Source organism: Gobius niger (assembly GCF_951799975.1).
Source record: "Gobius niger genome assembly, chromosome: 2".
Classification (NCBI taxonomy): domain Eukaryota; kingdom Metazoa; phylum Chordata; class Actinopteri; order Gobiiformes; family Gobiidae; genus Gobius; species Gobius niger.
The window spans coordinates 38226919-38459742 of NC_136853.1; the positions used below are offsets into that span (position 1 = coordinate 38226919).

The 232824-nt window shown below is 40.0% G+C and overlaps 6 protein-coding genes across 12 annotated transcripts; 4 read left to right on the forward strand and 2 right to left on the reverse strand.

Moving 5' to 3' along the window:
* Positions 1-31084: 31084 nt before the first annotated feature.
* On the forward strand, positions 31085-35547 carry LOC306960162 (aldo-keto reductase family 1 member B10-like). Its single transcript, XM_079552522.1, has 10 exons — positions 31085-31240; positions 31964-32131; positions 32201-32317; positions 32393-32470; positions 32546-32668; positions 34255-34361; positions 34627-34708; positions 34795-34878; positions 34965-35047; positions 35122-35547. The coding sequence occupies exons 1-10, from the start codon at positions 31175-31177 to the stop codon at positions 35162-35164; spliced, it is 951 nt and encodes a 316-aa protein (XP_079408648.1). The 5' UTR covers positions 31085-31174; the 3' UTR covers positions 35165-35547.
* Positions 35548-36327: 780 nt separating this feature from the next.
* LOC306959541 (aldo-keto reductase family 1 member B1-like) lies at positions 36328-42831 on the reverse strand. The gene is made up of 10 exons (XM_079551680.1): positions 42759-42831; positions 42192-42359; positions 40081-40197; positions 39803-39880; positions 39619-39741; positions 39411-39517; positions 38257-38338; positions 37512-37595; positions 36626-36708; positions 36328-36438 (listed from the first exon to the last, which is right to left on the reverse strand). The coding sequence occupies exons 1-10, from the start codon at positions 42822-42824 to the stop codon at positions 36396-36398; spliced, it is 951 nt and encodes a 316-aa protein (XP_079407806.1). The 5' UTR covers positions 42825-42831; the 3' UTR covers positions 36328-36395.
* A 3725-nt stretch (positions 42832-46556) lies between these two features.
* On the reverse strand, positions 46557-151343 carry LOC306960169 (dnaJ homolog subfamily B member 9-like). Of its 2 annotated transcripts, none has more exons than XM_079552530.1 (3): positions 49900-50054; positions 49103-49327; positions 46557-47526 (listed from the first exon to the last, which is right to left on the reverse strand). In XM_079552530.1, exons 1-3 carry the CDS (start codon positions 50033-50035, stop codon positions 47069-47071), a joined length of 819 nt encoding a protein of 272 aa, XP_079408656.1. In that variant the 5' UTR covers positions 50036-50054; the 3' UTR covers positions 46557-47068. The 2 variants fall into 2 exon arrangements, with proteins under 2 accessions (XP_079408656.1, XP_079408657.1); XM_079552531.1 differs by lacking the exon at positions 49900-50054 and adding an exon at positions 151328-151343 and having other exon boundaries at positions 46558-47526.
* On the forward strand, positions 52636-67514 carry pnpla8 (patatin-like phospholipase domain containing 8). 2 transcript variants are annotated; one of them, XM_079552428.1, is made up of 11 exons: positions 52636-52849; positions 54986-56057; positions 56288-56437; positions 57480-57631; positions 57873-57967; positions 58042-58213; positions 58306-58363; positions 59249-59443; positions 63688-63883; positions 65780-66223; positions 66900-67514. In XM_079552428.1, exons 2-10 carry the CDS (start codon positions 55140-55142, stop codon positions 66052-66054), a joined length of 2211 nt encoding a protein of 736 aa, XP_079408554.1. In that variant the 5' UTR covers positions 52636-52849; positions 54986-55139; the 3' UTR covers positions 66055-66223; positions 66900-67514. The 2 variants fall into 2 exon arrangements, with proteins under 2 accessions (XP_079408554.1, XP_079408555.1); XM_079552429.1 differs by lacking the exon at positions 52636-52849 and adding an exon at positions 52920-52947.
* Positions 73271-171088, forward strand: nrcama (neuronal cell adhesion molecule a). Of its 5 annotated transcripts, none has more exons than XM_079552378.1 (32): positions 73271-73292; positions 102993-103039; positions 136591-136750; positions 137158-137175; positions 137739-137844; positions 139167-139363; positions 139459-139581; positions 141818-141988; positions 144952-145063; positions 145206-145387; positions 146211-146342; positions 146562-146705; positions 148205-148316; positions 148386-148549; positions 150349-150496; positions 150556-150680; positions 151305-151406; positions 152236-152433; positions 152728-152798; positions 152879-153104; positions 153182-153297; positions 153473-153683; positions 154855-154977; positions 155060-155236; positions 155487-155519; positions 158371-158436; positions 158607-158729; positions 158817-158972; positions 161889-162020; positions 163447-163525; positions 165514-165525; positions 170651-171088. In XM_079552378.1, exons 3-32 carry the CDS (start codon positions 136657-136659, stop codon positions 170883-170885), a joined length of 3888 nt encoding a protein of 1295 aa, XP_079408504.1. In that variant the 5' UTR covers positions 73271-73292; positions 102993-103039; positions 136591-136656; the 3' UTR covers positions 170886-171088. The 5 variants fall into 5 exon arrangements, with proteins under 5 accessions (XP_079408504.1, XP_079408505.1, XP_079408502.1 ...); XM_079552376.1 differs by lacking the exon at positions 73271-73292 and adding an exon at positions 150847-150876; XM_079552379.1 differs by lacking the exon at positions 137158-137175.
* A 6120-nt stretch (positions 171089-177208) lies between these two features.
* cntn1b (contactin 1b) lies at positions 177209-194954 on the forward strand. The gene is made up of 23 exons (XM_079552394.1): positions 177209-177372; positions 178630-178757; positions 179014-179049; positions 179140-179266; positions 181990-182171; positions 182316-182411; positions 182484-182696; positions 183347-183446; positions 183529-183713; positions 183781-183905; positions 183989-184106; positions 185117-185267; positions 185348-185475; positions 186291-186463; positions 186610-186733; positions 188478-188645; positions 188816-188965; positions 189967-190037; positions 190169-190421; positions 191606-191917; positions 192906-193027; positions 194071-194227; positions 194318-194954. The coding sequence occupies exons 2-23, from the start codon at positions 178703-178705 to the stop codon at positions 194398-194400; spliced, it is 3129 nt and encodes a 1042-aa protein (XP_079408520.1). The 5' UTR covers positions 177209-177372; positions 178630-178702; the 3' UTR covers positions 194401-194954.
* Positions 194955-232824: the final 37870 nt, after the last annotated feature.

Here is a 232824-nt window from a genome sequence, read left to right on the forward strand (position 1 = left end):
CATAGGGTCTCGGCTGACTGGTCTCTGATCCCACTGTCCTGCCACACAGCCCGACTAACAACACGACTTCTCTTTACACATTGTACCTTTTTCAACCGCCTTTTGAATACTATTAGTGCATGAACTTCATTTAACTGAAAAAGACTGTCGACTTCACTCAATTAGGCCTAATAGGATTATGGTGCTGGTATGGGCCTGTGGTTTAAATAAGGAGGAATTTTGGCAGACACCTGCTCGATCCATTGCATTAATCTCATAACGGCTCAGAGTATGAGGGGCCCAACGATGTCTAGCGCATAGTTAGATTAAGGTGTGTTAGGTGCATGACCAATTCTAATGTGAAACTCTGAGAACCAATGGCAGGTTTAGCCAGAGTAAAAATGAGCAATGCACATACTAGGGCCAATAAAAATAAACCACGTGCATTACAAATGAGTCGAAAACCATTCGAAACTTTGACTAGAGTAGAGTTTTAATGTTGTGCTACATGTTGAACACACATGGTCCGGCTTTTAATTTCTCAGATATTCATAAATGTGAGTTTCATCTTCTCTTGGAAACTATTCACTTGTCTCAAATAGAACTCACCAAGATCAAAACAATTGAATACAGTAATGACTGACCTTTTCACCGATACTTGACAAACTCCTTTTAATAAAGCATGTTATTTCATACTTCAATTCTCGCTTTAATATCTTACACTTGGTTCTTTGGACTATTCTTGTCCTGGTCTTCACTTGTTCTGTACCACAACCCAACACTGACTCCTCCTTACTCCCAATAAAGGCCAATACACAATCCCACTCTTTTACAAGTAAAGCTTCAGGTGTCATAAAGATCACATTGTGCCTGGAGGCCGTTCTCATAGGAGCTGGAATGGTGCCCAGTAGCAAACGGTCCATGAATTAGACTGGGGGTCAGTAAATCAACTTAGTTAGGATAATTACTGGTTGTATACTAGCAATAATTGTCCCAAAATGAACTGGAGACAATAAGCCTTTATCATGGCCCTGACAGATTTACAGCCCACACCTCATCTTCAACAATCCAGCGTTATGCCAGCATAGCTACTTTTCTTGAAATAATGGAAAATATTGAATCCAGATTGATATTTTGCCAGGTAAAGTAAGCTATGTCAATTTGTAAAGCTTTGTGTTTCATACTGTTAAGGACAAACAGGTTGTAGCTCCAATCACCTCAAGCAGATGAAGCAGTTTTGCACTACACGGACATTGAAATAAGTCACTCTAACTGCTGGTTTACTGTTGGTGCCTAAATCTTTAATATGTAGACAACCAAATGAGCGCTAAAAGAGAACTGTTAATTATTTCAACACACAGTACTATTCCAGTTAATTTGGACAAATATTTATACTGAATGCCCTTTCGAAGGTTATTTCACTTCACAAATAGTAAATCTTTGCAGCATTATTTCTGTATACTGGCAATTACCCAAAAATGATTATAATCAAAGATTAAAGTAGCTCAGCTGATTTATTTAGACTGCCCGACAAAAGATTACAAGCGCAAAAATTTAGTTGGACCGCCTTTGACTTCAGCATTTGTTGTGGCATTGTTTCAATATGCTTCAGTCAAAAAATGTACTTCCATCCAGTGTTGCTAACGCCAGACTAAAATCACAAGTGATATTTGGTCTGGGGACCAACAATTAATTTTCTCGTAGCAGAGGTGTGGTTTACAATTGTCCATAGCCGTTTATTGGGTGCTACGAATGTCTATCATATGTGTCTGCACGTGTGTCTGTGTCTGCACGTCGCCATAGCCAATCGTATCATCGTATCCGATGACGTATGACGTATCCGAGCTAAACCATTTAAAAACACAGCCTAAAGCTTGGTCGAAAAATGGCGTCGCATCTGCTGCTGTCATGTTGGATCCGTAAACAAACTACAAGCTTCCGTATATCGAATAGTTCGTCATCGTCTTGCCATCCCTCCTCGAAATGTGATTGGTCCCCAAATCCATGTGAAAATTTCGGCCATGGTCCCAGACTGCTGTTCAGTTCCAAATGATTCGAGCGCACACAGCGCTGACGTTAGCCAGGCTAGTGTTGCCTTCATTTTTCACCCACATTTTGTATTGAGGATGGGAGAGTGTGACCACTGCGCAAAGCCCTCCCAAAGATTCTCAATGGGGTTTAGAACTGGACTCTGTGGTTCTTTGGGTCGACTGCCAAATCGCCACATCATAACAGTTACTTAAATCCAGGTGGTGACCAATGGCCGCTGGCTGCCCAGCTTTTTGACAACGACACTGTTGGCCGCCCTTTGCTGTAGTACCTCCATATCGCCGCTAGGCCCCCATTGAAAAGCATTGGAGTTTAGACACGTTAAAAACAACTTTAACGCCTGGTTTCTATTTTTTCAACACTCGACTAAGCTAGATATTCCTCTTGTGATAACGCTGGGTTAGTCACAATTAAAGAAACCAGGCAGGTTTTCGTAAGAAGAATTTTTGAAATCTCGTACTTAATGAGGGTCGGACTGTTAGCATTGGAGCAGGAGCCGGGTCTACAGTGAAGATCCCGCCCTTGTCCTTTTTAGGAACATGCTTCATCAGAGCTGGGGGGGGGAGTCTGTAAATCCGCCATGATATCTATAACTAACTGCAGAATCACTTATGCATGAAACAAACATTCATGCATCTTTCATATGTTAAGCACAACAGCCCAATTGAGTATATTATGGGTCCTTGAAGCTGCATTCTTCCCAGCGGTGTCAAAGTATGTCTCACTTCAACTAATCTCTCCCGGAGGTCCAAGCATCTGTGGATGGCAGTCTTGGTGGCCTTGAATTCCCCCGCACCCACCTGCAAGGATTATTTTTGTGTTATCCATGTTTTTGTTCTTCGTGTCAATTACCCAGACAGTTTGCTGGCTTGATCTTCTGTGTTGTTGAGAAAAGGGCCAAAGGTGGGTTTTGGGGGCACTTTGTGTGTGTTGGATGAAGTTGTGGGACAGAGAATCAAACATAAGCCATTTAAAAATCCATTGTGTCTAATCCTATCAAAAAGCCTTTCATTTGAAGAAGAGGAGGATCTTTTACATAACAACTATATCCATTCAAATGGGTTTAAATGTGTATGAGGTGTCTCTATATAGTCAGTCATTTCTGCCATTCTCGTTTATGTTATTCAATGTTTCCTTTAAAAAAAAATGAGTGTGAATGGTGACTTTTTAAATACTGTTTTGATTGATTGATTGATTTGCATTGTTCTCATTAAGGCTCACACTAACATTTTTCATTGCCATTTCCTTCAGTAATATGTATTCCATCTGTGGGAGCGCTGCCCGCAACATTAAGTGGAAACCCTCTTGTGTACTGAATAGAGTAGATAGGTAGAGTAGATAGATACTGAGTACTTCGACCAAGCCGTACTAAATGGAAGCTACTGTTTGTGGAACCATGGCTTTAATGTGAACATGCCATTCCTCATTTGAAAGCTGAGAATCTCCAGAGTTCAGTCACTGAGTTTTACTGAAGGCCTGCGCAAGCACCAAAGGACTTAACCAGAGATTTGGGCTGGCCCTGTGGAGAAAGGAGAAAGTTACTGTATCTAACATGGATTTAGCCATGTATCTTGCATGGGGTCATTCTGCTTTCTGATTGGACAATCGTCTTGAGAACAAAAGCCAAATACGACTACTATATGTTGAAACATGTTTTTGTAAGAGTGCATAAATGAACATTGCAAATTTTATGGTGGGGGGTTATGGTGAGAGAATGTTAAAGTAATGACAGAACAACTTTCAGTTTCAGAAAACTGCAACATATAATTATTTTGCTCCATGGCTGACTTGCCATGAAGTTGTTTAAAGTGTGACGCTGAGGTGACTTTACAAACACAAGAAGAACTGTTGTGTGTTAAAGAGTGTGTTACGCCAGGGCTTTACAAACCTGCCACAACTACAGTGCACTGTTTAGTGGTTTTAGGGTTTTCATCTAGTAAAATATTGTGCTAATGTGCTGCTGCCCAAAATTATTCCTTTGTCCAGGATTTGAAAGTTTGTGGGAAAGAAGGTTTGGGTTTGATTCGATTTTTTTAATTAATTTTTTTATTCAGGAAATACATGTGGCTGAATCATGAACTTTTATATAAACTTCAACTCAAACAAAAACAAATACGTTGCTCCAGTTTCATTTGAGACACAAATATCTTCCATTGTCTTCTCCAAACTCCAAAACTATAAGAAATGGCCGCAAACCTTTTAATTATTAAGTCCTATGACGATTATAAAGATTGACCAAAGTATTGCGATTGCGATTACATTTCAATTATTTGCCCTATTGTGCTGCCTATAATATGTAGGGATTTTTGATGGTGGTTAACACTTCCTGGCGTGTTAATTTGATCATAATTTCTAAATGATATAATCTTACAATTTATCTACCTATCTACCTAACCGGTCACAGAAAAAGCGACTCACAGAGAAAACACAATTAAAGCAGTAGACCATATTGGATTAGCTAATTCCATTTACAACAAACTGTGTAAATCAGTGCGGGATGGGCACACAGGGTCACAAAGGAGAGGATGGTCCAGACGAAGGAGAAAATTCTTAAAGGGATTAGCTTCCTGGGTTTTTTTTTTCATATAATCAGGAAATGTAATCTGCCATTACAAAGTTACATGATTTATGCCATTCAGAAGATTAAAACCAGTATTTATATAGGTTTTCAAACAACAGGTGGGTATTTTTCAGCAAAAACACAAATTAATACATGGGTACACTTTTCTAACCCCTACAATACACAGCATGGCACCAAGGACACCACTCTCAACCCACTTGTACTAGCAAATACTGGTGCATAGGTGAATCGTTCCTTCATGTAAAACACTTTGAGTACCCAACAAAATCTCTAAACAACTCAACTTAACATTTATCTATCTAGCCTATTGAAAATTGGGTATTAAAGCAGTACTAAGTAACTTGTTTACCTTAATAAATGGTAATACCTTATGGGGGTAATACAAGTGTTGATGGGATGATTGGGGGTCTTTCATCTCCCCCTGATGTCTCTGGCCAGAAAACCACACTTGCAGCTTTCCCTGCTCTGACCCGGAGATGCAATACACACTGATGGAAACACGAAAAAGAAGCTAACAGGCTAACGGGCATAGCTAACTGCAGGCTAGCGCTACTTAACAGTATTTACAACCAAGTTTGAGTGAAAAAAATGATCTCCATTGTGTAATTTGATGTACAATATTCCTCTCTCCCTTTGCCTTTTCTGTCAGTGTAGTATTTACTCTCATGGACAATTAATGAGTAAAAAACCTCTTAATTTAGAGAAATAAAATGATGTCCTCTCAGGCCAGATGGATGCAGATTCAGTTGGAAGCGGAGGGATGTCTGGGAATGATACCTTGTGGCATGTATTGACACCACAACTCTACTGGTGTGGTAAGTTTGTGGAACCGACACAAAATGACAGACGTTTTTTGGCCCTTGCCCTCCATCTGAAGACTCAAATTATATAACATGAACTAAACCTATTAAAATGTGTTTGTGGTATTGTCTTGCTTGAACTGAAGTCTCGAGACAATATTTGGACTTCTGATCTTGTTGCAGTGACTCCTGCCTGTCTGCATCTCTCCCCTCAGTAACGTTTCTTAATTCCAGTCCAGGCGCTGTGCCAGTCTTGATGGGTGGTCTGGACCAATCACTTCCACAGTCTCCAAAGCTCAATACTCACAGTTCTGCCACTTCCTCAGCTTCAGAGCACTCAGTGGGAAGGTTCCATGTAAGCGTCCAACTTTGGTATTCAAAAAGCATGTTAGATTTTAATTTATATAAACTGGTCATTCTTCACTTCTATTTTGGATTGGTTACTCCTATACAGTACAGTACAGTAGTGGTTCCCAGTTTATTTTCATTGTTCATTTTATTATTGTTGATTGTTTGGCAGCTGGTTCATGAATAATAGAACTCTATAGGCCCGATCTTGTGTTTCTAAATGTAGAAGGCAGTAGGTTGTGGGGGGATTTATATATTCTCTCTCTCTAGCTCGCTCTCTCTCTCTCGGGATATGGACAGTGTTTAACTCACAGTGGGAGAAATAGTTTGTAGGTTGTCCTGCATAAGCTTAAAGGAACAGGCCACCGTTTTTCCATACTGAGATATGTTCTTACCTGAGCTTAGACAACTTGATACATACCTGTCTGGTCTTTGTGTGTGCGCGCTGTCAGACATAATAAAGATGTTAGCATTTGGCCTCTCCCAATGTTTTCCTATGGCTCCGAACGGGGTGAAGTTACAAGCGACCAAGCACGTCCACGGGAACACATAAAGACCACACAGGTACGTATCAACTCGTCTAAGTTCGGGTAAGAACAAATCACACTGTGGAAGAACGGTGGCCTGTTTCTATAATGACATGCATGAAGCTGCTAGCACTGTTAATGTAGAGGAGATCAAGCGAAGGGAATGCAGCAACTGCTTGTTGAAATCAGCGCTGCTTGTAGCACACGACTCAGCTGACACATTTTTTTCCCCCTATGCGACGCCCTCAGGCTGCCGGTGAAGGCAATGGAGCGCCGTTGTGTGTTCGCAAGATAGCAGCCTCGCCTCCACCAATGCTGTCCTTGTGCCAGGCCCTATATCTAGTATTTTATTTTACTTACATACTTTTGTAACTTTTATTGAATTTAATTTTAGGATTTCCTCTTCCCTATTTTTACAATGTTGGGTCACTGTATCCAATTATCATGTTCTTATAGCGATACAGAGATTTTGTTGTTTTGTTTTCAATGGATTTGAGCAAAGATTGACAACATGCAGTGAATGTAGGCCTGCCGTGATAATTGCAATATAGACTGATCGCTCGGTAAGTAATTACGCACATTTATCTTGGTCTAGATCAGGGGTGTCCAAACTTTTTTCACTGAGGGCCACATACAGAAGAATATACAAACAACTGGGCCCCACTCAGTAGAGATCAGATCTATAACTTCACCTCTATTGTAAAATGAGCAAATTCAATAAAATGTTAACTATGCTTTTTAATTGAATATGCTTAAAGCTTTCTATTAATAGATTTTCATTTATTATTTATATATATATATACTCAATTAAGGCCAAAAAGAATTTGCAGCGGGCCAATTGAAAGTGGGCCACGGGCCGCAGTTGGCCCACGGGCCATAGTTTGGACACCCCTGGTCTAGATAAATGCATGTGTGCTTAAATACAGAAGAATGAACTCTATCTGCCAGTCTGTCTCCCTGTGCGTGAAGGCATCATTGAACACATCGGCCGTAGGTATTATCCCTGCATGTTTCCAGGTCATTTAGGCTCAGTCTCTTAAGGCTCTTTGGGAGAGGGGTGGGGTGTAAACAAAACAACGTGAGCAAGAGGGACTCCTGTGAGAACATTTGGGATTTCAACCAAACTAACGCATCACAGAGAGAATAACAACATTAATGCGCATTTGCAGGTATGTCCAAAGTGAGTGAGAACAGTCAGAACAACGTCGGGAAATGCAAACCAAACGAAACCACCGCCCAGTCAGTGTATCAGAGCTAATCAGCGTTACTGTTAGTGAGAGGAGAGCCCGACTGCTTTAGCCAATAATCCAAACATAAGCGTGAATGCAGGCATTTACTGTATTTGCACAATGACTGTTTTATAGACAAAATGTAAATGGAACACAATGGTAAACAGAAAAAATGCAAGTCAACATGTAATTCATGACTCAACAAGGTCCCGCTGCATCCAACTAACTTCACTCTCACCTCCCCATCCTCTGCTTCTTGTTCAGAACTGGTGAACCTTGGAGCAGGTCTTGACTCATAAACACAGACACATGCGCCAGAGCAGCTTTCGCACATGAAAGGCCTTCAACTGATGTGAAAAAACACCGTGCAACAATGCTTTGAAGTCTATCACTCATCCATCTAATGTAGGGATGTTTTCTGTTCCTCCAACTCAAACAGTCTGATTCATATATGCCTGCCTGAAAGCCTTAGAGACAGCTGCTTCTGAACTGGGAGTCTGGCTGGTGTTGAAGGGGGAAAAAAAGTCCCATGTACACATCCGACACGTTCAAAATTCAACCGCTTTGGCATCAAATGCATGAAGATATGGTTTATAAACCTAAAAAATCTTTGCAATCTCAGTGCAATCCAGAAAAATAACATCTCATCTATGCAAGAGGAGCATCAATAGACAATGTTTGCATGCATGGTTGATGGTACAGGAGCAACTGTAACAACCAATTAAAGCTATGGATCGGGACAATGTATGGGAATAAGACACACACACCATTACTTTAGTAAAACTATACAAAGATAAGTTGTCAGGAGCACTTCCTGCTTCTCTGCCTATAATTCAAGACTGACACAAATCGGTAGCTCACAACAATGAGTATTTGATATACCGTAGTTTATATGGAGTCTCTAGCAGGGGGTCTGTGTTTTTACGACTTCTCCCTGTTATGCTGCCTGTTGTATTTGAGGATGCACCGTAATTATGCAGGTGCCAACTTTTTTCTATAGGCTTTACGAGAGAGTAATTACATCTGTGATGCTAAAGAGGTAATTAGTGTGGATTAAGCCATGTCCATTACTGACCAGCGAGTGAGTGAGTGAGTGATGAATTTCTCCATCTATCTATCTATCTATCTATCTATCTATCTATCTATCTATCTATCTATCTATCTATCTATCTATCTATCTATCTATCTATCTATCTATCTATCTATCTATCTATCTATCTATCTATCTATCTATCTATCTATCTGAGAATGGTTTAATATACTGTATGTTCTTCAACAATACTAGGGCAAATTAGTGTCCAAGCATGACTATAATAGATCTCATTATTAGTTAACAGAATTAACTATTAGATACGTATACCACCTAAATAATTAAATGTTTTGTTTTGATTTTTGCTGTCAACTGATATATTGTTTTTCAAATAGATTACTCACACTTCATTGTTATTGCTTTTTTATGTGAGAAGCCTTGGTACAGCTCCATGATCAATGCATTAATCATATATTTATTAATTAATTAATTGTAATTTAACATTAACAGCCCAAATATCAGGGGCTGATTTTGTAAGCATGCATAGGTTTACAGTCCAGTGAAAGCAGATCTAATGATGTACAGGGAATGACCACTATCTTGATTTAATCGTTGATAATATTGGTCCACCCCACTGGAGTCCCAGTTATTACTGATTGTCTCGCACATGACGGCAATAATGAGAGGTCAGTCTATCATTTTGACATATTATTACACATGAAAAACTCAGCTTGACGTTTACTACCCAACATTTATTTATATGTATCAGGGCAGATTCTCAGTTACATTGTATTCTAACCCTTTAATGTTAGCCTCTAGAAGAAATACATTTGTTTTTGTTTATTTCCTAACCATTGGGGAGCAAACAAGAAAGTCCCTAAAATATAAGAACTGGGTTACCCTGGCTTAAACAGGGAACAAATGCAAAAATATTACAATTTTATTAACTACAAATTTGATGTATTTGTTTACATCAAATTTGTAGGATGATAGGTACAAGCTAGCACAAGCGTAAGGTAGACTAGAGAAAACCCCACTGGTTTATTTGTAGTCAAAGGACTAAAATTAAACAGCTGTATTTGGCAGCATGGTAGCGAGCAAGCCCTAGCTCAGCTAATCCTACACCAAACAGCACCGAATATAAACAACTACCTGACCAGCCGCAATGCTGAACCCACACTGAAAGTATATTAGGGACAACAGCGCGACATAATAGCATTTGATACAATGAAAGGGACTCAAAGTGTGCTCTACCAAACGGTTGAGAAAACATGATAGTGACAGTAGTGAATCATGCATCTTCACAACTTTAAACAGTTCAACCTGATCCTCTGGGTTAAAATGTGTTGGCTGAGCAGACCTTTCTGTGTGGAGTTTGCATGTTTCTCTCCCCTTGTCTGGATGGGCTTCCTCTGGGTGCCCCGTTTTGCCCCATCACTCCAAAACATGTGCAAAAGGTGAATCTTCCAGCCTGGTGATTCTGAGCATGGTCATTTTTAAGATTATGCTGGACATATGTAAGTACTTGACAGGATGATACTTCTATGTTCATAACAGTAGGTATTTTGGCTGGTTAGTACCTGGGCAGCTGTGGCTTCAAACACTACATTACCACAACTGAGTGTAAGGTGAATGAATAATGCACAGTGTGAACAATAAAGCAGCTTTTGGCAACTGGAAAAGCGACATTTACATCATTGTAACAAAATGTGGAAATAAGAATTTGTTTGTATTGTAGTGTTTGCCTGATAATTTAAATGAAATAAACAAATATGAATATTTATGTTCATTGTTTTTTGTTTCACCATCTTTCACTGGCTATGTTCTTACCTTCCATGTGTGCCTGTGTGCCTGTCTCCACACTGGATACTGCATTCTTGAATGGGCTGCTCTGTTTGCCCACTCTCGGCCTCGGTGGTGGACGGTGGCAGGGGTCTGAAGAGGATGGATTTGGGGCCTTTTGTGCAAAAACGTCCCAGGATCCCAGAAGTCCTGGCTTCTTTGAGTTATCATCCACGGATCGTCTGGACTGCTGAACATTGTGCACGGACTGGACAATGACAGGAGACAACAATTAGTCTGGTAATCAACCAACATAATGGGATTGTTTTATTATGTTGATTTAATTGTACGTCTATCTTCTCAGTGAGTATTTGTTAAGGAGATAGAGAGAGGGAAATCGGAGGGCAGTGTGCACGTCCATGCGCAAGAACTAGATTTCCATGCAGTGTTTATATGTTTCCATAAAATTAACTGGTTAATATTCTTGAGTGAGTACACAGTCATGTGACTGTCTACGCTTAAGAAATCATTCAAATTACACACAACAATGGAACGCTTTCTTTATGAAGATCAAGATTTGAGCATTTAAAAGGTCCTTGGATGAGGAGTGATACACACAGCAAGATATAAATAGTTGGATTAATCATACAATGTTAGGGTTCATCCGAAACCAGTAAGCGTCCGTCATGATAAGAAGCCTCCGAATAGGGCTGTCAGTTAGGAAGGAGGTATGAAAAAAGGAGCCTCAGTGCTTCCACTCATACCTCCTTTAGCATAGGGACCTCTGGTGGTTCCTCACCGGCGATTAGGAGGTAAGTGCCATCCCATAAGCCACCTGAAACAGCTTTTTATCATCGTTTGTTTAGACTTCAACACTGACCGAATTTGACTTTCATCTTAAAGGAATAGGCCACCGTTTTTAACATACTGTGATATGATCCAATAAAAAGGGAAACTATTGTAAGGCGTAATAATATTAGGAGCACTTCAACTTTATTGTGCGGACGTCGAAATGCTCCTTAGGTATTATTACGCCTTACAATATAGTACCCCTTTTTTTCTGACATGTTTAATGTTGTGTAACTAGACTTGGATCGTGTAAAGGCTCATGTAACTGTGTTTAAATAGAAAAAACGTGGAACAGCTTGGTAGCTTCTATCTTCACCCCAGTTTGGAGTTAAATCTATGCTGGGAGAAGCTAACAACATTTGCGTGACTGAGCGCACGCACAAAGACCAGACAGTTACGCATCACCTCGTCTAAGCTCAGGTGTAAGAACATATCTCAGTATGTCAAAACGGTGGCCTATTCCTTTAACAAGAGTCAGTTGTTGCCTCTCAGCACTTGAAATTACAATAACTTGTTGTTGTTGTGTCTTTTCCAAATCAGAAAGTTCGTCTGATGATTTTGAATAATTTTTTTAATTCAGCCATACTCGAGGCCCGAACAGTCACTTATGGCTTAATTTAAACACACCAATGACTCCTTTAGAAATGAAGACAATGGCCACAGTTGGATGGCACAGTGAAGTGTCGGCCGGAGCTGCATTAAGGCCTGGCTCAAATCAACAATCGCTGATGGTCTCGCGGGAGGCACTGGCGCCGCAAAAGCAAGGAACTAAGTAAGTACTTCATATCCAAATGATAGAATTTGAGTGCAAATTAGCTGTCACTTCCAGCAGAGTACTAATGGAGAATACATGCAAAATAGGGACTTACACAACTGCTGCTACAATGCGGAACTGATTGAACACAAAGAGAAACTAAGTGATACAGAGGAAGAGTGTGCGATTAAAATCTTTTCTCTTCGTATGGAGGAGGTTAATTGGCAAATTCAGCTGTCCTTGCAAGCAGCAAGCACTATTTAATTGCCTCCACTCTAATGCAAACTTTAGAGAATTTACCCATTTGAGGAAAGTTCAAGTTACTAGAACACCTTGTGCAACAGAAATAAATACTTGATAAAAAAAAAAAAAAAGACAGGGCAACTTTTTACCCTGAGAACTACTTTTAACAGAACCACAATGGCAGGGACAACTTTTGTTTTAAGGACACTTAGCTATTTCAACCTGAATAGACTCAAACAGACAAAAGCAGCGATTAGGAAGATTTATTGACATGTATATTAGTTTTGCCGATCAGACCCCGGCGGTAGACATCGATGTATGTATGAAGGTCAGTATGGATGAACAGCTTGGAGTTAGGGATGTTTTCCTCAGAGCCTGGACACTGGTGGTGGGAGACCCGTGAAGATGCAGCAGAAGCCGTGTATGGAAGAGGCGGAGATGGGGTGGAGGTGGGTAGCAACGCAGCTGGGAAGCGAACGAACCATGATTGCCGGAGCTTAAAAGTGGAACCGAGGGCGATGATTGACTGCTCTGGAGGTGTGGCCCTCTCGGAAGCAATCATTGGCTGGAGGCACCAGGTTGAATTAACGCCTAGCCTTCATGTGACTTAAGAGGAGTTCGGCCTTTAGAGTTAGTAGCCGAGACAGGTTGGAGATCCCCTGCAGTTAAAGGGGCTAGATGCAAGTTGGTCATTTTGTGCTCACTACTGCCACCTCAGGTCTGATGCGTAACTGCAGCTTCTATATTAAGCTCGTGCATGACGGCATTTCGGACCCGAATAAACACCTTTTTGAGTGACAGTGCAGGATTTTAGAGGCAGTTGTGGTGAACAGGTCTGGGCTCATTCTAGGGGCCACATTAGGACATGGCTGGAACATGTAGGGGGACGAAAATACTTAGTCTTAACATTTTTAAACTCCGTATAGTCCCTTTAAAGGTTGATAACATGTTTTGGCACCAGTTTTATATGTAAAACCCCCATAACGGCAATGGGGAGATGAATGAAGTGAAAGCTGGTTATCACTGGTACAAGCAGTGGGGAAAAAGGTTAACCTAATAACCTAACCTAACCCACATTTTCTCCAGTTCGGCTTTACCCAAATCTAAACACTTTTTACAGCCTAACGCTTCATTGGAAAGACTACAAAACTGATCAAAGATTTTTCCTTGTGTGTCCATGGGTTGTTGCCGCATAAACGTCACTATTTTATCACTTTTTCATCGAGTTTTTGTTACTTTTTGTTGCATTTTTGTAACTATGTTGTCACTTTTTTGCTCAAGTTTTTGTTGCATTTTTTGGTCATGTTTTGTTTTTGTTGCTTTTTCATCCTCGTTTTTCGTCGCCATTTTGATTTTGTAGATTTGGGTGATGCCTGGATAATAACTGGTGTAGTTACTTGGTGGGGTCAAAAGGTTAAGGCCCCTAAATAAACCACAACATTGCAATGAATGTAGTTTCCCAACAATGACTTTACTAAATATTGCATTCCCAGCAAAGTTCAATAATGTGTGTTTGTACTGGTCAACTTTTTGTGAGCTAAGCAGAAGAGGTTTTGTCCACCTCGCAGCATTTTTTTTTTCCACATAGAGTCAGCGCAAACAAGTGCAGTGTCTGTCTGTGTTTAGCCCAAGCCTTTGTCTATGGGTACAGAGCCCCTCTGTCTGCCCATGAGCAAGGCATCTCTCCTTAGGGAAGAATTGGCATGAAGTATGTTCAAGTTTCTGGGAATGCCATCCAACAAGACGCCTATCACCCACAAAGGGATAATATAAGACAAGGGCTTTTCAAAACTCCAATCATGCACACAAACCGATCCTCCCATTATGACGGTCAAATGTAGAAGTCACATTTTCCCACAGGGACAATAAAAAGTCTAAATATGAAATAAAATGAATCAATAAATCTGGATCCAAGAAAAATGTCAATTGTATTACAAAAGCGCAACATCTAATTTTCCTTTATAACATTTGTTTGTTGCTTCACATTACAGAATCAATTATTATTACGTAATCATTGTTTCATGCAAGATGTGTAACAGATAACTTGTGTTGTATCTGCCAATTTCCATTATATCTCCTTTTCCTCCCGGTAAAAGAATGACATTTGTTTAGTCCTTTCTCAGTAAAATAGATCCTGATGGAAAGACACTGCATCTAATTATAAAGCATTTATTTAACTCAAGAACTAGCGGAAAAGTTATTGTTAGCATTATTGTGAAATAAAGTTGTGAAACGGGCTTGTAAACTTGTAAACAATTGGGATGTTAGAAATGTGCAGTTTGAAATGAGTCTGGACACAACTAACAATTATAACTATATTATATTATGTCGGTAGATTATGGTACCCCTCATTAACAAACATAATTTACAGAATCCTCAAAGTTCAGCACTTAGTGTCAAAACCAATAACAATATAGATAGTGCCAAAAAGGAACTGGTTTAAAGTTTTACTCTGATCTCCTCCTCCTGCTCATCGCCCTCCCTATGTTCTATTACTAACGTGGGTCAAACCTGTCGTAAAGCTATCAGCACCCGAAAAACGCTGGTGATGCTGTTATTAAAGACATGTTATTACTTCACCCACAGCTCTATCTGAACCGCTTCCTTGTTGAGGCTGAACATTGTTCATCCTGCAACTCAATAGGACACAAGGCCCCAGAGGTACCACTTATCTTCAATAAATACTGCTAATTTAGCAATTTACCCTATAACACTATGGGGGCCAGATCTTAAACCTGCCACAACAGCAGCGTTAAAGCAGACCAGTGTGACATTTTACATGCAGACTAATGGTGACACTTCTCATTCTCTGTCTCCTCATCTTACATTAGCATCACACTGCCTCATGTACATTTACAAGCTATCACAGCACATACTACTAACTTAACTCCACTGTGAGTTCAACATTGGTCATGTCCCGACCCCCGAGGGAAAGAGAACAGAGCTGAGAAGAGCGCTGGCTCCAGAGAGAGCGCCGCGCACACTTTGTGATCAAAAAAAGCTCACCGATCACCAGCCCCACTCACCCCTTTCCTTGCAAAAATATTGGTCTGTAGGAGGAACAAATCCGGGGAAGAACCACTGTTGTTGTACATAACTTCACTGTTCGCCTTGAGTGTCTGTCCAGCCCCTATCCAGCCCCCGTTCAACCCACTTATTGCACCAGATTTGAAGCTGAAGACTACACAGAGCACACCTCGTCACCACAAACGTTATGGTCTAAAGCAGGGGTGCCCAAACATTTTGTCTCCGAGGGCCAAAATGAAAATGTGCCTGTGGCTTGCGGGCCGAACACGGCGATGTCAAGCGTGAAACACATATAACTACAAATAATAATACTTGATTTTATTTTTTGGTGCACATTTGCATTTGATTCTATCTATGCAAATAACATGGTGCCTTAAAACAAATGTTAACAATGGAAAAAGCCTAGTTTTAGTAGAACAAAATCAACTATTGTAGCAATATAGTGCAAAATGTTAACACCACCACCACAACACCATCACCACCACCACAGAAAATGCCAGCATATCAGTTCAGCATACATCCTTTTATAAGTCAATTTTTAACATGTACCTTTGTTTATGTCAACAACCTTTGCAATAAAAGTTGGAAAAATAAGAAAGTTGCTTCGACGCTCTATGATAAACACCAAGACACCACAACAGTGTTTCCTTAACGAAAGGAGTGAAACAGCGCCCCCAATTTGACGCTGGTGGCCTAAAAGTGTACTGCATCCTTATTTACCATTGAGAATGAATGGGAGAGAGGGAGTATTAACCATACGTGACGCAAAAGTAGGTCACTCTCAACGTAGTTGTTAAAAATGTGGCCCGCTGGAGTTTACAGCCCCTAGACCAGTGTGACGCCTCATTTGAAAGCTAAGACCTACCGCTTTTTTTGGCACCATTTTGTCAGTCTTTTGTTGCTCTTTTTAATACATTTTTAGTCATATTTTTGATGCTATTTTGACACTTTTTTCATGAAGCTTTTAGATTTACTTAATGCCAAAATTGGTTCAGGTGGGGGTTAAGAGGTTAAGAAACACTGGGAGTCCAGGGGCGTCAATAAACTGCATTACATGTACCATTACATTAGAAAAGTATAGTCAAGTAAAATCTAATACTTCTTTCAGAGCGTCTGTGGTCGTATCATTTGAGGGAGCTATCTGGAGAGGCAAAATGTATTAAAATACTGTATTTTCAACTATTAAAAAGTGCAAACATTTGGTTTTAGTCATGATCTTCCTGATTTAGATCAAGGGGTGGACTGATTGTAATGGGTGAATGGTTGGATGAATTCATATTTTGTATTTTAGTGGTTAAATACATTTTATATTATACATGTTGTATTGTATCTTACCTGCTCAGGGACTGCACATGCAAACCAGCTCATGCTAAATCTGGTGCAAAACCGCTTTAATCTAAGTTTTTTGCACTTTGTCCCTGTCATAAACTGCTCATGTCTGGCTGTCTTTGTACCTGTCTGCTTACAGTGGAACACACAGACGACCCTCTCGAGACAGAGGAAGTTGTGCCTTTGTCACAGTTGAAAAACACTCACTATCCTCACACCGAGCACTGCAATACCTGCCTCATTAAAAGCTCTCCCATAGATGTGCCTCAGCTCTCCACTCCACTCTACCCTTTGCGGCTATCAAGGCTCGCAACGGCCCTTGTGTCTTGTTGCGCCTTTGTTGCTGAGCTGTCTTCTATGTGAAGCACCTATTTATTTGCCTTTTTACTGTTAATTCTGTCTCGCCTGTCCCCTCCGGCTTCCCGTAGCGCCAGGAACAAGGACAACCAGCAGGTGTTAGTCCGCAGTGTGCAGGATCTGAGTCACTGAGCCCAGATAATGATGAGACGCTCGGTGTATCAAACAAGAAAAGTTCTCCTATAGTACAACAAAATATTTCAATTAGCTATAATATAAAACACTCTGATTTGACATTCAACTACTAGAGAGTCTTCCCGAGTGAATACACAACCTCGACTAGTTTTAGGCTTTTAGAGGATTGCTTTAAACTGCGGGAATGTAGTGATATACAACTTACTACTGTGATATTTGCAATAGCTTTCTCTCTACACCAGCAGCTATGCAGCCAGGGCCGGATTTAATCAAAATGGGCCCCGAAGGACTTAAGTTTTCAGGGCCCCCCATAATCAATCAATATTTATTAATATAGCGCCTTAACAACATCTGTACATATACTGTATGTCTGTCTGTCGGATTTCTCTCTCTCTCTACAATTAAAGGATAAATGCATGATTAACTTAAGTGATAGTCTGGAAGTCTAAATGTTTCACATATTTTTTTAAATGTGCAAATACCGACCACCTGGTCTTGCATTTTGCTGTAAAGTAAGTAATAATATACATAGTATTTTTTGTAAAGTCCCTCCTTCCCAGATCTCAGCAACTAATCAGAGTCTTGTATCCTCTTGCGTCGACCAATGAGACGATTTTTCCCTGTGAACCAGCCTGTCAGGTCCAATCAGGAGGGAGGGGGAGGGGCTTGATTGTTTACTTTTGATAGTTCTGTTCCTGCTGTCCTCATTCTGGGGAAGAATTTGATGGTCTACTTTCAAATTTCACTCTGTCTCTCCTCACTTTGCAAACTTACAGACTATCACTTTAAGCATAGTACTAGTTTAAAAAGATCACAAATTTGTGGAAAAAATTTAGCTCTGTAGCCCTCGCGGAAGAACCTTTGCTACTGCCAGACTGGTGGGGGGACTCATTTAAAAGGGAGGTCTGGGGGTCCTCCCACAGAGATCTTTTTTTATTTTAATGGTGCATTTTGGTGCAATTTCATGCTTTTTTACAGACCAATAGGTGCTTATTTTTCCCCAGTGTCAACTTAATGAAAATGGCTCAGACCTTGTTTAGAACTGGTTTAGTCTTGGCTTAGTCCTGGTTTAGACCTGGTTTATACTTGGGTAAAAAAAAATCATCTGATAAATGTGCAAGGAGAGAGGGAACTCGTTTACAGCCCGCACTGAGCACGCATTTTTCTCCTTATGCTCATGGGCCCATCAACCTGCTGGGCCCCTGGGCTTGGCCCCTGTAAGCCCCTTCATAAATCCGGCCTTGTATGCAGCTATATTAAATAAAGCTATAGAAAATATGATACCCCTGCATGTTAACATCGGAGTTTAAATAGAAGTCGGGTTGGTGACCACAAGACCACTGCCATTTTTCAACCTCAGCACCATAGAGTAGAGTTCCGGTAAATTGCTGAAGGTCTCTCCTCGCTCTGCATCACTTTAACCCTAAACTGTCCTGTCTCATAAAACCTACAGGCCAAAAAACAAAAACAAAACAAAGAAACACTATTAGGTTTTTTAACCAGCTCCATGCATATACGTAGTATATAACGTAAAAAGGATTGCAATAGGGAAAAGAGCTAATACTGTATGTCCACTTGGCAGCTCGATTGCACACATTTGGTGGCTTCAAAGAGCGGGACAGGAAGAGGCTGCAGACCGTGATGAACATTTACTCACTGTGCACCCTTCACCAGAGTGCACCACTGAGAAAAACAGGAGGGGGGGGGGGGGGGGGGGGGGGGGGGGCTTGGCAAGTTCACTTTGAAGTCAGAGCCTGGACCAGACTAAGTTTACTGTTTTACACCACGTTACACACTCTGCCGATGTCTGGAGCATTTTGACGGGCAGCCAAAACAACCAAGCAATACATACACACATAGATTATAATGCGAAGAGATTATGACAAAGTTTACGACCGGTGGCACTAATTCAGTTAAAGTTAATTTTATTTTATTTTTTCGTTTTTTTCCCCCACAAATTTCCTCTCAGTCCCAGTGTTACTTTAATCTCACATTCACATACAATGGAAATGTTCGTGGCCAAAGGCTTTTAAAGTGTAAAATCAGGATTTGCCACAAGATGGTGCTGTGGGCCCCTATTTCTATGGACTCGCTTCTCGTTTTACTTCTGTGTTTTGCTTTTGTCACTCTGACTTTTCTTTTTCTGATGTTGACCACGTGCAAAACTTTCACACTGCGCACGTGTTGCACCGGCTCGTGCGCACGGCAATATCTCAGATCTGTCATTCTGAATCAGCTTCCACCACTCACACATAAAGGGGAGCATTTTGTTCCCTGTTTTCAAGCCATGAGCTAATGAGGAGGAGGATGATGATGAAGAAGATGATGAAGATAATGAAGACGATGATGAAGATAATGATGATGATGATGGTGAAGATGAAGAAGATGATGAAGAAGATGATGGTGAAGATAATGATGATGATTATGGTGGTGGTGGTGAAGATGAAGATAATGAAGATGATGGTGAAGATGAAGAAGATGATGAAGAAGATGATGGTGAAGATAATGATGATGATTATGGTGGTGGTGGTGAAGATGAAGATAATGAAGATGATGATGGTGATGAAGATAATGATGATGATGATCAAGACAATGATGATGATGATGAAGATAATGATGATGATGAAGACGATGATGATGATGGTGAAGATGAAGATAATGATGAAGATATTGATGATGAAGGTGATGATGATGAAGATGATAATGATGATGATAGTGAAGATGAAGATAATGATGATGGTGATGGTGAAGATGATGATGATGAATAAGATGATGAAGATGATGAAGAAGAAGATGATGATGATGAAGATGATGAAGAAGATGATGATGATGAAGATGATGAAGATGATGATGATGATGATGATGATGATGATGATGATGATGATGATGATGATGATGAAGACGACAATGAAAATAGTTGGACCTGCAGAGATCCATATAAAGCCAGTCCTGGTCACATGTGGCCCACATCATGTCCTACACACAGCAGTAAGTATGAAGTAAAGGTGTATTTGCCCCTTGTGTAACCATGGAGCTGTATGTTTGTATGAAATGCATGTTTGCTTGGATTACACTTGTTATAATCCACTGCTGGTGCATCTTGATTGAAAACCCCACAATGGTTTTCCCCAAAACGGGCACACGACCCACTTTGAGCTCTCCGTCCCGTGATGAGCGTGCCGAATTGGAGAAGTTCATCAGGTTTTCTTCAACAGAGTGTAAATAATATCAGATGACTGACTGCCGATAAGGAAGTGCCCCATAGGGAACTCTGAGCCCGGTTTACTGCTGTGTCACTGTGATCTTGTCAAACATGCTCGGACACACTTAGAGGCGGCGCTGGAGACGCTCCCAAACAGGAACGGGTTTAATACAAAGGCTGACTGAGAACAAGAGCACAGCACTGCAGATAAATGGCACAACAATGATGATGTTTACAAGGTGTTTTTTTCAGTTTTGATGAAAAATACTCTTATTCATAGTAATAATAATAATGTCTTATGCTTGTATTGCACTTTTCAAGCATGTGTTACTAAGTTTCTCAAAGCGCTCCACTGTAGTCTTTCTTGATGCACACCGTACCGCCCACTGAGGTAGTCTGACAGAAGCGAGGCTGCCAATCTGTGCCATCGGCCCCTCCGAGCACCACCAGCCACTCACTCACACGCTCATATATTCTGGCATATTGTACATGTTTTTAGCGGTATGGGACACCAGAGTACCCGGAGGTAACCTACACAGGCACGGGCAGAACATGCAACATATAAATATTCACATTCCCCGCACATGTTTTTTGCGATAATGTTTAAAATCTAAAAAGCAGAATAACAATCATTGTTTGACGGTTGATAAATCGCAAACAATAATAAATTAAAGACTATAATAATCAGCAGCTGTAACTAATCTCTATAAAGTTTACATTTCCATTAGAATGACGTCAGTCTTTCTGCGACAGCTCTGTGTTGTGTGAAAAAGGACCAACAAAGGATGAGCATGACGTGCAATATGGACACTGTCATTTTCACAATGAAACATGCAATATTTTTTGTCAGCGTTGAACTGAAATATTAATAATTAATAAATTAATAAAATATAATATGAATGTCATTTTAAAACAAAAGCTGGCAGCTGTATAAATGATTTAAAATATAGCCGTTTTTTTTTTTTTTTACATACATTATCTAGTGAAAATAGCAGTTACCTGTTGGTTGTTTTGCTCGGCTGATGGGATGTTTCTGGTTGAGGTTGGATCTAAGCGTGTTGATGTCTCTGTGCAGAGCTCAGCATTCCTGGACACATGGACAAGTGAAAGGCCCGAGATTTAAACCAAACCATGTTCCTCTTTTTTGAGTGCCCACGAACGGGGTGCAAAGAAGCTTGCAGTCATGTTTTTTTTTTTACCCTCAGAGCTAAGAGAAGCCACTGCTGTATAGCCTATGCTAAAACATACAGAATAGGTAGCGTTCACGTGAAATCACAACATTCTAGAGCCGCAAAATTCATATTTTTATGTCTTTGTTTTTTGGCTCATATCTCAGTCATTACTGGATGAATCCAAATGAAACAACAACTGTCACAAAGTTCATTATCTCCCCTGTCAGGAGATAATGATGCCGGAAAACGTCAAAAAGTAGTGACAATATGCGAAAACATGACCGTGATCTTGATAGAAAGGACTTTCAGACATAAAAATAATATCACAGGTTTGTGAATCCAATCACGATCAAATACAGACGAGGAAAAACATTTTTCAATCTTCGTTTTGGAGATTTCTTACAAAAACTGCATTTCTCCCATAGATACAGACGGCATCTTGTCATAGAAGGGGGCGTGGCTTCGCCGAGGGGGAAAATAGAATCTTTGTAGAAACACAATTTTTCACTCTTTTTAGCAAATTCCTGGTAGAATATGAACTTATTTTTCACCTAAATAAAGTCAAGACTAACTCGGGTCCATATGGATATTTTCTCACTGCAAATTGTTCAGCAGAAGGGAAAAAACTGTAGTTGTAGCTAGTGCTAGCTAACCGTTAGCATTAGCCCGATGCTAACATGTATCATCATGTTAGCATTCTCCGTTATTTATGTATTTATGGGCTTTTGAACCACTTTGCTCCTCTCCATGTTTTTGTATCTTTATTTAGTAGAAAAGTATATTCATAATTCAGCATTTGATAAAGTAGTTTTTGAATAATTATAGAAAGTTTAGATTATTCTCCAAATTGTTTTCCCAGAAAACCAGATTGATTCCAGAGATGCCGTCTGTAACTATTGAGTTGCATTGGCCCTGCCCTCCATCTGACATTATGACATCATCACATTCTAAATCGTGAACGCTACCTATTAGAAGGGCATAGGAAGTAACGGGAAGATTGATTATTGTAATAAGTTCGGATTTGTAGCCGTGATAAAGTTATCAAAGGATAAAATACATTTTAAAACAAAGCAAATTTCAGCCATGGCCCTTAGGTGTGCTACACTCTGAATAATGGCCGGTTACTTTCACAGCTATAATAAAAAAAAAAATTGAATAATGCAACATGCTTCAGTATTGTTGTAAATCTTCCTGGAAATACTTGACTTTTAAGTGTAACTTGAAATGTTGTCTAATTCCTGTTCTTGAAGCTTTTTATCCATAACCCAACAGCGGCACTCCAGTTTTAAGCACTAAACAATGTGTTTTTGGCCAGACTTGAACAATGACATTTCAATGCTAAAGCAAAGGAGGAGCGTGGAGCGTTCATGGGCACAGTGTAATCTGCATAATAACAATGATGAACAGGCCATCAGGGACGGTTGGAGAGAGATGTGCGGCCGATCCACTCCAGATGCATGCTGATTGTGTTTATTCAATGCAGTTAGGTTGATGAGGGAGCAATATGGAGGAGGTTGGATGGACACTTGTTATGCGTTACCATAAAAATAGCGGACGATTCTCCACAAAGAACAAACAGCACGGGCAGGCTGAAATCAAGGCATCCGCCGCGGCTCTCACCCATGTAAATTTCAAACCACTTCATTACTCGTCTTTTCCCTGCAATCTCGTGTCTGAGAGCCCGAACTAAGTGGTTAATCAAGCCGAAGACCAAACTCTGTCTGAGGGGCCCAGAGGAGACACCCTTTGCTCTTACTTAAGACAGCACTTTCATATTGTATAGGCAGCGCATGTCTATGGATTTTACTGTAGTCCTCTGGCTCCCGAAAAGTAGTGGAACAATGTTAAACTCCCTTTAGGTCAGTGTGGTTAGTGGAAAATATTGCTCATCCAGTGTAGGCCACCGTGGGCAAGTTTGGCCCTACATCATTTTACATGATCATTGGCTTACACAAGCAAATTTGTTTTTTAAAATGCCCTGTTATTTTATGATCCAAACATTTCATAATTTGCAATGTACAATTTCCGTACAGCATTTTATAATTGTGGCCTTGCATGTTCAACCTCTTAACCCCCCACATGAAAGAAGCACATTTTTTCTCCAGTTTGGCTTTACCCAAATATTTAAAAGCTTCTTCAAAAAAATGTCAAAATATCTACAAAAAATGAGATAAAAAAAAAAAAAACAAGGAAGAAAACGCAGCAAAAAAAGCATCAGAGGAGTGAAAAGGCCACAAAACAAGCGTGACAAAGAAGCGTGACAAAGAAGTGTTTAAAAAAGCTTAAAAAAAAGTGTCAAAAAGTGGAAAAAAAAGTGTTTAAAAAAAGGCAAAAAAGTGTCAAAAAGCGTAAAAAAAAGTTTCAAAAAAGCGTCAAAATAATGTCAAGAAAGTGTCAAAAAAGCGTCAAAACAGTGTCCAAAAAAAGCCAAAAAAAGGGGAAAAACAAGCCAAAAAAGCATCAAAATAATGTCAAGAAAGTGTCAAGAAAGTGTCAAGAAAGTGTCAAAAAAGTGTCCAAAAAGTGTCAAAAAAAAGGGGAAAAAAAGCATCAAAATAATGTCAAGAAAGTGTCAAAAAAGCGTCAAAACAGTGTCCAAAAAAGGCAGTAAAGTGTCAAAAAAGTATTTAAAAAAACATAAAAAGCATAAAAAAAAGTTTAAAAAGGCAAAAAAAAGTGTCAAAACAGTGTCAAAGCGTTAAAAAAAAAAGACATTTCCATAAAGGGTCAAAAATACATCAAAAGAGTGACGACAACACAGTAAGAGCGAGAGGGAAAAGGCGTTACCCTGCATAGGCTGTGAACTCCAGTCAAGAAGCTTTTAGATTTGGGTAAAGCCGAACTGGAGAAAATGTGCTCGGTTAAGATGGGAGTTAAGAGGCTGATAACAGTTACAGCAGTTATAGCCTCTATTAAATTGCATATAATTGTGATAGTTTCACTGTATTTAAAACTGCAGCAAGTTGACAGAGCAGAAAATTGACTAAAAGCTCCGAACAGAAGCTCTTTCACACACACACATTCCCCAACATTATCTGAATAAATGGCCTAAACATTTGGTACAGGCAGCCTCTATCTTTAACATGAGCTGAATATGAACCTACACATTAGACTGGTCATGTAAGACATTCTCACGGTTCTGCTACTCAATTACATTACCAAGTAAAGGCTAAAATCCTTTTAGAAACTGAATCCAGTTGGGGGGAAACTAAACTACAAGGTACGCCGTATGTGCGAGGAATTGTAGATATCAATCAATCAGTGGTTCTGTATTGTTCTTAGACTCTCCAACACGGCAAGGAAAAACTCAAAAACCCAGGGGGAAAAAGAGAAACCTTGGGGAGAACCACAGAAGGAGAGATCCACTCCCATGGACGGACAGGCTATGGAGACCCAGGGCCGATGGGAGTCCCTCAGCAGACGGGCCAAGATCGCAGACTGTCCCAGTCCTTGGTGTCCAATTCCAGTAGGCAGGGTTCCTCCATTCAGCCGGATTCCTCCAATGTGTAGCAACCTCAGTAGTTTACACACAGTACAGTGGATTGTGATCAAGAATACACAACAGAAAAACACTAGTTAAATTTTAGTCTGTGAAGCATCAGGATAAATTACAATTCAAAACCTTCTGTTGGAAAAACCTTCTTCGAGACCTTCTGTTGGTCTGTAAATGCAGTAAATAGAATAACTGCCTTGTATAAAATTGCTCTCTCAAAATGGCTGTAGCAAATGTCTTGAAATAGGCCTCTGTCTCTTTAAGAACCTCTGACCCTTTCTGACACGCCCCCTCCACACACTGTCTGTGGCATCAGTAGGGAGGGGGTTCTGCTGAGGAGAATTGGTTGGTTACTCAGCTGGTGACGAAAGCTCGGAGGCGTCTCCAGGAGGTGGGGGCGTTCCTAGGAGGACTCAGGCAAACCTATCCCTATAATGGCTGCCATCAGAGTTTTTACAGATTACTCAAAAATGCGTGAATGTGCCAAGACAACACTTCAGGCGTGTTTTTAATGAGGGAATGACATAATAACATGATGTAAAGCTTGAAAAAGACGATTTTGCATAATACCCCCCCTTTAAGTAATATGCAGCTTCTCTCTGGGCTGGTACAAAGAGTTTAACAGTTCAATACTTTCACATTGTATTGCCTTTCACGGCTAATTCTATTTTCTTTTGACATGTTAGGCCTCTCGGGTTGTGTTATCGTCTGCTGGAGGAGGCAGTATGTGAAGAATGTGAGTGAACTTGGCTTGAGCCGACACTCAGCATTAGATTTATGAGATGGATATGAAGACTGGGTCCACTGTGGCAAAAACAGAGATGATATACTGAAAACAATACATACATGTTGCTTTACAGGAAAGAGAAAGACAAATCTGTCTCTTCTCTTGCTTCTTCTGTGCATTACTGGCAACCTTTTCTTATGTTTCACTTTGTATCTTCCATTGTGTTTTGTTGCCAATGTTGTTGTTGGATTCTGCCTTTTCTGTTTGACAGTTGTGTTACTCATTGATACTGTTGCTCCTATTTTCCCACTTTACTTTCTATTTATTAGGCATAAGTAAAACATTCAAAACTTAATGTTTTCAATGTCACAATTAATTCTGTATTGGGTGTAAGCGAATCTTTGAACAATATATTATGCATTTAAAAGGCCATTATTCATATGGAGTAAGTAATGCCTCTGTCAAAAAATATATATTGATGATGGAATATTTGCAAATATTAAAAGTCAAGTCTCAAAATATCAACATCTTTCTCCTTTATTCCAGTGTCTGATGGCAAATGCTTTTCAGCCATGTTGGATTTAACCTAGTGCCATGTCAGATTTATTATAGTGCAAAATGTATCCTATCCTCCAGGGGGCAGAAGATGAAAATTAAATTGTTTACCACAGGACTTTGAGCAAAGTTTTATATGTCCTCAGATATGCATGTATCAAAAATGACACCAAGGGCTTATAAGGTGAATAGTGCATTTGGTTGATGTGGGGAAACCATGGGAGTACTAGAAGAAAACAGAGAAAAACGAGAAAAATGAACCTGCAGGACAGCTTGCATTAATGAAAGCTTCCTAAGTTTAATTGAATGGGTTTCCTCTTTAGAGATAGGTCTGTTCCATTTAATTCATGGTTTCAACTTATATAGTGCTTTTCCACCTACATTAGGCACTAAAAATGCTTTACAGCAAGGATCCACTCACACACCAGTGTACGCAGACACTGGAGGCAAGGTGGGTGAAGTGTCTTGCCTAAGGACACGACAACAGTGTACACCTTCAGGAGGCGGGATTCAAACCCCCGACCTTCCGATCATGAGACAACCCGCTCTACCATCTGCCGCATTCATTGTTTTTCTTTGTAAATAGTAGGCCTACTACTATTACCATACGTTGTGAAGTTTAAGTAGCGAAACACAATAAATCATTTAAACTTAAAGATGCATCATGGAACTTTCTATGTGGGAACAAATATTTGTGTGTATTTGACCTTTCAGTGACCCAGTGGTTGTACGAGTGGTTAATATGGCACCTTTACTGTCCATCACAGTGGCCTCTGATGCTCCAGGATTCATTGTTTTTAGACTTTCTTGTAGGTTTTCACTGCTGACGGACCCATTGTATCAGAAAACAATGAAAACAATTGTTCCTGTAGCATTGGAGACGCCACCGTGGACGACTGAAGTTCAAACTAAATATACATTTTTGATTATTTGCTTTTTGTTACTGATTATGAACAAATTTTGGTCAATCTCTAGTCCTTACATCATAATAAAATGGTTGTTTCTTTGAGCACACTAAAGTTATAAGTGGAGAGACAAGTAAAAGAGTCAAGGAGAGAGGGCCAGGCCAAAAGAATAGAGAAACATAATGAAAGTGTTTGATCCCCGCGGGATATGCAGGTGTCCAGAATCAGATTAAAAGTTCACATAATGGAAAATTCAACTGTGGTCTCGTATATTTATTTGCACAAATCAATTTCCTCACTTTGCAGCTGATGATTGTTCGCACTTTTCTCTCCAAAGTGCATTATGGAAAAGCCTCACCTAAACTCTGCTCCCACAGTTGTGTATCCTTAAGTGTCTATCACAGTCATGCCTGTATCTACAATGCCCTGTTTTTCCTCCTAATTGTTAACACTCAGGGAAACTTTTTTTTTCCTCTAAATTAAAGCCTGTACCATAAAACATCTCTTTTCGGTGGCGTTTTTTTACTGTACGTGGCGGTGTCTTTGTCTGGTTTACCTCAGGCCCTTTGATCATGGCAGCGTGTGAGCGTGTTTGATTTCTAAGGCGCTTTGACAGTTTTCTGGCCGGTAAATGGTCCGTCCGTCTGTGAAGTCAGATCTGAAGAGACAGAGGACGTCCAGCTGAGACAAGATCAGAGGAGACAGAGTTTAGAGAGGGCCATTGTGACATGGCAGCAGATGGCACCCGTAACTCTCCACTTTTGCCTCAAGTATCTCCTGTTGCCGTTTTGTGGCGATGACAAACTGTTTTGGGGGAAAATTCATGTACAATTTATTACCAATTATTGTTTTTGGAAATATGCGTATCGCGAGAAGCCAAAATGCATCACAAAATCAAACATATTTGGTGAAACAGATCAACTTTTTGGCACCAATTTTCAAATTTAGTCCCATTTTAGTCTTGTTCACACAAAACGATTATTGCGAAAATTGAAGATACTTCCAATTTTAATATTGGACAGCAGACCAAATGCACATCAAGTCTGTACATTTTGTGACTCTGGTAATGTAGAACATTTTTTACCACCGCAGAGTGAGTTGGAAACACAGCAAAAAACAGATAGATGGACAGACAAGAGACAAGAGTAGATTTATTTTCTCCACTCTTTGTTTTTTTTAGTTTCTTTTTGCCTTTTGAGCGAGAAGCGTGATTTCTTTTGGTATCTTTTTGCCTTTAGGGCATGAGGCGTGGTTGTTATCTCTGAAACAGAGGAGATGAAACAATTAGATCTCACAAAGTTTGACACGAGTTAAAAAATAGTAGTAGTAAAACTAGTTCAGCCATGGATAAACAAACACATGGTTAAACAAAAATGAACATGAACTTACAGGACGCACGCTCAGCATGAAGGCAGAAGGCAAAAAGACAGAACAATGGAGTTCAGTGTCCTATATAGGTGGTTGATTGTTGATCATCTCCATCCCTGTGGATGTTCAAGGACTTCCTTGGATGATGGGAATTTCTCACAAAGTTGAATCCAAACCAGGATCTTCTTACTGTGACTTAGAAGTACTAAACTGTCCCTTTAATTGACTGAATCACAAACGGCAACAGAACTAATACCAATTAATGGATTTTCCCCCCTCCTGAATAGATTCCTCCCCCCCCCAAAGCAAGAGAATGACACTAGGTGTGTTTAAGATGAGCCAGACGGACGCAGTTTTGACAGCCGACTGCAGACGCACGGTGCATGCCGGTTAGATTTCTGTCCGACTTGCTCCAGACGGGCTCTGATGTCACGGGCACGTGGGGCACGGAAAGATCGTGAGACCCCAACGAGAGCAGCCGACTTGATCAGCCGCTGCATCTCTCCAGAGGCAACTGCAGGGGCTCCACGGCCGCGTGCATGATGGGAAAACGCCCACCTGTCCGCGGCTCACGCTCAGGTGATTGGATACGAGTCTGCTGTGATCAAAAACGTGCTCCTCGTTGCTATTGATATGTATATGTATATATATGTATATTATGTATAATATTTTATGTATTTATGTATTATTGCAAACTCTGTAACCCCCCCCCCCCCAACCCCCCGGATGAATGTGGGTGAATGTGTATGTATGTGTGTACGGGTGTATGTATATGTATACAAGTGTATGTATATATGCATGTGTTTGTACAAAATGTCTTCTTTTCCTATTTCTTTATATAAAAAACATCTTCAAAAACAAATAATAAAAAAAAAAACAAAACAAAAAAAACGTGCTCCTCGCCCCCTCCTCTCTCCCCTTTAGATCTGAACAAATAAACTATGACTGAAACTATTACAGTTTTGCATCGCCCCCTAAAATAGAGCTCATGTTTGATGCTCTTACAGAACAACTAATGATTTAAAAGGACGTGTTTTATCTCACAAACTTGAACAAACAAACAAATGGGAAAGTTTTCTCTGATGAAGAATGATGTCTCTGGAGTAAAGGAAACAGAGCAGGAGGTGAATGACTTTTATTTAGGATAAACTTTAAATGAACGCGATATCTGAACGAGACGCTGCGTGATCTGAGGCCACTCTCGCTCTTCTCTGCATGTGGAGGGTCGGATGGGCTTCAGACTTTTTTTCTCCGCCCCCGTTGCGCCGGCTACTCTCGCCGATCATCCAGGCGAGGCGCACTTCATCTTAAACACACCTATTGACTTTTGCATGCACTGTATGATTTATCTCAAGGTCTTAGTGTGAAATCTGATTTTTTATGTTCAATTCAATTCAACTAGTGTGCATTGTACATAATAATTATCATTAAGACTTTATGATAAGGCATACTTACAAAACAAAACAAACACAAGTCAACCATGAAGTAAAAATGAACAAAGAATTAATCGATGTTAATAAACATTACTTAATGGTACTTGTTTTAGTAAATGCTTATGGTAGACTATGCCTTTTTGTGTTCCCAAAAAGACATACTGATGAACATAAGTTATTCAACATACAAGATAAACTTGATTAGCATAAGTAATCAAACAAATGAAATTCACGATGTACAAAATGTATGATACTTGATATAATACTTATCCGATCTATTTATTGTGCTTTTGTGTCGCTGACAGAAATCCTGGGCCTACTTTCTTACATTATGTGGCGATAGTGTCCTCTAGTGGTGAGTGACAAATACAGGAAAGAAAAAGATGGCTCACAAAGTGTATTTCAGGTAATCCGAATTGATCTGTTGATCCAGAAATGAGTAATGGTTGGATCAGAAATAGATGGATTTAAAAAGTAAACTGGCAAAAAAAAAGAAGAAAAAAAAAGGCAAACATAAATGGGGCCCGAGAAGTTCATAAACCAAATTTGTTTATTGAAGTTAAGAAAAGCGCATTAACACAAAATGAAACAAAGTGCTGTAGTAGTGCAGTATAAAAATGCCTCCAAACACAAGTATTGAAAGTATTGCTTGAAAAAATATTGTGGTAGGCCTATTGCAGCACAAAGTATTGCGATCTAAATCCGATCCGATATTTTGCCAGCCCTAAAACAGGTGCTCGTCATACAATTAGAGCATCATGAAAAAGTGCATGTACTTCTGTTATTCAACTTAAACCGTGAAGCTAATATATGATAGACTCATTATGCAAAGTGAGATATGAAACCTTTTGGATTATTATGGCTCACAGCTTGAAAAAAAAACAAAAACAAATTAAAAATCTTAGAAAATGTGAATATATTAGAAATGGACTGTAAACCATAATCATCAAAATTATAACAAACAAAGGCTTGACATGTCACTTTGCATGGAGTGAGTCTAATGTATTATTTTCACATTTCAAGTTGAATAACAGAAGTAAATGCACTTTTTTATGATATTCTAATTATATGAGCATCTGTGAATACGCTTTGTTTACTTTGTTTTTTACATAGACCGTAAAAGGTTTTTTTTTTTTTTTACCGCGTGGACAGGGTTGTTGTTGTAGAAGAGACATCAATAATCGATCGCAGATCGGGATCTCTCATGGATCGGCTCTGAGATCGGCTCTGAGCTCTGCATTTGCTGCCAGTGCCACTTGCTTGGATCTTTATCGGCCGCTTGGCTGTACCTTCTGGAGCAATGGCCACAGCAGTGACACTCAACACCGGGGCACAAATGCCCATTTTGGGGCTGGGAACCTGGAAGGTACTTAATTCTGTGCATATTTCTTTTTTTTCCCCACATATTTGATGGCAAAGGTGGTGGGCAAACGCAGGAATGGTCCAAACTAGCACAACTTTTAGTGTTAGCCTGATACCTGAACTTTTGGAAGTTCCCTCCGACTATTGCAACTTTGGATTGATCAGGTTTGTGGAAAGATGGTGCATATTTGTCATAAGGTTTAGATTTGCAGTAGAGAGTGGTTATAGCCCCCAGTAGACACAGTAAGCGCAGAAGTTTTGTGCTGTGCAGTGTTGGTTGTTGAATGTAATATTGGGGTTAATAAGAAGTACCTTTTATATTACTATTTTCTTCATGTAAATCACCATCAAAAGCGGGATATATCATTTTAAATCACCTAAGTGACCTGATTAAAAGAAATTAAAAACATCATCATGTGTTGCCAATCGCCATGTTGTTTACTGAACATAACGGGAGGATTATTGTGTTAAGCGTCTACAGGCAGAGGAGAATATATTACAACCTTTTGCTACCAAGTTGTTATGCTCAAGTATCTGATGTAGCCTAATTTCCTTTTATAAACTTATGTCTAAGTTCCAAGCAATGTTTCTTTGTTTTTTTGTGTGTGTGTGTGTGAATAGAATTAATAATTCCTACTATGAGAACCAGATTGTGGTTGACCCTGGAAAAAAAAAATCCTTGTGGTAATGAATACTGCTACATTGTAATGTATATAATTGTGTTCAGTCTCCTCCGGGAAAGGTGACCGAGGCGGTGAAAGCAGCCATCACTGCTGGATACAGACACATTGATGGAGCCTTCATCTACCAGAATGAGGCGGAGGTCGGAGAAGGAGTGAACACTATGATCAAGGACGGGGTGGTTAAGAGAGAGGAGCTTTTCATTGTCAGCAAGGTGTGTGTTATGTTGCAAATAAATGTTTCGTGTTGAAGACAATGCTCATCTTGTGTGTCTATGTTATAGCTGTGGTGCACTTTCCACGAGAAGACAATGGTGAGGAAAGGCTGCGAGAAGACCCTCGGCGATCTAAAACTGGACTACCTTGACCTCTTTTTGATTCACTGGCCAATGGGATTGAAGGTGAGTGTTAAGACAACAATCATTTACAACACCGATAATGTTCATTTGTTTTAATACGCTGCATTTGTGTTACAGTCAGGCGATGATCTCTTTCCTTTAGACGAAGCCGGGCAGACGGTTTCTGATAATTCTAGCTTCCTGGAAACCTGGGAGGTAAGCTGAAAACTTGTAATGCTTAATAAAAAATGCAATTCCCTTCAATCAAAGTCAATCATCATCTATTTGCAGGGCATGGAGGAGCTTGTAGACGCTGGGTTGGTCAAAGCTATAGGAGTGTCTAACTTCAATAAGGAGCAAATTGAAGCTATAATGAACAAGCCAGGCCTGAAGTACAAACCAGCGAACAATCAGGTGAGGAAAATGAACGTGTATTGGATGTTATTTCTGATTCCCACAACGCTGCAGACGAGTCATGCAGCCTCTCACTCTGTGTACCAAACACTACATGAAAAGACATTTAAAGGAGAGCGAAGGGACCATAATATAATCTTCTGTCCTCTCCCATTAAATCACAGCAGTAAATCTCCTGTTTGTTTGTATTGGGACAGCTGCAGTCTCCCTCAGGCAACAGCAATTATCCGAGACGACCTTATACTTCTGTTGTTTTCTGGAACAACGGATCACAATCACTGTCCTCCTCACCGCTTTAGTGTTTCACAGATGTATGCGCAGAATATGAAGCACTGGCCATCCTAGTTTGAAACATTTTTAGATTAACAATTTCACTTATTGCTTTTCTTAAAACGGTTTGTTTTGATTGGTATAGCAAAGCAAAAACGGATGGACTACTTTGTTGTTTTTTTGCAGCTTATTTATAGGAAGAAAATGACAGCCAGAGTAAAGCACATCTTTCTTTAAAACATGTATGTTGTATGAAGTTCTTTGTAAAGGTTTAAAATTTAAAGGGATATTTCAGGATTTTTGAAATAGAGCCTCATTTCCTAGTTACCCAGAGTGTTTTTGATTTCTGGACATATATATATATTTTTAATTCATGCAGTCCTTATAGAGTATGGGAATGTGACGTCATATTGCTAAGCATAATGGGATTAGCAGCAATTGTAAACTAATGGACATTTTTAAAAGTTAAAATACAGGAGTTATTGTTCACTTTAAAACACTTGGACACCACAATGTATTAGATGTATTTACCAGCAGTAACTCAGCAGCTAACGGAGTTGTTCCCATATATTTCTATGTTTTTCTCCACTTTTTATACTGTTTTTAGCTAATGTAACTAAGTGGAATTTCCCTAACTCTATATTTGAAGAGTTTAGTGGTGTTAGGCTAATTCTAGGCTAGTGCATGTCTATGGTAACTAGTAGCCTGCATTAAAAACAGTCTGACTCAAGCACAGTGCACCTGAAATCACTTATAACACCAGACTACCCATATAAATGTCTGTGTTGACTGAATAATTTTTGCATTTAAAATGACTGATATTTGAGCAGCATCAGCTTCCTGGTTGTAAGCTACGCAGCGGCGGAGTGATCTGCTGGTTACCGGATCTACAGTAGTTTGTTTACCAGCGGCTGGTATTACTACACGTGGAATTCACAAAGGAGCTTTCTACAAATCAGATATGGCAACGTTTGGAGGACTACCCGATGATTTTGAAGAGGTTTTTAATGCAGGCTACTAGTTACCATAGACATGCACTAGCCTAGCACCACGAAACTCTTCAAATATAAGGACTGTATGACTTAAAAATATATATATATATCTCCAGAAACCAAAAACACTCTGGGCAACAGGGAAATGAGGCCATATGTCAAAAATCATGAAATATCCCTTTAAATGATGCAGTGATGATTGCAACGTTAATAGCGGCAGTTGCAGATTTTTACATCTCCAATGAAAGGTGTTTTCAGGATCACTTTTTACTTTTCAGTGCCGTACAATGTCACGCATTTGAAGTTGCCGTTTGTTGCCACTAGGTGGAGTGCCATCCATACTTGACTCAGGAGAAACTGATCGACTTCTGCCACTCAAAAGACATATTCGTGACCGCCTACAGCCCCCTGGGTTCACCCGACAGACCCTGGTAACCACAGCATGAAACATTTACCATCACAAAACCTTTTAGATAAGGGTGGGGGAGGGAAACTAGGTCATTTCAATGCTTATATTGAACTTGTGACTAATGTTCCTCTTTGTGTTTTGTGGCGTGCATCATATTTCATAACAATTGGGACATTGCGTAGTTGTGTCCTGTATTCTGCTAGTTGTGCAATCTTTGTTTATTGATCCTTATGATGAGTGAACAGTTGGCCACATTATATCGACATGGTGTATCTTGTTACTCACAGGGTTAAACCAGAAGACCCCTCACTCATGGACGACCCCAACATTAAAACCATTGCTGAAAAGTACAAGAAAACATCTGCCCAGGTACATGCTAAAACATAACTTCACAGTAGTCACGGCATAAGCGCCCTAATCCTAACTCTGCGTGTGAACTTGCCTACTCATGTCAGGTCCTAATCCGGTTCCACATCCAAAGAAACGTGATTGTAATACCAAAGTCCATCACACCTCAGAGAATCCAGGAGAACTTTCAGGTAATTAGCAAATATTTGACATTTTTTCCCCCCCCAAGTGTTAGCCGTTAATCTGCATATTTTCCCGCGTTAACTCTTTATCGCAGGTGTTTGATTTTGAACTAAGTGAGGAAGAAATGAAGACCATCCTGGGCTTTAACCGCAACTGGAGAGCGTGTCCCTTCCAGTGGTGAGATGTTGTTTCACAGTACAGATAATTTTTATATGCAGTATGTAACTAATATCCAAATTCCTTTTCCATAGGAGCTCAAAGCACAAGGATTATCCATTCAATGCTGAATTCTGAGACAGTCGGATGCTGCTGTTTCTTGCTCTGTGGCTGCTTTCTTTAACACTCCTCTGAACAAAATTTGAAAACAAGTTACTAAAGTATTGTTACCAAGTATGTGAACTGACATTTGTGGATTGTTTAGTTTATTGTTTAGTATAAAAGTGGTGAAAATTCATACATTTAATAAGGATACTGCATATTAAGTACGGGCCAATGTAAATCGTTCATAATCTTCTGTCTTTGTGGCACAGGTCTTGATTGAAATACTGATCTGTAAATCATTAAGAGTCTAGTTAAATAGTTCACATCAGTCTTGTTTAATGTGTTCCAGTAATGGTCTATTTCAGTGTCTGTACCTCGCACTTCCCTTGACTCTGTTACTCATGCCTGTGTGTTTGAAGTCGCGTGTTGTGTGCCAGTCAATAAAATGGAGACTTTCACTTCTCATTTTCCTATTAGCCTTTTTTTTTTTGGTTTAGCTGTATACAACCTGGTATTTGTATACAACATCACAACCATAACTCCGGGGCCACTAGAGGGCAGAAAAAATTGCTCAATAAGTTGTGTTCAGGTGACAACACATACTAAAGAGGCAATACTTTAAAGGGCAAATACAAATTCCATATAGATAGATGGCTAGATAGTGATTGTATTTCCCATAGTAAAATTGCTAAAATCTTGTACCCGTCTTCTGTCCTCCAGTTGAGCACTTTTTAAGCAGTGAAAACATGGTGATAACTATGTTGCAAAATGCAGATCTGGGTCTATCCATAATGAGACAAAACTGGCACAAAGTTCAGCATTGTTTTGGTTGTTTTCTCATAATGGTGTCCAAAAGTGATGACAATCTTCGAATACATGTGCATTATGAAAAACAAAATATGACATAAAACAAAACAAAAAAGATTTAAAGGGACTATACAGACTTTAAAAAGTCCGCCCCCTGCATGTTCCAGCCGTGTCCTAATGTGTAGAATGAGCCCAGACCTGTTCACCACAACTGCCTCTAAAATCCTGCACTGCCGCTCAAAAAGTTACTTTGGGCCCGAAGTGCTGTCATGCATGAGTTTAATATAGAGACTGCAGTTGCGCGTAAGACCTTAGGTGGCAGTAGTGAGCATAAAATGACCAACTTGCATCTAGTTTTCAGTCCCAGGCTTTATTAGACAAGAAAGACAGGGGTGAAAAATGGGAAGAGACCCAGTAAATTGGAGTCATAACAAAGTTCTTTATCAGATATCAGAAGTCAATATTCAGTGTTTAAAGGGAAGTCTTTATGCTTTGTAGCCCTGTGGAGAAAAAAAATATATGTGTAAATCATGTGAGTAAATCATGTGCACTTTGTGTGTGTGCAAAACAAAAGTTTCAGTGTTTAGAGTGTGTACAAATGTCTGCTGCCTGTAGCCTTCCTGATCGATGGCAGCGGATAGAAACATCTTGACATGCTAGAGTGAATAAGAACAAAACCATACACACCAAGTAAGCTTAAAACCCCTCCAGTTCCTGTTGAGTCCTTGTAAACTCTTCATGTCTTCATCACTCAACTTGAAATCAAAGATCTGAGAAAAGATCAAATGAAGCCATATAAACAATTGAGACCTATATGTAATTTGTTCAATATACACAGCAAACTTTCTGGACTCAAATGAACACCCCTTTGGTGTTGAGGCTTCATTGGACTTCAGTCTGTCACAGAGCCGACAGGTGAAGAAGGAAGTCATGGATATTCTGCAGTAGACAGAACTTCATAGTTCTGCTGAATGTAAGAATTAAACACTGAACCTGAAGTGTTCGTTAGCAGCCTTAGATTAAAACTTAAATTACTCTCACTTAAAAAAGTGTAGCTTGTATGTGATGTAGTGTTCATTTGCGTCCCATTCTGTTCGTCATGGTTGCAGCAAAACTGATGTAAAAAGCTCCATGTTACAGTAGAGTTAAAGCATAATTTAATATTGTAATAATGTCCATATCTGTCATGGTCCATCAAGGCTGAGTGGAATTGGGACACACATGACCCCTTCATCAGATACAAGGTTTGTGTAATCTTATTGAGATAAGGGCTTATCACCTCTTGTCCTTCTGTTGTGGACACTTGTAAAAATATGGTCACTGACTGTGCTGGAGGGGAGAACACTGTGAGCCTGCCGTTGTGTTTTATAAGATAAGATAAGATAAGATGATACTTTATTGATCTCACAGATGGAGAAATTGCATTCGATGAGAGAGCATCCGGCAGCAGCACCCATTCAGTGCGCACCACTCTTATTATTAATACTATTTAATAGACAACTATTTAATAGACAAAAATCCGTAACAGTTCATTCAAGTCCATTAAATTAGCTGTGTAGGTTGGATAGTCTACCTGGATGTTCTCCCTTATGCGACTTGGCGTACTGGACTTGGGGATAACAACCACGTGCCTCTCAACTTGAAATCTGATGAGAACCTGCAGAACAAATGCCTCATTTAAGCTAAAATTGTATAAAACTGAACAAAAATATGTGCATGTGACTGCACAGTCCATTGCAACTTTTTCCTGTGGGCAATTGTGATTAATCATGCAATTTGCAAAGCCTTGAATGTCTATAAAAGGTCATTCACATCAAGAACCATCACCAACAATATGACCCTGACACACATTAAACTGGATCTTTATTTCATAAAACTCATCAGAGCTTCCAATGAGGAGTTTTTCTTTCACTATATCTTTACAGTTTATTGGTGTCATGTACAATTGAGTTGCTGAAATTAGTATTGTTTTGAATTGTACTATTGTTATTTCATCAAAGATTCTAGTGCTTTTATGAAAAATATTTTTAGAGTCCAGCTTCTCTTTAAAGGGGATATAGACTGTGCAATTTTCCTCACTAAAATTACAGATTGACATCAATATTATTATTCATTATAAGCATGTTAATAAAATGTGCTGTGTCTTGTTTTTCCTATTCTGATAATTGTAAACTAACCTAAAAAGCTATTAATGGGTGGAAGTTTAGAAATGTACAATGCACTTTAAAACTTAAAACATATACATCATTATAAACAATGTTTGTGTTAAAGATAAATGAAAGGATAGAATGTTTATTTTGTGTAACAGTAACTCTTACCTGTGCTGGGGTTTTGTTGTGTTTCTTTGCAATAGCATTTACCACAGGATCATCAAGAAGGGAAGCCTCATCTGTTGAAGCCCTGGACCCAAAAAAGGTAATGTTGTGCGATTAACAAAAAAAATCTAAATAAAGTACCTTGCAATATGACCTCAGAACTACACAACATGGTACTTCTATATAACTACCACATATTTCTTTTAATACTGTAGGCATGTTATCACTTATACTGTTCATTAGCTTCAACAACTATTGCAATGCATCTACTTTGCATGTACAATACTTGTACTATTATGAAAATGTAACCTGTATTGACATGTTAAAGGGGCGAGATGAAAGTTCGCCATTTTATGCTCACTACTGCCACCTCAGGTCATACATGTAACTGCACCTTCTATATTAAAGGAATAGGCCACCGTTTTTACATACTGAGATATGTTCTTACCTAACCTTAGACGAGATAATATATACCCGTCTGGTCTTTGTCCGTACTATATTGTGAGGCGTAATGATATGAGGAGCACAACGTCCGCGCAGTAACTCCTAAAGGTTATTGACGGAAGTGAGCGGGGGGAAGTCTTTAGGAGTTACTGCGCGGACCTTGTGCTCCTCGTATCATTACGCCTCACAATATAGTACCCCTTTTTATCTGCTTATAAAATTGACATGTTACATTTCTGTGTAAACATACTTCGCATGAAAACACTTCACGTAACTTTATTTAAATAGGGAACACGTGGAACAGCTTGGTAGCTTCTATCGTGAGCTATTTTGGAGCTATATGACATGTGGGAGAGGCTGCGTATGTGCTCTGTTTGCGTGACAGAGCGCAAAGACCAGACGGGGATATATTAACTCGTCTAAGGTTAGGTAAGAACATATCTCAGTATGTAAAAACGGTGGCCTATTCCTTTAAGCTCGTGCATGGCGGCACTTCAGATCCGAATTAACACCATTTTGAGTGACAGTGCAGGATTTTAGAGGCAGTTGCGGTGAATAGATCTGGGCTCATTCTACACCTTAGGACATTGTTGGCACATGTAGGGGGATGAAAATACATAATTTTGACATTTTTAAACTCTGTATAGTCTCTTTAATTAAAGTTTTATATTACATAGTTGTTGCTGAATCAGTAGGACTGTTGCGTGTCTCACCAGGGCCGGTAAGGAGACCCCAGCGGGCTGTAGGCCGTCACTGCGATGCCTTTTGAGTGACAGTAGTTGATCAACTTCTCCTGGGTCAGGTAAGGGTGGCACTCAATCTGTAAAAAATACACAATGTAGAATGACAAGAAACCTCGCAAAAAGTGTGTTTAGATATGTGTTTTGCAATTGAGGATATACAGGTACAGAGGAATAGTACCTGGTGGTTGGCCGGTTTGTACTTGAGCCCTGGTTTGTTGAGAATGGCTTCTATTTGGTCTTTGTTGAAATTTGAGATGCCAATAGCCTTGACCAGTCCAGCATCGACAAGTTCTTCCATTTTCTAAAGACATGTTATGGTTATTCTGCGTTCAGATGATAAAACACACGCAGTTTATAGTTACCTCCCAAGTGTCGAGGAAATCACTGCCATCAGGATAAATATGTCCAGTCTCATCAACTGAAAAGAGCTCGTCATCAGGCTGTCAAAGTGCAAACTCAATTTAACTTTCATTTGTTTATTTTGTGTTTGTTGTATTTCTACTGCTAACTGCTACTGTTAAAATTTTTAAAAAAAAGGAAACATGCTTCACCACTGCCAGAATAGTACTGTGTCACTATTCAAGCAGGAACTACCACAGTCACCGCTATACCTCATACAAGAATATGCTGTCGTAGATACCTTGGCTCCAAATGGAAAGTGCATGAGGTACAAGTCCACATAGTCCAGTTTTAAGTCACTGAGCGTCTTTTCGCAGGCCTTTCTCACCAGTGATGGAAGATGGAAGGTGTTCCACAACTGCGTACAATACAGATGTTTAGTGTCATATAAAGGGAACTACAGTCTATTGGCTTGTTGCACGGTGTGGCTATGCTAGCTCCTCGGACCTGAAGTTGTGAGCGCCAGTACTTCCTGTCTTTATTCTTTTCCTGGAATAATAATCACATTTTTTAAAGATTACGTTGTGGGCAGAGAGTTCCTGGTAGATGATCATTTACTGTGTTCAAACCTTGATGTAGCGAGCTCAGAGGAGATGCCTGTGATCAGAAAGGATTGATAGTTTGTCTTGAAGCTAAAGGCTAACATGCTATAAAAGAATTGAATAAACGGCTATTTCAAATTGTATAATGCATGAAATGAATGTTAGCCTTTAGCTTCAAGACAAACTCACTGATCCTTATGAACACAGACGTCTCCTCTACGGAAATATTTACACTGTACAGCAACTCGATAACCTGCAGGAAGTGATCATCTACCAGAAACTCACTGTCCACCAGAATCTGTAGGAAATATGATGAATCGAACGGGTCTAAGCTAACCTTAACGGACATGAATACGAACAGGAAGTGCTAGCGCCCACAGCCTCAGCTCAGAGGAACTAGCGTAGCCACATTGTGCAACAAGCCAATTGTGTTCTCTTTGGAGTTTTCTACTAGACACTAAGGCTGCACGATATTGAAGTGACTTGCAATATGCGACAACGATATTATTGCGATTTTTCACCAAACACAATATGTTCCATTTTTTTCAGCAAATTGTGTCAAAAGAAGACTTAAAAAAAACCACCCAATCAGGACCAAAACAAGGGTAGAATTCAACAAAGCTAGTAAATGTTAAACTAAAACTGAACTTTTACACATGACTTCAATGCATGAGTTTGCAAAAAAAATGGGTCGATCTCAGTCAGATGAAGGCTATGGTGATGTTGCGATATATATTGTGGCTTCTCGATTCGCGATACGGATATTGCATCAGCTAATATCGCGATATATTGTGCAGCCCTAGACACGTTACCGAAACATCTACTAATCCTTTACTGAAATAACTCAAATAAATAAAACTGTTATGATCCTTTCTATTGGGCAACAACATGACCGTGATGTTTCCATGAAAGGTAATCATGATCCTTTCTATTGGGCAACAACATGACCGTGATGTTGCCATGAAAGGTAATCATGATCCTTTCTATTGGGCAACAACATGACCTTGATGTTGCCATGAAAGGTAATCAATCAAATACTGAAGTGGAAAATCAACATAAACAAAAACTGTATTCCTCCCTGTGAGGAAGCTGGCCACAGGTGGTCGAAATGGGCAGCCAGGCTGACAACAAGTATAACTCTTACCAGACATTTATTTTGCACACAAAAGGAACTTCAATGTCTCACACAAAATGGCACCCCTTAGTGACTAGAATCAGTCAGGTTTTATACCTCCCCTGATGGGAAAGGACCTCCCACCAGTAAGTACCATTAGCTCAATGGGTTAAGTTCAACAATAAGTTTATCTGGAAAGTTTTCACCTTTTACATAAAACAAGTAGGTGTTTCATCCTAAATGATAAGTGTTCAAATCAAATTAGACAAAATACAAACCAAATCATACACAAAAGGAAACTTAAAGTAACCCCACTGAGAATCTTTTGGATGTGCTGGAGAAAACTTTGCGCAGTGGTCACACTCCCTCATCATCAATACAAGATTGTGGTAAAAAATGGATGCAACACTGGATCCTTTAACATAGTAGCAACTTATTGAAACAATGCCACTGCAAATGTGTGTTGTAATCAAAGGCGGTTCAGAGGAATATTAGAATGTGTGACCTTTTTTTGTGGCAACTTTTTGTTTGGCCGGGCGGTGTATTTTCAGGAAAACAGGCAACATACAGCATACAAAATGTCCTTCATTAGAGATCTTATTCTTGGTCTTTTCTCAAATCAGACACATGTAAAATTATCTAGATTTTAAAACCAAAGAGCATGGATAAAATATGCATATACTGTATCTTGTTTACCTTACTGACGATAAACAGTTCCTCTCTCTTGACCTTTCCTTGCTCGATCATGGCGTGGATGCCTGCTCCCACCTCGTGTTCGTTCTCGTACACATAGGCCCCATCGAAGTGCCTGTAACCTGCCCTTATAGCCTCTTCCACAGCCGCCATCACCTTCCCCGTGTCTGCCTGATATACAAACAGAGTTAGAGGTGGGTCCTAGTCAAGTTCACGTATTTGAGCAACTTTTTGATGAAACTGTCTCTTGGAGTAGTTTGATCCCATGTACTTATATTTGGGTAATATTATTTTGAAGTAACAGTACTTTTGAGTAAAACATTTAGCTACTGTTCCCATTTTGTAAATCTATTTTTTCCCCCTCAAAATTCATTCTTGCATCCAACACTTCTTTACTTGTTGCGTATACACATTGTTTGCAAAAAGTTGAATTCAAATTCATATCACATTTCTTTATCTATTCAATAGTGAAAGGCGAAACAAATTACACAATCTGTGCAAAGACTGAACAAGTGTAGCCTCATGACTCATTCCTTTAAATGAATGGAAAAGGGTAAAAATTAACCTTACCTTCCATGTTCCCAAGCCAACAATTGGCATGTCTGCTCCATTGTTGAGTTTCACTGCTGGGATCATGTTGTAGATGCTGTCTTTCTCCTTGAATGAAGCAGCTATTGCTTCTCCCTGCCTCTTGACAGATCTAGGGGCTGGACAAAAGGGGCAGAGTCACACATCTCTGGGTTGGATTGGCTGCTCTGTTTTGACAGCACTGTGATCTTTAGGATTAATATATGTAGTTAGCCTGGCTAACACCAGATTAAAATCACATTGATTACATTACATTACATTACATTATTTACATTTATTTATATTTTGCTGTGCAGTTCGAAATGATTCGAGCGCACACAGCAGTCTGGCGTTAGCCAGGTTAATATGTAGTGGCAGCCAGGCCAAATTATGCACAGATGAGCATCCTATAACTACGGAATGAATGGCATAATAATATGAATATTAATTCTGGGGAAATGTAAAAAATAAAAAAAATCATAGCTCAGAGTTTACTAGGCTACTGCCTGGCATTCAGCCCTGATGGTTGACCCTTAGAAGTTTAGAAACAAGTCAAGTTGTTCCATCTGATATAGATTAGTAGGCTGTGATAACCAGACCGTAGTTAAAGTGTAACTAAACGGGCGTGGCAGAGCCTTTCCCCACGCACAAACTAAAGTAAAAAATTGCTGAGAAAGGGGTGGTCTCGGAGGCTTTGGGGGAGACAAGGGGGGTGAGTGTGTGGGCGGGGTCTGCTCTGTTGACAGTCTCAGACCAAGCCCCTCGATCTGACAGGACTGACAGACGGCTGTTACCGGTGTCACGACTGTGCGCAACTTGCGCAAGGTCTATTTTTTCGTAGGATAGTTGGTACATTCTCATGGCTTCTGATTACTTGATGTAGCAACTGTCCTACAAAAAAAAAAAAGATCGCCACCGGTAGACTACTTGCTCGCTGTCAGTGACTGCGAACAGAGAGAGAGCATCACACAGTAGCTCTTCTAAGGGATTTATTACTCTACACAACCTCAGCCGAAGTCATAGACTTAGACATAGACATAGAAAAAAAAAGTGAAGTGTGAGCATCGCAGGGGCGCCATCTACTGGTTTGACTCATGAGCTCAATATGAAACAGAATCTCAAACTATAAGTTAGCATCGTAGCTAAGGCTAAATAATACTACTCTCCCAAGTGAGCTGAATAAAATACCAGTAGAAATATTTATTACGTCGTTTGTTGTAAATGTACCTGTGTGGGCGGGGCCACAGAGGCACAGAGGCAGAACCACGGCAGAACTGATGACGTTTTCTGGACGCCGTGGACACACTCTCCTCCAACAGCAAAAAATCAAATGTAGTTGATGCGTGAAACCCGTAGAGGCGCTAACCCTGCGGTTTTAGACACAAAAGTGAGATTTTGAACAAGTTTGCACCAAATGTCAAAATGTTGACTGGGACATGTAGCTAACTCTATTCAACAACCATTTAGACCGTTTATCAGTTAAAAAAAAAAGTGGATTTGGTGTTTAGTTACTCTTTAAGGTGAGCCGGTGAGGAACTCATGACACAGACCATTGATTAACACAGCAACATAAAATTTAAAATTATGTAGACCTAAATGACTTCTTAGCGCTGACTTTGTCCGGACGGTCTCGCCCCGACAGCCCTTGTTTCCTTTCGTTCCCTTCCCCTTAATAATCATGTCGCGCTGGCTCGTTCATAGTGATTGAGTTTACAGTTGACTTTACTCCCGTGTCTCACAGAGATGGGCTGCACCATCTTCTCAAACGAGGGAAACACGGGGACTGCACAGCTGCCCTTCTGTGATCCGAGAGGCAGAGGAGGAATGAAGCGCAGTTTCAAGTTGCTGAACATTAAACTGTATGTTCAGCACATGTTGGCTTAGTAGGGCAAATATCTAAGAACAATAAAAGAAATAATACTTAATATTTAATAGGAAAAAAAACAGGTCTTGAGAAGGGCACTTAAAGGGCACAGGACAAAGGGGCAGGTTCTTGAGCACCACCGGCATAGGCATATTCTATTATTTATCTTTTGTCCCTCGTTATAAAAAAAAAAAAAAAAAAGGCTACACTGAAATAAGCTCATCAAAGCCCATTTCCTGAAAAGTGATAAGTGATTTCCTTAAAAACAATGTGCACACAAATATTCTGAGTAGGCCTATTGTTAAGTGCTCAAGGCACAACACAATAAATGACACATACTACCCAGAACTAAACACTCAGAGATTTCATAGAATCATAACAGGCTATTTCACATCAAAAGATATGTTGATGCTTTGCATACACATTGTATTGTTCACTCGGCACATCTTCAGTGCCTTTTTTGTGACCGTCTTGAATGTCTTGTGCACACACACAGTAGTCACTTCAAAAGATAATATGCATAAAAGAGATGTTAACTCGGCAGAACCAGATCTAAACAATTAGATGCAAGTGTCATGAGATTAGAGAACTGATTAGTGAAAAACTTAATCACATTATCTGCACACAAAAACACAGTTGCAACTATTTTGTGTACCACTCTCAAGGAAACAGTTAAATAGCTCCCAGTGGGGATTTGTTACAATTTGACATTGACATTCATTTTTTTAATTGCTTGGTATGTCATTTTAATGGCTTTTTAACAAAGCACTACCGGTGAATCTGGCTGGTGCAGTCAGACGTTTTGCAAACCAATAAGACAAGACAATTCTATTTATTTATTTTATTTAAAGTCTCCAAACAACCACATTCATGGCACTCGCTCTGCACACACAAACACACAAACAAAGTGCAGTTCAGACATCGACATTACAGACCAATGTCAATATAAGGGATAATAAGGAACATGAGCAAAGATGCCAAATATTGCACATAATTATGAGTAATCCTTTCTCAAACCATCTGAATGTACCATATGTATTCAATCACTAATCAATATGAAACTAAGAAATGACAGAACAAATATCTACACGCTTCTGATGGTAGGCCAACGAGGTAACAGGAACAATCAAGCAAATTACACACGAGTGCTATGAATCAGCATCTGTAGTGTGTGTATCTTGGATTCCTTAAGTAAAGAGAACAAAAAAAGGAGAAACTACGCTTAGATAACAGGACATTCAGTAAATAATTGGGCTGTTGTAGATATATATTTTATATAATGGAAACTTTTTTTCCCTCAACTCACCAAAGGTACGGTAATATAACTCTATGGGAAACAGAAATGTTTCTGAAAATAAATTTTAAAACCGAAAATCTACAAATGTTTAACCTGATCATTAGCTGTGAGGGGTTAGGGCTCCAAACCTGCAATATGAATCCCTTGGCCGAAACTGCACTGAACATCAGACCCATGTTTTAGAAAATTCTCAACCCTTTTGGACACAATAAGAAAATCATGTGACCTCAGTTCATTTGTGCTGACAGAGAAGACTTAGAACTTATGGGTAAGCCCATGATGAGAGAGACCATAGATACAGACGGCATCTCGTCATAGAAGGGGGCGTGGCCTCACCAAGGGGGAAAATAGAATCCTTTAGGAAACACAATTTTCCACTCTTTTTAGCCATTTTCTGGCAAAATATAAACTTATTTATCACATACAAATAAAGTCAAGTGTAAATCAGGCCCATATGGATATTTTCTCACAGCAGATTGTTCAGTAGAAGTGAAAAAACGGCAGTCGTAGCTACGGCTAGCTAGCCGTTAGCATTAGTACGTTGCTAACATGAAGCTTCCTGTTAGCATTCATCGTTATTCATGTATTTATGGGCTGTTGAAACACTTTCCTCCTCTCCATGTCTTTGTATCTTTTATTTAGTAGAAAACTATATTCATAATTCAGCATTTGTTAAAGTAGTTTTTGAATAATTAGAGAAAGTTTAGATTTTTTCAAAATTGTTTTCCCCCTTAACTGTTTTTAAACATGACCATATATGGGCGATTCCAGAGATGCCGTCTGTATCTATAGTTGCCACCACAGAATTCTCAGCAGCCCACCACCTCAGGTCTCTCTTTAGAATGTTGTGATGTCATATGAAATTAACCCATTACAGACATAAAGAGTTAAATGGGAAAGTGTATGATAATGAGGTTCTGCATGTGTTTAGCTCCAGAATTATTATTGTGTTGTAATGTGTGACGTTATTGCTTCAGTGGAGCAAATCCATTTGTTCCTATGACATATACGTCAAATGACTTTTTCTTCTTTTAAATCTTCTCAAATCCACCACGTCATGTCATAAATTAGCATTCAAATTTCTATCTCTATTCAACCCAACAGAATCCTGAGTGCCCCCTAGAGGGCGTTGTTGTCTAGGTTTGTTCACATTCAGGAGCAGTCAGTGAATGTGGTCACCATGTTTCCCCTGCGCTGGGTCACTGTCCTGCAGTGCGGTTTGCCTGAGTCCTGGAAGCGGGTCTCAGTCCTAGTGCTCTGTGCGTTAAAGGAAAACATCTTCTCCAAGTCCTCGAACATATCATCAAAAAGTCCTCCTCCAAACGCTCTCTTGTGCTGGTTCATGGCCTCCTGGTGTGCCCGGAAGTGGCTGTCGAAGTGCCGCTTTTGGTGAGCTTGGGAGTTGGAGTGAAAGTTATGGTGAAATTGCTGGTGACCAAATGGGTCAGAGTCTTTGAACAAGTCGTCAAAGTTAAAAGATTGGAAGTGCTGTTTAAAATTATAGTCTTTGTGGCCTCCAGCGGCTCCTCCTGTGAAATCCTGTCCCGACGGATGATGCCCAAACTGGTCGTACTCTCGCCTCCTCTTGTCATCTGACAACGTCTCATAAGCTGTAAGCAGTCACAAAAGGAAAAGTGCTGTTGTTTACAATCGATCAGCTATAGCACAAACACAATTTAAATTCATTACACAGAAATGAAACTGAAAATTCTGAATGTAGATGAAAGTAAGTGCTTCAAAGTCTTATGTAATGTGTGTTCTCGAGGGCTGGGCACACTTGCATATGATACTATAAAAACTGGTTTGTTTAGTGTTACGGTTAGGGTTCAGATGTCCAACTTTAAAGTCGGTGCATGTATATAGAAATACTATTATTTCTGACCACACTCTTACAATTACAGAGTTAATTTGTTGATAAACCTCTTAATCCCCACCTGAACCAAGCACATTTTCTCCAATTTGGCTTCTTGAAAAAGGCGTCAAAAATGAGGATAAAAAAAGTGCATCAAAAGAGCGACTAAAAAAACAGTGAAAGAGTAAAAAAAAAGAAAAGAGCAACAGAAAATCAACAAAAAAGCTATGAAAAAAAAAAAATCTAAAAAGTGCCGAAAACGCTGCCATCGATGAAGACGGCAATCCAAGTATTTATGACGTATCCACCGAGGTTACGACGCCCGCCATATTGGCGTCGTCGAAGCTGTTCCATTAATTCCTTTGGGCGTCTGTGCAGCAAACCTGGTATTTAGAGGCAGGTTTCACCAAAGAAAATCACATAAACTGTGGTAGTTTCTGAGCGTCTTCCTACAAATGCGCATTTACGTTATAAACGGCTTCACGAGCTTTTTCTCCCTGCATGGTCTGGAATGGTGAAGCATTTGCCGACTATGGCAAGGTATGAATGTCCATTTTATGGCATTTATATACTTTCTGATGTTTCTTCATAATAAACAACTTATTAGATGATGTTCAGTGGCCGTTGGAAGTGAACCCGACCCACGATTATCTGAAAAAACTGAATATGTTTCAACATTTGGATCAGAAGCCACTTTTATTTGTTAATTTTATTATTAACCACTTCATCAATGACTTCTAACTAGGCTTTAACTTAATCTAAATGAGGTTCATGGGTTGACAACAGCTGAAAACATCTGCATGGTTCATAATGCGATGTTTGATGGCTAAATACTAATGCTACATAGGAAAAATAAACTGATCAAAATACAGAGTTCTCAGCGTTTCCCAGTGTAGCCGGATTAATAACTCTTTCCAGGGGTAGTTACGCCATCTGTCCTTTCTATATTTAGTTGTAAAAGCGCAAAATGTAAAAGCTACAAAGCCTCAATGCTGCATTATAGTCAATAGGGAACTGCCTTATTAACCCCTTGTTCTGGATTTATCAATAATGTGAGGAAAAAGATCAATTTAGATGAGTTTTGTAGGTCTTAGCTTTCTATTGTGGCGTTGCTCGGGCCGGAGAAAGTGGAGAAAATGCACTTGCTGAAGGCGGGGTTACGCGGTTAAGTAACTTCTAAGACCAGTCAGCAATCCAAATGTTCCTTTGCTGCTGCTGTTCGAAGGACAAACCTGTCAGTCATGCCTGATTTGCATGTTACAACAGGTGAGCGGGTGGAAAAAAAATGTAAACCGCAGTGCAAAACAAAACGAAACAAACAAACAAAAACCAACCTTCTGCGATTTCTCTGAACTTCGCTTCAGCGTCTGGGCCCTTGTTCCGGTCCGGATGGTACTTGAGAGCCAGCTTGTGGAAGGCTTTCTTGATTTGACGCTCAGAGGCATCTTTGGGCACCCCCAGGATGTCGTAGTAGTCCCTTTTGGCCAAGATGAATTCTGAAACCAGCAGAATATGCACTGCCAGGAGCAACACGGACTGTGCTGTGGCCATTCTGACACCTAAAGAGGGGATAAAAATACATTAACAACGCATCTCTTGCAAAACATGGTCAGAAGAATATAAGAAATGCAATAAAAACTGTCCACTTATGTAAGATAATCAGGGCTTGGGATTCATATTTTTGCTCACATGCTACTTAGTCAAATCTTTATCAACTGTTGCTAGCAGTGTTTTACCAATGAAATATCTTAACAAGTTGTTTACAGATTAAAAAGTTAAAAGTGTGTAGCAACAATAACTTGTACCAGGGAGGTGTTACATTTCCTCATTGATTGAATAAAAAGAAATAAGCCATCTAAAATCCACTGGCCAATGTGACAATAAGGACGACAAGTGTTTGGCTGGAGTTAACGTGAAACCCAATTATCTTAAATAAAATCACATCACATTTGTTAAAGATCTTTGGTGAAACCATTCGCAAAAAACAAAGATTACTCTCGCCTTAAAGCGCCAACTCATAGAGGCGGGGACTACGAGCGCCCTCATTTAGATCGACTAACCCAACATTTCACGCTTTTTACGCTCACAAACCAAACCCAAAGTGATACAAAGAAGTATAAAAGGTTCGTACCTGGAGCTGACGTGACAAACAGCCGAGGGACACCACTGACGGCAACCAAATGCACCAGCTGATCGTGGTCGAGAAATCTACTAAACTGTTGACGAGCCGCATTCCCGAGACGTAACAACACGACTCGAAACGCCATTGGTCCGCTGCTCCACGCGCTGACTCGGTGCGCTCTGATTGGCGGAATCAAGGTGCACGTGGCGCAGGCTGGCTTCACTTGTTCCTCGGTGTATTTCAGTCTCTTGTATAAAACAGAGACACGTATATTTTTTGCCATAGCTTTTGCTGCTAATTGAATTCAGTAAATGGGGATTTAGTTATGTTGTTAGTGCTGTACCTACAAACATTTTGACCACTGTTTATAATGTTTAATGTTTTCATTGTTCCGGGTTTGAGGAAAGTACCCAAACATCGTAGGTAGGGGGAGCACTTCTGCCGCTTCATGTCATTTCATGCGTAAAAAATATTAATGTTTTCGACGACTTATTTTTACAATGGGTGGTTTTATGTTATATGCCTACAAAGATCCTCTCAAAATTAAGTTTCCCTTTTTTTGTTTGATTGTTTTTATTTTCATTTTATTTAGCACATCAGTGTGAAAGAACCTTTAAAAAGAAACAACAACATCCATTCAGATGTATAAATAGGCACAAAAATGTAAAGTGCGTGGGAGAGGTAGAAGCCAAGCATTCTTATAACAACACCACTCCCAAGCAAAGTGACTAAGCCATGCCAAGTCACTCCATAGTCAAAATACCAAGTCAAATACAAAGTGTCAATACTCATACAATCATTTCCTTATTTTTTTATTACTAAAATAAATATATAAATAGGAACAGTGCATATTAATGAACAACTGTAGTTACAGTGTAAATATGCCAGATTATAGCAAACTTGTTTTGCATGTTACAACAGGTGAGTGGTGGAAAAATGTAAACCGCAGACTGCAGATTATGTGTCTTTGCTCTGTAGTCAGTGCAAATACTCAGCCATTCATTTATGTTTTAGTTTGTTTTTGTACATGGAAAATGTTGTGGATGAATCCAGAAGATGGATATGTCTGTACAATACTTTAACTCCATGATGTTGGGATAGCTTCTGCCTATTCCATTTCAGACTATATGTATAAATATTTCCTCTCTTTATCTGTTAAATTAATCTGAATCTGAATGATATTTAATTGTCAGTTGATCACGACGAGATGTGAAATTGCAGCCTGCCTTGTAGAGTAATGATGAACTTGAAAATTATGGGAAAACAATTGGTTCCCCTCAGGAGCAAGGACTCCCCTGGAAAAGATATTCCTCATCTTAGTGGGACGTTCTTGGTATACATTTTTTTTTTTTTTTTTAAATCATCCAGTAGGTTTAGCAATAGAAAAAGAGGCACGTGTCTCAGATAATTGTCTAACAATTCCTGTTGGAAAATTGACATGCAATAATTGATATTAACAAAGATAAACAAATAAATAGTTTGAAAACATAATGTGGGAAACTCTCTCTTAATACAAGATAAGGCATTATAAAATAGGGCAAAAAGGCCTATAAATCCTATCTCACAGAAAAAGAAAGTAGTGGCATTTTAGAGTCAACTGACTTTGAACAAATTACTTGATAAAGGTCTTCTATTAAGGATGCTCTCCATGGTGCTGAACCCCTGCAATAAATTTAGTTTACAAAAACAATATGTTTCATGCATCACAGCTATGCCATGCTACCAGATGTAGACCTTTACATGGTAACATTTTGGTTTAGCCTTTATTTATTAATTTATTTTTATTTTTTATTTATCTAGTACTATGCCATCAGCACAATTCAGGTTTGCAGCTGATGCGACGCATGAAGAGTTCGCAGGTCATGTCCCCCGTAGGTCTACACAATGTACAACAAAGTGCATGAGTGCAAATTTTATATATAGGCTATTAATGTGTTGGTGAATGTTGACTACATTCTCCAAAACATTCTTTCGTTCCCAAACACTGACTCAGTGCTCACGCCCTGACGACCTGTGCTGGTCCATTGTTAATAAAGGACTTTGACGTTTTGCTATTTGACTCGAGTGCCTCGGACTTTATTTAGCTTTTTTTGACTGCTTTCGCTACTTAGCACAAGCTGTTCTACAAGCCAGTCTCAGCTAATTTATTCCATGTAAGCTCAGCCCAGTCTTTGAAGAGCACCGATCTACCTTTTCACTTTTTCCCAGACCATTGATGCACTCGCTCGCTTCTGTTTTCACAGACTCAGAACCAGGGGCGGATCTAGGGGTGGCAGCTGCCACCCCTAGTAAAGGTCTTGCCACCCCAGCTGCCACCCCATTGATGTCATGTGATGTCTCCCATCTTCTCAAGAAGCTCAATGGGTGCTTACAGGGGCTCACTCTCAGTTAGTACTTTTTTCACAGGACAAAATATTATAACAGCTTTATAGCTAAAGGAGCCAGGTGCCAACTCCTGTGGTTCTCAAGATGATGCTTTTTTAAATTATTTGTTTTACAAAGTTTAAGTTAGAAACCCTCTACTTATTTTATGGGCAGTGCTACTATTTGTATGTAATTTTGGGAGGCTGCATCTAAAAGGCATAACTTGCGTACCCCGGCTATAAACATTCAACATTGTAAAATGTGTTGGCACCCCAGAAATGATCCATCCCGTGATTTTTTTTCTAGATCCGCCCCTGCTCAGTGCTATTTACAACAACAAAAAAGGGTACAGCTATGGCTTGTTTTTAGACAAGACAGCCCCAGAGGTGAATATTTTGAAACTCAGATCATACTTTTATTTCTGCGTAAAGGGCGCTTTACTCCCATCTCGTGGTCTCCTCTGGGTATTGCAAACAACCAGGTTATTACGTCACTTCCTGTGTTTTTCATGTTGGTTTTCAGCTCCTCCGGGTGAACCAGTGGTGCCGACACATCAAATTAATGAATGAATCTCTCTGAACTTGTCTTTCTCAAGGTAAAAAAGGCAAACTGTGCTATCATCCAAATGAGTGTTAGCTTGTTAGCTTGTTGTTAGCATTGCCGTTTTTGTTTTGATTGCTGTGTGCAGATAAGGTAAGCTAGCCCAGCTGTCAAAAATGTATACAGTACGGATTTACAAACGCATTTGCCTGGTCAGAAAAGACAAACGCTATGTTTAGTTAGGAGTCGAAGTGTAATTCAGTCTAAACAGCAGAGAACTTCCATCTCAGGTTGCTTTCATTCTGGTCTGTGTGGATGGTGATGATGGGGGGCACTGTCCTTTGTGCCCATTATCCAGCGCATCAAACCTCACACTCCTTCCGTCCAAAGGTCCTGCATAGTTTGTCGTAACAATCCTTTACTCTCGATCACATCAGTCAGCCACTTTTCCCGGAAAACCACTCCGCCACCAGCTCTGTTCACAAGCCTGTTCGACTCGATGACGAAATGCACGTCCACCGGCTGTGTCTGCGGGTTGACTTTACTCACGGCGAAGTAGACGCTGGCGGTCCCCACGATCGGCTTCTGTGCTGTCGGCGTGCTAAAGCGAGCCCGGTAGTGGTAAAATGTGAAAAACTCCTCTTTAGTAACGCCCAAGTAGTCCAAGCCGTAGAGCCAGGCGGGAGGGAGACCCCACGTTTTGATATACTGGTGAATTTGCCCCTGTCCAACTTCCACGGTGAAGTCCTCGCTCGCAGCCCAGTCGATATTCACCCGAAACGCGGCGCCTTCGTTTCCATCTTCCCGGTTGTTCTCCGTTGGGCAGTGGGGGTCCATCAAAGCTTTTACCAGGTGGGCTGACTCGGGTGTTAGGTCTTCGTGGGTTAAATAATCCTCCATGATCTCCTTTTTGATCAGATTATTGGGTGGAGTGTTTTGTTTACAGCATACGGTTTGGGTACGCCGTTTCTATGACTACCAGAAGACGCACGAGGCCCTCTGTTGGTGCACTGCGTATAAAAGTTTTGTTGCTCGCCTGAAGAAGCAGCCTTTAGTCCTTGGGTTATTTTTTTTTAACTTTTATTAGCCTTTTTTCTTATGTGTGTGTTTTTAATATTGCAAGGACAAAAATACAGAGCAGTCACTGAACAGAGACCAACTTCAAAAGAGGGACACAGTATTTTTCACTGAACCAGTTATTTACTCTATTTAGGCCTAACTATAATTTAGTAACTAAAACGCAAGTTTACTGTCCAAGCCACTATAATAACAGCATAAAGTAACTACGTAAATAAGGACGTATGAAATTTGAAATAAGACTTGTTTTTGAAGGCTCTCAGTCATCCAGAATTGCTCAGACCATAAACCGTGCAGTTGATGGATCAGAATATTAAAGGGATATTTCAGAATTTTTGACATAGGGCCTCATTTCCCTGTTATCCAGAGTGGTGTTGATTCCTGGAGATTTTTTGTTTTTGTTTTGTTCATGCAGTCCTTCTATTTGAAGTGTTTAGTGGCACTAGGCTAGTGCTAGGCTAGTGCATGTCTATGGTAACTAGTAGCCTGCATTAAAAAGAGTTTGACCCAAGCACAGTGCACCTGAGGCAAATCACTTGTAACACCAGACTGCCGATATAAATGTCTGTGTTGACTGAATAATTGTTTAAATATAACCATTTTGCGTTTAAAAGATCTTATATTTGAGCAGCATCAACTTCCTGGTTGTAAGCTAGCCGCGGCGGAGTGATCTGCTAGGTTGCCGGATCTACAGTAGTTTGTTTACCTGCGGCCGGCTTTATTACAATTCACAAAGAGCTTTCTAAAAAACGGATATGGCAACATTTGGAGGACTACCTGATAATTTTGAAGAGGTTTTTAATGCAGGCTACAAGTTACCATAGACATACGCTAGCCTAGCACTAGCCTAGCACCACTAAACTCTTCACATATAAGGACAGCATCAATTAAAAAATATATCTCCAGAAATCAGCAACACTCTGGATAACTAGGAAATGAGGCCCTATGTCAAAAATCCTGAAATATCCCTTTGACCTCTAGTTTAGGTGCTTTTTTGTCATACTTTCTGTCTTTCTTCTATTTGCATAGTCCTGGGATGCACAATGTCCTTTATCTGCAAACGTGTAATTTACTCGTATTACACAATTTTTGATTTTTCTCTTCTACTTTTTAGGAAACTGGAGAACAACTTGCATAAAGCCAATCCCTTTCTGCAGTTAAAGACGGCTGCACCTCACAGAATGCTGCGCTGTTCCCAACAAGAACATCCAAAGTCCTGCTAAAGGAACAAGTCTTCATTAACCTCCAGTGTCCCCTGGGCTAAACGCATGTCGCGCATCAGGACCACTATCGACAGTGTCACAAAGGCGGTGGGGAGCGCAGATTTAATTTCTAAGTTTTCTCGCTTCAAACCTGGGAGTCTGGCCGTGGACAGCCCTCAAGTAGAAAATAAATTGTTGAAAGCAGAAAACGTAACGTCAAATGGAGCTGAGAGTTCTCCATCAACACCTGAGACCAAGATGAAAGAAGAGAAAGAAGTTGAGAAAGATGAGATGAAGATTGATGAGCCAGAACGAAGCATTTCAGAAAAACCTTTTGTTGCTAGCAAGAAACCCGCAACGATCTCAGTATCAGGGGCAAGTGCGCCCATGCCAAGTTCCTCTACGAATGTGGCCAAACAAACTCTGCAAATTTTCCATCCGACTGGATTCTCAACAAATATGGATGAGACGTACAAAACGCTTGCAACACATATTAACAGTTACTTTGGCAGCAGCGCAGAGGCAGAAGACACGGACAGACCACAGCAAAATAAAGGCACCACTTCTGCAACGCCTATTATTCACGTCGCATTTCAACCCCCCAAAGACCCAATCCTTGTTATGTCGCCCGTGGCAGAAACTAAAAGTATTGAGACATCTAATACCTCTCCTCTCCCAGAAATCACAACTACGGACCCTCCGTCTGCGAAACCGACCCCGCCGAGTACCCCCGCCCAAGCTGCACCTACAAAAAAAGGTTTCACCCGCTATCTGTCCTACCCCAGACCAAGCGTTCAGGCGTTTGTTGGCAGCTACATAGCCCCGTTAGTACCCAAATTCAGAGGCGATTCTAAAGTCGTGGTGGCTGAGAAAGAGAAATCTGCTGTGGAGGTGCCTCCGGAGCAGAAATTGGGGGAGAAGCGCGAGAGTGAGAAGGAGAAAGAAGAAAAGGCCAAACAGCTGCTCATAAGTCAAAGAGAGAAGGTATTGTTTTAAGTCTTAATTATGGAACACCCCCAACACACTTTATGTGGCGTTTCTTTATTACCTGTGTCATTTAAAACTACACTACACAAATTCTGATATCTGTTTATGGATGCTTAGACTTGCACGACTGGACACTGTAGCAAACCTTTTTGACTTATTTTTCAAATGTTACTCAATCAACCCCAGTCCAGTCATCAACATTTAAAACAGTATTTTTTGTGTTGCAGATAATAGCGAGAGTGAGTGTGGACAACCGGACCAGAGCACTGGTGAAGGGTTTACAGAGAGTCACTGATGTTAAACTACTCACCACTCGAGTCGAGGAGCTCAGCTTCCACCTCCTGGAATTCCCCGAGACACGAGGAGTGGCCATCAAGGTGAACTGATATTAATCTTTACCCACAGCTTGTTCAAATTAAACACATTCCAGGTTATATGAGGGGAAGTGCTCAGTCCCCAAACTGAGAAACGAAAGATATATTCTCCTCGTAATCAGCTAGACACCAACAAGAGAATCTTTGCAGTGGATTATTGAAATAAAGCATATGAAACGGGACCAAATGTATTTAAAGGAACAGGGCATCGTTTTTCCATACTGAGATATGTTCTTATCTGAGCTTAGACGAGTTGATACGTACCTGTCTCGTCTTTGTGCGTGCCCTCAGTCACGCAATACGACCAAAGATGTTGTTAGTATTTGGCTAACATAGTCCTATAGCTCCAAACAGGGTGAAGTTGGAAGCTATCACGCTCTTCCACGGGCACGCACAAAGACCCGTCAGGTACGCATCAACTCGTCTAAGCTCAGGTACGAACATATAGAAAAACGGTGGCCTGTTCCTTTAAACCTTACATTTAGCCATGCAGCAACATCCGTGGAGATGAGTTAGTGACAGGTCTGAGGAGCGGCCTGCTGACTCACAATAAAGACTCTTTTACTACTTTTATCTTATTATGAGTATTTAAATCAAATACTTTGTTCATTTTATTAAATGTATACTTTATTTGTTTGTTGTTCCTTTAAATAAATAATAAAGTGAAATGTTACACTGTGTGACTTTGAGCAATATTGTGTGTAGGATTTTATTTTTTCATAATAAATTAAATACATCTTGCTGGTTCATAAAATTAGATACATCTTTTATTCAAACCTCAGCTCAAACAAGAACAAAAGCTTTCATCAAGTCTCATTTAACGCACAAAAGTCTTCCATTATCTCGTCCAAACTCCCAAACTAGGTACTGTTTGTGCCAAAGAAATGTCTGTAAACCTGTCGATTATAAAGTCCAATGACGATTATTAAGATTGACCAAAGTAGAGATTTCGATTTCGGTTAAATTTCGGTTAATTGCCCAGCCCTTATCGTGTGTGTATTGGTGTGGTCGCACGCTTGATGTTTTGCATGTTTTTGTATTTCAGGAGAGTCTGCTGCCCACGCTGTTGAGACTGCGACAGGCCAAGGACCTCCCTCTGCAGTCTGCAGTGAGGGAGGCTCTGGCTGTAGTCGGATTCACAGACCCTGTAAAAGGCCGAGGCATCAGAGTACTGGCTATTGACGGAGGAGGGACGAGGTACCGATCATCACTTCCCATTGTATCAAATCTATAAATTTACTGTCACATTCAACGTAAGATGTCACTGTCAAACTGCCCTGCACAACATTTTTAATAGTAATCAGTGGACAAAACACCTCTGCTTGAAGATTAACTCTCAGTGTTGTCTCATATTGCTGCATAAACATCCAAACAGCATATTTAGTTTATGCTATGTAATAAAGACAATGAAATGATAAGGCTCATTCTTTATTTCCAGAGGTCTCCTGGCTCTTCAGACTCTTAATAAACTACAGAACCTCACTGGGAAAAGAATCCATGAGCTGTTTGACTACATCTGCGGGGTCAGCACAGGTACGGTTTATAAATGTTTGATATTTAAAAGTGTTTGAGTCCATGTGGCACTTCCTGCATCCTCTTGTTTCCAGGAGCCATCTTGGCCTTCATGTTGGGCATTTTTCAGATCCCTTTGGAGGAATGTGAGGAGATGTACCGGAAGCTGGGCTCTGATGTTTTTAAGCAGAACGTCATTGTGGGCACGGTCAAAATGGGCTGGAGTCATGCCTTTTACGACAGTGAAATGTGGGAGAACATCCTCAAGTTAGTTTTCATTTTAATTACATTTTGTCATTATATCATGGTCCAGTTTCTTCAATCTTATCATGTAACTATTTATTTTTGTATTTTCAAAGAGAACGAATGGGTGAAGGAAGCATGATTGAAAGTGCCAGGGATCCACACTGTCCCAAAGTAAGTGCTGGGAAAAACATTCTTACATTTTTGCAGTACTTAATAAATACCCATAACATTGTGCAAACAAAGTGCATTGGAAGGTCACCAGTTTGAGTCTCCAGTCACAGTGTTGGGGCTGGTTGTCACAGGAAGTACATCTAGTGTAAATAATCTCCTGATGAAAAAGGGAGCAAATGATATTGTTCACACGCATATTGGTTTATTTACAATTTGTTTAATGTGTATAATGATTTGGTAATCTTTCCTTCTATGAAATTTGCTTTTAATTTCACATTAATTTAGGTAGAAACCAATATCACCACAATAATAACTATTTAGTGTTTTAAAGCAGTACTAAGTTACTTGTTTACCTTAATAAATCCTTTTCGTTGTCCTTCTGGGGGTAATGCAAGTGTTAGTGGGATGATTGGGGGGGTCTTTCATCTCCCCCTTGTGTCTCTGGCCAGAATTGCAACTTCCCTAACACTGGGTCGGAGTCACCAATACACACTAATGGAATCACGAAGAAGAAGCTAACAGGCTAACGGGCAAAGCTAACTGCGGGCTAGGGCCACTTAAACAGTATTTACAACCAAGTTTGAGTGAAAAAAAATACCTCCATCGTGTAATTGGATGTACAATATCCCTCTTTCCCTTTGTCTTTTCTGTCAGCGTAGTATTTACTCTCACGGACAATTAATGAGTAAAACAAACGCAAGATGCTACGACACCTGCAGTGGCGCTTTTGGCCTCTAGGGGCATGAGTTACTTAGTTCTGCTTTAAATATTTCAGAAAGTAAATCACATGTCTTTGAACTAAGCTATGAAAACAATATTGTGGCCTTTTTTTTGTTGCAGTCGAGGCTACTCATAAAAAACCCTTCAATGCTCTTTGTCCACTAGGTGTCAGCAGTCAGCACCATTGTGAACAGGGGTTTGCCACTGAAGGCCCATGTGTTCAGGAACTACAGACTCATGCCCGGAGTGAGATCCCACTACCTGGGAGACTGCAAACACAAAATGTGGCAGGCTATCAGGGCCTCCTCCGCCGCCCCGGGATACTTCCAGGAATTTGTCCTCGGAAAAGAGCTCCATCAGGTATGACGGAGACGTGAGAAAAACTGGGAATAGCCCTTATTGCAGCAAATATTTGTCTCTGCGCTTTTTGGGGGGAAAATGGGACCTGCTGCAAAATTTGAAAGATAATAGAAAGAAAAGGTGTTTATGAAATTAACAAAAGAGAATCTATATAAGTAGATCAGTTTTATTCAATACAGTCATTCATGCGGTTGTTAAATTTCCTCCCAGTGATGTAAGTGTATACCTTCTAAAGTGAACCCTGTCACCACCATGTAGATTTTGATCATAACGGGATGGAATAACCACACTTGCCTCTCTGTACAACGCTCTCGGCATTAATTCAGTGAGTTGGTCTTCTGATGTAAGACTTTTAAGATTATTTTATTCAAACCAGTGTGGTTTTCTGACAATATCTCAACACAGTTTCATTTTCAATGGCCGGCCCTTTTGGAGACGGCTCAAACTGATTTCCTTTTCATGTGTGTTATTACACATGCGGCAAGATTTCAGGCCAGATATCTTTAGATGGTGGTCCTTATGGGGAGCTATTAGGCTTGAGGCTTTGGTCTAACAAGTTTTCATTTCGATAACCTACTTAGGAAAAATGAGCTTTGTACCCTCAAACAATTGGTTGTCCCTTGATGTTTCCTATTACATATGCATATCCTTACTGTAGTTAATTGGTCACAGCCATATTGCCTTCTCCAGTACGAGGGGACATTTGGCCTAGTGTGATACATTGCAATTGTTTAGCCACAGCTACACTGACCTACAGACTGAGACTTTTCTATACCAAAACTCAAAGTAGCAAAACAACCTTATTTCATGAAACCTTAAAGGAACAGGCCACTGTTTTTCCACACTGAGATATGTTCTTACCTGAGCTTAGACGAGTTGACGCGTAACTGTCTGGTCTTTTTGTGTGCGCTCAGTCACGCAAAAAGGTCAAAGATGTTGTTAGCATTTAGCCTCTCCTCCTCTCCTCTATGGGACCAAATGGGTGTAGTAGTAGTAGTTTATTTGGTTATGTCAATCCTTAAACATTAAACAAACATTTCCAATATTTGTGTACAACACAACCAAATGGGTTTAGGCTAAAGTGAAAACGCATTATGCCTAACCCAGTTTACATACTTCCATGAGAAAACAAACACAACATTTATAATATGATAATTTAAATATTCCGATTTATATGCACATTTTGTTTCATGTAAATTTTTAACAAAATCATGTCATCATTTAAAATCATTTCATCCATTATGGATCTATTAGAGTCTTTTCACCAATTTCTTACTTTATTTATCCTAAGCTTATATATTTTTGAATTTAAGTAGAGTCATACATCTTTTTAAAAACTTTGACTTTTTGTACTGTTTTAACTGACCTTCCAATTCACCGCTTACAGAAATACATCAACTTTTTTTATTCGTTCTTTTACTTTATTGAAAATGCTGATTCCTCTGAGGTTATACTGTCATTTCCTATGTTCAAAAAGCTCCTGGATGTGAGGAGGGAGAAGATTATTATGTGCTTTGTACAATATTACAAATGTATTAAGATCAACAAGATCATGGCTTTTCCACAGGTTTAGTTCTATAAAAATAGGGTTTGTTGGTGCATAGAAATCATCTGCTTTAGTGATAAGGTGAAGTTTGGGTGAAGTTAGAAGCGACCAAGCTCTTCCACATTTCCCCTATGTACAGTTAAGTGAGTAGTTACAGGATCCAAGTATAGTTACACAAAATTAAACAGGTCGATTTTCTTAGTGGATAAAAGGGGATACTATATTGTAAGGCGTAATAAATTTGTGTAGCTATACTTGGATCGTGTAAACGCTCACGTAACCGTATTTAAATAAGGGACATGTGGAAGAGCTTGGTCACTTCTAACTTCACCCTAACTTCACCTTATCACTAAGGCCGTGTGGCCCCATAGAGGAGAGGAGGAGAGGCTAAATATTTACAACATCTTTGGTCTCTGGACAGGTACGCATCAACTCGTCTAAGCTCAGGTGAGAACATATCTTAGTATGGAAAGACGGTGGCCTGTTCCTTAAATAATAGCAGTCCTTGCAATACAACAAGCTATTATATATTCCCATTTAAAAACACAATTTTATCCAATTTCATGAATTGTGCATCCCTGCTTTTGGCTATCCTCTATTTTGGGCTTTCACTTTGGAATGTTGTTCTCTACTTTCACCTCGGAGTTGGGTTTATACGGACACTTTGCAGCTGCCACCCACCAGTCGCACTCCCCCTCTAGTTTTCAGCACAAGCGTTGGTATTTCTCAGGAGAAATGTGCCATTATAGAACAAGTACTACACTTGCTCGGGATGTGTATGAGCTGGAGGAATCTTTGTCATTTTAGGCAAGCCAAGTTTATTTGTAGAGCAAAATTCATACACAAGGCAGTTCAAAGTGCTTCACAGTTGCATAGAATAAGAAGGAAGATCAAATCAATCCATAAAACATCAATGTAGTAAAGAATTTATTACATTTAAAGCAAAGAGAGCAGATTGAGCAGCATTAGCATAGAGATGATTGAAATACAAATTGCTAAACTATCCAGTAATACAGTAAAGTACGTATCATAATTGTTTAAAGTTTGTGTTTTGGAGATGTGTTTGTTGCCATAGAGTTCTGTCTGACCCCATCGTGAAAGGTCGAGGGTCAGGGAAGAGCAGCTGGGTAATTAACCTGCTGTCTGAACGTCACTGACCTGCTGGGGTGAAGTCTTCTATTTCTCTGTTACTTTCTTTTTCCACTGGGATTTGTTGTGTTGATGGTTAAACGCGTTCAGCTGCAGTTTATTATCCAAAACCCAAAATTCCCCCTCATTCTTCTGTTTAATGGATAAGATTTGTATGCAAATCTTAAGAAATGAAATATGCACAGATTTGATGCAATTGTGGCATTAAAATATAGTATTTGGGTAATGAATATGGTATTAAAAACCCTGGTACACGAAATGCAGTTTATCATTGCACTCATTTCCTCAGCTCTTTGTATGTTTCTCATCCAAACAATAAAGGGTCATGTTGATTTTGCATTAGTTTATTACACAAAACTTCTCTTTAAAGGGACTATACGGAGTTTAAAAATGTTAAAAGTAAGTATTTTCCTCCCCCTACAATTTTCAGCATGATGAAACAGTATAATTTATTGGCAAATATGGCGGTATCGTATCTCAGTTGTCCTTATCGTACAAAACCTGGTAAATCTGTAGTACACACATACAGCATGTTTGTTTTGCTGTTCATTTTTCATCCAGAAGTGAATGCTGTGGGATGTGCTTAAAATGTGCACTGTGAGTTGAATGTTGATTTCAAGTTGAATTGCAACTTTTCAGAGACAAAAAAAGGTGCAAAACTTAACCCTAAAAAGACACCATTATAGAAGAACTAAGTAACTTGTTTACCTTAATAAATCCTTTTCATAGTCTCTCTGGGGGTAATACAAGTGCTAATGGGATGATTGGGGGGTCTTTAATCTCCCCCTGGTGTCTCTGGCCAGAAAACCACACTTGCAACTTTCCCTGCTTCGGGTCGGAGGCGCAATACACACTAATAGAATCAGGAAGAAGAAGCTAACAGGCTAACAGGCAAAGCTAACTGCGAGCTAGCGCCACTTTAGCAGTATTTACAGCCAAGTTTGAGTGAAAAAAACATCTCCATTGTGTAATTGGGTTGTGGCACAATGTACAATATCCCTCTCTCCCTTTGTCTTTTCTGTCAGCGTAGCATTTACTCTCACGGACAGTTAATGAGTAAAAAAAATGCAACATGCTATGAACCTGCAGTGGCGCTTATGGCCTCTAGGGGCATGAGTTACTTAGTTCTGCTTTAAGTACAAATGGAAGAATTGCCCTATTATAGTTCTATGGGGTTGGTAGCTTGGGCCTTTCCACTTGTTTAGGTCTGAATAAACTGGGCTTTTTGCCAGAGCAGCACATCTTCAGTCCGGACCTCCTCTTCTTTCTCTGCTTTAATCCGTGCATCCCTGAGACAGCCTCTCCAAGTCACCTCATTTGTCCCCCCTGGGCAAAGTTTCACAGCCGCCTCGACAAATTTATAACAAGCAGATTCATATAACAAGGTCCAGACATGTACTTCATCAACCAGAGTGTCTAATGTTTTTTTTGTTTTTTTTCACAAAGCCAATTTCCTGTTCCCACACTCTGAATTGTGACCTATATTTTTTCTCTCTCGATTTATCGCATATCATTTTATCTGGCTTTTCTTGTCATATTTTTGCTGTAGGACGGAGGGTTACTGATAAACAACCCCACGGCGTTGGCGATCCATGAGTGCAAATGTTTGTGGCCCAACACTCCTCTTCAGTGTGTCCTGTCACTGGGAACGGGACGATTCCAAGATGGGGTGAAGAACACCGCGACCTACACTAGCCTCAAAACCAAGTTAACGCACGTGATCAGCAGCGCCACGGATACAGAGGGTGAGACTAAGTTTGCATAAAAAGCAAATATAGAAATGTTGACGTGAGACTATAATGGTCCTATATGGTCTTTGTTCCAAACCCAATTCTCTGGCATCTGGCTAAAAAATAATATAAAGCATAAATATATATTTTCAAAGTTATTTGCAAAAGGCGACCAATGAGCAACTATACATCATTTTTTACCCAAGTATTTTTACCGTCCTTTGTCAAAATGTGACTTAAAAGGTGAACACGTTTTCGTCACATATTGACCGATACCAATCAGATGATCAGATACACAACATCATCAAATCATAATACAATACAAACTTCATCAGGCGGATTTTTTTTTTCTTTCACAAATTACTACTTTTAGAACATACTTTTATGAGCCAAAAAGAAAGTGTCAGGTATAGGGCCTTTAAGTTAAGTTATATCCTGTACTTTTACTTATTTATTCCATAAAGTTCCTTAAATCAGGAACTCAGCGTTTAATTGGTAACATATATTGAAAAAAAAAGGAAAATATTCACAGTGGAATAATTTTCTTGTAACTGGACTTATATTTTTTGACACACAGCAACGTTTCACTCTTCATCAAAGTGAGCGTGCTCATGGCAGTTTTTTTTTTTGTGAGGGACTCCTGCCCTCTGGATACAGCCGTTGTGGGCGTGGATGGATTTGCCTGGTGGCTTGTAGCCAAACCATGTCCAGGATGTCCTCTGAACAACCCTGTCCCAGGTGCACATGTCCACAAAAAACTGCCATGAAGATAGTCTCGTGAATTGTTGGTGTTTGTCAAAAATATAATAGAGAATAATAATAATAGAAAATACCCATACACCAAAAAAATATATTAAACATATATTTTAATATATTTCTTTTGTGTATGGGTATACTAGATTTAACCAGAGTTTACCACCTGGATGACAATTGATTTGATTTAGTCTTCTTTTGTAATGTGGAAAAAATGCCTACGCAGCTGGGTGGATCTATCGAAAATAGATCATAAGGATCTAAATTTCTATATATTTATTTCTATATATATTATATATTTTGAGTATATACAGTTGTACTCAAAAGTTTACATACCCTGGCAGAATCTCATCATAGGCCTTGTTGACAGCAAAAATGTGCCCCATACCTACTGTGATATATGGAGCTGGTTCGCTGATGCCACTGGCTCCCGAAGAATAAAGAGAAGGTCCTGTTAGAGGCCATCTCAGTCTCCTGACCTCGATATCATTGAACCACTGTGGGGAGAGCTCAGAGCTCAGGCTTTTTGCCAAGAAAAATGAGCCGCTTTACCACCAGAAAAAATAAAGAACCTCATCCACAACTACCACAATAGACTCCAAGCTGTCATTGATGTTAAAGGTGGCAAAACACATTATTAAAAACTGAAAACTTTTGATCAAGGTCATCTTTAATAATTTCTTTTTTCATTATGATTTAAACAGAGCAAACTCAGTTGTTTGACCATAACTTTGGGTGAAAAAATTACTTTTTGTGTTATCTTTCATGTATTCTTTGAAAAATAGTCAAAAAATAATAATAATTCTGCCAGTAAACCTTTTAGCACAACTGTGTATTAAAAATACATTTGGATTTTTCCAAAAAGTATGGAATAGACTTTACTAAATAAACCAATGTCCATTTTATTGCTCAAAGTCCACACTCCAAACAATGAGCTGTTACTGCCCCAGAATTGTATTAAAACAATTGAGGTTGAGCTTAGATTTAATCACGATTCGATTAAAAGTCCTCCTGCCTTGGGACCGGCATTTACATTAACTGCTGACATTTTGGAGATCAATTCACAAGTGGTATCGTGCCCAGAAACCACTCAGGCATCATGCATAATCTCATAAGGAAATAAATCACACAGTCACCACTTTATTCTCCGTTTTATAGAGGTGCACATGATGCTGGACGCCCTCCTCCCCCCGGACACCTATTTCCGCTTCAACCCGTACATGAGCGAGGACATCCCGATGAACGAGAGCCGCATCGAAAAGCTCAACTTCCTGAAGAGCGAGGCCGAGATCTACCTGGAGCGCAACGAGGCCAAGCTCAAGCAGGCGGCTCTGGTTTTGGGGCAGGAGAAGGGCCCCATCCAAAGACTGGCAGAGTGGGCCAAGCTCAAGGGGGACATGTATCAGGGCCTACCTTTTCTGTCCAAGCTGTAAGGAATCCTCAGCACCTCTAAGAGTTTAAAAGAGATGGCGTTTATTAGATGTTAAAGTAATCAAGGCATAGTTGTGACCCTCTTTAACAACTCGACGAAACTAGCTTGAAATGGCATCATGATGAAAGTCGGGTGTGTGTATCAGGATGTGCCTCAGAGAAATATTTTAAGTGATATTTCAGGATTTTTGACATAGGGCCTCATTTCCTAGTTATCCAGAGTGTTGCTGATTTCTGGAGATATTTTTTTTGTAATTCAAGCAGTTCTTATATTTGCAGAGTTTTGTGGCGCTAGGCTAGTGCATTTCTATGGTATCAGCTAGCCTGCATTCAAACAGTCTGACCTGCTCCACAGTGCACCTCAGGCAAATCATTTATAACGCCAGACTAATGATATATATGTCTATCAAATTGTCTCGATAGAGTAATTTTAAGCATTTTGCATTTAAAATACCTTATATTTGAGCAGCATCAGCTTCGTGGTTGTATAAGCTACACAGCGGCGGAGTGATCTGCTAGAAAATAGTCCCTCAAAATACGATTATTCATGTGATGCAAGGTCAGTTATATTCCAAAAATTATTCTATCGACACAAACATTTATATTGTTGGTCTGGAGTTATAAGTGATTTGTCTCAGGTGCATTGTGGAGTGTGTCAGACTGTTTTTAATGCAGGCTAGCTGGTACCATAGAAATGCGCTAGCCTATCACTAGCCTAGCGCCACGCAACTCTTCAAATATAAGGACTGCATGAATTACCAAAACAAAATATGTCCAAAAATCAGCAACACTCTGGATAACTAGGAAGTGAGGCCCTATGTCAAAAATCCGGAAATATCCCTTTAAGGTGGTGGCTTGAATTTTAGCTTTATTGAAAGATATGGTTTTTGTTTGAACTTCAAGTAATGCCATAATTTATTACAGGAGAAATGCATGGGAGGTTTACCATGCAGGAAGAACTTGTTAAGTAAGGTGTAACATTTTAAAGAGTCATTGTGATCATATGAAAGATAGCATGATTAAATTAACTGTGTGTCAGTATGTGCCTGAGAGAGACGTTCCAGTTTTATATTTAAATGAATTGAGAATGGCATTTGTTTGGTGTTGATCGGACCACAAGCGAAAGACTCTCCCGTAATTTTTCCTGTTGCTGTAAGGCAGCCAGTATTACCTAAAATAACCTTTTAGTAGAAATAGTCATTAATCAGTCACAGGAAATTGTATAAGATTGCATTAATAATATTCAAGTGTGTGTCTGAATGTGCCTAAGTTAATAAATTATGGTCAGTTGTTTGGACCATGAAAAGTATTGCCAATGGTTGGCCACTTGAAATACGGATCGGCTCATTTCAACTTGAATCGGATGAAGCACCTGCACAGCGAGAACATGAGCACGACTGCCCATTTCATACACTGTACATGATCTAAAGCACTTTTAAAATGAAATTATTTACATGTGACTAAAAAAATAATGAGTAGAATTTCAACAGATGATGATGATTATGAGCGCTTGAGTGTGATCAGAGCATGTTTTAATCCTAGTCTGTGATGAGCAGTACATTGTGGTTTGCTCTTAACCCTCTAGCCTGAATCAACCTTGTGTGGTCGTTTTGAACACCGTATTAAAGCACACTTTTTACCTCAACACAAGCCATCTCCCATGAGTCTTTGTTGAAAGCACGAATTGTTCAACAAAACATAATAAGGGATGATACAAAATGATACTTTTCCTATTCATCCACTTGTCCTTTGTCGCCAGTAAATCATTTTAGACAAAACTTTTCAAGCAGTTATCTGTACTTGGTAGATAAAGTGTCGCGGATGTTACAGCTCCTCATCTACGAGGCCTCGCCAGTGACTAATACATTTTTTTTCCTTTTATCTGATTGTTATGAAGCTTACAATGCATTTCGATATTTAGTAACTCAATTTTAACACAATGAGTGCTGCGCTGTTTTGGGGATTTAGCTGTAGAGTGCCAACAATCCAGACTGTTTTTCATGACTTATTTGTAGCATCAAAGCGTATTCTGTGTTATAGCTATGTTTGAAAGGCGAGAATCTAAGCTCTCCGTAGGTGAAAACAGTTTAATTCTACATACCTCGTTTCCTGAGAAATCCTAAGATAAACAGAAGTTAGTTTTCATCAAAATCACTTTTTTTTTTCTAGAAACTGAGATATTGTGTGTTTTATGAAATACTCTCCTTTCTGATTAACTCCTCTCTCCTCCACTCTCCTCTCAGACACTAACGTCATGGGAATCTCTGTTTCAAGTCGATTTTCAAGAACAACATTGTTGACACGTTTTGAAACACCACATGTTGCCGGAGATCGCGTGTGCATTTAAACAGCCTGGTTCTCCGATTGAAGACTTTAACAGGATGTTTCTCAGTCGTCCTTGGACCGATTTCAACCATTTAAAAACTCAGAGAAATGTTTAAATCTCAACAGTTTCAATCTGTCCATGGGAAGCCGCTCTGCTTTGTCAAACGCACTCCAGAGAGCGAGAGAGAAGTGTCGGCTCTGTTCGCCCCCTCGGACTAAAAAAAGAATGAATAGAACCGCAATAATATATATGAAATGTCCCGATCGTGACGAAGTTTTGATTGTCATTTATTTCACTTCTGTTCATCACAAAGCTCCCAAAATCACACATAAGGTGTATTAGAGTGTCTAGTTTTGTAATTAAAAAAAAAGTTTTTAAGTTTTTGGCACTCAACGCTTGGGGGGCGGAAAATAAGTTTTTAAATAATTGGCATTCAATGTGTCTGAACTTTTTATGTTTTACTGCAAGTTAAGCAGATACCAAGTAGCAGCTGGTCAGCAACTTTCTGTAGACCAATTTATTTGTTTGTAGAGTGTTGTGTGTGTTTCTTAATGTTTCAATTTGCTACGACACAAAAGCATTGCACACAATGCACTCGTAATTTACTCTTCACAAATGGAGGAAAAAAGGATCATCTTTACCAGAGTACATGGAGGCAGCAAACAGTACTTCCTAGATGACAGACAGCTAAAGACCTTTTGTCTATGATGGAAAACAGCTTGGAGTCTTTTGTGGTAGTTGTGGAGGAGGTTCTGTGTATAATTTAACGGTAAAGCGACTCATTCCTCTTGATCATAAACTTTCGGGTCCGTTTTGGTACTTTTTCAGTCTGATTTAAAAAGGGCACTCTGTTTTTGAACCACTAATGGCTTCACACATCCACTAACTATGAGTGAAAAAAAAAACCTTTGTGTTATCTTTCATTGTCTTTGAAAATGTGTCAAAAAATCGACAAAAATTCTGCCAGGGTAGAGCCAAAGTTTAAAATAGCACATGTGTGAAGACTGATGTGCCAAACCGTCAGAACACAAACACTGCGGTTGTGACTCGAGCACTTCCAGGGGCCATACTGATCTTGTTGTCCCCTCAATGTCAAAGGTCGAAGTAGTGAGGCCAAGCAAATTGCAGGATAATCAAAGACTTGTATCACTCAGTTGTATTGTTGCTTCTTGTGGGAGAAGCTGTCTCCTCTCTTACCTCGAGGCAAAGCAGGAATGGATCGTCTGGTCTCCTGGTGTTCCTTAGCAACAGTCCCAATGGTTTATGGTGAACAATATATTTTTATTATGGACTGTGCCCACATCTGCCCAAAATGTCCATCCACAGAAATGGGTTAGACAGTCAACATATTTTGATTACATTTACGGTCACCCGCTTTTACTGTGGCTTTAAAACACTGTTATAGCCCTATTTCTCACTTAAAATTGTGAGAGATAATACTTAAAGCCACCCTGCGTAACGTTTTGTAGAAATTGATCATTGAAAAACTTCCTGCCCTGGTGTAGTTGTGGTTTTGCCCGGGCTTTGGCTTTGTCCTGCAATGTCCAGCTCAACTTTTTGTTTTGTCCTTGGTCATAATCTGAAAAAAATCTATTTAAATCTTGATATAGTTTAGAGTTTATTCAATTTTGTTCCTATAATCCACACCTATAGGTTGTTTGATCAAAATAGGTTCCTTTATATTGAATCTGTGGTTGTCCTAATACTTTTACCATGATATTTGTGAAATGTTTCAAATTCCAGCTCCTCTCGGGGATCAGTAAAGCAAGTGCCATCAAGGTTAATAATTAGAAACAGGGCTGTGAGAACTGAAAGCATTGATCTCGGCATTAAAGTTTTCTGTAGCTTTTCACACATGAACAAGGCACTTATGAGACAGGAGACTTGCAGTTGCGGAGGAAAATGTAATGAAAATGTGTTGAAAGAGCCTGGGAGTATTCCTCACACTGGAGTGGCATGTCTAAGGTCCTGGTGGGAAAAAAAACATTTGTCTGTCGTCACGTCTCCTCAATGAAGAGCACCAGTGCCGAAGTTTAAACACATTCACTGGGACTCGGGCGGTCATTGTAGCCATCTCAATACAGACGCATTCATACACAACAACTTGGGATTTGAGCGATAAGCCGACTAACTGGAATGTGTTAACACGGTTATAACAATGCGTGGGAATCACATAGAGACCACTGTGGGCTTCTGTTCATGGCTCATATGCAGTATTTCCCAAAAGGCTCATCATACTCACTGCAAGTAACATTACATGACAGAACTGAGAATGCCCTTTGGCCTGTATGACTGTTCTAACACATGCATTTTTTCATGTATACCCACAACAGCAGACCTTGCCGCGCCCCTATAGGCAACTAAAAAGCTTTCCTATAACATTCTTATTGCTGCAGATGAGAATGTGCGTGCCTCATTTATAATCATTTGGACAAGTTTCGCTCTACTTCTAATGTGTGAGAGACATGTTTGGCTTAAGATCGATTTGAGAGATAGCCGTTTGATAGATGAGAGTGTTTCTTATCTTATCACGCAACTGTCAAGTGAATGAGACGTCTAGACTTGAGGTTTGTGTGTCCAGTGTGCAGTGAGGTATTCGGGGGAAACAGTGTTGCCTGTCTTTGTATTAAAGGGACTAGATGCAAGTTGGTCATTTTATACTCACTACTGCCACCTCAGGTCTTATGCGTAACTACAGATTCTTTAGTGTGCGTGCATGACGGCACTTTTAACACCTTTTTGAGTGACAGTGCAGGATTCTAGAGGCATGTCTGACCTCACTCTATACATTAGGACATGTAGGGGGAGGAAGATAATTAATTTTAACATTTGTTAAACTCTGTATAGTCCCTTTAAGTTTGGACTAAACATAGTATATAAGGTTAAGGTGCTTTGTTTGTCATTATGTCATCATTTGTCAACTGTAAAAGGACATTTGTCCTCTGTAAAGAGCAGAGGGCGGCTCCAGATGTGGAGCCAGGCTGATGGTCAGAATCACCTGGCTGGAGAATTCACCTATTGCACATGTTTTTAGGAGTAAGAGAGACCGGAGTACCTGGAGGAGACTTACATAGAGAGGGGAGAGCATGCAAAATCCCCGCATAAGGTCCCCGTCCAGGTGGAAATCGTGCTAGCTGTGAAGCACTTGTGCAAACTCCTGAAAGATCTGGCAATAAATAACAATGAGTAGTTATCAGACTTTCTAAGGGGACACACTATACAGGCAAAACATTCTTTTCAGTTTTCAGGTTTTGGGCCAAATTGGTCTCTGAACATATAAACTTTCACCTGGAAATAAAAAATATACCTAATCTTCACAATAACTATTGTAATTAAATATCGCACTGATTCCATGTTTCTCCATTTATATGGGAAATCGTACTATTTCCTCAAATTTCCTCCCATTTTGCTCTCACTGGGGCAACAACATCTCCACGTCAGTAGCTCCTATAGACTTCAAATTTTCCAGTCTTGGATTGAACAATATTTGGAAGATTTTTTCTGAGGGATTTTTTAATATCTAATTCCTACCCTGAGTTATTGAGTTTTGAATATTAACAAGGCGAAATTTACTTTTTTCAGATTTTTTCACTAAAAAACTGTTTATTTTAAGATATCCAAAATCCCCTCTAAAAAAGTCTTTGCAACTAATATATCAACAAAATAAAACCATCAATTTTAATCAGGCTCAATCCATTATTCAGTTTTTGTCGCCCGAAAAATGCAACATTTTGGGCATTTTTAGGCATAAAACACCTTATTTTTATATGAACACATCAAATGACAGAAAACTTGTAATACATTTTTTCTTCATATTTATGCCAGTGATCTACAGCAGAAGTTTCACATTGAAACCTTTAAATAAAAAATAAAAAATCCCTATTCACCTGCAGTGTCTTTAACATGTTTCAAGTCACGAAAATAGGTTGTATTAGGCAAATGACCTATGAATAGTAAAACCAAACACAAAAACAAGCCCTATATGCCTGTTAGGGCTGTTGTTGCAATAATCACTGCAACAAGACAGAACAAACTGGCACCATCTGATAAAAGAGAGGTCCCACTCCCGAAAGCGTGTCCGTCCACCGGCGACTGTCCATCTGCGCGGGGCGGTGTCTGGTGGTGACATGCCTGGATTTAGAACAGGCCTAATCAAATTAAGGTGAGTCAGAACACTCAATAAATCAATCAACCTGCATGTTTAAGGCTAACTTGACTATTTCTCAAGAAAATAGGCCTATTGTTCTTGTCATTCAATGTTCGTCAAAAAAAAAAAAAAAGCATTGTAATATAAATATCACGCTATAGTTGTGAAGTAATTTGAGCATGCAGGCCTTTGACAATGATGATAGGAAAACAATCAAAAATTCAAATATTGAGCGTTTCATCTGCATTTTGAGTTAGATCAGTTTTTACTTTCATCATTTTTAAACTATTACATCGTCTTTTATTGTCTTCCAAATGTCACACGTGTCATTACTGCCCCCCTTCCCCCGGGGGGAAGAGTGGCCGGTCGTGTCTGCAGACAGGATCTGTGCGCTGCCCGTCTCCACAGCGCGGGGGAGCTGCTGAGAGCGCGAGAGGAGCCAGCCCTGTGTGTGTGTGTGTGGACTTCTGCTGCAGCGGCGGAGGCAGGGACGCACTCACACCGCCCGGGCACTGTCCCCCAAAAACCCACACCTATCCCATTTACAGCATCTCCTCCATCTGTATAGACCAGGCAAGGAGCAGCACCGGCCGGAGCAACAGCGCGCGGTGAGTTTGAGAACCCTTTCCTCGCATTTCAACGTGAGCTATTTTTCTCCTGTAGCCTATCATCTTTTCCCCCCCCGCTTGAGGATAATGGTGCAGTGGATGTGTCAAGACGCTCGGATTCACGCGCACCGGTGCTTGCTGGTTGCGCGTAAAGGCCAGGTGCATATGCTAGAATAAAGCAATATGGAGGCGCGTGGTTGCTTGTCCTGTCCTGTCCTGTCCTTTTTTTTTTTTTTTTTACGGATTTTATTGAGCATCATCAAAGGCAGAGCGCTGCAGCCTGCACCTCATGCATGCAGCATCTCGAAACGCGACGTGAAAGGCGTTCGGACAGAGGGAAGGCGCACAACAGATCAGACACTGTTGTGCGGGGAGACACAGGAGAGGCTGCAGCAGCGCGTTTTTTTTTGCTTATTGTCGCGGACACCGGCCGGCGCAGTCAGGCCCGCCGCGCTGAGAGGATTAGGTTATTTGATGTCTGCCAGAGATGCTCCAGCTGCTGCAGGCTCTTCCCCGCTGTCATCTGGAGAGAATTAACTAATGAAATACTACGGACGTGCTTTGGTTTTTGTGCAAGATCGCTGAGTGGCTTTGTCGAAATGAGTCTCCTGTAACAACATGGCACCGGCGGCCTTCCTCGCTTTATTATTAATCAGCAATTTTTATTCCCATGAAAGTGAATGGCCATTTACTTTTATTGAACTGCTTCGCTCTTTAATCCTAATGCGAAGTTATAGAGCTCTTACAGGACTTGGAGTAGAACTGCGGGATTCCTTGTTTTAGTTTTGTGTGGAATTCAGTGTCAACTTGTGTCTTGACTTCTACAAAGTGTTATCAGTCACCTTGAGTCTCTCTCTCTAAAACAAAAAATCAGGTTAGAAATCTAGGAGTAATCATGGACTCAGACCTGAACTTAAACAGCCACATCAAAGCAATAACATCAGCAGCTTTTTACCATCTGATAAATATTGCTAAGATCAAAGGAATAGTGTCAAAACCAGACATAGAGAGACTTATCCATGCTTTTGTCTCCAGAAGTTTAGACTACTGTAACGGCCTACTCACTGGCCTCTCTAAATGAGCTATCAGACAGCTACAGTACATCCAGAACGCTGCTGCTCGAGTCCTGACAAGAACCAGGAAATACGACCATATTAGTCCAGTGCTCCGGTCTCTGCACTGGCTTCCTGTCACTCAGAGAATAGACTTTAAAACAGCCCTGCTTGTGTACAAGTCTTTTCATGGTTTAGCTCCAAAGTACATCTCTGACATGTTACAGCCGTATGAACCATCTCGGGCCCTGAGAACTTCAGGGAGGGGCCTCCTGGTGGTTCCCAGAGTCAATAATAAACACGGTGAGGCTGCGTTTCAGTTTCATGCAGCTAAAATCTGGAACAGTCTTCATGAGGATGTGAGACAGGCCTCAATTCTGACAATGTTCAAATCCAGGCTGAAAACAGTTCTTTTTACCGATGCATATGACTGAAAGTATTTTATCTGCACTCTCGCCTTTTACTGTAATTGATTAATTTTATGTTGATGTTTTTTTGATTCTATTTCCTTTCTTGTATTTATGCAACTGTGAAGCATACAAATAAACTTGCCTTGCCTTGCCTTAAAATAGGTTAACTCTGTGTTAATCAAAGCACAGATAAAGAGAGAGTTGTGCCTGACTTTATGGTTTCTCCTAGATTCATAAATAGACTTACATTTGGCGCTAGTGTCAGACACAAATTCACACTTATTACAGTGGCTGTCTCATTGTTCACATCAGCTGTTGTGTCTGACTCCAGAGTTATCATAGATTGAAGCAGTATGAAGGGTGAGATTTTATTTTTTTCCAAATTTGCCCACACATTTACATCATTACATTGCACATAGCACAAGGTCTTGGTCCCACACTTAGGTGTTTGGGAATGGTTTGGTAATGTTGTTGTATAGGAGTCATTTGGTTGAGTTGCCCGCAGCAGCATAACCCAGTAAAAACAGAATCATTTATGGCAGCAATAAGGCCTGTCACGATAACAAATTTGAAGTTTGATATATTGAGGCAGGAAAGTATCGTGATAAACGATATTATTGACTCTAAAATACTCGATACAGTCAACCTTTGTTCTAAAAGTGCATAATCACATCCTAAATAGGGCTGCAACTAACGATTATTTTATAATCGATTAATCTATCGACTCTTTTTACGATTAATCGATTACTCGCTTGGCTATTAATGGTTTATTTTTTCCATTTTTTTATCACATGGTTGTTGGAGGCTCTTGGTGCTAATTCTGCTTCTGATTGGATGAGACACAAACAGATATTCATGAAACGTACAAAGTGTGCTACATACACTTGCTATCAAAACAAAGTAGGTTTTCATCAAAAAATACGACATTTTCATGTAATTTTTGCTCTATTTGAGTCTGTGTGAACCAGAAAACGATTAATCGATTACTAAAATAGTTGTCGACTATTTCAATAATCGATTAGTCGTCGATTAATCGATTAGTTGTTTCAGCCCTAATCCTAAACTACCATACAATCTGCAATAAACATTAAATATAGTGTAACTCAATTTGTTTCAGTTAGAAATTAAAGTTCTACAAAAGAAAAATAGGGAGGATATGCTAATAAATGCATACACGATAAATATTGAACTCAAAAGTATATTATGTACCTGTTATTTATTGAACGATAAGTTGCTGTAGTAATTATCGTGACTGCCCTAGTAGCAATGACATCAATGGTAGTATTAGAAAAATGCCTACCCAGTATAGAGGCACTGATGATCTTAATTTGTGTGTTTTCTGTTGTAAAAATGTCATAATCGCTTTTATGGAGCAAGGGTTCGTCATCATTTAGTCACACTCACCTTTTGTCACTGGGGAAGATTCAAAGATTACTCCAACATGCGAGTGGCTCAAAACACAACTCCAACACAACTTTTTATTAACATGGCCAACAGCTCTATAAAATATATTTTTCTTAGCTAGTCACACTGCATCATCATCATTCAATATAATATAATCTCTCTCGGCCTCAGCCTTATTGTGATTTTACATTTTCTGTATGAGTTTATTTGTGTTATTATACCTTCACTATTCCCATTTCAGACTGACAGACACAGTCACTCCTCGTTGTCACGGTGAGCACTGTGGCAACCGGCACTCGAGGAGACATCAGGAGACATGACTTGAGCCTGTCTCCAGTCTGTCAGGGCTAAAGAAAGCACCTAATGCAAATCATTACTCACGCCCAACACACACTGTCAATGTCACACTGCTGCTGCTGCTGCTGGTGCTGGTGCCGCATTTAAGTATGGACCATTAGCCACTGCTCAGGTTAGGGGGATTATGGTTGGTCTAAGCCCTAGGGTTCTCCCTGTCTGCCCAAGATGCCATGATGGGACAGTTTGACACCAGAAAGTTTGACACCAGAAATGATGCTTATAAAGAAGAGGCATGGACTATGTTTGAATTTGTGGCTATATAATTGGTGGTATGGGATTTAATTTGTTAAAGACATAGGCACAGATCTATAATAAAATAGCTGTAGTAAATATAGATTGGAAATAACAACCGTTTCCATGGTAAATATGGCGGCCATCTTGTCTTTTTGCCTAAATTGCCTAAATTGGAGCTCTGATAACAAATAAATCAATCTGTGTTTGTCAGGACATAATTCCACTGAAATATAAATACCCTATAAATCACACTACACTGGGCTCTATAATGTTATTTATTTATTTGTTGGTGAGAACACAGGCATCAGAGTTTTGGATGTGTTGTGTTATTGTTTATTGGGGAGTTTTGAGGGTGAACCGTGCAGCAGACTATTGCAGTAATCTAGGCAGGAAGTGACAAAAGCATGGGTGAGGGTTTCGGCCAACTGGAGAGAAAAATATGTGTGTAAGGCGGGCAATGTTCTGGATATGTCAAACTGCTTTTAGTGACGGGTTTTATGTATGTAGTTGTCAAAGGGGAGGGTCTGGGAAGATGCTGAGATGATGGAGATGAGGGTTGCAGGGATCTGTGGAGGAATCAATGGTAAGGGTAAACTGTGGGGCTTTGATGAGTGTTTTGGGTCCAATAATGATGATTTCAGTATAGTAGAATATCATCAGCGAAGCAGTGGAACAGAAGGCCGTGGTGGTGTATAGATATAGACGGCATCTCTGGAATTGCCCATATATGGTCATGTTTGAAAACAGTTAAGAGGGAAAACAACTTGGAGAAAAATTGAAACTTTCTCTAATTATTCAAAAACGACTTTAACAAATGTTGAATTATGAATATAGTTTTCTACTAAATAAAGAAACAAAAATGGAGGGGAGCAAAGTGGTTCAACAGCCCATAAATACATACATAACGGAGAATGCTAACTTGACGCTTCACGTTAGCATCGTGCTAATGCTAACAGTTAGCTAGCGCTAGCTACAACTGCCGTTTTTTCGCTTCTACTGAACAATCTGTTGTGAAAAAATATTGATATGGGCCCGATTTACACTTGACTTTATTTATGTGTGATAAATAAGTTTATAAGTTTAAGAAAATGGCTAAACAGAGTGGAAAATTGTGTTTCTGTAAAGATTCTATTTCCCCCCTCGGCGAAGCCACGCCCCCTTCTATGACGAGATGCCGTCTGTATCTATCATGTGACCATCTGACCATACTGTCACATTAATATGGTTAAAAACAGACCTAAGATTGGCCACTTATGAAAGTCAAATGATTCAGTCAATGTAAGGAAGTGCCCAAAGCTTGCATTTCTTCAGGCACTTCCTCACAAAATGATTTTAATAGCTATAATTAGCTCTACTCAGAAAGATATGTCCAGGTGCAATTGGTAATGATATTGTAATAGTGCAGTCTGGCTTTCCCGTCCCAATATATTTTCAAAACCTTGGCCCACATTCAAATCACTTTAGCCAAATGAGGAGAATTAACGTCACAGATTGCTTGTGTTCATAGCACAACCCCTGCTTTTGATTTAGGGGTTAGAAGTAAGAAGTACTTACGCTAGGACTATTTTCATCACACACCAACTTAACTGGAGAAAGATCAATGACTATATACCCATTCATGCAGACCTGACTACAATGTGCTATACTGTTTTTTGTTTTGTTTTCATTTATTATTTATTCATTTTTCTATCTCTTTAGCTTAATTTTCATTTGTTTTTACAGTGCAGCATGAAAGGGCGGGATATACAGTGTCCAGCAGCCCAAACACCTAAGATATTACGCCTTCGTATTGTGCTGTGGTTTCTCAAAATAATAATATCTCTGCAATCTTTTGAAGTTTCCCCGAGCCACTTGTCTGACCAACACCTTCACCTCAGATCTTTGCACCTCATCCTTTTTGCTTCCTCCACAACACCGAATGGCTGTTCACCTGGTCCAAACCATAGTTAGAAACTCTCTTTATGTTAAAGCGATGTCACATGACTGTTTTTGCTGCAGGTTTTTATGGTGCAACTTTAATCTCATTTCAAACGGAGCTGGTTTTGAGCGTGTTGGAGTGTAGCATTCATGCATGTTTCCTGGCTGCGGATGAAGTTGTGAGGCTCAGGTGGGGAACAGATGGGAGTCGGTGAGAGAGCGGAGCTGCCAGACTGATAGTAACCGTAACGAGCCTAGTCTGAGTTGGTAGCTGGGAGCCATACTTACTGTGGGATTCAACTTGGCTCATTATTTTTTGAAAGAAATGGATGTTCAGCATAGACACAGACGGTATCTCTGGAATCGCCCATAGACGGTCACGTTTGAAAACAGTTATGGGGGAAAACAATTTGGAGAAGAATCGAAAACTTTGTCTAATTATTCAAAAAGTATTTTATTAGCCTGGCCTTAGCCGTCTGTAAACTCTGGTCAATTATAATTTCCCTACATGTACGTCTAGGCCTGATCTCAGTGGCCGCGTTGCATAGGTTGAATTTCACGGAGGCGGGTGTAGGTGACGTCAAGCATTTGCGTCGCATTTGCTGGTTGTAGTTTGGCAATGGCGGCAGATACAAAAGTAATGGAAGCTCTTCAATCCGTTCTGGCTCGGCTCCCAAATATCCAGAAATTAAATTGAAGCCTTGGAATGTGCAAGGAATGCCCCCAAGAGTTATGATGGCTCACTTCACTCACTCAGGCGCATTACATACGTCACGACCAAACGCTAGAGAACATCAGATCCAATCGTTTCAAAGGAGTTCACCCCTCCCACCTGATAACGGAGCTCAATTGTGAAGATCCAGACCCTTGTACGAAACGCAATGAGTACGAGGGTATTGTAAAACCAGGCTACATCCAAATGGACCCGATTTAGACTTGACTTTATTTGTATGTGATAAATAAGTTCATATTCCGCCAGAAAATGGCTAAAAAGAGTAAAAAATGATGTTTCCCAAAAGATGGTGTTTTCCCCCTAGGCGAGGCCACGCCCCCTTCTATGACGCAATACCGTCTGTATCTGTTTTATTGTCAACTAAAATGCACTGGAGCAATCTGTCAGGAGTAATGCGAGATCGCTGTGCAGCACCTGGGAATCCATATCTAGAGGGTTTGTCACCAAGTACCTACAGTAGCTGCATATTGTGCATGTGTTAGGCTGATGTGTAGAGAAAACCCTTTCAGCCTACGATTATGAGCATGAGTATGATGTGAAAACTCTTCTAGAGATTACTCAATCCAAGATCTATCCCTGAACTAGGAATCCCCCAGGTCTATAAGAATTATCACTGTGAGATATTGAAGTTGCACTGTCTTTGTTAGAACTGCAGTCGTCAGTGTTTGAGCCGTTGTCATGGAAACAGCAGGCATGTGGGAATGGCTGTTCGTATGTCAACATTAATTTCTGCTCTCGTCTTCCGTCTGAAAAGAAACAAGTCGTGAAAGTCCTCAATAAGTCAGGGATGCGCGATGTTTGACAATCAAAATGACAATAATTATACAAAACAGGATATTGTCTTCTCTGAAACGCATTACCATGTTTATTTTGCAGAAAATCGTTTAAATTCTCGTTATGCGTAGCCCATACCTGACAAGAAATAACCACTTTGTGCTTTTGCTTATTGCTAGACAACCTTTGAAAAGCCTGTTATGTTAAATGTTAACAAAAACAAAAGAAGTTATAGGCTTAACCATAACTACACTATTCCTCTTCAGCTATCTAACATGATTAGTGGAGATTTAGGTAAAAGAAAAAATCCATTAAGACATTTTCCTTATCAACCACAAACATCCTTCACCAATTTAACACGTCAGTATGAGCCAGTCAACCCTCAAAACATCATTATGTCAAGCCAAGTGAAAATATCAACAATGGCTGTTTTCTTTTTTTCCTGATAGCAAATGATGAATAGCGACCTTTTCACTTTTGGGGGCGGGGGATTAGCCCGATGGAAATGTTATCTTATGGTTGTCCTGCATGATTTGTAGAGTGTGTAATTATGTATAGCCCAGATTTTAACCCTGTCGCTGGCCTGGAGCTGATGCACCGGATGTTTTTTTTTAATGGCCTGGCCCTGGTGTTCTCCCATAATGCAATGTTTCCAGTCAATGTATTATTGCTTGTATGGAGTTTTGGTAACAGATATAAAATTATAAAATTCAAATGGGTTATAGCTTGTCATTATAGCAAATGGCCTGGCATTTTTTAAAATCAAGATATGATGATAATATCTGCGGCACAGTGGCACAGCAGTCAGCGCTCGTGCTTCATGTAGCTAGAAGGTCCCAGGTTCAATCCCCAGGCTGGACAGGGATTCTGATCAAGATTATTTTCCCCATATTGATCGATCTCGATTTGATTTAGATTTTTTTTGTTTTAAAGAAAAACAAAACAAAAAATGTGGCCTTTCCTGGACTAGCAAGTAACCAGATGCTGCAGCCAAACTGAAAACTCGAGCGAACTCAGCAGAAAAAACAAACTCCACACTTCTAGACACTTTAGATGTCCAGCCTCAAAACAAATCCACATGGTCCAGATAGCGATCGATAGTTTTCCCCTTGGAAGGTAAACTTTTCATCCCCGTGTGTCCTGGTCCTCTGACATCTCCCCGCGTGTTTCTGTTTTTTTTTTTTAGCTGATTTTACACGCAAAATCACCAGGTCCTGTTGTTGCATGTTCCATCCTGTGCTTCCTGTTTGTTTGGGCCGAGTATCCCTGGGATTGATCTGACAGGCGCTGCAGCATTGCGCCGTCCTTATTTTTTTCTAGCATGCGACAGGACTGGCCAATTCTCCTCGATTAAAACGCACCTGGCGGTTATCGTGATCGACTTCTATCATACTCTCGATTAGATTAATATTGGATTAATTGCCCAGCTCTAGATCCCCCTGTGCCTGCTCTGGTTTCCCCTATCACTTAAAACATATGCATTTGGCCTGGATGAATGAGAGTTTGTTTGAGACTGCAAGTGCGGGACGGGTGTAAATTAGCCCCTGGCTACAATCCGGCCTGGCTTTATTTGCATATATGAGTACCATGCGTGTTAACATGCACTGTCCCTATCTAGCAAACAAACAAATGATGATTTAATGAATCAGAGGTACACAATGTCACAAAGTATTGAGCGGCAGTTGAAAAAATTGGAAGGCTGGAGTGCTACTCGGATTTAAATGTGTTTAAAGATGCTTAAAGCCTTGTCCTTTCAGTTTCAGTAAAAAAAAATCGAACAAACTGAGGCACTTCAAAAGTAGAAGTAATAAAATGCCTTTATTAGTAAATGGCTTGATCAGATAAAATCATTGGGCTGCCTCTGTGCAGCTATAAGCTTACCTGCATTGGTCACATGTCCAAAGTGGGTTGGTCCCAAGTGGGTGGGTTATTTGTCACCTGGTTCATAGAATACAAATATGTACAATATATGCAATGTAAAACACAATTCCGTACAGAGATATGTTAGAAATAATTATTAGTGCAAGAAGCATTAGACACATTTATTTTTACAAAAAACACTGACAAATCTAACTCTCCAGTGAGGCCTGGGAACTCCATGGCTTTGAGGGTGTTCGCTTTGAAGGAGTTTTCTCAATCTGTCCCGTCCTCTGATCGTCTCCTGTAGATGCTCTAAGCCACACATTTTAAGGCGATTGCAATTCCCATGGTTGGCATCTTTATAATGGGTCATAGGGTATAGAGGATTGCTTGTTCATATCGCTGTTTGTGTTCTACTACTCTGTTTATTAGTTTGCGTTTTGTTCTGCCGACATAAAATCCACCACAGGGACATTCAAGTCTATGTACAACATAGGTGGTGCTGCAGTTGATGATAGATCTGATGTAAGTCTGACCTCATGTTGTGTAGATAAACCCATGGCTGATGGGAGTTCCTCTGCAGACGAGGCCAGGACCGCGGAAGAACGTCCAGTCCTTGTTGGAGCTTCAGTTTCTTGTTGAGATTCTGAAACTTTCATGGCTAAATAAAGGGGGAAAAGCTTTAGTATTTTTTTTTAAATCAGATTTTTGGCCCATAGGACTTTTTGGCTGGGACAGTTGTGCTAAATGTTTTTTTTTGCATACTTCTCTTATACCACACACAACCCATGTCTGGCTCATTGGCATTATTATACTGTAATGTACATAAAGACTTGGCTTTATTAGTAAATGGCTAGATCAAATAAAATCATTGGGCTGTGTTTAGCTAATTGCAGGAACCCTAACCCTAACCCTATGAGGAGTACTGTTGTGCACGTAGCAAGCCTTTTTAAGAGAATTCTTGTGGTCAAATAAGTTCCCTGAGTGTGGGTCTGGCCCATATCATGTTCTTGTGAAGTTAAAGTGTGCAGAAGGCGGACGAGGAGGAGTGAACAGTAAGAAGAGTCAACTGTCAGCTTGCAGGAAGCATCTTTCAAATGATAAAAAACCAAATATACAGCGTCATGATTTTGTGAGAGAAAGAGAGTACGGAATCATATTTCTTCCTGAGAATTGATTTTCACTAAACACACTTCTCCATGTGTTTTATATCACAGAGCTGGCTGTCGGCTGGCCTGTGACTTACTGGACAAATAAGTGCTTCCCTGTTTGATCTTACTCAGCATCGTTCGAAGCATTGGATGTTGGCCTATAAAAAATCAATGACGTCTCACAGAAGCCACCTCACCACCACTTTGCCCTCCGTGTCTGCGCCCCTCGCGCCCTCCGGGCTGCTGACTGCGCTGTTTTTTGGGCTGCCGTGCAAACTGCATTGTCCTATCTGAGCCAGGCCTGATGCAGTCACCATTCCTGTCATAGCGCCCCGCAGTACTGCTGATGTCAGGTGCGCCGCAAAACAACACATGAACAGTCTGTGAAAGAGGGTTTGTTTCGCTTGTTCTATTGGCCGGTGCGTTTGTTGATAGAAACAGAATGTGGTCAGAGCTCTGGATATGTTACAGTGTTTCTAAGGCCTTTGGATTGTGGTTGTGTGCAGAGTTAACCCTCTTGTGCACTAGACATTGGATATAGATTGAGATCAGAAATGCTTTCTAAATCTGTTCCTCAGTGCTCAGTTCAGTGTGTTAAAAGCAGTTTGGCAGGTCTATATTAGTGATTACAGCTTTAAAAATGTAATATATTTGTATTACAGATATTACTGTTTCAAAAATGTAGCTGAGTTACACTACTTTGAGTTACTTTTGAGTTACTTTTGGCAAAATCCAAACTGATAATGGTCATAAAGCCAGCGAGCAAAACTGCAGTCAAAGATTTCCTTTCTCTTTTCTTTCCCCATTCTCTCATGTTTTGTTTTGACGACATTAGCTACAACTGCAGGTCTTATACATCAACCTCCAACTTGATTTGGTATTGCATTATATTTGGGGCATATGTTCATACATTAAATGCTCTTGAAACTCAAGTTACTTGAAATGTAATGACTAATATATTCCTGTATTTTGTGTAAGTAATATGTTACGTTCCTTAGTTACTGAAAAAAGTAATAATATTTTATAACTCATTACTTTTAACATGTATGTGATATTCCCAAAAGCTGGACAAAACCATGTTTATTTCATTACATTAGTTATTAGGGCTGCAGTATTAATCAATCATATCTACATGACAGTTTCAATACATGGCAGCTAACTCTACAAACTGCCTTGTATTCATTGAGCGTTATTAAACTTGCTAGCCATGTGTATAGCCCTCTATAAATATTGTTGATACTTTTTATTGGTTTAGCCGTTCATATTACAGTCATTTCTCAAATGTTAGTGCTCTTGGGAGTGATTAAAACATTGAAATGTGCTTAGAATGCTAAATTAATCTTCATTCTGAAAGTAAATTACAAATCAGCATCAGTCCAAATGAGATTTGATTGAAATAGTTCATCACGATCTGAACATTCTGCCTGAAGTTTTTGCCCACTGGTTCCTCCTCGAAGCCTGTTCCCACCGTCTGCTATTGACCCTAAGCCAACTTCATCTCTGCTGCTCTATTCACTCAGATGCGTGACTCACAAAGCCCATTTAACCTTTATACCTGCAAGCTAGCATTTCAGCAGGTCTCTGGCAGCAAGCAAACTCTGAATATTCAACGCTAACATAAAAGCACTGGTCCAATTTCAGCTTTAATGTACTTTCTCATTGATGCACGGGCCATTTTGGTCTGTCGGCCAGTTACTAAATTGCTGTGACACTATTTGGATTTTAAACAAACTGGGATTTGAAAGGTTTTGGGGGATTTTACACACAATTGAACATGAACACAGGAAAGTATCGGGTAAAAGAGTGTGAGGGTTGAGACACTACCCCGGATGTTCTATTGTGGTTCACCCTTTTATCTCATTTTCAAGCTTTTAGAAAGTTATGCATCTGCTAAAATGTATAATACAGCAACAATGCCCCACACCACATTCTTATTCTGAACAAGTGAGCAGCCTCTGAAAGCAGTGCTATTTGTGACAGTGCCATTTCCTTTTATGCATTCCCCCCACTGCTTTGTCATGCTCACTCATCCCTTACAGCCATGTGATACATTACCTGCATATTTACTCTACAATAGACTCATTAGAAAGTGGAAGAGCTACTTCTCTTTAAATGGTATTTTTCTCACGCGTGTCTTTTTCTCATTTCTTCACTGCTATAACCACACTATCAGATGTCGGGGAGTGTCCTGGGAGGCACAGATCACATTTAGCCATCACCTGTGTAGTAGAGTGTCATAAATACAGACAGATTCCTCAAAGGATCTTGTACTTCATCTCGCCATCATCTAGTGCCCAGAGATTCAAGATGTATGCCATGTATTTTCCAGATGTTTATATTGATCATTCAGTGGTGGAAAGAGTGCAGAACATTTGTAGGCAAGTAAAAGTACAATGACTATGCACAATTTTGCATATAGTATTTCTCTGTCAGAGCCACAGGGTCAGACACACCTGAGGCGAGTAGAGGAGGCGGGACATGCGTCCTATTTGAGCTTTGGCCAGTCAGAGCGGGGGGTGAGCTGATGCTGCTGTTGGTTTGAGAAAAACAGCCAAAACTGCTGAGTCGGACATAATTTTGGTTGTAGCGAATTGCAAATACATTACTAAAACTGTAAAATGTAAATGCATAATCCACTACCTATGACCAATCACAATTGTAGGGTTTAACGGACAGGTCTGACTCATTCAATATTGTGGCAGAAAAAGCTCATTTTTTGGAGGAATGAAAGTCATTATGTGAAAACATGAACATGTTGGTGCAAGCTCTCATTTGCACTGAAGTTTCCATCATAAACATTTCAAAGTCGTCATTTACACAGGTTTGTGCATTTTGTCTCTCACCAAAAAAAGGCTGAAAAACTGCATATCTGGCTCCAGGTAAGATCTTTCATGCTCCTCCAGCAGGTGGGAGGATTGTTTGTTTGACCTTCATTGAACCAGATGTAGAACCTCTTTGTCTGACGAATCTTGGTCCCAGATGTAAAGCTACACGGACATGGGTAGAACATATTGTGTAAAACCAATGCAATCTATTAGGGCACTGAATACATTACAGTGTTTCACTGTTGCTCATTATTTTTTAAATGTCTGCCTTTCTAAAATTTAATGGAGGGTATCAGTTTTCATAAAGTACATAAGTGGTGCATAGGCTGTGTCAGGGCCCTGTTTATTATCCAGTCGAGAGGGGGGTGGGGCTACAGGTGTGGCGCACCTGTCCCTCTGTGTGGCACCATCATTACCTTTGTCTGCAGATTACTGATTTAATCTTGTCAAAATTACTATGCCTGCAATGCAGCAATGCGAAAAGTGAAATAGCTACGCCTCACACTTATAAACACAGTTATGTGCTTATAATGTGTATATACTGTAGTGTTTTGAAAAGCCTCTTTGGGGAATCACAACAACAATTTTACAATAGAAATGAATTGAGGCTTTCATCTGTCACCAGGCTGCTCTATAATGTATCAGTTGTCACAAATCTATTCAGCTCAGTGCGTGGGTTTCTATTGACACCGGGATTATTGATTGAGGGATTAGAGTTGCGGACCCAGAGGGCATGGGACTACTTACAATAAGGTCCCATCGTGTTTGGTAGAAAGGGTTGTGATCTCTCAAAATCTCATTAGCACAAATAGGATCTAAGCTAGTGTGGAGGTTATTAAGTTTATCATGGTTTGCCCAAAATCCCCTTTAGCCACATGGACAGTGCTCATTACATCCTTATAAAAATCATTTAGTCCAATCATTTAACACGACTGGTAATTTTGCCCTATTATAACAGCAAACTCTGTCGCCTTTGCAGAAGGGGAATAGGATTTATGGTAATCGAGGGTCTAAAGACGAGCTTATGGTTGTCCAGTGTGACAGAAACATTCAAGTGTATCATTTGGATGTAGTTTATTTTCTTCACATAAACTGCAGCATCACTTTAAAGAGCCAAGTGTCAACATATTTGCTAATATTAACAAAGCATTTGCTGGTAACAAGAGTTAATCAGTTGTCAGTAAGGATGCACATTTTTTAAATAATACCTAATTGGGATTTTTCTTTGACATTGTGATGGAAAATAGATTTGCAATTATGTGTTAAGATTTGGATTCACTTCAGTGTTTTTTGCTGTTGTTGTATTATTGTTGTATATGTGCAAGAGGATTATTTGAAGACTAAAGATATGAACTGTTGTTTGTCAAGGCATATAAGCAGGTTTTAGACATATATACCACTAGCCTGCCAGCCATACACACTTATTTCGCTTTATATTTGAAAGAAAGTGGTACTGAAAGTGGTATTAAAAGAATAATTAATTTAGTCTTTTTGTTTGTCAAGGTCTAAACTATAGTATTAGCAAGTTCAACATAAAATGATGGCACTCTTCTTTTGTTTGTCTAATACAACCTTATTGCGTCGAAGCAAAAAAATGATCATTTCACAGTCCTGCCTTGTTGCTGTTTAATGAGTCTCGATGCCTCTTCAGCGATACCACCGTAAGTAACCTGTGTGCCAGAGAGAAAGAGAGATCCTGCTTTCGAGGGGCCCTCTCGGTACATCACAAAGCATCTGCTTCTCGAGTGCTGACTGAGGCCTTTGTGCAGAGATACTCGCAGTAGCCTTTTTAACGGGCAATCCAGTCTGTGTCTGGTCTATTACTTAGACTTAGTGAGGTGCAGACAGATGATGGCAGGTCTCTAATGCATGCTAGTGAAAAGGTGCTAATTGAAGTTCCTTTCTGATTATTTAGGCATGGCTTTTAAGTGTTAGATTGAGAATATGATATTGCTTATTAGTCGTGCTGAGGGAAAAGGTCCTTGTTTAAGGGGCGACACATGGGTGGGTGTGAAAGAACGATAGCAATGAATAAAAGCAATGCAGAGAGGTGTGATTAAGAGGATGACAGCTCCTATAGAACAGCGTTAAAACGGCTGGTCTTGGTGTAGAAATGTGTAAATTAGAGTTTAATGTCAGCTTTGATCATTTTCAACATACAAACTCAAATTATTGTTCCTTGAAATGATCTTTCCTTGATTTCATTCAACCATGACCTGCATTTTTTCGTCTCAGTAAGGCCTAGAATGTATTGAATAAAGACTATGCTTGATAAAAGTTCTTATAATGCTATTGTTGACTTTCAATACTCGAGCTCTTTGTCCATTGTGGTTGTTTTCCGGATTTGCCTATGTGCCTCTGTTGATTTGCCTTATGGAAATGAGTCAGGAACAAATAAAGTGGGTGGGTCTTCAACACGTATCTCGATTTGTTTAGTCGTGCAGTGTCTGAAGTATTTTTGCCTTTGAACATCAATAAGATATCAAGTAGTTGTCTCTAAAATCATAAAAGCCATAGGCAGGCGGTCATATTGTGCTGTTAACGTTGTGACACACTTCTGTAATGGTAGCTTTTGTTGCGAGGTTGCGCCAGTGCCTCGCCAGTTTGCGCTTCGCAGCTGCGCTCGTGTGGATGGATGAAAGCCACAAAGTGAAAGCGCAGGACACAAAGCAGTGGTTGTAGTGTGCGCTTAACCTCGAGGGTCATAAACAAATGTGGCACTTACTGATGTGAGCGCGAAGCTCAGAGACATGCCCGGTCCTGACGGCAGCAGCTGTACGAGGAGCTGCTTTGTTTGGGCTGTTTGTCGATGTCTCTTTCAGGACAAGTGGACCATCAGACTCTCCACTGAAGGGTGCTCTTGAAATGGCTTGTATTTATTAGCGTGGAGAGTGAGGTTTTGCATTGCTCTTTTGCTTGAATTTACCATCCCACATTTCTCCCCCATATATCCTCTAATCGTAAGAGTATTATATTCATGTATTTGTTTGTTTTGCTCTTAAAGGGATGTTTCAGGATTTTTGACATAGGGCCTCATTTCCTAGTTATCCTGAATGTTGTTGATTTCTGGAGATAGCTTATATATATTTTTCAATTCATGCAGTCCTTATATTTGAAGAGTTTAGTGGTGCTAGGCTAGTGCTAGGCTAGCGCATGTCTATGGTAACTAGTAGCCTGCATTAAAAACCTCTTCAAAATCATCAGGTAGTCCTGCCATATCTGATTTGTAGAAAGCTCCTTTGTGAATTCCACATGTAGTAATGCCGGCAGCAGGTAAACAAACTACTGTAGAGCCGATAACCTAGCAGATCACTCCACCGTTGCATAGCTTACAACCAGGAAGCTGATGCTGCTCAAATATAAGTTCTTTTAAATGCAAAATTGTTACATTTCAAAAATGATTCAGTTGACACAGACATTTATAAGGGCAGTCTGGTGTTTTAAGTGGTGCACTGTGCTTGGGTCAGACTGTTTTTAATGCAGGCTACTAGTTACCATAGACATGCGCTAGCCTAGCACTAGCCTAGCACCACTAAACTCTTAAAATATACAGACTGCAGGAATAAAAAATAAAAAAAATCATCTCCAGAAATCAACAACACACTGGATAAATGAGGCCCTATGTCAAAAATCCTGAAATATCCCTTAAAGATGGCCTGCACCTCTGATGTACTCATTCCTCTGCATTCTAGACATTCACGTCATGGACATCATGGGCCTCAACATCTTCCTGCTGCATACTCCTTTGTCCATTTCTTTTATTTTTTAAAGGATCTTAGCTCAGAGTTTCGAGGAGGAAAAAAAGCTTTGCCGCGTGATGGACTCTGGTAGGCTGTATTCATCTGTTTGGAACTTCAATTGAAACAACAATGAACACATATCAGTCACACAACAACGACAAAATGCTAAAGATCTTATTGGCTGCACCAGCTTAAAAAAACTCACCAGCTCCTACAGCCAGTGCCTCCGTTAGTCTCTATTCGCAAACGCAAGGGTATTGTTAGACATTTTTCCCGGTCCTTTAACGATACTTGATTTACAGATAACTGAACGATACTTACTGTTCAATACGTATACAATATGTCGTCTATGTCTATGATATGTAAATTTGCAATATCGAGTTTATCTCCAATGGCAACAAAAAAATAAATAAAATTGGGAAATAATGGGGAAAAATCAATTAGGAAAAATAGGGGTGGGGGGAATGTTTTCTTCTGCCTTTTTGTTGTCTGCACTAAATTCTACACTAAATATCCTCGGGTATATGACAGGCTTGAGGTTACAGTAATATAAACAACTCACATAAAGTGATCTGATCATTACAAATACGTTAGATCAGTTATTTCTTAAACTAAAATACAAACACTTGGCTTCAACAGTGTTTCTGTCCCAGCCTTGATGAGTTTTCGTTAGCATGCTAGCTTTAGCATACTGATGCTAACCGTGGCCTTTTGCGCAGCCATCTAAAATGCGTTTGTGATTGAATTCCCCTGGTTCTTAGCTTTCCAATGACATGCAGTATGCCCATATTCACTTAGATTTAGGTGGTAAAAGTTTTGTTTTTAAGGCCCAAAACTAGTATCGGTTCAGTATCGGATAATTGTAGCCGATACCCGATATCATGTTTTTTTTCAGTCACCAAAAATATTGAGAAATACATTTTTGTCATTATTGTCCCAATCTCAAACTCATTTTGGGTGGCGGGCCGAAATTCAGCTCCCACGGCGGGTCGCGGGCCACATATAATAGAGACAATGTTTCCAATAAATGAATAATAATAAGCTGTGATTGATCAAAGCCCCAACTTGACTGTAGCTTCATTAATAACAACGGCCTACACTTGTATTGCACTTTACAAGCCTGTGTCACAAGTTCCTGAAAGTGCAGTAGTTATTATTCATTTACTTGGTGGTGGTAAACTGTTATTGAAGCCACAGCCGCCCTGGGGCAGACTGTCCATTTACCACATGGCTATATAATGTGTTGTTCATATCCTGAACTCTTATTATGTCAGTGCCCTCTGCTGGACACGTGTGGAACTCTATCCTTTTGTTTTTTATTTAATGCCCCCTAGTGGCTAGAATGAGCATTCTGGTTATTCTTTAAAAATTCATAACTCCGCACAGGAATGGGCTAGAGACTTACTTTAATTTTTTGACATACTCTGGAATTTATACTCTACGGGGGGCCGGCCGTATGTTTGACACCCCTGCTCTATACCCTCCATTGATTGACTCCGTCCAGATGATGATTCAAGCTTCACTTCTATTCCCCAGCTTTTATGAATACGCGTATGAACCTTTTGTTTCTGTTTATGAATCTATTTCATTTTAATGAATTGGTTAAATCAGATTGAAGGTTTAGCCCATATTTGGACGTGCTGTGCTTGTGTCCTTAGGCTGTATCAGAAATAGCCTGCCAAATAAGCTCTCTGTTTGTATCCATCTGGGGTTAACCTTGGGCTAATAAACCTTGGGGTGAAGGTACATTGCAGCGTGTTGCTTGAGGCAACATCAAACACAAACCGTCACAGAAGCTGTCAGAGGCACTTCTAACGCTCACTCATCTGCCCTGCGGGAGTTAAAATGTAGAAGTCTAGGAATATATTTAATGCCAGCCCTTAAATCTCCACCCGATAGCGTCTAAAAATAGCAGGTTTATCAATGTGATGTGATGCCATAGCTGGGGGTTTTGATCTTCCATCAAACGGGGCCCAGTGTTGCATGCGGGATGGCTCGGGGATATACCAATTACTCACGGCACACCGCTCCTTTCAGGCACGTTAAATCCTGTAGACATGTTAAGCATTATCACTTAGCTACAGATGCAACGCTAACAAAAATGTGTGCGCAAATGCTACAATCCATGGTTAGCTTTTGTGTTCTTGTATAGCTGTCATCTTTTGTGCACCGCTTAAGATTTGGCAGGAGCCTTAATTTAATAAGATCACAGCGGATTCCCTCACCATGTTGCTGCGCTATTAGGCGGCCTCGATCTTCTCTCTTCTCCCTATATGCGTGGGCGATGAGAGGATTGCGGTCAATATTAGACGTCTCCCAGGCTTCCTATAGGCCCATACCTCCACACTGTTTGCCCACCCTTGTCAACAGCAGGCCATTGTCCAGCACTGTCTCATCTCCAGACTTCCAGCTCTTTTTGCCTTTCTCTTTTTGTGTGCTCTGGTCGCTCTTTATCCATGTCTGTCTTCAGTTGTCTCTCCTTTGTGCCATAGCTCTAGATGAGATTGCCTGTTGGGTGTGAGCTGTGATTTATTATTATTTTGTCAGCGAATGTAGCAGTGCCTGTGCGGGAGTGCTTCATTGGCCATTTGCCGTAGAGCCGTGGTTTGGGAAACATTTCCGATTATGTTATTATTATGCTAATGTTTGTGATTAGATTTTTAAATTGTGTCATGGTTTTCACCGGTTTTATCGTATCCTGGCCCAATTTCTTTTATTCCGAATTTCAATATAATAGAATGCTATTCTACTTTATTATCAGTTATAGTTTTTTTTGGTTTTTTTTTTGTTGCTAATCTAATGCAGGTTTGATGATGGGGAGCTACTGCCCCCTCAACTGGCCCGATCTACACCTGGCTTTTTAACGCACCTCTCGATGTAGGGGTTACATCATACACTGTACATAATAACATATATATTAATCATAATAATACAATAAAAATGCACATAGATTAGTATTGTGTTGAGCATGGTAATAACAATTGGAGCAACAAGAACACGGAGTATAATATATATGTACAGTATATTAATGTGCCCTTATGTCATAAAAACAAGTGAGTATGTGTGATATTTGGCATTGGTAAACATATATTAATGGCTTTGTTACTTGCTTTGTAGGGATCTTACAGGAAACAAGACCGTTCTTGTAATAGTGTTTCGTTCTGTTAAAATGTGAACAGTTCAAACAGCGGTTATGAGTTTGGTTTGCGTTAATACGGTAGCAAGTTCTTCATCTTTTTTTGCTATTGTTCCTTGTTGTTGTTTTGATGCCTTTTACATTGATTGTTGTATTGTGAAATTAAATGTTTCATCATATTGAGTTGGGGGTAGGCGCTCATAGGCTTCTTGGTTCGGCCCACTCCTTTTGAGCAAAATGTATGCTCAAATATATAAATAAATGAATAAATAATTATGATGTAAGTGCACACCACTTTAAACTACTGCTTCCCTTCTTGGTATATGGTAATTACATCCATTCAAACTGTGATTTTGATTCAATTGCTTTTTTTTTTTTTCTTTTAAGAGTGACCTTGCACAATCATAACGTGCCCTTTAATTGTTCCAGAGATAGCCATAAGCTAATTTACACCTGCAGTCCGCTGGTAGAGAAAAGGATAATCCACGACGTAAGCAGAAATTGGACAATGACATGTACAACACTTAAAAATACAGTAAAACTACGCCGACTCATCCCTTCCCACCTCCCACACACGACTAGACAAGACAACATGAACAATATCAGAATGAACAAAGCCAGCACCAAGTATGGAACTAAGACAGACGCCACATTCTGGCTACTTTTTAGATGTTTCTTAAAGGAATAGGCCACCGTTTTTACATACTGAGATATGTTCTTACCTGAGCTTAGACGAGTTGATAGGTAGCTGTCTGGTCTTTGTGCAGTAGTTGTTAGCATTTACCACCAAGCTGTTCCACGTTTTCCCTATTTAAATACAGTTGCATGAACCTTTACACGATCCAAGTCTAGTTACTCACAATTAAACATGACGATTTTCTGAGTGGATTAAAAGGGGCACTATTTTGGAAGGCGTAAAAAGCTTCGACGTGCGCGCAGTAAAGTCAAAGTGCTCCTAAGGTATTATTACGCATTACAATATAGTACCCCTATTTTTATGCGCTCAGAAAATCGTCATGTTTAATTTTGTGTAACTATACTTGGATCGTGTAACTTTTCACGTAACCATATTTAAATAGAAAAATGTGGAACAGCTTGGTAGCTTCTACCTTCACCCCCGTTTGGAGCTATACCTCTGCTGGGAGGGGCTAAACAACATTTGCGTCACTGAGCGCACGCACAAAGACCAGACAGTTACGCATCAACTTGTCTAAGCTCAGGTAAGAACATATCTCAGTATGTAAAAACGGTGGCCTGTTCCTTTAAGTTCTGATTCAATGGAAGTGCATGTCTTTATAACATCAGGCATCTTGTCCCATGTAGTTGATCTTGCAATTCAAACATGCACTTATTTGGGCCATTCGAGAAAAACAAAAGAAAACAGTTTTCTCCCTTGTTTGTTCATTTTGCTGCCCTAAGCCTATCCAGTTTGTGGCTTCAAAATGTTAGCATTCAGTCAGCTTTATGTCTCTTCCTCTCCTGTCTTTTCTTGTGTCAGTTTTGAATCGTATACGCCTGAGTCTTGTACGCTGTATCGACAATAATTGATGTCCACGGTTCATATTTGAGGTTGGATGGTATATGGAGGGCTACAAGGTGATACAATGCAGCCCCTGTTATATTATACAAATATATACAAAATATTTGCACGGTGCCATTTGAAAGAGCCTTATCTCCGCTCCATATCTTTTCTTTTGCCTATGAATACGTTTCATGTTAGTACCGCGTTAGCCCCTGTGTCCACTTGTATTGAGACTCCCAGCATTAGCATAGAAATCAAACCCTCTCTGTCTGATTTAATGGTGATGGGCGTCATATGGCGAGCCTTTCTCATCTGCCCTGACACCGCTCCAGCTCTCCCCGTCTTCTCCAGTGGTGTCTTTATGAGGAGCCAGCCTGTGTCCTCTGTCCTCCCACTCTCCGGCTGGTCTCTGTCAATTCTCATGTTTCCTCTTCCTCTCACCCTCTGTGCGAGTTCAAATGCTCTTCTGTGATCTGATCCAGTCCCCAGAGAGGCCCTATACTTTGTACCTGGACCTGTGCACGTACAGTACTCTTCCTCAAAGTATCAGAGGAGGAGCTGTCCGTGTGGCTGTTTTTGCAGAAGGTGAATGAAGGACTCTTGAAATCTGCACTGCACTGTTACCGTGACTTCCCACATCAGCAACTATTACTTGCTGTGGCTGCTACTTCCACAACTGCTCCTAAGACATGTTACTGCTACTGCTGTCGCCACTGTTCCTGCTACCATGCTTTTGAAACAACTGCTGTGTACTTGTACCCAGAGGTCGGTAAAGTAGCAAAAATATTTACTCATGTCATTACTTCAAGCTCAAGTAAAAAGTAGTTAACTCTAATAATAAGGAAAAAACAAATAACTACTTTAGACTAGATATTTGGGGATTTTACATTATCGGCCGATCTAGCGCCCATAAAAGCAGATATCTCCGGCCCTGAAAGTGATACTTCGAGAGACTTCCTGTTTCTTTTTGCATTGGAAAGGGCGAAGTCATGGCTTTAAAATGGGTTCTCCAACAACTTCCTACTTCCAACAAACATCGCAATGAAAACTGGTTAGCTACAAGTTTGACTAAAGTTAGTTATTTCCGCTAAATCTCAGTGAATATGGACATGGACATATCATTATGAAGCATATAACCTGGAGAATTTAATCACTGAGTTAGTTTTAACCTCCGCAATGGTATTTTTGATCAACATGCCACGGCTAGCAACATTATGCTAACGCTAGCGGCAACTAATCAAAACTGGGACAGAAACTAGGATTAAATCACCTAAAGCAGCCATTCCAAAAGTCCGGGACATCGCGGACCCTTTATTGATCAGAAAATCTCTCGAGGGCCCCCCAAATCATAATAGTTTACTCCATTCAGAGGAATTTGTTGTAATTTTACAGCTAAAATGACATAAAAAGTAACATCTAGTATGACAGAGGGCTAAATATTGGTTTAAACTGCTGCTTTTGTCCAGATAAATGTATTTTTCCTATCAAAATGAACTTTTTTCATTGTACTTGTTTTGCAGACAAGCTTTGGGGGCCCCCCTGTAGTGCCTCTGAGCCCCCCCCCACTTTGGGAACCACTGGCCTAAAGTAATAAAATATAATTGGTCTCTGCTCTGCTGGAGTGGCAAAGTATTATGTTTTTACAAGATTATCAGACATTTGGAAAAATCAGCCAAAAAATATTGGTCAAAAATATCGGCCAATAAAAATCCCCAAAAATCGGCATCAGCCTTAGAAAAAACCCATATCGGTCGACCTCTACTTTAGACACCTTCGTCTTGAGACTTTTTGAAGTTTAAAGGAACAGGCCACACTGAGATATGTTCTTACCTGAGCTTAGACGAGTTGATACGTACCTGTCTGGTCTTTGTTCGTGCCCGTGGAAGAGCTTAGTCGCTTCCAACTTCACCCCCGTTTGGAGCTATAGGAATATGCTGGGAGCGGCCAAATGCTAACAACATCTTTTGGTCTTTGTGCGTGACTGAGCGCACGCACAAAGACCAGACAGGTACGCATCAACTCGTCTAAGCTCATGTAAGAACATTTCTCTGTTTGTAAAAACGGTGGCCTGTTCCTTTAACATGAAATAAAGTGTCTTGAAAATACCCCTCAGTTGCGGAGAAGAGACCGGATTAGAAAGAGCCCGATGAACGTGTCTAGACTTTCAAAATCAGAGAAACTTTGGTGACGTGTATCCGATTCCCTCAAACATTGTGCACTACGCTACCACCAGATCCTTAACCCAGATTCTCCCTTCCTCAGTCTGTGTGATGACTCCATTGTGCGCCCCCCTTTGCAGTAATAGTCCGGGAACAGCAATGTCCTCTTAACCTCCGCTGGAGATGAGAGTTTGGCCCCGGCTGTAAATCTGGGTGATTAAACCCAGCTCCAGCTCACTCTGTCTGCTGCTCTTTTCATGTGGGACTGCTCTGTGTGTGTGTGTTGTCAGTCAGCTGAAGGATGCTCCCACACTGCTGGGAACAAAAGAAAGAGGAGACCCGCCACCTAAAAATTGCGGGAAATGTAGCTCTACGACTGACAGGCGAACTATCAAAAGGGCAAAATGTCGAAACTAGCCTACCTATTATTTTGCTTGTTCATTTTGATGCTCTAATTCATTGTCACATAATAATGCAAAATGACATATTACATTGTTGCACTCTACTCTGTTGGACAATTACCTGAAATTCTTACTATTTTTCAGTTCAGCATCATACTGCAGATTCACTTCAATCTTCAACATTGATGCACAGAGCACCATAGGCCCAAACTGGTGGCTCCTGTAATGAGGCCATTTATCATTGTGTGTCAGAGGTAACATGCAGACAGCACATAGACGTACATAGAGGGACCCTGGCCTCCAGCGCTGCACCCTTTCGCGCAGATGGTGTCTGTATTTGATGAAAATTAAAAAACCTTCAGGCTACATCACTCGGTCAACACTGACCAGGTGTTACTGAATCAAATGTTGTTGTTTTTTTAAGGAATGATGGCATGTTTGTATAATGATGTACTATCAGAATGCACACTATATTCATAATATGTGGAATTCCCTCTGTCTTTTGGTACAGTTTAAGTTAATTTGCAGAAGGATGGTTGCTTATGCGCTCCAGCATGTTTGTAAAAATATCTGCCACTTACACTAAATGTTATTATGTACGTGTCCCCCAGAAAAGAAACACTTAAGACAACTGAAATATGAGCTGCTAAACAAGAAGCTCATGAATCTCAGCTGTAAAAACTGAATCCACGGTTTATATGTTTTATATGGAAACATTTAGATTACGACAATGTCTAAATAGGGGCAGGCTTTTCTTTCTTCAGTTTGATTGCCATTATTATTACGGAAATAGAGATATTACTACCTCATGTTTAGTTGACTAATTGTCCTCTCTTCTTCTTGAAATAAATGCTTCAGCTTTCTATTGTGCAGTGTAGATTTGATCTGGCATCAGTAAAGAGGGGTTTAAGTTCTACACCTGATGCCCTTCCTGAAGCAGCTGTTTGACTTCAGCAGATTCCGCACAAATATTGCACTGGCTTTGGATATGAATAATATAAATGGTATCTATTTATGTGCACAAAGAAATAGTTCTAAAATGAACTGGCTATGACTTATGGCTATGGATATGACCTTGTTTTTTGCATCTTTAATAAAGTCTTCATAATAATTATACTGCTCCATGTTTGATGGTAGAAATGTTCGTGGCAGTGGCAATGTGCCAAATGAGATTAAAATGTTGCTTTGGTTGTAATCTGTTTGTTATTGAAAGTAAGCATTGCTGCGTTGGTCAGTAAAGCTTTTTATTGATGATCTGACATTTGCATGTGCCACATTCACTTTTATGAGGTACTTTATTAACCCATTATGAAGCTACACATGAAGCCTTAATTCAATCACACAACATCATTAAGCAATAAGATTTCAGCAGATGTCTGGGACATTAATTGCTCAGGCTTATCAACACAAAAGGGGCCCACATTTCCAGTCATGCCTGAGGGGCCATGCATGTTTTTTTATGGTGTGGCTATTCATAAAACACACACACGAGTCAGTGTTTATATAGACTTGATGTATGCCTAGACCGGTTCTCGGTGGATCCGTAAAGTCAGGTCCATAATAGTGGCAGCAGAACGATGAATGAAAACAATAAAGGAGTGACAGGTTTAAAGTACTGGAGCAAACATAATCTCCAACAAACAAACAGAGACCATTGAATCAGTGTGAATCTCATTGTTAGAGAGAGTCATAGGCCGCCATACAAATCAAGCTGTGTGCCCTGTTTTTGATATTTAGGATGGACCAAAACAAAACAAGTTCTGTACCCAATGATAAAAAGTACACAAACACATCCACTATGGATCATTGATAATATCATATAGTATGATGAACACAGTATTCATCTTACAATGGGATGTACAGCAATATATATATTTTTTTTTAACAGCACAGTAAAAGCATTACATGACAGAATGCATATCAAATTAATGTCATGGTAGCATGACAATTCTAACCTGTATCCTTCCTTGTCAATTACTAGAAAACATTTTTATTGTTTTATTGACCAAAAATACTATCTTATTATTGCATGTTATATACGCTGCCAGGTCTGGGTTTGCTGTAATTGTTCTGGTCTAGATTCAGCAACATTATGTACCCAAAGAATGAGATCAGCTGAGTTTATTTCACCAGTGTTTTTTTTTTTTCTTCCCTGATGGTGCGGGTATATTTCAAGATGACATTGCCAAGATTCATAGGGATCAAGCTGTGGAAAAAGTGGTTCAGGGAGCATGAAACAAAATGGATTGGCCACCGCAGAGTCCAGACCTTAACCTCATTGAGCGTCATGGGGGTGTGCTCAGGAAGGCTTTGCACAGTGGTCCAACTCCATCATCACCAATACAGCTCCAGATCTTGGTGAAAAAACTTGAAAAAATGTGTCGATCTGCTCAATTGCGCAATTATGTTTTTGTGGAGGACCCATTTCGTCTCCATGGTGATGCGTTTGGGGTCGTCCCCCTCTCTCGCTCACGCACGTAGGTCTGGATGATGAAGCACTTCTAGATGAGCGTGTTAATAATGCATGTTTCATCTGATTCCCTTTTGACCTTGACTTTCTCATGTGTTTTATTTTTCTATCTTTAGTTCAGTCTCTCTCTCTCTCTGTTCCTTCCTCACAGCTGGGCTTTTCTGCCGTCTCAGGGCATTGCTGTCTTTGTTCATCATTGTCGACTCACTCTATGATTTTTTCCTTTGGACCAAACCCTATCGCCCTCTCTGCTCACTGCCTGACTCTACATTTCATCTCAGATTAGATATGACCCAGTGTGGCTTAAATTCCACTTGATGCTCATTATATGCTTTTTGGCTTAGATCCGCTTTATTAAATGTGACTCTATTTTAAACATGTCTCTAGGAAAAATGTTTGCAGCATCATGGGTCAAGCTGTAAGTTGCCTTGAACTGCAGTTCCTCCTTTCTCTATACATGTGTTTCCAGTGACATCAAACATATTTCCGGTGGCCATTTTGAATATCGAAGTAGAACTATGCAGTAGTACAACATGTAACAATATCTCTACTCAGGATGAAAATGAAAGACAACGGATTGACAGTGGTATTTTTATGTACTTGTAATCATTGCTCATGAACATAATAGTAAAAACCCAGCCCCAGAGACGCACGTTTATGTGAAGAAACCAGCAAATGTGACTCAGACGTAGCAGCTCTGTCTGTTCGAGCTACAGCAGGATTTACTAAAGATCTGCTTCACTCCTCAGACTAAATTAACCCATCAAAGAGGAAACAGAAAACCTTTCTCTGTTTCTGCTTGTCATGTCGACAGAGTCTCAGTCTGAGTCTTTAAGTTGCTCAAGATGTTAGCATGCTACCGGTTAGCAACCGTCATCAACATAATAAACGCATGTGTTGCTCACATCTATGGACACTGAGGAAAGTGGATCCAAGGCTAGACGTTTGTGGTTCAGGGCTTTCTCTTGTAGAGCTGTCAGAGCCGAGCTGTTGAAGCTAAATGCTAACCGGTAGCATGCTAGCATCTTGAGCAGTTTAAACACTGACTCACTGGTTTCTTCACATAAACGTGCGTCACTGGGGCCGTGTTTTTACTCTTATGAGCAATGATTACGAGCACATAAAAATGTCACTGTCCATCAGTTGTATTTCACTTTCATTGTGAGTAGAGATGTTGTTACATGTTGTTGTAGTGCATAATTCTACTTTCGTATTCAAAATGGCCGCCAAAACAACAAAGGTCACATGAAGAAATCAGCTCAATGACTTCTACTGAAGAAATCATTGAGCTGTGTGAAATCTGCTGTGCCGATGTTTGAATTGAAATTAATCATTTGTAATCCTTTTTCGACCTTTTCGTTTTGTTTATTCGGGCAGCAACCACTTGGTTTTGTAGAGGTTTTCCACAAATCGAAACTGTTTTTGTTTTGAAGCTGTTTTATTGCTTTCTATTGACATTTCATGTTGCTTAATATCTTCACACAACAGTTTGGGTATTACCTTGCTTACTCCTATCTCCTTTCTCTAGTTCAAGAATCCTTGCTAGTCAGGGGATAGCTGACTGTTATCCACTCCAAGCAAATAAAAAAAAATCACTATATATTACTGTACATTCAAAACCATACAGCCGAAAAGAACCGTAAGCCACCTCTACTGCTGAGTTAAGCATTATGTCTAAACTGGCAACCTCTCTTTGTCCGTGTGCGTTTGTTTTGTTAATGTGAGATGAATGGAGTGTCCCTGTGGAGATTACAATAATGCATTCATGGGCACGAGGGGGGAAGCCTGCGCGTGTGTCCACTTAACCTTTCGGTATGCCCCAGTGCTGGAACTAAAAGTGATAAAAAAAAAAAAACGTCAGCCGACAATTTTGGTGGATATTGATTGTGTGAGCTTTGTGTCTTCCACTGATTGGTATTGCCAGTTCCCGGACGTGCCGGCGTGTGTGTGCGTGAGGTGCCCATGTGTCGGAGGCTGGTTTTATGATGAATGGATTGGGCTGCGTGCCTGAAATGTCCCTTTGTCTCAATACTGCTGCAACGCTCTGAGGAAATTTACAAACGCCGATGCATCTTTCATGATCTTACTGTTTAACCAAGGGCACATGCTTCGCCCAAGAGGCAATTTACTTCAGCTGTTTTGAATAATTAATTTGTTTTTTGTCATTTATCTTAAGTGTCTTGAGGCCTGGTTCCGTGGTGGCACGTTTTGCATGTAAGCTCTGCGTGAGCTAAGAGTCTTCCGTGCTTCCTTTTGTGCTGTGACTTAGATTAAGAAGGCAAATGCCCTCCCTGAATTAACCTTCCACATTCATACAAGCTTTGGAACGGCCCATAATGTAGCACAAGAATCAGATCATCTTTGTAGAGGTCTAAATGGGTTAGCAACTTTCATACATAATAAATCCCTATAGTGTTGTTGTTTTCATGTTACACTGATCCACTGACCTTAAAAACTGCTATTTTGATTTGCCTGTAGCTAATTGCTGGGTTTCAGATGACATCACAGCATATTAAAGGCCTACAGAGAGATCATTGACCCAGTGACTGAGATTCATGATCATTTGTAATTCATAAATTTTCTTTTTAGATACGACTTGTGAAATTGTAATGCAGTTAATAGGTACAACTGGCTCCTGCCCCCCACTGGGTGCTGTGACATCATCACAATCTAGAACCTGAAAACAGCCAATACCGCAGCACAAACACAAAAGAAGTATTTTAGTTACTACCGGAATATTAACACAATTTTGGATTATGAATTACTATTAACATCTTTTACAAAGTTTCTATTTTTGGTCGTCAATGCGGTCACAGAGTGATTTGGCAGATATGCCCCTCTCGAATCCCCAGCTGCATTACTGTGACTTGAGTGGGTAATGAAGTCATTTATCAAGACAGGTGCTCAATAGCGAGTGCAAGCTGGAACGTAAAATATAAAATGTTTTTTTTTGTGGCCATGTTGCATCTGATTTAACATTTGTGTTTATTACAGTGTATGGGTCGCAAATCTGATATAAATAATTGTCAATAATTAGTGAATAAAACATACATGACTGTGCTGCTACTCCACTTTTGCAGGCGCTACTCATTTTGCACATAAGCAAAGGTTTTTGTAAAGCACCCCCACCCCCTAAGTGTCTGCATTTGTTGTACTTCCTTAAAGCAGTATTGAGTAACACATGCCCCAAGAGGCCATAAGCGCCACTGCAGGTGTCGTAGCATGTTGCGTTTTTTTACTCATTAATTGTCCGTGAGAGTAAATACTACGCTGACAGAAAAGACAAAGGGAGAGAGGGATATTGTACATCCGATGACACGATGGAGATCTTTTTTTTTTCACTTAAACTTGGCTGTAAATACTGTTTAAGTGTTGCTAGCCCACAGTTAGCTTTGCCCGTTAGCTTCTTCTTCGTGATTCCATTAGTGTGTATTGGAGCCTCCGTGTCGGAGCAGGGAAAGCTGCAAGTGTGGTTTTCTGGCCAGAGACACCAGGGGGAGATGAAAAAACCTCCAGTCATCCCATTAACACTGTATTACCCCCAGAGGGACTACGAAAAGGATGTATTAAGGTAAACAAGTTACTTAGTACTGCTTTAACAGATGTGACATTTCTTCTGTGTCACAGTGCAACATTAATATAATCCAATATAATCCGTTTGACACTGATGCGAGGACGATTGGTCAATGCTATTTTTCTTCTTCTCTGTTTCAGGTTGGGCTGTACATTTGAAGACAGTGGCTACAAACCAGTCATCCCAGGTAGAGACCAAATGCTTTTTACACAGTATGATAGAGGCTTTCCTCGTGCAGTCTTTTTCTCAATGTGACTCTTTTGTAACATACTAATGGAGAAAAATACTTGCTCAAAGCAGCTCATATGAAGTCTGACATACAGTACCGGCTAACCTCAGCTCTGACTGATTTTTATCACTATGAAGGCCTTGACAGTCCAATGGTGTGGAGCAGATAAACACATCATGAGCTAAAGCAGGGCCTTGGCTCATATCAAGGCAATCTTTGTAGACAGTTGTAACTCCCAAGGCTCTCTGGTAATTTCATTTGATTGAGATGGGGCATGGCAGGGTATTTGAGGTGGATCTAAAGGTTAAACGGTTGCATTGGTGTAGGTGTAGAGCTCAATCTATTTGTCTCCCTTTGTTGAAACATGTTATGCCAAAATCCAACAAGCAAGGAGGAGAAGCATATAATTATCTGACCTTTGTCTGTCTGTGAGTGTGCAATCTGGGCTGTCAATTCAGCTGCTGCCCACCCGCCACTCACCGACACCACGTGGAAGGAGGTCGTTTATATCTATCACATGAAGTCTGGTAATGTTTGAAAATCAAGATTCAGTTCATAGCTCCATTTGAACACACCCAGGATCATAAACACATAAGAGAAGACAAACATATCAACTGGCTGTCCCATCTACAGGGTTTATTTCTTTATTTAATTTATTTGACAGGGACACACAACAAATGTGTAGCACAGACCAGCTAATACAGGATAAAAAACATGATTTTTTTTAATTAGCATATGTTTAGGTGTACGAAGATTTTTTTTATTTTATTCATTATTTATCCGTTTTATACATTACACAATCACAAGAAGACAATATTGTTACAACATATGGCACTCTTTGCCTTTTGCTAATTGAAACCAGTCAATGTGAGTTTGTTTCCATTGTAATTCATTTTACCCATGTTTGGGGTGCTGAAGGCGATGTTAAGTTCAAGGCGTACCTCATGTTATAACAACACCGTATCCGTCAATGACAGTAGAGCAACAGTGAGTGACCATGAACAGTGTTCATAGCTCAAAGTTCATGGTCAACAGTGCCTAGAGGATATTACTGTGTTTTAGGAATGCATTTGAGGTCTTTAGAATACATTGAATATGGACAATTTATTTGACAGAGTGCATTAAATATCTTATATGAAGGGTTTGTAATTTAGTGCTGGATTTTACACCAGATGATATTTCTTGCAAAGCCCTTTGTATTTTTAGGCTTGGTCGCTGGTTCAAAAATTCCAACTTCCAGGAGTAAATCCTTATTAGTTGTGATATTATTCTAATGTTTTACTATGTATTACAGCAGTACTAAGTAACTTTACCTTAATAAATCCTTTCCGTAGTCCCTCTGGGGGTAATACAAGTGTTGATGGGATGATTGGGGGGTCTGTCATCTCCCCCTGCTGTCTCTGGCCAAAAAAATACACTTGCAGCTTTCTTGCCACCGGGTCAGAGCCACCAATACACACTAATTCAATCACGAAGAAGAAGCTAACATGCTAACGGGCAAAGCTAACTTCGGGCTAGCGCCACTTAAACAGTATTTACAGCCAAGTTTGAGTAAAAAATAATATCTCCATTGTGTAATTGGATGTACAATATCCCTCTCAGCCTTTGTCTTTTCTGTCAGCGTAGTATTTACTCTCATGGACAATTAACGAGTAAAAAACCGCAACATGCTACAGCACCTGCAGTGATGCTTATGGCCTTTAGGGGCATGAGTTACTTCGTAGCCTACTGCTATAATATGCCAACCTCACCCCCTGTCATGTATTTTCAACTCTAAAATGTTTATTATACATTATTATTACATATATTATAACTATATATTAGGCTTGTATATAATTGTTCAATTAAGTAAATGTTTAACCAGGTTAATGTATGGTTTTCGGTGTTTTCATTAATGAGCCCTCAAGAGAAGCTCAGACACACAGCTTCCAATCATAATTTCAAAACAAAGGTTAATGAAAACTGAATTTGATATAGATTTTGTTTGTTCGTTCATTCATTTGATTACTGGATATTTTTGTACAAATAAGCACCATTTTAGCTTTAATTCTCTCGCCACGTCGTCAAATGTTAATCGCATTCAAATAACAAGCCAGTATAATATCCTTCTTACAGTAAACCCACAAATATAATCATCAGTGCAGATCTATAATGAAGTGGAGCAGGCTGCACAGGATTACGTAAAGCCACGACTGCGCATCCATCCACCTCCGTTTATCTCTATCTCAGCAGTCTCCTGAGAGCACTCTGGTTTATTGCAGTGGTTCATAATTTGAGCTCAGAGTCATTATTACAGCAGTTCAGTCTGTGCTAGTGAAGTGAAGGGAGAGACTGCTCACTTCCACTTCCTGAACATCAGTAGAGATACGTAAATAGGTCTCCTCTGCCCTGCTCTTTAGGTAACCTCACCCCTGTCATGTATTTTCAACTTAAAATACAGAGACCACAAACAGAACTGATACATTAAGATAAGATAAGATAATCCTTTATTGATCTCACAATGGAGAAATTCTCTTGTTAAATCAGCTCGCAAGAAACACTCAGGGTGTGAAAAAAGACAGGAAATGTGCAATCAATTAAATAGTAAATAAAGGTACCTTGTGTACAATGAATGCAAATAATAATAAAAATGATACATTAATGATAATAATAAAGTTAAAGCAGACTATAAAAAATGTCAGCAGTGCAAATTCTTTCAGTCTTAGTGCAGGTAAAGTGACAAAGATACAAGATTAAAATGACGCTTATACAGAGATTATTGCATGTCATTTTTGCATAGTGGTTATTTCACATGAGTTACTTCGCAGTAGTGTTGTACAGTCTAACAGCAGTGGGGACCTCAGTCTTCCACTGAAAGAGCTGCTCACCTCCTCTATAGTCCCATGCAGTGGGTGTGAGGTATTATAAAATATAATACCCTCCTGTCACTCACCTCCTCCACAGAGTCCAGGGGGCAGCCCAGGACGGAGCTGGCCCTCCTGACCAGCTTGTTCAGTCTGTTCTTGTCCCGCTCTGTGCTGCCCGGGGCCCAGCACACGGCAGCGTAGTGGGAGCAGAGGCTACCACAGAGTCATAAAAAGTCCTGAGCAGAGGCCTGCTCACTCCGAAGGACCTCAGTCTCCTCAGAAGGTGGAGGCGACTTTGGCCCTTCTTGTACAGGGCGTTGGTGTTGTGGGACCAGTCCAGCTTATTGTTGAGGTGAACACCCAGGTGCTTGAAGCTGTACACCTCCTCACTGTCCTCCCCTGGATGTTCAGCGATGTGTGTGGTAGTGTCTTCCTCCTGAAGTCAATCACCATCTCCTTCGTCTTTATCCAAACTGTTCATAGTTCTTATTATTACTTTCACTGCATGTGTACTTTTTTGCCTCCTGTTCATAGTCAAAGATATATTTTCTTACCATTTTCACCTGAGCCCATGAATTTTAATTCATTCATGTGCTAAATTCTGGACGTTATTTTCTACCAAATAAAGATACAGAGACATGGAGAAGGACAAAGTGGTTCAATGGCCCAAATGTGTACATACTAGTCAGAATGCTAATGTTAGCTTCATGCTGCTTGCTAACTGCTAACTTCAATCTGCTGTTTCAAAGCATTCATAAGAACACGATTTTGAGTTGACTTTTGTATGTGTGCTAAACATGATCATAGTCCGCCAGAAGAAAAGGAAAAAAAAATTATTACACACTGCCTTCACTCTTGCTAGGCCACGCCACGTTCTATTATGTGTTGCCAAATCTATTTTATTTGGTTTTGTTTTTGGACAGGCTGCACAATGTATTGACAAATTACTGCAATATCAGATGATGTAATATTCTTATCGACTTCACAATATGTCACACAATCACCAAGAAATGATTTAATAAAAAGATCGCAGTGACATCTATCAACATTCAAGACATTTATGAAATATTGAATTCTTGATTTTTCTATACCTTTATATTGAACCATATTTTTAAGCAGTTTGCAATTCAACAACTTGTGCACACATTTTTTGTAAATCCTCTTCAGTTGTGTTTGTTTCCTCCAGCCCTTCACTCTCTCCTGTCTATCCCTATAATCCTGATGAACAGATGGATGGAGTGTCCTGCCAGCTCTCACGTTGCCCCTCCCCCGCCCCGTACCCCTCGCACCCAGCCTCATTATGCCCCCGCCCCACCCCGTCCCATCAGCGTGTCAGCTGCCTCCACCTCAGTCCCACCGCCAACTCTCTCCGCTCCATCATTAGTCGTAGCTTTGAAGGGGGACGCCGATCGATTGGACTCTCCATATGTCTGTCGGTCACCTATTATTACCTATAGGGCGTTTTCATATCTCACTGTCCTCCAGCAAAACATGTTTATTGATTACAGGCTTTGCAACTGCTTTGGCAAAATCAATAGCATTTTTTTTATTATCATTATTATATAATTCCCCTGTCGTTCATTTATATTCATATTCAATTCAGCCCAGTTTCGCTAGTAAGATTGCCCCACAAAATAATCCTAATTCTTTTTTCTTACTTTTCCTGATTACATGCAGTATTTGATTAAACAAGTCTGGCTGGTTGAGGTTCTTAGAGAACAGTCAAGAAGCAAGTGTTTAATCATTGTAATTCCTTTATGCAAACACATTCTGAAAATGAAATACTGTATAATCAAGTGAATTAAAAATGGTTGCAATATTATCAAATTGCAAGGACTGCAGTTTCTTTTTAGGTAGACACAATATCCTGTCTGTATGGAGCTATGTATGACCATGTTCTGAAATGCATGTGATTCTTTTATGAGTTAAACGCTTAGATTAACATAATCTAACAATACCAAGTCTGCAAAATTGTTTTTTTGTCAACATCGGAATAATTCATCCCAGCGGGACACATATGTAATAACTCTTGTCATGTCTGTGCTGCTGAGAGTCACGTACCAAGGCCATGTGCGTGTGTCCTCATCAAGGCTTTTACCAAGAGAAACCATCACGAATACCAATGAGAGCTGGCCAGTTACCAGGCCCAGGAGGCTGTTGTAACGACACTATCCCCGTATTCACAATGGCTATTGATTTTTCTGCCTTTTATCCAACAGGGCTGACTTTTTTCACCTTCGTTCTCTGCACTGGTGGTGATGCTAGAAATAATTCCTCAGTGGTAATGTACAGTAGATGAACTGATGTGGTCATTTAATATCTAATGTCAGGGCTTTTAAGTCAGGTGTTAGGTTAGTCTTTTCACTGTAAGGTCAAAGGGAGTATGTGCTTTCGCTCACGTAGAAAGAGAAGGCACATGATAGAGTCCCATATGGGTATGGCCTGTGGTCCACTGAGTCCCCCTGCAGCGTGATGGGATGACCTCGGACAGGCGTGACACACACACACATGTAGGGTTTATGTGTGCTGCGGGGTCATGTCTTGCCTTAACCTTAAGTCAGTTGTGCTACAGCATTACCTTCTTCATTTGTCAAGGGCTGAAGTGTTGCAGTCGAATCCGAAATTCTCCAAATAGCAAATAATAACAGATAATTTTCCAGATAATTAAACATATGTCTCTATGGCATCTTTTTCAGGTTTTGGCCCAAGTTGTTCTCTGAACATGTATAAGCGTTCACCTGGAAACCAAAAAATATGCCTAATAATCACAGTAACATGTTTAAATATTGCACTGATTCAATGTTTCTAAATAGATTTCGCTCGGAAATTCTAATTTCAAGGCCATTTTTGCCTTGGACTGAACAATATTTTGAAGATTTTCCGAGGGACTTTTTAATGTCTAATTCCTAGCTTGATTTATTGAGCTTTGAATGTAAAAAAAAAGGCAAAATGAAAAAGGGTTTTTTAGCTAGTATGCCAAAAAAAAAAAAATTGATTCTGGCGCAATCGTTTTATTCAGATTTCGTCGTCATAAATATGGAAAATTTGGGCATTTTTAGGCATAAAAGGCCTTATTTTCATATGAAAACATAAAAATGATTGTATCAAAATATACATCTTTCCCTATTTACCTGCAGTGTCTCGTCTTAACATGTATAAAACGTAGTGTAGTTCTTGCCTTCATTTAGCTGTTAATATTTCATAATATATAAACTATTCTGATAAGAAAATCTAAAAGCAGTCACGTGACTTAAATATATTTTTATATTTTTGTCCAAGTTCCTGTGAGATAAACTGGACCCTCCCCTCCCCCAAATGGCATAGTCCCCACTTGGTAAATATGTTTACACACAGACACACATGGACATTGAACAGGGAGTTGGCAGTAAAGAAAGAAGTTCATTTACCAAACAAAGTGAAATTAATTATGACAGCAGTATAATAAGATGCCACTTTCAAATGAATGATGGTTATGTGTAATTTGCTCCAGATGGCGCACACATGGATGACTTGTGCTTTATTGGAAACAATCTGTATTTTAAATTAACCAAGGCAATCAACACAGTAATTATTTCTATATGTATTTTAATGGTCTAAATGTTTGTACCGAGTCTAGCAAATCAGAATTTAAGAATACTGTGAGCCACCCATCGTTATTCAAGCAGTACTAAGTAACTCATGCCCCTAGAGGCCATAAGCGCCACTGCAGGTGGCATAGCCTGTTGCGGTTTTTTACTCATTAATTGACCGTGAGAGCAAATACTACGATGACAGAAAAGACAAAGGGAGAGAGAGATATTGTACATACAATTACACAATGGAGATCATTTTTTTTCACTCAAACTTGGCTGTAAATACTGTTTAAGTGGGGCTAACCCGCAGTTAGCTTAGCCCGTTAGCCTGTTAGCTTCTTCTTCTGTATTGGTGGCTCCTACCCGGTGGCAGTCAAGTTGCAATTGTGGTTTTCTGGCCAGAGACACCAGGGGGAGATGAAAGACCCCCCCAGTCATCCCATTAACACTTGTATTACCCCCCGAGGGACTACGAAAAAGATTTACTAGACTAGGTTAGGTTACTTTATTGTATCTGTGGGTAAATTTTAAAACATCACACATATTTAAATATAAAGCTTGTAAGTGCTCCAGATACTAACAGGATGTACTTTTGGTACAGATACAACTGACGTTTAAGCCACTGGACAGCAACAAAGATAAAACGCCGTGTCAGGGGCAATTTGATCCCTACTTGTTCATCAAGAAAAGGGTAGCGGGAACAAAACCTTTCTTAAAACGGTTTGTATGGCTAATTGGCATAAAAAACCTACGCCCAGATTGAAGCAATCAAAACTCTGAATGCAAAGGGTGCTCAGTGTCTTTTACGATGCTTCGTGCCATCCTATCTAACTGTTTATCGTGCAGAAAGTCCAAACTGGTCTGAGGCTGGCCAATGACTTTATTTGACCAGCTGATTCAGGGTGTTTTTTTTCTAACAGAGGAGCTCCCATACCATGCGACCAGGCAGAAAGTTAGGGTCGCTTCGATGAATGCCCGATAGAAAAGTGTCATCACAGTTTTAGCTACATGACAGTTTCCGAACACAATAGTCATTGGTGAAGGTAAACAAGTTCCGTAGTACTGCTTTAAAACCTAAATCCGAGAATGCTATCACAGCAAAGCATGAGTAAATATTTGAAACATAAAAATATATTTCCCCGAGCCTTTGTCCCGCAGCATTTCCATCATAAATAAACAACAATATTCAAGACTAATTTAGGCTACCAGACAGAAGACAATGTGCTGCCTGTTTATTGGCACAACCACTAGTGCTCCAGTGCTGGTAAACAATGAAGTCCACAAAAGCTGTTAAAGGGCTGTGGCGCATGGTAGACACGGGAGGTTTTGCCCGTCATATGCACCATCAGCAGTTTATAAAGCCCCAGAGAAAAGCATCCACAAAGCCAGAAAAACTGACCCCGAAAGGCAAAGGCCGTGATTCTGAATAACACGTGTGTAGCAGAGAGAGATAAAGGGACAGCGCGAGGTTGTGTTGATTTGGCTGTGTTCAATCCGGTCTGTGAGCTCGTCGGAACAATGTGGAAATCCAGGTTTGTTATTGTGCTGCTAAGAAGTGGTGTTAGCCGCAGTGGATCTCTGTGAACAACTTCCACTGTATCGATCCGCTTAACATGATGTCAGCAGTTTGTTCCCCTCAGTGAAATAAAGCGAAGTGAAATAGTGCAGTATTCCCAGGCTTGTACACACGTTTTATTTTGTAGTGGTATCTAATCTAAATAAATGGCGATATAGAGTGAGGTACTGTTGTCATATTCATGTGCATTGGTGGTTAATACTGTACTTATTGCCTGATCCAAATAGTCACACTGATAACTTGAAATGCATAGGAAAATCTGACTTACTTTGAAGGATGGCATCAGTTGCAAGTTCATCAGCTGCATAATTATCATTTTATTTCAGCGATGCAGCAGTTTTAAAGGGACTATACAGAGTTTAAAAATGTTAAAATAATATATTTTCCTCCCCCTACATGTTCCAGCCATGTGTAGAATGAACCCAGACCTGTTCACCACAACTGCTTCTAAAATCCTGCAGTGTCACTGAAAAAGGTGTTATTTCGGGTCGTCATGCACGAGCTTAATATAGAAGGTGCAGTTACGCATAAGACCTGAGGTGGCAGTAGTGAGTATAAAATGGCAAACTTGCATCTAGTCCCTTTAATGAAGAAATGTTGGGCAGAAAAGGTATTTTTATTTTTAAGCTGCTGACAGGAAGTGAACAGGGAATGTTCCATAGCAGTTTGACTCACTCATTTCTAGAGGCCGACCGATATATCAGCCGGCCGATATATCGGGTCGATATAATGGAAATTTTCGATATCTCTGGAGCCAAAAGTGATAGAGACTTCCCGTTTTTTGACTTCCCGAAAGAGCTTAGTCAGACAGCAACACCGTCTTAGGCCTCAAGGGGACTGAGAAACATCACAATGAAAATCGGTCTGAAAAAAGCCGGTTAAACACAAGTTTCACCGACTAAACCTCAGTGAATATGGACATGCTGCAGCTCATGTTGACGCTCAGAAACGCTGAATCACTGAGTTAGTTTTAACCTCCGCAATTGTATTTTTGCTCGCCGTGCAAAATGCCGGGGTCAGCATCAGTGTGCTAAAGCGAGCGGCACAATGCTAATGCTAACATCAACTAAGCAAGACGGGGACAGAAACTATGATTGGATCACGTAAAGAAATAAACTAAAACCACCGCTGCAGTGGCCAAGTGTTTGTATTTTATTTTATGAAGATCACTTTATGTAAGTTGTTAATATTAGCACAACCTAAAGCCTGTCATTTCTTCAAAGGAAATAGTGCAGCATAGTCCAGTGATCCTTAATGTTTAGTGCTTTTATATTATTTGATCGATTTGATATAATTGATAAATGGTGACATCTCTTTTGCAAGAATAAAATAAGACTGTATTGATGTCACACTGGAGAAGACTTTTTCACCTCGATCAGCCTTATGCCCCTAATAAAACGCCCCCTGCTGTCACAGTTCAACACATTTTACAGTTTAGAAGCCTCATATAGGATTATAGTCAATAATAATCAAAGTAAAAAATATCGGCCTTGCATATCGGCATTGGCCAATTAAAATCCCATAATATCGGCATCAGCCTTACAAAAACCCATATTGGTCGGCCTCTACTCATTTCCCATTGACTTAACATGTTATGCACGGCAACAGATAAAAAGCGTTTACCTTCTTCTATATCACTTCCTGTCGGAGTCCAGTAAGGAAGTGAAACTAAAAAAATCTCAAAAACGACAGAAAGCTGGGTTTAACAAAATTTTAAATAAAATGTGTCTGATGTGTCATATGCACTTTGACTGTGTAATATATTCCAATATTGTGGGGAAGCTCGTCACAATTGTGTGTGTCTTCTCTCATAACAGTCACTTAAATGTAATTTTAACCATTACTTTTTTGTTTGTTGATACATATAGCTATAATTAAATATAATGTCATAATGAATACTAAACTAAAGGTGCTATATTTTTACCTTTTATCCACAATGTTTTATGTAAAGGTCTTGCCATGATTTTGCCCTGAAGAATTAGGGTGTTTTTCTCATTTTACAACAGCTTTTGTTATAGACAGACCGTAAAAGGGCACTGTTTGTGCACAACAATAGAAAAACAGTGGTTTCTTTGCTTGTCACTTGCATATTATGGTGCTCCTGTTTAGAGAAGTAGACCTGTAACAATTGCATATTCGTTCATTTCTAAAATGTAAACAGGAAGGGCCACATTTACTCAGATTTCTGTTGAGACCAGTTTGAAGGTGTTTGAGACACGGAGGTAAAGTTCTCACCTCAGGCACAAAGGACAAAGAGATTACCAGTATTCACCTATTGTTTACTATTGTGGCCTGGCTTTAGTGGGGTTGAATTGATCATATTTATATATAGACAGGCTTGGACAGAGTTTTATACCAGAACTCCCATATGTACGTATATAGTGACTCTAAAAGTCTCCTACTGTAAAGTGTCTCTGATCATAAAACCTTGATATGATATAAGATAGGGCTGTTACTGCAGTGAAGCTTTAGTTTTAGAATAAGTCAAAATCATGTCAGTCCAAACCAAATCTGGGCCAGCGTACAGCCATGTCCTCAAAATGTACTTTGACTTGATGTCTCACCCACAAGTCAGCCTGTTTCCCAGAGTCAGTAAACCGTTGGCAGTGGAATGACCAACTTGAGCTTCCCGTAGCTTTAGGCTCGATTCAGTGAGGACACAAAGACTTGGGTTTGTGTCACGGAGCGTCTTTGTCGAGTAGAGAAACGTGAGCTCTAGTTTATATTTAGAATGAGGTTTTCAATCCCTTCCTTTAATGTCTCTCTAAAAAGTCCTTGACTGATGGTTTGGTGACTGCAAAACAGATGACTGTATAAGAAACGCTCTTCTATTTATAGCACTAACATAGCTTTGTGGGAATTACTATGTTGGGTATTTGTTTAGTTTGTACTAATTCTATTATTCACAAGTATGCGGCTCAAGTATGTGTGCAAAAAACAAACTCCAGCTGAAGTCAACGTTCTGAAGGTTGTCCAATGAAATGGTTGAAACATGCAAATGCAGTGGAAAGGTTTTGGCAGCCCTGGTCTCCTGCGTCCTCCTCCACAAAAATCAGCTTCTGAATTATGCAAAAGAGCCTCTTTAGACAGGCTTAATGCATTTTGATCAACGTTCAGAGCAGAAAGGACTCAGAATATCCTGAAAAGGAACATCTATCCACCTCTTAACCCCCACATGAACTGAGCATTTTCTCCAGTTTGGCTTTGCTCAAATTTAAAAGCAAAAAAGTGGCAAAAGAGAGACAAAAAGGAAACATAAAGGTGCTGGAAAAGCAACAAAAACATGATTATAAAAAAGCAACAAAAACACAACTAAAGAGAGATGAAAAAAGCAACAAAAAAAAGTGACAAAAGAAAAGAATTTGATGGAAAAAGTGACGAAAACACAACAAAAATGAGACAAAAAAAAAGATTAAAAAAGATGAGAACAGAACAAAACACTTCCAAAATGTGGCAAAACAGCGACAAAAACGTGCTGGGAAAGCAACAGTAAGGCAACAAAAAAGCGACAAAGACACACGACTAAAGAGTGATGAAAAAGCAACAAAAATTCAACAAGAAAGAGCGACAATCCGTTTTGTAAGTCTTGATTGGATCATATACAGAAATAAACTAAAACCACTGCTGCACTGGCCAAGTGTTTGTATTTTATGAATATCGTCATTTCCTCAAGTGATCCTTGTTTAATGTTTTTACATTATTTTATCGATGTGATAAATGGTGACATCTCTTTTGCAAGTAAAAAAAAAGACTGTATATATTGATGTCAAACTGGAGATAAGAGGCCCATTCACTTTTTCACCTAGAAAAAGCAACAAAAAATCAACAGGAAAGAGCGACAAAATGCAATGAAATGACTTTCGTAAGTCATTTGAGGTGTCACTCTGGCCTATAGTCTGGCCTGTCTTCTGTTGTCAGCATCTTTGAGTGTCCAAAAAAGAGCTATATAAGTTTGATGCATTATTGTTATTATTTATAGTCTGTTGCTCTCCACTCCAGAAGCTTTCAGATTTGGGTAAAGCTGAACTGGAGAGCGGGGGTTAAGAGGTTAAGCTTGGGGGTGGATGGATCATGTTTAAGGGGTTTTGCAACCAGTGGCACAAAGAACATTTCATGTGTGGAGACTGTGGAGGTAAATAAACACCATCTCTGAAAAAGCTAAACCCACCTCAAAGTTTTCTCCATGGCCTTCACAGCCTCCTGACCTAAACCATTGAAAATCTGATAGACCTCAAAAGAGACAGAACAGAAATCTCTCCGTTCTGGAAGACTTTGATACATTTAAGACAAAATCTTCTGGCATGTAACGGAAATTTCTCATCTGTCACTTTAATGCCTTTTGGGGACATTCTCTTCCATCATTGTTCACTTAAAAATATGTTTCGTCCAGAAGTGCCTGACCTTTACCGCTGTACAAAGTCTTCAAACAGTAGAAGTTGAATTGGTGTCTGAGAATTGGTGTCATTAACAGAGTGAGGAGGGATTATTGGGTCGGAAATTGTCACTGGAGTTTTTGGCTTGAGCACACTTCTGAACCCAAAAGGGAGTAGTCTTGTCCTATTTTGTTGTCCTATCTTCAAAGGGCCTAAATATATGAATGTGGTACAAAACTGTTAGAAGTGTCATGGTGTGACAGAGGAGAGGAAATGACTGTAACATAGAGGGAGTGATGATGACAGAAGTGCAATGGTCATGTGCCCTCTGAGGTTTGACCCCTGAGTCGACAGGCGGATGAGTCACCCGTCCACTAGTTAACCCTTCATTGTAATTAATGAGGTTCGTCACTGAAAAAGAACACAAGGCTTGTTGTTAGTGAAAAAGATAAAAACTCTCACTCTGGCTATACTCGTCCTTCTAATAGAGGTCTAAACAGAAACCCTCCACATTGCAAATTGAGTGAGTGACACTGCATACACATATACTATATTTGCTGTATACTTTTGTCTATCCATCCAATGTATGCGTTTGTTAAGTGTGACGTCACGACTTCCACTCCCGGGTACTAGCAGACCGGCAAAACTCTTAAAAAAACAATCATCAATATTTCTCATTAGCCAAAAATGCTGCACCTACTGCTTAAAAAAGTATTATTTACCAAAGTCACTACTTCTGGGGTTAGCGTAGCTTCTGCACCGTTAGCATTTATCTCCGCTAACCTTGATGTACTGTTTTTGGTAAATATTGCTTTTATAGCAGTAGGTATAGCATTTTTGGCTCATGGGCCTGATAAATAAGTATGTTCAGTAACTCTCTGTTGAGTTTTAGAAATATGGTATTAAAGAGTTTGTTGTAGTTTCTCGCACATCTCGGCACCCGGAAGTAGAGCTGTGATGTCACCACTTAACAAACGTATATGTTTGTCAAGTGTGATGTCACGACTTCCGCTTCCGGGTCCAAACAATCCGGCAAATATGCGAGAAAAAAAACATTAAAAACTCTTAAAAACAACCATCAATATTTCTGAAACTCAACAGAGAGTGACTGAACCTACTTATTTCTCAGACTCATGTTAGCATTGTGTAATGCTAATGCTAGTTAGCGTTAGCTACGATTGCCGTTTTTTCGCTTCTGCTGAACAATCTGTCAATCAATCAAACTTTATTTATAAAGCGCTTTTCATAGCGAAAGGTATCACAAAGTGATCTGCTGTGAATTAACATCCATATGGAACCGGTTTAGACTTGGCCTTATTTGTATGTGATAAATAAGTTCATACTTCGCCAGAATATGGCTGGAAAGAGTGTTTCCCAAAAGATCTGAAGGCCACGCCCCTTCTATGACGTGATCTGTATCTATTATCTACATTGCAGAACACACGCTGTATTAGTTTATTTGATGCCATGTTGTTCAAAAATCATGTAATAAAAAGTCTAATTTGTCCTCTGCATTTTCAGCTGCAATATTCATAGTCAAATGCTTCTACTGTAGCCGGCGATATAACCTACAATATGAACTATTTACATTTTGCACAATGCATTTTGAAAATTCAGAGAAAAGACATAAAATACTGATCAAATTAATATCTAGCTCCGATGCTACTTTTAGTATCCATTTATTATTTAGGAATTGATTCTTTTTTTTATATTTCTACTTGCCACTCAATTTTCTGCTGTTGCCGTGAGTCCTAACTGCCGTGCTGTTGCTATGTTACGACATCACACACATAACCTCGATACAGCTCTGCTGTTGAGCAAATAGAAAATGACTTTGTTTATCAGCATATTTGCTGACGTTCTGTGAGCTGAGATATGGAGACGCTGACATTTGCACATGAGCATGATTTGTGTCTCTGCCTCCTGGACTCATCTCTGTGTGATTATTTACCTCCTTCAGGCTCATATTAAACTCTACTTCTGTGTGTCCAAGGGCACATACATAGTACTCAAGATGACTCACTGTATATCGTTATGGTTTATGTCAGAGGGCATTTTTTTACATTTATATATAAAGTGCAAATTTGGGTAACACTTTACATTACGGGCCAGTAAGTCCATGGTACTTCCAGTGGTAATTACTAGTAATAACTGTGGTACTTAGTGTGGTACCTAGAGTAGTAAGTACTAGTACTTACTGTGGTACTTACTGTGGTACTAAAAGTGGTAAGTACTAGTAATTACAGTGGTACTTGTTATGGTACTAAAAGTGGTAAGTACTACTAATTACAGTGGTACTTGTTTTGGTACTAAAAGTGGTAAGTACTAGTAATTACAGTGGTACTTATTGTGGTACTAAAAGTGGTAAGTACCAGTACTTACAGTGGTACTTATTGTGGCAATTACTAGTAATTACTGTTGTACTTCCAGGTACTTATTGTGGTACTTTAAATATACTATCGTGAGAATTACAAGATATGTACTGTGATACCCTAGATACAGTGGTAACTCTTAGTGAAAGTGGTAGCCTACTTCTTTGATCATCAAGTGATAGTTTCTAGTAGTTACAGTGAAACATATACTTGTATAAAGGAATGTGTATAATATAAAAAACATAAAACAATATTAGGGAATACAAGTTTCTTTATTAATATGGGACAAGAAGCAAAGAGAGGACAGTAGCAATACAGAGCTTACCATTTAATGCATATTTCAAAACAAGTTTCAAGCACAAGAAAAACACTGCAATACTTTACAAGAGTTAAATAAAACACCAGTAATTACACAGTAAGTACTAGGTACCCAACACAAGTTACAGTAATTACACATTAACACACCAGTAATTATACAGTAAGTATCAGGTACTTACCACAGGAACTGGCCCATATTATGACAAGGGACTTTACCATAAGTACCAGTGACAACACCAGTAATTACATGGTACTTAACACAGTAAATGGCCCATATTATGACAAGGGACTTTACCATAAGTACCAGTAATAACCAGGTACTTCCCACAGAAAATGGCCCATATTATGACAAGGGACTTTACCATCATTACCAGTAACAACACCAGTAATTACCAGGTACTTACCACAGGAACTGGCCCATATTATGACAAGAGACTTTACCATAAGTACCTGTGACAACACCAGTAATTACACAGTAATTACCAGGTACTTACCACAGGAACTGGCCCATATTATGACAAGAGACTTTACCATAAGTACCTGTGACAACACCAGTAATTACACAGTAATTACCAGGTACTTACCACAGGAACTGGCCCATATTATGACAAGAGACTTTACCATAAGTACCTGTGACAACACCAGTAATTACACAGTAATTACCTGGTACTTACACAGGAATTGGCCCATATTATGACAAAGAACTTTACCATAAGTACCAGTAACAACACCAGTAATTACCAGGTACTTACCACAGGAACTGGCCCATATTATGACAAAGAACTTTACCATAAGTACCAGTAACAACACCAGTAATTACCAGGTACTTACCACAGGAACTGGCCCATATTATGACAAGAGACTTTACCATAAGTACCTGTGACAACACCAGTAATTACACAGTAATTACCAGGTACTTACCACAGGAACTGGCCCATATTATGACATGAGACTTTACCATAAGTACCTGTGACAACACCAGTAATTACCTGGTACTTACCACAGGAACTGGCCCATATTATGACAAGAGACTTTACCATAAGTACCTGTGACAACACCAGTAATTACACAGTAATTACCTGGTACTTACCACAGGAACTGGCCCATATTATGACAAGAGACTTTACCATAAGTACCTGTGACAACACCAGTAATTACCTGGTACTTAACAGAGGAAATGGCCCATATTATGACAAAGAACTTTACCATAAGTACCAGTAACAACACCAGTAATTACCAGGTACTTACCACAGGAACTGGCCCATATTATGACAAGAGACTTTACCATAAGTACCTGTGACAACACCAGTAATTACACAGTAATTACCAGGTACTTACCACAGGAACTGGCCCATATTATGACAAGAGACTTTACCATAAGTACCTGTGACAACACCAGTAATTACCTGGTACTTAACAGAGGAAATGGCCCATATTATGACAAAGAACTTTACCATAAGTACCAGTAACAACACCAGTAATTACCTGGTACTTAACAGAGGAAATGGCCCATATTATGACAAAGAACTTTACCATAAGTACCAGTAACAACACCAGTAATTACCAGGTACTTACCACAGGAACTGGCCCATATTATGACAAGAGACTTTACCATAAGTACCTGTGACAACACCAGTAATTACACAGTAATTACCTGGTACTTACCACAGGAACTGGCCCATATTATGACAAGAGACTTTACCATAAGTACCTGTGACAACACCAGTAATTACCTGGTACTTAACAGAGGAAATGGCCCATATTATGACAAAGAACTTTACCATAAGTACCAGTAACAACACCAGTAATTACCAGGTACTTACCACAGGAACTGGCCCATATTATGACAAGAGACTTTACCATAAGTACCTGTGACAACACCAGTAATTACACAGTAATTACCAGGTACTTACCACAGGAACTGGCCCATATTATGACAAGAGACTTTACCATAAGTACCTGTGACAACACCAGTAATTACCTGGTACTTAACAGAGGAAATGGCCCATATTATGACAAAGAACTTTACCATAAGTACCAGTAACAACACCAGTAATTACCTGGTACTTAACAGAGGAAATGGCCCATATTATGACAAAGAACTTTACCATAAGTACCAGTAACAACACCAGTAATTACCAGGTACTTACCACAGGAACTGGCCCATATTATGACAAGAGACTTTACCATAAGTACCTGTGACAACACCAGTAATTACACAGTAATTACCTGGTACTTACCATAGGAACTGGCCCATATTATGACAAAGAACATTATCGTCATTACCAGCCAAAACACCAGTTATTAGGCAGTAAGTGCCAGGTATTTACCACAGGAACTGGCCCATATTATGACAAGGGACTTTACCATAAGTACCTGTGACAACACCAGAAATTACACAGTAATTACGTGGTACTTAACACAGGAACTGGCCCATATTATGACAAGGGACTTTACCATAAGTACCAGTGGCAACACCAGTAATTACACAGTAATTACCTGGTACGTAACACAGGAAATGGCCCATATTATGACTAAGAACATTATTGTCATTACCAGCAACAACACCAGTTACTAGGCAGTAAGTACCAGGTATTTACCACAGGAACTGGCCCATATTATGACAAAGGACTTTGCACTCACTGCCAGCGACAACAACAGTAATTACCAGGTACTTACCACAGGAACTGGTCCATATTATGACAAGGGACTTTACCATAAGTACCTGTGACAACACCAGTAATTAACAGTTATTTTTCAGGAGGGTTAATCATTTGCCACAAATCTCTCTGAATCAAATTTTACCATCTTTTAGTGCGAGCATCCATTAGTTTAATCAGACATGCAAACACAAACATGGTGTCATAGCGCGTTGGTTTGTGGGAATTTTTTAAAAGACCACTTACATTTCAGGACTATAATTAGGCTTACATTTTTTTTAAAGAACTGCAGTTCTACTTAGGGCTTTGGTTTCATCACAGAGTGGACAGAAACATAATAAAACGGTAAAAATATTATTACTGTTTTGATTTTTAGAGAGACAATAAAGAGTTTAAAAATGTTAAAATTATGTTACATGTTCCAACAATGTCCTAATTTGTAGAATGAGCCCAGACCTATTCACCACAACTGCCTCTAAAATCCTGCACTGTCACTCAAAAACATGTTCCTTTGGGTCCGAATTGCCGTCATGCACGAGCTTAATATAGAAGCTGCAGTTACACGTATGACATGAGGTGGCAGTATTGAGTATAAAATGGCAAACTTGCATCTAGCCCCTTTAAATATAGATGTTAAACTTGTATTGACAATTTGTAGGAATATAGAATATACAAAAAAAATACATTGGTAAACAGTGGTCTCTCGTTTACGAAGGGGGTTACGTTACAAAAAAAACCCGCAATAGGCGAAATCCACGAAGTAGATAGCTTCATTAATTTCAATTATTATATACATTTTAAAGCTGTAAAACACCTCACTACACTTTTTATACACTTTTCTCACTAGTTCACACGGGTTCTCCCTCATGCCTGGTGTACACTGTGTGATTTCATTTGTCTAATAAGATTTTTAGATGTCACATTACAGATGTAGGGGTGGAAACATTGTGAGCTGCACTCGTCTCTGCTGTGCGCTGGTCAGTTTAGCCTCCACCACACAGTAAATTATAGCTATCTGTTAGCTTTATAATTTAGCTTGTTGATGCACTTACGTTTCATGAGGCTATTGTCAAATATGAAAGCTACAGTCATTGCAAAGCTTGGTGCTCATGTCCCATGCACAGTTGCGCAGTGTCAACGTAACTTTGCAGACTGCATTTCGCCCGCTGCCACACGATACTTCATGAATCCAAGCAGCAATAAAGGTTAACATGCAATATACAGAGGTATAACTTTCACCTCATCCCCCCTTTTAAATTGCAGATTGACACGATTCACGTGAATGGTATTGCAAGGTCAAAATGGTGAATTTCGCCAAAAGGTGACAGATTTGCATGTATGTACATCCTTTTTCTGATTCTTCTGCTTTTGATGATTGTTGTCAGCCATGGGACTTTAAAAAATTCGTCAGTCGTCCTTCACTCCACCACCACCAAGGAATTGATAAAAGGTTGCCTCTGCAAGAAAAAGGTAAAATGCATGTTAAAACATGATTAGCCAGGAGTCAGGACCATAGCCAAAATTTAAAAAATACTAAGGTTCAGTTCCCGTCCTCATTTAACATCCACATTAGGTTAAACAAGTCTTTTTTCTGTAGATGATGACGCCTCGTTAGAGCTCTGTAAATAACACTATTTTTGGCGGGACTTAGCATCGTAAAGCTTAAAATGATGCTAGCGCCACTTAATTTTGCACTCTTTATGTAATAAAATCGCCTTTTTTTCCAAAGTCCATTTGCGGAGCCTGAACAAGTGTTCAGGCTCCGCTATGCATCCGAACACTTGTTCGGATGCATAGCGATATGTTTTAAGTTGCTAATAAGACTCTTTTAACAAGAATAGGAATATTTTGTATTCACTTGTACAATCAAAGACTTCATCATTCAACCATAAAACAAGGTGAAAAGCAATAACTAGGTCTGGACATTGGTGACCTTAACCTCTTAATCCCCACCTGAACTGAACACATTTTCCCCAGTTTAGCTTAACCCAAATCTAAAGGCTTCTTGAAAAAAAGTGTCAAAACAGCGACAAAAATTAGACAAAAAAAAGCATTGAAAATGTGGCTAAATGTAACGAAAACCCAATAAGTATAAATAATAAAAAAAGTAGAAAAAAGATACAATGCAGCTACAACATGAGGAAAAAGTTTAGTTAAAATTAGTTTTGTAGGCCTTAGCTTTAAAATGAGGCATTACACTGGCCTATAGGCTGTGGTGACTATGGATTTGGGTAAAGCCGAACTGAAGAAAATGTTGGTGCTGGGGGGTTAAGAGGTTAATGATAATAATAATAATAATGCATCGGTTTTCTATAGTGCTTTTCTGGACACTCAAATATGCTTTACATTGCATTATTCATTAACTCCATACCAGGTGGTGGTAAACTACTATTGTAGCCACAGCTGCCCTGGGGTAGACTGACGAAAGCGAGGCAACCAGTCGGCCCCTCCGACCACCACCAACCACTCACTCACTACATTCGCTAGGCTTCCTGGTGTTACTAAACGGTCTCCCATCCAAGTACCGACCAGGCCTCTCCTTGCTTAGCTTCCAAGGTTTGACGGGATTGGGCATCGCAAAGGCGGTAAGCCAATGATGGCTATGACCATGTTTTTAGTAACAGCATGTCGACAATATTCAATGTTTTTCGGGTTGATATTGGTATACATTAGTGATTGCTTTTCAGAGTGGGGTCACCCTCTTTATTTACAGGGAGGTTGCGGTCTTAAAAGACAAACCAAACTAAAACATAAAAAAATTATATCAAAAGAAAAACAATACACTAATTATTTATAACACTGTTTTAACAACATGATCTAAAAATGGAAATATTTCTCATAAGCATTTAGTATATAAAAGTTAAGTAAAATTCTAACCTACCACTCAAGAGATCCACTTGTAGATGGAGTTGACTTGATGAGGTGACTGATGAGGCAGCTGATGAGACTGGAGCAGGGGAGGAGACAGATTCATCGGTTTCTTCAGTGCACGTCTCCCGGCTGCTCCTGCTCTGGAATGTTAGGCCTCGAAGTATTTCTATACCAGAAGTGTCAAATTTTTGACTCTGCAACATAAACACAACAGACATTTGGCCTCAGTTCTACCAGTTAGGGCAAAACATTTATAATATGTTTTCTTAAAAGGTTTTCTAGCCCAGGTCTCGCCAATTCTTCTTAGTGAGGCAGGGCAACACGGCCATCTTCACACCAGCGGCAAATTTTAAAAATAGTTATTGTAATATATATGCCAGCGCATTTTCTCCAATTCGGATAATACGAAAATCTAAAAGCTTCTCGGCTGGTTGTTCTGAAGACAGCAACCTGCCCTGGGACTACAGATGAAAATTAGCCATTGTGGCTAACTCTGGCATATTTACATGTGGACTTTGAGGACTCATGTTAATTAATATGCACTGTCCCATCTTAAATAAATAAATGAATAAAATAAGCCTCATTTAAAAGCTAAGACCTACAAAACTCATCTAAGCTTCTGCCTTGTTATGATTTTCGTTTTTGGTTGTGTTTTCACTACGCTTTAGCTGCTTATTTCACATATCTTGGTCACATTCTTATGGCTTGATCGCAGTGACATTACACTACATAAAAAAGGCCCAAACCCGACAAAAAAGCAATGAAAAGGTGAAAAAAATGTGGCAAAAATGCAATGACAAGTTTATTTATAAACGCAATAACAATGACTAAAATGTGAAAACAAAAACAAGGAAGAAGCTTAGAAGAGTTTTGTAGGTCTTAGCTTTGAAAGTAGATCTCACATTGGCCTATATGCTGTGAGCTTGCCAGTCTAGTTTAGTTTATTCATTTATTGAAACATGGACATTGTGTACAATATACATCACACTCAAAAAGGAGAGATGCTTTGTACCAGGTTGTGCTAATTTCCACCTGCAGTCCCTGGGCAGGCAAATTCTGAGTCTGAATCAAGAAGCTTTTAGATTTGGATAAAGCTGGAGAAAATGTCCTTGGTTCAGTTGGGGGTTAAGAGGTTAAAGCTTCAACTAAATATTCAGCTGTGCAAGTGTACATGAGCTCTGTTGATTGAAAAAGAGCTAATGTACACTGACATGAAAGAAATAATACTACTGACAAAACTCATGAAAAATATTATTAAAAAATTACCAGTACCACACATAAAGTGCAAGTACCAAATGTCAAGGTTAAACACAAATCAGAAGTTCTAGTCTGATCACACAAATCGAATTAGGATATGCAGGGCTGCCAACTTTTCACCAAACTTTGGAGTGAGACTTTGGTCGGTCCTGAGCTGGGTGGCCTTTTTCATGACGATAGTGTCTCATAATCATATTAAATTCTAAGCCAAAAACAAGTATACATTTTACATGACTGAGCACATCAGGAGCTGCATGATGGATCAGAGGGGGTTTGGCACCACCCCACATGACCATCAGAACCAATTGAAAGTGTGGGAGGACACTCTGAAGGGGGGGTTTGGGGGTCCTCTCCCAAGAATTTTTTTATAATTCAGATATGATTTCCTGCAATCTGGTGCATTTTAGATCATAAATAATAATTGTAGCTGGTCTATTTACTGGTGTTAAAGAATTATATTTCTGGGCCCCTTTCAAATGGGGCCTCTCAGCAAATGCCCAGAGGCCCCTTCATCGTTACAGCATTGCCAAAAGGTACAATGACACAATGTCTCTGTTTCTCTGCGTCAGTCATTCCAATTATTACCAACAAAAAGCAGCACAAGCTTTAGAAAATATGAAAATTTGATCTCTGTATTTTGCAGTATGTTAGAGCATGTTTGATGATTAAACTTTGAATGATTATTCATTGTAATAACTACTTTTTCGGAACGGAAAACGGAACCCACGCGCCTTTTTCCCTCCCATGGCCCGGGAGAGCTGGCGCTGGGAGCGTTCGGGCGCGCTCTCTCGCTGTTTCCCAGAGCCGCGCTCCGCAGGCCGCGCTCACGTCCCGTGGGTCATGCACTCGCAGTCCCTCTGCCACTCCTCTCTCCGTCCGCCCCACTCCAGCAGTGACTTTTGTTTTGCAAAATAAGCATGCACAACTTAAATGATGCCCCTCCTCCGAAAAGGAATAAAATAATAATACAAAAAATGAGCCGTTCACGACCGACACATCACTAGAGCCGCCGACAGACACACACACGCTAGAGGAGCCGTGGACAGGCACACAGACGAAGCAAAGTGTCTGCAGCCGCTCACTTCAAAAAGTCAAGGATATTTTTTGGTTGAGCGTGTGATATGAGGAGTGTGGCGTGAGAGCGTGTGAAGGCACGGTGAAAGCGTGAGAGTTGGCATCCCTGGATATGCTACGCGCTAGTTTATTTTTTAATTTAGCATGTTGCAATAAACGATAATACACAAATTTTACCTTTTCATACGGAAACTGATACACTGTCCACCTCTGGATATGTTTCATCAGCCCCCTCTTCATCCATGGTGGATCTTCAAGTTGTCTAGCAAAAAAAAAAAAAACTTGTAACCTGAAAAGATCAAATTTTGAAATTTAACGACTGCCTCTTCGTACACCGCCAAGTCGGCGCTTCTGCTTTGTGTTGGAAGATACCAATTCACTGAGAGGGGGGAGCGTAAAGTCAATGAATGTCATATCGCCATAATCACTACTATGTTAATTGTGGTGAAGAACACTTTTTCCTTAAACCTACATTTCGTTTGGGTGATAATGTGACAGACAGTCGCATTAACAGCATATCATACTTTAAACACGTATAGCAATATTGTACACCCCCCTCCCCATCAGCTAAGAATGTACGTATCTAGCTTTGGTGAAGTGCGCGTGCGATTGGGACTTCGTGTTATACAGTCTATGGTTATTCCTCACTTTAACTTATCAAGACATGAGCTTGCTCTTTATTGAGCCATATCAACAGACTGCACAGCCGCAGTCCGGGCTTTTGGCTGCTAGTGGCTAATTCCTGCTACCACCGCCCATGCCACCGCCACATTAAAAGAAGACACCCGCTGTACTTACGTGATGATATCCAGCCAACTGATGAACAAACGGGAGGTCAGACGTCGGTGGAGGGGCGAGACGCAGGTGCACAATCACCGGAGGAGAACAGATCCAGCTGCTGGTGCTGCAAGTAAGTCCTTTCGAAAGCTAGCGTTAGCTTGTTGTGGTAATGAAAAATGGCGCGCGATGCGCAGTTTGTTTACGAATGTGATTTCGCTGTAGCTGTGTTGTCTTTGACACACATTTTTCTTCATTCCTCTTCCTTTTTGTCTGTCCGAACCTGACTTCAAATAATTGACAAAATCCAAACACTTTGCTCCAATAATATTTTATTTGTTTTACATGCATAACACCCTTTCTTCAAATTTAAAAATGAAAATACTGTATTTTTCTAAATGTCATATCTTGGGTTTTAACCTCTTAACCCCCGTCTGAACCGAGCACTTTTGCTCCAGTTTGGCTTTACACAAATCTAAGAGTTTCTTGAAAAAGTGCGAAAATAGTTACAAAAAGAGGATAAAAACGCAACAAAGAAGTGACAAGAGAGTGACAATAACAGGAAAAAGCCACACAAGAATGTAAAAAAAAGGGCAAAAACGCATCAAAAGAGTGACAAAAAGAAAGAAACAATAATACAACAAAAAAGCGATCAAATGTGTAGCTATGATAAATACCACTTGCTGAGTGGGAAATTGCACATGAACTCCACCTCATCTCATATTTTCCACTGGGAAGATGTTATGATGCCTGAGTTCCAGAGATGAGATAACCTTTGATACAACAGAGAGCAGCAATATTTTAATAATAATTTAGAAAAATTAGAACATCACAATACAAAAGAGTGCAGTTTTGTTGATAAAAATCTATATCATTTATATATGTTGCTTTTTCGATATTAAAACATTTAATGTTGTTATATTGTTATTGTATCAATATCGAGATATCTTTCAGCCCTACTTCTACCTGTAAAGCACGAATGCTAACCACTGCCACCCATAAACATAAATGCGGTGACAAAAACATCTACATAAGCATTTTAGCTTTCAAATGAGCCGTTGACATATAGGCTTTCAGCTCTCAGGTCAAGAAGCTTCTAGATTTGGGTAAAGCCGAACTGCATTTAAAGCTGCAGGGGGAAGAGGTTAGAAAGAATCACGTAATTTTGAATATTTCATTTGATGCTGGTAAGTATACTACTGTAATTTTATTCACTTGACTAATGTATTTATGTTTTTCAGACCAGAGGACTTTGTACAGCCTGTCTCACCTCCAGCTGAGCAAGATGATATTGATCAGCCACTTCAGATGTCTTACTCAAATGAAGAGGAGCTGAACATAGAACAAGATGGAACTATTCTACTGAAGAAGTATGTCCTTACATAAGAGACGAAATCTAAATCTCTTGAAACAGTAGTGGGTACTAGTCAGTTTCATATCTAATTTTCCTTTTTTTATTTTGAAATGTCAATTGAGTTACTTTTCCAACATTGAGTAAACGTTTAAGTGACGCAATGTTTAAAACTAACATTGGAAAGATTATTGGACAATACCTTAACATTAATTTAAAAATATTTGTACAATTTCTGTCAAATTATATTATTTTAGTAGTGACATAATTTACTGTTGTCACTTTAATGCACCATTGTCTTTACTTGAGTACACATTATTCTGCCTAATGTGCCAACTTATGTAGTTATTTGTCTGCATGTACCTAATTAGATTTATATATTTTTTCCAAGAATCTCAGAAGACTTGCCACACTGTTTGTGATACATACCAGGACCAAGTCTAATATATCACAGGTAACTGTGGTCAATTGTATTCTGTTGCACTTATGTTTTTAACATGACACAACCTGATAACAAATCTTATTATTATTTATCATTGTTGTACAGCAGTCTTCTCTAATGGACAACCTCAAGAAGCAGATGAAGGACCTGCTATAGAATCATTCTGGAAATGCCTCCTCAACTCAACTGGAAAGGGATGCCCTGGATGTAATTTTGACCGGTTTGCTGATCCATTTGCTGAGGTGGCAACAACCTTTCTACGGGACAGTATCATGAAGAAACGGCTGGATTCTTTGGAAGCAGAGTAAATTCCTGTTGCTCAAATCCTATGCAGAAGAAAAGGTGTGGATTACTCTTACCAAGAGCAAATTGTAAACTGAAAGACATCCCAGGATTTGGTCAATGATTGATGGTGAGCTTTTCAAGTAATACCTCGTGTTTTCTGCCAAACCCGATGCACTGCAGATAATTTTGTACATTGATGAATTAGAGATTTGTAATCCACTCGCGTCCTGTGTTTCAATAAAGAAACTGCCAATGGTGTACAACACATTAGAAAATATAAACCCAAAATGCAGATCAAAACTGGATGCTACTTGCCATGGCAAAATCTGTAGATCTTCGACAGCTTAGGGTGGACCTGGACCCCATATTCAACAGAATTAAGGAGGACTATGGTGCTATATGGTCTTTCTCCGTGCAAGTGCAGATATTGTGAGTGTTCTTTCAGGACATGCAGTTCAAATTCACTGCGGATTCATTTACAAAAACTTTCCAGAGGTATGTGAGACAATGTGATGAAATTGAAAAGGCACAAACAGACTTGCTTCACAATATTACAAAAAACTTCTGGAATAGGTTGCGTTCACGTGACGTCACAACATTCTAAAGAGCCTATAGTTTAATATTGAGGTGGAGCAACTGACGGTAACTATGTTAACTGTGGTAACTGACAAAATGCATGTTTTATGTCTTTGTTTTTCGGCTCATATCTCAGTCATTACTAGAGGAGTCCACATGAAACAAAAACTGTCACAAAGTTCATTATCTCCTCTGTCAGCACATATGAACTAATGTCCAATTGTTTTCTCTGAAAAGCATCAAAAAGTGATGACAATATGACAAAACATGACTGTGATCTTGTCCAATAGAAAGGACTTTCAGACATAGAAATAATATCACAGGTTTGTGAATCCAATCACGATCAAAAACTGATGAGGAAAAGCATTTGTCAATTTTCGTTTTGGAGATTTCTTACAAAAACTGCATTTCTCCCATAGAGTTGTATTGGCCCTGTCCTCCATCTGACATTATGACATCATCACATTCTAAATCGTGAACGCCACCTATTAACAGGAGGAAGCTAGTGGAATTTCCCGTTTTTGATATGTTCCAACAAACACCACAGGACATTATGCATGTGATCTTAAAGGGTGCAGCACCACTTAATAATATGGGCCAGTTCCTGTGATAAGTACCTGGTACTTACTGCATAATTACTGGTGTTGTTACTGGTACTTATGGTAAAATCCCTTGTCATAATATTGCCCAGTTCCTGTGGTAAGTACCAAGCACTAACTGCATAATTACTGGTGTTGTTGCTGGTAATGACGATAATGTTATTTGTCATAATATGGGCCAGTTCCTGTGTTAAGTAGCTGGTAATTACTGGTGTTTTCACAGGTACTTATGGTAAAATCCCTTGTCATAATATGGGCCAGTTCCTGTGTTAAGTACCAGGTAATTACTGGTGTTGTCGCTGGTACTTACAGTAACGTCCTTTGCCATAATATGGGCCAGTTCCTGTGGTAAGTACCTGGTACTTACTGCATAATTACTGGTGTTGTCGTTGGTACTTACTGTAACGTCCTTTGTCATAATATGGGCCAGCTCCTGTGGTAAGTACCTGGTAGTTACTGGTGCTGTTACTGGTCCTTACGGGAGCGTCCTTTGTCATAATATGGGCCAGTTCCTATGGTAAGTACCGGGTAATTACTGGTGTTGTCACAAGTACTTATGGTATAGTCCTTTGTCATAATATGGGCCAGTTCCTGTGGTAAGTACCTGGTAATTACTGGTGTTGTTACTGGTACTTACAGTAACGTCCTTTGTCATAATATGGGCCAGTTCCTGTGGTAAGTACCTGGTAGTTACTGGTGTTGTTACTGGTCCTTACGGTAGCGTCCTTTGTCATAATATGGGCCAGTTCCTATGGTAAGTACCAGGTAATTACTGGTGTTGTCACAAGTACTTACGGTATAGTCCTTAGTCATAATATGGGCCAGTTCCTGTGGTAAGTACCTGGTAATTACTGGTGTTGTTACTGGTACTTACAGTAACGTCCTTTGCCATAATATGGGCCAGTTCCTGTGGTAGGTACCTGGTACTTACTGCATAATTACTGGTGTTGTTGCTGGTCCTTACGGTAGCGTCCTTTGTCATAATATGGGCCAGTTCCTGTGGTAAGTACCTGGTAGTTACTGGTGTTGTTACTGGTCCTTACGGTAGCGTCCTTTGTCATAATATGGGCCAGTTCCTATGGTAAGTACCAGGTAATTACTGGTGTTGTCACAAGTACTTACGGTATAGTCCTTTGTCATAATATGGGCCAGTTCCTGTGGTAAGTACCTGGTAATTACTGGTGTTGTTACTGGTACTTACAGTAACGTCCTTTGCCATAATATGGGCCAGTTCCTGTGGTAAGTACCTGGTAATTACTGGAGTTGTCACAAGTACTTATGGTATTGTCCTTTGTCATAATATGGGCCAGTTCCTGTGGTAAGTACCTGGTACTTACTGCATAATTACTGGTGTTGTTGCTGGTCCTTACGGTAGCGTCCTTTGTCATAATATGGGCCAGTTCCTATGGTAAGTACCTGGTAATTACTGGTGTTGTCGCTGGTACTTACAGTAACGTCCTTTGCCATAATATGGGCCAGTTCCTGTGGTAAGTACCTGGTAATTACTGGTGTTGTCACAAGTACTTATGGTATTGTCCTTTGTCATAATATGGGCCAGTTCCTGTGGTAAGTACCTGGTACTTACTGCATAATTACTGGTGTTGTTGCTGGTCCTTACGGTAGCGTCCTTTGTCATAATATGGGCCAGTTCCTATGGTAAGTACCTGGTAATTACTGGTGTTGTCACAAGTACCTATGGTATAGTCCCTTGTCATAATATGGGCCAGTTCCTGTGGTAAGTACCTGGTAATTACTGGTGTTGTCGCTGGTACTTACAGCAACGTCCTTTGTCATAATATGGGCCAGTTCCTGTGGTAAGTACCTGGTACTTACAGCATCATTACCGGTGTGTCAATGTGTATTTACTGTGACTTTTGTTGGGTACCTAGTACTTACTGTGTAATTACTGGTGTTTTATCTAATTGTTGTAAAGTATTGCAGTGTTTTTCTTTTGCTTGAAACTTGTTTGGAAAAATGCATTAAATGGTAAGCTCTGTATTGCTACTGTCCTTTCTGTGCTACTTATTCCATATTAATAAAGAAACTTGTTGTCCCTAATGTTGTTTTATGTTTTATATATTTATACAGATTTATTTATACAAGTACCATATATGTTTCACTGTAACTACTAGAAACTTGATGATCAAAGAAATAGGCTACCACCTTCACTAAGAGTTACCACTGTATCTAGGGTATCACAGTATATACCTTGTAATTCTCACGCTAGTATATTTAAAGCACCACAATAAGTACCTGGAAGTACCGCAGTAATTACTAGTACTTACCACTTTTAGTGCCACAATACGTACCACTGTAAGTACTGGTACTTACCACTTTTAGTACCACGATAAGTACCACTGTAATTACTAGTACTTACCACATTTAGTACCACAATAAGTACCACTGTAATTACTAGTACTTACCACTTTTAGTACCACAGTAAGTACCACAGTAAGTACTAGTACTTACTACTCTAGGTACCACAGTAAGTACCACTGTTATTACTAGTAATTACCACTGGAAGTACCATGGACTTACCGGCCCGTAATGTAAAGTGTTACCCAAATTTGTATTACACATCTGATTATTCTATTACAGCTTGTGAATTCATCATTGTTCACACTTGCTCCATTCTCATGTGTTCCCCCTCTCTTGTATTGCGATGATTAACTAGGAGCTTCATCCGACGGGACGTGTGGCCGTAATTAGCCATGTCCTGGGGTGGATATAGCTGCCTCTGCTGATCTCTGCTGAGCTACGCTGAGTGCACAGTAGTTTGTGTGTGTTTCCCGCTTCAGTAGTAGTGCACAGAGTCACTTCCTGATACTTTCACCTTCACCGTCTCTATGGATGCACCCCCTGTGTCTGTGATACATGCTGCTGCGACAACATTAGCTCCTCATGCTAGTCATGAATATTTAAGCTGAGGGGAAGGACGAAGCTTTTTAACTTTCACTGATTCACCTTCACTGTCAATGACACAAGTTACTGGCTTCCTCCCTGAATAAATCCCTCTTATTGGCCTGACCTATTTTAAACACCTTGCTACCTATATGCAAAATTTTTACTTTGGAGTAATATGAATTTCCAGGTTTATGTTCCACACTGTCTTCGGTCACTTGTAGAAACTTTGTTGTAGTCGTAAGATGATTCACAATATGGCGGCACAGTGGCTCAGAGGTTAAAGGGATATGTCAGGATTTTTGACATAGGGCCTCATTTCCTAGTTATCCAGAGTGTTGCTGATGGGTGTGACTTGTGTCACATGAGAAGCGCAAATAAGATTCCCTTCTCTCCCTCATTTTGCCCATATTTTATGACTAATATTTTCCCTACCATTTCCCCCCATTTCCCCCCTTATTTATTCCCCATTGTAACCTAATTTATTTATTTATTTGTACAATTTCTCTCCATTATCCTCTATTTTCTTCCAAATTATTCCCCATTTTTCACACATTTCTTGGCAGATCGTCCACACATTATTGTCCTTTTTTCTTGTTCTAGATGACAAATATTTTAGTATAAGTATCGGAAACATATTGTTCAAGTATCGGTGTCGAAAACCAAGTATCGTTAAAGGTACCCAACTCTTCCCCTGTCTCTGTTTATCTGGGTGCTCCGGATTCCCTCATCAACCCCAAACATGCACAATAACAAAAACCTTCACCTGGGTAATCCTCACCAAGACCTGGCTCAAAATCTGAAGATGCTCCTGACATGTTGCCCTGAGGCACTGGTCATAAACAGAGGACACATTTCTCTAAAAGGACAATAAGTTCTACAAACTTAGATCACTAACTTGCATAATACAAAGCAATAATACAACCATGTGACTTATGTTAATGATTACTAAATAATTCAAAAAGCATATAGTAACTTCATATTTACAATACTATGGAGCCATACCCATCGCTTGTCTCTAAAGTGCTGCCCTGTGATGCTCATTCATATAAAGTTTGATGCATTTGTGATGAGATGGCTGTCTTGTTCGTGTTGCTTGGGGCTGCACACTGGAGTGCCACATGATCCATATGACACAGTGACAGAAAGGCTTTGGTGCTGGGCTCTGTGTTTGTGTTTGTGCATTTTCCAATGAGTGCCGCGGCTACAGTTATCCACCTCAGTGCACTCACATGCCGCCTGTTTACAGACCACACGTGGTCTGCGCCAAGGGGCTTCAAGAGCATTCAATAGCATTCTTCATCTCGTCCTCAGATTAACGCTGTGTGACTGTTGTAAACATTTAGTTAAATATGTTATTTTTTGCCTATTAATTTGACGTTTTCTGTCATGTAATGTATTTATTTTTATATACTTTCCGTGAGTACAATCAATTTAACATCTTATGCTATTTCCCCACTGTGCTGGCTTCAAATTCAGATGCTTACCTATTTTAAAAGATCTTTTGCTTTGTGGTCTGTACATTCCAGCATTACATAATGTAGCCTGTTCAAATTACATTATAGTAAGAGAGATTTGTGTCGTCAAAACTTATGCGATTTCTGGAATTATTTTCACTTCCCACAATAATAAACCAACCAATGTAGATTTTGAAATAGAGTTAAAACTGAATTAATAAAATCTCTTCCTGAACTTTTTCTTCCCCTTTTCAGCTTTTACAAAGCAATGTTTTGTCACTTTTTAAGCAGGACATTATTTGAAGCTAAAAAGAACTCTGCAAAAACGGGGTGAAGTTAGAAGCGAACAAGCTCTTCCGTATTTTGCCTATTTAAATACGGTTACGTGAGTAGTTAGACGATTCAAGTATAGTTACACAAAATTAAACATGTCGATTTTCTAAGCTGATAAAAAGGGGGACTATATTGTAAGGCGTAATAACACCTTAGCAGCACTTTGACGTCTGCACAGAGAATTCTATAGCAGTGAAGATATTACTGCGCTAACAACATCTTGGTCTTTTTGGTACGCACCAACTCGTCTAAGCTCAGGTAAGAACATATCTCAGTATGGAAAAACGGTGGCCTGTTCCTTTAAAGCCCTGACTTAGCTCTTTCCAAAGCAAAAACGGGAATTCTTTATCACTTTCAGTCCCGGAGATATCGTCTTTTATCTGCACTAGACTGGCCGATAGCCAATATTCTAAAAACCCCAAATATCAGCCTTGACCTCTATTCAATATACTTTAACTTGATTTCTAAACTGATTGAGTTCGTATCACCTCCTCACATCATTGCTCTTCTTTTGTTTATCTTCGTGGAACCATAGAGGGGCTAAAGCTTGAGTGCAGCAGGTTGGCGTTGGGCCCCTGCTTAAGTTGTTTAGGTTTTATTTTAAGTCTGTTATGACATCTCCTCCGTCTCTGCACTGAGCCTTGGCAGAGGGATTAGCTGTTCGGACGTCACAATCAACACACTTATGGTGAGCTGTTAAAATGAAAGGTGCTGAGCCTGCGAGGATAAACTTTACAAAACTCAAACTTTTCATGACAGACTCTTAAAAGATGATGTTACAATTTTCCACGAAAACCAGTTCTGAACAAATGACAGGAACACACTGATGACTAGGACTATAGATACAGACGGCATCTCGTCATAGAAGGGGGCGTGGCTTTGCCGAGGGGAAAAAAGAATCTTTAGAGACACATAATTTTCCACTCTTTTTAGCCATTTTCTGGTGGAATATGAACTTATTTATCACACATAAGTAAAGTCAAGTGTAAATCGGGCTCATATGGATGTTTTCTCACAGCAGATTGTTCAGTACAAGTGAAAAAACGGCAGTTGTAGCTAATGTTAGCTAACCGTTTGCATTAGCCTGATGCTAACATGTAGCATCAGGTTAGCATTCTCCGTTATTTATGTATTTATGGGCTGTTGAACCACTTTCCTCCTCCCCATGTCTTTGTATCTTTATTTAGTAGAAAACTATATTCCTAATTCAGCATTTGTCAAGGTAGTTTTTGAATAATTAAAGAAAGTTTACATTTTTCCCCAAATAGTTTTCCCCCTTAACTGTTTTCAAACATGACCATATATGGGCGACTACAGAGATGAATCGCCCATATATGGTCATTTTTGAAAACAGTTAAGGGGGAAAACAATTTTGAAAAACTGAAAATTTTCTCTAATTATTCAAAAACTACTGTAACAAATGCTGAAATATGAACATAGTTTCTACTAAATAATGATGCAAAGACATGGGGAGGAGCAAAGTGGTTCAACAGCCCATAAATACATGAATAACAGAGAATGCTAACTTGATGCTACATGTTAGCATCGGGCTAATGTTAATGGTTAGCTAGCGCTTGCTACAACTGCCGTTTTTTCACTTCTACTGCACAATCTGCTGTGAGAAAATATCCATATGGACCAGATTTACACTTGACTTTATTTATATGTGATATATAAGTTGATATTCCACCAGAAAATGGCAAAAAAGAGTGGAAAATTGTGTTTCTCTAAAGATTCTATTTTCCCCCTCGGTGAAGCCACGCCCCCTTCTATGACGAGATGCTGTCTGTATCTATACTTGACTTGACTTGTTGTTTTAGAGAAAGCCACTAATATCAAGCCTGTTTTGTATTTTTGCTTCTGTTGCAGTGTGGATTCTGCCCGGCTGATTCCTCTGACCCGACACCGGAAAATTAGACACAACAGTTATTCAGCATGGAGAGACACAGGAAGTGGACATTGGGCATTTGGGCGTATCTTCTCTTAGTTTTGGAACACCTGACCATAGCTCTAGAAGTGCCTCTAGATCGTGAGTATTTCATCAGTCTCCTCTGAGTCCCAGTATCTTTGCACTAAATCTTGCAGGAATTTAATCACGGCTAGTTTTGACCTAGCCACGGAAAAGCTATGGACTTTTCTGACTTTTAAAGCATGTGTAAGCATGGTTTTAACACTAGGTTTACTTCTAAATCCATTTCACAAAGGTATGTTGGAAACTTGATTTGTAGTTAATGATGAGAAAACCTTCAATCACTCTTTTGTGTGGATTGGACCTGTCTCATTTTGATGTAAAAAACGATCGCCAGGCTCAGTCCAATGCACTAAAGTCTTTGAATGTTCAAACGTTTCACCTTATTCTCTTCACTCCTTGCAAAAACTAACACTTTCTCCTAAATATCTACAACTGTGGTACGGCGTGTCTCACTGGACAAAAAGCCAAAGTACTGGAAGGATGTAAGTGTAAACTAGAGTGTGGAGTTTTTGCTCTGTGTGGTTTTAGAGCTGCATGAATTTTCAGATTTTTGCGGTGACACTTTTTTTTTTCATTATTGCATGTTTTGTCTCAGTTTATCGAACAGCTACGTTTGTGTTTGCAAAGGGTTTTATTTTGTGTGATTGATTTGTTGCATGTTGTGGTGAATTTGTGTGCTAATATACAATAGGTTGCGTTCATGTGACATCACTGCATTTTTAAAGAGCCCATAGTTTAATATTGAGGTGGAGGGCAGTTATGGTTTCTATGGTAACACCAGTATGTGTCAAATTTAAAATTAGTGGGCCTATCTATCCACAATGCTCAATATTTTCTCTGTGAGCACAAATGAGCTAAGGTCCAATTTCCTCTAATGGACTCTAAAAGTCGAGGGAATATTCAGAAACATGGGTGTGACGTTGGTCAGATGAAAGCACTTTCAGAGTTACATTGTACCCTGCCCTCCATCTGGAACATGAACTCAATCTATTTCATAAGCATTATGTCGTATTCCTTATTTATTTTGCCGTTTGCCTTTCTCTAGTGCCCCAGCCCCCCACAATAACACTTCAGTCCCCGAAAGATTACATCTTCGATCCGCGGGAACCCATAGTGATTCACTGTGAAGCCAAGGGCAAGCCTCATCCCAGGTGAGATGAAAACCACTTGCACTTACTTTTAATTGACATAATTTAAGTCCATGTCTAGACCATCTTTATGCATGACTGCCAGGACAGTAATGTGACAATTACTATGGTCATTTATCATACTGTCATACCACCTTTGCTCTGCCCGATCCCGTCAGACCTCTGAAGCTAAGCAGGGAAGGGCCTGGTGGGTACTTGTATGGGAGACCGTTTGGTAACACCAGGAAGCCTGGATGAATCAGACAGGCCGATGGCACAGATTAGTGCCTTGCTTCGTCAGTCCACGCAAGGGCAGCTGTGGCTACAATAGTACCTTACCACCACCAAGCATGGAGTGAATGAATAATGCAATGTAAAGCATCTTTGAGTGTCCAGTAGAGCAATATATATAAAACCAATGCATTATTATTATAATCATTCATATTTTTCTCAAAAAAAATAAAAAACTCGATTTACGATTCAATTTGATTTTTTCCCCCCCATTTAAAACAAAATGACGGCACTTTGGACCCAAAGTAACTGCTTTTATAATGACAGTGCAGGATTTTAGAGGCAGTTTTGGTGAACAGGTCTGAGCTCATTTTACACATTAGGACATGGCTGGAACATGTAGGGGGAGGAAAATACTTAATTTTAACATTTTTAAACTCTGTATAGTCCCTTTAAACATCCCAATTATTTATACTGTATATACAGTATTTGGATTGAGCTAATAAAACAACAAAAAATCCGTAGGTGGGCTCTGTTGCAGAGGGCAGAAAGCTAAAAAAAGAAAAGAAAACAAAAACAAAAAAGAAACATTTTTTTAAAAATATGAATCGATTTGACCGACCAACTCGATGTTTAAAAAAAAATCGCTTTTTTCCCCAGCCCTAATATTTTGTAGTTGTTTCATTACATGTTGGACACATTGAAATGTACCAGAGAAACTGAAGCAGTGGAGAAAAACATCTCCATGGCAACCTCTGTCATGGCAATAATTGCTGGATGAAGACGCCCAGTTCAGAGAATACTGTCAAACCAATGTTTTCATATTGAAGCAATGCAAAACTATGACCCTAATCTTTTGAATGGTCAAAAGTTAAAACCATAAGTAAACCAACAGTGGTTCTCAACTGGTGGATCGGGACCCAAAAGTTGGCCATGGAACTGTTTTCAGTGGGTAGCGTTGTTTTGATCATATATTACTATTACTAATTATTGATTTAACTGAAAGTACTTTTTAATGCAGCATGCGTGTTTATTGCCATCACTGCCAGTAATTACTCTGTAGCAAAATATAGAATCTGATACACTAAAATACTGTTGTTCCCATTTATTTCCAGCTTCTCTTGGACAAGAAATGGCACCCACTTTGACATAGAAAAGGACTCCAAGGTCACTATGAAGCCGAATTCTGGGACGTTGGTCATTGACATCATTAGCGGAGAAAAAGCCGAGGCGTATGAGGGAACGTACCAGTGCACGGCCCACAACGACCATGGCACCGCCGTGTCCAACAACATCGTCATCCGCCAGTCCAGTGAGATATCCCATTATGCTGAACTCTGTGTTTTAAGAGAGTCCTCTTCTAACCTGTTCAGCAAGACATTTGATACTGATGTTTGTGGCTCGCAGGGTCCCCCTTGTGGTCGAAGGAGAAAGATAACAAAATTGCGGTGCAGCTGGGGAACTCCCTGGTGCTGCAGTGTAGGCCCCCGGCTGGACTGCCCCCTCCCATCATTATGTGGATGGACAACAGTAAGACGGTTTTCCTTTCAGTTGTGTCTGGGAAAGGTTATGTGTTGAATTTGTTGTGGGATTCCCTTAGTAAGTTTTTCTCAACAACACACACCTTTGTACTTTTGTTTTTCCTCTAGTGTATTTCCCTTCGCTCTAAAACAAATGAGGAATCAAACAATATGTGGTTTTGTTTGCTTTTTTATTTATTTAACCAGCATTTGTTTATCATTGTTTGTGGACTTCTTCTGGAGTCATATGCAATTCTGGACATTTATTTCTATTTAAGATACAATTTCAGTGGAAGCTTTGTCTTTTCCTAGATGAGATCAAGTTTCTAAGTGCAGTATTCATGATTAAACCGCCTTAACCGAGCACATTTTCTCCAGTTCGGCTTTACTCAGATCTAAAAGCTTCTTACAGCCTATAGGGCCAGTGACATCTAAATGGATCTTTTTCCTCTCGTTGTTGCCATGTCGTTGTCACTTTTTTGTGGCTTTTTTTTGTTGTGTTTTCATCTCGTTTTCTTCTTGTTTTTGACGCTTTTTCATCGCTTTTTCATCATGTTTTATCTTCATTTTCATCTCGTTTTTGTGATTGTTTTGTTGCTCTTTTGTGGCTTTTTTGTTGCGTCTTGATCTTCGTTATCATCTCGATTTTGACGCTCTTTTCAAGAAGCTTTTATTTGGGTAATGCTAAACTGGAGAAAATCTGCTGGGTTAAAGGGGCTGGATGCAAGTTGGCCGAAGTAACAGCTTTTTGAGTGACAGTGCAGGATTTTAGAGGCAGTTGTGGTGAATAGGTCTGGGCTCATTCTACACATTAGGACATTTCTGGAGCATGTAGGGGGAGGAAAATACATAATTTTAACATTTTTAAATCCATATAGTCCCTTTAAGAGGTTACCAAGCATTTTTTAATGTTTTGTCTGTTTGGTGGGAAGTATTTTGTGACACAATACTTTGGTGTGAACACTGAGATAAAGGATTAGACCAGACCTGGGCAAAATACGAGATGATTCAGTTCCACCCACAACATGTAGAGCATAAATTAAAAAAGTATGTCACAAAAAAAGGTAGTTTCTAGCCCATTCCTGTGCAGAGTTATGATTTTTTTTTTTTTACCAGAATGCTCACTCCAGCCACTAGGGGGCAGATTAGATAAGAATAATAGGAAAGAATTCCACAGGTGTCCAGCAGAGGGCACTGACATAATAAGAAATCAGGATATAAACAACACATTGGCTGTTTCCCAATTGCCAGGATCCTCGGAGTCTCGACCACTTCGGACGTCATTCGCGTCATCACAGCGCCGCCAAGTGGTGTTCCATTTCACTTGGACCACTCGCCCCCTCGCAGCTCGACTCCTCCGTTTGGCTCATTTACGAAGGATACAGCAGTGGATCCTCCGCTGCCTTGGAGAGCTGAAATTACCCATGATGCACTGCAACATAGTTTCTTTTTTCTTTTCTCGCTAAACTTTATTAGTTTGAACTCACTTTAAAAAAAGTTTTGTTCCACATAAACAGTTTCCTGGCCTCTGTTATTCATAAAACAGTTGTTTTAATGAGCATAGATTGACACGTGACCTGACGCATCCGCTCGCTCCGGAGGCCGTTCCATTTGAGCTCAAAGGCGGCGGAGAGAGGACACTCCGCTCCGTTTTGGAGGAGCCACCACCGAGGACGTCAACGAAGTGGCCAAACGGAGGACGGATCCTTGCAATTGAGAAACAGCCATTGTGTGACTTGCAAGTGGGAATTGGGCAGTCTGCCCCTGGGCAGCTGTGGCTACAATTGTAGCTTACTACCACGGAGTGTGGAGTGAATGAATATTGACTACAATGTAGCGGAGACTTGTGACACAGGCTTGTAAAGTGCAATAAGTGTAACGTTCGTTTTTATGAGGCTACAGTCCTGTCGGGCTCATTATTATTCATTTATTGGGAAAAGTCCTCAATGTATTTTCCCCATCAAAACATTTTTTTATTTTGGAGCTTTAGTTTATGGGCCCCGGCGATACACTCCCCATATATTATACTTATATCCCGATATAAATTTGAGTTATTGTTGGTGCGGCTCCAACTCAATTCAGGTTTCTCATGTGGCCCCTTGTGAAAATGAATTGCCCACCCCTGGATTAGACCCTCATTTAGCATTTACGGTACATTTAGTTTCACAGGGTTTGCTGAACAACAATCCATTTACTAAATGTGGTGCTTAACAATGAACAAGTCTTAATGTATTTTTTTCTCTCAGACTTGCAGAGATTGTCGTTGAGTCCGCGTGTGTCCCAAGCCTTAAACGGAGACCTGTACTTTTCGAACGTTCTCCTGAGCGACACCAGGACGGACTACATCTGCTATGCCCGCTTCCCCCGCACGCAGACCATCCAGCAGAAGCAGCCCATCTCTGTCACCGTGCTAGAGAGTAAGAACCTCAGACGAGTACTGCGCGCTTTGATATACCATAATGTCAATGGCATTATGTATTCATTTATCTTGTTTGTGTATTCATGTATTCACTTTGTATTTATTTACGGTAAACCACATGTGTGATGCAGTAACTGGGTTTTATCCATCACTTTGCACGCTCACACTGTTCTGTTGTTTCCAGTGGAGCAAATGAATGAAACTTGGGCTGATTATTACAATATGTCTGAGTACTACAGTGGTGAGTGCTGCTGATTCGCGCTCTCACACAGCGCCCCCTAGTGTGAAGTTTTACCCGACAATTCACAATTTACTCCTGCCCCCCCCCTTTCTCCGTGAATCTTGATCTCTGTGACGCTTCCCTTATCATCAGTAGTTCATAGAGTCAGTACTTTGTCCCAATCATGTCATCCATTCTTTTGTGGTTTTAGGAAAATACTATGTTTTAACAATTATTGAAATACTTTTAAATAAATAATTCAAATTAAGAGTGTCTTTGACGGACATGACACAAGTTCTAGTTCTAGTTCTAGTTCTGTTTTAACATTTTTCTAAATGTTTCAATATCTTGCAGAAAATCAATGTGAGCCAAGTTACCATATTTTGTTAATTGAAAAAAAAATACAAAATGTGTACATATAAAATATACAAAAAGTACTTTCAGGTTTTGGAGGTGCTATTCAGAAGGCGTTGTGATATTGATGTTTGAATGATCACACCGACCGTCATAAGAGCTTTTGTAATGTGATTGTGTGGCAGTGGGAGGGGTCACCTCCAATATTACTTGCTTAAAAAATAACCTTTGGCAAAATAAAAATGTAGTCCTAGGGTTTATTGGTTCTTTTGTCAAGGAAATACTGTAAGTATGAATAATGCGTGCCACGGGCATGTCCTAATATGGACAAAACTAATTGACTTTAGGTTTCAGTGAACAGGGCGTATGATCAAATATGGTGCCTGCCTTTTTCATGCTGTAATTTCTCTTATTTCACTACGTCCTCCAAAACCAACACATATATCACCACTTAGCGCAATTATTCATCAATAAAATATGTGAGTTTCATCAACTTACCCTTGATAGTTTTGAAGTTATGATAAGTGTAAGCTCCGCACCCCCGAGAAGGCGACAGGTGCATAAAAGAATAGATTGCTTAACTTGAAAAAAAAAAAAGAAGCTGCCGCACACAGTCTCACTTTTTTATTACAGCAAGTTAGTTTTGAAGTTATGTAAAGAAATGTACCATGAATTTAGCCAGACTTGGGTCTTTTTCAGACTTCAGAGAAAACAGGAAGTTTAGAGCGGGACCGGTCTCAAATATCACAGTAGTGGGATCTGTGCTGTAGGGTGATCTCTTCTAATCGGCTGAGTGAGGACTACATGCTTCTTTACCTTACTGGTGTGCAATGGGGAGGCCGTATGTAAAGTGTGCGGAAATGACCAAAGATAGTCACTCGCCCTATAAAGGGTTAAAAAGAGATTGCTACATGACAACAATTATTATCACAGTATTATTGGATTGCTCAATGCAGTGTACGGTACAAGATATATGTGCCATATTTTTCACACTATTAGGCGCACCTGATTATAAGGTGCATTATCAATGATGATGTTTATTTTCATAAATAAGGCGCACCGGAATACAAGGCGCATTAATTCATGCTGGTTTACCCGTAAACAAAGGAATACGATTAAAAGTGATCCATAGGGCGCACCGGGATTTAGGGCACACTGTTAAAAATAAAGGCTTTTATGTGCTGCAAAACATACGGTAAGTGGAAGTGGTTAGAGGGGCTGGTTTCTTGGGCCCTGTAGTCGTCATGGCAACTAATGGAGTGTAATGCGTTGTGTCAGCGGCACATCTTTTCACTTCATCGCTCACACTCATCCTCTGTTCCTATTGTCCATGATGTAAACACCCTTCATTTGTGGATAATTGCTGTTTACTTCATTCATGTGACTCAAACCCTTTTGAAAATACTGTATCTATACATTTTAAAGGGGCTATATTATGCTATATGCTGGCTTTTGTGCACCTTACCATCTGTATTTCCTTTTTATAATTTAAAGTAATGTATGCAATGGGCTCTATGCACAGTGACCCCACGTGATTTCCGCCTGGACAGTAAACCAGACGCTGTCCTTCCTGTCCGCTATCTCTTCCCATTAAAAATTAGCAGTGCCCCACAGAAATGAAAGGACAGCGAGTAAAAGTTCTGATGTGGCTGGGGCAGGGTAAAAAATATTACATGAGACGCAAGGACTTCACTGAAGGAAACCTCCGTGTTCATAACGGTGGATGTTTTTGTCTTGAGGCTAACGCGGCTAACACAATAAAAATTAAAACTAGCGCAAAGCTTTGAACGAGCCTGCGCAAAAAAGAATCGTCCTGTTAGTAGTTTAAATAATATTTACTTGTTAGATGTTGTATTCTAATTTTTTAACACTAGCCTTTAGCTCTAAGATAAAAGCTCCGCCCCTTAGACCGCTGGCGTTTCCTTTGGGGCAGGATTCACAGTGAACATGATTTTTGTAATACGTTCCTGTGACTGTCCATCAGATCCTGAGTTATCTCTTTATTTGTGTGGGACCTGCTAGTTGTGAAAGTAAACGATCGCCGACAGGAAGTGTCCAGGAAGACGTCACGTGGGGAAGCTGTGCATATAGCCTATTGGTAAAAGTAACGCCTGAAGGTGCTCTCCACTGGCTCAGGGTGAGGGAAAGCGATTAAAAACATTAATTGTCAGCTCTTGATTGTCAGCTCACCTCATAAGAATTCAGCGAAACAGTCTGGACCTACACAGCTCATGACATCAGCAGCAGAAGGAGGGCTTTTGTGAAGAGATGTAGAGTTACGCTCATTAAAACCTGCATAAAAGTCTTGAAAGCATAATATAGCCTAAATCCTGTATTGTAAACAAGTGAGGTCTGGTTCTCATCAGTTCTTGTGTGGTTGTGTTTAGATAGCCCCATAGGTGAACGTAAACCCGGGTTTATGATGCCTCTTGGACCCACCAGCACGCAGATGGTTCTGAAGGGGGAGACGCTGGTGCTGGAGTGCGTCGCAGAAGGACTGTAAGTTGACATCATTTATGTAAAAACAGTAGAAGAGAGAGTGAGTGAAGTTTCAACATCTTAGTTAAGCTAGTTAGTCATGGTCCAAACTCATTCATAACTTTCCCAACCTTCTGTTTGTTGTGTGTAACTTTCATTCCAGGCCGACTCCAAGCATCATGTGGCAGAAAGACGGAGGGGAGATTTCCAAATCAGCGTCCTTCCACAACTTCAATAAAACACTGAACATTTCTGACGTGACTGAGGCTGACGCGGGGAACTACCGGTGTGTCGCCAACAACAACCTCGGGTCTGCCTCCCACATCATCAAAGTTACTGTAAAAGGTAGTCTTAGTTTTGGTTTACTACACTTCTAACTACATAGCCAAGCATTTCACACTGTCTATCACCATCAAGAAAAAGAAATCTAAATTTGTATAAAGACTAGAACCGCAGAGGACTCGGAAGCAGCCTGTATTCACACTGATCGAGATGTGTTTGAGATTGCTTCTATAATACCTGTGAAAAGCATATGTTTAAAGCAGAACCAAGTAACTTGTTTACCTTAACAAATCCTTTTCGTAGTCCCTTTGGGGGTAATACAAGTGTTAATGGAATGATTGGAGTTTCTTTCATCTCCCCCTGGTGTCTCTGGCCAGAAAACCACAATTGCAATTTTCCTGTCTCCGGGTCGGAGGCGCAATACACACTAATGGAATCATGAAACTAACAGGCTAGCGGGCAAAGCTAACTGCAGGCTAGCGCCACTTTAACAGTATTTGCAGCCAAGTTTGAGTGAGAAAAATAATTTCCAGTGTTATATTCAGCGTAGTATTTACTATCACGGACATTTAATGAGTAAAAATCCGCAACGTGCTACGACACCTGTAGTGGCGCTTTTAGCATCTAGGGGCATGAGTTACTTAGTTCTGCTAGAAAGTATTTGTTTTATAATAGCATCCTCAGTACTAAATAAAAACATTTGGAAGTACAGTTCTCCTTTTACTTGCATGAATACTCTGAAAGCTGTATATTCACTGCTGCTTCTTCACTTGTAGCTGTCATACAGTGAACTAGGATTATTATTTACGATTCTCAATGTGTGGAATATATTTTTTTTCTCCCCACATTTTCATATTAAGCATTTTCCTATGTTTGTTATTCACAGCGGCTCCGTTCTGGATCAGTGCTCCCCGGAACCTGATCCTTGCTCCAAATGAGACCGGCATTTTGACGTGTCGAGTCAGTGGAGAACCCAAACCAAAGATCAGCTGGTTCGTCAATGGAGTGCCCTTACAGAGTGAGTACTACACTTCACTGAAAACGCAACATGCTGTGCTAAAGTTTGCTGTGGCAAACTTGGAACTCTCGTCTATACTCTGCTTTGTATTCAGCTCAGGTTTACATACTCTGCTGTGGTTCCACCCTGGTATTAAAAGCCTAGAGAGCACTAGCAGCTATTGCATGAAAAGAGACATGTTCAGTGCTGTACCCAATAAGATTTTTTTTTTTCTGTTAGATGCGCCTTCGGACCGCAGTCGAAAAGTGGAAGATGATACCGTGATTCTCAGCAATGTCCAAACCGGCACCAGTGCTGTTTATCAATGTAATGCCTCCAATGAGTTTGGATACGTCCTGGCCAACGCTTTCGTCAATGTGCTGGGTAAGTAATATTAAGCTGATTCAACAGTATAGAATATGGTCTTAGATCAGGGGTGTCCAAACTACGGCCCGCAAATTCTAAAAATATAATTGGAAAAAAATGAAAAAAATTGGCTTTAGTTGAATATATGTGAAATAAATGTTAAAATTAAAATCCATTAATAGAAAGCTGTGATGTGTGAAAGCTGTTTTGTTTTTTGTTTTTTTACTTTAAGCATGTTCAATTAAAAAGCATCAGTGTTTCCCACAAATACACTAGTTTGTACTGAAAAAAGCTGCACCCTGTATTACAATTTTCATAGCAGCATAATAGCCAAAAATAGTCATTATTTATTGCTTAAAATGCACCAGAATGCAGGAAAAGGCATCTCAATTTTTAAGAAAATCTCACAAGGGAGGCCCCCCCGGACCCCCACCAGGGGGGCGGTTTCTCCCACCACAGTCCCCTTAAAATCTGTAGGAAACACTGAGCATAGCTGACATTTTATTTTTTTTCCTAAATTTAAGACAATAGAGGTGAAGTTATATATCTGACCTCTACTGAGTCCAGTTGCTTGTATAATTTTCTGTATGTGGCCCTCAGTGAAAAAAGTTTGGACTTTGATGAAATAGATGAATTTACTTTCTGTAATCAAAAGTGAACAAATGCCAGCTAGATTCACCCGAACCTAAAGGACAAAAATATTGATCCATTTTTCCTTTCATAGATATGCTATGAAAGGAAAAATGGATAAATATTTTTGTCCTTTTGTACATATCTTCAGATGTGTTCCCCCCTGTTTTCTACTCTTTGATTGAGAGTAATCTTATTTTGATTTACTCTTATGTATTTTTGTGGTGAATGACATTAATGATAACTTTAACTTACAGTTCAAAAGCACCTATTTATATTGTAATTGTGTTTTTAAGTGTCTTTTAAAATGATTTTTGTTTAGACCTGATTGGGTGAACATGGAAAATGACAATAGTTAAAACAACATCAAACAGATAAAAAACAAGAAGAACAATTAATGCGTGAGAAAAAAAAGGTTAAAAAAAAGCACAGCCACACACATTCGCACACACAGACAAACTATACAGCAAACAAAGGCTGATTCATGGGCTATGAATTCAGTTCATTGTACATATGCTCTGAAAAGATGTAGTTAATGGTTGCAGGACACATTGTTTTAAAGCAGACAGATATGGGTTCCACTGGACATGAAATGCATTAAAGTTTCCGCGCAGGGTAAACTTATTTTTTTTAAGTTTTAAGAAAAAAAAAAAGGAAATCATATAGGTATTATGCAGGATCTTTCCATTTGAATGAAATAGTTCGACGGGCAAAAGTAAGATAAAGGCAATGGAGTCTGACTCTGCTTTAGACAAGCCCACAGTTTGTGAAGCTCCAAATATAGCCAGTAGGGGGCATGATTGTAATGATTTATCCATAGCAGAATTTGTCATTGTGATTTTTTTTTAATTCTATGTGTCTTTTTGTCACCTCTTTTTCCTCTAAAGCTGAGCCACCAAGAGTTTTGACACCACCAAACAGAATCTACCAGGTTATCACGAACAACCACGCTCTGCTGGACTGTGCCTCTTTTGGCTCACCTACCCCAATTATTACATGGTTAGATTAAATACTTAAACATGACTTCAATTGTCTCTGGCAAATTCTTCATTACATTTTTTTATTCAGGTTCAAAGACCGTCAGAGTATAAAGAATGGCGACCCCTATGTGATTCATGAAAATGGTACGTTGGAAATCCACGTCGCCCAACCACTCAACACTGGCAAGTACACCTGCATTGCCACCAACAACCTGGGCATCAAGGAGAACCACGTCTTCCTGGAAGTCAAAGGTGGGTCATTATACAGTCCACTTTTTATACTGTTTTTAGCTAATGTTAGTCAATGGAAATGTATGCTAACAGCTGCAAAGATGGCGGATCTCCATGGTAACTGTGGAATTTCCCGAACTCTATAAGACTCGCCAAAAAAAAACAGGCTGAATGGGCGTATGCATGCTAACGTAACACATTCATGGTTAGCTACATGAAGCATAAACAACAAACTAAATAGGCGTCTGGTATGTTAACGTCACATAAACAGTTCAGATAACTCTAGCATAAAGAACATCCCAAACTCTCGCTCTCCCTCTCTCAGTTTTTGTACTGTAACATCAAACTGATCAGGGACTACAGGTGGAAATTTGCATGTTTGCTATGACCTGGTACAATGCATCTTTCCTTTTGGTCAATGTTAAACTGTGCTCTGTTCCTGTCTAAATACAAATAAAAATGTTGCTTTCTTCATTGCGGTAAGAGTAACCACCACTTCTCGCTCACTCCAAATTATTATTATCATTTGTTTTTTTAAAATCACATATTAGTATAGTACGGTGGTATATCACGGTTAAATCACATATTAGTATAGCACGGTGGCGCAGCGGTTAGTGCTTGTGGCTCACAGGTCGAAGGTCCCGGGCTCAATTCCCACCTGGACGGGGCTTTTCTGTGTGCAGTTTGCATGTTCTCCCCGTGTCTGCATAGGTTAGTGGTAGATTATAAAAAAACATGTGTAATAGGTTAATCCTCCAGCCAGGTGTTTCTGACCACCAGCCTGGCTCCACATCATGGAGATGGGTCCCCAAGCGCAGGCCCATGCTGGCAGCTCACTGCCCCTACAGGTCGCCCCATGCGACACTGAGGATTGGTCAGAGAAGTAATTTCTCTACAGAGATTTCTCTACAGAGATTAATACAGTATAACTTGACTTATAACTTAACTTAACTTAGTCGCTCCAGAGTATAAGATTCACACCCAGCCAAACTATGAAAGAAGTGTGACTTATAGTCTGGATAAAAAGGTAATAATATTAAAGCAGAACTAAGTAACTTGTTTACCATAATAAATACTTTTCATAGTCCCTATGGGGGTAATACAAGTGTTGATGGGATGATTGGAGGGGTTTTCATCTCCCCCTGGTGTCTCTGGCCAGAAAACCATGCAGACCCCAATACACACCAATGGAATCATGAAGAAGAAGCTAATTGTGGGCTAGCGCCACTTAAGCAGCATTTGCAGCCAAGTTTGAGTGACAAAAATGACCTCCATTGTGTAATTGGGTGGCACAATGTGCAATATCCTTCTCTTCCATTTGTCTTTTCTGTCAGAGTAATATTTACTGTCACAGACATTTAATGATTAAAAACAGACACAACATGCTATGACACCTGCAGTTGCGCTCATGGCCTCTAGGGGCATGGTAAATGGTAAATGGTCTCAACTTATATAGCGCTTTTCCACCTACATTAAGTAGTGCTTTACAGCAGGGAACCAGTCACCCATTAATACACCAATGTACGCAGTCACTGGGGGCAATGTGAGTGAAGTGTCTTGCCCAAGGACAAAACGACAGTGTGCACTTTCAGGAGGTGGGATTCAAACCCCCGACCTTCCGATCATGAGACGACCCGCTCTACCATCTGCGCAACTGTCGCCCCATGAGGCATGAGTTACTTACCTCTGCTTTAACTTAACTGTTTGAGCAGAGAAACAAAGCATGCAGATTAAAGCAAAAGAAAACATTGGCGTCAAAAAGAAGCAGGCACAATCTTTTAAGTCTTTATTTAATGCTTGTTTTTTTGTTTTTTTCTCAGAACCCACACGCATTCTGAAACAGCCGGAGTACAAAGTGGTGCAGAGAGGCATGAAGGCAGTTTTTGAGTGCAAAGTGAAGCACGACCCTACCCTAATACCCACCATGACGTGGCTTAAAGACAGCGCGGCGCTTCCGGATGACGGCAGGTGAGTTGGAGACCCATTCCCTCATTCAAAACGCTATTTTAAATATGACTTGATGGCAGGTTTGTGGTGGAGAAAGAGAGTCTGGTGATCAAAGATGTGGTCGACGGGGATGAGGGCACCTACGCCTGCCACATGAACACCACGCTGGACCACGACTCAGCCAGCGCCATGCTCACAGTCGTTGGTACGTTTTAACACAAATTATGCCCGCGGACTGTGCAAAAAAACTTCTACATTGCATTAGATTTTATTGTAGGCTAACCATTGTAACACTGTAACAATGAAAGTCCGTTATCTTTTCTAACTTATGCAAATCTTGAACTTTACTCTTTGACTTCTTGCCGTCTCAGAGGCCACTCCTACACCACCAATTGTATACGGTAAAAAGCTCTGTGCCTAATGCCGCACCCTGTTGTACCCCATTCCACCCGTATCGCCATGCAAGTCATTTATTTTATACAACCTTGAATATTTTCAGTTCAATGGAGAGTTCTTTATTCATTCTGTTTTCTGTTTCTGTTTTTATTCTCCATTGGTATTGTCATGTTGTTGTTGATATACAATATGCAGTACCTTTATGCTTGAGTATGTGATAATCATTTTCACTTATCGTTTTGTGATGAAGTAACACTTGGGAAACTAAATTGACTAATACATGGACATTTTATGAAAGTTACCAAGTGTTGCTTTTTGTCAGCATTATTTTCACATCGCACAAACCATGATACCCTGTCAATGTTAGCGTTTTGTAATGTAACTAACAAACTGGAGGACACTGGTTTACTGTGTGTTTCTGCTGTGATGGCAGAGAGACCGGACCCTCCGGCCGACCTGGAGCTGACGGGACAGGCAGAGAGGAGTGTGGAGCTCACATGGACCCCAGGAGATGAGCACAACAGTCCCACACAGAGTACGACACTATTGCAAACGCTCATGCAGATGCTGCTGTTGGACCTACTCATAAAGCTTGCAGTTTACGTGTACATTTACATACCCTTCATGTTAAGGTTGAGATGTTAATCCTCATTATTTTAGTCCAAGTAAAAATTGAAGTCATTTGTCCTCAGAGCACTACAATTTTGCATTTTCAGGAAATTTCAGGAAAGGATTTCATTTGGGGAAATGAAATTTGATTTCAGCAAAATCTACCTTTTTGAGCTTATTATCATGTTATGTTTGAAATTATTACCAAATGCCCAAAAAACATAAAACTTAAAGCAGTACTAAGTAACATGTTCACCTTAATAAATCCTTTTGGTAGTCCCTGTGGGGGTAATACAAGTGTTTATGGGATGATTGGAGGGTCTTTCATCTCCCCCGGGTGTCTCTGGCCAGAAAACCATGCATGTAACTTGACTGCCACCGGACCGGAGCAACCAATACACACTAATAGAATCACGAAGAAGAAGCTAACATGCTAACGGGCAAAGCTAACTGCAGGCTAGAGTGACTTTAAACAGTATTTACAGCCAACTTTGAGTGAAAAAACATATTTCCATTGTGTAATTGGATGTACAATATCCCTCTCTCCCTTCGCCTTTTCTGTCAGCATACTATTTACTCTCCAAGACAATTAATAAGTTAAAAAATCGCAACTTGCTACAACCCCTGCAGCTGCGCTTCTGGCCTCTAGGGGCAAGAGTTACTTAGTACTGCTTTAAAAGTTTTTTTCCCCCCAATTCCCTTTCAATCTTCAATCATTCAATGTCACTGTCCCTTTCACTTCCTTCCTCTTTCAGAGTTCATTGTCCAGTATGAGGACCTGTTGCACCTGCCCGGGGTGTGGGTGAATTTGACAGAGGTTCCTGGGACCAGCCCCACAACTCAGTTGAACCTGTCTCCGTACGTCTACTACTCCTTCAGAGTGGTGGCTGTCAACGGAGTCGGCTACAGCGATCCCAGCCAACCCTCCAGACAGTACAGGACCAACCCGGCAGGTGAGGGGCGCGGTTTCTATGTTAACATTCATTTTATCTCGCCGTATCCATTGTCTTAGCTTAAAGCCACTATCTCTACTGGACTAACTACCGGTTATCAAATTGTCTCTCAAATGCATCATACAAACAAGCTTAAAAAAGTAGCCTATGTATCCGCTGCCTCCACTGAAATGTGCGTCCATGTATCACAAAAACATTACACAGTTTTCTTTCAATTAAATTTCTCTTTACTATGCAAACAGCTGAGAAAGACTCTTGATTGGCATTGCTTTATCTGTATTCCCTTCCCTACAGCCCCAGATGTAAACCCTTCAGATGTTAAAGGTGAGGGATCTGAACCGGGGAACCTGGTCATCACTTGGACGGTGAGCGCTCGGCTGATTACGGTGTTTCTCAATGTCAAAGGCCACTACCCATTCTAATGACAAAATCTTTCTCCACTCAGCCGCTGACAGGTCTCCAGTCCAACGGCCCCGGGCTGGAGTACAGTGTGCAGTGGAAACAGAAGGATGTGGAGGAGGAGTGGTCCACTAAAACTGTCGCCAATGTCTCTATGTTTGTCCTGTCTGGGACCCCCACCTATGTGCCCTATGAGATTAAAGTTCAAGCTATCAACAATTACGGCGCCGGTCCCGAGCCTGATGTGGCCCTTGGATACTCAGGAGAAGACTGTGAGTTACTTAAAGGAGATTTTGTCCAAATATTTGTCGTGTTCGTGTCAACTATTTTGATTTATCTATTGTTCCAGTGCCATTGACAGCTCCTGACAGTGTGCAGATCATGGTCCATAACAGTACAGTGGCAGAAGTGCACTGGGAGCCTGTGTCTTCTCCATCTGTTCGGGGAAAACTCCAGGGGTATAAGGTAAAACAAAAATCAGCTTGTTCAATAGCACAACATAATAGATGGTAGAGCAGTGGAAAACTGTTTTGAATACTTCTACAACAACTCTCTTAACAGCACAGCCCTTCCTTTTTTATTTATTGATAAAAGACATGCCATTATTCAAGTTGGGTGCATTGAAATTGTTTGTCTGCAGGTGTACTACCGTCGAGAGCGCGGTCTTCATGAGGCAGAGGAGGAGCCCCAGCCTCAGCCAGAGCAGTTCCTGTTGTTCAGTGGGAACAGGAGTGAAGGGCGTTTGCCTGGACTGCAGCCCTACAGCCTGTACCAGCTCCACATCAAAGTCCTAAACAGCAAAGGAGAGGGGCCGGCCAGCGCCAGCAAGCCCTTTGAGACCCCAGAGGGAGGTGGGTGTCTCAAAGATGGCAGACGGGACTGTTCTCGGCTTTATTACTGTATTACTGTATTACTGCACTGCGTTAGTCTGGCAGCAGTTCACACCACTTCCATGTGTTGGCAGATTTAACACAGCAGACCTTAATTATACTGTAAACTATAAATACATGTATTACTGTGAGGTATGGTAAAAATATATAAATGATATATGAATTATTATTATATTTTACATCACATGTATCCGAAGAAAATGTTACTGTTAGCAATTGCCTTTAGCAATATGTTTAGTCATATTGTTATGCAGATCACACATTTTTCAAATCAGAAAAATTGAACTTGAACTTATTATTAATCACAGTTAATTTTAATGTAATTATGATATTAATTATGATATTAATTATTGTTAGGTCACATAAAATGCTCTATTTTAAAGCTGTTGCTCAAATTTCATGAACAAACCAATAACTATTTCATAAATCTATGTGAAAATCATCGTTGCTTATAGGTTGTAACAGAAGTGCAAACCTGTGCTCAATGTCAAAACATATGAGGCAATTAATTTGCGATAAATCCTTGATTCAAAAAATTGTCTTTTGATTGATTGTGAGTTAAAGTATTAGATTTTACAGCTCGGATTTGATCTCAGTATTGACTTTGTAAATTGTCATGAATTACATCAATAGGTTGCGTTCACGTGACATCACAACATTTTAAAGAGCCCATAGTTTAAAATTGAGGTGGAGCAACTGACAATAACTATGGTAACTGGGGTAACTGACAAAATGCATATTTTTATGTCTGTTTTTTGGCTCATATCTCAGTCATTACTGGAGAAATCCACATGAAACAAAAACTGTCACAATGTCACATATGAACTAATGTCCAATTATTTTGGACTTTAAAACATCAAAAAGTGGTGACAATATGTGAAAACATGACCGTGATGTTGTCCAACAGAAAGGACTTTCAGACATAAAAATAATATCACAGGTTTGTGAATCCAATCACGATCAAATACTGATGAGGAAAAACATTTGTCAACTTTCGTTTTGGAGATTTCTTACAAAAAACTGCATTTCTCCCATAGAGGTGTATTGACCCTGCCCTCCATCTGACATTATGACATCATCACATTCTAAATCGTGAACGCCACCTATTGACTTTATTCCATTTTCTTTTTAGTCCCAGGACCTCCATCCTATTTGAATGCTGTCCAACCCAGTTTGGACTCTCTCACTCTCGAGTGGGGTCCACCTCAAAGGAACAACGGACGCCTTGCCGGATACACTCTCAAATATCAACCAGGTACACGTTCTGTTGGACACTCACTTTTATTTTGCCTGTAATTGTTCCCTTTCTTTCAAATAATTGTCTCCTCTCTTTGCAGTTAACAGCACCAGCGAACTTGGACCCATCAAAGAAATGACTTTCCTCGCCAACGAAACAACCTTTGTTTTGAGTAACCTAAACTCCAGCATGCTCTACAAGTTTTATCTGAGCGCAAAGACAATCAAGGGCTCTGGACCGGACATTTCACAGGAGGCCTTCACAGCCATGGACACAAGTGAGTACAAAATGTTGGTCAAAAACTGTATGTAAAGGGAATTGCAGAAAACAAGCTTCTTCTGATGTCACTCTCAGGGCTCTCTTTTACAGGTCAATGTTTTTTTTCTTTCTAATGTAACCTCATAGCTGGTTTATGCCTGGTTAGGTCAGTTAGTCCTTGAAAAGTATATCATTTTTTACTGGAGTACCATATAAAGTGTTGATGAATCCTTTATCCTTGGCATCTTTCTCTGTCTTTCTTTCTGAAGCTCATACACAGCCCCCTGTAGTTACGGGCAAAGGTAACATTTGTTTGCCACTGGAAGTAACTGCATGTGGTTGATCTTATTGACCAGATATTAAGATAGACTTACAGTTTGCATAGCGCAATATGTCTTAACCTTGCATGTTTCTAATGTTAGCATGTTATAATAAGATACAAACTTCCATGGCAACAGCAAACAACCACCCATGTTTGTTTCCTTAAGGAATAGACAATAACATCATTTAATGTAATGCTTTCTAATTAGTGCCCGTTGCTTTCCCTTGGTATTCACAGTCTTCAAATGAACGTGTTTTCATTCGAAGCCTCTCGCATGATGCTAGTGGCTGATTTATTAAAAGTGACCTGCTCGGTTACACTGAAAAAAGTAAAACATTGGCTTAATCTGCAAAATGTATAGAAATCATTTACATCTGCATTTTGCTAGTTGTTCATAATGATATATACCTACCACACCAGACAAGACCCCAGGTGTAGACTGTGCAAAGAGGCCAATGAGACCAAAGAGGCCAAAGAGGCCAATGAGACAATCCAGCACATAACTGCAGGGTGTAAGATGCTGGCAGGGAAAGCTTACATGGAGCGCCATAACCAAGTGGCTGGTATAGTGTATAGTGTATAGGAACATCTGTGCAGAGTATGGGCTGGAAACCCCAAGGTCAAAGTGGGAAACACCTCCAAAGGTGGTCGAGAATGACCGGGCCAAGATCCTGTGGGACTTCCAGATACAGACGGACAAAATGGTAATGGCGAACCAACCGGACATTGTGGTGGTGGACAAAGAGCAGAGGAAAGCCGTTGTGGTGGACATAGCAATACCAAGCGACTTCAACATCAGGAAAAAGGAACATGAGAAACTAGAGAAATACCAGGGGCTCAGAGAAGAGCTGGAGAAAACCTGGAGGGTGAAGGCATCAGTGGTGCCCGTGGTCGTTGGGGCACTCGGGGCAGTGACCCCCAAACTGGAGGAGTGGCTCCAGCAGATCCCAGGAAATACATCAGACATCTCGGTCCAGAAAAGTGCAGTTCTAGGAACAGCAAAGATACTGCGCAGAACCCTCAAGCTCCCAGGCCTCTGGTAGAGGACCCGAGCAGGAGGAAAAAGAGACCGCCCGCGGAGGGTGAGGAAGAGTTTTTTTTTTATTTTTTTTTTTTTATTGGTTCAACAAAAAAATGTTCGTGACTTGAATGTTCAAAGGTTCATTGAGTCAATTTAAAACTCTTCATTAGCAGATATGAGCCAAGTCACAAACATTTTTTTGTTGAACCAATTTATAATGTTCACAGTTACAGATGAAACATTTATAGTTGGACTAATGAATATATATCATTATGAACAACTAGCAAAATGCAGATGTAAATGATTTCTATACATTTTGCAGGTTAAGCCAATGTTTTACTTTTTTCAGTGTACTTTTCCACATAATGTAATGCTATACAGTAAGTGTTATTGAAACTGGACGTAGGGATGCATGCTGCAAAGCTTTTGTACACGACTGTTTTGCTGATAGTTCATTTTAACCCAAGTATAAGTAGCCAGTTAAAGGGACACTACCTTTTCTACTTCACTTTACTACTCTATTTATTTCATAAATTGTATTGCTGTTATTGTTGTTTTAATACCTGGATGCATATACACAAGCAAGCTCAATCAGGAGTAACCTTATACAGTGGGAAGAAAAAGTAAGTAACCGTTTGACATTTCTTACATTTCTGCCTAAATTACTTACTAAATGTGGTCTGATCTTCATCAAAATCACACAAATGATTAAACAGTGACTGCTTAGCCTAATACCACCCAAACATTTACATTTTGTCATATTTTTATTGGCCATAACATGCAAACATGCACAGGAGGGCGTGGAATAAGTAAGTACACCGCCTGAATCTCACTGAACTGCAGCAGTTTTGTAAAGAGGAATAGTCCAAGATTCATCCTGATCGTTGTGAGCGTCTAATCTGCAACTACAGAAAAGCAGTTATTGCTACAAAAGAAGGATCAGCAGCTATTTAATGCAGGGGTTCACTTACTTATTCCATGCTGTTGTGAATGTTTCAGGTTTCTGCAAAATATCTTTGACATTTTTTTTCCATTGATGATAGGCAACAAAACAGCTCCACACCATGATTTTCCCTGCACCAGACTTCACAGTGAGCATAAGGTTTTGATGTTGATGTGCAGATCCATTTTTCCTTGACACATGATGTTGTGTGTTCCTTCCAAACCTTGGGTTAATCAGTCCACAGTATATTTTTGCAGTAGTGCTGTGGAGCATCCAAGTGCTCTTTCGCAAACCAAAGTTGAACCCCTGTATTAAATAGCTGCTGATTCTTCTTTTGCAAAAATAACTGCTTTTCTGTAGTTGCAGATTATACACTCACAACGATCAGGATGAATCTTGGATCATTGCTCTTTACAAAACTGTTGCAGTTCAGTGAGATTCAGGTGGTGTACTTACTTATTCCATGCTCTCCTGTGAATGTTTACATGTTATGGCCAATAAAAATATGATTAAATGTAAATGTTCAGGTGGTATTAGTTTAAGCAGACACTGTTTATTCATTCTTATGATTTTGATGAAGATCAAACCACATTTTATGACCAATTAAGCAGAAATGTGAGAAATTCCAAATGACTTTTTCTTCCCACTGTATCTACACAGCTTTAAGTAACATATATTCACTTTGGTTGTACTAGTTTATACAACATCCTTATAGCAACAGATTTTCTCAATGCTTTTATGCTGGAGGTAGTTGAAAAGGGAATGTTTTTGGTAGTGTACCTTTAACAAAGCATGGTTTGATCACGGACGCCGGCCTTTTTCTGGTATGTTTCTATGGGATGTCTCACTCTCTTCATGTTCTTTCAGGCCCCACAACGCCCCCTCACCCAACCACCCCCATCTCACAGCCTCCGTCTCCCACGGCGCACAAGGGTACAGCACTGTGCCCTCCTTAATACCCCCAAATATGGACCTCCGCTAAACAATTCCCTATAAATAATTTGATAATTGCTTATTTCAAAAAGGCTCATGTCCCAAGTGTATTTTTACGGTTTTCCTGCTGTTGTAAGAAGTGCTGTTCTCTGTCTCTCTCCCACGTTTAGCGCCCCCTCTTGGTCCAGTCTTTGGCAACGTTAACACGTCTGTCTCAGAAGATGGTGCAGTGATCAGTTGGGAATACTTTGGGCACCACAAAAATGTTTACGTGGAGTACATTGTAGAAAATAGTAAGGGTTAAAATACGTTTGCATAGATGCCTACATTTATTCTCAAAATGAAAAGCCTGCATGTTATCAAACTTGATGTGGTCCTAGGCAAAGATGACTGGAAAAAGGAGTTGGTAAATGGGTCTCACTCACACATGCTTAAGGGTTTAAAGCCAGGATCGACCTATAAGGTTCGGGTGGTAGCTCGGGATCCTGCTGTCCCCACGGTCCACTCCACTGAAGAGTTGACAGTGGCAGTGCCAGGTGAAGAGGCATGCCTCCGATAGATATGTTTACTGTAGTCATTGGTTTATTTTTGTTGTTGTTTTGCACGTGTTTTTGTTTAAGCGTAGTGCCTTTGTGAGTGATGTCCTGGCATGAATGTATCGTAATGGAGTAGAGATCAGGGCTGCACAATAATATAAAACATTATTGACGTTTTTACTCCATATTTCAAGCAATTTTGTTTTGAGTGATCACAAGAAACAGCAAAACGGCATCGTAGTGAAAACGTTTTGCGTGTCTCGTCAATTACTTTTTGCTAAAGCGGATCCCAGGGCTGCGGCTCCTAATTAAGGGCCATCACTTAAAGGAATAGGCCACCGTTTTTATATACTAAGATATGTTCTTACCTCACTTTAGTCGAGTTAATATATCCCCGTCTGGTCATTGTCCGCGCGCTCTGTCACGCAAACGGAGCACATACGCAGCCTCTCCCATATGTGACATAGCTCCGAAAAAGCTCACGATAGAAGCTACCAAGCTCTTCCACGTGTTCCCTATTTAAATAAAGTTACGTGAAGTGTTTTCATGCGAAGTTTATTTACACAGAAATGTAACGTGTCGATTTTATAAGCAAATAAAAAGGGGGACTTTATTGTGAGGCGTAATGATACGAGGAGTAAAACGTCCGCGCAGTAACTCCTAAAGGTTATTGACGGAAGTGAGCGGGGGAAGTCTTTAGGAGTTACTACGCGGACGTTTTACTCCTCGTATCATTACGCCTCACAATAAAGTCCCCCTTTTTATTTGCTTATAAAATCGACACGTTACATTTCTGTGTAAATATACTTCGCATGAAAACACTTCACGTAACTTTATTTAAATAGGGAACACGTGGAAGAGCTTGGTAGCTTCTATCGTGAGCTTTTTCGGAGCTATGTCACATATGGGAGAGGCTGCGTATGTGCTCCGTTTGCGTGACAGAGCGCGCGGACAATGACCAGACGGGGATATATTAACTCGACTAAAGTGAGGTAAGAACATATCTTAGTATATAAAAACGGTGGCCTATTCCTTTAATCCTATTAAGTTTTGTAATGAGTTTGAAAATATATTTACATATAATAATATGCTTTGATGGTCAAATTGTGGTTAAATCAAATAACTTAACCTCTTAACCCCCAGCTGCACCGAGTGCATTTTCCCCAGTTTGGCTTTACCTGAATCTTAAAGGAGCTATATCATGCTATTTTAGCCATTCCAAAGTTAAGTATAGGCATTTATATGATATATTGTACCTCTACCACTATGCAGCACTCATTTTTGTGATAAATATAAGTGTTTTCTGGAGGTATTTTTCGAACCCGGAAGACACAACGCTTCGATTCAGTTAACTCCGCCCCCTCTCTCCGCACATACAACTTTACCGTAATATAAATAAACAGCAATAAGTGAAGTTACTTCACGATGCAGTTATACGGAGTTGACATCAGCAACACAGCTTCATAAATGGCTAACACACAAGCTAATATGCTAACACACAAGCTAACCCGCGTTTGGATTGACTCACCGCTCTGGTCCATCGCTGTTTACATTATGGGACTCGCGTTGGTTATAAAAGTTAATCCATTTTGATTCAGGCGAAGGTTCACCAAACATCCATCAGTGACAGTCACAGGAAAACAATATTTTGGCTGATAGTCGCTGAATCCCGGAGAAAAAAACCAGCTAGACGAGTGGCCTCTTCCTGAAAAAGGTTGAATAAACTCCGTAGCCAAACGCGCTTCTTTTTCTCCGTGACATTATCGTTAGTTAAGAATAAATAACAGGTGTGTCCAGAGTAGGTAACGAGCTCCATCTTCACAGCTGCAGCGCAAACATGACTGATCTGTTCAGACGCTCAAGGCGATGTGTTTGTTTTGGCCACAGCTGACCTGGAAGCACCTCGGGCACTTCCTTTTTATTTCTTTTTTTTTTTTTCTTCTTTTTTTTTCCTCTTTGTTTCTCTCTTACGACATAAATAATGAAAACGCTGTTTTACAAATTAAAATCAGGCCGTAAGCATAGAATTAAGACATTACATTGCAGACGTCGAGCACTTCCGTTCCGCTGTTACGACACAACTGAACACTCAGTCGTTCACGAGGAGAGGGAGGAGCAGCTGCTCAGAGAGCAGGATTCAGGAGGATTGCGGAGAGCTGCGTGAATGAAGCCACTAACCACTCTGGGGGTGTTTTTGATAAGGAAATAGCATAACAACATGGCTAAAAGCTCCAAAAAGTCGATTTTGCATGATATTGGACCTTTAAAAGCTTCATGACTGGAGAGCTTCTTACAGCCTATAGGCCAGTGTGATAGCTCATTTGAAAGCTAAGGCCAACAAAACTTTGTAGATTTTTTTGTAGTTTTTTTTTTGCTTTTTTATCGCTTTCATGTTTTTGTCATTTTTTGGTTGCGTTTTCATCCTCGTTTTTGTCACTATTTTGACCATTTTTATCAAGAAGCTTTTAGATTTGGGTGAAGCCGAACTGGAGAAAATGTGTTCTGTTCAGGTGGGGGTTAAGAGGTTAACTTGTTCAGAGGGGAAAAAAATGACTTTTTTTTTTTAACTGTGCAAGTTTCTGTTTCATTGGTAGGCAACCAGATTCTTGTACATTTTGTTGCTTGCCTTGTAATTATATTCATTGGTATTTTTATGGTTGTGCAGCCCTTATAGAGATGTAGTTACAAAGCATGAAGTCTCATGATAATGCATGTGTCCTAAAAACAATAAAATAGAATAATCAAATATTATTATTTTTTATTTTTTTTGGTTCTCAGCATTTCGTCCTACATCATACCTGACCTTTAACCCATTAAAACACAAATTCACAGCTTCTGTAGATACCATTAATTTGTGTTCCCAAAGGCTTTCTTTATTCAGACTCACAATGTTGTTCTCTCGTCTTCTGTTTGCAGCCATAGCCAATCGGCAGGTGGACATCGCCACACAGGGCTGGTTCATTGGACTCATGTGTGCCATAGCTCTCCTCATCCTGGTCCTTCTCATTGTCTGTTTCATAAAGAGGAACAAAGGTGGAAAATACCCAGGTACCTTTGCCGTCATCTATCTATGAATCTATCTATCTATCTATCTATCTATCTATCTATCTATCTATCTATCTATCTATCTATCTATCTATCTATCTATCTATCTATCTATCTATCTATCTATCTATCTATCTATCTATCTATCTATCTATGAATCTATCTAACTATCTATCTATCTATCTATGAGTCTATCTATCTATCTATCTATCTATGAATCTATCTATCTATGAATCTATCTATCTATCTATGAATCTATCTATCTATCTATCTATCTATCTATCTATGAATCTATCTATCTATCTATGAATCTATCTATCTATCTATCTATCTATCTATGAATCTATCTATCTATGAATCTATCTATCTATGTATCTATCTATCTATCTATGAATCTATCTATCTATGAATCTATGAATCTATCCATCTATCTATCTATCTATCTATCTATCTATCTATGAATCTATCTATCTATCTATCTATCTATCTATCTATCTATGAATCTATCTATCTATGAATCTATCTATCTATCTATGAATCTATCTATCTATGAATCTATCTATCTATGAATCTATCTATCTATCTATGAATCTATCTATCTATGAATCTATCTATCTATCTATGAATCTATCTATCTATGAATCTATCTATCTATGAATCTATCTATCTATCTATCTATCTATCTTTCTATCTATCTATCTATCTATCTATCTATCTATCTATGAATCTATCTAACTATCTATCTATCTATCTATGAGTCTATCTATCTATCTATCTATCTATGAATCTATCTATCTATGAATCTATCTATCTATCTATGAATCTATCTATCTATCTATGAATCTATCTATCTATCTATGAATCTATCTATCTATCTATCTATCTATCTATGAATCTATCTATCTATGAATCTATCTATCTATGTATCTATCTATCTATCTATGAATCTATCTATCTATGAATCTATGAATCTATGAATCTATCCATCTATCTATCTATCTATCTATCTATCTATGAATCTATCTATCTATCTATCTATCTATCTATCTATGAATCTATCTATCTATGAATCTATCTATCTATCTATGAATCTATCTATCTATGAATCTATCTATCTATGAATCTATCTATCTATCTATGAATCTATCTATCTATGAATCTATCTATCTATGAATCTATCTATCTATCTATGAATCTATCTATCTATGAATCTATCTATCTATGAATCTATCTATCTATCTATCTATCTATCTATCTATCTATCTATCTATCTATCTATCTATCTATCTATCTTTCTATCTATCTATCTATCTATCTATCTATCTATCTATCTATCTATCTATCTATCTATCTATCTATCTATCTATCTATCTATCTATCTATCTATCTATCAATCTATCTATGAAACATTTATTGTGCTATTGTGCAGTGAAAGAGAAAGAAGATGCACACCAAGACCCGGAGATTCAGCCAATGAAAGAGGACGATGGCACGTTCGGAGAGTACAGGTGAGGAAGACTAGCCTTGTGTTTATTTCAGCTCACGCTGCTTGTGTTCTCCATTCGTTCTAATCTGTCTGTTATGTGTAGAACATTTTACCAAGATGCAGAGATACACCCCCCTCCCGACACCTTTACCAAACAATGCTAGAGGCAAGATGACATTCAAAGCATAGTTTCGTTTAACATGTTCAACAACTACTAATGTACCCAATAGTCTCCCCAAAAAAATCTTGTAGCAAAATGTAGAGTACAGTGTGTATAGCTCCAGCCGTCTGTAGTAGCACGTGTGGGTTGTCTGTCAGTGTCTGCATGTTTGTATTAGCAGCGGAACAGTATTCATTGTATCCATCTCATTTGTTTTACTTGTTTCTCCATTCATATCTTATTGGGATTCAGGTCAATGGAGAGGTAAGGCGATGTGGTAAAAATTGCAGCATGCATTTCACTTCTTCTTGCTGGCTGTAAAACTTTATCTTAAGCTTAGAGATAGATGTGAACCCTTATATTTAATGGAAAAGGCCACCATTTTCACATACTGAGATAAGTTCTTACCTTAGCTTAGACGAGTTCATTTGTACCTGTCTGGTCTTCACGTGTGTGCTCAGTCACGTAAACACAGCACAGACGGCGTTAGCATTTAGCTTCTCCTACTCTCCACTCTAGCTCCAAACGAGGTGAAGATGGAAGTTACAAGCTCTTCCAATTTTTCCCTATTTAAAGGGATATTTCAGGATTTTTGACATAGGGCCTCATTTCCTAGTTATCCAGAGTGTTGCTGATTTCTGGGGATTTTTTGTGTGTAATTCAAGGCTAGTGCAAGGCTAACGCATTTCTACGAAATCAGCTAGCCTGCATTAAAAACAGTCTGACACACTCCACAGAGCACCTGAGGCAAATCACTTCTAACGCCAGACTAACGATAGAATAATTTTTGTAAAATAACTGACCTTGCATCACATGAATGATCGCATTTTGAGGGACTATTTTCTAGCAGATCACTCCGCCGCTCTGTCGCTTACAACCACGAAGCTGATGCTGCTCAAATATAAGTTATTTTAAATGCAAAATGGTTGAAATTATTCTATCGACACAGACAGTCTGGCGTTATAAGTGATTTGCCTCAGGTGCACTATAGAGTCAGTGGGTCAGACTGTTTTTAATGCAGGCTAGCTGTTACCGTAGAAACACGGTAGCCTTGCACTAGCCTAACGCCACGTAACTCTTCAAATATAAGAACTGCATGAATTACAAAAGAAATATCTCCAGAAATCAGCAACACTGGATAACTAGGAAACAAGGCCCTATGTAAAAAATCCTGAAATATCCCTTTAAATATAGTTATATGAAGTGTTACGCGATTAAGTATTGTGGATTTTCTAAGCGGATAAAGAGGGGAACTATATTGTAAGTCGTAGTAATACCAGGAGTAGTCAACATCCGTGCAGTAAAGTGAAGATTTTACATAACCATATTTAAATAGGGAAAATGTGGAAGAGCTTGGTAGCTTCACCTGGAGCTATAGTGGAGAGGAGGACAGGCTAAATGCTAACACCGTCTGTGCTGTGTTTACGTGACTGAGGGCACGCGTGAAGACCAGTCAGGTACAAATGAACTTGTCTAAGCTAAGGTAAGAACATATCCCAGTATGTAAAAACGGTGTCCTGTTCCTTTAACATAGAGCACACATCGATGTAACAAACAATACAAACATTAACACTCTTCACTCCTCTGGCTTCTTTTGTAGCTTTAGCTTGCATAACTTGTAAACAGCTTGGATGCAGGACTTGCAGTTAAAAATGTTAATCTTCGACTGCGCCCAACTGCATAAATATATACAAAAAGCAAACTTGCAGTAAATTAATAAAATGAGTTTTTCTTTTTGAGTTTAGTAGCATGTTTGCCTGAAGAATGCCAAAACCGACCAGAAACCTTTGTATGTAAACGCATTTATTAAATTCCCTGTGTCCTTCTTATTTATTCTTGTTGGGATTCAGGTCTATGGAAAGGTAAGACCACATGTGGTCAGAGTGACGGCATGCAATTCAACCACCCTTCCTAGCTCAGTGGTTCTCAAACTGTGGTACGGCAACTATCCGCGCATCGTAGCTTGGTCTCTATAGGTTGTGTTCACGTGACATCACAACATTCTAAAGAGCCATAGAGGTGGAGCAACTGAAAATTCCATGGTGGTAACTATTAGGGTGGTACTAATATCTCTGTCATTACTGGAAGAATCCACATGAAACAAAAACTGTCTCAGAGTTCATTGTCTTCTCTGTCAGCACGTATAAACCAAGGTCCAATTATTTTCTCTGGAAGTCGTCCGAAAGTGGTGACAATATTCAGCAACATTAGCGTGATGTTGTCCATTAGAAAGAACTTTGAGACGTAAGAATGACATGCCAGGTTTGTGAATCTGATCACTGTCAAATACTGAAAAATTAGATCATCACGTTCTAAATCGTGAACGCAACCTATTGGACAAAGTTTGAAAGTGTAGGTCTGTATGTAGCACTGCAGTTAAATCATGAAATACCCACATATGGCCTCGGTTTGGTCGACACTGTGTGCGTTTGATGCCACTCGATCGGGTACTTGTCAAGAGCATTTTAAAGGAATAGGCCACCATTTTTACATACTGAGATATGTTCTTACCTGAGCTTAGACGAGTTGATGTGTAACTATCTGGTCTTTGTGCGTGCGCTCAGTCACGCAAATAGACCAAAGACGTTGTTAGCTTTTAGCCTCCCCCAGCATATTCCTATAGCTCCAAACTGGGAGAAGTTAGAAGCTACCAAGCATAGATATAATATAATAAAGATGAGCGGGTCCCATTCAGCCCCATTCATTGTAAAGGTTCCCAAGTCGTGTGAGAACCTTAATGGCCCCCTGTCTCCTCCTACGCAGCCTGTTCCTTAAAAGGGCAAAAGGGTGGGAAGCGCTTGTGGGGCGGGCGGAGCCTCCACAGAGCTCCAGAGCGTGATTAACAGGCTCTGGAGCCAATCAATTCACTGAAAATGCTTCCAATTTATGCTTCCTGATAAACAAAAAACAGCATAGTTTGAAAATCTTTCACTTACCATATGTTTCATAACGATTTTTTAGAAAAAGGAAAATTCGTCTAGTAGGACGTTTGAAGTCCCATTAAAATCAATGCTCCCAATTGTCTCTAAAGAGTCGCCGCGGCCACCAGGGGGTGGTATTACAGCAATGTCAGCTCCCCACCATGAGGACCATAGAGAAGCGCATTCCTCACCCATTGCTACCAAGCTATTCCACACTATCCCTATTTAAATTACGTGAAAAGTTAAAAAAGCAGATTTAAAGGGGTACTTTTGTAAGGCGCAATAATACGTCCAAGTGCTCCTAAGGTGTTATTACGCCTTACAATATAGTCCCCCTTTTTATCTGCTTAGGAAATCGACATGTTAAATTTTGTGTAACTAGACTTGGATTGTGTAACTTTTCACGTAACTGTATTTAAATGGGGAAAATGTGGATGAGCTTGGTCGCTTCTAACTCCACCCCAGTTTGGAGTTGTAGGAATATATTGGGAGAGGCTAAATGCTAACAACGTCTTTGGTCTATTTACGTGACTGAGCGCACGCACAAAGACCAGACAGGTACGCATCAACTCGTCTAAGCTCAGGTAAGAACATATGTAAAAACCTTGGCCTGTTCCTTTAAATCCCTGTTTCTTTAGAATACGTAGAGCGTACGTCTTTCTTGTGTATTAAAGTTTGAGAATCACTGCTCTAACTCAAACCTTGGCACGGTGATGAAATTGCATTAACTACAAATGAATGTGACATGGATAAAATAATAATAATCAATGTTACAGTTTTCAAAACGCAGATAAAAGAATCACAAACTGCAGCTTTCACGTCTCCGACTTTTGCTTCATTTTACACACGCAAAAGATTGTGAATATTTTGAATGCAGGGCTTGCAAATGATATCACTAATCCACAGGGGGAAAAAATGGATTTGGTGATTTGCCTTACCTTGAACTTTGGTTGTCTGCATTTCCGAATAACGCATGACCGGACCGAAAATAACAGGAAACTGAATGGCACGTGCACATGAAACAGACGTCACTAACCCTGAGCCATTGCAGCTACAGGCTCTCCCTCCAGAGCTCACTAACACTGGAGCTTGAGCTGGTCCACTGCACTGACACCTGAGCGCATTCTGGATAATTCACCGTTTATTTAGATCCAGACAGCTCTTCAGTTATTCATTATTTTAGCAGCACTTTCTCTAAAGGGGCTTGGTGTGTTTGTTCTTTCTTTGTTTTGTTTTGTTTTGTTTTGTTTTGTTTTGTTTTTACACCCAGTGCCCATTAGCCTCTTAACTCCCGCGTTAACCGAGCACATTTTCTCCATGTCCAGCTTTCCCCAAATCTAAAAGCTTCTTGACTGGAGAGTTCACAGTCTACAGGCCTCTATGCCTCATGTGTAAGCTAGACTGCGTCATTATCACGGTGTCACTTTTTTTGCACCATTGATGTCACATTTTTGTTGCATTTTGCAGATTTTTTGTTGTTGTTTTGTTTTTCTTTTACCAGTTTTTGCTGCTTTTTTGACCCGTTTTTGTTGCTTTTTTGACCAGTTGTTACTGCTTTTTTGACAATTTTTTGCTGTTTTATTAACCAGTTTTTGTTGCTTTTTTTTAATCCGTTTTTTCTGCTTTATTAACCAGTTTTTGTTGCTTTTTTGACCAGTTTTGCTGCTTTTTTGACCAGTTTTTGTTGCTTTATTAACTAGTTTTTGTGGCTTTTTTTGACCAGTTTTTGTTGCATTTTTGACCAGTTTTTGCTGCTTTTTTGACCAGTTTTTGTTGCTTTATTAACTAGTTTTTGTTGCTTTTTTTGACCAGTTTTTGTTGCATTTTTGACCAGTTTTTGCTGCTTTTTTGACCAGTTTTTGTTGCTTTTTTAGACCAGTTTTTGCTGCTTTATTAACCAGTTTTTGTTGCTTTTTTGACCAGTTTTTGCTGCTTTTTTGACCAGTTTTTGTTGCTTTATCATTTTTTGTTGCTTTTTGACCAGTTTTTGCTGCTTTTTTGAACAGTTTTTGCTGCTTTTTGGACCATTTTTTGTTGCTTTTTTGACCAGTTTTTGTTGCTTTTTGACCAGTTTTTGCTGCTTTTTGGACCATTTTTTGTTGCTTTTTTGACCAGTTTTTGTTGCTTTTTGACCAGTTTTTGCTGCTTTTTTGACCAGTTTTTGTTGCTTTTTTGACCAGTTTTTGTTGCTTTTTTGACCAGTTTTTGCTGCTTTATTAACCAGTTTTTGCTGCTTTTTTGACCAGTTTTTATTGCTTTTTTGACCAGTTTTTGCTGCTTTATTAACCAGTTTTTGCTGCTTTATTAACCAGTTTTTGTTGCTTTTTTGACCAGGTTTTTTTTATGCTTTTTTGACCAGTTTTTGCTGCTTTTTTGACCAGTTTTTGTTGCTTTTTTTGACCAGTTTTTGCTGCTTTTTTGTACATGTTCTATGTCGTTTTTGTCACTTTTTTGTTTCTTTTTCATCCTTGTTTACATCTCGTTTTCATCTCTATTTTGGCACTTATTTTCAAGAAGATTTTAGATTTGGGTAAATCCAAACTGGAGAAAATGTGATCGGTTCAGGTGGGAGGAACGGGCAAACCCGGGGGAACTGTCTTATGGGACGGCGGTATTTGAATTGTCAATCCCTTTGGGCCTTGGTGAACACTCTCTTTGGCCCATAGCTTTTATTAGTTTGTTATTGTAAAAGGAGGGGGAAGAGTTGAGAAAGACATTCAGTAGATGTTTCTCATTGAGAGACACAAAGTCCTAGGCCAGGGGGAGGCATTTGAATGATTTTGAAGATGATATTATGATCAAATACTAAAAATGTGCGAAATACAGTTCTTACAATTCTTTCAAAATTTCCAAAGAGAGCACCCAATTAGGTCATGCATAGGCCTGGATACTGTGGAAAACTTTTGATGCCGATGCCTCAACGACACCTATGCTAAAAATGTGTCCAGTCTAGAATCAGAAAATGGAGCAATAGTGTGTGGAAGATCTGCCAATTTACAATATTGGGTTCATCTCCAATGTGAAGAAATGTGTGAAAAATGGGGAATAATTTGGGGAAGATCGGGAAAAATTGTGTAAATACATTTTTTGGGGGAAATGGGGCAAAAAAATAAGGAATAAATTGTGGAAAATTGGGGTAAATATGGAAAATATTAGAAATTAAAAAAAAAAAATTAGCAAAAATGAGGGAAAAAATGAAGAAATTGTAAAAAAAAAAAAGAGATTAGGGAAATGGGGTAAAAAATAGGGGATAAATTGTGGAAAATGGGGGTAAATAAATATGGAACATATTAGAGATGGAAAAAAAATGTCAAAAATGAGGGGGGGAAATGGGAAAACAAGAAAAAAAATAGGCAATAATATAAAAAAAAAAAAATAAAGTAAAAAAAAAAAAGATTGGGAGAAATGGGGCAAACATTGGGCAAGAAAATTATAAAAGGGGGAAAAAAAAATGAGAAAAAGTCAGTTCCTTTAATGCTGTCCCTGGACCAGTAGCATCAAAACTGTATTTTTTTCAGTACCTGCTTTAGAGACCAGTAGAACCTCTTCCGTTAAACGATACCAAACTGGTATCGTTAAACAGTAGGGCTGGGACGATCAATTTTTGTCACGATACGTATCACGATACTCAGGGGCCGATCCGATACGTATTGCGATACAATCAGTAATTATGATTTGTAATATGTTTACCTTAAAATGTATATAAGGAAAAGAGTCATGTGTCTAAAGTTTATAAACCCAATACCATGTATCAAACTGCTGTTACTGGAAAACAAAGGAGTGCAGGATAAAAATGCCTCCAAACACAAGTATTGAAAGGTCTGGCCCTTGATCTTTTTACAATGAAGAAAATCACCCCTCCGCCAAGCAAACTTGCCTACCCCCGTCCTAGGCCCTTGTATCATAAAAAAACAAGTGCAGTCGAAAAGCTCGCTCCATTTGGACTGTCAGTCGCTAACTTTCGGATAAAAGCTTGCCATGAGTAGCATAAGGGTTTCTGACTGCTGCTGGGACGCCCAAGTCCAATCCCCGGAGATAATCTCTGCGTTTCTCTACATCCCCACAGTGACACCGAGGACCACAAACCCCTGAAGGGAAGCCGGACCCCCTCGAACGGGACGGTACGGCGGGACGAGAGCGACGACAGCCTGGTGGACTATGGCGAGGGCGGGGACGGTCAGTTTAACGAAGACGGCTCTTTTATCGGCCAGTACAGCGGCAAAAAGGAGAGGGACACGCACGAAGGCAACGAGAGCTCAGAGGCGCCCTCCCCTGTCAACGCCATGAACTCCTTTGTGTAACGAAGGGGGGCGGGGTTTGGCTGCGAGACGTCATCTGCCTTGGCCACTTCCCCTCGTCGTTGTGTCGGACCACGATGGCTCAAAAATACTTAAATGGTCCGCTACCTCTGCATCGGGACAATTGAAACACGCCCCCCCAAAACCCACCCACACCCCATCTCCACGCCCATCGCCCTGCGCCCCACTGTGACCTCATCTAAAAACCACACACTCAAATGCACACACCCCATTCGAGAGAGGTTGGAATCCGATGTCCCAAATGGGGATGAAGAGGAAGCCGGAATAGAGGAGCAAGAATGTAATGACAAAGTTTATGGGTCTGGAGTGTGTGTTGACGCCATTCAATCTTTATACTAAAATAAACACGTACGGCACTGGAAAAATAAGACGCCATTTTGTTTTTTTGTTTTTGTCTCCCTTAAGGACAGACACAAAGGCGTTTTATTCTGCTCATGTGCAGGAATTGATCCACCAAAAACAACCTCATTCTTTTCATTCGCTCTACTTTTATTTGAGAACGAACTGCATTGGTTCCTTGCATTTTTCCAGTGCGGTATATATTTCCACGTATAATCAGAACGAACGCAAAGACGTTTCGATAAAGCCACACTGTGGAACATTCTGCGTTATGTTTTTTTGTGTCTCTACAGCAAAAGTTGAGAGGAATGTGTCTTTTTTTCCCTTTCTTTGTTTTTTTTGCAGTGGGTTATCATTATTATTACCATTTGGAAGATCGGACCAAATGTATTCGAACATAATGCTTGGCGACTTGTAGTTAGAGCTCTCCGGTTCCTAACAATGCAGAGATGAGCCTGCGTATATATTTATTAGGTGAAATGTTGCGCAGTATGGCTTTACAAACACGATACATCTGCATGGTATAGTATTTTTTCCACCCTCAGAGTCGGTGAGGTGCACGTTTTGACTCTGAGACACACACTGGAGTTGGGTATGCCTTCTAACGCTTTTGTTGGAAATTGCTCTCTTGCGTTGAATGAAGAAGTGGCAGGTTGTCTGTGTGGGGCAAAACCTGCAGAATGCAAAACAAATGGAGTCCAATGTTTGTTTAAGACAGGTTACCCTTTGTACATATGTAATAGAGTAAAGACAAAGATATATACTTATTTAAAGTCAGGGATGTCCATTTGTAGCTATTGGAAAACCTGGCAAAGGATACAACACTTTTTTTGATCCCTTAATTTGATGCACCAGCCAGATCTGTCAGATTTATGCTTGCAGCAAAACCCTCGTTAAACCAGGAGCAGAAGTGTCTTCAAAGTGCTTCCACCAGACTCTCAGCCAATGCGTTTTCAGTGGATTGTGATGTTGTCACTGCTTGCAGAGCTAACCTGACCTGTAAAACAAACAAACAAACAAAAAAAATCAAGGAGACTAGACAAGTCTGTGGTGCTGTCTCTCAAATGGTCGACTGCATGTTTAATAGTGCCTTTTAAGAGATTTTATTCACACGCACCACACTGCATTCAAATTCACTTAGGAAATGACATCGTACCATTCAATTTGAAACATCTGGCATACCACTAGATTTTTTTTTAGGGCACCTTGTACCTCAAATGATATGAAAACTAAAATATTAAAGGAATAGGCCACAGTTTTTACATAATGAGATATGTTCTTACCTGAGCTTAGATGAGTTCTTTAGGACCTGTCTGGTCTTCACGCGTGTGCTCAGTCACGTAAACACAGCACAGACGCCGTTAGCATTTAGCTTCTCCTTCTCTCCACTGAAGCTCCAAACGAGGTCAAGATAGAAGCTACCAAGCTCTTCCACGTTTTCCCTATTCAAATATGGTTACGTGAAGTGTTACACAATGAAGTATAATTACACAAATGTAAACAATGTGGATTTTCTAAGCGGATAAAAGGGGGAGCTATATTGTAAGGCACAATAATACCAGGAGTAAAGTGAAGATATTTCACTGTGCGCTATAGTTCGGTATACCAGGAATAATACCGAACTACTCCTGGTATTATTACGCCTTACAATATAGTTCCCCCTTTTACCAACATTGTTTATCCATCCATCCATCCATCCATTTTCTTCCACTTGTCCGTTGGAGCTGCCCAAATCACATTGCACCAGCCCCTATGGCTCCTCCTGCAGGTGGTGGGTCCACAGAAGGACGGCGTCACGATTCTAACTGGGCCTGTTGGTCTCTCATAAGAGGCTTCTGAACCGCTCTTTGTCTGACCCGTCACCTAGGACCTGTTTGCCCTGGGAGACCCTACCAGGGGCATGAAGCCCCCGACAACAGAGCCCCCAGGATCATTCGGGCGCTCAAACCCCTCCACCATGTTGAGGTGGCGGTTCCAGGAGGGGTACACATTGATTAATTTTGTGTATTATACTTTGTAGTGTAACACTTCGCGTAATCATATTTAAATAGGGAAAACGTGGAAGAGCTTGGTAGCTTCTATCTTCACCTCATTTGGAGCTATAGTGGACAGGAGGAGAGGCTAAATGCTAACGCCGTCTGTGCTGTGTTTACGTGATTGACGTCACGCGTGAAGACCAGACAGGTACTAAAGAACTAAGCTCAGGTAAGAACATATCTCATATCGCCTATTCCTTTTAAAGCTGATTAACAGTAAAGAGCAAGGGTTAGCTCGAAGGCTTTGTGGCTGTGATAACTATGACATTACCATCATCATCTTGTAGAGACCAGCTAAAACACAGCATCTACAGTGAAAGAAACATTCAGGATTCTATAGGGAACTTGAGACCAGGTCTGAGATGGCATCACGACAGCGGTTTCATGTCTCATTCCTCTCCTCCTAACGTTTTCATTCAAATGGGGAGACTTTACTACTGCCAACCTTCCAGGAAACTGCCAACAGGAACAGGCTGCATATTGGTTTGGACAATAGTATGAGACCTTCCTAATGGTAGCACTTGGACACTTAACAAAGGGTGTTTGATCATGAAACTGAATGTGGAAACAAGTTGTTTTTTTGTTTTGTTTTGTGAATGAAAATGTTGCTTGTTTCACTCCAAATGGTAAACTCACTGGTGACTTTAGTTTATGCATCTAACCTTATATCTGTATGTCACGTACACTGAGACAGTGTACAGAGCACTCTGTGGGTGTAACTGTAACAGGATGGTGCTTGTGTGTGAATGAGAGGAACACATGCATGCTGACATATTATAGCGTGCGTGACGTGAACCGCTTTGATTTTCAGCAGTTTGTCAGTCTAAAATCTGATTATTTTATTTTGTATGATTACTTTACCATAACTTGCATCAAGTTTTAGGTTTATGAAGTGTCTGCTTTCAATCTTGTAGATATTCTTGTTGTATTTTGTAAATAAAGGCTTGAACTGAGCGTGTTGAGGTCAGAGTGCGTGACCTCAGTCAACCCTGCTGCATTATAGGTAATATTTTTGACAAATTTGTTGTGTGCGATGAGAATATTTGCTGTTTTGACATTTTATTTGCTGTGTTTTTTTTTTATACCTGTCAAATACAATTCCCAGCTCAAATGCCTATGATATCTAAAATAGGGTTCACCCACAAAACAGCTACTGCTGCTGCACCGCCCTCTAAAGATTCTTGCACCTTTCCCTCTATTTCGCAGAAAACAAAATAAACACTGAAATATATAGTTACAAACCCAACCTTTCTTCAAACAAACAGAAATGAAGACTGGCGTGCAAAAGGGACTGGGACACTGTAGTTTGAATGCCCTCCTCTGAATAGAGGCTATAATATACTATGATACTATATTGATTTCTGGTCAATGTCACACAAGACGCATGAAAGGCTGTCATTATTGTTGTTTTCTTGACAATATAATATTGCAAAACTATTTTGTATTTTATTTAAGTTAAAATGAAATAAATGTTGGTTTTAGGATTTATATCATTGTGACTCTTTTGTAAACAAGGACGTATACAGTGCGTTCTTTGGTATTATTCAACCGTTTTCTCTGGAATGAGCTTCATGTCTATGTTCATTTTTCAAATTTTGTTTGTGTTAGAATAATAGTGTATGTTTAACTTAGGCTCATAGGTTAATCATAGCGTGTAGACACGTCCCAAACAAAGCCGATGTCTACTGCTTGTGTTTAGCCCTTTCTCAGACTTTCTAAACTCTGGAAAGAAGGTAAGGTCAACTTTTATATTGAATTTTAATATTAGACTACTGTGCCGCTTAAACTGCATTACAAAGAAACACTTGCCATCACTCATCCTATTCACACATAAAGGCTTCCCATGTGCGACAAGCAAAAAACGGTGAAATAGAATCTTCAAAATAGCCGCCTGCTTTGATTACTGCTTTGCAAACTCTTGCCACTAGGGGGTCGTATCACAGCACCCAACCATGAGGACCAAAGAGAAGTGCTTAAATTAATATTAATAATAACACTACATCAAACTTGTATTGTGGTTTTTCGGACACTCAAAGATGCTTAACATTGAAATACAAAATAGCAGAAACCGTTTTCAGACAAAGCCAGTTTGTACAGGTGGGTTTTGTGATTTGAAGGACGGGTTGTGGGAGCGAGTTCCAGACGGTGGGGGCAGCGGTGACGAAGGCTCGTGCCTTTCGTCTTTTTAGGAAATGTAGATGCAGTATACGAATAATATCAATATTCATTCAAAACAAATTTCAGCTTCGTAGTTGCACATGACATCTTTAAGCTCAGACGAGCCAGTGCAAATCTGAAAGGGGAAGAAATTAAAGAGGATGGGAAACACAGGAGCTCGAGGGGAAGCTATTCAACACTGAACACCATTCAACAGTCTTAAGTAATACAGTAATAAAAGCGTACAACGAAATAGTGTTCCGGTGTTTGTCCTGAGCCGCTGCGACTGAGCCGTGCTGCCACTGTCGGTCAACCTGAACAGCATGTTTGCACATTTTTAACATTTTAAAATATGCATGTTAATAACAATTTGGGAAATACATTAGGTGCCCTTTAGCTTATGAATAAAGGTGAAGAGCTGAAGGCAACTGCCAAAAGACACATGTATTTCATAACATCAAACAAAGGCTCATAGACAGAGAGACAAACTAACATGTGGGCACAGGGCATGGACTGCACTGTCTGAAAATGAGAGAAAATGAAATGTTCAAAGGTTCAAGGGCACTTTACAGTATAGGTGATATGTTCTGCAGGGTGAACAGATGTATGACACTCATAAAGCATATGATATCAGGCCAACCAACACAAGTGATTAAATGTCTTCAGGGTTCGACATGGACAAAAGAGTGAGATGACAATGTTATATGTTATATTAAGGTGTGCTTGTTAAGTATTAATAAAGTACTAATACGTAATCTGTTTAGGATTAGGGTTTGGAAAGACATAAATAAGCATATTATTCATGGTCTATTTGCATAGTAGTTCATAATAGTATAATATCTGGATATCTTTACAAGCATGTCATTAAAGGCCTATTAGTTTGGTCATACCGCCTTTGCGATGCCCAATCCCGTCAGACCTTGGATGCTAAGCAGGGAAGGGCCTGGTCGGTACTTGGATGGGAGACCGTTTGGTAACACCAGGAAGCCTAGCGAATGTAGTGAGTGAGTGGTTGGTGGTGGTCGGAGGGGCCGATGGCGCAGACTGGTTGCCTCGCTTCCGTCAGTCTACCCCAGGGCAGCTGTGGCTACAATAGTAGCTTACCGCCACCGAGTATGGAGTGAATGAATAGTGCAATGTAAAGCGTCTTTGAGTGTCCAGAAAAGCGCTATATAAAACCGATGCATTATTATCATTATTATTAATAGACGACAGTATAATAAGCACGTTATTAATATGTTAAAAGCATATTATTCATGGCCTATTAATTGATACCATATTAATACTTAGCACCCTTTAATATAAAGCATTACCAGATTAACAATGTGGCACAATATTAATAGATTTTGGTTTTAAGATTTGAAATCACCATAACGCTTTGGTGTCCAGTGGGCATGTAAAAGTGTAGCTATAGTGCGCCCTCTGGTGTGTGTTTGTGGAATTATTCATTTTCTGTCTTTTATTTTTTAGTGTAAAACCAAAAAACATGAGAATCCCCGATAAATCTCAATTAATCTCTATCAGATTCTATGCATATGCGCATGCGTGGTGAGAAGGAAGGTAAATAGACGCTGTGGTGTGTATTAAAGACAGAAAACTTCCTATTCATGTGTGTTTCATAATAATTAATGTGTTACTTTCACTGTAGACCCAGAGGTGTCAAGATGCGACCACGGTGATCACTTTAATAATTATCATCCTCTAAACTCCCCCCACAGATTCGGACATGGATGAACCCCACGTAACCCGTGCCAGACAGTGCACATGTCTGTGGATGAACACCGCCGCCCAGAGGTGCCCGTCAGCGGTGTCCTCCAATAGGAAAGTTTCACTGTCCGGGATGGTGATGGTGGTGGGACGGGTGGCGCTGGGACGGTGTGGTTCGATCCAGGCATCCTATGAGGTCTGAGCGCTGATCGGACCATTTCAACCTGACGGTAGGTCCTCCATGTTGTCAGATAAATGCGTTGTGCATCCTGGGATTAGTGAGCTTTTGGCGGGGTGGGGGGATACGCGTGCGTCCTAGTGGCGCTGAAGTGGACCGGCTCCGGAGTACCGCATTGCAGAGTTATAGCGGTGCTGCTCATTCACACAGGGCGAAATGATGCAAGGGACTGCGCATAAGCATGTGCTTTACAGGATGCTCTGGGCTAGAACTGTCTGGATGGGAAAGACGCATCGCGGGCAGCGTGATCGGTGTCAAGTTATTGCAGGCAGAGGATGCAGGGGGTGCGTCAAGGGCGAAAATGATGCTTATGACTTTCAGAGCTCCATTATTAGGAGGGCGACTCCCAATCACGTGTCAAAACAAATGTAGCCTAATGTTGCAAGTGTCCTAAACAGTCAAATCTGCAAACTAAGATATAAATCTACAAACTCTACTGTTATATAGGCATATCTGTTATAGGATATATCTATAATTTGTGGATTTTTTTCAACAGGCCTATGCACGTAAACACAGCCTATCTATTCGATCCAAAAAAAGACTCCTGAGATGGTGTTGCCTATTGTTTGTGTTCTGTTCGTCAATAGAACAAGTTTTTTTTTTCTCATTGCAGTAGATTTAATACATGTGCTGACCCAGTTTACAGTGGTCTGTCTAAAGAGGAGCTGAGCTGGGATTAGCACCAGGATAAACACATGAAAACAGTCAATCTGTGGGTTGTTTTATATCCAATGCAGTTTCCTTTGGGTGTAATGTGTGCTGTGAATCCTGACTTTCCCCCTCACATACAATGCTGAGGTGCGTGGCTGTTTTGCATGCCCAGAGTGAGTGAGTGAATGAATGTTAGATGTGTGTGTCTGTGAGTCTGTTTCCCCAGCAGGAAATGATGCCACTTGCTGTTCCTCTCCATCTCCATCAATAATCTGACTCCCATTCTTTCTTTCTTTCTTACTTACTTACTCCTTTTATGGTACTGTTATAGGCGTGGTTTTCAGATCGACTTTAAAGTCTGTGTAAAAATGGCACAACTTTAATACACAGGCCATTATGCTTCTTCTTAGAGTTCACACTTCACTATGTGGCGTTTGTCTGCAGAATTGGGGCTGTTCTGCCAAGTCACGCTCATCTTAAATCATTTAAATTCACACAATTCTTTCAGTCTCTGCACTCTGCAAGCCTAAAACTGTTAGGAGCCCACAGATAGGAAACAATAGCAAAGAGACTAACCGTAAACATTGTTTCTTTTCAGATCACTGCGGCCCATGCCCTCTGCCCACGCTCTGTCCTCACTCTGAGTGGTTTTATTAGCACTGCTCAGTGTCATGGCGTCTATAGTGTTTCTGTTATTAGCCCTCGCCTCTTCAGCATCATTTACGGGTAAGGACATCTACCTTTCACATGCTCTTATTCAGCATCACTGTCAGTGTTTTCAGTTGGCAAAAGTAACATGTTTTGTGTATGTGTTTTTCTTTTAAGTAATAAAGCTGGCCTGTTTTTGTTCTATTAAATGCAAATACCACTCTCATATCTATGTGAAAGAGAGAGAGAGAGTATATTAGTAGTTAGCAATGACCAGAACATAAAATAACACATTTTAAGACGAAATCTAACCTGAATCTAAATATGCTTGTAGCGGGCATCCTGTTTCATGAGCCGAGGATATTTGGAGGTGAGTGACGTCGCCCGTGAATTAATACAATGTCCAGGAGTGTCATTCTGCTGATATGTATCAAACTGTTATATCATTTACTTTTCTCAGATGACGCCACTGGCTACGGGCCCATCTTCGAGGAGGAGCCGGTGGATGTGGTCTACACTGAGGACTCTCCAGACGGCAGGATCTCCATGAATTGCAGAGCCAGGGCCAATCCTCCAGCCTCATACAGGTTACATGTTACAACACTACAACAATATGCAACTTAGTGTGTTTGTAAATTGACTAAAACTGTAATCTGAATGCAGCCAGCCTTTGAAGTTATTTTTCTGTCTTTGTATAAAGGCGATATTGATTAGGGATGATATTTGGTTATTGAGATTAAAGCAATACTAAGTAACTTGTTTATCTTAATAAATCCTTTCCGTCGTCCCTCTGAGGGTAATGCAAGTGTTAATGGGATGATTGGAGTTTCTTTCATCTCACCCTGGTGTCTCTGGCCAGAAAACCGCACTTGCAACTTGACTGCTACCAGACCGGAGTCACCAATACACACTAGAGTGCTGCAACCCGTCCGACGTCCGACGGGACCCGTCGGAACCCGACGGGCTCGGTCGGACTCGGACAAATATTTAGAACTTATTTTCGGGCTCGGGTCGGACTCGGACACATCAGCACGATAATAAAAAATTAAAATAAAATGGGTCTGTTTCATTTCATGCATTATAAGCGATCATTTGTCAAAAAACTAAATAAATAGAAGATGCGGCATTTAAACCCGCTTATGCACTGCGCAGTGCGCACGCAGTAATGCTTTTAAGAAGTTGTGAACTGCTGTGACAACGAAACACGTGCAGTGACCGCACAGGTAAAACTGTTGCTCCGCGTAGCCTACGTGCGTGCGTGCTGCCGTGCGTGCTCCGCTCATCTGTGTTGACGTTACGAATGCCTTTTGATGGATAAAATCTGACTTTTTCCACACAAACAGTATCGTATCCTACTGTGTCATTAGGCTTATGGAAATATTGTGATTTTAAATGTGTCGGGCTCGGTCTGACTCGGACACAAATATCTTAATGCTTGTCGGGCTCGGTTCGGATTTGATCACTGCTCTGTCGGACGAGGGCCGGGCTCGGACAGAAAAAAACGGCCCGATCCGCACTCTAATACACACTAATGGAATCACGAAGAAGAAGTTAACAGGCTAATGGGCAAAGCTGGCTAGCGCCACTTAGACACTATTTACAGCCAAGTTGAGTGAAAAAAATATTTCCATTGTGCAATTGGATGTACAATGTCCCTCTCTCCCTTGGCCTTTTCTGTCAGCGTAGCATTTACTCTCACGGACAATTAATAGATTAAAAAAATCGCAACTTGTTACGACACCTGCAGTTGCACTTCTGGCCTCTAGGGGCATGAGTTACTTCGTACTGCTTTAAAATGTTATAAAGTATTTGCAAGAAATGGATGAAAACTATAAATGTGCACAGAACAGGTTGCAATAGGGATGCACCGATCCGATACTGGTATCGGATATCAGAGCCAATAATGGAAAAATACGATATTGGGTATTGTAGAAGAAATTAATTCTGTATGAAAGTATGAACCTTCCTAGGGGTCAGTTAAATGCTCTGTCATGGTTGTATAAGCTGTTGTTGTAGAGCAGCCTTGGATGTCTGCTCAAAAGTCTGATGAACGGTTCATCAGGTTCATCAGACTTTAAGGACTTTAAGGTTAATGAATAGTGACTAAACAAACTTGTTGTGGTTCGGAACCGCACGTACTGTCTGGGTGAAAAGTCAAATCTGTTTGGTTTAGGGGGTAAGGCATCCGGGGTATAAAGTAGAATGTTTGGGTGTAATGCTCAGACTCGCGAGTGATGATATCTGTTGGAGTGCATGTTGCTTTAACTTGTATCCTGTGCTATGATTGAATAAAGACCTCTTCGAAAGAAGTAATTCTCCTGAGAAGTCATTTTAAAGTCTCGGACTGGAGCAGATACTAGAACGAGGACCACCTTCACAGTATCGGCTACAAATATCCTAAAATGAACCGATACCATCCATATGATTTACATCTAAGTGATATAGGTATGTTGCAGGCTGTATGTCATTTTGACGCTCAGAACCTGGATAATGGCTAGCAACAGCATGCTAATGCTAATGGCAACGAATCAGGGCTGGGACACAAAATATGATTGAAATACATAGAGTAGCCTTACAAAATAGTCACTGCTGGAGTGGCCAAGTGTGTGTATTTTAGTTTGTGAAAAGTTGATAAAGAATAACCTTGTCTGTCATATGTAGCTGTTTATATTAAAGGGGCTGGATGCAAGTTGGTCATTTTATGCTCACTACTGCCACCTCAGGTCATACGTGTAACTGCACCTTCTATATTAAGCTTGTGCATGACGGCAATTCGGACCCGAACTTTTTGAGTGACAGTGCAGAATTTTAGAGGCAGTTGTGGTGAACAGGTCTGAGCTCATTCTACACATTAGGACATGGCTGGAACATGTAGGGGGAGGAAAATACATAATTTTAACATTTTTAAACTCCCTATTGTCCCTTTAATGTAACCTAAATAGCCTGTTTTGCAGCCGAGAATATTCAGTGTAGAAAAGTTCAGTGATCGTTGTTAAATGTTTTTCCATGTTCCATGTTTCCACAGTTTATTTCTAGATATAATTGGTAATTGATCTGTAGCATCATGACAGGACAAGATAAGACTATGTTCACCTTATGGAGAAATGGAAAAAAGAGGAATATTCACTTTTTCACCCACAGCAGCCACTTTTATGAAAGTCTCAGTATCGGTAAAGGCAAAAAAGGTGCTTGTCTAATTTGCAGTGTCCGAATTACAAGAACAAACTGGCAAGAAATTTTATATCTGGCATTAGCAAAAAAAACAAAAAACAATTGGTTGCATGATATAATTTGTGATGTGTTTTGTCAGGTGGCGACGCGATAACTGGGAGATCAAACTGATGGAGCAGCCGGATGAGCACTACAGTCTGGTGGGAGGAAACCTGGTCATAAACAACCCACGGCAGTCGAAACATGGTGGAACTTATATCTGTGTGGCCAAAAATATTTATGGGACAGTCATCAGCAAAGAGGCCCGCGTCAAGTTTGGATGTGAGAGACTTGTATGATCTAAAAGCACTGGTAGTTTGGTTTCTGACTTTGTGAGATGTTATGTGAACAAGACTTGTTTATTATGGATTCTGGAAACCAAAGAAAACATTCCCTTATTGTTTTTTTTTTTAATTCTTTGCTTAGTTCTAAAAGAGTTTCCTCAGGAGGAGAGAGAGCCAGTTCATGTGAAAGAAGGACAAGGTGCCGTCCTGCTTTGTGCTCCTCCAAAAGCCTATCCACGTATGTCTCTGCCTTTTATGTTTCTGTTGTGTCTATTGCATATTGAAACACATATTTCTTCTGTTTATCCAGAGGAGGTGACTTACCGCTGGATCTTCAACGAGTTCCCGGTCTTCCTGCACACAGACCATCGCAGATTTGTGTCTCAGAAAACAGGAAACCTCTACATCGCCAAAGTGGAGGCCCAGGACGCAGGGAACTACTCTTGCTTCGTCTCCAGCCCCGTCATCGGAAAGAGCGTCTTCTCCAAGTTCATCCCACTCATACCACTGCCTCCAGAAGACGGTTAGACACTATGCAACATAAAAGTGATACAAAACACACTGAGGGATAACAGTTTGACCTCCTCCTGCGCCATTTGTCGAAACTGCTTCATGTAGGGCTGCTCGATTATTGAAAAAATAATAATCCCGATTATTTCAGTCATAATTGAAATCACGATTAATCAAACGATTATTTTTTGCCTTTTAAAAAAAGTCTTTATTTTATTTATATATTTATTGATAAAAAAAAAAACTATACTGAATATTTTCTGTTTTCTGAACAGTCATAAAAGTACAAATGATTTCAAGCTTGCCTCGATTAAGGAGAGGTCTCTGTTTCACACCTGCCCCCTGCTGGCCAGCCCTCATACCTGCACAAGCAAACTGAGCAGCGCGGCCTGATGACATCATCACACAGCGCTGTTTGTTTTTATGTCAGGCAAAAGCATGAGCCGTGGCATGTGAAATGCGAAGGGAAAACAATCCCAGCGCCATGAAATAATTGCAAAAAAGAAAATCGTTTAGTGAAATTGTAGTCGAATTTCAATTAATTGCACAGCCCTAGCTTCATGTCATAAATTGTGTAAACTAACCTGGATTATACTTCACCTCTTAGTGGTTATAATGTTGAAAGTAATGCTGCAGCTGAACAATTTGATCATATTCATATAGGTGAAGAGAGAAAGTATCCAGCAGACATCAGGGTGAAGTTTCCGGACACCACTGCCATGTTGGCTTCGAACATTACACTGGAGTGCTTTGCTCTTGGAAAGTATGTTGCGACCCCCTTATTTTAAAGCATGATGATTAAATAAACATATGACTTTCTTATTACCTGCTTTGTGCGCCTTTAGCCCAATCCCTCACATTGTGTGGAGGAAAGTAGATGCTACAGACCTTCCACCAAACCATGAGATCAGCGAGTCAGGAGCCGTCCTTCACCTCTTCAATGTCCAGTACGACGATGTGGGCGCCTACGACTGTGAGGCCATAAACACTAAAGGAAAGGACTACCACAAAGCATGGCTCTATGTCGAGTGTAAGTAACTTTTCTTATATGGTGTGAGCATCTTTTCAGATAATGATGACTGTGGTGTTTATTCTAGCTGCTCCTGAATGGGCTGAAACCATCAACAACACTATGAAAGACATAGGATCAGAGCACACCATGCGCTGTGTGGCATCAGGAAAGCCCTACCCTTTTATCCGCTGGTACAAGGATGGATATATGGTAAATGCATGACTTGTGTGCATTTTTGTTTGCCTTTAACTCTAGAATCCAATAATACAATGTCATGTTTGTGTCTTCATCAGAATGGAAAAGGAGAGCTGAAGTTTTCCAGTCTGACTTTTGCTGACTCTGGGATGTATCAGTGCGTCGCTGAAAACTACTGGGGAATTAAATACGCCAATGCTGAACTCAGGGTCATTGGTGAGCGAACAAAAAACAATGTTTGAAATTCAGAGTTAAATGTATCAAATTGTTTTAATTAGTTGGTGTGAGCTTGTATCAGTATGATCCAAGTAAGATCATATTACTTGAATCATATTGATACAAAACTCTACAAAAACTGTACAGTGGGCTAAATCTTGTGTTAAGTTAAAGGGATATTTCAGGATTTTTGACATGGGGCCTCATTTCCTAGTTATCCAGAGTGTTGCTGATTTCTGGAGATATTTTTTTTGTAATTCATGCAGTTCTTATGTTTGAAGAGTTTCGTGGCGCTAGGCTAATGCTAGGCTAGCGCATTTCTACGATATCAACTAGCCTGCATTAAAAACAGTCTTACACACTCCACAGAGCACCTGAGGCAAATCACTTATAACTCCAGACAAACGATTCAAATGTATGTGTCGATAGAATAATTTGAACCATTTTGCATTTAAAATAACTTCTATTTGAGCAGCATCAGCTTCGTGGTTGTAAGCTACGGAGTGGCGGAGTGATCTGCCAGAAAATAGTCCCTCAAAATGCGATCATTCATTTGATGCAAGGTCAGTTATATTCCAAATATTATTCTATCGACACAGACATCTATATGGTTAGTCTGGTGTTATAGGTGCACTGTGGAGTGTGTCAGACTGTTTTTAATGTAAGCTAGCTGATACCGTAGAAATGCACTAGCCTAGCACCACTAGACTCTTCAAATATAAGGACTGCATGAATTACAAAAAAAAATATTACAGGAAATCAGCAACTCTCTGGATAACTAGGACATGAGGCTCTATGTCAAAAATCCTGAAATATCCCTTTAATTTGGTAATTTATTCATTTTAGCATCATCATCATTATTGTGACCATATTACAGTAGTACTACGCGTATGGTGCACTATTTCAGAGAGTTACATAATTAGGGAGGACTCCTGGATGACTGAAAGACACACCACACAGTGTTACATTGGAATACAGTTTGAGCCTATCTGTCAATTCTTGTTCTGCAGCGTGTGCCCCAACATTTGAGTTTAACCCAGTGAAGAAGCAGCTGTTGGGGGCCAAAGACGGCCGTGTGCTGATCGAGTGTAAACCCAGAGCGGCGCCCAAACCTCGCTTCACCTGGACAAAGGGCAAAGAACTGCTCTTCAACAACTCACGGTCACATTTACTACTGTAAACAACATAATACTTACATAGCACTACAGTGGGTTCTCAACAAGCGTATCTTCCACACGCAGTATTTCTATTTTGTTCGATGGGACGCTCGAGATACTGAATGCGACGAAGAATGATGAGGGTTTCTACACCTGCTTGGCTGAAAACGACAGGGGAAAAGGCAACAGCACTGGGTATCTCACCATCACAGGTCAGTCTTCTGATCTAAAATATCAGTTATCAATATCCAGAGTAGGGATGCATCGGACAGATACTGAAAAAAGAAATTCTGCGGTTAGCTAATGAAAACTAATCAAGGCTGGGTCAGAAATTATGATAGAAATACCTAAATTAGCCTAAGAAAATAAAATAACCACTGATGAAGCCAATTGTTTGTATTTTAGTTTAAGAAATAACTGATCTAACATATAATGATCAGATCAATGTGAGTTGTCATAGACCCAAGGATATTTAGTGTAGAAAAGTCCAGTGCTCCTTGTTAAATCTTTATCCAAGAGTTTATCAATAGATATAATTTATAAATGATCTGTAACATTACAATAAAATATGACTTTATTGATCTTACAATGGAGAAAGCCACTTCTAAAGCAGTACTAAGTAACTCATGCCCCTAGAGGCCATAATTGCCATTGCAGGTGTCGTAGCATGTTGCGTTTTTTTTGCTCATTAATTGTCCGTGAGAGTAAATATTTCGCTGACAGAAAAGACAAAGGACAGAGGGATATTGTACATCTAATTGCGCAATGGAGATCTTTTTTTTTTACTCAAAAGTTAGCTTTGCCCGTTATCCTGTTAGCTTCTTCTTCATGATTCCATTAGATAGGCAGATACTCAAACCCCAGTATCGGTAGTGGTAGCAAAAAAGCTGGATCGGTGCATCTCTAACCAAGAGCGTGATGTTTTTTTCCCCTAGCGTATCACAGTATCTTTGAGTACTATGATACAGTTAAACTATCGTTTGCCTCTGAAAGGTAATACTTCCCTTTGATTCCGCCTTCTCTCCAGAGGCCACGAGTCTGACCGCGGTGCCCGAGGACACCGAGGTGGGAGTGGGGGAGGATGTGGTCCTGAGGTGCGCTGCTTCATACGACCCCATGTTGGACATCACCTTCATCTGGTCCGTGGACTTCAGGGTTATTGACTTCAGCCAGGAGTGGCAGCACTATGAGCGGGTCATGGTAATGAAAGTCAATGCGTAGTAACTGTGTAGAGAAATATATGTATGGAATGACTCAGTAGTAAATTAATAAATACGTTGTTCAGCAATGCTCAATATTTACTGCATCGGTTGTGCACCTAACAATGCTTGGTTATTGCTCCTCAGTCAGCGGATGGTGTTGGAGACCTGAGGATAAAGAATGTCCAGGTGTGGCATAGGGGGCGCTACACTTGCACAGCCCAGACAGTGGTAGACAATGACATTGCGTTTGCTGATCTCAAAGTTGTAGGTAAGTGCCTCTGTGGCTCATAATACTGTACATCGCTACTTATTGTTTTACCTTGAAAATATATGGGTAAACTTCACATTTAAAAAGACACTTAAATTCTCACACTGTTTACAAATCACTCATAGAATTTATAATCACTTTCAGTATAGCATCATGGTTCAACTTTCTGACTATTAAATCCAAATCCAAACATCATTAGTCAGGCCTCAAAAATCACCCGTACAGCTCAAACCTCTCTGTCTGAGCTTTACAGTCGCTCAGTGCTGAGGGAGGCCACCCAGATCTATCTATTTACCAGTTTACTGGAAGTGATTTCAGGACAAACTGGGCCAGTGTAAACTAATTAATACTACGACTGCTGACTGTCATGTCCACACTTGTCATATACACGTGTTTGACATCACGCATAGTTCCGGCGGCCATTTTGAATACCAAAGTAAAGTTTTTGCAGTATATGTAACAATATCTCTACTACTGAAAATGAAAAACAACTGATTGACAGTGGCGTTTTTATTTACTCGTAATCATTGCTCAAGAAGTTAAAACCCGGTCCCAGAGACGCACGTTTATGTGAAATAACCAGCAAATGTGGCACAGACGTTGCAGCTCTGTCTGTCGAGCTACAGCAGGATTTACTTAAGATCTGCTTCTCCTCAGACTAAATTAACACATCAAAGAGGAAACAGAAAACCTTTCTCTGTGATTTACAGTTTGTCATGTCAACAGTGTCTCAGTCTGAGTCAGTGTTTAAGCTGCTCAAGACGTTAGCATGCAACCAGTTAGCATTTAGCTTCAACCATGGACTTCAACACGATTATCAAGGTATTGCCTTTCATGGAGGAGATTGCGGAATCTACGGGCCAGTTCCAGTCAACTGAAGAACAGTTTCATATACAATTCATACACATAATTTCCCACCAAATAAAAAATCTTGAATCTTGAATAAACATCTCACATCTATGAGAAAATGCTACAGTACCATGTTGTATCCAAGGCTAGATGTTTGGAGTGTGGTTCAGGGCTTTCTCTTGGAGAGGTCAGAGCTGAGCTGTTTAAGCTAAATGCTAACCGGTATCATGCTAACGTCTTGAGCAGCTTAAACACTGACTCACTGGTTTCTTCACATAAATGTGCGCTCTCTGGGGTTGTGTTTTAACTTTTCTCTTCTTGAGCAATGATTACGAGTAAATAAAAATGTCACTGTCAATCAATAGATAGATAGATAATACTTTATTGATCTCACAGATGGAGAAATTACATTCGATGAGAGAGCATCCCGGCAGCAGCACAGCATTAGAGATATTGTTACATGTTGTAGTTCTGCATAATTCTACTTCGGTATTCAAAATGGCCACCAAAACAATCAACGTCACATGACTGAAAAGCATGTATTGTTTTTCCCCCAAAATCTCTCTATACATTTGCAAATGAAACATAGTTACATGGTCAGCCACGTTTTTGGTTGTTTCACTTTAGAGATTTCTTAAATTTGTGTTGACCATCAGGGGCCTGTCTATAGGGTGCAGCCTGAGGTAGCACAGGCCAGGAATGTGATGCAGCATAATGGATTTCAATTACATATCCAAAAAAACGCATACTATATCACCAAACTATAATAAATATGTGGAAATTACGATACAGTTAAGGGTATAGCGCTATTTATATTATACAACAAAATTGCGTATAGGACAGATTGCGAGTTCACCCTGTGCAGATGCAACTCACCTTCACTGTCCTCTTTCAGGCAAGCCGGGCCCCCCTGGTGTGATCAGAGTTGATGAGATTGGAGACACTTGGGTGAAGCTTGAGTGGACCAAAGGGGCGGAACACAACAGTCCCATTACACACTACACAGTCCAGACCCGATTCTTCTGGGCTCTCCACGATGACGACTGGAGAGATGCCGGCAGCTGTAAGTACCATTTTATCTGGGTATCTATCTTAGGGGCGTATATAGATCTATGGTCTAAGCTAATGAGTTGTTGCTGTTGTATTATGTCGCAAAAGCCAAGGACAAAATCACACATGTTGAATTGAATAATTAAAAGACTTATGACCGCTCGTTCTTGTCTTAATCTTTAGCCCCGACAGTGATTGATGGCTCTTTGGAGAAGGCTGATGTCACGGGCCTGTTCCCCTGGATGGAGTATCAGTTCAGGATCATAGCTCATAATGAGTATGGAGCAGGAGAGGCCAGTATCCCGTCTCTCAAGATCAAAACCTGGGACGCAGGTAAGCTTTCTAAAGGAAATTAATGAAATATAAAATATGGCGTCAAAAAAGTTGATTTAGGGCTGAGAAGCTATGTGGGGGAAAATCACATATATTTCCAAATATTTATTGATTTTTCAATTCCTTTTTATGAAATACAAATATGGATTTGTGAAATAATTCAATGTTTGTTCCAACATCTAAGGTTACTATTTTTGCAAATCTGGATGATTTTTTAGATTTTTCTAGTCCTCCTCCAGTATACTGTAGTGTAAACTCAGATAATTGAGGAAAATTACAGTGTATTTAACAACAAAGCATTTGTATTCATGTAATTTCGGTGGCAGTGATTCTAAGTGAGCCTGAAAGTTGCGAAATGTGCCCATAAACTCATCCTTGTTAAGAATTGGGATGATAGAAATGTGTTAGAGATGTAAGGGATGGGTTTGGATCATAGGTCTATATAATAGAGATCAGCCCATAGAGGATCCCAAGTGTCTGTGAAATTACCATGGCTGCTAAGTCTGATTATGGGTTATAGCGATTTTTAGAAAAAAAAAAATAGGAGGAAGGCTTTTAAGCAGTTAAAACAAGGTCCAAAGCTACATTAGAATCCTGTTTCCAAAGTGTCTTTTGGAGTCACCCCTGGCCACCAGGGGGTGGTATTACAGCAATGTCAGCTCCCCACCATGAGGACCAAAGGAAATAGCTTTCCTCGCCCATTGGTGTGGATCAAAACTAGCCATTTAATTTACTCTTTAAAATCAGGTAGCCTATTTGGCCTTTAAGTTCACTGAAAGCATCAGTATCATTAAAATGTGAGAGAACACGGCTAAACTAATACAAACATTACAGACACTCCAGAATATATTGTAGAGGTCTTAAAAGTACAGGCCTTGCCGATTTACAAGTAGTAAATTGTGGCTACTCAAGTTGTGATTCCTTGTCCTATTTCCTTATCCTATTTCACCATTATTGAATCCACTGTTACCAAAATGCATAATCTCAAAAATATGTTCTAGCTCCTGTTGTATCCCCTGCTAATGTTTCTGGTTACGGGGGAAGAAATGGAGAAATTGTCATCACTTGGACTGTAAGTACCTTTTGCCACTTTATTTATTTGTTATTATGCAGTAAATTGCTTGCACCTTAAAACAATATGATATGGCTTGCTCTGACAGAAAAACACACTTATTAACCAACTTTTCATCATTCAACTCTTAGCCTGTGCAGCCCTGGTATTTCTCTGGAAAGAAGTTTGGCTACATTGTGGCGTTCAAGCCTCACAATGCGTACGACTGGTGGTATGAGACGATCTCGGACCCGGAGACGAGGAGACACGTGCACAGAGACTCGTACTTCATCCCCACAGACGAGGACTTCCTGGTGCGAGAGTTCCAGGTCAAGGTCAAGTGCTTCAATGCGAAAGGAGACGGACCCTATAGCCTCACCAAGGTCATCTACTACCCTCGGGATGGTGAGGGGATTGATTAATTGCATTATTATTTTGGTAGGCTAATGTTAAAGCAGTACTAAGCAACTCTTGCCCCTAGAGGCCATAAGCGCAACTGCAGGTGCCGTAGCAAGTTACGATTTTTTAACTTTTTAATTGTCTTGGAGAGCAAATACTACGCTGACAGGAAAGGCTAAAGGAGAGAGGGATATTGTACATTCAATTATACAATGGAAATATTTTTTTTCACTCAAACTTGGCTGTAAATACTGTTTAAAGTGACGTTAGCCCGCAGCTAGCTTTGCCCGTTAGCATGTTAGCTTCTTCTTCGTGATGCCATTGTGTGTATTGCTTGCTCCGGTCCGGTGGCAGTCAAGTTGCAAACAAGGTTTTCTGGCCAGAGACACCAGGGGGAGATGAAAGACCCTTCAATCATCCCATAAACACTTGTATTACCCCCACAGGGACTACGAAAAGGATTTATTAAGGTAAACACGTTACTTAATAGGCTTTAATTTTTAACAATATAATATACAAGGTCTCACTAGCCCTGTATTTTACACCTCAATAAGCTTGTTCTGATATTGAGTGATATCTTCTATTTACTTAGTAGTTCATATTTTAGTCCTAATAACAACAACAACAAAAAAATGCCATACTTACAGGGACTATACAGAGTGTAAAAATGTTAAAATTAAGTATTTTCCTCCCCCTACATGGTCCAACAATGTCCTAATGTGGAGAATGAGCCCAGACCTGTTCACCACAACTGCCTCTAAGATCCTGCACTGTCACTCAAAAAGGTGTAAATTCGGGTCTGAAGTGCCGTCATGCACAAGCTTAATATAGAAGCTACAGTTACACGTATGACCTGAGGTGGCAGTAGTGAGTATAAAATGGCTAACTTGCATCTAGCCCCTTTAAGTCTATAAATTGTCCAAAGAGGATGTTTCATTTTCTATTCATTTCATCATGAGCATAGTCATTGAGCATAAAATCTGACATTCATTTGTTGTACGGGGAAATAAATTGGCAACATTTATCTCTAAAATTCAGGCTTTCAGTTCCAGTAACTTTAAAAGACAAAGAATTCAGTACATGCAACAACACAATATAAATAACAATGAATAACATTAGACCAACAGATTTTATAGCCTGTAAAATGACTGAAGAATGACTGAAACTTGATTTGTCTTTGTTTTCCACAGTCCCAATAGAGCCTCCGACAGACGTGTACGCGCGGCCCGTGTCCTCCACAGAGGCGCTGGTGTGGTGGCTGCCTGTGGTGGACACGGGGACCGGGCTGCAGCAGTACATCGAGGGGTACCAGGTCAAATACTGGAGGAAGTACGATGATCCAGAGCCGGGGGCAAACCGAATATTCGTCCCGGCTCACATTAATCAGACACGGCTGGAGAACATGCTGCCAGACGCACACTACCTCATCGAGGTCCGAGCATTCAACGGGGCAGGACTGGGACCCCCGGGGGAGCACTGCGAGATGTTCACCAAGAGATCACGTAAGTACAAGGGGGTCAATCCAAAAGTCATGCTCAGGGTAAGACATTTCTAACTATGTACACAAGTGGTTTGATTTGAGGACATTTGGAATAAAGCCTTGGCATTAACTTTAGCCAAGTAGCCAAATATTGCTAATTAACTCTTTTAATCTCTCTCGACACTTTGGCCACTTGAGTTCAGTAAACCAAGATTATTTACAGGGCAAAACTACTTAACTGCTTATCCCCCACCTTCACCAAGCACATTTTCTCCAGTTTTACCCAAAAATAAATATATTTGAAGCTTCTCAAGTGGAGATTACAGACTATAGGCCAGTGTAACACCTCAATTGAACGCTAAGACCTGCAAAACTCATCTTAAGTTTCTTCCTTGTCTTTGTTATCACATTATAGCCATTTTTGTTGCATTATTTATTATGTTTTCATTGCTTGTTAGTCGCATTTTGGACGTATTTTTGTCACGTTTTTATTACATCTTTTTTTTTGCTTTCTTGTCACGTTTTTTGTCCCATTTTTGTCATGTCTTCATTGCTTTTTTGTAGCGTTTTGGCCACATTGTTGTTTTGTTTTTCACTCATGTAACTGGTTAAGCCACAAAAATGTGACCAAAACAAAAAAACGGGATGAAACACAACCACAAAGGACGAAAACAATCATAACGAGGAAGAAGCTTAGATGAGTTTTCAGGTCTTTGCTTTCAAATGAGGCGTGACTATAGTCTGTAAACTCCAGTTGAACGGAGAACTAGAGAGAATGCCTTCGGTTAAGGCTGGGGTTGAGAGGTTAAACTTAGTTGTGGACAGAGTAGAGATGAGGATGATGATGATATTGACATAGCAGTGTAACAATGTAGTCACTTGCAGGATTTCCTACACAGTAAAGCATTTGCCGACAAGCATTCATTTCTTATCCAAGATCAAATTAAAACAGCTGAATAGACGACACAGGTATCATATAAATGTGCCCTAAATCATATTCTCTCCTGCAGCACCACCCGAGGCTCCCCGAGTGTGGCGCTGGATCTCCTGGACCGGAATGTGGTTGTACGTTTGGTGGGATCACGTCTATTACGACTGGTTTGGAAACTACTCCTTTCCACTTTATTACAAGGTATTACAACGTTTGCTATTGACTAGAGATGCACCGATCCAGCTTTTTTGCTCCAGATACCGATACTGGAGGTTTGAGTATCTGCCGATATCTGATATTAACAGATAGACTTTCTTAAAAGATCAATTAAGTCTTGTCATGATGTAACAGATCAAGTATCAATTCTATTTATTAATAGAATAATGGAAAACATTGAACACGGATCACTGGATTTTCCACACTATTCCACAGGTTTTTTCATATTCATCTAAACAACTCACATAAAGTGATCTGATCATTACAACTTGTGCATTACAAATATCTTCAGTTATTCTTTAACAGCATTTCATAAACTAAAAAAATTAGTTTACAACACAATACAAACACTTTTATTAGGCTTCTTTAGGTTTTTCATAGCTTCTGACCCATAAGCTACAAATGTCCTAGCGGAAGGGGCTGTCTTCAAGTTTGATGAAGGTCAGAGAGACCGAAATGTTACTGCAATAAAAGCCAAATAAAAGAGTGAGACAGTGTGCGGGAGCCTTTTTTTCAAGTATTGCTGGGTTGCAGGTGACATCACAGCGTTCTAAAGGCCTATACTATTATATAGAGGAACAATTATTTTGTCTTTGAGGAAATGTTTGGTCTTATACAGAGAGATCATGGACCCAGTGACTGATATAAATGATCGTTTTTCTAATCTATACATTTTCTTTTTAGCTACGACTTGTGAAAGTGTAATGCTATATTCTAGAACCTGCAACCCAGCAATAGTTTCTGACCCAGCCTTGATTATTGGATTACTTGATTAATTAGCATTAGCATGCTCCTGCTAGCGTGGCAATCAAAATACATTTGCTGATTCAGGGATCAAATTCTTCAGGTTCTTATCTTCAAAATGACGGGTACGATAACATTCAGCATTTGTATATTTGTAGCCGATCCATATTTTTTTTCAGTGTCGGCTTCGATCTCCGATAACAGAACTGGATCGGTGCATCCCTACAACTTACTTTCTGTTCATAACACTAACTTCCATGCATATTTCCCCCCCGTTACCTTAGGTCTTGTTCAGGAAGACGGGCTACATCTACGGGAAAGTGTACGTCACAGGTTGGCACTTCATGGACTTCCCGATGCCACAGCTCGGAGACTATGAGCTGCTGGTGCGAGGGAGATATGAAGGAGGAGACGGCCCTGTCAGAATGATCCATCTGCTCGGTACGACTCTTACAATTATCAGCTGGCTTGTCGGTTAATATACCACTCAAAATTTATTTCACTTTATTTTCTTTTTGCTTTGCTCTACAGGTACAGCCACCATGACCACACCCACTCTAAGCATGGCGCCTTTACTGCTGCTGGCCCTGGGCATTGTGGGATTGCAACTTTGAAGCAATTTTAAACACCTTGCCTAATAGATTATTTCACATTTAGACACTGCTGGATTATTTGGGGTCATGTTCTTTTAAACTGCTGAATAGATGAGTCAATATCATCTAGGTTAAATTATGGTTAATCTTTGTTCTTTTCTCAGTCCTCACAAAAACAAGCTATTTCTACAAAAGCTGTAAAGTCTACATCCAATCAACACATGGCATTCATAAACAAACAGGGTTGAGCCGAAGCTACAGTCTCTACAACAGCATAACACAATCAAAATGACACATTGTGTGACAAATGTGAATCTGTTTTAGATGTATGATTTAGTCCAGAATGTGTTTCTTTAGACGTACTGACAAACGGAACTGGTAAACATTTCCATACTTTGTGCACAAGCGTATTCATTTATTTCTGGTGAGTTCTTCCAAGCTTTCATGTTTCTTTTAGAGCTATTGCTAGACCAGTGGTGATTTTTTTTCAAACGCAACGAAAGCCATAGTATTCGTCACATAGAAATCACTGTTGGGAACCGTAAAACAGATATTATTAGCAAAGGAATGAGGCACTTTACATATGCCATTTTGATTTGGTCTGTAAACCTGCAGATAAATAAAAGACATTACTGCAATTATGCTTGTTTTTGTTGTTGTTCTTATTTACAATGTATTTCTTCTGCATTAACTAAGCCATTTAAATACACAAGGTTAGTCAGTCATACTTGTCTCAAAGCACTTAAAATGAGACGGATGAATCCACTGTGCATATGTGGCATCTACGCTTTGATTTTTCCATTCCTTGTTTCGAAATACACATCCCCGACTAAAAAGAGGAGGTGCATTTTGCTGATGGGGATTTCAATAAACCTTAACCTCTTAACCCCCACCCAAACCTTAAAGGAATAGGCCACCGTTTTACATGCTGAGAAAAGTTCTTACCTGAGCTTAGATGAGTTGATTTGTACCTGTCTGGTCTTCACACAACACAGATGGCGTTTAGCCTCTCCTCCTCTCCTCTATAGCTCCAAACGAGGTCAAGATAGAAGCTACCAAGCTCTTCCACGTTTTCCGTATTTAAATATGGTTACGCGAAGTGTTACACTACAAAGTACAGTTACACAAAATTAAACAATGTGGATTTTCTAAGCGGATAAAAAGGGGAACTATATTATAAGGCGTAATAATACCAGGAGTACTTCGACATCCGTGCAGTAATATCTTCCCTTTACTGTGTGGATGTCAAACTACTCCTGGTATTATTACGCCTTACAATATAGTTCCCCTTTTTATCCGCTTAGAAAATCCACATTGTTTAATTTTGTGTAATTATACTTTATAGTGTAACACTTCATGTAACCATATTTAAATAGGGGAAACGTGGAAGAGCTTGGTAGCTTCTACACCTTGTTTAGAGCTATAGAGGAGAGGAGTAGAGGCTAAATGCTAACGTTTAAGTGACTGAGGGCACGTGTGAAGACCAGACCGGTACAAGTGAACTCATCTAAGCTAAGGTAAGAACATATTTCAGTATAGCCTGTTCCTTTAAAGCTTCTTGAAGTGTCTAAAAATGATAAAAACGAGGATGAAAATACAACCAAAAAAAGTGATTACAAAGTGATGAAAAAACACTTTGTAAGAGCCACAGATACGCCACAAAAGAGCGACAAAAAGTGACATGAACGTGACAAACAAAGTGACAAAGAAGCAACAAAATGTCCCGGAAAAGCAACAATAAGGAATAAAAAAATATTTCAAAAAGTGACAAAAACACGACAAAAAAGTGTCAAAAAGAAAAAAGGTCGGCCAGCCACCATGCACACTGCAGCTGCTAAAATTCAACCATGTAATGCTCATGTTATTACAGAAGATGGCAGTATAGCTTCATTATAGCCAGGCCTCTTGTATTTGTGCCTCAAAGATTTGTTTTACATTTCTGTGTACCTTCTCTTTACAATAGCAAAATGTCTTCTTGTGGAAAATAATACTCCCCACGACAAAAAGGCCTTTCCTACTGAGCACTATCTATTCCCTGTCTTTTATCCTCCCCTTCCATTACTAATATTACACTCATATTATTACCCTGCCTTCAACCAAATTATAGAGAAAACAGAAAAGCCCATATACCGCTCGAAATCTGTGCTTCTATCATGGCGACAGATGCACAGAGCAGCAGTGTCATTTCCTTTTGTGGGGAAGGATATTGAAGGAACATTTGTTGTTGATACACCATTACTGTTTATTTATATGCGGCTCTCTTTGAACAACAACAACCAAATGTTACTTACACAGTATTACTGCGTTTTCCAAATACATTGCATGAGTTTTTTACGAGAGGAAAGTAAGTTCTAAGTTGGTAATTGGTTGGTTGGAAGAAATATATGTTATACTATTTGGTGAAGAAAAGCTGAAATGTCAAGCAGTTGGTCAAATTATTAGTGATACGTCGTGGTAGTACAATATAATGCTACTACTTTTAATTCTGTTGCTTACCTGACTTGGTGTGGTCCAGGAAGAATTGCTTGTGTGTATTACTAATAGTCACAAATACTTCCAAGGCCGACCAATCACTTCTTGCATGTGTCGGTGCTGGGGGGGCTTCGTCTTGAGGATGTTCTTATTACTGTAAGATATGACAGGGAAGTGCCTATTCCCACAAACAATTAAAGTCAATCAGCGAGGTGAAGCGGTCACTCTGTCTTATCATGGAAGTGTATGCAGACAGACTCCTGCTTCAGCAACAGCTCAAAACACAAACACGTCTGCTCTCTTGGGTAAAACATTATTTCTTAACTAACTTCTCAAACAAAGCAACGGTGGCTCAGTGGATAAAGCATCTTCAGATCCAAAGATTGGTAGTTTGATCTCACACTGGCTTTGTGCTGTTGGGCATGACATTTCGCCCACTTAGACTGGCACTGGTTGACTGTCTCATTGCTTTTTACAGCCACATTAAAGGTCCTATATCATGCAAAATCGACTGTTTAGAGCTTTTAGCCATGTTGTTATACAATTTCCTTATCAAAAACACCCCCAGAGTGGTTTTTGGCTTCATTCATGCAGTTCTCAGCAATCCTCCTCAATCCTGCTCTCTGAGCAGCTGCATCGCCCTCTCATGGTGAACGACTGAGTTGCTCAGTTATGTCGTCACAGCAGAACGGAAGTGCTCGACGTCTGTAATGTAATGTAATGTAATGTCTTAATTCTATGCTTACGGCCTGATTTTAATTTGTAAAACAGCATATTCATTCTTTCTGTCATAAGAGAGAAACAAAGAGAGAGAGAGAGAGAAAAAAAAAAGGTGTATGTGCCCGAGGTGCTTCAAGGTCAGCTGGGGCCAAAACAAACGCATCTCCTGAGCGTCTGAACAGATGACATGTTTGCGCTGCAGCTGTGAAGATGGAACTCGTTGTCACCTATTCTGGACACACCTGTTCTTTATCTTACCTAACAATAATGTCACGGAGAAACAGAAGCGCGTTTGGCTACGAGGACCATATTCAACCTTCCTAAAGAAGAGGCCACTCGGCAGAAGTTGTTTTTTTTCTCTCCGTCCCATAATGTAAACAGCAATGGGCCAGAGTGGTGAGTTTATCAAAACGCATGTTAGCTTGTGTGTTAGCCATTTATGAAGCTGTGTTGCAGATGTCAACTCCCTATAACTGCATGTGAAGTAACTTCACTTATTGCTGTTTATTTATGTTACGGTAAAGTTGTATGTGCGGAGAGGGGGGGTGGAGTTGACTGAATGTCTTCCGGGTTTGAAAAATACCTCAAGAAAACACTTATATTTATCACAAAAATGAGTGGTCCATAGTGGTAGAGGTAGAATATATCATATTAATGCCTATACTTAACTTCGGAATGGCTAAAATAGCATGATACAGAGTAGTGCTGTGACTGAACATCAAGTAAAACATCCTGCTTCTCCTGCAGTAAATGTGTCTGATTTGTTTCATTAGGGATCTGGCCTATTTTTCAAGTGATAAAAGCCTGTAGGTGATTGGTTTCTGGAGAGAAAAAGAAACCTATGCTACCAAATTCTATCTAGCAATGAGCTATAGATCAAGGCCTTGAATTGAACAATTAGTGCTTTCAAGCTAAACCCATGTGAGAGCTATAGATCCTTTATATTGTAAACTGGGCTTAGCTGGACGCGGAAGCTAGATTCCTATCTATTTCCATTGTAGCTGTTGTCATGGTAACGATAAACAAATGTCTAAAGTTGTTGGAATTATCAGATAAACCTTATTTTATCATCTGAAATGTCATTCCTCTTGTTCTTGCACCTTAAACCACAACAGGACCACATTTTTTAGTTGTAGTTTGACACTTATAATCGCTAGTTTTAGTTTAATCTTATTTCTCTTGATCACTTCCTTCTAACGTTTGTTAAGTGTGACGTCCCAACTCCCGCTTCCGGGTCCGAGCACACCGGCAAATATGCAAGAAAAAACCCCATAAAAAAACAAACTCTTAAAAACAATCATAGATATTCCTGAAACTCAACAGAGAGTTACTGGACCTACTTGTTTCTCAGACTGATTATCCAAAAATGTCGCACCTGCTGCTAAAAAAGTAATATTTACTAAAGTCACTACTTCCGGGGGTTAGCGTAGCTAGCGTTAGCATTTTTCTCCGCTAACCCGGATGTACCGATTTTATTGCTTTTATAGCTGTAGATAAAGCATTTTTGGCTTATGGGCCTGATAAATAAGTATGCTCAGTAACTCTCTGTTGAGTTTCAGAAATATTGATGTGGTAAAGACTCATCACACGAAACGATCAAACGTTTTGTCAGGAGTCTCAGGGGGTTGGTTGTCACATGGGGCATGTTCATCTTTATCATTAGCTTTTGTTGAGGCCATTTTTGTGCATCGTGTGAATTCCTTCAAAATACAGTTAATTCAATTTAGTGGAGGATCACATCAGGCATTCATAAGTGAGTGATTTAAAACCTGTTTTGTTTTTCATCTCATAAACAAAACAATAACAAATGTTTTCCTATATTCACGTCTAACATCAAACAACAAAGACAAAATCCCGAACATTGTGACAATGCATCTTCCTGTTTTTGATGGTTAATAACAATTTTAACTAAGATTTGAAGAAAAATCAAGGCTATAAGCTGTAATTCATTGTATGCCTATGTCTCTTGAAGAGTAAAAAGTGTAGGAAAGTAATAAAATCAATTGTTGACCTTGTATAGAACAACACTGAGGACGTGTGAACCGCAGCATTGAGCTGAAAACAAAGCATGGCAACCAGTGACACCTTATTAGCCTGCTTTGAATAATGAGTCTGTACATGTAAAGCAAACATTGATTCCCCCCCAAAAACCACTATATTAATCATCACAGACGTCATGTACCATTAGGTAAAAATAAATAGAAATCGAAATGCTGCGTCCATGTTGGATAATGCCTTACACACATTTACCTGCTCATTGATTGCCCTACTTCATGTTGTTGGTATGTTTTCTATTCACAGTTACAGCTGGTCACATGGGTCTACAATGCTGTGAACATATCAGTGTACTACAACTGCGCATTACAGTGAATAAACAGATTATTTCTCTGTTAAACATTCCCTTTGCAGCCTTCTGTTTGATCTGAAGACGCTCCGGTGCTGCAGCTCGGTGGTCTTGCCGTGGTGAAGCATTTATGTTTAATAATAGACTCCTGATGTTCACAGTGCAGGGAGTCAGGGCTGTGGGCTGTGTGTGAAATCGCACCTTCACTGCATTTGCCAATAGCGGTTCTTAGCGCTTCCTTGTATTTGTGCACACTGTGTTTATCTTTATTAAATTGTGTGAAAGCGTATAACTGTATAGTATTTCTGGCTATCAAATAACACTTCAGAAATAATGTGGATATACTTATAGAAGACTTGTTTGGTCGTGTTTGATACTTTACCTTTTGGGTGGTTGTGCTAATGTGCAAGATATTGATCCGTGTGTCTGCACTTGTACTTCTATATTTGGTGATCGGAGGCAATGATGTTTGTCTCAGATGGATAAGTGGTCATTCAGTGCCAGATTGTATAGCATTTTCTTCTCAAGATAAGATGGTCCCAGGCTTGATTCCCACTCCAAGTGTCTTTGACCATCATTTATGAACGAATGACAATGTTTGACAAACAAAAATGTATTACCAAAATTACAAGTATATATTAGTTTTGTTGTTATTATCATTCGTGCATGACAATTAAGTGAAACATATCAGAATATTATGTAAATTATGTGCATTAGCTACAAACTGACCCATAAATCTCCAACATTTGGCCGTGCCCTCTTGATCATTGTTTCCTGTTTGTTCAAACTGGGGCCTCCCCATCTCCTGCACATTTTTGAAGTGGAAGAGAAATAATGGAGAGGGCCACCAAATCTCTCTGACCAATTTGAAACAGTGGAGCTGGTGATGTTAGCAACGCAGCTGACCAGGTTAACCTCCTCCTTGTGTCAGCTCCAGGAGTGATAGCTGGGGGTATAGGTAGTTTATGACCCTGTTTACTCTGTTAAAGATCCCTCCCTCACTTGTGTCTGTGTTGAAGGCTGAGCTCCATCCAGATGATGGTCCATAGGTGCTCTCACTATTAGCCAACAATAGGCGTGTGTGCACTGACGTGAAGAAAACGGGGCTTGCTTTTGTGCTGCACAGAGGTGAAATTGATTGCCCACAGTGCTTTGTGCTGCATCTCAACAAAACCTCCTCACTGTTAAATTGGGGGAGTTCTTTGTGGAAATGTTCCCTTGAAACTGTCTGCACCATAACGCTGTCTGCAGTCTAAAATAGCCACAGACAGGTATTGTGTGGTTTTAGATTAGACCAACTCCCAGTGCCAGATCCCTCCTCACTCCGCACCAGGCAGGACCTCCCAGTTCGCTTTGGAAACACAGCCAAATCCTCCTTGTTGTCTTGTGCTGGCATATTCAATGCCGGGGAACACTGGTGCCAAATTAAACAGTTCCCAGTCTCCTTTCAGTCCAATTAAAGCCCCACAGCAGACACGCAGCGAGAGCCAGAAAGTCTTTTGTTGAAAATACCTTGTCAGCTCTTACGGAGATGATGGCCATTTAGCGCGATGAGAAAATGGAGTGCACACAGAGTTAAGAGTAGTGGATGTGGGAGACAATGAAAAGGACAACTGAGGGGTTTGTTTCTACAAGATGTAGCAGCAGTCGTTTTGTACTAGACAGATAAAATTGTGTTTGGAGGATCTAAGTACTTGCTGATGAGCACAAGTAATTAACATGTCAGTCATTATAAAGACCGGGGAGGGCAATTTTCAAGTCATTTGTCGGTTTGTGATTCTTCATCTTTAGCGAGTTGATATAATCACTGTATCAGAACAATTTTGATTTGAATTATAAAATGAGGAAACGTGAGGCTTTTTGTATCTCTGTAACCAATGTTTTCCACTTTAACACATACATGGTCTCTGTGCTGCTTATCTTACATAATCTGTGTTGGTGTGAATTGAAATTGTGTCCCTCCCAAACTCTTGGTGCAAATAGAATGAAATATTGAAATGTAAACCAGATTGAAGCAGGCACACAGTGATGCAGCCGGTCCGAATTCATCTTCTCCACATTAAGGCAAGGCAAGGCAAGTTTATTTGTAGAGCACAATTCATACACAAGGCAATTCAAAGTGCTTCACAGTTGCATAAAATGATAAGAAAACAGATAAAATATGTATTATATGCCATATGTAAACTGCCATTTCTGTGGATGTCTTGGACGGAGGAAATTAGCACCTTGTATTGCTCAACTGTACGCTTCACTTACTGTATGTATGTCAACCTGGACAGGGTTTTATTTTTTTGTTTTGTTTTATTAATTTTTTCCTTTTTGGGGACTGCTTTTTATGCAATTTTGAGTTTCTCTGCCCATCATAAGGGAAATGGGGATGTGGGTAGCAAAAAGGGTATAAAATGAAAGTGTGACGCATGCAAAAAAGTGCAAAATGCAAATGCAATGTAGCACTTCAATGAAAAATGTATCACAAAAAAAGAAAACAGATAAAATCTATAAAACATCATAAAATTCATTATTAAGTAAAAGTCAGGAGTGCAGATAAAATACTTTCAGTCATATGCATGGGCAAAAAGAACTGTTTTCTCACATCCTCGTGAAGACTGTTCCAGATTTTAGATGCATGAAACTGAAACGCAGCCTCTCCGTGCCAAGTGGGACATTGTTCTGTGTGCCCCACGTGGCCTGGCTGCTCACCTCACTCATGTAGGTTGTCTCATCTGTTTCTCATGAGACCCACCACTGTTGTCGCCTACGAACCTACTAAAAAAGGTTTGCGCTGTGCATCGGAGTGTAGTCTTTTGGTCAGCAGAGTGAATAGGAGGGGGGTAAGCACACAGCCTTGGAGGACCCCGCGTTCAGTGTGATGGTCCTGGAGGAGCTGCTGCCTGTGGTCTTCCCGTGAGGAAGTCCAGTGGCCAGTGTTGAGACCCTGGTGGATTAGTTTGTGTGTGAGCTGCTGTGGGATAATGGTATTTAACCCATGGCCATTTTGGGAGGGATTTTGTATTGAAATATTTGAACCTTTCGGCCTGTGTCCCCCTCAACATGCCATACAATTATGCCCCAACCCAGAGATATTAAGACTTGGTTTTGCGCATGGAGAAGGCTATTAAGTGACAGATGTTTCATGAAAAAAAAGTGTCTCTGCGTTGTCAAGAGAAAGAAGTTCGACCAACAGCACAACTGAAACTTGTCAATTATCTACGTGAGGAAAAAAAAAAAGATGTTTCTGAAATCCACTCCTGCGCCTGTGGTTTAAAATCTGCACCCCTCACCCTCTAAGTGCCTTTGGAGAAACGGATGGATTTAAAACACTCCTGCCCTCCAACCAAGACGAGGAGACAAGCAAGTGTTGTGCAGGTTACAGTTTTGAGGCATGAAATGTGCAGTTAAAAAGAAACTGCAAATCCCATTGTTACGCTGAGAGACATTTGTCTGGGAGCCATGTTAGAAATGTCATCTTCAAAAGTTTGTGCAATGCCTTCATCTCAGAGTGGATAGGGAACGTATGCGAGGGATATGAACGCACTTTTCAGACTGCTTTTTTGTTGTTGTGTCTGTGTGTGCATGTTACAATGGGAACCAGATGTTTACACATACTTTATAAAAAGACACATGTGCATTTTTTTTGTCACTGTCTAACATGAAACCAGAAGTAACTGTTTGTCTTTTATGTCAATTAGAATGATCAAAATTATTTCTATTTGCTAAATGCCGGAAGAATGAGAGACAACATTTTCTACACAGTTTTATATTACTTTTTACAAAGCCAAAAGTTTATTTACAGTATAATATTTGGTAGCATTGCCTTTAAACTGTAAAACTTGGGTCAAACGTTTTGGATTTCCTTCCACAAGCTTCTCACTATAATTGGCAGGAGTTTTGGTCCATTCCTTTGAACAGAACTGGTGTAACTGAGCCCCATTTGTGCTTGCGCTCACATGCCTTTTCAGGTCTGCCCATACATTTTCAACTGGATTGAGATCAGGACTTTGTGATGGCCACTTCAAAACATTGACTTTGTTACCCTTTAGCCACTTCGTAACCAGTATTGGCCATATGCTTTGGGAATTGTCCATTTGGAAGACCCATCTGTTCCCAAGCTTTGACTTACAGGCTGATGTCTTGAGATTTGCTCCTATATTTCCACATAGTGTTTCTTTCTTCATGATGTCATCTATTTTGTGAAGTGCACCAGTCCCCCCTGCAGCAAAACAGCCCCACAGCATGATGCTGCCACCTGCGCATTTCACAGTTGGGATGGTGTTCTCAGGCTTGCAAGATTCCCCCTTTTTCCTCCAAACGAAACAATGGTCATGGTCTTTATCCTTTTGTGCATTTCCAAACTCCGATGTGGCTCTTTTTTTTATGATTTAGTAAGGACTTCTTCCCAGCAGAGTACCCTCTCAGCCCCCGATGGTACAGTCCTTGTTTCACTCTGGATAATGACAAACTCCAGTTTCAGCATCTGTTCTTAGGTTTATATTCACATTTCACATCACTGGACGTTCATCTATGGGACACAGAACCCGCCTTCTTTCTGATCTGTGTGATGGCTAGATGCTGGATGTCTTTTTGTATAGTGTATGTATAGTGTTCTATAGTATGCTGTGAGTAACTGCAAATTGTTCACAATATTATTTTTATCATTCTTTTTACCTGGTTTGAAAAAAAATAAACAGTTTTACACTGGCAAGGCTGGCAATGTTGCTGCCACTGGTTTGATCCATTGGTGATTTTATTATTTACACTTTTTGAAAACAAACTTTTCTTTAGAAAGTATCTCTAACTTCCACTGTTTCCACTTGCCTGTTGCCTAAAGTTGTTATTGAGTGGGTTGACAGACTAGGGGCCTCTTCTGTCTGCCGTATCCGCAGCAGCAGAATCGTCCACGTAATCCTACATTAGTCGTAAACTTTTATCACCGCTGAAAAACAACAGCCATAAATATGTCGTGGGCTGTGAGTGATGACCTCCCTGTGTGGGACTCACAGTAAAAAATATCACGTAATAAACTTTAATGCCATTTCAATTCTTCGTTCTGACTTTGTGATGAACAGTTTTAATTTCAAATGCAATAAGTAAAAGTTGTCCATAAAAATATCTAACAACTGCCATTATGTCACAATTAAACTAAATGTGCTTTTAAACTAAGCTCAGAATAGTCTGATAGATAAAGAGTGTTTTTTATGTCGAAAGTTGTTCTGAAATATGTTTGCCTGAAGCTATTTTTTCATTAAAAATAAGTGAAATTTGAAAATCCATTTTGAAGCGTGGGGAGAAAATGAAGAAAAATTAAAACAGGATGTACACTGGTAACGTAAGGTTTATTATTATAAAAGCCCATTGCTTTTTACAATATAATATTAATCTCCTAAAAAAAAAAGTCATTTTACACTCAAGCATTCATTAATGGAGAAGCAACGCATTTCATATGTTCCTATCCTGAGGACTGAAAAATCAGTAACTAACAAGCAGTATCAATGATAGTAGAAGAATAAAAGCTATATACACTGGCATCTTTATAGCCAGTGTTGCCTTAAAAATAATAATATTCTATATTAGTAGTAGTTACAGCTTTAAAATGTAATATGTTTGTATTACATATTACTGTTTGAAAAATGTAGCTGAGTCACACTGCTTTGAGCTACTTTTGGCAAAATCTAAACTGAAAATAGTAATAATTTCACTGTTGCAAAAGTACAGTTAAAGATGTCCTGTTCCTTCACTTTCTCTGTTTTGTTTGGTTGACATAAGTTACACGCAGCTGCCGATCTTATACACAGTGTACAACTTCATTTTGTGCTGCATTTTATTTAGGGGGAGTTAAGTTTACTTTAGTTTATTTCACAATTTCGCACATACAATCAGAAAATGTCATGGGTAATTAGAGGCGTGCTAAGGTGAATGCAGGATTGGTATACAGATTGGTTGAGGCGAGATCCTGCTCCCGAACCTAGTCAATAAATAAAGACACTAATATCCTATATTCCTTACTGAAAAAAGGGTGTCGCTTTAGATGAAGGTGTGCTCATTAAGTATTAATAAGCATTAGTAATCATTTTAGGGTTAGGGTAAGGGTTAAAGGGATGCAAGTTGGCCATTTTATGCTCACTACTGCCACCTCAGGTCATACGTATAACTGCACCTTCTATATTAAGCTTGTGCATGACGGCACTTCAGACCTGAAGTAACACCTCTTTGAGTGAAAGTGCAGGATTTTAGAGGCAGTTGTGGTGAACAGGTTCTACATTCTACACATTAGGACATTGCTGGAACATGTAGGGGGATGAAAATACACAATTTTAACATTTTTAAACTCTGTATAGTCCATTTAATAAGGTCAGGGTAAGGTTTAGGGTTGGCTATGAATAAGCGTATTATTAATGGCGTATTAGTATTATTTTTTTGTTTTGTTTATTTGACAGGGACAGTACAAGAAAACATTGCCAACTCGGTGGCCGATGTTATGTACATAAGGCGTCGAGCCATAGGCTCATTTGCAGCCCCCGTCCCTGGTTAGCCTTTTCAAAGGTTTTATCACAGAAAAGAATGATGAAAAATCAGTAAAAAAAAGCATCAAACAATGCAACAATAAAAAGAAAGAAGAGAGGACATCTGACCACTTCCCATCCCAAGTCCAGCCATGCAGTTCAGTGCTCACACTTTTGTATGTATGTTAACAGATAAAGGTATATAAGCAGTGTGTTAAAACTTTACAAGCATATTATTACTGCTTATTAAGGCCTTATTAATACTTAATGAGCACACCTTAATATAAAGCGTTACCGAAAAAAAAGTACTATATTTTTGTCACTCGTTACTTTTGTAATACGTAACACCCTCAGTGTTTATAGCAGGTACCGTCAGCTGATCACATAACCCCATGTTAAAAAGAAAAAGAAAAACATGTATCCAAATTATCTGCCAGTCCCACAAAGGCTCCCAAATGCTCTCAAAGTCACTGTTTTTGTCCAAACATTTGTGCCCAACTTTGGCACGCTACATTATTAAATCTATTATTGTAGATACTTTCCGTTTGCCACCCACAGACAAATCATTCCAAGAGACACATTTGGCTCCTCCAGATGCCTCTACGTTTTCATAACAGCACATTTGGCATTGCACATACAGCAGGTTAAGGTTTGCTCTAACCACAAGCCCTATTGTGTTATCACCTTAATCGAGACAAATGCATTTTTAATGACTGCTCTTAGCGCAAAGCTACAAAGGCATCAAATTATGCTAACTACATGAAAAATGCTAATGGCTTGGCTACAGCTCGGAGTTAGAGCTGAAACTCAAACTCTGCAGATTTCTAACATCCTTTTCCCAACAGTGAAATATTCAACCTTGCTATATTGTTAAGATGATTAACTTTGATTACATGGTTCACCAAGACATTATGAAGCTTTTAACAGATGGCTTTGGCCTGTTCATGGAGCATAGAAAGAGGTACCGTTTCCTGCTTCAGTAATAGCTTCCCTCATTGACTGTGTGTTTATCTCCTCTCAGTCCAGTCTCCTGAGGCAACAATTTACCTCAGCTGCACACCTGCGGAGAACTCTGCCAACATCCAAACAATTTTCCACGCAGGGTATGGCTCCAGGGAATGTGTAGTTAGTGTTTGGGAATTATGGTTACATTTATATATGAACCGCGGCTCAGATGCGACTTCTCACCTTTGTCAGAGAAAAATGACCCACAGCTTATTTTAATATTTGGCTGATCTATGAGGAGCCTTTTTGTGATTGTCAGTCATTGCAAGCAGAGACGGACGGACGTCGTCTGGGCGTGTGTTTGCACATGATCTGCTTGTATATTTGTTGATTTATCAAATAAGAACTCATGCTCAAAAACACAATCGATTCATGGCCCCAGAGGCGACAACCTGAGCCACATGGAATCTGAATTATGCGATTGAAAACATTATCATCATCATACATCATCGGTTTTCGGGTATGTGGTCTGTTCATGGCCAAAATACAAATAGAATAGAAACACAATAGAGTTCAGTGGCACAATGGAGCTGCTGCTGTATTGAGCTTATTCTGTGCAAAATATAGATAAACCAAGGGACATGGTTATAGCGCTATGATTGTTAGGAGTGGTCACAGTTATTGTCACTGCTCATCTGCCCAGAGTAAATGCAGGTGAAGAAGAAGAACTTTATTGTCCTTTATTGACCTTCTAGCTGTGAGTTAAGAGCGCAAACCACTCAGCGGTGGCACGGGGGCTGAGTGGTTTGTGCTTGTCTGGCTGGCAAAAGTAAGTGTTACTATGAATGTGAGGACTAAACTAGGACTAAACTACGGCACCTTCAACAAAATCAATAATGATATATAATAGGGCCGGGATGATACACTTTTGTTGCGATACCATATGTATCCCAGAGGGCCTGATACTATACGTATCGCGATACATGTCATTATAACAAACTGCAATACTTTACCCTGAATGAACTGAATAAGAAAGCACAAATTGGGATATACTAAATTTAAGCCAGTTAGACATCGAGTAATTTAGAAAACTGCAAATGGTAAAAGTATCACCTTTTGTTTAAAACAGTCAGCACAAAACAGGTATTAACTCAATCTTTAAGTTAAGTCATTTTTTTTCTAGAACTGAGTTGATCAAAATGATTGCGATATATGGCTTCGGATACGAAACGCGTTTCACAACAATATGATAAAATTGACGAAACAACGAAACAACGCAAGATTATTGCGATATATTGTAAAAGGATATTTTTTCCCAGCCTCAATAAATAGCCAAAGAGACACAAAAGAAGGGCTAATTGGGCCTCTTGTGTGGGTGAAAGTTTATTTTTAAAATATTGCGCAAAGACGATACAACAAATATGTAACAGCACAGAAATAGTTAAATATATCAGACAAGTAAAAAAACATCACCCATGTTTGTGTCTGGGAGAAAGTAAAATGGCAGAATGGGATTTGGATTGGAGCTCCGCAAAAGTAATTTGAGTATATCACAAATTCAATTTTAATCATCACTTAAAGGCCTTTTCCACTGGCAATTCCAACCCGTCCCAGTGCCAGGTTTACCCGTGTAATTGAGTATTACCATCAGTCATACCAGAGTCAAACTGGGTCAGCCAGGTATAAGTTTAGGGACTGAGCTCCGTTCTGGACAGAAGCACACTGAACTGATACTAACTTGCCGGGCTCTGACTGACCAGAGGAGAGACGACAGCCCCCAATTAACCAGGCAAGACATATGAGATTTCATACTTAATAACCTCATGCCGCTGTTGGAAAAAGTTATATTGCAGATGATAGCATTTAACTTCTGCATGTGGCTTACCTTCATAGTCCCTTTTTAGCTGCTTCTTTCCTCTAGTATTTGCCTTGGCATCGCTGAATAATTACACATTGTTCTCATCGTAACTCACAAAACCTTTCATCGCAAAACCATGTCATGCCGTGTTCTGTGTGCTGGGTTGAAGCGCGCTACGTGGAACAACGACATGTGTGTGGCGGGGAGATCAAGTGTCTTAAGCTGTCAGTTCACTGGAAACACCCCTGGGATAAACTCTATAATAGGAAAAACACTGCTCGAGTCTAGAGCTTATAGATTGTTGACCAACACAATAAGCCAATTTGGTGCCGCCGTTGTGAAGGTGTCCCATTGTGTGACATCACCAGCGTATTGTTAGAGGCCCAAAAGAGAGTTCATTTCCCAATGGAGGTGAATCCACATCGTATTAGTCATTGACGGATGACACACAGAAGAATCCCATTGTTCCTGAACATTACACAAATTAGCTGAGCGTGTAAAGCCTGCTCCCTGCTTATGTCGCAGTTCACTCACAGAGAGATTAGCGGCTAATATTGTCTGTTTGAAGGAGGAAGCCTCTAATAACCCCAATTCTCCGACAAGTTTTTAGATTTGGTCTTTTGTGCTTCTGCGATGTCTTGAACACTTTCTTCTAAAAAATGCGCATTTAGGGTCGTTCTGATCTGCAGCTAAGTACAGTTTGTAACCAAGGGCTTCATTTTCTTCCTAATTTTACTTAAGGACACACCGAGTATGTCTGTGATCTTGTTTTATTAAGAAACCCTGCGGAAATGAAGTGTGAGAGGTTCATAAATAAAAGGAATTTCAAGTGAGAATGTTTTTGTTGACCTCCTTTTTATCAAACATACTGTAAGATGAACACATTATAGACTGCATTAGAAATACTTTAAGAAAAAGAAGCAATAAATCGTTAAACAATAAATGCTCCATTTTTAATAGCTATTGTATCTGAAGTAAATCTGCTTTAAGAAGCTTGGAAATGTTATTTTATATGCTGATTAGACAAAATGTTAATTGAATTAGATATGAGACAGTAGTGAGTCTGGTGATCAGGATGTGTTTTTTGTGACGAGAAAAGACGTGACAGAAGAGAACGGGGGCGCAACCCTATTGTGTAGAGAGTGTTAAGATGGGGTCAGAGGTCAGGGGTCAATACAAGGAGGTTAATGAGAGCAGGCAATGATACATTACAGTCATGTTAATGCAAATAGAGGGGGGTCAGAATAAGCTGGAAAGTAAAAAAAAAAAAAAAATGTAATATAAAATGCAGTGCTTGTGCTTTAACTCATTGCAGTTCTGAGTCAGAAAATATAGAGGTGTATTAATTATTGACACTGTAGTTGAAACAAAATGTAATCCAGAATATTTGTGTGAAATAAAAAGTTAGGAACTACTGTTTAGAGCAACATCCATTTGTCTTGGAGCAGCACAAGTCAAGCCTGTCTTATTACTGGTGGCTTTTCCATCACCCTCACCCTTCAACCCCAATGTTTCAGTGTGGAGCTTCAGTCAGTGCAGAGAGGGGCTGATGGTTTCCAAATTTTGAAGAACAAAATCGATCTAAGAGACTGCAGCTCATCCATGTAAGAGGAGCAGCTCATGCAGGGCAGGATGTGCTTTAATTGCTGTCCCAGGGTTGCCAGGGAAATGGCCATTTTTTTAAGCCATTCCGCAACTGTCCGTGGATTTTTTGCCTTGTTGCTTTCAATGTAAAATTGAATCTTATCTAAAATGTAAAATTATTTTTGATCAAAATTTAAAATCTAAGGCTCCGTGAGCTGCTTTTTCAATCATCGTCGCTGGAGCAAATTCCAGCCACAGCCGTCCGTGGATTTTCTGCGGTTTTTCAGATAATTTTGGCGGATTTTGCTGCCTAGACCTGGCAACCCTGTGCTGTCCTGACCTGCTTTCTGCCTAATGCCTGTCCGATTATGGCCTGTGTGAAACATAAAATTAAAACATTGTAAATTGTTTCCATAATGGTTTCTAAAAGAGATCACCGTATTCAGTCATAAACACATGATTGCTTTGTTTGCAACTCACATGTTGTGCAATTAGTGCAAATTTACAGCACTTTGGAGTCTTGAAACGCAAACCCTAAAAGCCCAACAAAGAAAAAAGAACATAGATGGGTCATTTGTTTTGTTATTCCTTTCAAAAACAATGAATCATGCAACAGTGTGAACTTAACCTTTTGAAACTGTCAGATGAAACAGCATGAGTTTAAATTCAGTTAAAGTTAAAGAAAAGTAAATCCAATATATCAAAACAAAGCAGCATTTCAGCAGAGATAAATCAATGAAATAAATAAATGCCTTTAAACACTCATTTAATGCCTCGGTGAATATTGATCAAGCACTGAGTCCTGAACTGAAAATGTAGCGGGAAAAAAACGCTTTGAGAACATTCAGTGCCCTTTGACCTTTGGAACGACCCCGATGAGTACTGAGTCTCACTAACAATAATGAGTAATTACAACGGTGTAATCGTTGGAAGGAGGAAATGCTCGACCTGACTGCCAAGAGCCACCAAGCCCTCACATCACTGCTAAAATCCTCTAAACCAGCGGTGCCCAAACCTTTCGTCTCCGAGGGCCAAAATGAAAAAATGCCTGTGTTTGGGCCAAACACGGTGAAAACACACGTGAAACACATATAACAAAAAAAAAAAGATTGTTTTTTCGGTACACATCTGCATTTGATTCTGTCTAATAAATAACATGCTACATTAAAACCGATGTTAATTGTGGCAAAAGCCTAGTTTTAGTACAACAAAATCAACAATTGTGGCAATATAGTACAAAGCACCTACAGTGACTTTACCTCATTAATTCGTTAACTCACTTAAAATGCCACATTAGATCATTTGGAAAGTGGCAGTTCAGCATCAATTCTATACGTGGCTTTGTCGATGTCAACAACCTTTGCAATAAAAGTTGGAAAACACAAAAAACACCACAACAGTGTTTCCTTAACTATGTGAAAGGAATGAAACAGCGCCCCCAATTTGACGCTGGTGGCCAAAACGTGTACTGCATCCTTATTTACCATTGAGAATGAATGGGAGAGACGTAGTATTAAGCAGATGCGCCGCAAAAGTAGGTCACTCTCTGGCGGGCCAACGGAATTGTTTCGGCGGGCCAAATTTAGGCGCCCCTGCTCTAAACTAAATCCCGACAGTTGGACTTGTTTGCATATGCAGCACCACACTGCTGAACATTGATCCTGAGTCTAGGGGTTTTGGGCAGCCTGAATGAAAAGTCTTAATTTACTATGATCTGACCATCCAACAAGACCTCTCGGATTACAGTCATGCGTCTCTGTAATGATGATGATAAGGGAATTGGCCTTTGCTCTGCCCAATCCCGTCAGACCTTGGAAGCAAAGCAGGGAAGGGCCTGGTCGGTACTTGGATGGGAGACCGTTTGGGAACACCAGGATGCCTAGCGAATGTAGTGTGTGAGTGAGTGGTTGGTGGTGGTCGGAGGGGCCCATGGCACAGACTGGTTGCCTCACTTCCGTCAGTCTACCCCAGGGCAGCTGTGGCTACAATAGACCGAGTATGGAGTGAACGAATAGTGCAATGTAAAGCGTCTTTGAGTGTCCAGAAAAGCGCTATATAAAACAAATGCATTATTATTATTATTCACAGCTCACTGCACTATTGATCAATGTATTAGGTTTGTCCTGTATAATCACTGTAGATCCTCAGTGTATGTCTTTTCATAACATTACTATACTTCCCAATCCATACATCTATCTCAAAAGTCATGCCACCCAAAACAAATGTTGAAGCTTTAGCTCTTCATGATGTGGAGGAGTGTGGGTTCCAGTTCTAGCTACTCTAAAAAGGCTTTTGTGATTCCTTTTGTTCCCTTTTCTTTTTCAAAGTTCTATTTATTTCAACGTGTTTGTCTCTTCCGAGCGTGCACACACTAACACAGACAGAAGGTCACTTAGTGCTGGTGAACTGTTTTGAAGGGGCGTAATACCTTCTATCATAATTACTGGATTAATAAATGGACTAAATTTCCAACATTATGGTGCAAAAAGCCCAGCTTTTAAGGCTTGCTCGAGGGAAATAGTTGTAAAATTATTCACTGAATACATTAGAGAGATGTGTTTATAAAATCAGTGTTGTAGCTCGCTCACTGCTCAGCACACTGCTGCCTTTTGAAGTGTGTTTCTCTCTGCACTGTAAAGGACAACATCATTTTTAATGTATTGAGTAATGGGAGTGGAGAACACGTTCCAATAGGAATTCGATGCTTTTGTCTAACTTGTACCAACTGAGATGTTAATTTTTCACATGCTTAAGCAAATTTAAACTGATTGAGGATTACAGACTCTGCAATTTTTATATTCGAGCATATATTATAGAAAACACAAACTTATGTTACACTTACATATCTAAAATCTCATATGAATAACTACACTGCATAATTCTGCATCTAATGAGCTACTCCAGTGTCAAAGCAGTAAATCCTTGAGACTTGTCCAATGTCTAGAGTTACACTGTGGGACAATCATTGAAGAAAACTTACAATATTATTGAGATTATACTTTCCAGGGTGACTAAATAATACAAACAATCCACTTGAAAGGCCTTAAATGTACTACTTAGATTTACTTGTTCAATGTTGCTTTGAAATGGCCAATAATTCTTATTTCCTTCTGGCCTTTTACGTACGGGGTCAACAAATCGAAAATCTGCTTCACTTATTGAGGAGGTTGGATTTCGACTAAGTGTCTCTCTTTATCTTGGAACTGGCACAAAAACACTCTCTTGAACGTTAAGAAAATGGCTTCCTGACTGAAATCATGCATCATTTCACTCATTTCTTATTTTTGTCTGTTTTTTCTAACTCTACCCAGGTTGTACTGCCATTGTGTCCTTGAACAAGACACTTTTGTTTTGATCTCACGCATTTGGGACTTCACTTCCTGCTTGATGAATAAAAAGGGGAAAGAAAATCACTTCCTGGAATAAATTAACACTCAGCACAAAATGTTTTTAAACTTGTAAATGGACAATTTTGATGCAGGACGAGTACTTTTTATCCCTTTAAAAATATATATATTATACTGATACGCAGATGCAGTAAGCCTGATACTCACTGACTCAGTGTTTAGAGGTGACCCAAGTGTTCATTTGACCTGGAGTGACCTTCCATCAGTTTATGACCTGCCCTTCCACAAAGTGGAAACAAAGGGCAGCGCTTAAAGACATAAATCCATATTAGGCTGTGTGCAGCGGATAATTGCACCATGCTTTATAATATATAATGGGGAGGCTGTGTTCCGAAGTTGACAGCTGCTACATGGACGGGATAAATAGCTTTTTCATTGGACATTTGTTAACAAGGAGACACCATTATTCCAGTATGTACCACAGCAGTTGCTTGCTTTCTCAAATGTTCCTATATGAGTCGTTCCAATCAAGGAAACCTTTGGAATCTGTTCATTTCCAAGGTTTCAATCAAAGATTTGATACAGAGAGGCATAAAGGTTCATGGAAGTGAACATTCAAGGTTTTATGTTGCTTCACGATCGCTGAAGTTACCACTCAGGTCTGAGGATGGATGAGCCCGCCCGTTGTGAAGATACACATTTTTCGAGGTTATGGTTGTGACGGTCGTAAACGTCACGTCACTGGAGACCTGGCATGTCTTGCAGTGGTTGAGATAGAGTTTGTGGGTGCATTGCTTCCCTGTGTCTGCCTTGTTGTTTATGGTCGACACGCTCTGAAGATAATTGTCAAGCATTGGGAGCAGAGAAGCATGGCGACCTCAGAAATACAGCATTCTCTCCATAGCCCCATATATTCTGAAGTGAATGGGGTCCTGACAGAGCAACATCCATTTGTCTTGGAGCAGCACAAGTCAAGCCTGTCTTATGACCAGTGGCTTTTCCATCACTCTCACCCTTTAACCCCGATGTTTCAGTGTGGAACAGTGCAGAGAGGGGCTGATGGTTTCTCATTTGTTATGAGATGTTTTGTTGGATTCAATTTTTGATTAACAAAATCATCTAACAGATTGCAACTCGTCGAAAGAGCCCATTTAAGAGAAGCAGCTCAGGGTAGGATGTGCCTTAAAGTGATATTTCAGGATTTTTGACATAGGGTCTCATTTCCTAGTTATTCAGAGTGTTGTTGATTTAGTTTAGTGGTGCTAGGCTAGTGCTAGGCTAGTGCATGTCTATGGTAACTAGTAGCCTGCATTAAAAACAGTCTAACCCAAACACAGTGCACCTGAGGAAAATCACTTATAACACCAGAGTACCGATATAAATGTCTTTGTTGATTGAATATATTTTTTTTTAATATAACCATTTTGCATTAAAAATAACTTATATTTGAGCAGCATCAGCTTCCTGGTTGTAAGCTACGCAGCGGCGGAGTGATCTGCTGGTTACCGGCTCTACAGTAGTTGGTTCACCTGCGGCTGTCATTACTACACATGGAACTCACAAAGGAGCTTTCTACAAATCAGATATGGTAGCGTTTGGAGGACGACCCGATGATTTTGAAGTGGTTTTTAATACAAGCTGCTAGTTGCCATAGACATGCACTAGCCTAGCACTAGCCTAGCAACACTAAACTCTTCAAATATAAGGATTGCATGAATTGAAAAATATATATAAATATCTCCAGAAATCAACAACACTCTGGATAACAAGGAAATGAGGCCCTATGTCAAAAATCCTGAAACATCCCTTTAACTGCTGTCCTGACCTGCTTTAATGCTTAATGTCTGTCCGATTATGGCCTGTGTGAAACATAAAATGAAAAAATGTAATTTCCATATTGGTTTCTAAAAGAGATCACCTTATTCAGTCATAAACACATGATTGCTGTTGTTGCTTTGTTTGCAACCCACATGTTGTGCAATTAGTGCGAATTTACGGCACTTTGGAGTCTTTGTGTTTATAAAATGTGTTTTCGAAAATTAAAGGGATTTAGATTGAAACGCAAACCCTAAAAGCCCTATCAAAGAAAAAAAAACAACATAGATGGATACGTTGTTTTGTTATTCCTTTCAAAAACAATGAATCATAAAACAGTGTGAACTTAACCTTTTGAAACTGTCAGATGAAACTGCATAGATGTCACAGCCGCTAGTGGGATGTCATGCTCCTGTTTTAGTCTTTGATGTTTTGGTGTTGAATAGACAAGCAAAAAGTCGAAAATGCGTTGCCATGACACACTAAATGTGCACTAAAAAGGCGTGTCAGTGCTGCAGAGAGTGCTGTGTTGGAGATGGGGGTCGCCTAAGAGGACTTACTTTGACGTGGATGGACCATTGTACTGACTCTGTTTCTTAGTCTTTTTAAAAGTCTAGTTTTAGATTTCCTCTTTTATGGGCCCATTATTTTAAAGCAGAACTAAGTAACTCATGCCCCTAGAGGCCACAAGCGCCACTGCGGGTGTCGTAGCATGTTACGTTTTTTTACTCATGAATTGTCTGTGAGAGTAAATACTACGCTGACAGAAAAGACAAAGGGAGAGAGGGATATTGTACACCCAATTACGCAATGGAGATATTTTTTTTTCACTCAAACTTGGCTGTAAATACTGTTTGAGTAGCGCTAGACCGCTGTTAGCTTAGCCCGTTAGCCTGTTAGCTACTTCTTCGGGATTCTATGAGTGTGTGTTGGTGGCTCCGACCCAGTTCTTGCCATTCATTCACAAACAAACCCTACCGTAAAACCTAAACCCTGTGACATAAACATTTTTTATAGTAAATCCATAAATGTTCAATGAGAATGCAAGAGCAACAATAAACAATCGAGCTCATTCAGATTCTTCTTCTCGGAAGCAAAAGTCGACATAGCAGTGCACATTATTATCAGACGGTAATTTGCTATGATTATGTTTGGCATGGCACTGCTGTTAAAGGGTTCTTGGTATTTCCACCTTGTGCGCTCTAAAAGCTCTGAGTGGGCTTGATCGCCACTGCGGCTCTCCAAAACACTCAGCGATGCCACATGCACACGCTAAGTAGATATTAGCATAAAACCCAATGCAGTTTTCTGGGTCAAGTAACCACAGGAAATAAAGGAAGGCAACTTTTGGACAGCAAAACTTTTTTTATTTTTATGTAGTAGCTGTATTACTCACATTTGTCGCTCTATTTTCATCTTGGGTTGAGGCAGGCATAAAAGAGAATAAAAATCAATCAAAAAGCAATTTCAGCATGATGTATCATGTGGTATTAGCTGAGGTGAAGAGGCAACATCTGCCCTATAGAAATCTAATGTGATTTGAGATGCCTGCAGCGCCACACCTTGATTTTCTATGCTCAGCTGTTTACAAAAGATATTGGAGAATTGTATGGAAAAGATAAAAAAACAAAACAAATAAGAAGCAATAAAAGTGATAGTTGATGAGTGTGTGTATAGGATCACACATAAGAAGTCTTGGCAACTCAAAATGGTCGCCACATTCCATGAAGACAAATGTAGCTTAAAAGATTATACGCACTCCGGACCCATCTCTTTTGAACTCCTGACTCTTGCGTGACCTTTTTGACCCATGGATTCTACGGAGAAAGTGCCCCCCCCTGATGAGATTAAACGTAGATACTTAGATCTATCTGACCGAGGAGAGGCCCTGATGCGACGCAGTGTGATCCTGAAACAACCTTCTCCCCAATGGCACAGACCAAAGCAAAGTGGAAAAGGCACTAATTAAAGTTGACGTGCCAAATCACTTCAAAGTATTATTTTCTAAGCTGATTTTTGAAAGCAGTTCATGTTCATTTGCAACACAACATCACTTGCATCAACAACAAAAACAGCACTGAAACTCCAGGCAGAGAGAATAGAGCTCCCATTTCATTTTAGCATCGCTGATTTTAAAATATCTAATCCTCCTCTATGAGTCTTAAACAGTGCAAGTTCATAAAGTGATGGTAGGCATTTGTCATTTTTGTGTTCCACATTGTTTTACTGGATACTTTTGTACATCTTTGCTGTGTTTTTGACATGCTCAGTGGATGTTTTACTGCAGAGAATCCATAGATAAATAAATAAATACAAATACATTTGATTTGTACAGCACTTCTCAAAACAAAGTGTTTTCCAGATTTGATAAAAATTGAGTTTAAAAATACATAAAAAAGATAAAAACATCAAGTGAAGCCAAGCTTGGATTTGAAAGCAGACACTGAATTGACCTGCTTTACCTCGTCAGGTAAGGAGTTCCACAAATGGGGAGCTCTGACTGCAAAGGCCTGGTCTCCTCTGGAGACGAGGTTAGTTGAAGGGACGAGAAGGTGTTGATTAGACGAACACAGCGGGCGCCCCGGGACATAGGGAGTGAGCATGTCCTGGATGTGAGGAGGGGAGAGGCCTTTCTGGGCTTTAAAAGTCATGATTACATTTTTTAAAATTAATCCTGAAAGTTGCTGGCAGCCTGTGCAGGGAGACTAAGAATAGAGTTATGTGGTCATGTCTGTTTGTGCTGGTCAAGAGTTTTGCTGCAGCATTTTTGTCACAAATCCCGTGTAGTGAAGATTACTTTTCCCTGATCTGTACGGGAAAGGAAATTCTTAATTTTTGGGATAAAACATGATTGAACTACGAGCACAGGGTTTAATTGGGGTGGAAAATAAACCAAGTTTGCCATGGTTTTCTGTGATAAAAACAGTGGCATGAGTGGGACATAACCCAACGATTTCAGTTTTTGATACGTTCAATTGTAGAAAATTTTGAGACATCCAGCTCTTAATGTCAGAGAAACAGTTAGAAACACGAGTGAGGGAGTCTTGATCAGTCAGGGAGAGATACAGTTGGGTGTCATCTGGGTACATATGAAATTGGATGTTATGTTTCTGAATGATTTGTCCTAGTGGGAGCATGTGTATTGAAAATAAAACAGGGCCCAGTATAGAGCCCTGAGGCACTCCGCATACTATGGAGGCAGAGGAGGAGGAGAATTCCTTTATAACAACGGAGAAGGATCTTCGTATCGAATGCTGAGCTGAGATTGAGGTGGAATAAAACAGAACAGAGTCTGGAGTCAGCTGAGAGCTCATTTGTTACCTTAATACGTGCATTTTCTGTGCTGTGATTATTGCGGAAGCCAGATTGAAATGTCTCAAATCTGTTTTTTAGATTCATGTGGTCTATGAGTACTAACCTTGAAGGACCCAGATTTTCTTTTAAGCAAACAAAGCTATCTTATAAGCTAAAGACATTTGAGACCAACACATTTCTTCTTCTGAAACCGTGAAGATGCACCAAGAGCCCCCCACACCAGCAGCACATTGGAGGTGTCACAAGAGGAAACAAGGAAAGGAGGAAGAGGAAGGAAGAGGTGGATGAGCTGACCAGTGCAGGATACCACGCTCTGAAACAAGGATGAAGGAGGCGGAGCACCGTTTTAGAGAATCAGAGGAGCACTGAAGGCAGCCAACCAGGTTTCCTCCAGGTGTTACGGTTTCCCCACCCTCCAAAAAAATGCTGGTCAGGTTGGCCAACAGTGGCAGCACGGCTCAGTCAGACTAACCCAACACCTGGATGGCAGTTGGTGTGTAAATGTGAGAACCACTGTCGATAAATTCATAATTGTACCTCTTGACATCTGTTTCGGACGCCTCCTGGTCACCTCCTGTTCCAGGCATGTCATATTGGGACAAGGCCTCGTCAAAGGCCCAGGACACGCTGGTGGGACTATGTCTCCGAGCTGGCCTGGTGTCGCCTCGGGGTCCCCCTAGGACTGCTGGAGGAGGTGTGCGTGGATCGGGAAGTCTGGGCATCTCTGCTAAGACTGCTGCCTCCACAACCCGGCCCCGGATAAAGCGGAAGAAAATGGATGGATGGATGGATGGATGGATGGATTTCTAGTCTTGTGTCTGTGCAGCCTCAGTCAACTGAAAACTGCTTGGTGATCTGGCTGGCAAATCAACTAAAGGTTGTTGGAGCTATGCATTAAACAAATACTTCGATTCACACATTTTACTTTCCACACAGTTCAAAAGAAAGAATCGTCAACTGGCAAACTCATGATGGGCAAAGTGCATTAAAGGCACAACACTGTCATACTCTCTGGATTGCAGAGTTTTTCCACTACTACTACTACTACTACTACTAACTCTACTGCTATCACAAATCCATTACGCATTATTGTGTGAGCAGAAACTGACAAAAGTGTGTAAGACTGGCAGCATCTCCACCCGCTTCACCTTTGTTCACAAATTGCTGTTGCTGCACTCCAAGTCTCTCTCAAGTTATTTTTACTCTCACTCTCCTCATTTTCAGCAGGGCGCTGGAGTGAACACAAAGGCCTTATTTTGTACATTTTTCTTCGTTCACCGCACGACGCGCAATCCATACGTGTTTGACAGCGGCTTTTTGTCACTTCAGGAGCACAACTTCTCCCAGACCAAATGATCCGGGCCTGTTTTTGTGGACACAGCAAAAGAATGGGTGGGAAAGTAATGGTTGGCTCCACTCCTCACATATTGGTACACACGTCATTACGTGGGGCTGTTTCGGTGACACATCTCAGCTTAGTGCTCCTCTGTCATCACCAGTCATTTTAGTGGGTTGCTATGGCGACCGCTGCACGAGCCGAGACGGGAGACGGGAGTAAAATAAATAATATAAATGAACTCGTAGTGCTCCAAAGCCCTGCCTTTCTAAGTACGTATGATTGGACTTAAAGGCTTCTTCTACTGTTATTTTATAATGGAAAAAAACTGGAGTGGTGTTTAGTGGTCTGTCTCCCTCATTTGCTTTCAAAATTTCCGCCCATTCTCAGTCTTGTTTTCATTTTTATTTTTTTTATGTCAATTTAATTTCTATCTGTTTTGGTTAAGGTGGACTTTTATTGTTCCCATATGGTGAATTTGTCCTCTGCATTTGACCCATCCTTCGAGCTGCTCGGGTCACAGGGATCCATCTCCAGATGTGGAGCCAGGCTATAATAGCTGGAGGATCAACCTGTTGTCAGAATCAGAAATCAGAATAGGTTTTAATGCCATTGTTTGAGAACAGCTTCACAAACTAGGATTTTTTCTCTGTGCAGACGTGCAACTTAAAACATATAATACAGAATTTAGATCAAATTAAGCTATACAATTTTTAACTATAAGGCTATGGGGCATGCATAAAGAATATTTAAATAAATACGATAAAAGATGTCAACAATTTGACATAGAACAACAGCGGGATTGTTTTTACAGATGTGTAGCCATATACAGTGATGAAGTGATATAAAGTGATATTGTGCATATGGGGTGAACTCATCCAAATACAGTGAGAAAAACTGCCTGCTATCTATCCATATACATACAGTGGGAAGAACAAGTAAGTACACTGTTTGGAATTTCACACATTTCTGCCTAAATTGATCATAAAATGTGGTCTGATCTTTTTTTAAATCATAACAATGAGTAGCCAGTGTGTACTTAAACTAATACCACCCAAACATTTACATTTTATCATAATTTTATTGGCCATAACATGTAAACATTCACAGGAGAGGGTGGAATAAGTAAGTACACTGCCTGAATCTCACTGAACTGCAGCAGTTTTGTAAAGAGGAATGATCCAAGATTCATCCAGATCTTTGTGAGCCTCTTCTCTGCAATTACAGAAAAGCAGTTATTGCTGCTAAAGACAGGGGTTCGCTTGCTTATTCCACTCTGTTGTGAATTTCTCAGGCCTTTCTGCAAAACATCTTGATAAACCTGTGAATTCATTTTTCTATTGATGATAGCACTTCGTCCAGACCCTGAGGCAGCAAAGCACCCCCATTAAACATGATTTTCCGGCTCCAGACTTCACAGCGGGGATATGGTTTTGATGCTGATGTGCTGTTCCATTTCTCCTCCACCCATGACGTTGTGTGTTCCGCTCAAAAAATTTAACTTTGAGTTAATCAGTCCGCAGTATATTTTTTCAGTAGTGCTGTGGAGCAACCAAGTGCTCTTCTCCAAACCAAAGTTGAACACTTTGAGAGAAACACACTTTAATTTAATTTTAGGACCAATTTAGGCAGAAATGTGACAAATTCCAAACAACGTACTTACTTTTTCTTCCCACTGTATATATATATATATATATACATATACGGGCGGGATTTAACCCACAACCTTCTTGCTGTGGGAGCGACTCAGCTACCATGCTTTTGTTTAAGCAGTACAATACAGTATAGTTACAATCTGTCATTAGCTTGTCAAATCCTTTTCCAATCTAAAAACATATCTGTTAAATGCACATTATTTGACAGACCGGTGTGTCTTTAGTGAGGGTGAGGCCCATCAAACGCAGTGGACAGTGTTATGACTTTGACCATTGCGCCGTAAAAACCCTGCTCCCTGACCTTCTTGGCTCGCCACTCTTTCACAGCGGCTGTAAAAAATATAAAATGGCTCGATATTAGACCATAAACAATATACAAGGCTGGTGCTATCGGTTCAGAAAACAAGACTTTTTACACCATACATATAAAGTCATATAAACGCATCGCATGTTTAGAGCTATGTCCTTGCGAGAGACGAATTGCTGGGCTGTAGGTGGGCCTCGCAATTATGAGTCAATGGCATTGTTTTCCACAATTTAGAGGTTTATAGAAAGATAATTAAAGCAGCATAGGAAAATATGAACTTTAGAGATGAATTCAGAGCCCTCGCTGGAGATTGCTCACGTAAGTTAAAGGGAAAAACAACATTATACGAATATTCTAAATTATCTTAATACATTGGCAATAATCACAAAAGCAAATGATTTGTTCCATCACCGAAAACAATAAGAATCTCACCCCATTGGTAGAAGCTGAAAGTGTGTTTATGAATGCTCAGAAAATTCATGTGTGACTTCTCCTTAAAATGGCTTTCTAAATAGCTATTTCTACTGTAAATTACATGCAAACCTGCCATAAATGTGTCAGTAAATTCTATGCCTTTGGTCTGTTAATATTGACGTCGCACATTAGCATTTTAGTGCTTAGCGCGTTGCTTTGTAAGTAAATGTTGCGTTTACTTTGTCACAAATGGCCTTTGTTTGCTCGCTAAGCCATTTCATTATACAACCATCATGGGACTTGGAGCAGCAGGGTGCCAGCGTCGCAGTCGAATTCATCACATTTACAAGATTGTAAAAGTTATACACATGCAAATGAGGGCTGTATATCAACACATATATGAACATTAAGCTTATGGACAAGATGCAGCAGTCACAGTTAAGTAGAAGGGTCATTATGCAGCAAGTACGATATAATGTTGCCAGTTTGCCTTTTCTTTACCTTTTAAAAACAAAACAATCCATGCATTCGTGCTTATGTTCATAGCACAGCCAAAGCTCAATGTTGGGAAGGTCCACAGTGATTCAGTGTCTCAAACAATGACTGTATCTCGGTGCTGCAGTGATTCCCCGCAGACCCAATAAGATGTGAGCATTATGGATCCATGTGGTCCAGGAATCACCACTTTACTGTATGTTCCAACATTACGCTCTATATTGAGCTTATTGACTGTTGGGGCCAAAGGCTGCCTGTCCCCTGCCTCAGCCACAGAGGGCTCCCGGTCAATACTGTGTTTATTTACAACACAGACTCAGACCCCTGGTGCCACAGAGGCAATGTACTGAAACAGACGTGAGGAGACGAGACGGATTTACTGTATGTGTTCTGTGGATAAATAGGAATAAATACTGTACATACACACTAAGTAACATTTAGCCCATGCAGTGAATATAACACATAAGGTTCTTTTTTTCCAGTAATCCACACCAAGCAATAGCATTGTTGGAAACTTGTGGAGTATTTGGATTATTTTGAGTATTTTTAGTATTTTCATGCGATCGTGTTTTCAAAGAGAGACCATCTTTTAACTAGACCGGTAATGTTATTGAGCGCATTAACTTTGTGCTGTCTGCGACCACATTAACCAATAGGTGGAGGGCAGGGGCCAATACAAGTCTATTCACCTTATTCCACCTCGCCCACTTTTGCCTCTTTTTGCTTTGTCTCGGCACTCCAGTTGCATTGACACTTCCGGTCGAGCACGAAGCCCGTTCATTTAAACGGAGAACGAGGGAAAATGTTCTCCACTCAATTTGATGTTTAGAACATTGCAACATGCAAATGAACATTGGACATTTTACACAAACTAGTCAACACTGTTTTCGTGTAGTAACTGATTTTATCTGGACTGATAGGAGAAAAGGTGAATAGATGCAGATGGCATCTCTGGAATCACCCATATATGGTCTTGTTTGAAAACAGTTAAGGGGGAAAACAATTTGGAGAAACATCTAAACTTTCTCTAATTATTCAAACACTACTTTAACAAATGCTGAATTATTGATATACTTTTCTACTGAACAAAGATGCAAAGACATGGAGAATACTAACATGAAGCATCATGTTAGCTTTGTGTTAATGCTAGCTAGCACAAGCTATGACTGCCGTTTTTTCGTTTCTACTGAACAATCTGCTGCCAAGGGGAAACAGAATATTTTGGGAAACACAATTTTTCACTCTTTTTAGACATTTCCTGACAGAATACAAACTTATGTATCACATACAAATATAGTCAAGTCTAAATCGGGTCCATATGATATTCACAGCAGACTGTTCAGTAGAAGCGGAAAAAAAAAAAGGCCGTCGTAGCTAGCACTAGCTAGCATTAGCATTAGCACAATGCTAGCATTCTCTGTGATTTATGTATTTATGGGCTGTTGAACCACTTTGCTCCTCTCCATGTCTTATATATTCATAATTCAGCATTTGTCAAAGTAGTTTTTGAATAATTAGAGAAAGTTTAGATTTTTCTCCAAATTGTTTTCCCCCTTAACTGTTTTCAAACATGAACATATATGGGCCATTCCAGAGATGCCGTCTGTATCTATGGGAAAAATACAGCTTTTGTAAGAAATCTCCAAAACGAAAATTAACAATTGATTTTCCTCTTCAGTATTTGGTAGTTTTATGAGGAAATAATTGGACATTGGTTTATATGTTGTTGACAGAGGAGACAATGAACTTTGACACAGTTTTTTGTGTGGATTCTTCCAGTGATGAATGAGATATTAACCAAAATCTAAGACAAAAAAATCTGCAATTACCACAGTTATCATAGTTGCCATAGCTACCGCACTTTCTGTTGCTCCACCTCAATTTTAAACTATGGGCTCTTTAGAATATTGGGAGTCACGTGAATGCAACCTTTTACAGGACTGGGATATTTTGGGTCCGGCATATCATTTACGTTGCAACCAGAGAAGACATAAACATAAGAACATAAACTAAACTAATAAGCTAAACTAATTCCAGTCTGTGTCAGGTTATCGTGACAATCTTACTCGCATGATACAAGAAAAAGAGACTGCTGTGGTGCTTTTCATCAGAAGAAACGGCCTTTGAACTTACTTTGAACTGTATACGGCCGGTTTGACACATTTTATGAAGCGGACACTCATCGACAATTGACTTGAAAACTTTGATGTTGGTTTTACGGCTTTAACTTTGGAAAGCAAGCGGCTCAGTGGCAGTTCAATCCGTCTGGTGCATGTGGTGTTCTTGGGCAAGGCACTTCACCCTCAATGCTTTTACTGCATGTGCCCAATACTGCATGTGTGTGTTTCAATGCATGAGTCATGTGTTCGTAAGTGCCATCCCAACCATAAAGCAATAATGCCGCTGTTTAAACTAACAACTCAAATTTACGACATGCTAGATTGCTGTAAAGTGTCACAATATCACCGTATAAAGGAGACATAGTGGACAATTACATGTTGAGATTAGATTTTAGGCGTTTTGGCCATCACCACTGCAGTGCCTTGTTCTGCCCATTAGCACCTCTGTAGTGCGCTATAAAACGCTCTGTTTGAAGCTCAATGTCCAGATGGACCCTTTGTGTGCATCATGACCACACCTTATGTTGACAGATTTATACAAGCGGCGCCCCCATACTCCTCCGTTGTAAGGACCAGACAATGGGCACTTTCTCCTCTGTTTGACAGGCCAGAGCTGCTCTCCTGTCTCTTATCGGGATTAGGCAGGAAGGGTCAGAGTTAACATCACCTCATATGTGACATCACAGCACCTGCCCTGTGCTCATTGGGCTGTAACTAATCTGCTGCCCCAGTCCTGAAGTGGGCGGTCTTATACGCTTCTTCATCAGAATGTATAGGGTTCTGATTAGGAACACATTAATCCACAAGAGTTAAAAACACATTAGTTTTTAAAGCTGATCTGCTGATAAAATAAAAGGCAATTTGTCAAGAGGAGAGTAAATCATGCCAAACCCGACAACATACAGTATATTACTCAGACTAAGGCCTGGGCGTAGACTATAGGGCCAGAGCGGTGTGAGCTGAGGAGCGGGAGGAGAGGTAATGGGGCACTGGACACTGTGCCTCTGTGGTAGGAGCCCCTCATAAACATTTGTGCATAACTCTTTATCTAGAATTGTGAATTTATTAAGATCTGTCAGTCATTGCAGTTAACAAAGAGGGACAAGTTAGTCCCAAAACACCAGCTACTGTATATTCCAGGCCAGAGCTGTTTCCAAGACACATCTCATGCCTTTATATGCTCGAGTGCTACAAGGGACAGGAAATATTAACTATTTTGTAGTCTTGCACTCGTGTTTAACAAAAGACAAGTTTTGATTTTAAGCCCACCAGAAGGCAAACACAGGTGGTCTGTCTGTTTACCTAGTGATATGATGGTGGTTTAGCCCAGGGCTCGCTAGGCTGAATACCTAAACCTATTTATTAAAATTGCTAGCCCTGATCCGAGCCCTGTGTTTGGTGCAGCTGTGAGTCCGAGCTGCGCTTTAGGCGCAATGCAGGATGACGGGACAGTAGGTGGGAGGTGTGGTTCCCTACGGGCCAGCACGTGGAGCATGATGCCCCCTATGTGTTAGGATAGATCCAAAAGCTGTGTGTGCCTTAAATTGTAGCTTTCACACAGGCCAGCGCAGGGTTATAACCATTTATTAATTTTAGGAAGTTGCACCTTTCTGCTGCAATAATAATAAAAATATATGTTGTCAATTTCAGAATTATATTCATTCTATAACCGCTTAGAGAATGCATTGTACAGCAGGTAAGCTAAAGATAGAACCCAAAATGTGTAAGTCTTTCTCATATGTGTTATATATATGTAACACACACACACACACACACACATATATATATATATATATATATATTTTTGTTCTTTTTTCTTCCTGATTCCCCAGGACGACACAAGGGTTAAAAGGTTCATGAAATCTGTTTGTGCTAAAGTAAAATATCCAGGTTACATAACATCCTGATGTGGCCCAACTCACTTTATCCAGAGTCGCAGGTGAGTTTGTAACCAGGCGAACAGGATCATCGCTTGCTAAAAGATAAAAAAAAAGCCAGACTTCTCTGACTGCCTGAAAAGCATTGCTTCAAAAGTCAAAGAATTTCCACTGGGTAACTAATGTTTACCACTAACTGTAAATGCTGTGGTCCCTGGGGGAGGAAATTAGGTTAAATTCCCCAAAGTGTAGTTCCCTTGGATCCTACAAAACTTCCAGAATTTGCAATCCCTGCACTTTTTTTATGTAGATCAAAACATGCCCAATGGAAATACACATTAGCAGTGAGCAGGGGAAATCATTTGTTTATGATAAGCACATGCAGACTGTCGTTGCAAAAAAGTTCCACGATCAAAACTATTTCATGTTCTGTTGACGTCTTTGGATTTCGAACTCAAATTTAACCCACATAAAGGCACATCAGTAGGAACATCTGGCATATAATCAGATTGTATGGCATGTTGCAAATCCAGATGTATAAAAAAATCAATTGAAAACACAAACCACATCTTCTACCATCACGGAACAGACCAAGTTGACTTTTATTTGCCATATTTCTGTGGTGCCCATTGACAGCAGGGCTCCTCGGTGCTCGGTGAAGCATGGCACTGCTCCTCATCCCCTAAGCCCTCTCAGATGATGAGCTCTGCGTCTGGCTCTGAAGTTTTGGGCTAAGTCCGTGGCTGCGGTGGGGCACGTGTGTTTGTGTGTGTTTGACTGGCCTCGTGCCCTGTGGAATCCTGTTAAGCGCCTGGACAATGGACACGCAGCTGGACTGATCATCCCGCTTTGGCTCAACGGTGAGGAAACAGATTTTTGAAAGACAAACTCAAATTACAATCTTTCACGAACACTACTCGCCATTGTGTCATCACTCATTGTCCTACTCACTCCTATAGCGTCTGTGATCCGGCCCCTGGTGCCCCGTCCATCCTCATGGCTCAATATGGCACAGATGTGGGAGAAAGTTTAGGAGGCCCACTCGTGCCATTAGTCCTGTGAGCAGCAGGGGGACACTTCTCTAATCAGTTTTACTGGAGCCATGTATTGGGTTAACACAACAGGGGTCAGGCCCAGAGCCCGTTGGCGGATGTCCCGAATTAAATGTGCACGTGGTTGTGTGTTGTCACCCCGAGGCGATGTGCCACTGAGCGAAATGTGTCTCTTCCTCTTTGTAGCGTTTATTGGCGAAAGGATTGTGGAAAAGTGCGCCTCAGCTGTGACACAGATTGACTGGTAATTGGACGGCCATTTGGGGTCAAGGCAATGAGGCCACCACCGCTGTTTTAACCCAATTCTGAAAACATGTTTGTAATTAAACCATTAAATAAAACGGATTTGGGACAGCTTCTCTCTGTACACAAACTGCTGCACCTCCAGTCACCTCCGTCTCTTAAACTGATCAAGAACCTGGAGCTGAACGCCCAGAAGACAGTGGAGATGACCGTGGACTTCGCCCTGACAGCTGCTCCATCTCCATCGTGGACTCCTTCCATTTTCTGGGCACCACCATCACCCAGGACCTCAAATGGGAGCCAACCATCAGAAGGCCCAGCAGAGGATGTTCTTCCTGCAGCAGCTGAGGAAACTTAAGCTGCTGACCATGATGCTGGTGCCGGTTCTACACAGCCATCATCGAGTCCATCCTCACCTCCTCCATCATCGTGTGGATCCCGGCGCTACAGACCGGGACAAGCATCGACTGCAGCTCATTGTGCTGCTGCTGAGAAGGTGTTTGGTTGTACGCTCCCATCTCTCGAGGACCTGTTCACCTCCAGGACCCGGAGGCGTGTAGGTCGGATCACAACTGACCCTTCTCACCCTGGACATGGACTATTCACCCGTCTCCCCTCAGGCAGGAGGCTACGGTCCATCCAGACCCGTACCTTCCGCCACAAGAACAGTATATTTCCCCTCCATCATCAGCCTTTTGCACTACACTGTTGCACTATGTGGTCTATACATATGTAAATACAATCACACACTTCTGTGTGGAATTGTTTTTTATTTATGCATACCCTTATTCTGTAGTTTTATAGTTTTACAGTTTTTTAGTTAATCATTTATCCACCAAGTTTATGTTATGTTGCATGATTGCACAGCAAAAAACAATCACAACAAAACTGATTCTGATGGGGTTCACCTTCTTATTGTAGTTATTTGTTCCACCGACCACAATCCAGTACAGATACTTGAAAACCTTTTTCTACAAAGAGAAACTTCTACATGACTGCATGACAGCTTTCACAACATCTTGATAAACTACAAATGAATTGAAGCCTAATCTGTCTCTCTTTCAAACCAGAAACTGTTTTTTTTGTTTTAATCCCTGACAGATTCAATCTATGGTAAAGGGATGAGTTTATTGTTTTTGATTTTTTTAACAACCAATTAGTATATTAAAAAGTTGTCTCTACTTTGCAGACAGGTGCAAACTGAAATGGGAGCACCTCAGGGCAGAGGGGACTTGACCCATGTGGGGAGGTCAGCTGGTCAGACTCCACTCCGGCTGCTGCTTATTGAGTGACGGCCATGTCGCCGTCTCAGATTCCCCCTGGCCATGCTGAGCAGCGGTGGCGAGTTTCTGTTTGTATTGAATGCTTAGCTTAAGCATGTATTGGAAACACAGCCCCTGGGCGACCGTTTGGCGTTGGAAGGATCTTGATAGTGTGGCAATTTGTTTTTCTAAATGGCCTTCTTCAATGGAGCAGGCGGAAAACGTGTTAAAAGGCTGATTCAACACTGATTACTTGCTTTAATGGCCACTATGGGGCGTTTGATGCCCAAATCCGACTGTTCTTATCTCTGTGTGATTTCATTTCAAGGCCTGCTAAAATAGGCCATAACAAAGATTCAAACATGAAAGGGAAGTTTCCACAGCAAATTTATGACACAAATACTAGCACTTCAACATTATATATATATTATTGGTGGAAAAAGGATGATGTGATTGAACAAGCTGAACGAAAAGTAAAGGAAGAGTGGAATAAGGGTGGAAAGGTCTGGAGAAGGACTGCCAAAAGGGGAGACCCATCTGATGACCAAAGATCAACTGCAGTTTAAAGGTACACACTGGACGAGAAGATGTGAATGAAAATGAAAAGTGTTTTTGCTTGTGCTTTGTTGACAGTGGAAAAGTTTTACTACCTTTCTCTGACACTCCACACTTAACGCAAACCTCGCTGCTTTCTTTCCTCCTGCATCTCCTGGATATCATTTCAATATGCACAGCTTGGAGTGTGCAGTACCTGTCGGTTTAGCCTTCATGTCTTGAAAAAATCCCTTTGAAAACCTGTTTGTTTTCCAGTGTGTTCTTTATTGTGTCCGTGTTTTCGCTTCAGGTTTATTTTTTCCTCTGATCCAAATGCCTGGGCTCGGGAAAGGCATTTCAAATAAATAAAGCTTTTCCTCCTCACTTTGTGTCATGATGTAGTAGAGGTGGTTCTGTTGGATCTGTCAGTTTTCCTGAAGGCGTGTTTTGGGCTCCACTGCCTCCTCTTGCCGCTCTAAACAGCACAAAGCATTATCTATACTGCCCTTCCCCACCTGCCGCCACGCACATTCATTTACGGCGCGTGAGTGCGCCTTTCACACTGACAATGCACAGTAATAACCAGCACCTGCCGCAGGCTCCACGCAAGGTGTTTATGCACCTTTGAGAGTGTAATCAGGGAGGCACAACTTCGGAGTTATTTCCAGACTATAATGCACATAAGGAAGGATGGACCGCGGGAAATGAGCCGAGGAGGCGCTCTAAATCTGGCGACAATAGAGTGAGATCAGTGAGTCCTTTTAGCAAACTTAAAGGCCCTTTACCTGATTTTTTTTTATTGCAAACAATGAAAATAATGTATTCCTAATGTGTTTGTAGCATCCAAATTCTTTTCAGGGACAAGTTTCTAGGCAAATTTCACCACTTGCAGGGTCACGTTTCAGGCTCACATTCACAAAAATGCTGCAAAAATCGCCTGAAAGTTCATGAAATTGATACAAATGTTTTATCATTTGATGCACGGCGTTTAGTATTTAGCGTTTAGTATATTGAGTTTACAATATACTAAAGGAGGATAAAATCACTTTCATTCCATTTCTAGAAGTAAAATCAGGTATAGCTCCTTTAGAGGGGCTAGATGCAAGTTAGCCATTTTATACTCACTACTGCCACCTCAGGTCATAAGTGTAACTGCACCTTCTATATGACGGCAATTCGGACCCAAAGTGACACCTTTTTGAGTGAAAGTGCAGGATTTTAGTGGCAGTTGTGGTGAACAGGTCTGGGCTCATTCTACACCTTAGGACATTGAACATTTAGGGGAGGAAATTTTATGATTTAACCATTTTTAAACTCCGTATAGGCCCTTTAAGTTTGAATGGGAACGAGTAAAAAAAACACTGTCGCACAATGACCTATAATAGACAGCAGCCACTTGCTTTCTTCCATCTAAAACTTCAAAGTTAATTGTGTTGTTTTTACTCCCTTATAAAAATGAATAACAAAGAATGGCACACTCAACATTTCATAATCAAAAACCCAACAACACTATTTTACCATTTAGATTTGTGACACAAAGACTTTGTGAGTGCTGCTGAACACTGGGCCCCTGCACAGAAATTAGGCAGTAATGAATAGTTATAATGTAATTACTGGGACAAAAAATGAAAAATAAGGATGATGCTTTTCAATTACCATCACACGGTCTCATTTCCCCTCGGCCTTTAGCTCAGCGCTGTAATTGTATTTTCACTCAGATGAATGGTACAGTGTGTTCAATTATGTATGGCCCACAGTGTGATATACATAGGCAGAATATGGCTTCCCCTCAGGCTCTGCTCTCTCCGTCGACTTTAAGTTGCGATGGATTAGGGAACTCCGCGGTAGCATTGATTCATCCATTCAGCCCAGCGCCACCTGAAGGTTAATGGAGGACAACTTTCATCACAGCAGCCCAACAGGTGAGACAAAAGGACAAGGAGTATACAAGAGCAAGGCAGTGTAAGAGTGTTAGAAAGTCCTGTTATTTTAGATCTATGGAAAAATTATATTGTTTTGACTTTCCATGAGTTAGGAGAACACCTTTTCACATTAACAGCAGTCAAATTAATAAAGCTTATGTGCAAAATTTAATAAAGAATCATTCAATTAAAACATAGAGCATTTCCTCCATCCTCAATAGCAGATGAGGAACTGCAGGACAACACTAAATCAGCTGATGTGTAAACATAGTAGCTGCCAATATTATTGATTTGGTATATTTTTAACAGTTCATCAAATCGACGTTTG

Excerpts from the sequence above, each read along its gene's own strand:
- LOC306960162 (XM_079552522.1), top strand. The coding sequence starts at position 31,175 with ATGGCCACAGCAGTGACACTCAACACCGGGGCACAAATGCCCATTTTG. Across the intron at positions 32,471-32,545 it reads GCTTCCTGGAAACCTGGGAG|GGCATGGAGGAGCTTGTAGA; the intron begins GTAAGCTGAAAA and ends ATCTATTTGCAG. Across the intron at positions 35,048-35,121 it reads AGAGCGTGTCCCTTCCAGTG|GAGCTCAAAGCACAAGGATT; the intron begins GTGAGATGTTGT and ends CCTTTTCCATAG.
- LOC306959541 (XM_079551680.1), bottom strand. The coding sequence starts at position 42,824 with ATGATCCCAGCAGTGAAACTCAACAATGGAGCAGACATGCCAATTGTT. Across the intron at positions 40,198-42,191 it reads AACTGTTTATCGTCAGTAAG|TTGTGGAACACCTTCCATCT; the intron begins GTAAACAAGATA and ends TATTGTACGCAG. Across the intron at positions 36,709-37,511 it reads GCATAAGGGAGAACATCCAG|ATCTTTGATTTCAAGTTGAG; the intron begins GTAGACTATCCA and ends ATCTTTTCTCAG.
- LOC306960169 (XM_079552530.1), bottom strand. The coding sequence starts at position 50,035 with ATGGCGTTTCGAGTCGTGTTGTTACGTCTCGGGAATGCGGCTCGTCAA. Across the intron at positions 49,328-49,899 it reads GTTTGTCACGTCAGCTCCAG|GTGTCAGAATGGCCACAGCA; the intron begins GTACGAACCTTT and ends TCCCCTCTTTAG. Across the intron at positions 47,527-49,102 it reads GTTCAGAGAAATCGCAGAAG|CTTATGAGACGTTGTCAGAT; the intron begins GTTGGTTTTTGT and ends GACTGCTTACAG.
- pnpla8 (XM_079552428.1), top strand. The coding sequence starts at position 55,140 with ATGTCGCGCATCAGGACCACTATCGACAGTGTCACAAAGGCGGTGGGG. Across the intron at positions 57,968-58,041 it reads CATCTGCGGGGTCAGCACAG|GAGCCATCTTGGCCTTCATG; the intron begins GTACGGTTTATA and ends TCTTGTTTCCAG. Across the intron at positions 63,884-65,779 it reads CAGCGCCACGGATACAGAGG|AGGTGCACATGATGCTGGAC; the intron begins GTGAGACTAAGT and ends TCCGTTTTATAG.
- nrcama (XM_079552376.1), top strand. The coding sequence starts at position 136,657 with ATGGAGAGACACAGGAAGTGGACATTGGGCATTTGGGCGTATCTTCTC. Across the intron at positions 139,364-139,458 it reads CATCGTCATCCGCCAGTCCA|GGTCCCCCTTGTGGTCGAAG; the intron begins GTGAGATATCCC and ends TGTGGCTCGCAG. Across the intron at positions 145,064-145,205 it reads GAGTGCGTCGCAGAAGGACT|GCCGACTCCAAGCATCATGT; the intron begins GTAAGTTGACAT and ends CTTTCATTCCAG.
- cntn1b (XM_079552394.1), top strand. The coding sequence starts at position 178,703 with ATGGCGTCTATAGTGTTTCTGTTATTAGCCCTCGCCTCTTCAGCATCA. Across the intron at positions 179,050-179,139 it reads TGAGCCGAGGATATTTGGAG|ATGACGCCACTGGCTACGGG; the intron begins GTGAGTGACGTC and ends TACTTTTCTCAG. Across the intron at positions 182,172-182,315 it reads GGCCCGCGTCAAGTTTGGAT|TTCTAAAAGAGTTTCCTCAG; the intron begins GTGAGAGACTTG and ends TTCTTTGCTTAG.